A 288,358-nucleotide genomic window follows, 5' to 3' on the forward strand; every position below is an offset into this window, starting at 1 on the left:
AGATACTGTCCAATCGGTCAGACGAGTCCACACCAACCTTCTGAAAAGTAACCCCACCCAGACCCATTGCCCTAACCTATTACTCTAAACTTACCCCTGACTAATGTATCTAACTTACACATCCCTGAACACTATGGGCTATTAAGCATGGCCAATTCATCTAACCTGCACGTCTTTGGACTGTGGGAGGAAACCTGAGTACCCAGAGGAAACCCACGCAGACACGGGGAGTTTGTGCAATCTCCACAGACAGTCGCCGAAGGGTGAACTCAAACCCCGGTCCCTGGTGATCAGAGGCAGCAGTGCTAACCACTGAGCCAGCTTGCCGCCCAAGAATGATCCCAGGAATGAAAGGCACATTTGAGGACTCTGGGACTATATTCGATGGAGAAGAATAAATGGGGGGGGGGGATCTGATTGAAACTTTCAGAATACCAAACGGCCTGGACAGAGTGGACGTTGGAAAGATGTTTCCATTGGCAGGAGAGACAAGGACCCAAGGACACACAGTCTTAGAGTAAAGGGAAAATCTTTTAGAATGGAGATAAACAGAACATTCTTTTGATAGAAAGTGGAAAATCTGTGGAATTCAATGCCACAGAAGGCTGTGGAGGCCAGGTCATTGAATGTATTTGAAACAGAGATAGATAAGTTCTTGATTGTCAATGGGATCAAAGGCTATGGGGAGAAAGCGGGAAAATGAGATTGAAAAACCTATCAAAAATGATCGAATGCCGGAGTGGACTGGACCGGCCAAATGGCCTGATTTCTGCTCTATGTCTTAAGGTCTTCTGGAGAAGAGAATTGTCCAAGCTTGACTGGTTAAATGGACTCAAAGATATTGCAATAAAGAAACAGTGTTAACCATTTAACAGAACAATTAAAATTGTTCAAAATACATTCTGTTGACAAAAGTAAACTAAGCAAGAAAGATCCATCCATGGCTTACCGGGAGAGTTAAGGATGACATTAGATTAAAAGGAAGAGACATTAATATTGCAAAAACTCAGCAGTAATTCTGAAGGTTAAGGGTGTTTTAGAAACTTAAGGATTAACAAAATAGGTTTATCAAAAAGACATAAAATGAACTGTGCATGAATATAGAAAACAATTTTTAAAACTTTTCCATGTAGGTAAAAACAAAGAGAATAAACATTGTTTCTTTGACAACAGTTAAAAACATGAAATAGTTGTGTCCTTCTGCACAGAGCTTTTCTACCAGAAATGGAACATAGCAAAGAGGCTAATAAGAATGAGAAGATTAAGGAAATAAACATCAGCAGAGAAGTAATATTGGAGAAACTCAAGAGTCTAAGACTCAACAAATTTCCAGAACCTGACATCCTTAATCCAAAGTTCTGGAAACTGCAAAGAAAACAGCTGTGTTTCCAATTATTTTCCAAAGTTACTTCGATATTGAAAAGGTCCTAGTACATTGGTAGCCAGTAAATGTAATGCTATTCAAGAAAAGATAGACAGAGATGAAAAGGTCAGAGAAAACCTGACATCACACATTGGGAAAGTCCTGAAATCTATTATTGTGAGAGTCTTAACATTACAGGTGGAAAGAACTAGCATGATTAGAACTAGTCCAACAAGTTTTAAGAAAGGGAAACGACAATTAACATGTTTATCTGTTTTGAGGAGACAACTGGTGTGGGAGATAAAGGGGAAACAGTGGATGTAGTACACAACTTCTAAAAGGAATTTGATACGTTACTACACAAAAGATTAATATGCAATATAAGGCCTTGGAGGGTGGTATATTAGCATGGTATATGATTAGATAATAGATCAGAACCAAACAGTAAAAATTATTAAGGTATTTGTAAATTTGCAAAGTGTGACAAGTGCAAGAATCCCTCCTATTTATAATCTACATCAAAGCCTACACCAAGATAAAACATATCTAAGTTGCTGATGGCAAAGCTAGATGGGGGTGAAATTTGTGAGAAAGGCACCAAGAGACTGAAAAGAGGTTAAGTGCACAGACAAGTTGGCAGATGAGCGCAATGTGGCCAATTGTGAGATTATTTAATTCCATCATAATATATCAGCAGATTTCTTTTTTAAAAAGGGGCGAGACTTAGAAATATTAATGTTCAGACAGACTTAATCCTGCTCATACAAAGAATATGGAAAGTTAGCATCCAAGTAAAACAAGCAACTAGGAAAGCAAATGAAATGTTTTCCTTTATTCTTGTATTCTAAAACTGGAGAGATTTAAAGTATAGGTGCCATTCTCATCTCCAGTTTTAAAGAAGTACACACTTAGAGACATAGAGTCATAGAGATATACAGCATGGAAACAGACCCTTCGGTCCAACCCGTCCATGCCGACCAGATATCCCAACCCAATCTAGTCCCACCTGCCAGCACTCGGCCCATAACCCACCAAACCCTTCTTATTTGGCTGTTCATGCTACGTTCCCCTGAGAAGCCATCACCCCCTACATTTTCGAAATCAGCATACTTGTTTGAAATGGGTCTTTCCACAAAAGACTCCTGCACTAGCTGCCTACCTCTCTTACCTTTCCTGGAGTTAACCCATCTATGTGACTGCATCTGAGATTTTCCCCCCCTTCCTATAACTGCCATCCATCACATAGTGTTGCTGTTGCAAATTCCTCATTGCTTCTAACTGTCTCTCCAACTGATCCATTCGATCTGATAAGATTCACAGCCAACAGCATTTCTGGCAGATATAATCCGCAGTAACCCTTAAACTCTCTTTAAACTCCCACATCTGAAGTAAGAAGCATATGTCACTCTACTAAAGGCCATTTTTGCTCCTTCACAATCTACAGACCCAGAAAATAACAGCATCTCATTTCTCTACAAACACTGCCCCAGGTTAAATTAATAGCTATGGCTTATATTTTAAGTTTAATCAAGAGACATATCTCCAAAAACACATAATCAAGAAAGAAACCACTCTACTCACTACCTCAGATTCTCTGTAGGCCACACTGAAACAACAAGTAACCTATCTGATTCTGTGCTGTGAACTTCACCCAACAGTTCCTCCAAGATCAGTTGTGAATTTCACTGTTTGATAATTTTCCCAGATGCACTCCAATGTCCAACAATACATGAATTCAAACAGCAAAGGCTTTCTCTCTGCACTGTGCAGGTTTTTTTTTTCTCTCTCTCTCTCTCTCTCTCTCTCTCTCTCCTGCACTGGCCTCACCATGTGCTTCCTTTGTCTGTTCTTCTTTTAAAATATTCTCAAGTTACAAAACAATGCAACAGCATATAAAACAGCAATTGCTGCTCCTGGAATTCGAGGAAATTACCTCCAGCACCTAAAATACCTCACAAAAAAGGAGCAGCTGATACAGCCAGAAATTTTTCTCATCTTCCATCTTTGATTACCCAGAATCTCTTGCATTGCAGATAGTACAGCAAAGGTTCAGTTGCTGGATTCCTGGGTTATCTATAATGCAGCTAAATAAATTGGCTCCATCTTATCTGGAATTCAGAAGATGAGAGGTAACATTCAAGGTTATGAGAAGCTATGAGCTGAAAATGTGTTGCTGGAAAAGCGCAGCAGCATTCCTGAAGAAGGGCTCATGTCCGAAACGTCGATTCTCCTGTTCCTTGGATGCTGCCTGACCTGCTGCGCTTTTCCAGCAACACATTTTCAGCTCTGATCTCCAGCATCTGCAGTCCTCACTTTCTCCTATGAGGAGCTATGACAGGGTAGAAACAATGTACTGTGTCACTTGGTCAAGAAATGTCAAACAAAGTAGGAATAGTTTCACGATACCATTTTGACATTGCAAAATTCAACCACCATTTGACATTGCAAAATCCTTATAACCATCAGGTTATAAGGATTCTTCCTTGGAGGATCTAAACAGAATCTTAATTGATTGTGCTTCTGTGCTTGTTACTGTGTGAGAATATTTTAAAAGTTACAAAGAAAAATTAACAGGTTGAGCCTGGCATCTCACAAGAAAAAAACAGTTTAGATACAATTGAACTTGATTTTTAGTGATACATAATAAGTTTGGGAGAAGATTTGTAGCTCGGGTGCTCGTTGTTGTGGTTCTGTTCGTCGAGCTGGGAATTTGTCTTGCAAACGTTTCGTCCACTGTCTAGGTGACATCCTCAGTGCTTGGGACCTGGACCCAATATACCGGCCACTACAGTGGACAGCTCGAACTGACAACCGGAAGCGGCAAAGACAGGCCACTATAAATGCCGGAGGAAACAGCACAGAAGTGCTTCACAGGAGGCTCCCAAGCACTGAGGATGTCACCTAGACAGTGGACGAAACGTTTGCAAGACAAATTCCCAGCTCGGCGAACAGAACCGATACATAATAAACCTATTCATTGCTCATCAATAGCAAGTCCACCCAACATTCTAACAGTAGGGTAGAGTAACCAGTAAGGAGGGTCAGTGACAGTGATATTCCAGATCATTTACTAGATCCTGACAGCAGTGAGCTTATTGCTGATTACAAAGTGGTAGCAGTGATGCAGATTTTGACCAGACAGTACTAGCCTGAGAAAAAAAAACATTCATTCAGTTGCCATAGCCATCCAAGGAGGGAAAAAAAAGGAAAATAAAACTTTCAATCAGAAAACTGTGAATATATCTTTAAATATTCAGCAGCTTAAAAGCACACAGCATGTCAGCTATCTACACAAAAGGCAGCCAGGAGTATAAAGCTACAATAGTCATAGTGGCTCTAAGCTTGCCTGTATAATCTCAGATGAATTTATACCATTGGGAAAAAAAAACTGGTGAAGATCAGGCACAATCTCACCAGGAGTGGCAGGGGAAAACTTTGAAGTGTAATCCCAAGATTCAACATTCAATACTGTCCACCTGAAGTGAGATGAGTCCCTTTGTGGAAGTGTGAAACATTTTGTATTCAAAGAAAAATTTAAGGCTTCAAAGATAAAATAAGGCTTAAAACACTTGTTATGGACCAGACTAAACCCCTCAAATCATGCCATGGGAGATAGCCTAGACCTGAACATTCCCTTAAAGACTAGTGCCAGGTGTAGCATCACCTGCTCTGTTTAATCTCTCCTTAAAATTTGAGACATAGTCAAAATATATCATCTCTGAACTCCAACTCACCAATTCCTCCTAGGTTGGTTTCAATGGTCCTCTCACCTCATGCCCAAAACCTAATTCAAATGGACTAAATTTAATCGAGTCATTCGGTCCAAAAGGAATTCTTTTACCTCAATCCTCTGGAACGTCTCGACTATGAGCCCTCAACATGGTCTTTAAACTTTGATGCCACTTTGCGATTCTAGATGGTACATGGTAGATTTGAGTTGTTTTATTCCTAAACTAACCATAACATCCTTGAATAACTTTAACGTACAATCGGATTCTTGATCTGATTGTATTTCTGTGGGTAGTCCATATTTAGTAAAAATTTTAAGTAACCCTTCCACAATCGTTGTAGCCATGATACTGCATAATGCAATGTATTAAGGGTATTGGTTTTATTACTGCCTGTGGTTTTCCAATTACCTGACATATACGCCACGTCAGGCAAAATTCAACCACCATGTTTATGCAGTCATACTCCCCAGGTACCTCCTCTGATAGTGATGTAAATACCTCACTAGCTCTACCTACCAATTTTATTTGGATCAACTATATCCACATGGTTACCAGCTATTTTATTTGTTTAGCTACTTCCTCAAATGAAATGAAAAGAAAAAGGCTTCTCATCGAATTTAGGCAACGCTTGAACATATTTAAACAGATCCCAGCCAGTCTTTGGCGACGATGGGATTGTCTCCATACTACCTCCACCATTTTAAGTCAGCTTTGTGTTCTCAGTTCCAACCTCTCAAGTTCAAAAACTCTTTCTTCCTTCCTTTCTCTTTCTTTGTCCCATTCTCCTCTCTCTCTGTTTTACTTCTGCCAGGACTATTATTTCTTTTTCCCATTGCCATTGGCTTTAATTCAAGTTGTTTAATTTTCAGTTGAATTTTAGTCATTTCCAAAGATGTCTGGCAATCGTAGATGTCAAGCTATTGCTGCAACTACCTCCCCTATTCACACGGACAAAGGCAATCCCACCTCCAGCTTGTCCACCAATTCCACAGGTTTTGTCTTACGTATCTTCTGTAAACCACACCAAGTGACTTCTTCCACAGCCAAAAAACACACAGCCTCTGGAAAAGGCGTTATTGCACAGGCACAATAAAATGCAATACCCAAAAAGATAATACCAATACACAGCATTCACTGCCTTTAATTCCAATAAATCCAATCTGGAAAAAGAGATTTTGATCCTGACAAGAGCCCCCAAATTGTTATGGACCAGACTAAACACCCACAAAATATATCAAACAGACAGCCTAGATCCTAATCTTTTCTTATTTTAAAGACAAGTGCCACAAGTCACATTCCGCCTGCAATTCACATGATTGAAAAATACACTTCAATTTCACATTAAACTTAAGTATTAAGTAATATTCACATATAAACTATGACTGACTAGTTGTTCCAATATCGCAGCATCTTTTCAACACCCTTGGCAAAGACAAATTCAGGAAACTCTGAAACGCAAACCCAGCAGTAAGGACAGAACAACAGCTTTTGCAGATCGAGAAAGAAAGCTGGATCTTCCTACAAAAGCCCAGTTCACCAAGTCAAAAACAAACCTGCAAACCATAGGTCTGTGTTTTAAAAAAACACAGACAGCTCATCTCCAAGTCTACAACACTTGCTTTCAAAAGAAGCATCACAGAACAAATCTTTCTTAAAGGCACATCACACAACAGGTTATATTAAGCAAACAGGCAGTTTTTCTTTGAAAGATGGGATTGGCTGCGAGAAATCTCTTTGGAAAGAAAGATGACACCCTTTAAGAAAATTAGCAAACTGCCTATATAAATCAGCTAACAAATATGGAAAATCTAAAGGCAGAAGAATTTTTTTAAAAATACTACTTTTATAGGAAGGAAGTTTTTTATTATTCAAATGAAATTATTACTATAAGAAGCAAGAGCAATGTGGCACTATTTCAACTGTGTGAAAAGCACAGCAAAGAAGGAGAAAAGTCTTGATTCATCTATACTGCTAAAAAGGATGTAAAACATTGGCAAAGAAGGGGAATACAGGGTACATGCTTTCTTTCAGTTTGAACAAAATGTTAAAATACCATATTTCACAAATTTAAAGCACTGCAATAAATTCACAAATGCAAAACCTATTTTTACAGCAGAGATGAGAGGATGAAATATTTAGTTGCTTTTAAACTTTAATAGAAATTAAGGAAAGTTCTGAAAAGGAAAAAGGTAACCATTAAAAATCTTTACAAATACAAGGTTCTGAAGGATAAAACTTTATCATCAATTCAATTTCATTATCCAAAACTTGAAGAAATATTTATAAGCTTTTGAAGACCAGAAGATAATTCAGTATTTAATGCAACTAAAATAATTGAACTTAAAACAGTAAAATCTGTTACATTTATATTAAAAAAAATGAAATTCATGCAACATTTTTCAGTTGTTCATTTAAGAGAAAGAAACACCGGTCTGCTAAAAGTAAAGAGAATGGAGGAGAATATTACTCTTCCAAGCAGATTTAAGGTTACATATTCTTCAGACAGAGAACTTAACTAAAATATCTAGAAAAAACATTTCATGCAATATAGAATTGTTTCAGGGTTACACAAAAAACCCATGAAAAAAATCAATTCATTTCTCTACTCCATAGTACCACTTGCAAATAAGGTTTCCAACGACAAAATGCAAGAGAAGATACCCTTGGTAATACTGGATGAATATTTAACAATTACTTTATATCAAGAGAACAAGATTCAACAGAAGATTACAGCTTCCAGTAAACCTGTTCACAAGATCAGCAGATATACGAAAACATGATATGGCCACTACCTGCAAATTCCCCATCATGTCACTAACCACCCTAATGTGAACATATATCACTTTTCCTTCAATGTTGCTGGCTCAACAGCCTGGAACTCCCTCCTTTACAGCACTGTGCATGTAGTTACACCATATGGACTGCAGCAGTTAAGAAGCTCACCATCACCTTAAGCATATTTAGGGATGGGCAATAAATGCCGACCTTGCTAGTAATGTCCACATACCGTGAATTAACTAAGGAGTCTTACAAAGTCAGTTCGATCAAACGTGCCTAATTGCTTAAGATTAAAATAACTCACAGGTATATGAGCATCAGTGCATTTAAATAAACTTCTGTGACCATCTTCAAGGAGGAAAATACTAAATTTTCAGAAACCAAGCGAGAATGAGGAACAGTTAAAGAGGGTAGAAAAAAAAGGATATACTGGTATTAGAGGCAATTCAGAAAAAATCCAACAGGCTTGAGATAAAAAGGCTGGCTTATTGAGAACAGCTAAACAGGTTAGGTTTTTATTCATTAAGAGTTTAGAATAATGAAATATAAAATATGCAAGATCCTGAGGGGCTCAACAGATTAGATGTTGAGATGGTATTTCCACTTGGAGAGCCTTGCTCTAGGGGATGAAGTTACAGAATGGAGGGACATTATCTGAGGCAGTAGGGAATTTCTTCTTTCAGAGGTAGTTGCAATCTGGAATTCGCTACCTTTGAGAATCGTTAAAGCTATATCACCGTCTTAGGATCAGACTGCATTTCTGGAGTGCAACTTGTAGATTATGCAGACTGCTGTTATTGAATATCGGTGGTGGAAGGAGTGGATAGTTGTGGATGTGGTGCCAATCAAATGGGCTGCTTTGTCCTGGACTATGTCATGCTTCTTGAGCATTGTTAAAAGCAAAACTCATTCAGGTATTCATTCCGCATATTCTGTTACACTCCTCACTGGTGTCTGACAGACGGTGAACAGGATTTGAGAATTAGGAGGGGAGTTATTCGCCACAATGCTCCTAGCCTCTGACCTATTGTACCCCCTGTACTTACATCGTAAGTTGAGTTGAGTTTCTGGTCAATGGAAATTCCTGGATGTTGATAGTAAGGGATTCAGTGGTGGCAACGTCATTGAATATAAAGGTGCAGTGGTTAGATGTCTCTGATTGGAGATGGTCACTGCCTGGCATTTGTGTAGCATGAATGTTACTTGTCACTAGTCAGTCCAAGCCTGAATATTGTCCAAGTTTGTTGTATTTGAACGTAGACTGCTTTAGTATCTAATGTGCTGAATGGTGCTGAACATCCCCACTTCTGTCCTTATGCTGGAGGGAAGGTCATTGATGAAGCAGCTGGAAATGATTGATCCTAGTACACTACCATGAGGAACGCCTGCAGTGATGTCCCGGAGCTGAGGTTACCTAACCTCCAACTATCACAATCATCTTCCTATTCACTACATATGACTTGAACCAGCAAAGACAGTTTGCACCAATTCCCATTGATTCCAATTTTGCTACAGCTCCTTGATGCTACACTAAGTTGAATGCACCTCACCCCTGGAATTCAGCTCTTTGTCCATGTTCCTACAAAGGCTCTAATGAGGTCTGAGTGGGCCTGGCAGAACCCAAACTGGACTTAAGTGAGTAGGTTTTTGCTAAACCGATATCACTTCAGTATTATTGGTCAATTATCATCAGCACCCACCACCTTTGCATCCAGTGCCTCCAACCATTTCTTGATATTTTGTGGAATGAATCCAACTGGCTGAAGACTAACATCTGCAATGCTGGGGACCACTGGGGGAGGCAAAGATCAATCATCCACTCTGCATTTCTGGCTGAAGATTGGGATATTTGTTGAGCCTCCTCCTCCCCAGTGAGTTGTTCAACGGTCCACCATTCACAACTAGATATGGCAAGACATCAGAGTTTAGATTTGATCTGTTGGTTGTGGGATTGCTTAGCTCTGTCATCACTTGCTGCTAATGCTGCATGCCATGCAAGTTGTCCCTTTTCATAGGTTCATCAGGTTAACACCCAGTGCTATTCCTGGCATACCATCCTGCATGCTCCACTGAATCTGGGTTGCTCTCCTGGATTGATAGAAATGGTTGAGTGGGGGATATGCCAGGCAATGAGGGTACAGATTGTGCTCCTGTATAATTCGGCTGCTGTTGATGGCCCACAGCATCTCACGATGCTCAGTCTTGATTTGCTAAATCTGTTTAAAGTCTGTCCCATTTAGTATGGTGATAATGCCATACACCACAAAGAAGGTATTCTCAATGTGATGGCAAGACATCACATCCACTAGGACTCAACATCATAAAAAAAGGATTTTCCAGAGGCCTGATAATTCATTCTGTATGTATTTACTGAAATATAGGTACTTTAAAGAAACTAGGAAAGTTCTTTTTATATATATTTTCATCTAAAACACCATTTTATAGAAATAAGATTTTTGATAACATTTAGAGCTATCTTGATAAACAAAATTCAGTTTTCTTTCTTATGGGAAGGTTTTTTTTTAAATGCTTGACATATATTCAAAAACTTTTAAACAGGAAATTATCTCAGTTACTCCTAAATTTAGCTTGTTCTTCTATTACTACTAACTCACAGATAAGGCTTTTTCTTAAGTATCTTCTTTGAAGAAAACCACACTACAGATATAAATCAGAATATTTTACCAAGGTAAAAGAAAACAAACTTTCTAATAATTTGTTGTCCTGAGTATGGCATTTCAGCTAAATTTTCTTTATCCAATATATATTTGCATCTTGCAACTAAAACAAAGGAATTAATTTTCAATCTCTGATTGATATTTTGTCAATAGAATATCTTATTATCTAAAAACATATCTTAGAGAAGTTTTTCTAGATGGACTCTCACACACCTGTGTTGTTAAATTAATTATAGTTTTAAGTTTGTTATAGTGGAACCCTCCAAAAAATAATTATAGAACTTAGTAATAATGTATTTACTGTTTATTGGGGATGGTTAGTAACATCTGTCATTACTTCATTCCCTTACCTCTTTTTAAAATAATCTTTCTTCCTTTTATATCTCAGTTGAAATTGAGACAAAAAGCTTTTTTTTCCACTCAGACAACACTTTCTGTACTATTTCTCCTTTGCATATTTTATTCAACAATAGGTGTTTTTATATAATTTAATGTAACAAAAATTAGTGGCAAGGTAAGTAATAATGATGACAGAAGGATGTAGACAGGTTAAATGTAAGCAAAAATTTTACAGATAGAATATAATGTGGAAAGATGTGAAGTTTTGTAATTTGGCAGGAAAAATAGAAGAGGAGAACATTATTTAATGTTCAGAGAAAGAATGAAGAATACTGCAGCACAGAGGGATTGAGGGATCCTCTTAAATAAATCATGAAAAGCTAGCATGCAGTTCAGCAGATAATAGGGAAGATACATGGAACACCAGTCTTTACTTCAAAGCAAATACAGTATAATATAGTGAAATATTCCAAAAGCTGTTCAGGGCAGTGATCAGATTACAGCTGGATTACTGGTTTGTTTTGGTCCTCTCATCCATACTGACATTGGAGGTAGTTCAGGGAATGTTAACTAGTCTGATCCTGGATATGGAAGGACTTTTTTTTATTATTAAGAGATATTGATTAGCTTGGGCTTGTACTCATTAGAGTTTAGAAGATTTGAGAGGAGATCATAGCTAAACAATTAAGATTGTAATACAAGATACAGAGAGGTTGTTTCCTCTTGTTGGAATGTCTAGGGACACAGGGTGTAATCTTAGAGTAGGGAAGTACCATTTAAGACAGAGACGATGAGTACATTTCTCTCTGTTGAGTTTGGGAGGTAAATTCAAGGCTGAGATAGACAGATTTGTAATTATTTAATAGATTAAGAGTTACAGGAATAAGGCAAAGTGAGGTTGAATGATGGGGAGAATTCGATAGGTTGTCTGGCCTACTTCTATTCCTAAAATTTACAGTCTTATAGTGATTAAAGACCCCACTGTAACTACTCTATGATGCTTACGACTCAAATTTTATTGCAGATTTATATTCCTGTATCCTTCCCACTTGCGGGTGATTCAAGATGGTGGGAGAGTAGGACTCTTCCGCCAGAACTTGTCTTCTCTGTTCACTTTTTTTCCATTTTGTGTTTTTCTTTCCTTCTTGACAATGTCCTAAACTCCTAGCCTAAGCAGGAACTCAGAGCATGGTCATCTCCAGGCCTGGATGCCCCTTCAGGTGTACATGTTTGATTTCTCAGCCCGACAAGATCTTGAAGTAAATCCAAAGTTGCCTGCCGGCCGCCTGACTCTTGGGGAGAAGCCTGGAGGCTAGATGCCAGCGTGGACTGGGATGGAAGGACTGTTATTCTGAACTTATTTCTTTTTATAATATATTCATATGAACTGCAATGCTGTACTTTTAAAATATCTTTATTTTTCTAATTTTTTGTCCCCTTAAGTTGTAGTTAAGAGTCTGTCTTTGAACCTAAAGTGGTACCAGAAGTAATGACGACTTACAAACTTTTCACTGTACACAAACTATGTGACATTAAAGCTGATTTAATTCAATTCTATACATTCAACCAAGCGATATAATTGCACCCTTCTTATTCCTTACCTTTAGCAAAATCATTCTTTCCTTGAACCCTCTGAAACATTCACTTTCTCAAATACAATACTCTCCTGCACCAAGAATGCCACCCTTCCACCTTTCTGACCACCATATAATTTGGAATAACTCAAATCCAAATCTGCCCTTCCTTAAGGCAGATCTCCACTAATATCATATTGTAAGCTCACAAGGCAACTTGTGCCTGTAACTCCCCAATCCGATTAGTTATACTCCGTGCATTCATACACATGCATAGTAACCCCGATTTAGATTTCATAGCTTTCTTGCTTATTCCAACTCCACCTGTTAACTTACTACGGAGATATCCACTTATTTTGACCCCACATAAATCAACACTCCCCTTTGAAAACCTTTGAGCATCTTTTCCTCTTAGCAAGGTGCAACTTACAATCTCAACATTGAGAGAGGGGGATAACCTGGTTAGTTGACAAGCAGTCTTTGCTACCATGCTAATATCTTCTATTTGAAACAATCCACACATTTTAATATCTTTGGATTTTGATGTTTTGAGCAAACAATAATAAAAAAAACACTGAATATAAAAAAAACTAACCGTATCAACACTGCTGCACCCCTTGAGTTTTGAGGAAGCACATGCTTTGTTGTCACTGTTAAATCTCAGTGTTAACTGTGGAAAATGTTTAACTTTCAAGAACTTTAATCCACGTACAGGGTACTGAAAGCACTTGATAAGGAAGAACACAAACAAATTCAAGGTGAATGAATAACACTAAAAAGTGAGATAGCGAAAAAACTGGGATTAGACAGCACTTCATTCTTGGTATAACGATACAGTTAAAGCTGACCCAAGCACAGCATTAACAAAAGAAAATTTTAGAGAGAAAACTAAAAGCTTTGCAAAGTAAATGGATGTTGCCAAGTTTACACTTAGCAAATGGTTGGTTTTCACAATTTAAATTGCTCCATAACGTTGCCTGCAACATTCAATATGTTACATTCACATTGCAACTACTTTCAACAGGCTAACACTACAAACAAAAAATACATTAGACCTACTGAACCACGTTTCTAATCTTGTTGAGATGGAACAATAATCAGGAACAAAGGAAGTGTCATTGAAACCGACTGTCAAAACTAACGACCGAATACACATCACCAGTGTTTTAGAATACATTTTCTGTTGTTTGTATTTGATTATGAGCAGTTCTACAAATAAGAACAAGTTTTAGGATTTTGCTATTCTCATTGTTGTTTGAAATTGGTAATCAGTAGTACACACAGACATTATAAAAATTTGATAATACAACATATTGTCACACAATGAAGATTAACTTTTTAGATATACCACATGGTCCGCCACCATTTGAATGGGCAATATCAAAGTTTAACTAGGTCCAGAAACGTCAACATTATATGGATAATTCTGTTTTCTCACTTTAGTTCCATCTGCATCTCTCAGCACCCAGGTACTTTCTTATATTTTTGCCTAGTTCCCACACCTCTGCTGAGTAAGTTTAAACCCTCCCCAGTAGCACTAGCAATACACCCTACATTTTACTTATTCCTAGCTCTGTTCAGAATCAACCCATTCAACTTAATCAAGTGCCACATTCTCCCTTGCCAGTCCCAGAGTTCCAAGAATTCAAAGACTTCTCTCTCTTGCTTCATATTTCCAGCCACGTAATTGTTTGACTTAGCTTCCTATTTCTGTGCTCATGTGCATGTGGTACTGACAGTAATCCGGAGTTTACAACTTTGGATACCTTGCTTGCTGCCTCACTCCCTAAATTCTGACTGCAGAACCCCACTACCCTTCCTACCTATGCCATTAGTACAAATGTGGGCCAGTCTTAACTCCAACACCAGAGGGGCAACAAACAATCCTGGAATCACACTAACAGCTGCAAAAATACTGGTCTGCTTGGCTATCAGTACTGCCCTTCTGTTCTTCTTTCTCTCCTCCTGTACAGTTGGGCCCCCATGGTAGCACAGGATTTGTTCATTACATTCCTCCAACAATACATCACCCTCAATATTTCTCTTAGATTGCGTGGCGGTCACCCACTCTCTGTTTGCTCCTAACTTATGGTGTCAGCACAGCCTTCGTTAGTAAAGCATTGTACCTAAAGATTACTTTTAAAGCATTTTCAAAATGAGGCTACCTCATGCAAAGTTATAATATAACCAAATATTGACATACTTGAATTGGCAACCAATGCCTGAAGGTAGTGAAGACAATCTATGCTAATCACATTGTTACACCATAAAGCAGCAAAAGCAATGGCTACAAGGTGAAAATTTGATTAATTCCATAGCAAAATGTATGCTTCTCTCATACTCTTAGACGTTATCACGTCATACATCAGGGATATCCTCAGTGAAAAGTGCACAGGTCTTAAGGATATTCATTAGGACCTAACATGTCGTTAAAGCAACAGGCATCAGGCTGTAACCAAACATCTAAACAGATGCACCAAGAGTGAAATGTCGGAAGTATCTCTAGTCAGAAGCACATTTATCTACACTATTGAGCAACTGGAAGAAACCAGACCTTTTTATAATTATCCAACAGCTCAAAAAAAACCTGAGATGTTTTCAGATATTAAAGAGTTAATTTGCTCTGCTGACCTGCAGGAAATTGGATGTCCCGAGGCGAGGATGGGATGTCGCTGACTTACAGGTAGACTCTAAGGAAATCACAGTCCCATCTTTTCAAAGCCATTTGCATGATCATTTCTTACTTATTCAATCGCCATTTACATTGTCTTCACCTACTATTTATTTTAATCCCCTATTCAGAAATCAATAAGAACATTACAGTTGGAATTTGACTACTCCCCTGCAGTTACAAAACAACGATTTGCAACAGATTTGACCATTAAGGGATATAGAACATAGAAAAGTACAGCACAGAACAGGCCCTTCGGCCCACGATGTTGTGCCAAGGATTATTCCTAATCTAAAATAAAATAACCTAAACTACGCACTCCTCAATTCACTGATGTCCTTATGCATGTCCAGCAGTCACTTCATCATCCCGAACGCCTCTGCTTCCACCACCACCGCTGGCAATGTATTCCATGCGCTCACAACTCTCTCAGTAAAGAACCTACTTCTGACGTCTCCTCTATACCTTCCCCCTAACACCTTAAAACTATGACCCCCTCATCCCAGTCAATCCTGTCCCGGGGAAAAGTCTCTGGCTATCGACTCTATCCATTCCTTTCATTATATACCTTGTATACCTCGATCAGGGCACCTTTCTTCCTCCTTCTCTCCAGAGAGAAAAGTCTGAGCTTAGTCAACCACTCCTCCCAAGACAAGCCCTCCAGTCCAAGCAGCATCATGGTAAACCTTCTTTGCACCCTCTCCAAAGCCTCTGTATCTTTCCTATAATAGGGCGACCAGAACTGCTCACAATATTCCAAGTGTGGTCTCACTGGGGTCTTGTAGAACTGCACAAAACCTCACGGCTCTTCAACTTGAATCCCCTGTTAAGAAAGCATATGGTATTTTGGCTTTCATTAACAATCCTATCCACTTTGGTGGCAACTTTGAGGGATCTATTCACTTAAACACCAAGGTCCCACTGTTCCTCTACATTGCCAGAATCCTGTATTTAATCCGATATTCAGCATTCAAGTTTGATCACTTTGCATTTATCCAGTTTGAACTCCATCTGCCATTTCTCAGCCCAGCTCAGCATCCTATGTCATGCTGCAGCCTGCAATAGCCCTCAATACTATTAATGGTACCTCCAACCTTTGTGTCATGGGCAAACTTACTTACCGACCCCTCAACATCCTCATCCAAGACATTTATAAAAACTACAAAGAGCAGAGGATCAAGAACAGAGCCCTGCGGGACACTACTCACCACTGACCTACAGGCAGAATACATTCCATCTGCAACCACTCTCTGCCTTGTCAGCCAACTAATTCTGATTCCAGACAGCCAAATCTCCCTGTATTCCATATCTCCTGACTTTATGAATGAGCCTACCATGGAGAACCTTACCAAATGCCTTTCTGAAGTTCATATACACCACATCCACTGCTGGACATTCATTGACTTGTCTCGTTACCTCCTCAAAGAACTCAACAAGATTTGAGGCATGACCTGCCCCTCACAAAGCCATGTTGACTGCCTTTACTCACACTATGCTTTTCCAAAGAGTAATTAATCCTGTTCTTCAGAATTCTTTCCAAAACCTTGCTGGCCACAGACATAAGACTGATTGGTCTGTAATTGCCAGGGATTTCCTTATAACCCTTCTTGAAAAAGGGGAACAACATTGGTTTCTCTCCAATTCTCCGATACGACTCCCATGGAGAGTGAGGAAGCAAAGATCTTCGCCAGGGGTTCAGCAACCTCCTTTCTCGTTTCCCAGGGCATCCTAGGATAAATGTGGTCTGGCCCTGGGGAATCATCAATCTTAATGTTTGCCAAACTTTCCAGCACATCAACTTCATCAATCTTGATCTGTTCAAGCATATTTCCCGTTCCTCAAAGTTCTCATTCACAACAATCCTTCGTGAAAACCGAAGCAAAAAAACTCATTCAGGGCTTCATCTATCTGCTCAGACTCCACACACAAGTTCCCTACCTTCTCCCTGACCGGCCCTACCTTCTCCCTGATCATTGTCTTATTCCTCACGTATGAGTGAAATGCCTTTGGATTCTCCCGAATCCTTCTTGCCAAGCCTTTTTCTTACCCCCTCCTGGCTCTTCGCAGTCCATTTCTGAGGTCCTTTCTGGCAAGCCTGTAATACTCTAAAACTGTGCTAAACCCCTGCTTCCTCCACCTTGCTGCCTTCTTCCTTTTGATGAGAAGCTCCTCTGTCCTCGTCATCCAAGGCTCCTTAATCTTATCCCTTCTGAGTACAAGGTGTGGGGCCTGGTGCTGGGATCCTGAAGCAGGGAGGACTCGGGGCCGGGGGCCAGGGCCCGGTGCTGGGATCCTAAAGCGGGGAGGACTTGGAGCTGGGGACCAGGGCCCGGTGCTAGGATGCCGGGGAGGGTTTGAGAGAACTCGGGGCCCGGGAACTGCAGGGAGGGACACTACCAGGAGCTGAAAGAACAGCTGCTAAACATTTGGTGCGTTGGCAACGAAACTGGAAAAGCTCAGCAGGTCAGCCTTTTAGTAAAGAGAAACAGAATGAGCGTTTGTTGAGAAGCGGAATGGGTTCAAATATCAGAGCATTGGAGCAGAGACAGAGAAAGTGAACTCCGTGGTTAGCACTGCTGCCTCACAGCACCAGGGTCCCAGGTTCGATTCCAACCACGGGTGACTGTCTGTGTGGGTTTCCTCGGGGTGCTCCGATTTCCTCCCACAGTCCAAAGATGTGCAGGTTAGGTGAAATGGCCATTCTAAATTGCCCGTAGTGTGGGGTGCATTAGTTAGAGGGAAAAGGGGTTTGGGTGAGTTACTCTTCAGAGGCTCGGTGTGGACTTGTTGGGCTGAAGGGCCTGTTTCTACACTGTAGGGAATCTAATCTAATCTCAGAGGAACAAATTTGTGCCTGACTCACAACAACTGCTCCTTCAACAGTCTCCACATGTCTGTTGTGCCCCCTCTGTTGGAACAATTGCTCCCAATCTGTATTTCCCAATTCCTGTCTGATCGCACCATGATTTCCTTTTCCCCAATTAAATATTTTCCCATGGTAACTGATCATTTGCATTTTCCTTGCTTCTGGGGATGAAGTGGTCACTGCACTGTGTCTCGAGTGGCATTTGACTGTAAGGGAATAGCTGGCGGTTATTTTGTGGGCATTACCAACAATGTAAAGATTTCATATAAAGGAAGGACTGTTTCCTCTGTTCAGAGAGCTTCCTGCAAGCATGGCGAGGAGTGTTCAGGGTTTCTCCAAAGCTTATATTGTACTGTGCTTAATACATTTTGCTTGTTCACAGAAGTTGGCATTTGCAGTTGCATCAAGTGTGTAAGAATCTCAAGAAAAAAGAACTTAATAGTCGGTACTCCTTTCTGAATCCTGCATGAACAGACTTTCCTTTCACAATTACCACACATAGTTCAGAAGATGGAAACCTCGACGATAATGACACCGCTGACATGGATGAAGATGATGCGTGTAATAATGGCATGTATGGGGTTGAGAGGGCTGAAGACACAGTAGAGATGCATAAACTACTTGAGGACATCAATTCAAACACAATATATTAAGGTTTCTATGCATGTAAATAAACAGAAATGTAAAACCAAAATCAAGACATAGCAGTGAGTTCTTAATTTCTGTTCAAAACTGAAGGCAGTAAATATAACTTCAAGGTAAATGCTTAGGGAAAAGATGTTAACTATATTCAGAAAATTACAGTAATAATTTTTGTGCTACTGTAACATAATATTTAATGATTTAGAAGGCGGGGAGGCAAAATTCAACATAGCAAATCTCCCAGCTTGGGTACATCATCTGACAGAAACACGTGACGGTAGTAAACAAGAGACAAAGCTGGAAAGTGAGTCAGGGTGAGCATGATTACTTTTTCATTACCAGTTTATGACCTTCATAACTAAAGGCTTGTGGTAAGATAACTGTCCGCAATGACATATTCTGCCACTGCTCACATCAACTACTCAACAAGAATCTGGATGTACACAAAACACCTGTTGAAAGAAAGTCCATACATGATAAAATCCATCAGATATATCTCTGGAAAGGTAGACAGTATATCAGTACTCTCAAACTTTATCAATTGCTCTCCCCTCCTATCTGTTTTATTCAATCTTATAATGGGGCTCAGTTCTTTTAATCTGTCAGCTTTCATAAGATTTCAAAGATTAACACTTTAATCTTTTACTTTGCTGCCACAAACTTTTTTTATTTCATTAGAGAAAATCAAGATACCTCGCCAAGCATTTCATTCTATAAAACGGAAGAATAAAATATTGAAAAAATATTTGAACTTCTTGTTAAAATTTTTAATTCAGAATGATCTTCTACTTTGATGACCAAGAATGGAGTGGAAGAACACAAATTCCCTTACAAAGTTTGACAATTTGCAAGTGCTGAGCTTTGCTGCATTTGTTAATGTGTTTCAAAAGTTTTAACCAGTTTCGTATATATGCACTATCAGAGCCCACAAACTATTGGAAATAACCCATGAAATGAGAACCTGCATAATGGGCATTTGGGAACAAGAATAAATGCCCTTGTGCAAATTACCAAGTTGCAGGATTCCTGGAAAAATATCATACATTCATGTCATACCAATCGCCTATGACATTCTAATGCACTGTCTTTTTCCTAAGTGTTTTACTCTTTCTCTTAAAATATTGTTCAACAATAGCATCAAAAGATTTCAGACTGGCATAACACCAACTCTGCACTGAAGTCATACAGTTTCCACCAGTTAAACTTTGTTTTCTTTTGCAGGTCTTGCCAGCATGTGAAAAGGAAACAGACACAATTTGTTCAAATTTATGTTGCTCTCCATTCTCTTGTCCCACACAAGCATCTGATGGCAAAGAAGGCCCGTTTGCTGTCAATGATGTGCTTGCATTCAGTGGTGATAGCCTATGAGACAGGTAATGTTTTGGATTGCTGTTTCTAGTTGGTTGCTTTGCTAAATAATGATGTGCAGATTTCCCATCTTGGTACCAGTTCAGCAAAGAAGCCTGTCTTGCCCTTACAGGTATCCCAAGTAAAGGAACTTTGGATTTCTGCTCTTTGAATAAGGGAACTCTTACTTTTCGCTTCATTGGCACTTGAATTCTGTTGATATTTTCTTCATACAATTTATCCTTAATATCAATCCTCTTCCCTGCATTCAGATTGCTGTCTTCAGTCAAGTCTTGCCAGACTTGCTTTGGTGGTACCAGTATTTTGTCATTATTTTGGAATGCCTCCTTATTGCTGTCAGAACTTGATCTTTCTATATACAATTTGTTTTTATTGGTGTAGTCTTGCTGCAGTTTTTCTGGTGACTCAAACATGACACCCTTCGGAATAACCAGAGATCTTAGTCTTGTATTCGGGTGAATGAGCATTTTCTTGCATGTTGCCTTCTTCTGCATACATTCTTTTAGAGTTCCTGGAACTTCGATTTGCTTTAAATCATCAATTGGACTGAGGTATTGACAGAAGTATGCCTCACATGCCTTAGTTTTCACCACAGGGATAATAGTACAAGGTTTCAATCTGGCCACAAACTCTTGCAATTCCTGAAACGAGGAGTGATCTGAATAGGGAACCACACGTACATCTTTGTGGCAGACTCTTATTTTTCGGCTTGTGGGAATAATAGCAATTGTAGGACACATTCGACTCCATTTGATCATGTTGAATCGGTTAATTTCATTCTGGTCTACGACTTGGATTCTTCCAGCTCCCACCTCCGAAGTGAAGACATTGCACAGTCCCAAAAGCTGAAACATATGAAGTCTCCGAGGACTCACCACAATCCAAGTTTTAAATATCATAGCCAGTTCTATTAATAATGATTCTTTGCCCAAGTTATATAGACCTGAAATTACAGACAGAACAACTGCTCAAATACAATGTGCTGAAGCAAGGTAAAAGTGAAAAAAAAAAGGAAGAAAAGGCAAAAAACAAAGAAAAATGAGAAAACAAAGTGTGTGTACATACGTTCTTTCATAATCACCAAGATGTTCTAATAAACTCCACAATTAATTGTCTTTTAAGTATCAGTAACTATTGGAATGCAAGAAATATATGCAGTCTCAAACAGCATTGAAATGATGCTGAGATAAAGACAATGTGCTGGAGAAACTCAGCAAGTCTAGCAGCATCTGTGGAGAGAAAAAAAAGTTAATGTTTTGAGTCCAGTGACCCTTTGAAGGGTAAAATGTTTTTCTCTCCACAGATGTTGCCAGACCTATTGAGGCACTTCCTGTTTTTGTTTCAGAGACAGAAAGAGAGATAAAACTTCACAATGCACAGCACTTTTGTGAGTTCCCTCTGTAAGGTTTCAGACTAGATTAATGTGCTCAAAGTTTTGGAACATGGCTTGAATCCATTACCTAATAACTTAGCAGCAAGAGTACTATCACTGAATATAATGAAAGGGTCTTTCCATAATGTCCAATCAAGGAAAATATTTCCTACAATCATGGATGCGATTTTTCCATGTTCTACAAACATTTCTATTTATACCCTTTTAAATGAGTTGCAAATTTGGAATCCATTTAAATGAGCATGAATCATTTAGGACTCATTGAGAGCTTGGTGAATAAAGCATCCAGTATCCTAGGCTTTGTTAATGAGTGCACATAGTACAAGAGCAAAGACGTTATATTAAACTTGCATGATACATCCGTTTGGCCTTAGCTGGGTATTAAGCTCAGCACTAGATGCCAGATTTCAGGAAAGATGGGAAAGCATTAAAGAGACACTCGAGGAAAGAATCTCAAGAATGTTCCAGGGATGAGGAACCTCAGCTGTGTGGTCAGATTTCATAAGTTGGGACTGTTTTCTGAAAGAGAAGGTTGACAGTAGATTTGATAGATGTCTTCAAAACTATGAGGAGGCAGAACAGAAGAGAAAAGGAAAAACTGTTCTAGTGTTAGAAGATAATGAATTAGATGGCAAATTTAAGGTAGTTGGCAAAGCAAGCAACAGAGGCCAGAGGAAAACATCTTCAAATGGCAAGTAGTTAAGATCGAGAATACACAGCATAAGTATATGGTGGAGGAAGGTTTGATTGTGACACTCAAAAAGGTACTTAAAGTATTATCTGAAAAGGACAAATGCACAGAATTTGGTGAGAAAGTAGGGGAATGGTACTAAATGCATTCTAAAAGTGCTGCAAACAACAGGCCTAATGGCTGCCTCCTGCTCTGCAACAATTCAGTGATTCAGTACTGAACTACCAACTATTTTTTTCCTGTGAGGTCACCAAAAGGCTGGGAAGTATAATGTGCAAACTCATATCTTCAGAACTTGACAACTAACAAAAGGATATCATTGCAAAAAACAAAATCTTTCCAGTATTCTTCCACTTTCTAAAGTCACTAACTGATACTATAAAGCAACATTAAAGATTCAGGAGACCTTCCAGTATCACACTTGAGCAGTCAGTCCACGTGTGATGGAATATAAGGAGTTGACCTTTTACATCCTTCTTTCTGATGGAGGTAATGATAGTTAGTTTTGGTGTTGGGGGGGGGGGGGGGGGGAGAAGAGAGAGAGAGAGAGAGAGAGAGAGAGAGAGAGAGAGAGAAGAGGACTGTTATGCAACAAAAGCAAGAGTCACAGAAGGGTCCCCACACATCCCCAGTCTTCTTGGAGTAGTATCCTCTCCAGCACTCATTTGTGATTATGCACAGTTCTTCTCTATGCTTCCTGTCGACACCAGGTCTCCACCCTGCATTGTAAGCAACCACAGCTCCTGGTCATGCATCTGACTTGAGATTGTCCACCAGTTCGAGGAGATAGACTGTTTCCTGCCTAACCTCTGGCTCACGATTCTTGCTGCCTCCACAAAATGGAGCTCTTTGGCTATGATGATCTGGGGACACAATCTAAATTCAGTTTTCACCCAGATGTTCTCACACATATTTTCCAACAGTAACATAATCAGCTGTAGATCAGTAGCAGGAACTCTTGCTTATCCAATCCTGCCATGGCTATCTATCAAATAACTGAATAGCAAAATTTTCTTTGTGACACAGTTTTACATTTTTGCTTGATACTCTCCACGTGCAATTCTTTCTAAATGTATGAACAGTTATTTGCAGCTTTTTAACATTTAAATGAGCTACCATTTGTAGATTGAGGTTATCAATCCCAACAAGATGCTGTCTGTGATGTGCCAAGTCAGACACTGACCGGCCTACAGCAAACCTTTTATTTTCCAGCATGAATCACTTCTTCCACACAATCTACAATAACACTACACAGAAATCAATCTTAGTCACAGACAGGTCTGCTCAGATTTTTAAAATCTATGTTAAATTATTCTACCTTTATCTCACCTCAGCTGAAGAAAGTCAGTCAAGCCAGGAATAATTCCACAACTGGTCTCAGTGATCTCACTGACAATGTTGTCAGCTGTGGGCTGGCTCCCAGACAATGCCAGAGCAGACAGACTTAAATTAAATTCTGGATTAGTGGTGCTGGAAGAGCACAGCAGTTCAGGCAGCATCCAAGGAGCAGCGAAATCGACATTTCGGGTAAAAGCCCTTCATCAGGCTTTTTATTCCTGATGAAGGGCTTTTACCTGAAACGTCGATTTCGCTGCTCCTTGGATGCTGCCTGAACTGCTGTGCTCTTCCAGCACCACTAATCCAGAATCTGGTTTCCAGCATCTGCAGTCATTGTTTTTACCCAGACTTAAATTAAGAACAATGCTGCAGTCTAGCCAGCACATGTAAACAGAAATAACAGCAAGAAGGTTCAAAACTTAGCTGAACATGGAAAAAGTATGTGAGAAAAATGATGTCTCCCTTCACGTATGCATTCTGTGCCTATCCGAGTAGCACAGATATTCACGCAAAGTGGGCACCCGAATAAGCCATCAAGTTTCACCATATTCTTATATTTTATTAACACAATAACGACTCCAGGAAAGGGGCTGAGCTTTTTAAATTGAGGCAAGTAGTAGGAAAAATAAGATTTGCCATATTCTTACCAATGACTACATTGTGCTCCGGGTGAGCGTTGATAATTGCTTTGATCTCGTCAGTAGCTTCTTGACGGGAAGGCACCATGGACTCGGGGTCACAGTTTGTATTGTCTAGATACAGGAGATCTATCCTTCTTTCTGTGTTCAGTGGTGGATGGGTGAACATCACAGGTGTGTAACGGAAATCCGCTATATCAAAAATAAAATCAAAGTCTCCATCAATGTTCTCTGGCTGATTTTCAGCACCCCCTAGTTTTTGTATATTGCACATATCTTAGAGTCACAAAGTTGTACAGCAGCAAAGCAGACACTTCACTCTAACTTGTCCATTCTGACCAGATACCCAAAATTAATCTAGTCCCATTTGCCAGCATTTGACCCATATCCCTCTAAACTCTTCCTCCTCATTGATCCATCCAGATGCCTTTTAAATGTTGCTATTGTACCAGCCTCCACCACTTCCTCTGGCAGCTCATTCCTTACACGCACCACCCTCTGCGTGAAGTTGTTGCTCCTTAGGTCACGTTAAATCTTTCCCCTCTCATCTTAAACCTATGGCCTCTAGGTTTGGACTCCCCTATTCTGAGGAAAGCTATTCACTCCACCTATCCGCTCTTCATGATTTTATATACCTCTAAAAGGTCACCCCTCATCTTCCTACACTACATGGAGAATAGCCTCAGTCTACTTAGTCTCCTTCACGAGCTCAAATCCTCCAACCTAAGCAACATCCTTGTAAATCATTTCTACACCCTTTTCAAGTTTAACAGCAGCTTTCTCACAGCAGGGAGACCAGAATTGAAAGCAGTATTCCAAACATGGCCCAACCAATGCCCTGTATAGCCGCAACATAACAACACAACTGCTATACTCAATGCACTGACCAATTAAGGTAATCGTACCAAACGCTTTCTTCACCACCCTGTCTACCAGTGACTCCACCATCAAGGGAATATGAACCTGCACATCAAGGTCTCTTTGCTCAGCAATATTCCCAAGGGCCCTACAAGTCATGCCCTGATATGCCTTACTAAAAGCAACACCTCACACTTACATAAATTAAACTCTATCTGCCACTCCACAGCCCATCGGATCAAGGTCCCGTTATACTCTGAGATAACCTTCTTCGCTGTCTACTGCACCACCAATTTTAGGATCATCTGCAAACTTACTAACCATTCCTCCCAACACTCACAACCAAATCAGTTATATAAATGACAAAATGCAGTGATTCTTGCAGCACACTGTGAGTCACAGACCTCCAGTGAAAAACAACCCTCCACCACCAACCTCCTTATCCTAACTTCAAGCCAATTTTGTATCCAAATGGCTAGTTATCCCTGGATTCCACATGACCTAACCTTGATAATCAATCAATCTACAAAGCAGAACCTTGTCAAACATCTTGCTGAAGTCCATATAGACCATGTTCAATGCTCTGCCTTCGTCAATCTTCTTTGTCACTTCAAAAAACTCAATTAAGTTAGTGAGACACAATTTCCCACACACAAATCCATGTTGACTATCCTCTCACCAATCCCTGCCTTTCCATATACATATAAATCCTGTCCCTCAGAATCCCCTCCAATAAATTGCCAACCATTGACATCAGGCTCACCAATCTATAGGCCCCCTGGCTTTACCTTTCCACTTTTCTTAAATAGTGGCACCACATGAGCCAATCGCCAGTCTTCCAGCACCTCACCTGTGGCTATCAATGATATAAATATCTCAGTAAGGAGCCCAGCAATCACTTCCCTAGCTTCCCATAAAATTATAGGATACACCTGATCAGATCCTGGGGATTTATCCACCTTTATGCCTTTTAAGATGACCAGCACCACCTCTTCTGTAATATCAACACTTTTCAAGATATCACTATTTATTTCTTCAAGTTCTCTGGCTTCCATATCCTCCTCCACAGTAAAATACTGACAAAGTGCTCATTCAGTACCTCACCCATCTTCAGTGTTTCCGCACGTCAATGGCCTTGTTGACTCTTAAAGGGCTCTATTCCCACCCTTGTTACTGTTTTGCCCTTAATGCATTTGTAGAATCTCTTTGGATTCTCCTTAAGTCTATTTGCCAAAGCTTTCTCATGTCACTTTTTTGCTCTCCTGATTTCCCTCTTGAGTATACTCTGACTGCCCCTAGAGTCTATAGGAATTCACTCGATCCCAGCTGTCTACACTGACTATAAGCCTCCTCCCTTTTCTTGACCAGAGCGTCAATTTCTCTAGTTATTCAACATTCCTTACACTTACCAACTTTGCCCCTCACGCTAACAGGAACATACCTACTCTGGACGCTTACTACCACATTCTTTTTTAAGGCCTCTGATTTTCCAAACATTCTTTTTGCCTGTGAATAGCTTTTCCTAATGTGTTTTGAAAGTTCTTGCGTAATACCCTCAAAATTGGACTTATACTAATGTAGAACACTAACTTTTTGATCAGGTCTATCCTTTTCTTTAATTCTAAAACTAATAGAATTATGATCACTCATCCCAAAGTGCTCCCCCACTCAGTCACTTGTCCTGCCTTATTTCCCGAGAGAAGGTCAAGTTTTGTTCCTTCTCTAGTAGGTCTCCACAGACACACACACACAATCTGAAAATGCTCTTGTACACATTAAACAAATTCCTCTCCACCCAAACCCTTGATACAATGGCAATCCCAGTCTATGTCTGGAAAGTTAAAATCCCTTAAAATCCCTATCAAAGATCTCCTTACAAATGTGCTTCTCAATTTCCTGCTGACTCTTGGGAGAGCCGACAGTACAATCCCAATGGGAAGATCACCCTTTCTTATGTGTCAGTTTCACATATAACTCCACTGGACTTAATCTCAGGGGTATTCTCCACAAGTACATCCCAAATGTTATAACTAACCAAAATTGCCACTCCCCCTCCTTTCTTGCCACCCCCCTTCAATCCTTCCTATAGCATCTATATCCTGGGACTTTCAGTTGCCAGTGCTGCCCTTCCCTGAGCCACTTTTCTGTGACAGCAAAGGCATCCCAGTCTCATGTTCCCAACCATGCCCTGAGTTTAACCGCCTTACCTGTCCGGCCTCTTGCATTGAAGTAAATGCAATTTATCAGTCTATCCTAGTGTTCTGCCTTGCTCTAGCCTGCCCTGACTATTTGACTTGCTCCTCTTCCTACCTGTACTAGCCTTAGACTTATTTCATTTCTCATACTCCCTTTGGATTCCAGCAGCACATTCCTTTTTTGATGTCACTCGCTATCGCAGGTGAAATTAAATGCTCAGTGTGAATGTTGGTAATTAGGAAAACAGATATGTGCATTGACACATGGAAATGTGTGGGCGTAGTTATCTTGGTTTATCCAGAAGTTACTCAGATGACTATTCCTTTGCCCAATGTTTCCTGGGGAAGCACCTGGACAAATAACACTGGAACAAAACTCCAATTTTGCATACAACCTGGACAGCAGGGAAATTACCTATGAGGAGTTTAATTTTTCTGAGCAATTTCTATAGCGGTCACACTGGGTCTTCCTGATGATCCCAAAACACATCTCAGGTTGCATATCTGATCTCCACAGTAAGCCAGAGATTGAAAGGTCTGAGCCAATGTGTCCCATGTCCCTTACTTCCAGAAGTGCAATGGGAGAAATGATGGAGAGGAAAGAGGTAACACCACAGATCCACAGATGAGGGGCTTTGGAAATAAGCACAGACAACATAAAAGGAAAGAAAATCAAAAGGTGATCAAATAGAGGCGTTAAATATGTTAAAATATTTTTACAGTTCAGTTATCAGCTATTTCCACGAGTTAACAAACTTGCATTAAAAAGGACACAAGTTAAAATAACCATGCAAGAGACAAAAGTTCTTTTTTTGTGTCAAGGATTGCTAAAGCAAATGAAGCACTATCCTACCAAAAACACCGGTGAAAACAGGACCCTTAAAAGTTCTTTAAATAAATGCGGAATATTACTTTTAATAGAAAAACTAAACTGAAACTTGGAAAGATCACAGTAATCTTTCGTGAAAATATTTCACTCTATTTAGCTGTGTAGCTTTTGAAAAGCAAAAAAAAAGTTACCAGCTTTCTTTTTAAAGTAAATATCACCTTCCTTAAATCTTTTCATTTAATCCCACAGTCATGCTCTGACTTTTCTTTTTGGACAGTGATTGCTTGTCTTCCAGTTGTTGACTCAACTGACCAGTCACTCCAGGCTGTGAAGCAATCCAGCTATTTGACCAAGGGGGGGGGGGGGGGGGGCATCACCATCAAGCCAAATCATGTCCAAAGCCAAAAATCAAATACATGCATTTACAGGGTGAGGGTTGGGCAGGGGGAGGGAGTGCTGGCTTTCCCCCTGTACAGCCAATGGGAAAATGTCTTATAAAACTCCAGCAATTTGACTGGTTGAAATCAGCTAACTGAACACAGACTGGAGCATCAAGCAAATGCCACATCACTCAGTGCATGGCCTGCTGAGCCACCAGGTGAAGCTCCTTAACTACTGAATAAAAGTAATTCCTTAATGAACAAGGAAGACGACATTTGTTAAAACAAGCTGCAGGGCATTGTAATCTGCCACAGCTAACTGGTTACTTTTTCCTTTCCATCACCTCATCAAGTTTCTGAGCAGAAAATCTGTTAGTGGAAACCCTAACTTTTCGACATGGTTTCTTGCATTGACATTCCAGCAATGCTGGAAAATTTGATTCACCAAAGCCACTCAATTACTTTCAAAGCTGCAGTGATCTGAAAAAGAATGTGCGAGTAAGAACAAAGGAGAACAATACAGCACAGGAACAGGCTCTTCAGCCTTCCAAGCCTGCGCCAACACATTTTGCCCTTCCATGCTAAAACTGCCTGCACTTACTGCATCCATAGCCCTCTATTCCTTTCTTATTCACTTATTTGTCCAGGTGCTTCTTGAATGCTCTATTATGTCTGCTTCCGCCATCTCCTCTGGCAACACTTTTCAGGCACTCACCACTCTTTGAAAAACTTGCCTCGCATATCTCTTTTAAACTCCACTCCTCCCCCCACCACCGCAACACCTTGAACCTGGGTCCCCTAGCAATTGATCCCACTACCCTGGGAAAATGCCTCATACTTTCCACTCTATCCATGCCATTCACAATCTTATAAACTTCTGTGAGGTCACCTCTCAAACTCCTGTGTTCCAGTGAAAACAAACCCAGTCTATCCAACCTTTCTTCATAGTTAAAATCCCAATACCAGTAAACACTCTGGTAAGTCTTTTCTATACCCTCTCCAAAACATCCACATCTTTCTGGTTGTGTGGTGACCAGAACTGGATGCAATATTCCAAGTGTGACCTAACTAAAGCTCTAGAATTCTGCAGCATAATTTGACTATCCCTATACTCCATGGTCCTTTCAATGAAGGCAAGCATGCCATAAGCCTATTTTACCACCTTATTTATCTGCACTGCCACCTTCAATGATCTGTGGACCTGCACACTTCGATCCCTCTGCATATCAATACTCCTCAGGGTTCTGCCATTCACTGTATAAGTTCCACCCGCACTTGACCTGCCAAAAGGCATCGCCTCACATTTGTCCGGATTAAACACCATCTGCCATTTTTCTGCCCAGGTCTCCAGTTGATCTATATTCTACTGTATTCTCTGACAATCCTCCTCACTATCTGCAATTTCACCAATCTTTGTTTGGTCTGTAAACTTACTAATTAGACTAGCAATGCTTTCCTCCAAATCATTTACATAGATCACGAATAGCAGAGGTGCCAGCATTAATCCCTGTGGAAGACCACTAGTCACAAAACTCCATTCCAAAGAGCATCCTTCCATTGCTACCCTCGGTCCCCTATGACCAAGCCAGTTCTGTATCCAGTTTGCCAGCTCACCTCTTGTACCAGTCTGACACGAGGAACCTTGTCAAAGGCTTTATGGAAATCCATGTAGACAACATCAACCGCTTTTCCCTCAATCACCTTCATCACCTCCTCAAAAACCTCGATCAATTTAGTGAGACAAGACCACCCCTGCACAAAACCCATGCTGTCCCTCGCTAAAAAGGCCATTAGCTACTAAATGAGTATAGATCTTGTCCCTGGGAATCTTTTCCAATAACTTCCCAATCACCAGTGTGTGAGACTCACAGGCCTGTAATTTCCTGGATTATCCCTGCTACCCTTCTTCAACAATGGGACTATGTTGCTATCTGAAGTAACTGTTCATCTACCTTTTATTTACGTCAATGCTATCCAGCTCCATCCTTTTCACTGTACACTCTCAAATTCTTTTCCGTCCAGCCAGCTAAGCCAAACAATTTCAAGAAAATCCATTCATGGAAACTAAATTTCCAGCCCTGCTGAGATGAATAAAAGGACTGGAAGTTTCATTCTATCGTAAGGGTAATAGAGAAGTATAACAATACACCCTTGTCTTTGACCAAATTGAACAAGTCTCAAGCTAAAAGGGAGTGGCAACTTCAATATCTTGCTTGTTCGCTCCAGAAAAGGTCTACTGAAAGCTACAATTAGAATTCTAAGAAAATTCATTTTTGAAATACATAAAAGTTGAAGTTTTTTAAAGTAAAACTATCTGTAGCCACCGGACGTCAAAATAAAACTTCCTTAAAATATAAGTAAAGTATTTGTGCATTTTTAGGAAGTTTCATTTTGTCTAACTTCAGACAGCCTCAGGAGAGAAGGCAAACAGGTTTGAGGCTTTCAGGTCTTTCCCTAGGTTTCTTCTGCAAAATGGCAAAATAGTCGTCTCTAATTAATGATTTCCATCTCAATGTAGCTGAGATAGGAATTTTAACCAATCGAGATGGTGGCATAGTGGTTATGTTGAGGCTGTTTCCCTCGAAACATGGATTCAATTCCATCATAGTCACTGTGGGAATTACAATTAAATTAATACATCTAGAAATAAAAACCAGGCTAACAGTGATCATGAAATCATTGTCGATTGTCACAAAAGTCCATCTGGCTCACTAACAGGAGATTGGACATACAGACACGACTGCAGACCCACAGCAATACGACTGACACTGAAATGCCATTGAAGTAACTCAACAAGCCTCCGCGTTATATCAAGCAAAGTAAGAAAGGAATGAAACTGGCTGTACTCTGGAAGCAAAAATATCATTCACAGCCCTGTCAACCTTGCAAAATCCTCCTTATTGAAATGTGGGGATGTCAAGATTGGAAGAGGTGCCTCCCAGACTAGTCAAACAACAGCCTAACATAGTAACACTCACAAAATCATCTCTTACAATGTCCCAGCTCCCACCACAACTATCCCTAGTGTGGGGAGGGAATTGCCATCTTGGTAGTCCTTAACATTGATTCCAGACTCTATGGAATCTCCAGGCATCGGGTCCAACATCAACAAGGAAACCTATTGATTACCATCAATTACAGGCTACCACTATACATTCCATCCCCAATTAAATAGTACTCTTCCATCACTAGAAAAGCACCGAGGGTAGCAAGAACATGAAATGTCCTCTTGGGTGGCAGACTTCAATGTCCATTATCAGAAGTGGCTCAGAAACACTCCTACTAACCGAGCCAGCCAAAACTCAATCGGCTGAGGCTGTCTTCCCTGGAGCATCCGAGGCTGAGGGGTAACCTCAGAGGTTTATAAAATCATGAAGGGCATGGAAGACAATAAACAGACAAGATCTTTCCCCTCAATTGGAGGAGTCCAGAACTGGACAGCATAGGTTTAGGGTGAGAGTGGAAAGATTTCAAAGGGACCTAAGGGGCAATGTTTTCACACAAAGGGTGGTGCATGCATGAATGAGCTGCCAGAGGAAGTGGTGGAGGCTGATACAATTACAACATTTAAAAGGCACCTGCACGGGTGTACGAATAGGAAGGTTTAAAGGGATATGGGCCAAGTGTTGGCAAATGGAACTGGATTAATTAGGATATCTGATCAGCATGGACAAGTTGGACCAAAGGGTCTGTTCTGTGTTGTACATCCCTAGGACTCTATGACATCTGCTGGGTTTGCCACTGATGGTGAGGGAACCAACCTGATCATCATCAATCAAGCTGTCACAGATTCACCTATCCATGACCATACTAATAGAAGTGACTACTGCATTGTCCTTGTAAAGGTAAAGTCCCAACTCACATTGAGGATACTCTGCATCATGTTGCCTGGTAACATCATCAAGTTAAATGTAATACGTTTTAAACAGATCAACAATTCAAAACTGGACAACTGAGAGGTTCTGTGGGTCATCAGCTACAGCAGAATTATTGTTAATGGAACGTGGACATCACTGGCTATGCCAGTATATATTACACTTCCCTAACGGACCAGCTGAGAAACAGCCACAGTGTTGTGGGTCTGGAGTCACATGTGGGCCAGGTAAGGATGTCTTTTTTCCTTTCCTGAAGGACGTTGGTGAACTAAGTGGGTTTTTCTGACAATTGCCAACTGTTTAATGGTCATCAACAGACTGTTAATCCCAGATTTTGGCTAAATTTAAATCCTGCTCTCTGTCAAACAAGAAGCTTGGCCCCCAGAACATTACCTGGGTCTCTGCATTCATAGTCCAGTGATAATGCCACTAGGCCAGTTCTTCAAGTTCGTGTCCTAAGCGCAATCATCTTCAGCTGTTTCCATCATAAAGTCAGAAATAGCATTTTCACAGATAATTGTACAATATTTAACAACATTCATGACTCCTCAGGTACAGAAACAGCCCATATTCATATTTAGTCAGACCTGGAGAGCATCCAGGCTTGGGTTGATCCGTGCATCACACAAAATGCAAGTCAATAACCATCTGTAACAAGCGAGGGTCTAATCACCTTCCTTGACATTCAATGGTCCTACCATCACTGTAACCCCCAATATTAATATCCAGATGGTTATCACTGACCAGAACCTGAACTGGACCAGCCATAAAAGTACTGTGGATACAATACCAGTTCAGAGACTAAATACTATGCTGCAAGTAGCTCAACTCCTGACTCTCCAAAGCCTGTCCACCTTTGACAAGGCATAAGTCAGGAGAAGAATACTCTCCACCTTCTTAGATGAGTACAGCTCCAACAACACTCAAGAAGCTCAACATCATTCATGACAAACCAGCTCCCTTGATTGGCACGGCATCCATAAACCTTCACTCCCTCCACCATCTACAGTGGCAGCCTGTGTATCATCTCTGTGTACTCACAGAGGTTCCTTGAAAAGCGTCTTTCAAACACAAGCCTCTATCTCTTCGGAGGGCAAGGGCATCAGATGCATGGGAACATAAGCACCTGAAACTTCCCCACCAAGCCATACATCATGCTTGGACTTGATGACGTCTATGACTGCTTCACCTTCACTGGGTCACAATTCTGGAACTCCTTCCCCCATAGTATTGTGGTTATACCTACATCATAAAAACTGAAGGAGTCTGATAAAGGCAGTTCATTGCCACCTTCTCCAGGGCAACAATAAATATTGGCCAGCCAGTGTCACTCACATGGCACGATCAAATAAAACCAAAACTCCAAATTGTCCCTTGTGTCACATTCAGCAACATAGAATAAAGTTGACTTGAAACAGATGTATTTGTAAATAATCTACAATACAATGAATAGATCATAACATACGTTTAGAAGATATTTGTCATACCTGTGTACAGAACTGTGCCAAAATAACCTTCAAAGAGAAACATGACGGAGCCAGGGCAGTGATTGCTGTCAATCAATGTCACAGTCATCGTCTCGTTCCCAAATTCATCAAGATATAGGAGGTGGCTCTCCCCTAACTCCAATGGGTGGATCCAGATTTCATCCACCTAACAAAAAATAAATAAATAAAAACAACAAACAGGTCAAGGCAAATCATGAAATTTCACAAATGAGATCAGCTTAAGGGGGAGAACAGAACAAAAAAGTTCCATACTGGTTAAAAGGAGAGGTAGGTCATTGTAGCTGGGATGAAAAGGGCAAAACACAAGTCAGTTAGAGGCAGAAACAACACAAATAGTTTTTATTTTTGGCAGACCTAGTCCAAAGATGTAGAACACTCAAAACATAAAACAAAGGCAGAAGGGGAGAGACTGAGAAAAGAATAAGGTGACATGTAGGAGTAATTAACAGTTTAGAACTGGTTGGAGTAATTCAACAGCATTGTCATAATGCATGCACTTTGCCAAGAACAAATAGCCTAACTTTAAACAACAAAATCTCAAAGCCGATTTCAGAGTGCAGTACTGGACAGTTTCCAAACCAGTTACATTTGAGCTTCAAAACATGTGCAGGTGTTCTATAAAAGTATGCCAGTTTTGACCTATGAGGATCAAGTGACAATGATGTTACTAGCCAGCAAGTCTGAGCAATTATAGAGTTCAGGAAAACTGTAAGTTATAGCAAATGGCAAACCAGAGAGGGAAAAGGTAAAATTTGAAAAGGTTTGGAGGCTGTTATTTTGTGGAAAGGATGCAGGATCAAGTGAAGAACAGGATGTAAGAAGAGAAATTCAAAATAGTCTGAGGGAACCTAATCAATGACAGAGAACAGGGCAATCAAAAAGGCCTGTCTGATAAAGTCAAGGGATAGTGACGTGTTAAAGGAGTCAATTTGGAAATGAAATAGAAAGGGGGAAGTCAATCATTTTTGGTAGAGAAGGTGGAACTTGGAATTACTAACTGTTTTGTATGCTGTTGCATTGTTTTGGAACTTTGGAGGAAAAAAAAGTCAAATTAACAGCACTTTTAAAAGGAGAGGAACAGAAAAAGGCAGCACATGGTCAGGCAGTGCAGGGCAGACAGACAGAGAGGGTGAGAGAGAGAAAGTGAAAGAAACCCATAGTGCTCCCAAACACAGCAGTGAATATGCGCAGTTACTGCTTTTGCAGTTTGGAGTGCGTCTGGGAAAATTAACAGTAAAATTCACAACTGATCTTGGAGAAACCTGTTTGGGAGAGGTCACAGCGCAGAAACAGATAAATGAATATTTTAATTGTGGCCTTACAGTAAGCCTGCAGTAGTGAGTAGAATGGGATCTTTCTTGATTATATGTTTCACTAGGATATGCCTCTTGATTAAACTTAAAAATATAAGCCATATTAGCCTGGAGCACTGTCTTGTAGTGGATTAAGACAGTACTATTTTCTAAGTCTATGGAGTGAAAGAAGCAAAAACTGCCCTCAGGAGAGTGATATGCTCTTCTTGTCAAAAGTGGGAGTTTAGGGAGAGTTTGTGTTACGAAGGATTATATCTGCAATAAATGCCGTTGGTTGCAAGTTCTACCAGAGACAGTTAGAGGCAATGAGGTATTTACACGAGCAAGGGAATATGATGATGGCAGTTATCGGAAGGGAGAAACATTGCAGATAGATGGATTAACTCTAGGAAACGTAAGAGAGGTAGGCAGATAGTGTAGGAGTCTTCTGTGGCTATCCCCAATTAAAACAAGTATACTGCATTGGAAAATATAGGGGGCGATGGATTCCCAGGTGAATGTAGCACGAACAGCCAGGGTTCTGAAATCGAGATTGGCTCTAATGCAATGAGGGATATGTCGGGATCCAAGAGATCATTTGTGTTAGGGGACTCTCTTGTCAGAGGCACTGACAGACATTTCTGGGGCCACCAGCGAAAAATCAGATGGGGTGTTGCCTCCCTGGTGCCAGGATCAAGGATGTCTCAGAGAGGGTGCAGAATGTTCTCAAGGGGGAGAAGGACCGGTAGGAGGTCATTGTACACATTGGAACAAATGACACAGGAAGGGAAAAGGATCACATTCTGAATGGAGAACAGAGAGTTAGGCAGGAATTTAAAAAGGAGATCCTCGAGAAAAGTAATATCTGGATTACTCCTGGGGAGGGTATGAATAGGAGGACAGAGCAGATGAACGCATGGCAAAGGAGCTGGCGTATGGGAGAAGGATTCATATTTTTGGATCATCGGAATCTCTTCTGGTGTAGAAGTGACTTGTACAAGAAGGACGGATTGCACCTGAATTGGAAGGGGACTAATATACTGGCAGGAAGATTTGCTAGAGCTGCTCAGGAGGATTTAAACTAGTAAGGTGGTGTGGTGGGGGGAACCCAGGGAGATAGTTAAGAAGGACATCAATCTGAGACCGGTATATTGGAGAAAAGGAGTGAGTCAAATAGTCAAGGCAGGCAGGGACAAAGCAGAGAACAAGGTAGGGATGATAAATTAAACTACATTTGTTTCAATGCAAGGGGCCTCACAGTGAAGGCAGATGAATTCAGGGCATGGTCAGGAACATGGGACTGGGATATCATAGCAATTACTGAAACGTGGCTTAGGGATGGACAGGACTGGCAGCTTAATGTTCTAGAATACGAATGCTACAGGAAGGACAGAAAGGGAAACAAGAGAGGAGGGAGAATGGCGTTTTTGATAAGGAATAGCATTGCAGCAGTACTGAGGGATGATATTCAAGGAAATACATCCAGGGAAGCTATTTGGATGGAACTAAGAAATAAAAAAGGGATGATCACCTTATTGGGATTGTATCATAGACACATTAATAATGAGCAGGAAACTGAGAAACAAATTTGTAAGACCTCAGTTATCTGTAAGAATAATAGGGAGGTTATGGTAGGGGATTTTAACTTTCCAAATATAGACTGGGACTGCCTTAGTATTAAGGGTTCAGATGGAGAGGAATTTGTGAATTGTGTACAAAAAATTCTTCTCATTCAATACGTGAATGCAACTACAAGAGAAGGTGCAAAAGGAGAGGTCACCCTGTTGGGAGTTTTCCAGAGGCCTCCCAATACTTCCAGAGATGTAGAGGAAAGGAGAGCAAAGAGATTCTTGATAGGAATGAGAGAGACAGAATAGTTGACATGGGGGACTTCAACTTTCCAAAAATTGATGGGAACACTATAGTATGAGTACTATAGATGGGTCAGTTTTTATCCAGTGTGTGCAGGAGGGCTTCCTGACACAGTACGTAGAAAGGCCAACAAGGGGCGAATCCACATTAGATTCGATACTGGGTAATGAGCCCGGCCAGGTGTTAGACTTGGAAGTAGGTGAGCTCTTTGGTGATAGCGATCACAATTCTGTTATGTTTACTTTAGTGATAGAAAGGGACAGGTGTATACACTGGGCAAGAGTGACAGCTGGGGGAAAGGCAATTACGATGCAATTAGGCAAGATTTGGGAAGCACAGGATGGGAAGGAAACGGCAGGGGATGGGCACATTAGATACATGGACAGTATTCAAGGAAAAGCTCCTGTATGTCAGAGATGTACAGCATGGAAATAGACCCTTCAGTCAACCTGTTCGTGCCGACCAGGTATCCCAACCCAATCTAGTCCCACCTGCCAGAACCCGGCCCATATCCCTCCAAACCCTTCCTATTCATATACCCATCCAAATGTCTCTTAAATGTTGCAATTGTACCAGCCTCCACCACATCCTCTGACAGCGCATTCCATATATGTACAACCCTCTGCGTGAAAAAGTTGCCCCTTAGGTCTCTTTTATATCTTTCCCCTCTCACCCTAAACCTATGGCCTCGAGTTCTGGACTCCCTGATCCCAGGGAAATGACTTTGTCTATTTATCCTATCCATGTCCCTCATAATTTTGTAAACCTCTATAAGGTCACCCCTGAGTCTCCGACGCTCCAGGGAAAACAGCCCCAGCCTGTTCAGTCTCTCCCTGTAGCTCAGATCCTCCAACCCTGGCAACATCCTTGTAAATCTTTTCTGAACACTTTCAAGTTTCACAACATCTTTCTGATAGGAAGGAGGCCACAATTACACGCAATATGCCAACTGTGGCCTAACCAATGTCCTGTACAGCCACAACATGACCTCCCAACTCCTGTACTCAATACTCTGACCAATAAAGGAAAGCATACCAAATGCCTTCTTCACTATACTATCTACCTGCAACTCCACTTTCAAGGAGCTATGAACCTGCACTCCAAGGTCTCCTTGTTCAGCAACACTCCCTAGGACCTTACCATTAAGTGTATAAGTCCTGCTAAGATTTGCTTTCTGAAAATGCAGCACCTCGCATTTATCTGAATTGAACTCCATCTGCCACTTCTCAACCCATTGGCCCATCTGTTCCAGATCCTGTTGTAATCTAAGGTAACCCTCTTCGCTGTCCACTACACCTCCAATTTTGGTGTCATCTGCAAACTTACTAACTGTACCTCTTATGCTCGCATCCAAATCATTTATGTAAATGACAGAGTAGAGGACCCAGCACCGATCCTTGTGGCACTCCACTGGTCACAGGCCTCCAGTCTGAAAAACAACCCTACCCCACCACCACCCTGTGTCTTCTACCTTTGAGCCAGTTCTGTATCCAAATGGCTAGTTCTCCCTGTATTCCATGAGTTCTAAGCTTGCTAATTAGACTCCCATGGGGAACCTTGTCAAACGCCTTACTGAAGCCCATACAGATCGCATCTACTGCTCTGCCCTCATCAATCTTCTTTGTTACTTCTTCAAAAAACTAAATCAAGTTTATGAGACATGATTTCCCACGGACAAAGCCATGTTGTCTATCCTGAATCAGTCCTTGCCTTTCCAAGTACATGTACATCCTGTCCCTCAGGATTCCCTCAAACTTGTCCACCACCGAGGTCAGGCTCACTGGCCTATAGCGCCCTGGCTTGTCCTTACCACCCTTCTTAAACAGTGGCACCATGTTTGGCAACCTCCAGTCTTCTGGCACCTCACCTGTGACTATCAATGATACAAATATCTCATCAAGAGGCCCAGCAATCACTTCTCTAGCTTCCCACAGAGTTCTCGGGTACACCTGATCAGGTTCTGCGGATTTATCCACATTTAACCGTTTCAAGACATTCAGCACGTCCTCCTCTGTAATCTGGACATTTTGCAAGATGTCACCATCTATTTCCCTACAGTCTATATCTTCCATATCCTTTTCCACAATAAATACTGATGCAAAATATTCATTTAGTATCTCCCCCATTTTCTCAGGCTCCACACAAAGGCAGCTTTGCTGATCTTTGAGGGGATTAGTGGTGCTGGAAGAGCACAGCAGTTCAGGCAGCATCCAATGAGCAGCGAAATCGACGTTTCGGGCAAAAGCCCTTCATCAGGGCCCTATTCTCTCCCTAGTTACCCTTTTGTCCTTATATATTTGTAAAAACCCTTTGGATTCTCCTTAATTCACTTTGCCAAAGCTATCTCATGCCCCCGTTTTGCCCTTCCGACTTTCCTCTTAAGTATACTCCTACTTTCTTTATACTCTAAGGATTCACTCGATCTATCCTGTCTATACTTGACATATGCTTCTTTCTTTTTCTAACCAAACCCTCAATTTCTTTAGTCATCCAACATTCCATATACCTACCAGCCTTCCCTTTCACCCGGACAGTAATATACTTTCTCTGGATTCTTGTTATCTCATTTCTGAAGGCTTCCCATTTTCCAGCCGTTCCTTTACCTGCGAACATCTGCCTCCAATCAGCTTTCGAAAGTTCTTGCCCAATACCATCATAATTGGCCTTTCTCCAATTTAGAACTTCAACTTTTAGATCTGGTCTATCCTTTTCCATCACGATTTTAAAACGAATAGAATTATGGTCGCTGGCCCCAAAGTGCTCCCCCACTGACACCTCAGTCACCTGCCCTGCCTTATTTCCCCAAGAGTAGGTCAAGTTTTGCAGGTCTAGTAGGTATATCCATAGACTGAATCAGAACATTGTCTTGTACACACTTGAGAAATTCCTCTCTATCTAAACCTTTAACACTATGGCAGTCCCAGTCGATGTTTAGAAAGTTAAAATCCCTGGCCATAACTACCCTATTATTCTTACAGATAGCTGAGATCTCCTTACAAGTTTGTTTCTCAATTTCCCTCTGACTATTGGGGTGTCTATAATACAATCCCAATAAGGTGATCATCCCTTTCTTATTTCTCAGTTCCACCAAAATAACTTACCTGGATGTATTTCCGGGAATATCTTCACTCAGCACAGCTGTAATGCTGTCCCTTACCAAAAATGCCATTCTCCCTCCTCTCGTCTCCCTTTCTATCCATCCTGTAGCATTTGTATCCTGGAACATTAAGCTGCCAGTCCTGCCCAGCCCTGAGCCATGTTTCCATAATTGCTATGATATCCCAGTCCCATGTTGCTCACCATGCCCTGAGGTCATCTGCCTTTCATGTTAGGCCCCTTGCATTTAAATAAATGCAGTTTAATTTATTAGTCCTACCTTGTCCCTGCCTGCCCTGACTGTTTGACTCACTTCTGTTCTCAGCTGTACAGGCGCTCTCTCTCTCTCTCTCTCTCTCCTGCACTGTCCTCACCATGTGGATTCCTTTGTCCGCTCTTCTCCCTTTTAAACTGCTGTTGGTTTGACTTTTTTTTTCCAAAGTTCCAAAACAATGCAACAGCATATAAAATAGTAATTGCTACTGGAATTCGAGGAGATCACCTCCAATACCTAAAATACCTCAAAAAAAAAAAGGAGTAGCTCTTACAGCCAGAAATGTTTCCCATCCTCCATCTTGGATACCTAGATAAGTATGTACCTGTCAGGCAGGGAGGAGGCTGTAGAGCGCGGGAGCCGTGGTTTACGAAGGAAGTGGAATCTCTGGTCAAGAGGAAGGCGGCGGCTTATGTTAGGAGATGTGAAGGCTCAGTTAAGGTGCTTGAGGGTTACAAGGTAGCCAGGAAAGACCTCAAGAGAGAGCTCAGAAGAGCCAGGAGGAGACATGAGAAGTTGTTGGCAGATATAATCCGCAGTAACCCTTAAACTCTCTTTAAATTCCCACATCTGACAAGTAGTACATATCACTGCAGTTTAATTACATATCATGGTAAACTCTAAGGCTTTCTATAGGTATTTAAGGAATAACAGAATGACAAGAGTAAGAGTAAGATTAAGGAGAGTAGTGGGATGTTGTGTGTGGAGTCAGAGGAGATAGGGGAAGCACTAAATGAATATTTTTCGACAGTATTCACTCTAGAAAATGACAATGTTGTCAAAGAGAATACTGAGATACAGGCTACTAGACTAGGTGGGATTATGGTTCACAATGAAGAGGTATTACAAATACTGCAGAGTGTGAAAATATACAAGTCCCCTGGGCTGGATGGGATTTATCCTAGGATCCTCTGGGAAGCAAGCGAGGAGATTGCGGAGCCTTTGGCATTGATCTTTTAATCGCCATTGTCTACAGGAATAGGGCCAGAAGACTGGAGGGTAGCAAATGCGGTTCCCCTGTTCAAGAAGGGGAATAGAGACAACCCAGGTAATTATAGATCAGTGAGCCTTACTTCAGTTGTTGGTAAAGTGTTGGAAAAGGTTATAAGAGACAGGATTGAGAATCATCTAGAAAAGAATAATTTGATTAGGGATAGTCAGCACGGTTTTGTGAAGGGTAGGTTGTGCCTCACAAACCTTATTGAGTTCTTTGAGAAGGTGACCAAACAGGAAGATGAGAGTAAACCGATTGATCTGGTGTATATAGATTGCAGCAAGGCGTTCGATAAGGTTTCCCACAGTAGGCTATTGTACAAAATGCGGAAGAATGGGTTTGTGGGAGATATAGCAGTTTGGATCAGTAATTGACTTGCTGAAAGACGACAGAGGGTGGTGGTTCATGGGAAATGCTCATCTTGGAGTCCAGTTACTAGTGGTGTACCGCAAGTGTCGGTGTTGGGTCCACTGCCGTTCGTCATTTTTATAAACGACCTGGATGAGAGCGTAGAAGGGTAGCTTAGTAAATTTGCAGACGACACTAAGGTTGGTGGAGTTGTGGATAGTGACGAAGGATGTTGTAGGTTACAGAGAGACATAGATAAGCTGCAGAGCTGGGCTGAGCCGTGGCAAATAGAGTTTAATGCGGACAAGTGTGAGGTGATTCACTTTGGTCGGAGGAACAGGAATGCAAAGTACTGGGCTAATGGTAAGATTCTTGGTAGTGTAGATAAGCAGAAAGATCTCTGTGTCCAGGTACACAGATCCTTGAAAGTTACCATCCAGGTTGACAGAGTTGTTAAGAAGGCATACAGTATTTTAGCTTTTGTTAATAGAGGGATCGAGTTCCGGAACCATGAGATTATGCTACAATCGTACAAAACTCTGGTGCGGCCGCAGTTGAAATATTGTGTACGTTTCTGGTCACCGCATTTTAAGAAGGACGTGGAAGCTTTGGAAAGGGTGCAGAGGAGATTTACTAGGATGTTGCCTGGTATGGAGTAAAGGTCTTACAAGGAAAGGCTGTTTTCGTTGGAGAGAAGGTGGCTGAGAGGTGACCTAATAGAGACACATAAGATAATCAGAGGGTTAGATAGGTTATCCCTGTCCATCCTTTTTCCAAGTTTGGTGACGGCGAGCACGAGGGGGCATAGCTTTAAATTGAGGGGTGATAAATATAGGACAGATGTCAGAGGTAGTTTCTTTACTCAGAGAGTTGTAAGGGTATGGAGTGCTTTGGCTTGCAATGGTAGTAGATTTGCCAACTTTAAGTCGCCATTGGACAAGCATACAGACATACATGGAATAGCGTAGGTTAGATGGGCTTCAGATTGGTATGACAGGTCGGCGCAACATCGAGGGCTGAAGGGCCTGTACTACACTGTAATGTTCTATGTTAAAATTTTACCTATTCTTGGGAAATAAGGCAGGTCAGGTGACTGAAGGGTCAGTGGGGGAGCACTTTGGGGCCAACGACCATAACTCTTAGTTTTTAAAATAGTGATGGAAAAGGTTAGACAAGATCTAAAAGTTGAAGTTCGAAATTGGAGAAAGGCTAATTTTGACGGTATCAGGCAAGACCTTTCAAAAGCTGACTGGGGGCAGATGTTCACAGGTAAACGGACAGCTGGAAAGTGGGAAGCCTTCAGAAAGGAGATAGGGTGTTCAGGTGAAAGGAAAGGCTGGTAGGTGTAGGGAATGCAGGATGACTAAAGAAATTGAAGGTTTGGCTAAGAAAAAGAAGGAAGCATATGTCAGGTATAGACAAGACAGAGCGAATGAATCCTTAGAAGAGTATGGAGGCAGTAGGAGTATACTTAAGAGGGAAATTCAGAGGGCAAAAAGGAGAAATGAGATAGCTTTCGCAAATAGAGTTAAGGAGAATTTAAAGGGTTTTCACAAATACATTAAAGACAAAAGGGTAACTAGGGAGAGAATAGGGCCCTTCAAAGATCAGCAAGGCAGCAGGAGATGGAGGAGCCAAAGGAGATGGAGGAGATTGAGTCGAGATAGCTGGTCAGCATGGACGGCTTGGACCGAAGGGCTATTTCCGTGTTGCACATCTCTATGACTATCTCAGTGCAAAAACTGAGGATGGGGACAAACGAGAATATTTTAACGAGAAAAGCATCCATGAGCCTTCTGCACCTGACAAGGAAAAGTCTGAGGAGCTTGGCACGATAATGAAGGGCAACATCTTTAAAAGTGATTTCTGAAATTTCAGAAAAGTCTCAAAAGGCTACAGTAAGATCTGGAGCAAGTGTGAGAGGCTCATGTCAATTTCAGTGTAGTGGAACAGGAAACTGTCGGAAAAGAGAAATAAAGGGTTTGGGTGGAATCCGTAGGCTCTTGTAATGTGATTCACAGCAAGATGTACAACGGAACCTGAAAATGCAGAGAAAAAGCAGATGGCATTGAAGTGAGACTAGACAAACAAGGGAAGTCAAGAAAGAATAAACAAGGTGAAGGGACAAAGAATGATTTGCACTGCAACGGTTGACCAGCGATGAAATTAAATTCGTCGCCCAGAGATCTGTGTTTACAAAGCCCAACAGCACACTGTAAAATTAAATTTAATAAGTATTGGCATTAGTGGGCTAATATAAATGACGTTGGATAGTTATAATTTTTTTTGTTCACCTATTTTTCTAATCAACCTGTTCAGAGATGCGATTACACACCTTTGGAGGAGGTGGAACTTAAACCCAGGCCTTCTGGTCCAGTGATAAGTGCGCTACCATTGCATCACAAGAGAACCCCCTCAGTTTTAACAATTCAACTCAACTGGGTCATTGATATCATTCAGGTGTTGTCCTCACCTGGTCTGTGATATATGTGATTTAAATGCCATATAATGTGGCTGAGTTCAATGACTTTAGGGTAACTAGGGATGGAGAATAAATCCTGACTGCTCACCCACATCCTCAGAAGATTTTTCTTTCAATGCAGGGCAGGGTGTTGCTTGGGTCGGAGGCAGCCATTTTATACCCTACACGTATTGCTGGTGGCATGAGATATTTTTTCTTTAAACTGAATACAGAGAATGTCCATGTCTCTTGATAATTAACGTCACAGAAAATCTAACTGTGTCAAGGGCTAGTAAATCTATGCTTTCAAAAATAGAAGACAAACAGATCATTTGGACAATGGCTCATCTGTTGATCCTCTTCAGATAAACAGTCGGCAGTACTCATATTCAGAATTCACAAGCATAAACAATTTTTCTGAGTGAAGTACGAGAGAGGCTAGTAGTGCATGTGGGATTATATCCCAGCCTGAGTTGCTATCTTTATGACAGCGAAAAAATAGAACAGTGAAATCTTCACTTCTTTGGCTTACCTGAAACTTCCAATGCAACAACTTGGCAGTTATCGGAGAGCAATATATTGGTCTGCTCCAGGTGGAGGAAAGACCTGATGTATGATCACTGTGCAAGTGGGACAGAAAGAAAAAACGGACATGGCTGCACTTCCGAACCTGCCAGAAATCAACAGCAAACGGAGTATTTGGGATCAAAGTTCCATTCATTGCTCGCTATTTGTGAACAGTCGGCATCTGCACAAGATAAGAAACAATACCCCTGTAACTCAAGATAAAATTTATGAATTAATCTGTCGTTTAATGTTTTACTGAACCAGCATTTCATAATGGACTGACATAAAGCAGTTCTTGATCTGATTAGTCACCATAGAATTGAACCAAGGAATCAGTATGCTGACCAGCTAATTCTACAATCATCTCCTTGCGTATATGTAAAAAGCACTGATTAGTCTTCAGATTTTATTTCAAACTATATCAAAGTTTCATATTTAGCTCAGACTATAAAAAGATAAACCATGAAACTGCCAAAATTTATCTTCCATACCAGTTTTGCGTTTAGATGCCTCAGTAAACAAATCATTTTCAAATTCAAGAGCTGCAGTTACACTAGGCAGAAATGTCAAACCGTTTTGGTGTTTAAACTCTTAAGCACTGGATGCTTGACTCCTGTCAAGATAGCTCTTTCTCTTGGGTACCATCCTACCTACCAACACATGGTTTACATATATAGCTGCAGAGTGCCCTTCTTCCCAATTTCCCCAATGAGCAGACAATTGTCCACGATCATAATGAATGGCAGAATAGACTTAAACTGCCAATGTCCTCTTCCTGCTGTTACATCTTACCTTATCTTGTTACAGTATACAACATGTTACTAGGGTAAAAACAATGACTGCAGATGCTGTAAAGCAAATACTGGATTAGTGGTGCTGGAAGAGCACAGCAGGTCAGGCAGCATCCAACGAGCAGGAATCCTGAAGAAGGGCTTATGCCTGAAACGTCGATTCTCCTGCTCCTTGGATGCTGCCTGACCTGCTGCGCTTTTCCAGCAACACATTTTTAAGAACAGACCATTCAGTCCAACTTGTCCATGCCGACCAGCTATCCGAACCCAATCTAGTCCCACCTGCCAGCACCCAATCCATATCCCTCCAAACCGTTTCTATTCATATACCCATCCAAATGCCTTTTCAATTTTGCAATTGTACCAGCCTTCACCACTTTCTCTGGCAGCTCATTCCATGCAGGCACCACCCCCTGCGTGAAAATTTTGCCCCTTAGTTGTCTTTTATATCTTCCCCCTCTCACCCTAAACCTATGCCCTCTAGTTCTGGACTCCCTGACCCCAGGGAAAAGACTTTGTCTACTTATCCTATCCATGCCCCTCATGATTTTGTAAGCCTCTAGAAGGTCACCCCTCAACCTCCGACGCTCCAGGGAAAAGAGCCCCAGCCTGTTCAGCTCTCCCCATAGCTCAAATCCTCTAACCCTGGCAACATCCTTGTAATCTTTTCTGAACCCTTTCAAGTTTCACAACATCTATCTGATAGGAAGGAGACCAGAACTGCATGCAATATTCCATCAGTGGCCTAACCAATGTCCTGTACCGTTGCAACATGACCTCCCAACTCCTGTATTCAATACTCTGACCAATAATGGAAAGCATACCAAACACCTTCTTCACTATCCTATCTACCTGTGACTCCACTTTCAAGGAGCTATGAACCTGCAGTCCAAGATCTCTTTGTTCAGCAACACTCCCTAGGACCTTACCATTAAGTGTTTAAAGTCCTGCTAAGATTTGCTTTCCCAAAACGCAGTACCTCACATTTATCTGAATTAAACAACATCTGCCACTTCTCAGCCCATTGGCCCATCTGGTCAAGATCCTGTTGTAATCTGAGGTAACCTACTTTGCTGTCCACTACACCTCCAATTTTGGTGTCATCTGCAAACTTACTAACTTTACCTCTTATGCTCACATCTAAATCATTTATATAAATGAAGAATAGTGGACCCAACACAGATCCTTGTGGCACTCCACTGGTCACAGGCCTCCAGTCTGAAAAACAACCCTCCACCACCACCCTCTATCTTCTTCCTTTGAGCCAGTTCTGTATCCAAATGGCTAGTTCTCCCTGTATTCCATGAGATGTAACCTTGCTAACCAGTCTCCCATGGGGAACCTTGTCGAACACCATACTGAAGTCCAACTAAATCACATCTACCACTCAGCCCTCATCAATCCTCTTTGTTAATTCTTCAAAAAACTCAAACAAGTTTTTGAGACATGATTTCCCCCACACAAAGCCATGTTGACTATCCCTAATCAGTCCTTGTCTTTCCAAATATATGCATATCCTGTCCCTCAGGATTCCCTCCAACAACTTGCCCACTACCGTCATCAGGCTCATTGGTCTATAGTTCCCTGGCTTGTCCTTTACCACCCTTCTTACACAGTGGCACCACGTTAGCCAACCTCCAGTCTTCTGACACCTCACCTGACGTTATTAGGCAAGAACTTTCAGAAGCTGATTGGGGGCACATGTTTGCAGGTAAAGGGACGGCTGGAAAGTGGGAAGCCTTCAGGAATGAGATAATGAGAATCCAGAGAAAGTATATTCCTGTTTGGGTGAAAGGAAAGGCTGGTAGTTATAGGGAATGCTGGATAACTAAAGAAATTGAGGGTTTGGTTAAGGAAAAGAAGGAAGCATATGTTAGGTAGAGACAGGATCAGTTGTTAATTTTAAATCTGAGACAGTAAAATTTTTGTTTAGCAAAGGTATCACGGGATATTGACCAATGGCAGAGATATGGAATTATGCCACAGATTAGACATGATCTCACTAAATGGTGAAACACACTCAAGGGGCGAATGATGTATTTCTCTTCCTAAGTTCCTACAAGTATCAGTATGATTTCCAGGAATTGTTAGCTTCCATTCTCATGATGGTTTTTGCTGAAATGCAAGTCTGGTGTGGATCATAAACCCATTCACTAGTGTTGCAAAGTAGCTTGGGGGGGGAAGAGAAAGAGTCTGAACTAAAAGCAAAGCTAAAGGGTCCATTAAATCAATCCACTTCCCCTTGAAGAAACATGTGAGACAGTTAAAAAAAACTTCTGGAATTAAGAGTACTGATGACAGTGAATCCACTGTTGATTGTCAAAAAAATTCATCTGGTTCACTAATGTTCTTTAGAGAAGGAAATTACCGTCCTTACCTGGTCTGGCCCACATGTGACTCCAGACCTACAGCAATGTGGTTGACTCTTATCTGCCACATGGGCATTTAGGGATTGGCAACAAATGCTGACCTCGCAAGCAAGACCTAGCCAGATACATAAATAAAAATGTGGCACTGCTAGCTAGACCATCTGATAATACTGATCCCTAATTTCTCTGGAAAGTTTTCTGCATTCCCTGGGTTGTACAGTGCTGTTAGAGAGTGAGTTCCAGGATTCTGATCTAACAGCAGTGAAGGAACACAACAATTCCAAGTCAGAGCAGTGTGTGGCAAATTTGCAAGTGGTGACATTTTCATGCCTTTTCGACATTTATCTTTTGAAATGGTAGAGGTCGTACATTGGGAAGTGCTTGAAAGAAGACATGAAGATGCATCACAGCATATCTCATAAATGGTACACACTGCTACTGCTGTAAGTCAGTGGTGAAGGAAGTGAATGTTACACCAATCAAACAGATGGTTTTGCCTTGGATGGTTCAAGGTGCCTAAGTGCTTTTGGATCTACATTCATTCAAGCAAGTGAAGAGTATGCCAACAAACTCTGATTTTGGATGTAGCTAAGTTATTTAGTAGAGCAGGGAAGTTATTTACTGCAAAGTTCTTAGCCTCAGACCTAATCTTGTAGCTACAGTTTACATATTGCTAGATCAGTTTCCGCAAAAGTGCAAAAAAGCAGCAATACGTCATGTGCTCCCAAAAACCCGTTCTGCCATTAAATAAGATCACGGCTCATCTAGTTTTGACCCCAAATCCACGTCAGTGCATAACTCTGATAAAATTTCATCAAAAGTCTATCCATTCTGCCTTAAAAATCATCAAAGACTCTGCTTCCACTGCTTTTTCAGGAAGAGATTCAACCTTCTGAGAAAATAAGTTGCCTCATTTGTTTATATGGGGGACCCTTTCTTTTGAAACAGTGACCCCTATTCTATACTCACATCATCTCCACATCTACCATGTCAAGACCCCTCAGGATCTTGTATATTTCATAAAATAACTCTTCTAAGCTTCAATGGTACAAGCCTAGCCTGTCCAACCTTTCTATAAAATGGCTCAGCCATTGTAGGTATTAGTCTTGTAAACCTTCTCTGAACTAGTTCCAATGCACTTACATACTTATTAAAATAAAATGACCAGACACTAAACAATCCCACCACCCTGTGACTGAACACTTTAACTCTCCCTCCCACTCCGCCAAGAACATGCAAATCCTAGGCTTCTTCCACTGTCAAACTCTAGTCACTCAATGCCTGGAAGAAGAACGCCTCATCTTCCACCTTTAGACCCTCCATCCACACAGGATTAAAGTGGATTTCACCAGTTTCCTTATCTCTCCTACCCCACCTTATCCCAGATCCAACTTCCAACTCGACACTGCCCTCTTGTACTATCCTACTTGTCCATCTTCCTTCCCACCTAGGCACTAACAGTGAAGAGCTTCTCACATTCCCCAAATTCTACTGACTCCAATGTTAATAAGGCTCCTGATGTCATATTGGGTCAAATGCACCTTGACTTCATGGGCAGTCACTCTCACCTCTGCATTTTATCTTTCTTATCCATGTATTTACCAAAGTTAGAGTAAGATAAGGATCTCAGTGACCCTAGCAGACCATAAACTAAGTCTTAGTGAACAGATTATTGTTGTGCAAGTGCCACTTCATAGCATTGTTGATGATCCCATTCGTCACTTTGCTGATGAATGAGTGTGTACGGATGGGTCCCCATTGGACTTGTCCTGCTTTTTTGGACAGAACACACTTGCGCAAGTTTCCACAGTGGTCCAATGGTGAGCTAGGCTTTTTGGAGGACATTAAATAAGTCAGCCACACTACAAATGGATCTGGAGTCACATGTAGCTTACAAGAAGTTAATGATGACAAATTTGGTTCCTGACGTGCATTATTCAATCAGATGGGTTTTTAAGACAATAGTTTCATGCTCACTGTGAGTCTCAGTTTTGATTCCAGATTAATTAACTGCTTTAAAGTGTGTTCACTCACAACAGAATTCCTGAGCACAATTGCTTCCATGTACATTCCCACTCTGGCCAATTAAAGCCCAGCAGTGGCTTCGAGTGCACTCATCTACAGCATGCCTGTGAACAGTCTGCAAATTTGTGCTGCAACACTGCCACTAAACACCACACAGTACTCAAAATATCCCCTACCTAGTGCCCAAAAAACATACAAGAAACCCCAAAAACATACTCCAGCAGTAGGTAACCACAGAACAACACCTCCAATGGGCACCCCAGCGCCCATACATTACAACACTCAGTGGGTACCCAACACCCATAAATCACACCATTCAGTGGGTACCCAACACCCATAAATCACACCATTCAGTGGGTACCCAACACCCATAAATCACACCATTCAGTGGGTACCCAACACCCATAAATCACACCATTCAGTGGGTACCCAACACCCATAAATCACACCATTCAGTGGGTACCCAACACCCATAAATCACACCATTCAGTGGGTACCCAACACCCATAAATCACACCATTCAGTGGGTACCCAACACCCATAAATCACACCATTCAGTGGGTACCCAACACCCATAAATCACACCATTCAGTGGGTACCCAACACCCATAAATCACACCATTCAGTGGGTACCCAACACCCATAAATCACACCATTCAGTGGGTACCCAACACCCATAAATCACACCATTCAGTGGGTACCCAACACCCATAAATCACACCATTCAGTGGGTACCCAACACCCATAAATCACACCATTCAGTGGGTACCCAACACCCATAAATCACACCATTCAGTGGGTACCCAACACCCATAAATCACACCATTCAGTGGGTACCCAACACCCATAAATCACACCATTCAGTGGGTACCCAACACCCATAAATCACACCATTCAGTGGGTACCCAACACCCATAAATCACACCATTCAGTGGGTACCCAACACCCATAAATCACACCATTCAGTGGGTACCCAACACCCATAAATCACACCATTCAGTGGGTACCCAACACCCATAAATCACACTCAGTGGGTTCCCAACACTCATAAATCACACTCAGTGGGTTCCCAACACCCATAAATCACACTCAGTGGGTGCCCAACACCCATAAATCACACTCAGTGGGTGCCCAACACCCATAAATCACACTCAGTGGGTGCCCAACACCCATAAATCACACCATTCAGTGGGTTCCCAACACCCATAAATCACACCATTCAGTGGGTTCCCAACACCCATAAATCACACCATTCAGTGGGTGCCCAACACCCATAAAATCACACCATTCAGCGGGTATCCAACACCCATAAATCACACTCAGTGGGTACCCAACACTCATAAATCACACTCAGTGGGTACCCAACACCCATAAATCACACTCAGTGGGTACCCAACACCCATAAATCACACTCAGTGGGTGCCCAACACCCATAAATCACACTCAGTGGGTGCCCAACACCCATAAAATCACACCATTCAGTGGGTTCCCAACACCCATAAATCACACCATTCAGTGGGTTCCCAACACCCATAAATCACACCATTCAGTGGGTGCCCAACACCCATAAAATCACACCATTCAGCGGGTATCCAACACCCATAAATCACACTCAGTGGGTACCCAACACTCATAAATCACACTCAGTGGGTACCCAACACCCATAAATCACACTCAGTGGGTACCCAACACCCATAAATCACACTCAGTGGGTACCCAACACCCATAAATCACACTCAGTGGGTACCCAACACCCATAAATCACACTCAGTGGGTACCCAACACCCATAAAATCACACCATTCAGTGGGTACCCAACACCCATAAATCACACCATTCAGTGGGTACCCAACACCCATAAATCACACCATTCAGTGGGTACCCAACACCCATAAAATCACACCATTCAGTGGGTACCCAACACCCATAAAATCACACCATTCAGTGGGTACCCAACACCCATAAATCACACCATTCAGTGGGTACCCAACACCCATAAATCACACCATTCAGTGGGTACCCAACACCCATAAATCACACCATTCAGCGAGTACCCAACACCCATAAATCACACTCAGCGGGTACCCAACACTCATAAATCACACTCAGTGGGTACCCAACACCCATAAATCACACTCAGTGGGTACCCAACACCCATAAATCACACTCTGTGGGTACCCAACACCCATAAATCACACTCAGTGGGTACCCAACACCCATAAATCACACTCAGTGGGTACCCAACACCCATAAATCACACTCAGTGGGTACCCAACACCCATAAATCACACTCAGTGGGTACCCAACACCCATAAATCACACTCAGTGGGTACCCAACACCCATAAATCACACCATTCAGTTCTCCCAACCCCCAAGAGGCAGCACCTTTGGGTGTGTGCAGGCCGCTTGTCCGTCACCCTCAGATGAAAATTGATAAGGGCTACTTTACAATCACTTGAATATTTCTTTCGGACCAGAAGTCTGGGAGGTGTGGTAACGTTAAAATTAACAGCCGATCTCCTGGGTTCCCAACTCACTTTAACCGTCACGGAATTCAAAAACGGAGATCCTCATTAACCGCCAATGCGCGCGGGCTGCCCTGTGTTTGACTGACACCTGCACTGACCACTCAGCCTGGACCCCTGCGGAACATGCCCAATCAGAGACATTGTGGGCGGAACTACAACCGAATTCATGCGGAGGTTCCTATTTGAGCGCAGCGTCGACATCAGCGCCCCCTGTTCTGGAGGACTTAGCAAAAGCCGGTACTGCACATAAGTTGAAATGTGTGGTGCTGGAAAAGCACAGCAGGTTTGGCAGCATCCTCAGAGCAGGAGAATCAACGTTTCAGGCATAAGCCCTTCATCTGGAATAGGGGGGGTGGTGTTGCTGGGAGGCTGAACTGGGGAACAAGCTAAGCTGAACTTCAAACCTCAAAGTCGCAAACGTATGGTGTTGACACTGGTTGCAGAAAATAGCAAAATATTCTACTCCACAGAAACATTCAAGTCGCCTGTACCTGTGTTTTTTAAGCTGTTTACCTATTCATTACTTATCTATGTGTGGGATATAGGTAAATTAATGTTACTTCTGCCATTCTGCAATTCCATTTTACAAAGTAAAATGAACTCACACCAGTGTGTAATTGTTTTAGCCACGAGCTGAGTCAACAAGAATGGAAACGATGTGGAGGAAATATATAATTGTTTTTGTATTAGCTAAAACTGTATGTCAGAATGAAATGTGACTGCAAAACAATGGTAGACATTACGGGCAAGTAGATAAGATGTTGTGAGGGGATGAAGTTAAGCTAGATACGCCTGTACAAACAGTAGGTATAAACATCTGTTTCCCACTTTTACAGAGACAGAGGAACAAACCCCAATTAAAAGGGTCGTGGGGATCAGAACAGCCTCAGGAAAGGCACAGATTGAGGGGGTAGATAATGATGAAGAAAGAATATGCCTAACAATGACCTACAGCAGGATGAGGTCAAACAGCCTTGTGAGGCCAGAAATAAGCATTTTGTCACAGACAATGCCAGATAAGGCAAGAGATAAACAGGGGCAATGGGGCCAGTCTTAGGGAAGTGGAAGATGTAAACAGGGGAGGAGCAGTGTAAAACAAAAGAAATCAAATTATTTAACTGTTGTGTATGAATTGAATTTGGTGTGTATGTCCTCTGCCTTATAGACACTGGACATCATACCCACTTGCAAGTGTAAAATAAATGACACTACTGATTCAGATCTTGTCTCGGACTGAAATTATTGAAGTTAGTGGGCTTTGTTTCTCACATATGCTAATTAACTCTGTGATCTGCCTGTAATATTCGCAAGATAAAGCTTTTCACTGTGACTTGGTACACGTGACAATAAATTTAATTCAATCTGCACTGGAATGAAGCTGTCGAGGTGCTGGAAAAGCACAGTGGGTCAGGCCACATCTGAAGGGCAGGAAAATCGACGTTTCATGCATGCACCCTTCATCAGGAATCTCCAGCATCTGCAGTCCTCACTTTCTCCTCCTAAAATAATGCGACTGAATTTTTAAAAAAATATTACGTGGAAGTGATAACCTGTTGGATCAGAACCTGGTCTCGGATGCTGCCTGACCCACTGTGCTTTTCCAGCACCACACTCTTTAACTATAACCTGGTGTTGTGTGATTTTTAACTTTGTCCACCCCAACACTGGCTCCTCCAAATTAAAACTTTCAAAGTAAAGGATTTGCCTGAGAAGACAAGTAGCTTAGTCACATTAAGTTTCCCTAACTCAGTTGGCCTGCTCTCCATACCATAAACATCTGACTCCTGTGTGGTACTTGCAGTTCAGTATTTTCAACCAGAAGAGAAAATGCTGGAAAATCTCAGCAGCTCTGGCAGCATCTGGAAGGAGAAAAAAGAGCTGATGTTTCGAATCTAACTGACCCTTTGTCAAAGCTTTGTCTGCAGTAATTTGCTTTTATCTAGTATTTTCAAGATGTGCAAATGAACCACTGAACAATAGCTAATCAGGAAGTATTTCTCCACAGGACTCTCCTGAACTTCTCGCCTAAGGCGTGGTGATACTCAGGGCAAATTCTCTTTTGAGAGAACAGCCTGTAGTTTGGTAGGACTATGGTGACTTTATTTCTTGACAGTTTCAATTTAGTAACATGGGTGAAAATACCTGCTTTTAAATAACACATCAACACTATATGAAACAATGGACATGCAATGTCTTCCATAACAAAGTAGGCTGTTAGCAGTCACTCAACAACAACAGCAGGTACTTACAGACCATCTGTAATGTAAAAGAAAACTCCCAAGGTATTTTCACAGAAAGCGATATTAGGCAGATAGATGACCAAAAACTTGGGCAAAGAGTCTTTTTTTTGATTTGGAGGTGCTAGTGTTGGACTACGGTGGACAAAGTTAAAAACTCACACAATAACAGGTTATACTCCAACAGATTTATTTGGAAGCACTAGCTTTCGGAGCACTGCTCCTTCATTAGGTGATTGTGGATCGTTAAGGCACAGAATTTATACCAAACATTTACAGTGTGATGCAAGTGAAATCATATATTGAAAAAGACCTGGAATGTTTAAGTCTGTCATCTTTTAGAATGACCATGTTGGTTCCAGTTTTTTCATATGTAAATTCCAGAACTTTTTTTAAAGCTACATTTGCAAGTGAACTTTAACAATAGGTGCCATGTCAACTCTAATACTGCTTTGAAGATGTGAGGTGCCCCGTGTGGGGCTGTCTGTGCCCCAGTGTTCAGACTCATTCAATTTCTAAAAAATGGATTAACAGAATCTTACATGAATTCATACAGTTTTAAGCAAAGTAAAATGTAATTCTGCAACTACAAATTCACCCCACAAAATTTGTGTGTATGGGTGTGTGTGGGGAGGTATGATTGCGCACACACACACTCCTACAGACCCTTACACTCAAGCAGACCATACACAAGCTTTCTCTCATAAACTCACACATGCACCCTCCCACAGATGTATACCATTTTACACTCACACACGTATACAGATACACACTCTCTCACAGACACTCATACCGCGCCGCCCCTCCACACACACACACATATATAAGTTTGTGAGGTGAATAGGAAAAGAAAAAGGAGAGTTGAGATTTTTGGAGGAAATTCAAGACTTTAGGAGAAAGGCTGGTAAAGGCACACCCTCCTACTTTGCAGTACCACCCATGAAGAATGGTTTCTTAGATTAATTAGTAACATGCAATGTAAACACGGTATGACTCAAAAAGGAAACTATATTAACATGAATTTGACATGGGAAGCATATAACCGAACACTGCAACCAAGAATTCCCATCTATTAAACACATATACATAAACCTTCATTGTTGTTGAACCCCCTAGCTAAAATCATTGTGGGAGCCCCTTTGTACCACAAACAGCAGCAACTTCAGGAGGTAAGGGACCATCACCTTCTCATGGGAAACAATGGATGGGCAACAAATGCCAGTATTGCAAATGATACATAAACTTAAGTTTGAGGTTATAAACTATTATTTTCCATAAACTTGGTAGATGCCAAGGCCCCCAACTGGTAATTTGAATCCTGCTGTAATGTTAATAGCCCTTCTACACTCTTTGCAGTCTCACTGCATCTCATTCCAATGCTGCTGATATCACTGTGAGGTATTGTACTGAGATATTGTGTTATAGGTTATCTTTGGTATAAAAGTGGTGCACTGAGAACAACCTGGCTCTCAATGCCAGCAAAACCAAGGAACTCATTATTGACTTTTGGCAGGATGTTACTCATGCCCCCTGACACATTAACAGCACAGAGGTGGAATAAGTGGAACGTGTCAAGCTCCTGGGAGTGGTCATCCACAACAAGCTTTCTTGAACTCTTCATGTGGACACACTGGTTACAAAGGCCCAACAATGTCTGTTCTTCATCAGGCAGCTGAGGAAATTTGGCATGATGGTGAATACCCTTGCCAACTTTTATCGGTGTGCCATCAAAAACATTGTTTCTGGATATATCACTCCCTGGTATGGCAACTGTACCATTCAAGATCGGAGATGATTGCAGAGAGTGGTGAACTCAGACCGGACAAAAAACACAAAGGCAAACCGCCCATACATCGAATCTACCTACCAGGCCTGCATTCTCAAAGATCCATCCTACCCTGGCAATGTTTTTCTACAATCTCTACATCGAGAAGAAGGTACAGAAGCCTGAACACATGCACTCCCCAGTTTCAAAACAGTTTCTACCCTACTGTTGTTAGAATACTGAATGGATTCACAAACGCTTAACATCCACCTGTACCTGTGTTTTTGTTTTTGCCGCTGTTTACCTATCATTTACTTATCTATGCTATGTGATCTGCCTGTATTGCTTGCAAGGTAAAAACAATGACTGCAGATGCTGGAAACCAGATTCTGGAGTAGAGTGGTGCTGGAAAAGCACAACAGTTCAGGGAGCATCCGAGCAGCAGGAAACTCAACGTTTCGGGCAATGAAGGGCTTTTGCACGAAAAACACCGATTTTCCTGCTCCTCGGATGCTGCCTGAACTGCTGTGCTTTTCCAGCATCACTCTACTCCAGTATTGCTTGCAAGACAAAGCTTTTCACTGTGCCTTGGTACACGTGACAATAAATTCAATTCAATTCCATTCTTTATTAACTCACTCACCAGATCACTATATTCATTAATATTAAGTTCCTGTTCATTCATTCATAACCCTTTACTAACTCATTAGTTACTATAATAAGATTTCATTCATTCATTCATACAACCACGATTCTGTAGTATATTTTACGATCCAAATTTAAAACAACCCTTTCTAATCAAAACAGCCCTTTCAAACCTATTACTGCATTTTCACACCTTATCAACCTTTGCTAAAAGCAGTGTTTACCTCTGAATAAGTGTAGCATACACAAAAATACCACCACCATCAAGTCGACACAAAACATTATAATATTAATCAAACCCTTACTTCCCATCTTCTGGACCTGAATAGATTCCCAAATTAGTAAGTATCTGTTAAATGCTTCCATGAAATTGCATGAATGAATGAATTCATACCGGCAAATAGTAAATAAAGCCCACAACCCAGCTGCAGTAATAAGTTTATTCTTTCATCAGTACAGGAACATTGTTTTTCACTTAATTTGAGCATTTAGCCTTAGTATTTTTACGGATTTTTTCTAATTTAAAAGAGAAAAGGAGTAACACCTCCTAATTATGCAAGCAGACCGGACAGACATTCTTAATCCCATCAGAAGTAGCACATTTTAACCCATCTCCTGTCTCCCAGGACAGAAGCCTTTGCTATAGATAAAACAACATAACACCATAGTAATATAATCTTAATATATGGAAGAACTGTGCATAAAGGGGCTTTTGTAAGAACAGTATTTCGGGATTCTATCGCTGCCTCGACCTTGTGCTGTGACTGCTGAATAAAAGAGGCTATTTTCACCACTCACCAATTGTGGTCCTTATTTGAACACAACTGTCAGGATCCATAAAAATATTGCTAGCATCCCTGAGCCATCTGTCAAAGACATTGCTGCATCTTGAACTATTACATGTCTGCCAGCGGTTCAGGCCCATTTCCAGCTTCACCAGCCTCACCAAGTTAGCAAATGAAATCATAAAAACTTTTCTTTCATCAATAAAGATATAATCTCATTTTCTGTTTACTTCTGAAGTGTGAGAGTCACTGGCAAGATAAGACTTATTGCCTATTGTTAATGACCCTCAGAAGGCAGTGGAGTAACACCTTCTTGAGCCGATGTGTTGAAGCTACACCCACAGCATTAGTTTTATTCTTATTCAACTGAAACGTAGTGGCTTTATAATTCCTTCTCTACATAAGCTGCCGGACCTGCTATTTCAACATTTTCTGCTTCAATATGGGTGCTAGCCTTGATGTGTGGGACATTCTTTGTACCAGTTCAACTTCCCCCACCTTTTCCCAATACATTAATATCTGTGTTGATGCCTATTCTGGTCACCTGAATTGAGAAAATGTCATAAAATTTACTTCCAATTTCCACTCTTCCCTTTCCTCAGATGGTCTGCTGCCAAAACTTCCCTTCACTAAGACCATAAGACGATAAGAAACTGGAACATGAGTAAGTCATTCGGCCCCTCGAGCCTGCTCCACCACTCAAGTAAAATCATGGCCGATCATTCCTCACGCCCACTTTCCTGCCTAGTTCCTGTAGACCTTGATTCCCCACCCAATCAAAAATGTGTCAGTGTCAGCCTTACGTGTGCACAAGGACGCTGCCTCCAAAGCCTTCTGTAGCAAGGACATCCCAAGACTCATCTGAGTGAAGAAATTCCTCCTCATCTCAGTATTAAATGGGCACCCCTTTATTCTGATACTATGGCCTCTGTTTCTAGACTCTCCCATGAGGGGAAACATTCTCTGAGTAAAGATTGGTTGGGATATCATGGACGAGTTGGACGAAGGGTCTGTTTCTGAGCTGTACATCTCTATGACTCTAATCTATATGTTTCATTGAGATCCCCTCTAATTCCTTGAAATTCCAATGGGTAGACTCCCAACCCGTTTAACCTTTGGTCATAAGATAATCGCTCCATAGCAGGGATCACCTGAATGAACTTTCGTTGAACTGCCTCCAATGCAATAATATCTTTTCAGAAACAAGGGGCTAAAATTGCTCACCATACTCTAAATGTGGTCTCACCAGCACCTTATTCAGTGACAATGTTTCCCTACACTTACAATCCAAACTCCTTGAAATAAGGGCCAAAGTTCCACTAGTCTCCCTGCTTACCTGCTGAACCTGTGAGCTAGTTTTTTTTTTGTTTTGTGCAGGAGTGCCATTAAGTTCCTTTGTGTAGCAGCTTTCTGCAGTTTTTCTCCATTTAAATAATCTTCCAATTTTTTGTTCTCCCTTCCAAAACCCACAACTTCACATTTTCTATATCATATTCCATTTCCTAACTTTTGCTACTTACTTAACCTATTCATATGTCTCTGTTTGTATCCCTTTTCCAACCTGTCTTTCCGTGTATTTTGTATCACCTGCAAATAGGGGGACAGTATATTCACTTCCTTCCCCCAGGACATTAATGTATATTGTCAACAGTTGCTGTCCAAGCACTGATCCCTGTGGAACCCCACTAGTTACAGACTGCCAACCTGGAAAAGAACTCTTTATTCCAACTTGCTGTTTCCCGTCCATTAGCTAATTAGCTCTATTCACGCCAATTTGCCATCTCCAACACGCTGCATTCTTACTTTTATGACTTAAGGCATTGGGAGGTATCTTGTCAGAAGTCTTCTAGAACTCCAAATGCAACACATCTACTGGTTCCCCTCTATCCACTCTAGTTGAGACTCCCTCAAAAACTCTAATAATTTAGTCAGACTCAATTTCCCTTTCATAAAGCCATACTGATTCTGCTCGCTTAAATGATGATGTTCAAAATGTTCTGCTATTACTTCCCTAATAACTAATCCCAGTACTTTGTCAACAATAGTTGTTAGGCTAATTGCCCTATAGTCACCCACCTTTTGACTTCAAATGTCACACTGGCAGTTTTCTAAACCATTGGTACTTCTCCATAATCTAAGGATGTTTTGAAAATTACAACCAATGCATCCACTATCTCTGTAGCTACCTCTTTTAAGATCTGAGGATGCATACTTTCAGGGCCAGGAGATTTATCTGCTTTTTGTCCAGTAATTTTTTTATTTATTCATGGGATGTAGGCTTCATTGACTAGGCCACCATTAATTGCCCACCACTAATTGCCCGGAGGGATATGTAAATGGGACATGTAATAGCTATAAGACCAAGTCAGTGACTAAGAATCCTGCAACAAGTAACTCATCTCCTGTCTCCGCAGTGTATCCACACAACACATGGTAGGCTGCTCTGGAACGTTAGATTGCAAGGAATCCAGGGCAAGCTGGCAAATTGGACACAAAATTGACTTAATGATAGAAAGCAGATGGTAACAGTGGAAGGATGCTTGTCAGATTGGAGGCCTGTGACCAGTGGAGAGCCTCAGGGGTCAGTGCTGGGCCCATTACGATTAATTATCTATATCAATGACTTGGATGACAACGTAGAAGACATGATTAGTAAGTTTGTAGATGGCACTAAAATAGGCAGTATCATGGACAGTGAGGCAGGTTATCAGAAATTGCAGCAGGACTTTGATCAGCTGCGGAAGTGTGCTGAGAAATGGCAAATGGAGTTTAATACAGATAAGTGTATGGTTTTGCATTTTGGACAGTCAAATCAAGATAGGAGTTTCATGGTGAATGGTATGGCCTGAAGGTGTGTAGTGGAACAGAGGGACCTTGGCATTCAGGTTCACAGTTCTCTGAGTCACGGGTAGACAGGGCAGTGAAGACAGCTTTTGGCACACTGGACTTCAAAGGTCAGGGCACTGAGTATAAAAGTTGGGAAGTTATGTTGCAGTTATAAGTCTTGAGTTGCTAGATCTGTTTGAAGTCTGTCCTATTTAGCCTGGTGATGATGTCACACACTGTGATGGAGAATATTCTCTACGTGAAAATGGGACTTCGACTCCACAAGGAATGTGCGGTGGTCACTCTTACTGATATTGTCATAGACAGATTAATCTACAGTCAGCAAATTGTTAAGGATGAGATCAAGTATGTTCCTCCCTCTTGTTGGTTCTCTCAGCACCTGCTGCAGACCTAAGCTAGCAGCGATGTCCTTTAGGATCTGACCAGCTTGATCAGTAATACTTCTAATGAGTCATTTTTGATGGAGGACTTTGAAATTCCCCACCCAGAGTACATTTTGCACCCTTGCCATGCTCAGTGCTTCCTGTAAGTGTTGTTCAACATGGAGGAGTACTGATTCAACAGCCGAGGGAGGAGAGTACATGGTAATTAGGAGGTTTCTTTGCCCATTTTTAACCTAAAGCCACAAGACCTCATGAAGTCCAGAGTCAATGTTGAGGACTGCCAGGGTGACATTTTTCTGAATGTATACCACTGTGCCACTCTGCTGGGTCTGTCTTGCCACTGGGATAGGACAAATCCAGGGATGACGATGGTGGTGTCTGGGTCAGGGATGTTTCTGCAGTTTTTTTTCCAGTGCCTAGGTCAATGCCAGGTGATCCATCTCGTTTTACTTTTATTAGACTTTGTAATGATAAGTACAACTGAATGGCTTGCTCTGCCATTTCAGAATGCAATGGAAAGTCAAGCACATTATTATAAGTCTAGAGTCATATCGAGGCGAGACCAGGTGAGGATAGCAAATTTCGTTCTCCGAAGGGCATTAGTGTTTTTTTGGATTTTTAAAATTGGATTAAAATTGTACCATCTTCTGTGGTGGGATTTGAATGTGAGTCCCAAGTTTCTGGATTAATATTCCAGTGACAATGCCACTAGGCCTTCATCTCCCTGTAATTCTACACAAATCAAAAATTTCAGATCTACTTCCTGAATCATCCAATTCAGTGTTCATGTGCAACCAATGCATTTTTCCTTTTTTCACCTCAAACATTTCTCTTGAGCAGGCATTACGACACGGGGTAAACCCCTCTGCTAATTTAGACCAGCAACACAGAAAAGATTTGTCCCATACTGTAATCTGTTAAAATTTGAGAGGCAAAGAACTATCCCAAAAGCCACTATTTAGTGTAAAAATTAACAATTTTTTCTTTACATCTAACAGAGAATAATTAACTAACAACTATTTACAACTCCTGACTCTTTTACCAATCTTTTACCTTCCTCTCTACAATACGAGACTGATAAATATCCCGATTATGATTTACAAAACAAAAATCATGTTTGAAAACCCATCAGCTTTGCCTAGTGTCCTCTTCTAGATTTTCCTCTGTCTTCTTTTCTTCTTCTTAGGGATTCTGCTTCACAGTCCTTTGATAGATAAAGGTACTTTTCAGAGAACAGATCTTTCTGCAAGCAGTCTCTCTAGTTGTTGGTGCTAGCTGCTCTTTGCTGCTCCAGGTAACTGTTCATAATGTTTGATATTTATACTCCAAAACATCAGATCATTTCATTGGTTTAGTGTTGTCAACACATTATTTTTTCAAATTCGATTCAATTTTGGTAACTTGGGGCATAATTTAAACTGATTGGCCAAATTCAGATTTGTTGTTGTATCCTGGCAACACAGCTCTTCGCTAATTATTTCAATCCACTGCTCCATTGTTACCTTGTTCTGGATTCTTTGTCCTTCTCTAAGTCCTTTCTAGCTTTTCAATTCTGTTAAAGTATAATACCTCTATACCTTCATAACAGCGGGCAAAGTATACTCCATCACAAGACTGAAAGTGTGCATTTATTTGAGCATATACATGAATTACATCAACATATTTGGCTACACACCAATTCCAACCATATCCAAATGTTTTCATATGACAATAAAATGTAGGAGCAGAATTAGGCGATTCAGCCCATCACGTCTGCTCCCACCATTCATTCATGGCTGACATGTTTCTCAAACCCATTCTCTCACTTTCCCCCACAACCCTTGATCCCCATACCAATCAAGAATTTACCTACCTCCGTCCTAAATATATCAATGGTTTGGACTCCAGAGCCTTCTGTGGCAACAAGTTCCATTGATTCACCATCTTCTGGTTGAAGATGTTCCTCATCTGAATTCTGAGGGGTCAATCCTTCACTTTGAGAAGCCGTGCCCTTAGGTCCTAGTCTCTCCTATTAGTGGAAACACTTTCTCCACATCTAATCTATCCAGGCCTCTAAGTATTTTGTATGTTTCAATCAGACTCTCCTCATCTTTCTAAACTCCATCAAGTGTTAGACGCACAATCCTCAACCACTCCTCATATGATAAGGTCTTCATCCCAGGATCATTTTTACAAACTGTCCAATGCCAGCACATCCTTGGATAAGACCCATTACTTTCTCAGGCTCAAGATGATGGTGATTTGTGATGTCCATGTTGCAGAGTTGTTCAGTGTTCTATCTATCTATGATGGATTTTATGTGAAAGATTCAATCAAGTGCAACAAGTGTTAAGAACTGCAGACTAAACAAACATCAAGTTTGATCTTGCCCACAATCCAAACACAAAGGAATTGGAAGTATTTGTTCTCTTCCAAGCCCAGTGTACTGGCATTGACTCTACTCCCAATACCAATGCCTGGTTAAGAACAGCACAGACTGGGAATAGAACATTGGCCCTTGGTGAACTGGAGTTGTCAATGGGTAGTGAATACATCAACTGATGACTGACGATTCCAGAAGTTTTGTTACGCCTTCCTATTGTCCTGAAATAGTAATGGTTCACTGTCACAAATGGTAATGGCCTCATCTGACCTTGATGCTGCACCCTGTGATACATTTTCTATTTCGTAAGGAAAATAGAAGGCAAAAGGTCCATTAAACTGCACTGGGTGACCTGTCATGGAAAAGCAGGGATTCACAAACAGTCATTGCACAGTATCAGAAAAGGAGATCTTGTTGCACTGTTGGCATATTACTGGGAGCTATTGAATAGCCATGATTGTGAGCTGACACCAGCAAAAAAAGAGAGAAAACAGGGGAAAAATTTTTATAAGGAGCAAAGCAGTCTTTGCCTGAAGAAAATGGCACGTTTTTCAGCAAGAAACAAAGTCACAAATGTAGAGCCAGTCAATTCTGGATCAACAAATAGTAAATGTGTTCCTCTTGTCGCTTATTAAACATGATGGCAAATTGCCAAGGTCTCAACCAACTTTATATGGCAATGCGAGAATCACATGAACAGCCCTGCTATTGGCAAATGATGGATTCCCATTCCTGTCTAAGTAATCATCATTTGCAGAAAATGCTGTATTGAAATTTTTAAGGAAGTAAGAATTAGTTTCTTCTGCTCAGAAGAAACCAGCTACTGCTCCACATCGACAAACATCTCTGAAGTCTCAAAGAACTTAACAGCCTCTTTGAATGCCACAGCTGGTTTGCCAAGTCCATAAAACCTTCTGCCAACAAAGATACGGTGCTCTGGAGAAAATAAGTTGGAATCATGGAGTCAACCAGATGTTTCTGCCTGGAAGAGAATGAAAGCAATGAGAATGCATAGGGGATATTGACCACTATCCCTCCCCCAAAATATGTGGAATATGTCAAAGGAGGAAAGATTGTTCGCAGTGAGAAGCAAAATAAAGTACGTTTGTTCAAAATCTAAACTCAGCAGAACCAATGCAATGCCCGGCTCAACAGAATGCCCAATGATGACAAAGAATGTCAAACCTAACCAGGGACAAACTGAGCCTAAACTCAAGCCCTGTCCCACAGAAAAATAAGACAGCTAGGAAGGCAGTCCCAAGGCCCCTTTCTCAGATCAGAAAAGCAGGTGCTGAGGATGGAGATGAAAACTGTAAGAATAAGTGTTTCCATTGTTACAGCATGGGGCACCTTCATTCAGAATGCTGAAAATTGCAAGGGAATCCAACAGGAATTTTGCTCTTTTGCTTGAGAAGGATCTAGTTTAGTCTCCACAGAGTTCAATATTTGACAAATTGCGATTAAGCTGAATAAGTGGCAGGTATATCCCAGTTCAACTGCACTTCATGCAGTGTGAGACAGCTTATCAGGAGCACTAGTAATAGGAGTCGTGAAGAAATTACCTGTGTACAGAGTGAGCTTATCCCTTGGCAATGATTTGGCTGGAGTTAATGTTACTTCTCAGTCCATAATCACAGAAACCCCAAAGCAGGTTTAAAGGGATAGAACAGTTACAGGGACTTCCATGATTAAGACTGCACCCTTTAACAAGCTCCCATGGATTGTCCTTCATACCCTTTCCTACCACATAGTTACTGCTAGGGATTCTGTAAACAACTCCCAGATGTGATCTCTGACTATATTGATCCTCAACTCTACCCAGATTGCTTCAATATCCTGGTTTCCTAAATTCTGTAATGCTAATATCATCTTTAATTATCGGAGTCACTCTTCCAACCTTTCCTAACTTCCCATCCTTCCATAATGTTGCATACCTTTCAATATTCAGGTCCCAATGTCAGTTATCCTGTGGCCAATATTTCAATTTGTACTATTATTTCATCTGGTTTGTTTGGATTGCCATTCAAATAATATAGTGTCTTAAACTTTGGCCTTTTACTATTTTTGGAACTTGTAGACTATATTGATGATTTTCTCTTCGATCTGCACTCTTTCTCTCTTCCTGTTGGTGTCTGCTTCAATCTGGCCCCTTTAATACCATTCAGTTGAGTGGGAGGACATTGTGTTGGACCACAACCAGCAATGAAAGCAGGAACATCAATCCAGGCTTATAATTATGGATACAATAATCCAATTTCTGAAAGCTATTCCTTTGAGGACAATTATCTAAGAAGGGCTATAATATTAAGTTCAGCGATTTTAGGAAATATTGGTTAATGAGTGCAGTGGAGGTGTTGGCCAATTCAGTGGCAAATTCTAATTAGGATGAAGAAATTATTGTTTTGTTTGGAACAAGGATAAAAGTGCTGAAGCTGAAGGCCTAATCCAGGAATGTGGAATTTTTATGTCAATGCCATAAAAAAAGATGGCCAACAATGTTTTTCATTTAGACGAATATGAAACAAGTAGTCAGTACCCTTTTGCAGATTAATCTATAACGTGATTTAAGTATTGATGGTGGTTCACAGGACATTGTATTTTTGCAATATGTGTCAAAAACCAAGGAAATATAAGTAAATTGTGCAATTAAATCTCAGAGGCGAAGGGAATGAATGTTTGTGCGCAGGTGCCAATCGAGTGGGCTGCTTTGTCCTAGATGATTAGAGACAAAAAATCTGCAGATGCTGGAATCCAAAGTAGCCAGGAGGCCTGTCCTGAAGAATGAGTCCTGAAGAAGGGTTACAAAAGAAATGTTGACTTCTACACCTCCTGCTGGCTGGCTTGCTGTGTTCTTCCAGCCTCCTCCATGTCTTGGATCCTGTCAAGCTTCTTGAGTGTTACTGGAGCTGCACCCATCCAAGGGAATATTCCATCACACTCCTGACTTGGGCCTTGAAGATGGTGGAAAGGTTTGGGGAGTCATTGCAGGATTCCATTGTCTGTTCCAGTCTGAGGAGGTCGACATTAATAAACCATTGTGACAGAAAAACAACCATAAGTTGTAAGTAGAAAAATGGACCTGAAGTGTGGGGAAATGTTTTTAGTTCATACATTAGGGATTACTTCATTGAAACTAGAATGCTGGATCATTTACTTGAGTTTGAATTAGACAAGAATCCAATGACTCTAATCCAAGAGCATCGATACACCTTGGGACCAAAGTTAAATCAATGTAATTTTAGACACTGATACAAAGGAATTCACTGCAGAAGCAAATTACTTTTTCTTTCTCTTGTTTTCAGTGAATATTTGAGATATGGATACTGTTATTGTCCTAGCCTTATGCTATTTTTACTTGGAGGAAGAGACAGTTAAGATATTTCTTTTCTTTCTGAGAAATACTTGATGTTGGAAAGTTTAAGACTCAAAATACAAGATTGTTCAGATGGAGGCAATGATTCTACTATTCAAAGTGAAAATTGTTCACATTGCAGGTAATGGTAACATGATCAGAGATGCCTTGTTCCGAATGCAAAATGATAAAATAAATTGAGGGTTTAAGATATTATTCTATTAGGCTTGCATAAGAAGACAATAAGGACAAATTCTCAATAGGGAGCATATGTGTGCAAACAATTTTGTGTCAATATCAAAGAATTGAAATAAAATGAAAGAAAACAACTCATCAAATTTGCATTGTCCAGAATGGTGCGATTGAACCTTATTTTCTTTTCCCTTTCTATCCTTAATATTCATGTCTTACTGCTGTTCTGTGCTTGTCTATTTTTGACAGAAGGAATTTAAAAGGGGTACAATTAAGTTATTTGTAGACAATTTCTTTGTAAGAAGTAAATATTTTCTTATTAAGTGCAGAATTTTCTATTAATTTGAGCTTTTTCTATTAACCTGTCAGTCAGGTAAATTGGAGACATTGACCAAATCATTTCATATTTGTGATGACTCTGGGAACAGTGAGGCTTGATTTCCAGTGTATTACCCCAGTGAATCATGACAGGAGTCAAAGGTTTCTTGTTTGCGCAAGTGTAATGAAAGGAAGAGGATCAGTTAACATTCAGCCAACAAGGGAAATGGAGTGCTTGGCACTTTAAATGAGGAAGGAGCAAGGGAACAGGCTAATGACCTACCCTAGTGGAAATACAGAAGGGGAGAAAGCAGTAGCAGTGGTTGAATGAATAATCCAAAGCTAATGGCACAGGTTTCTGTGATATAATAATTGATAGATAAAGCAGCTCATGATACAGTGATAGTGTCTCTAACACCTGGACCAAGAGGCATAGGTTCAAGTCCCACCTACCCGGGAGCTGTATAATAACATTTCTGACCAGGCTAATGAGAAAAATCAGTTAAATTAAATAAAAAGCAGTTCTTGTGATGAAATGGTAATGCACCTACTCCTGGACTGAGAGGACCAGGTTTAAGTCCCATTTGCTCCAGTGTAAAGTAATAACATCTCTGAATGGGTTAATTAGAAAAATAATTATTAAAAAGCTGTTCTTTTTCCAGTCTTTGATTGTCCATAATTTGTAGATCGTTTTCTCTCTCTCCCTACCACACATAGGTGCAGCTATATTTGAATGAGATGTGAGAGGGAGGGAGAGAGAGAGCAGTTGATTCTTACACATACAAATTCCTCCTCTCCTGTTTCTCCTCTGCTGAAAGCACTGACTCATGTTGACTCCAACATCATTATATTTTGATGACACAGCATTACCCTTTGGTCATTGGTCACTTGGGTGTTTCCTTTCTTCTTGGTGGTGGATTACAAATAACGATTTAAACACCTGTTTTCCTTCACTGTGTTCTACACCTGCACAAACATAGAGTCATAGAGATGTACAGCATGGAAGCAGACCCTTCGGTCCAACCTGTCCATGCTGACCAGATATCTCAACCCAATCTAGTCCCACCCGCCAGCACCCGGTCCATATCCCTCCAAACCCTTCCTATTCATATACACATCCAAATACCTCTTAAATGTTGCAATTGTACCAGACTCCACCACTTTCTCTGGCAGCTCATTCCATACACGTACCACCCTCTGTGTGAAAAGGTTGCCCCTCAGGTCTCTTTTATATCTTTCCCCTCTCATACTAAATCTACGCCCTCTAGTTCTGGACTCCCCTACCCCCAGGGAGATGACTTTGCCTATTTACCCTATCCATGCCCCTCATAATTTTGTAACCCTCTATAAGGTCACCCCTCAGCCTCTGACACTCCAGGGAAAACAGCCCCAGCCTGTTCAGCCTCTCCCTGTAGCTCAAATCCTCCAACCCTGGCAACATCCTTGTAAATCTTTTCTGAACCCTTTCAAGTTTCACAACATCTTTCCAATAGGAAGAAGATCAGAATTGCACGCAATATTCCAACAGTGGCCTCACCAATGTCCTGTACAGCTGCAACATGACCTCCCAACTCCTGTACTCAATACTTTGACCAATAATGGAAAGCATACCAAACGCCTTCTTCACTATCCTATCCACCTGTAACTCCACTTTCAAGGAGCTATGAACCTGCACTCCAAGATCTCTTTGTTCAGCAACACTCCCTAGGACCTTACCATTAAGTGTAAATGTCCTGCTAAGATTTGCTTTCCCAAAATGCAGCACCTCACATTTATCTGAATTAAACACCATCTGCCACTTCTCAGCCCATTGGCCCATCTGGTCAAGATCCTGTTGTAATCTGAGGTAACCCTCTTCGCTGTCCACTACACCTCCAATTTTGGTGTCATCTGCAAACTTACTAATTAGCAACCAGAAATGCACCTGGTGCAGAGAGGGGAGGATAGGTCAGAGGACCTCCTTGTGGGACTGCTCCTGGGCCTGGTCAAACTGGCCATAAACAGGTCCAGGCAGCGGTCTGAGGAGGAGGTTGTTATGACCGATTGCCTGCCCCTCTTCTGTGGTTACATTCGAGCCCGGGTGTCACTGGAGAAGGAGCACACGGTGTCTCCCAACACCCTTGAGCTGTTCAGGGAGAGGTGGGCACCGCAGGGAGTGGAGTGTTTTATTTCCTGCTCCAACTCTATCTTGATTTAATCGCTGCCCCTCTCTTCACTTTTTTTGATCACTCAGCATTGCCCTTTGATGTGAAGGGCACTGCTTGTCACTGGCCGCTTGGGTGTTTCCTTTCTTCCTGGTGGTGGAACAGAAATAAAGATTTTAACACCTGTTATTCTTCACTGTGTCCTACACCTGTATACAGATGCTGCGGAAAAATATGCACTACTGCAGTTAGGCAGTAGTGTGGGGATAAGGAAAAAAAAAGAAAAAAATATAACCAGGACATTTAGAATCTTCTTCGTTTAGGGGATTGATTCTGAGCTTGGTGGTGCCACATTCAGTGTGTTCCTGCTGGGACTAAGGGGGAGAGTTTCTTTGTTCTTTCCTGTTGTCTCTGGAAGATACTTGTTTCTTTTTTGGGCTTCTTTATTGTTTTTTGTGTTTGTTTCTTTCTTTATTTTGAGCTGTGCTCAGCTGCATAGGCAGCCACCATCACTGCTGCTGCTGCTGCAGCTTGGGCCTTCTCCCTCTGCTGCAGCCTGGGGCTTGCCTACAACTGAACTCTGTTGCTGGCGCCCAGGGCCTGTCTCAACTGCTGCTGCCTGGGGCCCCATCCAGGCTTAAGGACCATTGCTGTTGCCTGTGGCCTGCCTCCACAGCAGCTGCCTGAGCCTTGCCAACACCTGGGACTGTTGTTGCTGTTACTGCCTGGGCCTAACCTCTCTGCTGCTGCCAGGGCCAAGACACCCAGCACTGTTGCTGCTACAGCCCCAAGCTCCTTGTCGTGACCACCTTCGACTGAGGAGCACACAGAGGAAGGAACACAAAGGCCACACAGCAGCCCACTATGGCAAGCCCAAAAGCAGCAAGCCCTAGCCATACCTATGCCAGTGTAGTCGCTGCCTTGGGCTCAACTGCTCCAGGCCCAGCTACAACCCCAACCCACTCCAGGCACCTGACCAAACGCCTGGGGGTGAAGGTTTATCCCCATCCCAACAAGACTCTTGAGGCCTACAATAAGGCCATGGCTCATGTGGTCAGCCCACTGGGCATTGTTGCTGCAACCCGAATGTACGGGAAAACCGTATTCTTCCTTCAGACCGAGCAAGTGGTCCATGTGGCCATGCAGAAGGGGCTCACTGTGGGTGGGTGATACTTACCTCTCCACCCATGGGAGGTCACAGCCCAAAGGGTCACGATCTCTAATATCCCGCCCTTTATTGCCAGCGAGCTCCTTCTCCCCACCTTCAAACACTGGGGGAGATCCGGTTGGGTGTCCAAGCGCTCTTGATCATTATGAAGGATCCTGCCCTCAGATACGTCTACTCCTTCCAGCGCCAGGTGTTTATTTGACTGGCCTGGGAGGAAGTCACTGAGGGCTCCTTTACCGTCCTCCACGAGGGTGCAGCCTTCCACGTCTTCTAGATGGTGGATGGCATGCGGTGCCACCTGTGTCATGACGTGGGGCATATAAGAAAGAACTGCCCTACCTAGAAGGCTGCCCAGCCCACACCGGTAGCCATGGGTGCCACTGCACCCATACCCCCTCCCCCTCAGCCCAAGATACCACCAAAAGGCCTGTCAGTATGGCCTAAGACTGGGGCTACTAGTGGGCTGGCCCCTGGCAATAAGAGTCTGGCCAGAAAGAAGACACAGAAAAAGGCTAAACATACCAAGCCCGCCTCCGTGGAAGTAACCCCATCCCCTCCCCCGGGATCTGTCTTCTGTCCCCACCACTCCAACATGAAAATGCCCTTGTGGAAGCGCTAGCGTCACCCTGGCGCGCGAACCCTGAGTCCCAAATATCCGACCCCACACCGAATGTACCCCACCCTATTGCAGTGAACCCTGGGACCCCCGTGCCTGACCCACACCCTGAAACACCTGGCCCTGGCATGACCCGACCTCTGGGCACTCCAGGAAGGAGTGTACTGAGGAGGTTACCGCCGGTGACCCTGGGGTGGGGTGGGGTCCCTGGGGGTTTGAGGCCAGCTGGTGGTGCCGTATCACATTTCAGGCCACAATTAAAAATACAGAAAAAAGACACATCTCTGCAAGTACTATTTCCAGAAAAATCGAGAGAAACAGAACTTTATTAGAATGAAACCTTTTCCACAGAAAACCTTCTCATCCCAGTGCAATGAGAAATTTAATTGTATGTCTGATACAGAACTTGAAACCCTCCTAGTGTCAAACAAATGAAATTCAGTTCAACTACATATAGGCTTTCCTGGACAAAATCATTGATTAGTCTTGAAGAACATAAAATGATAGTGCGGTGAGGAGAGAAGCAGTGGTGAAGCAAGGGCTGTCAGTAACGGTGAGTTTTCCCGCATTAAAAGGGACTTACCTCGGGAGTCGGCCCTCCATTTGCCGATAGGTGCGAGGGACGAGCGAAGGACTTCTGTGAAGTCATATATTTGTGTGGTTGCGTTACCCAAAACACTACTCAGGTAGTGTCTCCCAACTCCTCCACTAACCAAAAAAAAGGTTCTGTGCACCAGATTGGTAAGGTAACGAGTTTATTTTTTATTCCTTATTTTTCAACCGTCTCTTTGGGAATTTAGAATAGTGAGAATGGAGGTTAGGGCAGTTGAAGGTTCCTCGTGCAGAATGTGAGAGGTAAGGGCCATCAATAGTGTCCCTGCTGACTACATCTGCGGGAAGTGCACCCAAGTCCAGCTCCTCGAAAACTGCGTGAGGGAACTGGAGCTAGAGCTGGATGAACTTTGGATCATTCGGGAGGCGGAGGGGGTTATTGAGAGGAGTTACAGGGAGGTAGTCACTCCTCAGGTACAAGAAAAAGGCAGATGGGTTACAGTCAGGGGACGGAAAGGGAACCGGCAGGCAGTGCAGGGATCCCCTGTGGCCATTCCCCTCAACAATAAGTATACCATTTTGGACACTGTTGGGGGGGACGACTTACCAGGGGAAAGCAGTGGGGCACAGAGCTCTGGCACAGAGTCTGTCCCTGCTGCTCAGAAGGGAAGGGGGAAGAGGAGCAGAGCAGTAGTCATTGGGGACTCCATAGTTAGGGGGACAGATAGGAGGCTCTGTGGGGATGAGAGAGACTCACGGTCGGTGTGTTGCCTCCCAGGTGCCAGGGTTCGTGATGTTTCTGATCGTGTTTAGGGATGCTTCAGGGGAAGGGGGAGCAGCTCCAAGTCATGGTCCACCTAGGCAACAATGACATAGGTAGGAAAAGAGATGGGGATTTAAGGCAGAAATTCAGGGAGCCAGGATGGAAGCTTAGAGCTCGGATAAACAGAGTTGCTGTCTCTGGTTTGTTGCCCGTGCCACATGCTAGTGAGGGGAGGAATAGGGAGAGAGAGGAGTTGAACACGTGGCTATAGGGATGGTGCAGGAGGGAGGGTTTTGGATTCTTGGATAATTGGGACTCTTTCTGGAGTAGGAGGGACTTCTACAAGCAAGATGGTCTTCATCTGAACCAGAGGGTTATCAATATCCTTGGGGGGGAGATTCACTAAGGCTACTGGGGTGGGTTCAAACTAATCCAGCAGGGGGATGGGAACAAAAATTGTAGTTCGAGTATAGAAAAGGTTGAGAGTGGGGAGGTCTGAAATCAAGTTTCAGGGATGCAAGATGGCATCAGCAAGCGAGAAGTTGGTTTGGAGTGTGTCTACTTCAACGGCAGGAGCATCCGGAATAAGGTAGGTGAACTTGCAGCATGGGTTGGTACCTGGGACTTCAATGTTGTGGCCATTTTGGAGACATGGATAGAGCAGGGACAGGAATGGTTGTTGCAGGTTCCAGGATTTAGATGTTTCAGTAAGAACAGAGAAGATGGTAAAAGAGGGGGAGGTGTGGTGTTGTTGGTCAAGGACAGTATTACAGTTGCAGAAAGGATTTTTGGGAACTCGTCAACTGAGGTAGTATGGACTGAGGTTAGAAACAGGAAAGGAGAGGTCACCCTGTTGGGAGTTTTCTATGGGCCTCCGAATAGTTCCAGAGATGTAGAGGAAAGGAAAGCAAAGATGATTCTCGATAGGAGTAAGAGAGACAGGATAGTTGTCGTGGGGGACTTCAACTTTCCAAATATTGACTGGGAACACTATAGTACGAGTGCTATAGATGGGTCAGTTTTTGTCCAGTGTGTGCAGGAGGGCGTCCTGACACAGTATGTAGACAGGCCAACAAGGGGTGAAGCCAAATTAGATTCGGTACTGGGTAATGAGCCCGGCCAGGTGTTAGACTTGGAAGTAGGTGAGCACTTTGGTGGTAGCGATCCCAATTCTGTTATGTTTAACTTAGTGATAGAAAGGGATAGGTATATACCACTGGCCAAGAGTTACAGCTGGAGGAAAGGCAATTACAATGCAATTAGGCAAGATTAGGAAGCATAGGATGGGGAAGGAAATTGCGGGGGATGGGCACATTAGAAATGTGGACCTTATTCAAAGAAAAACTCCTGAGTGTCCTTGATCGGTATGTACCTGTCAGGCAGGGAGGAAGCTGTAGAGCATGGGAGCTGTGGTTTACGAAGGAAGTGGAATCTCTGGTCAAGAGGAAGAAGAAGACTTATGTTAGGATGAGATGTGAAGGCTCAGTTAGGGTGCTTGAGGGGTACAAGGTAGCCAGGAAGACCTAAAGAAAGAGCTCAGAAGAGCCAGGAGGAGACATGAGAAGTTGTTGGCGGATAGGATCAGGGTAAACCCTAAGGCTTTCTATAGGTATTTAAGGAATAAAAGAATGACGAGAGTATGATTAGGGCCAATCAAGGATAATACTGGGACATTGTGTGTGGAGTCAGAGGAGATAGGGGAAGCACTAAATGAATATTTTTCGACAGTATTCACTCTAGAAAATGACAATGTTGTCGAGGAGAATACTGAGATACAGGCTCCTGGACTAGATGGGATTGAGGTTCACAAGGAAGAGGTATTAGAAATCCTGCAGAGTGTGAAAATAGATAAGTCCCCTGGGCCGGATGGGATTTATCCTAGGATCCTCTCGGAAGCCAGCGAGGAGATTGTCGAGCCTTTGGCATTGATCTTTAAATTGTCATTGACTACAGGATTGTGGGAGGTATAGCAGTTTGGATCAGTAATTGGCTCGCTGAAAGCAGACAGAGGGTGGTGGTTGATGGGAAATGTTCATCCTGGAGTCCAGTTACTAGTGGTGTACCGCAAGGGTCAGTGTTGGGTCCACTGCTGTCCGTCATTTTTATAAACGACCTGGATGAGGGTCTAGAAGGGTGGGTTAGTAAATTTGCAGATGACACTAAAGTCGGTGGAGTTGTGGATAGTGACGAAGGATGTTGTAGGTTACAGAGAGACATAGATAAGCTGCAGAGCTGGGCTGAGAGGTGGCAAATGGAGTTTAATGCGGACAAGTGTGAGGTGATTCACTTTGGTCGGAGTAACCGGAATGCAAAGTACTGGGCTCATGGTAAGATTCTTGGTAGTGTAGATGAGTAGACAGATCTCGGTGTCCATGTACACAGATCCTTGAAAGTTGCCACCCAGGTTGACAGTGTTGTTAAGAAGGCATACAGTGTTTTAGCTTTTATTAATAGAGGGATCAAGTTCCGGAACCATGAGTTTATCCTACAGCTGTACAAAACTCTGGTGCAGCCGCACTTGGAGTATTGTGTACAGTTCTGGTCACCGCATTACAAGAAGGATGTGGAAGATTTGGAAAGGGTGCAGAGGAGATTTACTAGGATGTTGCCTGGTATGGAGGGAAGGTCTTACGAGGAAAGGCTGAGGGACTTAAGGCTGTTTTTGTTGGAGAGAAGAAGGTTGAGAGGTGGCCAAATAGAGACATATAAGATAATCAGAGGGTTAGATAGGGTGGACAGGGAGAGCCTTTTTTCAAGTATGGTGACAGCGAGCACGAGGGGGCATAGCTTTAAATTGAGGGGTGATAGATATAGGACAGATGTCAGAGGTAGTTTCTTTACTCAGGGAGTAGTAAGGGTATGGAATGCTTTGCCTGCAACGGTAGTAGATTTGTCAACTTTAAGTGCACTTAATTCGCCATTGGACAAGTACGGGGTGGCACGGTGGCTCAGTGGTTAGCACTGTTGCCTCACAGCACCAGGGACCCGGGTTCAATTCCTGCCACGGGCAACTGTCTGTGTGGAGTTTGCACATTCTCCCCGTGTCTGCGTGGGTTTCCTCCGGGTGCTCTGGTTTCCTACCATCATCCAAAGATGTGCAGCTTAGGTGAATTGGCCATGCCAACACTATACACACCATCGTGTTAGGTTGATTAGTTAGGGGTAAACATAGGGGGTTTGGTTTCTCTTCGGAGGGTCGGTGTGGATTTATTGGGCCAAAGGGTCTGTTTCCACACTGTAGGTAATCTAATCTAAATATCATATGGACGTACATGAAATAGTGTAGGTTAGATGGGCTTCAGATTGGTATGACAGGTCGGCACAACATCGAGGGCCGAAGGGCCTGTATTGCGCTGTAATGTTCTATGTTCTATGTTTCTGTCATCTGCAACCTTGGTCAAGCAACATTCAACACCCTCATCCAAGACGTTAATACATCTGAAAATAATTATTACCCCAATACTGATAACTGTAGATCTCCGTACCTCCATTATCCCAACTGTCTCTCCTCTATTAGTTCACCAATGCTATGTTTATATTAATATGCTACCCTCAATGCCAAGGGATCTTATTTCATTAAGTAGCTCTGTGGGTGTTATCTTATCAAATGCCTTTTTCGAATCCAAATGTATTACGATTATTCACGCCCCTTTGTCTATCCTATTTGTTACCTCCTCAAAGAACTGCAAAATGTTTGTCAGGTATGATTTCGACTTTATGCCTCATTAAATATGCTGCATTTCAAAATGCTCTGCTATTCCAACCAGTATAATACACTCGAACATTTTCCCAATGGCAGGCAATAAGCTCACCAACTTATAGTTATGCTTTTCTCGGCCTCCTTCATTTTTGAATAAGGATGTTACATTTTTCAGTTTTTGAATTGTCTGGCACTTTTCCAGAATTGGAAGATTCTTGGAAGATTGTGGTCAGTGTATCCATTATCTCTGTAACTATTTTCTTTCATGTTCTAGGGTGCATCCCATCAGCTCCAGAGACTTATTAGCCTTTGGCCTTATTAGTTTCCCTTGTACGTTTTTTCCTGTAACAACTATTGTAAATATCTTCCACTCTTTTAACCCCTTAATGATTTAGCATTTTTGGAATACTATTAATGTCCTCTGCCATGAAGAGTGATGCAAAGTATTTCTTCAACTCCTCATCTTCCATTTCCTCATTATCCATTATTCATTCCCCAGTCTGATTCTCTAAGGGGCTTAGATTCACTCTGCCCTATCTCTTCCATTTCACATATTTAAAGAAGCTCTACTGTCCATTTTTTCTTTCAGGACATCTGGCACTCCTGTTTATTTTTTTTTTCATTTCTTTCTTTTTCTCTTTGTTTTTTGCCCCCTACACTACCGCTTAACTGCGGTAGTGTAGGGGGCAAAAAACAAAGAGAAAAAGAAAAAATGAAAAAAAATAAACAAGCCGTCGAAATATGGCTCAAACAATAATAGATTGAGGAAATAAAGTACAAGGACAAACTAGCAAGTCAGATTAAAACGGACAGTAGCACCTGCACACACCTAACTGCGGTAGTGCTTATTTTTTCCCCAGCACCCATGTGTGTGTGCAGGTCCCACTGTCCATTTTTATCTGACTTGCTAGTTTGTCCTTGTACTTTATTTCCTCAATCTATTATTGTTTGGGTCATATTTTGGCGGCTTTTAAAACTATCCTAAACCTTTGGTTTACCTATCAACTTTGCCACATTGTATATTTTGTTCAATCAAATTTAGAATACCCCATATTCCCACGGTGAACAATGGTTGATTTATCTTGTGCTTATTGCCCCTCTTGAAATAACTCCACAGTTATATCACCAAGTCTCCCTTTATTTACACATACCTTTAGTGTTGCCTCATTCACAGTCAGACACCATAGTTTCTGCAGCACTCACACTCACTCTTTCAAATGTTAGCCACAGCTCCCTGATTGGACCAGATTAACAGACCCAATCAGCGATTTGGCTTTTTATGAAGCTCAGCTGGGTGACCTCATTGCAATCACTACACTTCTGTTTCACTGTGATATATATTTATTGTGAGCCACACATTATTTTCTTAAATGTTGACCATTGTTCCTCAACCTTCTTTGCTGCTAAACTCCTCTCCCAGTCAACTCAAGCCAACTCGGTGCCCAGTTGTAAGTAATCTCTCTAATTTAGGTTTAGCACAGTGGTTTCTAACCCAAGCTTGTCCATCTCAAACTGAAATGTTAGACATGATTTGGAGATGTCAGTATTGGACTGGGGTGTACAAAGTTAAAAAACACACAGCACCAGGTTATAGTCCAACAGGTTTATTTGGAAGGTCTAGCTTTTGGAGCGCTGCTCTTTCATCAGGTGGTTGTGATGTATAAGATTGTAAGATACAGAATTTATAGCAAAAATTTACAATGTGATGGAACTGAAATTAAGTATTGAAAAAGACCTGGATTGTTTATTAAGATCTCTCATCTATAGAATGACCATTTGATTTCAGTTCTTTCATATGTCAATCACAAAAGTTGTTTTAAAAGTTACATTCTCAAGTGAACTTTAAGAATTGGTGTCGTGTCAGCCCAGATAATGTATTGAAGGTGTGAGCTGCCCTGTGTGAGACTGTCTGTGCACAATGGTTAGACCAATGCTAACTTAAAAATGAGTGTACAGAATCTTACATGGATTCATGCAGTTTTTGAGAAAGTAAAATGTAATTCTTCAAGTACAGATTCACCCCACATCTGATGTGTGTATATGTGCATGTGGGTGTGTGAGTATGTGTGTGTGGGTGGGTGGTGGGTTATGAGTATCTGTAAAAAAAGTGTGTGAATATGTGTGAATGTGAGTGTAAAGGGGCATAAGTCTGTCAGAGGGTGCATGTGTGAGCGTGGGAGTGTACGTGAGAGACGGTCTGCATGAGTGTGTTTGTAGGAGTGTCGATGTGTGTGTAGGACTCTGTGTGTATGTGTGTGTGTAGAGGACTCTGTGTGTGTGTGTGTGTGTAGAGGACTGTGTGCATCTGTGTTTGTTTGCGTGTATAGTGCAATGGGGTCACCTGTAGTGTGACATGAACCCAAGGTTCTGTTTGAGGCCATCCCCATGAGTACCGAACTTGGCTATCAGCCTCTGCTTGGTCACTTTTCGTTGCTGCACGTCCCGAAGTCCACCTTAGATTGTTTAATCCAGGGGACGAATTTTGATGCCAGAATCACAGAAATGGCCCTGCATGGGTACGAGGCATTGCTGATGTGAGGGCTGGACTGGTGACGTTTAAAATCTAAGAGGGTGTGACAAGCATGTGGGCCATGTGAAAGTCGCCATTTCGTAAATGGTGCGAGACTCAAATGTGCCCTGCATCTTGGAACATTCAGAAAGTCTGTTGGAACCTGTGGGCTGACTCTCTCTGTGAAACATTGACGAGTCCTCTGAATGATGGATGTAGTTGCAACAATGCCTTTGCAGCCAGAAAAAGAGAATGAAATTCTACCAAGGAACTCCTGGCGCAAGACATGAGCTCCCTTGCATTATGTACCGCCTGTATCGGACACCGAGTCGGAAGAATCCGACCTGGTGCTAAAATACCCCAGGAGGTTCTCAAGATAAAGGACTAACTGATGTCCTTGGACTCAGAGGGGGATGGATATTGTGATTGTAACCAGGTCAGCCAGCTGAACCTCGTAGTACATGAGTTCGCTGATTGGCCCAGATTACCAACCCTACCCAATCAGGGAGCTGTGGCTGATAGATAAAAGAGAGGAATGTCAAGAGATTCTGACTTCGTGAGAGCTGACTCTGAATGAGGCAGTATTAGAAGCAAGAAATCTCCATGATTAAGTAAAGGGTGACCCAACTGGCCTCTGTGGAGTTGTTTCACACTGGGTAGCTGGTTCACATTTATCAAAGGTCTCTGACTTATTAATGAAAACACAAGACTTACAGAAACGGCTAAAGGAAAAATAAACTGATTTTGTTCGAACTAGAAGTAGCATTTACTCTACTGTAATGAACAGATAATAGAGTCATAGAGTTATAGAGATGTACAGCATGGAAACAGACCCTTCGGTCCAACCTGTCCATGCCGACCAGATATCCCAACCCAATCTAGTCCCACCTGCCAGCACCCAGCCCATATCCCTCCAAACCCTTCCTATTCATATACCCATCCAAATGCCTCTTAAATGTTGCAATTGTACCAGCCTCCATCACTTCCTCTGGCAGCTCATTCCATACACGTACCACCCTCTGCGTGAAAACATTGCCCCTTAGGTCTCTTTTATATCTTTCCCCACTCACCCTAAACCTATGCCCTCTAGTTCTGGACTCCCCGACCCCAGGGAAAAGACTTTGCCTACTTATCTTATCCATGCCCCTCGTAATTTTGTAAATCTCTATAAGGTCACCTCTCAGCGCCCGACACTCCAGGGAAAACAGCCCCAGCCTGTTCAGCCTCTCCCTATAGCTCAAATCCTCCAACCCTGGCAACATCCTTGTAAAGCTTTATTGAACCCTTTCAAGTTTCACAACATCTTTCCGATAGGAAGGAGATCAGAATTGCACGCAATATTCCAACAGTGGCCTAACCAATGTCCTGTACAGCCGCAACATGACCTCCCAACTCCTGTACTCAATACTCTGACCAATAAAGGAAAGCATACCAAATGCCTTCTTCACTATACTATCTACACGCAACTCGACTTTCAAGGAGCTATGAACCTGCACTCCAAGGCCTCCTTGTTCAGCAACACTCCCTAGAACCTTACCATTAAGGGTATAAGTACTGCTAAGATTTGCTTTCTCAAAATGCAGCACCGCGCATTTATCTGAATTAAACTCCATCTGACACTTCTCAGCACATTGGCCCATCTGGTCCAGATCCTGTTGTAATTTGAGGTAACCCTTTTTGCTGTCCACTACACCTCCAATTTTGATGTCATCTGCAAACTTACTAACTGTACCTCTTATGCTCGCATCCAAATCATTTATATAAATGACAAAAGTAGTGGACCCAGCACCGATTCTTGTGGCACTCCACTGGTCACAGGCCTCCAGTCTCAAAAACAACCCTCCACCACCACCCTCTGTCTTCTACCTTTGAGCCAGTTCTGTATCCAAATGGCTAGTTCTCCATTTATTCCATGAGATCTAACCTTGCTAATCAGTCTCCCATGGGGAACCTTGTCGAACGCCTTACTGAAGTCCAACTAAATCACATCTACTGCTCTGCCATCATCAATCTTCTTTGTTACTTCTTCAAAAAACTCAATCAAGTTTGTGAGACATGATTTCCCACGCACAAAGCCATGTTCTCTATCCCGAATCAGTCCTTGCCTTTCCAAATACATGTACATCCTGTCTCTCAGGATTCCCTCCAACAACTTGCCCACCACTGAGGTCAGGCTCACCAGTCTAAAGTTCCCTGGCTTGTCTTTACCACCCTTCTTAAACAGTGGCACCACGTTTGCCAACCTCCAGTCTTCCGGCATCTCACCTGTGACTATCGATGATACAAATATCTCAGCAAGAGGTTCGGCAATCACTTCTCTAGCTTCTCACAGAATTCTTGGGTACACCTGATCAGGTCCTGGGGATTTATCCACTTTTAACCATTTCAACACATCCAGCACTTCCTCCTCTGTAATCTGGACATTTTGCAAGATGTCAACATCTATTTCCCTACAGTCTATATCCTTTTCCACAGTAAATACTGATGCAAAATATTCATTTAGTATCTCCCCCATTTTCTCTGCTGATCTTTGAGGGGCCCTTTTCTCTCCCTCGTTATCCTTTTGTCCTTAATATATTTGTAAAAACCCTTTGGTTTCTCCTTAATTCTATTTGCCAAAGCTATCTCATGTCCCCTTTTTGCCCTCCTGATTTCCCTCTTAAGTATACTCCTACTTTCTTTATACTCTTCTAAGGATTCACTCGATCTATCCTGTCTATACCTGACATATGCTTCTCTCTTTTTCTTAACCAAACCCTCAATTTCTTTAGTCATCCAGCATTCCCTATACCTACCAGCCTTCCCTTTCATCCTGACAGGAATATACTTTCTCTGGATTCTTGTTATCTCATTTCTGAAGGCTTCCCATTTTCCAGCCGTCCCTTTACCTGTGAACATCTGCCTCCAATCAGCTTTCGTAAGTTCTTGCCTAATACCGTCAAAATTGGCCTTTCTCCAATTTAGAACTTCAACTTTTAGATCTAGTCTATCCTTTTCCATCACGATTTTAAAACAAATAGAATTATGGTCGCTGGCCCCAAAGTGCTCCCCCACTGACACCTCAGTCACCTGCCCTGCCTTATTTCCCAAGAGTAGGTCAAGTTTTGCACCTTCTCTAGTTGGTACATCCACATACTAAATCAGAAAATTGTCTTGTACGCACTTAAGAAATTCCTCTCCATCTAAACCTTTAACACTATGGCAGTTCCAGTCGATGTTTGGAAAGTTAAAATCCCCGACCATAACTACCCTATTATTCTTACAGATAGCTGAGATCTCCTTACAAGTTTGTTTCTCAATTTCCCTCTGACTATTGGGGGGTCTATAATACATCCCTTTCTTATTTCTCAGTTCCACCCAAATAACTTCCCTGGATGTATTTCCGGCAATATCCTCCCTCAGCACAGCTGTAAAGCTATCCCTTATCAAAAATGCCACTCCCCCTCCTCTCTTGCCTCCCTTTCTATCTTTCCTGTAGCATTCCATGCTGTACATCTCTATGACTCTATGACTCTGTGATTTGTATCCTGGAACATTAAGCTGCCAGTCCTGCCCAGCCCTGAGCCATGTTTCCATAATTGCTATGATATCCCAGTCCCATGTTGCTCACCATGCCCTGAGGTCATCTGCCTTTCCTGTTAGGCCCCTTGCATTTAAATAAGTGCAGTTTATTTTATTAGTCCCACCTTGTCCCTGCCTGCACTGACTGTTTGACTCACTTCTGTTCTCAACTGTATCAGTCTCAGATTGATCTCTTTCTCCACTATCTCCCTGGGTTCCCCACCTCCCCACCCCCCGACCCTCCACCCCACCTTACTAGTTTAAATGCTCCCAAGCTGTTCTAGCAAATTTCCCTGCCAGTATATTAGTCCCCTTCCAATTTAGGTGCAATCCATCCTTCTTCTACAGGTCACTTCTACCCCAAAAGAGATTCCAATGATTCAAAATTGTGAATCCTCCTCCCATACACCAGCTCCTCAGCCATGCATTCGTCTGCTCTATCCTCCTATTCCTGCCCTCACTAGCTCGTAGCACTGGGAGTAATCCAGATATTACTACCCTTGAGGACCTCCTTTTTAAATTTCTGCCTAACTTTCTGTAATCTCCCTTCAGAATCTCAACCTTTTTCCTTCCTATGCTGTTGGTTCCAATGTGGACAATGATCTCCTGCTGGCCCCTCTCCCCCGTGAGAACATTCCGCACACTCTCTGAGACACCCTTGATCCTGGCACCAGGGAAACAACACACCATTCTGCTTTTTCTCTGCTGGCCACAGAAACGTCTGTCTGTACCTCAGACTACAGAATCCCCTAACACTATTGATTTCTTAGAAGCCAACATACCCCTCATTGCATTAGAGCCAGTCTCAGCACCAGAAACATGGCTGTTCATACGACATTCCCCTGAGAATCCATCACCCCCTACCTTTTCCCAAAACAGCATACCTGTTTCAAATGGGTACATCCACAAAAGACTCCTGCTCTAGGTGCTGACCTCTCTCACCCTTCCTGGAGTTAACCCATCTATGTGACTGTATCTGAGACTTTCCCCCCTTCCCATAACTGCCATCCATCACATACTGTTGCTGTAGCAAATTCCTCATTGCTTCTATCTGTCTCTTCAACAGATCCACTCAATCTGATAAGACTCGCATCCAACAGCATTTATGGCAGATATAATCTGCAGTACCCCTTAAACTCTCTTTAAACTCCCACATCTGACAAGAAGTATTACTGCAAAGGCCATATTTGCTCCTTCACAAACAACAGACCCAGAAAATGACACCGTCTTATTCCTCTACAAAACACTGCACCAGGTTAAATTCAGAGCTATGGCTTATATTTTAAGTTTAATCAAGAGACTTATCTCCAAAAACATATAATTAAGAAAGAACCCACTGTGCTCACTAATACAGTCTTTCTCTTGGACAGACTGAAAACAACAATTTACTGATAATGCTCCTGAGCTGATGGTGGTCTGAGGCAATGTTGCCTTTAACCTGTGCAGCTTTGTGTGCAAACAACTGGTTCAAGGTTTCACTCATGGTGATTGTATTCACAAGTGATCATGACATTAACTTCTCATTCCAGAGGCAGGTGTGGTTCCCAGCCTCAGAGGCCACACATCCGGAAAGAAACTTAGAGGGAACTGTCTGAAAGCTTTGCCCTATCTTGTTCACAGGCCCAAGTTGTTCAGCTACCTGAGACCCAGTCAGATCATTACTGGCAGGCAGAAGGCCTTTATTGCTGAAACCTGGTCACTAGTCCACAGACCAGACCAATCAGCTGCTTGTTGTTCCTAAGTCTCCATTTGTACATACCCCAAAGGTCCAGCTGGTTTGCAAACTTCACTTCAACTTTTGCTTCAACCGCTGTTTACAAGCAGCGGTGTAAACATTGCTTCTATAGTGGCTCATTTTGGTGGCACAATGGCTCAGTAGTAAGCACTGCTACCTCACAGTGCCAGGGACTCAGGTTCGATTCCAGCCTCGGGCGACTGTCTGTGTGAAGTTTCCACATTCCACATCCATGGGTTTCCTCTGGGTGCTTTGGCTTCCTCCCACAATCCAAAGATGAGCAGGTTAGGTTAACTGGCCATGGAAAATAGCCCACAGTGTTCAGGGTTGTGTGGGGTAAGTTTATTAGTCAGAGATAAATGTAGAGTAATGGGTTTGGGTAGGGTCGGTGTGGACTTGGTAGGCCTAATGGCTTGTTTCCACAATGTAGGGATTCTATGAATTACTGTCACTTTATTTACCTTCAAAATATGCTACAATCTTTGGTTTTCATGTTATTTTCACATTTCAGGCCACAATTAAAAATACAGAACAGAAAAACATCTTTCCAAGTATATTTTCAGAAGAATCCAAAGAAACAAAATTTTGTTAGTATGAAAACTTCTTAAACCAATAAGAAGTTTAATTATATATCTAGGGCAAAACTTGAAACACTCTTAGTGTCAGACAAGTGAAATTCAGTTCAAATATATACAGGCTTTCCTGGACAAAAACATTGATTAGTCTTGAAGACCCTAAAACAACAGAGAATAATTGAAACACAATGCATTGTCACGAGCTAAAGGAAAATTATAGCATCTATTTTTGAAATTGCAGTTAGTACAGGCAAGGGAGCTGCAAGAGAGATAGAAGAGATAATAAAAGAAAAGAACAATAAGTTCATTTTTTATAACTTTCATTTTATGATTTAGATTACTTACTTCGTGTGGAAAAAGGCCCTTCGACCCAACAAGTCCACACCAACCCACCGAAGCGCACCCACCCATACCCCGACATTTACCCCTTACCTAACACTACGGGCAATTTAGCATGGCCAATTCACCTGACCTGCACATCTTTGGACTGTGGGAAGAAACCAGAGCACCCGGAGGAAACCCACACAGACACGCGGAGAATGTGCAAACTCCACACAGACAGTCGCCTAAGGTGTGATTTGAACCCGCATCTCTGGCACTGTGAGGAAGCAGTGCTGCCCACTGTGTCACTGTGCCTCCCGTGGTTACATTTACAGTTACATGCAATATAATTGTTGCATCATCAGAGCTACAGGGGTCGCAAGAGTTCAGATGAGGGATATAAACCAGAGAACAAACTTTCCAACCAGCAACTAAAGGATGGTCAAATTGTCCTTAGGGAATATTTTAATGAGATAAAACCAAAGAAAGATCATACCTGTGAAGGATTGAAATTATTTGAGCTGGAAGGAACAGTCAGTTTTCATTGTGACCACTTGACTAAATTCAGCCCCTGTGCCGGATCCAATTCCACAATCAATCTCAAACTCACCATGTGATCGGGATACATGAGCATCTGATTGTGAATGGCGAAATCCATCATCCCTTATTGAAGACGTTGAAAGCAGCATTTCCTGACTCAACCAGTCTACACTGTTATTTCTGTATCACTGTAATGTCAATCTAAAAGAATAACCAATTTTCATTGAAAATAAAGCAAGAATAAGTTGCAGATACAATCACAGACATTTGTTAAGACAACAGAAATGTGGTTTTCCTTTCTTCTACATGGAGGCAGCAGTGAAAAATGCAAAATACCCTTTGGAAATGGACAAACTTCAGAACAGGTCACTCAGAATCAAAAGATGTTCGTTTGAAGTGAATTCTTTTAATTGCTTGTATGAGGGAATGAAAGAAATGTGATTTAATGCAAAAGACTAGACATTCCAAGCAATGCTGTTGTTTCACTAGGGAGTAACAAAAGACAGAACTTGAAGAAGAAATACCTGCTGCAGGCATTTTGAGACTTTAGTACAGTTTACACAAACTATTGGAATGCCATCAAAGGATAAGCTGCTTCTATGCAGCTCAGTTGTAGACTTACTAATTGTACAAATCATAGCAATTATAACTTTGATTAGTGCAAAGAGAAAGTTTAACAAATTAGAACAATGGACTGAATTTAACCAGATATCAGCTCTTTCACACTTGTGGTGAGTTTCATGAAGGGTGTCTCTCTGCCAGCCCTCGCAAGACTTTTCATATTATTCTGCACAGCTCTCTTCATTAGCTACCCATCATGCCTCCATGGCATCCCTCCTCTCTGTTCCTCACTCTTGACCGAGGCAGAAGTACCTGCCATGACTGGGACCACCTGGGATTCTTAATGCCAGTGCTTTACTTAAAGCCCAGCTGAACACCCAGTCAAGCACTGCCAGCCAGGAGTTACCCTTCACTGTGCATGTAGAGAAGGGGAACCAAAACAGAGTAGTCCTCCAGATACACATGTGCCAAGACAAACATTTCACTGCAAATACAAGTGCACAGTTGTAAATGTAATGAACCGTGTTTCACAGGTTTATTATTCTTAGCCTCATCCCTGTCGAAGTTAGTGCTAAAAGTCTTGCTTGAACTTGTGCATTAAAATGTTGGCACATTGGGATGCAAATTTGGTCTCTATGTGTTCCGTGTATTGAGCAAGATTTCATTTCTGAGCAGGACCATGGTCCAGTGCTATACACCAGATCCATCGATGTCATTTTCTTCCTTTGGATGCGTGGCGAGGAATCACTGAAACAACTACATAGCGATATCAACAAGTCCCATCCCACCATCAGACTTAACATGGACTATTCTACAGAATCACTCTTGGACACGGGCACATCCCTCAAGTACGGACATCTCAGTATCTCGCTCTAACACAAGCCAACGGATAACCTCACGATGCTACACTTCTCTGACTTCCACCTCAAACATGTTAAAGAAGCCATTTCCAACAGACAAGCCCTACACATACACAGAATATGCTCAAACGAAGAGAAACACGCCAGATGCCTAAAGATGTTGAAAGAAGCCATCATAAGAACGGGACGCAACGCTCAACTCATTGATCGCCAGTGCTCCAACAAAAAGCCCCAATGATCTCCTTAAATTTCAGCCACAGGATACAACTAACAGGGTATCCTTCATTGTCGAGTATTTCCCCAATGCGAGGAAACTATACTGTGTTTATCCCAGCCTTCAACATGCCATCGATGACAATGAACATCTTGCCAAGATTATCACTACAATTTCATCTCTTGCCTTTAAACAACTGCAAAAACTTCAACAGACCATCGTTCGTGGCAAACCACCCAGCCTTTAGGACACCGTTGACAACAACACCACACAACCCTGCCATGGCAACCTCTGCAAGACATTGTAGATCATCAACATGGATGCTACCATCACAAGTGAGAACACTACCCACCACCTACATGGCAGATGCTCATGTGGTTCGGCAAATATTGTCTATTTCATACGCTACAGGCTCATATATCCCAAAGCATGGTATATTCACAAGACCATGCAGATGCTACGACAACTGATGAATGGACAGCGTGCAACAATTGCCAGGAAGGAATATTCCCTCCCAGTTGGGGAACACTTCAGCAGTCAAGGATGTTCAACCTCTGATTGTCCTCCAAGGCAGCCTTCAAGATACACAACAATGCAGAATCTCCAAGCAGAATCTGATAGTCAAGTTCCATATTCATGAAGATGGCCTCAACCATGATCTTGGGTTCATACCGTGCTACGTGTAACTCCATCACACTGTTCTGTATTTGTAAAATCTTCTTATCTGTCCTATTCAGACACCATCATGTTATGATCTCTACCTCAATTGGTTTGTACAGTTCTGGAATAATTATTACTGTGGTCAGACCCTTGGAATTTGATTCTTGTACCGATTATTCTATTTCAGCATTCCCGTCATTTGGTTTGTCTATAGCACCATCTTATTTTAAATTCTGTGTCTGTGCGCTTCTCTCTCACTTCAGCTGATTAGGGCCCAATGCTCCGAAAGCTTGTGATTTCAAATAAACCTACTGGACTCTAACCTGGTGTGGTCTGACTGATGACATTTTGTATGTGTCACATCTGGTGCCAGCATGAACAGATCACAATTTTGTTTTAAAGCTACATTTTAGAAAGAAGGTAACCACAAAAGGCAGCAAAAATGGCTATCCTTCTAGCCAAGATAACCGTATTATCTTGACATGGCTTTAAAAGCAAAAGAAACAATGATTGGTGAGAAAACCATTTTGAACATAGTCATTGGTTAAGGACTGGAATGTGCTGCCTGGTGCATGAGGAAGGCTCATTCAGTCGAGGTTCTCAGGACAATGGTGATATCAGTGAGGAACTGGGTCAACGGTCTGGGACAGACAGAGTGTATCAGTAGTGAGTTGAAGGTTGGGTCTAATATTTAATGTTTCAGTCCTCTAACATCTCCTGATTAAATACCAAGCGTCATTTCAACAGAAACCACCAAAACCTCTAAGTCTAACTCAGAAGAGAGGGCTTTTTTTGAAAGTTCCAGAAGTTGGAAAATTGCCTCAAAGAAATTTCAACTTCCTAGGCAAATCTCAGAGAGTTAGCTACATGGTGCTGATACTCAACCCCAGTCTATATGACTGCAACAGTATCTCCACATTGGAAAATCTGGGCTTCGGAGTTATTGTTGGTGAAGTGGAGCAAAAAGAAGCCCCAAAGGAACAAGTAGTTCCCAGCTACATTGAAAAAATGCTGCAAATTATGGGTCATTTCTAATAGATTGCGGAGGTCGAGATGTTTCCAGAAAATTAGAAAGCCAAATGTTTGCTCATACAAAGAGAAAAAATTAAAAATCGATCACTGCCAAAGATACCAGAGGGACTACAAGAGGAATTGGTGATTTACCCTACTCAAATTTAACAAAACTTGCTCATTCAGGCACAATAGTCTATCAGTAAATACCATGGCCTGGTTTTGTTTCAGAAGAAGTAAGATTTTCATTTCATTTGTTTTGCTAAGGAACACCCATAGCTTAGAAAGCTTTTCGTCTCTGTTTGCAGAAGCCCTGTTGGAGTTAGATGCAGGAACAGTTCTTCCTGGAGTTCATTCACTGCAGTTAAGAAAAAGCTTATCTCACTGCATGAGCTTCAGTTTAAGCGCACACTGGACAAACCTGTTTGTTTTATAGAAATGTAGGCTCAGATATTCCACTCCATCACTCAATCACATCATAGGCATATGTCTGACATGCAAATTGCCTGTTCAAGTGCACTTAAAGCATCTGTGTGCTGTTAGGATAATTCCACATTTATGATCCTGATTGTAGATGAACATTCAAAGGAACACCAGTCAAATTAATAAAAAAACTGAAGGTTTAGTTCAATCTGCAAAAGTTGAAAATGTAAGCCTTTGATAATTTAATATATGATGTCAGAGTAGTGTGGAAAGGCAGAGCTGTGAGGGTTGACTTTAATTGTGAGTTTAAAAATGTTAAAAGCCATTTAAATATTTTGTTACTTTTCTGCCTTAAAACGTTTTCAGCTAGTTCTGAGGGCCCATGCGCTTCTATCAGGCAGTATGGTTCATGTGAATTTGTAATGCATTACTTTTACTGGTCTATTCAAAACACATGTTGATACAATGTTTGAAAGGATGGTTTTGGAGATGTCTGAGGGATTTACTAAATATGCTGCAGAATTACTGGGATAGAGATGGGATTTGTTGGCACATCTCAGTTTGAATAAGTTATGACAGAATCCTCTGTGCATGGATATGGCCAGCTGCAGGCATATGCAATGTTTTCTTCCGCACTTGTAGAAGATTCAATGGTACATAACATCATAAGATGCAGGAGCAAATGGAGGCCATTTGGTCCATTGTGTCTGCACTGTTATTCATGAGATCGTGACTGATCTGATAATCCTCAACTCCACCAACCTGCCTTTCCTCTATTACCCTTGATTCCCTTACTGATTAAAAACCTGTCTATCTCAGTATTGATCTTACTTAATGGCCCCACCTCACCAACCCTCTGTGGTAAATAATTCTATTGATTTCATCACACAAAGTGAGGAAATTACTTAAACTCTGCGCCTTAACCCCTTCCTCTGAGATTGTGTTCTCTGGTCCTTGACTCTGCCACCAGGGGAAACACTGTCTCCATATCCACCAAGTCAACCTCCTCAAGAAGCTTATATGTTTCAATAAGGGGTCCTCTCATTCTTTGAACTGCCAGTGAATAGAAACCCAATATACTTAACTTCTCCTCTTCTGAAAATCCCTCCACCTTCAGAATCAACCCTCCAAATCTTCTCTGGTCTCTCTCCAGTAACATTAACCCTTTTCGGTTGATGAAGTGGAGCAAACCTCTTTACAATGTTCCAGCTGTGGTCTGACTAGTACTCTGATCACTCAAACAGGAATCACTATTTTTAGACTCAATTCTCTTTGGAATAAATGTCAACATTCCATCTTCCTTCCTTATTAACCACTGAACTTGTACACCAGATGTTTGTGACTCATGCATGAGGATCCTCAAATCCCTCTGTGCTGGAAGTTTCTGCAGGCTTTTCCCTATTTAAATAATATTCAACTCTCCTATTCTTCCACACAAAATGCAGAACCTCACATTTTCCATTGTTATGTTCCTTCCGCCAAGTCGCTTAACTCATCTATTCCCTCTATAGACTTATTTTATCATCCTCCCTGCACGCCTTTCCATTGATGTTTCTGTCATCTGCAACTTTGGTGATATTACATTAATTTACCTCATCCAAGTTAATAATTTTACCCCAATACTGATTACTGTGGCATTCTTACTTCCATTATGCCAACTGTCCATCCTCTATTAGTTATCCAATCCTCTATTTATCTTAATATCATACCTTGAATGCCAAGGAATCTTAATTAATTAAGTAGCTTTATGGGTGTTATCTTATCAAATCCAAATATATTATAGTTACATTGTCTATCTTGTTTGTTACCTCCTCAAAGAATTGCAAAGTGTTTGTCAGGTATGATTTTGACTTTATGCCTCATTAAATATGATACATTTCAAAATGCTCTGCTATTCCAACCATTATAATAGACTCGAACATTTTCCCAATGGTAGACAATAAGCTCACCAACTTACAGTTATGCTTTTCTCTGCCTCCTTCATTTTTGAATAAGGATGTTACATTTTACAGATTTTGAATTTTCTGACACTTTTCCAGAATTGAAGGATTCTTGGAAGATTGCTATCAGTGCATCCATTATCTCTGTCGTGATTCTCTTTCATATCCGAGGGTGCATCCCATCAGCTCCAGAGACTTATTAACCTTTGGCCTTATTAGTTTCCCACATAATTTTTTTTTCTCTCTAATACATTGCAAATATTTTCCATTCAGACTCAGGCATGTTCGTTTCTGCAAACCTGACACTCGCTCTTTCAAATGTCAGCCACAGCTCCCTGATCGCAGCAGAGAGCGGCGGGAGCTGGGCGGAAGTTCAGACGGAGCGCAAAGCCGGTCGGGAAGGTAAGTGATTGTTATTAGAGTGGGTGTGTTCTAAACCCCAGGTCCTACAAAGTAGGGTCTCCCTCCCTCCCTCCTCCTCTAACCTTAATTAAGAGTCCACAGACTTGCCATAGGAAGAGGGTCTAAGGAAGTTTAGATCGAAGAGTGAGGCTTCAGCTCAGGAATCTTGATAAGGAGGTTGAGTAAAGAGATTACGCCACAGTTGAAGAGGGTGAAGACATGACTGCTCAGCTGGTTCAGTGCGCTACGTGTTTGATGTGGCAGGTCAATGACTCTGGTGTGTCTGGCTCGTATATGTGTGGAAAGTGTGCACACATTCAGCAATTGACCGAGCATATTGCAGCACTGACGAAAGATCTCGAAGACCTTAGGCTCATCCGAGAGAACGAGATCTTTCTGGACAAGACCTTCAGTGATGTTATTACACCAATCATGTCAGAAGAGTGCAGACGTTGAGGAAGGCAGAGACACCGGGAGAAGTACCTGTCAGGAACAAGTTGAAGCTTTTGGACACAGTAGAGTCTGATGACACTGCCAGTTCCCAAGGCGGCCATGTTTGTCAATCAAAAGTTGCCGCAGAAGCAGAGCGGAAGAGTCGGATATCGCACAGAGCCGTGGTAATAGGGGACTCCATCGTGAGAGGAACTGACCGGGGTTTTTGTGGCAGCAGATGGGATTTAAGGATGGTGTGTTGCCTTCCTGGTGCTAGAGTGAAAGACATCGTGGACAGAGTGCAGGACATCCTCAAGGACGAGGGTGAAGAGCCCGAGGTGGTGGTACACGTCGGCACAAATGATGTCGGGAAGAAGAGGAGGAACATACTACAGCGAGACTTCGGAGAACTAGGAAGAAGGCTAAAAAGCAGGATGTCCAAGGTGGTTATCTCCAGTTTGCTTCCAGTTCCTCGGGCTAGTGTGGCCAGAAACCGGGAGATAATGGACTTGAACGTGTGGTTTGGGAACTGGAGCAGGAAGCAAGGTTTCAAGTTCTTGGATCACTGGGGTATATTTTATGGTAACCATAAATTCTACAAGAGAGACGGCTTGCACCTTAATAGATCAGGGATCAGCATTCTGGCAGGCAGGTTTTCTGATGCAACACCGCTACATTTAAACTAAGTACCGGGGGGGAGGGGACAAGCTGGATGTTTAAAAAGGAAAATGAAGGGGTAGTTAGAACAAGAGAAGTCAAGAAAGACAACTGTATCAAGGAGGCAGAAAACTGGAAAAGGCATCATGCTGTAAAGTTGAGTGAAATAAGGGTTGAGGGGATGGGTGAGAGTAGTAACAAATTAAAAATTCTATATATGAATGCACGAAGCATTAGACACAAGGTGGATGAGCTTGAGGCTCTTTTGGAAATTGGCAGATATGATATTGTGGGGATAACTGAGACGTGGCTTCATGGGGACAGGGCCTGGGAAATGAATATTCAAGGCTACACGTGCTATCGTAAGGACAGACTGACGGGCAGAGGGGGTGGGGTGGCCTTGTTGGTAAGGGAGGATATTCAGTCCCTTGCGCGGGGGGACCTAGAGTCAGGGGATGTAGAGTCAGTGTGGATAGAGCTTCGAAACACTAAGGGTAAAAAGACCCTCATGGGAGTCATCTACAGGCCCCCAAACAGTAGTCTGGATGTCGGATGTAAGTTGAATCAGGAGCTGAAATTGGCTTGTCGCAAAGATGTTACTACAGTTGTTATGGGGGATTTTAACATGCAGGTAGACTGGGAGAATCAGGATGGTATCGGGCCTCAAGAAAGAGACTTTGTGGAGTGCCTCAGAGATGGATTTTTAGAGCAGCTGGTGCTGGAGCCAACCAGGGATAAGGCGATTCTGGATCTGGTATTGTGCAACAAACTGGATTGGTCAGTGACCTCGAAGTGAAGGAGCCATTGGGAAGTAGTGACCATAATACAATAAGCTTCAATCTGCAATTTGAGAGGGAGTGGGTACAATCGGAAGTGACAATATTTCAGTTGAATAAAGGGAAATATGGAGCTATGAGGGAGCAACTGGCCAAAGTTCAATGGTGCAATACCTTAACAGGGAAGACCGTGGAGGAACAATGGTGGATATTACTGTGTATAATGCAGAAGTTGCAGGATCAGTTCATTCCTAAAAGGAAGAAAGATCCCAGGAGGAGACATGGGCGGGCGTGGCTGACGAGGGAAGTAAAGAAACATATAAAGTTAAAAGAGAAAAAGTATAACTTAGCGAAGATAAGTGGGAAAACTGAGGACTGGGAAGCTTTTAAAGAACAACAGAGGATTAGTAAGAAGGAAATACGCAGAGAAAAAATGAGGTACGAAGGTAAACTGGCCAAGAATATAAAGGAGGATAGTAAAAGCTTTTTTAGGTATGTCCAAGGCAAAAAAATAGTTAGGACAAAAATTGGGCCCTTGAAGACAGAAATAGGGGAATATATTACTGGGAACAAAGAAATGGCAGAGGAATTAAATGGGTACTTCAGATCTGTGTTCACTGGGGAAGACACAAGCAATCTCCCTGAGGTAACAGTGGCTGAAGGACCTGAACTTAAGGGAATTTATATTTGCCAGGATTTGGTGTTGGAGAGACTGTTAGGTCTGAAGGTTGATAAGTCTCCGGGACCTGATGGCCTGCATCCCAGGGTACTGAAGGAGGTGGCTCGGGAAATCGTGGATGCGCTGGTGATTATTTTCCAGAGTTCAATAGAATCTGGGTCGGTTCCTGAGGATTGGAGGGCGGCTAATGTTGTGCCACTTTTTAAGAAGGGTGGGCGGGAGAAAGCAGGAAATTATAGACCAGTTAGTCTGACCTCAGTGGGGGGAAAGATGCTGGAGTCTATTATAAAGGATGAAATTACGGCACATCTGGATAATAGTAACAGGATAGGACAGAGTCAGCATGGATTTATGAAGGGGAAATCATGCTTGACTAATCTTCTTGAATTTTTTGAGGATGTAACTCGGAAGATGGACGAGGGAGATCCAATGGATGTAGTGTACCTGGACTTTCAGAAAGCTTTTGATAAAGTCCCACACAAGAGGTTAGTGAGTAAAATTAGGGCGCACGGTATTGGGGGCAAAGTACTAAATTGGATAGAGAATTGGTTGGCTAATAGGAAACAAAGGGTAGTGATTAACGGCTCCATTTCGGAATGGCAGGCAGTGACCAGTGGGGTACCGCAGGGATCCGTGCTGGGACCACAGCTTTTTACAATATATGTAAATGATATAGAAGATGGTATCAGCAATAACATTAGCAAATTTGCTGATGATACAAAGCTGGGTGGTAGGGTGAAATGTGATGAGGATGTTAGGAGATTACAGGGTGACCTGGACAAGTTGGGTGAGTGGGCAGATGCATGGCAGATGCAGTTTAATGTGGATAAATGTCTGGTTATCCACTTTGGTGGCAAGAACAGGAAGGCAGATTACTACCTCAATGGTATCAAATTAGGTAAAGGGGCTGTTCAGAGACATCTGGGTGTTCTTGTCCACCAGTCAATGAAGGCAAGCATGCAGGTACAGCAGGTCGTGAAGAAGGCTAATAGCATGCTGGCCTTCATAACAAGAGGAATTGAGTATAGAAGCAAAGAGGTGCTTCTGCAGCTGTACAGGGCCCTGGTGAGACCACACCTGGAGTACTGTGTACAGTTCTGGTCTCCAAATTTGAGGAAAGACATTCTGGCTATTGAGGGAGTGCAGCGTAGGTTCACGAGGTCAATTCCTGGAATGGCAGGATTGCCTTACACGGAAAGACTGAAGCGACTGGGCTTGTATACCCTTGAGTTTAGAAGACTGAGAGGGGATCTGATTGAAACGTATAGGATTATGAAAGGATTGGACACTCTGCCAGGAGGAAACATATTTCCGTTGATGGGGGAGTGCCGAACCAGAAGACACAACTTAAAAATACGGGGTAGACCATTTAGGACAGAGATGAGGAGAAACTACTTCACCCAGAGAGTGGTGGCTGTGTGGAATGCTCTGCCCCAGAGGGCAGTGGAGACCCAATCTCTGGATTCATTTAAGAAAGAATTGGATAGAGCTCTTAAAGATAGTGGAGTCAAGGGTTATGGAGATAAGGCTGGAACAGGATACTGATTGGGAATGATCAGCCATGATCATATTGAATGGCGGTGCAGATTCGAAGGGCTGAATGGCCTACTCCTGCATCTATTGTCTATTGTCTATTGTCTATTGATCGGACCAGATTAACAGCCCCAATCAGGGAACTTATATTTTACGAAGTCCGGCTGGTTGACCTCATTGCAATCACTACACTTCTGATTCACTGCGATATATGTTTATTGTGAGACATGCAAAACTTTCTTAAATGTTGACCATTGTTTCTCAACCTTCTTTGCTGCTAAACTCTTCTCCCAGTCCACTCCAGCCAAACCGGTCCTCATTTTTAAGTAATGTCTCTAATTTAGGTTTAGCACAGTGGTTTCTGACTCAAGTGTCTGCCTCTCAAACTTAAATGTCCGATTTGCCATGTTGTGGTCACTGTTCTCTCGGGATATTTGACTCTAAGATCATTTATTAAATTAGACTCATTACACATTGCCAGATCCAAAATCATCTTACCCCTTGTTAGATCCATGGCATATTATTCTTTCTCAAACACACTCTATTAATTCTTCCTCAGAGCTGCATTTGCCAATTTGCTTTTCCCAGTCTACATGAAGATTCAAATCATATCTGCTTAATGTACTCCCATTTTACTTGCCCTCTTTATCTCCTGATCTATTCTCTTTCCAGAAAAACGTCTATTCGGGGCCAATAGACTGCTCCCATCAATATTCCCTTTGTTATTTCTTACCTCCATCCAAATGGATTCTACATCATTCAATTCAAGGTCATTTCCGGCTATTCCATTTATTCCATCCTGTAGAACATAGAACATAGAACAATACAGCGCAGTACAGGCCCTTTGGCCCTCGGTGTTACGCCGATCCAAGCCCACCTAACCTACACTAGCCCACTATCCTCCATATGCCTATCCAATGCCTGTTTAAATACTGGCAATGCGACTCCGCTGCCCCTCCCTTCATGTCTGTTCTCTTGAAACGTTCCCAGTTTTGATCACTTTTGTGGGTATATCCCATAATTGCTATAAAATTTTACACTTTAACTTTGTTTTATGTTGTAAGTTTATTTATTTCATTCCAAGTACTATGCACATTCAAGATAAGAACCATTAATTTTGCCCTTTTACTATTATTTTCCCCTTTGACCATATCTGCTCCTGTTTCTCTGTGTTTGTAAACTTTGGCTCTTCTTGTCCCACTCTGAGTAATGTTATTGTCTTACCTGCCCTGAAATTCTACCATATGCTCTCTCCCAAACCATCCAAACAGCCCCCACCTCTCTGTCTACAACTCTAGTCAGCAGTTTCACCAGACTCTGGCCCCAGCACAGGTCATGTGATGTCCATGTGACTTCTACCCCAGTGATGTGTCTCAGAAACTGAAACCCATTCCACTCATACCACCCTTTGAGCTGTGCATGTAATTCCTTGACCTTGATTTACCCCATGCCAGTTTGCTCCTGGCTCATTACTGCCTTGGAGTTTTTGATGTTTAATTTAGCTTCGAACTATTTAATTCCTCAGCCGTGGGCGTTTTGTGGGAAGTTTTGCATTATTTGTTGGTTATTTACCATTTCAATGAAAACCCAATTCTCTTATGGCTTCATAGGTTCTGTACTGCTCCCTGCTAATTCTCGATTAAATGCCAACACATTGCAAAACAAGTCTGCTCATGTATGTGGCATCAAACTGGTTGTTCCCAACATGTTTCTGTGGCCAGCAGAGAAAAAGCAGAATGGTGTGTTGTTTCCCTGGTGCCAGGATCAAGGATGTCTCAAAGAGGGTGCAGAAGGTTCTCATGGGGGAGAGGGGCCAGCAAGAGGTCATTGTCCAGATTGGAACCAACGATATTGGAAGGGGAAAGGTTGAGATTCAGAAGGGAGATTACAGAGAGTTAGGCAGAAATTTAAAAAGGAGTTCCTCAAGGGTAGTAATATCTGGATTACTCCCAGTGCTACGAGCTAGTGAGGGCAGGAATAGGAGGATAGAGCAGATGAATGCATGGCTGAGGAGCTGGTGTATGGGAGGAGGATTCACAATTTTGGATCATTGGAATCTCTTTTGGGGTAGAAGTGACCTGTACAAGAAGGACGGATTGCCCCTAAATTGGAAGGGGACTAATATACTGGCAGGGAAATTTGATAGAACTGCATGGGAAGATTTAAACTAGTAAGGTGGGGGGAGGGAGGGGGGGGTAGGGTGGTGGGGTGGGACCCAGGGAGATAGTGAGGAAAGAGATCAATCTGAGACGGGTACAGTTGAGAACAGAAGTGAGTCAAACAGTCAGGGCAGGCAGGGACAAGGTAGGACTAATAAATTAAACTGCATTTATTTCAATGCAAGGGGCCGAACAGGGAAGGCAGATGAACTCAGGGCATGGTTAGGAACATGGGACTGGGATATTATAGCAATTATGGAAACATGGCTCAGGGATGGGCAGGACAAGCAGCTTAATGTTCCAGGATACAAATGCTATAGGAAGGATAGAAAGGGAGGTAAGAGAGGAGGGGGAGTGGCAATTTTTGATAAGGGACAGCATTACAGCTGTGCTGAGGGAGGATATTCCCGGAAATACATCCAGGGAAGTTATTTGGGTGGAACTGAGAAATAAGAAAGGGATGTATTATAGACCCCCCAATAGTCAGAGGGAAATTGAGAAACAAACTTGTAAGGAGATCTCAGCTATCTGTAAGAATAATAGGGTAGTTATGGTCGGGGATTTTAACTTTCCAAACATCGACTGGGACTGCCATAGTGTTAAAGGTTTACATGGAGAGGAATTTCTTAAGTATGTACAATTTTCTGATTCAGTATGTGGATGTACCTACTAGAGAAGGTGCAAAACTTGACCTACTCTTGGGAAATAAGGCAGGGCAGGTGACTGAGGTGTCAGTGGGGGAGCACTTTGGGGCCAGCGACCATAATTCTGTTAGTTTTAAAATCGTGATGGAAAAGGATAGACCAGATCTAAAAGTTGAAGTTCTAAATTGGAGAAAGGCCAATTTTGACGGTATTAGGCAAGAACTTTCGAAAGCTGATTGGGGGCAGATGTTTGCAGGTAAAGGGATGGCTAGAAAATGAGAAGCCTTCAGAAATGAGATAATGAGAATCCAGAGAAAGGATATTCCTGTTAGGGTGAAAGGGAAGGCTGGTAGGTATAGGGAATGCTGGATGACTAAAGAAATTGAGGGTTTGGTTAAGAAAAAGAAGCAAGCATATGTCAGGTATAGACAGGATAGATCGAGTGAATCCTTAGAAGAGTATAAAGGAAGTAGGAGGTGGGAGGTCATGTTGCGGCTGTACAGGACATTGGTTAGGCCACTGTTTGAATATTGCATGCAGTTCTGGTCTCCTTCCTACTGGAAAGATGTTGTGAAACTTGAAAGTGTTCAGAATAGATTTACAAGGATGTTGCCAGGGTTGGAGGATCTGAGCTACAGGGAGAGGCTGAACAGGCTGGGGCTGTTTTCCCTGGAGCATCGGAGGCTGTGGGGTGATCTTATAGAGGTTTACAAAATTATGAGAGGCATGGATACGATAAATAGGCAAAGTCTTTTCCCTGGGGTCAGGGAGTCCAGAACTAGAGGGCATAGGTTTAGGGTGAGAGGGGAAAGATATAAAAGAGACCTAAGGGGCAACTTTTTCACACAGAGGGTGGTACGTGTATGGAATGAGCTGCCAGAGGATGTGGTGGAGGCTGGTACAATTGCAACATTTAAGAGACATTTGGATGGGTATATGAACAGGAAGGGTTTGGAGAGATATGGGTCGGGTGCTGGCAGGTGGGACTCGATTGGGTTGGGATATCTGGTTGGCATGGACGGGTTGGACTGAAGGGTCTGTTTCCATGCTGTACATCTCTATGACTCTATGACTCTATGTTCCTTCATGTGTCAAGCATTGTACCTCAGTCTGCTGCAAGGTCTTGGTGATGTCTTTGTTCCTTTTTCTGCACAGAGTGCAGCTGAGACAGATCCTACATATCATGACTTCCATGTGTTTCACCACCAAGTTCTGATCCAGGAAAGAGTTTGTTCATTAAGTGCCGAGTCCACAAGTCCTCCCACTTAGTGACATAGCTCTCATCTGCATATGTATTTTCACTTTTTTGTCAGACAGCAGAACAATCTTGTCTACTTCATCCTTAATTTCATTGAAGTATTCTTAAAATGAAGCTAACAGAACAGGTGAACTGGTTAATACTCTATTTGAGCTCTAATGTCCTCCTTGTCTTATTGTTTTTTATTCATTCATTAGGTGTGGGCACCTCTGGCTGATCAGCATTTCATTGTGCATTCCAAGTTGCCCTTGAAAAGGTGGTGGTCAGTTCTTTAACTGTACGAGTCCACATTCTGTACTTTGACCCACAATGCCCTTAGGGAGAGAATCCTAGGATTTTGACCCTGAGACTGTGAAGAAACAGTGATATATATCCAAGTTAGGATGGTGAGTGGCTTGGTGGTGTTCCCTTGTAAGTGCTGCCCTTGTCCTAGATGGAAGCGGTCATGGATTTGGAAGGTGCTATATGAGGACCCTTAGTGAATTTCTGCAGTGCATCTTGTAGATAGTACACACTGCTGCTCCTGAACTTCAATGGTAGAAGGAGTCAATGCTTGTGGATATCTTTCCAATCAAGCAAGCTGCATTGTCCTTGATGGTGTCATGCTTCTTCAGTCTTGTTGGGCCTGCACTCATACAAGCAAGTGTGGAATATTCCATCACACACCTGACTTGGGCCTTGTAGATGGTGGACAGCCTTTGGGGAATCAGGTGGTCAGTTACTTGCCCCAGTATTCCTAATATCTAACCTGCTCTTCCAACCACTGTGTTTATTTGATGAGTCCAGCTGGGTTTCAGGTCAATGGTATCTCAAAGGATAACGATGGTGAGGGATTCAGTGATAGTAACACCACTGAATGTTATTAAATAATGGTGGCTTAATTGTCTCTTATTGGAGATGGTCATAACCTGACATTTGTGAGGTTTCAATGTCACTTGCCACTTGTCAACCAAAGTCTAAATATTGTCCCGATATTTGAATATGGATTGATTCTGAATCAGAGGAATTGTGAGAGGTGCTGAACACTGTGCAGTTATGAGCGAACATCCCCAGTTCTGATCTTGTGACAGAATAGAAGCCATTGATGAAGCAGCTGTAGAGTGTTGGGCAGAGGACACCACTCTGAGGAACTCCTGCAGAGATGTGATGGAGCTGAGATGACTGACCTCCAACAAACATCTTCCGATGTGCCAGGTATGAATCCAACCAGTAGACAGTTTGCCCCCTGGTACCCATTGATTCCATGTTTGCTATGGTTCCTTGATGCCATACTTGGTGGAATGTCACCTTGATGTCAGAGCTGTCAATCTCACCTCTCCTCTGGAATTTAGCTCTTTTGCCCATGTTTGAACCAAGGCTGTGATGAGGTCAGGAGCTGAGTGGCCCTGGCGGAATTGAAACTGGGCATCACTGAGCAGGTTATTACTGAGTGGGTGCTGCTTGATAGCACTGTTGATGACATCTTCCGTCACTTTACTTTAGGTGCCATGCTGGCCCAGAAGTATGAAAGGATTAAAATCAGGGTCGGCATAAACCATTGAGGAAAAATCTGGTATGATCACTTCTAGTAGGAACAGGAAATAATGGCCAGACGTTAAACACCTGAACTATGACAGGAGGCAAAGTGTGACAAACCAGGTCAATTATTAGAGAAGAAAATTCAAAATAACAGGATCACTGCCAACAATTCATATGCATTTAGGATCCTGCATTTAGCATTGCCAGTTAGGGAACTGACCATATTGGGTGCAAAAGCAAGGTGGAAGTCAATGACAATTTGAAGTACAGCAGTTGTGTCTGAAATTCGCCTCAGGGTTAGATTCAACATCAGTATGGTGAACATTCAAATTCGCAGCAGAACGTCACTGATGGCAAGGGTACAGAGACTGTGCTAAGGCTGAAGGGAAAGGCTTTGGTATTCTCAATGTTTAACTGAAAGAAATTGCACCTCATTTGTAGTTAATTCAATAAATTGTGAGTATTGGTTTTTTGCAGTATCTGACAACGCACATTGAAAAAGGCAACTAGTGACAGGCAATAAATGCTGGTCAGTTAGCGATGCACATGTCCCACAGGTGAATGAAAGAGAAATTCCCCACGAGTGAATGTTGGACTCATTGTCTGACACCACACAATAACATGGTAGTGTGATGATGGCTCAGTGGTTAGCACTGCTACCACACAGAACCATGGACCAGGGCGCAATTCAGCATTGGGTGACTGTCTGTATGGAGTTAGCATATGACATCGGAGCTGTGAAATTAGGCAATTTGGCCCATTGAGTCTGCTCTGCCAATTAATCATGGCTGCTTGGTTTTTCAACCCCAATTTGCCATTTTCTCCTCGGAATCTTTGATCCCCTTGGCAATCAAGAACTTATCAAGACCCTGCTGCCTCACAGTGCCAGAGACCCGGGTTCGATTCCAGCCTCAGGCGACTGTCTGTGTGGAGTTTGCACATACTCCCTGTGTCTGTGTGGGTTTCCTCCGGGTGCTCCGGTTTCCTCCCACAATCCAAAGATGTGCAGGTCAGGTGAATTGTCCATGCTAAATTGCCCATAGTGTTAGTCAGAGGAAATGGGTCTGGGTGGGTTACTCTTCGGAGGGTCAGTGTGGAGTTGTTGGGCCGAAGGGGCTGTTTCCACACTGTAGGGAATCTAATCTTATCCTTCTCTGTTTTAAATATACTCAATGACCTGAAGTCCACAGCCTTCTGTGGCAATGAATTGCACAAATTCACTACTCTCTGACTAAAACTGTGTCTCTTTATCTCCAATATATTTTATGCACTCACCATACACAATGGATCGTGTCCTTTTCGAGATTTTAACGTCGCTCATCGACGAATGACTACCCCTATCTAGCAAGACCACAGCCAGATGATCTTAAGGGGATGGTATAAAACATTGTGAATCAGAATTTCAGCGAGGCGAGGGATGAGCTGAGGTTATCAACCGTTAGACTAAGTTACCACTCATCACTTGTTGTGTATCGCGCGCAATTTAATTATTTACCACCTCAAATTACCCACCACCAATTAACTCAAGTGATCTAAAACAATACTATTTTATTAATAAAATCTTAACATTTAAAGCTAATTAAAATCAAAACTATTTAAAACTATTTAAAACATTATTAAAATTATTAAAATACCTAAAAGCTATTAAAATACCTAAAAATAACCTTATTAAAATGCGTCAATAGGAGATATTAAGTATCCAAAAAAATCTGTAGAAGTTCAAGGGTCAAAGATAAAGTTAGGGTTGTAATATTCTGTGCAAAAGATTTAAATTTCACAATCCCGAAGTCTTTCATGAGCTCGGTGTTCTTTTCGAACCACTTCCCTCGAGCTCCTATCACAAATCCATAAAAGATATCTTTCCTCCACCAATAAGGTCCATTATCTCTTTTCCTAGATCTTTATATTTATTTATCTTTTCTTCCCAAGCCGATTCAAGAGAGTTGATCTGAAAGTCCATTCTGATAGTCACGTCCACCACAACAATCTGATGTTCTTTCTTAAAGATTAAATCCGGGATCCAAAGTTTTCCGGATGCATCTTTAATTTGTGGCTCTATATATATAGTCCACCCGTTTTACCTAACAAACTTGACTAACTCTTCTGCTATCCTATTATGCCTTTTAATTCTCATGTTCTTGATGTAAGGGCACCACCCAGAGATATGCGCCACGTTTCCGAAATACCGTTACATCTTCTGCAATTCTTAATGTTAAATGGCCTTCCATATGACAATGATGCCCGTGTTGGAAATAGGTTTGTTCTCAGCAGGATCGAATTAATAACTTTGGACGTCTTCATAAATTGTAGTTTTGTCAACCAGTTGTTGGATACATTATCATTCTTATAGTAATGAACACCTGCCCCTTGACAGGGGAGGGCCATCCATCTCTGTACCTCTATAGATCTCCAATTAGCATAGTTGGTACTCTTAAACTCATCCATCTCGTCTTCACTATCTTCCATGATAGTATCCTCTTCATCCAATTGCTGATTAATACTCGGGTTCCTGATCTTTTCCAATACTTTTAATTTACTCAATTTGTGCATTTTTACAGCCACATTGTCACCCTCGAACCGAAACGATGCGTGCAATATTTCGTCATCAGATTTATGTAGCATCCCATACTTCCTCATAACTGAAATTGGAATAAAGGTTGACAGTCTGTTTAAAGCAAGGCCACCATCACGGGATTTGGGATATAGCACTCCATCCGTGATGGATTGCGGAAGGTGTAAGATTTCTTTAACTGCGCTTTTGATAATATTGTCTAGTTTATTAAGATAATTAATAGAAACTCTGATAAAATTAGATGATAATACAGCCTAGGAATAAAGTATGTTTTTAAAAGTTCTATTTTCTGTACTGGTTTTAAGGGGGATCTTTTTAAATTTCCTATCCATATATCTACTTGGCTTTCACAGTCTGATTTACTTACTCCAATCCACGGATCTACCTTGGCACCTAAATATTTATCCATGTGTCCTGGTTCTATAAATTGTATGATCCCATCATTTAACTTCCAATTAGTTTTATCATTAAATATAACTGTCTTACATCTATAAGTAAAGTAAAATCCTTTCATTTTCTTTATATTTATCTCCATTCCCGTATTGTTACAAAATTGTTCCACCAATTTTAGATTGTAAACCATACCCTCATATGATTGACTAATTAATGCTATATCATCTGTGAACGCTAATGTCGCACAGTGAAAGCTATTCCCATCTAACCCTAAAAATATTCCCTTCTGCTTCTCCTCGATGGTACTCATCAAAGGGTCCATTACAATATTAAAAAGAATCGGTGACAATGCATCACCTTGCTTGACTCCTCTTAAAATTTCAATTTTTCTGGTTTTACACTTAAAACCTTCCACCTGAGTAAAATTGTTCTCATATAAATTTGTAATCAATTTGATAAATATTAAAGGAAGTTGTTATAATTAGTTTATGGCCTACTGTATCAAAAGCTTTTGCTAGATCCACAAAAACTACCACTAAATCTCTCTTGTTCTTTTTAGCCCCGTTAATAATATTTTCCAGGATTTTTATGTTTTCCTCACATCCTGCTACACCGGCCATAAAACCTTTCTGTCTTTTACTTAGAGTTGTCACCTTACTTAATCTACTCGCTACAATTTTTGTAAATATTCTGAGCATAATTGGCCCTATAGTTATTGGCCTCCAATTATTAATATCCCTTAACCCTTCTTCTTCGCTCACTTTGGGTATCAATACTGTTCTACTTATTTTCATTTCATCTGTCATTTTACCAGTTTTTATCCAAATAGTGTATAATCTAGGGAGTAAGGATTATCTTTATTAAATATCTTAACTATCTCCCTCAGCGTTACCCTATCCGGCCCTGCGGCAGTTTTCACGTCCATCGCCTTTACGGCTAGATTCACGTCCTCCACCATCACAGGACCCGTCAGAATACCACCTAACGATCCCTCCCCTTGACTTTTATATTTTGCAAAACCTCTTAAGTTATTCTTATCATTAGGGTTTGTTAATCTCTCTTTATAATAATCTTCTAACTCTTCCTTACTAAGGGGACATTCACATCTAACTGGGGCCCCCATTAGGGTTCTTGCTAGGTACTGTCTCTTAGTTTTATATAAAACTTGCATTTCTTTAAATTTATCCTTCTTTTTACCAAATCTTCTCTTAGCTTTATTTTCCTTCCTATTCCTTCTTTGTCCACTATCCTTTTGCTTAAAACCTACTCGTTTAGCATGAGTTACCTTCTTACATGTACCATTTTCCTTATTCTTTCCTAATTTGTCCATTATCATACCCATAATATTATCATGTTCCTCACTAATAATTTTATTCCTACCCATATCATCTTCCATTATTTTTATTAATTCTGTTATTGACCTACCACTATAACCGAGGTTCTCCGTAGTATTATTATTCTCCTGATCACTCTGTTCATTCAGTCTTTCTTCCTCCATTACCCTATCTATCACCAGGTCACTATTCTCCATTTCATTATTATCACTAATATTAAGGACCACTTCTTAATCTATACCCTTATCATTATCACAAATTTTACTCTTCTTATTTAATAGCCTCCTTTTGTCAGAAATTTGTTTAGCAGTTTTAGAACCAATTTTCTCCGCGATAACTTTATTAATATTTTTACAGCCACTAAACTCCACTTCTAATTGTTGCAACTTTTCCACCTCTTCCTTAGACCATATTCCCCTCTTATTTCCCTCTCTATTTTCCATCTTATCCTTAGTCTCTGTCTTCCCTTTTTTCCTCTTCTCATTTCTCAAGATGGGATGTACATGCCTTTCATGTTGCCCCAATCCTCTGGCTGTCTTAAATTTTAAAGGACATATTTCACATTGATATAATTTTTCTATCTCACCTTCTTCATTACTATTACTATTACTACTAATATTATCATTCTTAGTACACTTTGGATAGTGGCACGCTACTGCCTGATAATTCCCTTCCCATTCACATTTACTGCACCTAATTCTCACTGATTTAATTCCTTTACATATTTTTAAGTGTTTCCTAAACATCCCCGTGGTGTTATGGATATTATTACAATAATTACATTTAAAATCTTCTATCGGGTACTTAATTATTAACTCTAATTTATCTGTTTCCTTAGTTACCAGGTGAATAATCCTACCTTCATACCTCTCCTCATTGCTCTCTGATTCTCCATATCGACTAAAAACAAATGGCCCATTAAAATTCGAATTAAAAATCGTCCTGCTGTTAAATGGACCCGACTGTAGAGGGGCCTTCTCTACTAGTCTTTCCCTTCGAATTATGTCCTGATCATTCTGGACGATATTAACGACTTCCTTGTGCCTGCCTGAGGACAGCCTTGCCGGAATAATTCTTATAGTCTCGTCTGTCTGAGTCGAGACGGATTGTCCAATCTATTTTTAGCTCATACATTTAGCGCACGGTGCCGCCAATAGCAACCGTGCGGGGGCGGTTATTCTCCCGGTCTCCCACCCAACCGGAAATTTTGGAATTGGCCATAATTGCTGCTGCCAAATTCGGTTTAAATCAGACCGAAAGGTCACCAGCCGTCTCGTATCTTTTCTGAGGTCGTATTCGCCGGCCTGGTCCGAGTAATGCTTAAACAACGGAGAAAACAGTAAAATTGCCAGTGGCGTATAGCACCGGTAAAACCAAGGTAAAACTAAAGATAAAATCAATGGTAAAACCATTGATAAGACCAGACTAAAACAACCTCTAAACTATTTAAAATTGCTTCCCCGTCAAAAGCTTCCTCATACAGGCCGTTACCTGGGGGAACCACGCGGAGGTTCGACCTTACTTTGTAATCGATAAAAATACATACAAACGATCACAAAGGTGACTACGCAGGCACCGGTCGGAGACCAACAACCTTAAAAACACTGTAGTCACATCCCCCCAAGGTCTTCTCTTTACTCTAAGGCTCTACCCTCGGGTTCTCATCTCTCTTGTCAATGGAAACATCTTCTAACATCCACTCTGTCCAGGCCATTCAGTATTCTCTAAGTTTCAATCAGATCCCCTTGCATCCTTCTAAATTCCATCGATTATAGACCCAGAGTCCTCAAACGTTTGTCATATATTAAGACTGGGATCATTTGCATGAACCTTCTCCAGACCTGCTCCAGGGTCAATGCATCTTTCCTGAGGTATGGGGCCCAAAGTTGCTCACAATACTCTAAATGTGCTCTGACTAGACACTTATAAAGCCTCAGATGTACATCCCTGCTTTTTATATTCTAGTTCTCTTGAGATGAATGACAACATTACATTTGCCTTCATAACTACCGACTCAATCTGTAAGCGTGCCTTAAGGCAAACTTGGACTAGGACTCCCAAATCCCTTTGCACTTCTGACTTCTGAACTTTCTCCCAATTTAGAAAATAAGTTGTGGGTTTATGGGGATAGGGTACAGAGCTGAGTCCGGGTGGGATGCTCTTCTGAGGGTTGGTGTAGCTTCACTGAGCCCAATTGGCTCTTTCCCCATGATAGGGATTCTATGAAATCTCCAAAGGCAACAAACCAACACACTGGTTGGAGAGTTTCTAAAAGCTCACACTCACCCTCTTCAGATCAATTAGAGAATGACAATAAATGCTTACCTAACCAGTAACACCCACAAACTGAAACAGATTTTAAAAATGCTGAATATGGTGAAACACCCAGTAACTGCACAGTGATTGCTGAAAGATCATTCTCATAGTCACTGTGAAACATATATGAAGGAGCAGCTTAGTCTTAGATTTTAGTCAGAGTCATAACATCGCAGCGATACCTCCAAGAGCCGGGTGAGATTCAAATAACTAATTCTTCAGTTTTTTTGCAATTTGTGTGTAGGCTAAGTGTGTGTAAGATGAAGCATCTCTCCACTATCAGAGTTTGGCTTGCAATCAGCTGTGAGATTGTGATTTCCCAATCAGACTTCTGTCAAGTGCCATAGTGCTACTTGATGTGGCTTTGAGGAATGGCACTCTCCGTTAGTGCAGGGTCATGGGTAGGACAATTCTCAAACATTTTCAGTTGCAAGGATGGCTAATATTTCTGGTACAAATCTCAGGGACATACTTGGGGTTCCCAATCATCTCATCTTATCTGGGAATCTCCTGAACTTTCCCACAATGTTGCTATATTTCCACGACAATTCCCATTCCCTTTTGTTTTGGAGAGTCTTTACAATCGGTTCCATTTCACCTCCTCCCTTTTTCCTGCTGTAATCAGCTCAGGTTCACACTGGTCACTGCATTTCGAAAGTTATCCATCTGGTTGGATTGCGAGTTCAAACTCAATGTGTTCCTCATATCTTTGTCCCATGAATATCCGAATCTGACATTTCACACCCCCTTCAAAGGCAGCTAAAATATCCAGAGTGCAAAACCTTTTCTCAAATCCAAGTAAGATACGAACAAAAAACTTCACAATGATGAATGACTTTTCTAATGCCTAGTTTAAGTAATTGTAATAAAGGTGAAAGAAAAGGAAACAAATAGATTTTTATTAGTTTATGAATGGTTGAAGCAGGCTCTTAGTGACGAATCTTAAATTTCTGAAGATTCCAAAACAGTGCAGAGTTCACAACCCCGATCATCAGGGAATATTTTAATTATGTGGATGCCAAGACATCGAGTGAATATAAGGAGAAGACAGACACATTTTTCATCAGTAATGGGTTGAAGGGTAATGGGAACCAGGTAGGAAAGGGGAAATGAAGCCAAACTGAGATCAATCTTGATTGTATAGAAGGCTTGAGGAGCTGAATTGCCTATCGCTAGTTCTTACAACTTTTAAAGCTGCTTTTGTTCTTGAAAATAACTTTACATTCTCATTTACAGAATGGGAAACGCCTCAACAAACTTTTCAAACACTGGAAATATAACTGTCAGAGCAAGCCCAAATGCAGGTCCTCTTCAGGCAAGCCCAGTGTAAGTGTGTTCTACATATTTACCTCCAACGTAGTATCATTCTTTACGATTAACCAAGTGACAAGGTTTCAGTCAAGTTTCTTCAGCTGTTGTATTTTCACTGTCCCCTTGTCCTGGATTAATCCTTCAAAAGATTGATTATCTGGACAGCAAAAATGATTGCTTATTGACTATTCTTCAGTCAAACAACGGTTTATTGTTTGTGGATTTGCACAAAGATTAGGTGTGGGCTCCCTTTATCCAATTGTTCCATTCCATTCTACAATTCCAAGATGTGATATTCAACAGGAAATGGAATTTCTATGTTGAGAAAAGATTATTTGCTATCTGTTAATGGTGCAACAATGTGTTTTAAATCAATGCCAATGAAAATTGCAAGCTCTCAAAGCTCATGAACAGATATGTGTTTATATTGGAATAAAGAGAAAAAGCAGATTTTGAATTCTTTAACTGAAAGAAATTGGTCAACATGCAGGCCAGAGAAGTTACATATATTTAAAAGACTTAATCAGGGACTAGCTAATTTGCACTGACGAGATAGGCCTGAGATTCAATTTGTCCTCTGTCCAGGAATGCAGTTTTTCAATGGTAATGATACAGCTGGATCACAAGTGGGAGTGATGCTGACTGTGGTTGAAAAGCCAGTGGAGAATCAGAGAACTGAGGTGTTACAGGAAGTATATCCTGGGATTTTTCCTGACTGTGTGAGATGCTTTTGCCCGAAACGTCGATTTCGCTGCTCGTTGGATGCTGCCTGAACTGCTGTGCTCTTCCAGCACCACTAATCCAGCATTTTATCAACAGCCTTGTCAAACCCAAATTCAGGAGAGCTCAAAAACACAAGCCCAGCAGTAAGGACAGAACAGCAGCTTTTGCAGAGAGAGACAGAGAGCTGGATCTTCCTTGAAAATCACAGTTCACCAACCAAAAATCAAAACCTGTAAACACATGGACTGCGTGCTTCGAAAAATCAAAGCAGACAACTCAGATCCAAGTTCACAACAGTGGTTTTCCAAAGAAACATGACAAAACAATTCCTTCTTGAAAGCATATCTCATTACACGCTATATGAAGCAAACAGGCATTCTCATTGTAACTGTTTCTCAGAAAAAGAAGGGAATGGCTGTGAGAAGTATCTTCAGAAGAAAAATGACACCCATTAAGAAAACTGGTAAAATAGCAGTATAAAATCAGCTAACAAATGTAGCAAACTGAAGGCACGGTGATTTATTAAAATTGGATTTTGAAGACAAGAAACATATTTTATCGTTCGAGTGAAGTTATTCTTAAAGAAGTGAAAGCAGTGTGACAGTATTTTGTTTTAACGCAAAACTGTAAAAGGCTGAACCAAAAAGCAGAAGTGCCTTGAATCATCCATACCACTAAACAGGGTGTAAAAGCAATGAAAAAGAAGAGGAATACAGGCTCTCTTACATTTTCAACAAAATGCTAAAATATTGTATTTCTCAAATTTAAAGCATTTCAATAAATTTACAAATGCAAAAAGTAAAATGGGAGAATGAAATACTTTGTGGCTTTTAAACTTTGAAAAGGAAAACAAAACGTGAACACTTGATAATCTTCAAAAACACAAGGTTCTGAAGAATAAAGATTTGTTATCAATTCAACTTGATGGCTGAATCGCATGATTCCTTCTGCCCCCTCTGTTCTGATTCCATCCCATTTAGCACTGTAATAGTGCCACACAACACGATGGAGGAACTTTGTCACCACAAGGACTGTGTAGTGATTATGCTTACTGACGCTGAAATAACAATTGATACAGAACTGCACGTATCTACACAAATGTGATGAACTGAGCAACAATCTTCTGCCTTCTCAACCCTTTCTAATTTTGCATATAAATAGCATTCTACTGCAATTAATTGAAAGAACAACTTACAAAACTCCAGGAGAGGATCGTTTTCCTGCTGATAATAAAAGTAATTGAATAACTAAGGAGTAAACACTGCCTCAACTGATAACTAGATTTCTTTGGAAAACAGGAGCAGCAAAACATCAGTGGAATTCATGTCAGTGTTAATGGCCTTGAACCCTTTCCTCAGAATTATATTTGCATACAGTTTTGAATTTAAATCAAACATTACCTTTGACATTCTAGGTAATTAACATTAAAAGGCAATTAGATTAGATTAGATTACTTACAGTGTGGAAACAGGTCCTTCGGCCCAACAAGTCCACACCGCCCCGCCGAAGCGTAACCCACCCATACCCCTACAACTACATCTACCCCTTACCTAACACTACGGGCAATTTAGCATGACCAATTCACCTGACCTGCACATCTTTGGACTGTGGGAGGAAACCGGAGCACCCGGAGGAAACCCACGCAGACACAGGGAGAACGTGCAAACTCCACACAGTCAGTCGCCTGAGGCAGGAATTGAACCCGGGTCTCTGGCGCTGTGAGGCAGCAGTGCTAACCACTGTGCCACCGCGCAGCCCATAATAGTCACAATAGTCAGATGTTATAAAAATAGTCAGATGTTATAAAAAAAAGACTTCAGAAAATAGGTTGAATTGCAGTGTGACTGACATTCAGAAATTCTAATACAACTTCACATATAAAGTTAAAAACATTTTTAAAAAGTGTTGACAAACACACAGGAACAAAATAGACAACCAAATTCAGCAGGAAACAAATCATTGAGATTTTTAAAATTCTCAAACTTGGCTGAGCAGTAGGTGTTGGAATACATACAACTAAATGCCTTCCAAAGCTGATTTCTCCATTTATAATTTGTAATTTGGCTGTTCTGCCTCCTCGAATTCTTTCTCTTCCAGAGTACAATAGATGTCTGTGTCTAATACTATCACACAATTGTGCTCTTCTCCTGTTGTTTTTGTACCTCCCTCTGGATTAACTCCACTGTCTCTCACTGTCAAGATCAATTTCTCTCCAGGTAACAAAATGGCTCACCACACTGTTCATCTGCTACTTGAGCCAAGTCTCAGTTTCCCAGTGTCCAATAATTCCACTTTATTGTGTCTGGTGAATTATAACATTTCTCTCAGCATTATTATTCATTTCTAATGTAACTGCCTAAGTGGCACAATCTGTAGGAGCTACACGTCAGGGTGGTATCGCCTTTGAGACTCCTGCTCTATCATCAGAGTCATTGAGTTTTATCGTGTAGAAAGAGCCCATCGTTTATGCATTGCTCATCAAACATCCATCTATTCCAATTGGACGCTAATGTTAACTTTGTTAATAATCTTGTTTGCTATGCTATTTCAAGTGTTCATTTAAATAGTTTTGAAAAGTGTTGAGGGTTTCCACCTCTACCATTTCCTGAAGCAATGACTTCCTTGATACTCATAGTTCTCTGAGTAAGGAGACTTTTCCTGAAATACTTCGTACGTGTCACACGCTGTACTTTAAAACTGTGCCCCAGATTATTGACAACCTGTACTGAGGGGAATCGATTATCTCTACCAATCCTTTTTATGCCCTCAGAACTTTGCACACCTCAATCAGACCTGACCTCAACCTTTGCAATTCAAAGGAAAACAATCCCATTCTATCTAGTTTGGCCTGATAGCTGAATTGTTCGAGACCCGCAACGTCCTGGTGAATTTCTTCAGCACTCACTCTCCAGCAAACACATCTTAACTATACAACGATGCCCACACTGTACACGGTATGTGGGGTGTGGCTGGAGTAACAGGTGCACAGCTCCATCGTAACCTCCTTGCTCTTGCATTCAATGTCTTCACTCATAGAGGCAAGAATCCCAAGGTGTAACATTTCATGGTCTTCACACAGGATTTTGCTGGACAGCTTTCTGCAACAGCCTTCTGATGAAGGGCTCCTGCCTGGAACGTTGATTTTCCTGCTCCTTGGATGCTGTCTGACCTGCTGTGCTTTTCCAGCACTACTCTAATCTTGACTCTCTCCTCCAGCATCTGCAGTACCCACTTCCGCCTAGCTTTCTGCAACAGTCCTCCTTTGAAAGGTCACACAGTTTTGGGTCTTACATTGTTAGGACTCCACAGCCTTTGCAACATTGAGTATTTTTAACTGTTTCTTGATATCACGTGGAGAGAAGCAAATTGACCGTGTCTGGCTGTGGATGTGATGTTGGGAACCTCTAAAGGAGTCTGAGGCGGATCATATGTTTGGCACTCCGGCTGAAGATTGGTGGAAACGCTTCAGCCTTTTGTTTTGCTCTGATTTGCTCGCCTCTCACCTGATTAATGATGGGAATATTTGTGGAGTCACATCCTCCGTGACTTGTTTAACTGTTCACCATCACTCACGACAGGGGGTGACAGGAATGCTTCTGCGATATCAACCCTTCGTCATTTTGTGTGGAATATTATTCTACTCACAAACCATGAAAGAACAACCTATCCAGCTGCAGAAGAGAATTGTTTTCTTGCTGATAATAAAAGTAATTGAATAACTAAGGAGTAACACTGCCTCAACTGATAACGAGATTTCTTTGGAAAACAGGAGCAATAAAACATCAGTGGAACTCATTTCAGTTTTAATAATCCTGAATCTTTTTCTCAGAACTGTACAATAGATGTCTGTTTCTAATTCTGTCACACAATTGTGCTCTTCTCCCTTTGTCTGTATCCCTCCCTCTGGATTAACTGCGCGCTCAAGATCAATTTCGCTCCAGGTTACAAAATGGCTTCCCATACTGTTCATCCATCCGCTACCTGAGTCTAGTCTCAGTTTCTCAGTGCTTAGTAACTCCACGATGTTGTGTCTGATGTGCAATACGATTTCTCCCATCATTACTATCAGTTTCTAATTGTACCTGCCCATTTACAAAGTCAAAAGCAGCTATACTTCATAACAGTGCTTTCAACACTGGTATGTGATGATTCTTTAATGGAAAAGTCCTGCAGCTCTTATCTTTTTCCCACACACCTGAGCTAATACTGTACTGTTGTAGCTTTTCCATACAAAGGAATGCTAATGGAGTGTGGGGAAGAAGTGGCGTGGATCATACGTGGTATTCAACAGAAAGTTTCCTTGGCCATATTTGACCTCATACCGTGATAATTAATGAAGTCCAGAGTAAATGTTAACAACTCCCAACACAATTCCCTCCCGACTGTCTCTCAATGTGCTGCCACCACTGCTCAGTCCGTCCTGTCGATGGGATGGGAAATGAACGGGGAGTGGGGATAATGGTGTCTGAGACATTGTTGGCCAAATATGATTCAATGAGTATGACTATTTCAGGCTATTGCTTGACTAGTCTGTGAGGCAGTTCTCCCAGTTTTGAAACTATCTGTCAGATATTAATAGAGGACTCTGCAGGGCTAACAGTGGTTAGTTTGTTCCTGTTGGTCCAGTGCATGGGTCCCAGCTGGTCTGTTCAGTTTCGTTCCTTGGTTTTGAGACCTTTTAGAAGAGTTGATAGAAATTAAGGGCTTTTTAGGCACTTTCAGAGGGCAATGAAGAGTCAACCACATTGCTGTGGTCTGAAGTCACAAGTAGGCCACAGCAAGTAAAAATTGCAGATTTGCTTCTCTCAAGGACATTACTGAACCAAATGGGTTTCTATTTCAAACAACAATGGTTTCAGGGTCACTAATATAGATTTTAAATTCCATATTTTGTGTTGAATTCAAATTCCAACATTAATCTGGTCGTATTCAAACCTTGGTCTCCAGATCAATTTGCCTGGGTCTCTGGATTAGTCCAATGATAACATTACAAAGAAAAGACAAAAGACTACAGATTATCACAGAAGAACCAAAACAGTCAGAAGCTGCTTCCAATTCTTCCTAAATAGGCCATTATATATTTACTGACATTTTTTGTAGTTTGTTATCATAGTAAAACTGTTATGTGCAATTGTCAGTACTTAGCAATGTTCCTCAGATATCCAGTACGCTCTGTGTTCAACCAGGTTAACTTGCATTTGTAATATTATCACATAGTCTAACGATCCTTTCTTTCTGGCCAAAGGTCAGTGTCTGGCCCAATCAAGAAGGAAAAATAACTAAAACTGGCAAATGATAAATACTGGTCCAACTCGTCTTGGATACGTCAAAACACAGTAACCAGTAAACCAGTATATTCATTTCCAAGTATGATTTTTCACAACCAATACACGAACAAGGATCAGAACTAGGCCACTTGGCCCGTCGAGCTGGCTCCGTCATTCAGTAAGATCATATGGTTGATCAGATTTTAACCTCAACTCGACATTTCTTCATATCCCCAGTCATCTTTCATCCTTTTGGTAATCAAGAATCTGTCTACCGCTGCCTAAAAATATTTAAGGATACGGCACCACAGCCTTTTGGCAAAAGTCATTCCAAAAACTCACAATCTTCTGAAGGAAGAAATGGTTCCACATCTCTCTTAAATCAACAAAACCCCAATTTTAAACTATGACCCCTAGTTCTATGTACACCCACAAGAGGAAACGTCCCTTCAATACCTACATGGTCAAGTCCCCTCAGGATCTTACATGTTTAAGTTAAGTCACCTCTGACACTACTAAACTCCAGAGAACACAGGGCTAGCCTGTTCAACCTTTCTTCAAAAGGCAATCTGCTCATTCCAGGTACAATCAAGTAAACCTTCTCTGAACTGCTTCCAACACATTAACACCTGTAGTTTCCTGTTTACCGCCTCCCTCTCCTTATGAATAAAGAAGTTGGATTATCTCTTTTTCGATCTAGAGGAACCTTCACCTATTCATTTGATAACATTTTATAACTTTCTCTCAGTTTTCCTGCATTTCAGTAATCCTGTGCAGTATGTTATATTCTGTCCAATCTTCTAACCTGCCATCTGTCTTTGCAGAAATATACGTCTTTTCTGTGAGTTTGACACTAACTTTGACTTTTCTCATTAACCATGAACAGCATGTCCGTCCATTAGAAGTTTTCTCCTTTGTTGGAATGCATCCACTCCACACTTTCCCGAATATCCCCCAAAATGTTAACCACCACAACTCGACTGACCTATCCCTTAACCCAAATTGCCTTTTCACATTCACTTTTCTCTCTGTGAAGGTAGCTAAATGCACAAATCCTCCATCTATGAAGTGTCCCAGGGATCCACTGGGTTTCACAAACTTTGGTTCTTCTATCTCCAAGCTTTTTATGCTTCACATTAACTCTGCTAGGTCTGAGTAAAATGCGATCAAACAGCAACAAAAGCCAAGCTTTACCCCGTACATGTATGTGCTTTCACACCTGTTCTTCCCAACAGTTTCCCTAATCTGAGGGGTTCTACTGCAGGTTTCTGCAAGGTCTTGGACAAGTCGTTGTTTCTTAAAACAGTGTGTCAGTAGGTTGTTGCTTAAACTACAGCATTTACAGAGTGTGTTTAGATTGTCACATCTTCCCTGCAAGACAGGAAAACACCGCCACCCCTCCGCACCCCCCTCCCACGAACACCCCCCACCCCAGGACAACCAATTGCTTACGTCAGCAGAACAAATTAACCAATTAACATCTCATTCTCTCCTTTCATCATTCCATAACTAACTACATGGGGCTGAAAAAGGTGCTAGCAGCTTATTCATGAGAATCTGACAGCAGCATTTAAGCAAGTTATTCACACACCATACAATGATTATAACAACAAGAATTACTAGTCCATGCAATAGATAGGAACCCCAGGATCCTCCCATGTGGAAAAAAAAAGTGTTCACCAGTAAAGTTCTTAAATCCACAGTCCTTACTGACCAGTCCACCCTTTCCAAATTGAATGGAAATGAACCAGTTATCCAAACACTCCTTCAATAAAGTCCAACCTGAAAACAAAATCCAGTCTGTCCTTATACACCATTCCATGGAGAAATCTGAATTCTTGAATAAGGGCAGTTAATTACTTAACAAAACTGATGAGACTTGTGGAGATGCTTCAGATGGAGAATAGCAGCGCATCTGAGCGTGAAATGTGGCAGGGTAGGTATACGTAGTATGTGGAATGGCTGGGGTTGGTTCTGTTTTATACAATGGAGAGGAGGTGTATAGATCAGTGCTGTTCCTGCAAGTCATAGAGGTCCCATGCAATGCTGTATGCTCCCAAGGCAGTGGTTAGGTGTAGCCATCAGTTTGTTTTTGGCGATCTTTGTGTTCGCCGTTGCAATTCCCAACAAGAGAGTCTGAGGATTTTCAGGATCAAATCAAATAGCATTTAATGCATTCTTTGCAGCTTCTGCTCCCACTCTGCTGTCAACTGTAACAAAGCCAAGTGGCTATTATGATGTTAGCTTGATCAGTGAACCTTCATATCCCTTAAGTGGTTAAAAGAGAACATAAAGCTCACGTGGTTTAATATCCATAGGAAGGCCACTGATAAAAAACTCACGCACCTCCTCTTCACTGTTGTTAGCTTCATCACTTTCCATGCTGATGACTAGGGAGCTGATTGAATCCATTGTGTCCCCTTATTCCAGGCAGGTAGTGCTGGTGCTGGGAGAGGAGGAGGTTTTTCCAGAATGGGTGCGATACATTCCAGGGTCAATTGTCTGTCAGAAGACCTGAGCAAGATTCCCAGGAATATGATGTGTCACTGAGTGCACAATGGCGAACATTTCCAGGGGCCTGGGTAAGTGGGACTTGAATCAGGTTATGGAGGGGTGGGTGGTGGTCCTAAGGCATGCTTTATACATGAATGGGGACAATGTAAAGACAATGTTAGCTGCTGAAAGTATCTTTGCATTTCCTCTCTCATTCCCTCCTTGCCAAGGTGGGTATCAGCGTGAAGACAGTCAATAGCATTGGTAACAAAGCATCAGGTATACACACTTGGCCAACTGGAAACACACTTGGCCAACTGGACTGATCCAGAAGCCTTTTGATGCACAGTGTGAACACCCATGCATCTTCCATATTTGTTTTCCTGGATCAGGGGCGTCCCCCTGTAGACCCTGCACAGTGACAATGTCTGATATGCCCGTTGTTTTTGAGGCAGGTGATCGATTTAGCACCTGTCGGTTCACATAGGACACAATAAGCAGCGAAAAAGCAGAATGGCGTGTTGCTTCCCTGGTGCCAGGATCAAGGGTGTCTCAGAGACGGTGCAGAATGTTCTCATGGGGGAGAGGGCCAGGATGAGGTCATTGTCCACATTGGAACCAACGACATAGGAAGGGAAAAGGTTGAGATTCTAAAGGGAGATTACAGAGAGTTAGGCAGAAATTTAAAAAGGAGGTCCTCAAGGGTAGTAATATCTGGATTACTCCCAGTGTTACAAGCTAGTGAGGGCAGGAATAGGAGGATGGAGCAGATGAATGTATGGCTGAGGAGCTGGTGTATGGGAGAAGGATTCACATTTTTGGATCATTGGAATCTCTTTTCGGGTAGAAGTGACCTGTACAAGAAGGATGGATTGCACCTAAATTGGAAGGGGACTAATATACTGGCAGGGAAATTTGCTAGAGTTGCTCAGGAGGATTTAAACGAGTAAGATGTGGGGGTGGGACCCAGGGAGATAGTGAGGAAAGAGATGGGTCTGAGACTAGTAAAGTTGAGAACAGAAGCGAGTCAAACAGTCAGGGCAGGCAGGGACAAGGTGGGACTAATAAATCAAACTGCATTTATTTCAATGCAAGGGGCCTAACAGGGAAGGCAGATGAACTGAGGGCATGGATAGGAACATGGGACTGGGATATCATAGCAATTACAGAAACATGGCTCAGGGATGGGCAGGACTGGCAGCTTAATGTTCCAGGATACAAACGCTACAGGAAGATAGAAAGGGAGGCAAGAGAGGAGGGGGAATTGCATTTTTGATAAGGGATAGCATTACAGCTAGGCTGAGGGAGGATATTCCCGGAAATACATCCACGGAAGTTATTTGGGTGGAACTGAGAAATAAGAAAGGGATGATCACCTTATTGGGATTGTATTATAGACCCCCTAATAGTCAGAGGGAAATTGAGAAATAAACTTGTAAGGAGATCTCAACTATCTGTAAGAATAATAAGGTGGTTATGGGAGGGGATTTTAACTTTCCAAACATCGACTGGGACTGCCATAGTGTTAAAGGTTTAGATGGAGAGGAATTTCTTAAGTGTGTAGAAGACAATTTTCCGATTCAGTATGTGGATGTACCTACTAGAGAAGGTGCAAAACCTGACCTACTCTTGGGAAATAAAGCAGGGCAGGTGACTGAGGTGTCAGTGGGGGAGCACTTTAGATTAGATTAGATTAGATTAGTTTCAGTGTGGAAACAGGCCCTTTGGCCCAACAAGTCCACACCGACACGCCGAAGAGCAAACCACCCAGACCCATTCCCCGACATTTATCCCTTCAACTAACACTACGGGCAATTTAGCATGGCCAATTCAGCTAACCTGCACATCTTTGGACAGTGGGAGAAAACCGGAACACCCGGAGGAAACCCACGCAGACACGGGGAGAATGTGCAAATTCCAAACAGTCAGTAGCCTGAGGCGGGAATTGAACCTGGGTCTCTGGCGCTGTGAGGCAGCAGTGCTAAACACTGTGCCCACTTTGGGACCAGCGACCATAATTCTATTCATTTTAAAATAGTGATGTAAAAGGATAGACCAGATCTAAAAGTTGAAGTTCTAAATTGGAGAAAGGCCAATTTTGACAGTGTTAGGCAAGAACTTTTGAAAGCTGATTGTGGGCAGATGTCCACAGGTAAAGGGACGGCTGGAAAATGGGGAGCCTTCAGAAATGAGATCATGAGAATCAAGAGAAAGTATATTCCTGTCAGGGTGAAAGGAAAGGCTAGTAAGTATAGGGAATGCTGTATGACTAAAGAAATTGAGAGTTTGGTTAAGAAAAAGAAGGAAGCATATGTAAGGTATAGACCGGATCGATCGAGAGAATCCTTAGAAGAGTATAAAGGAAGTAGGAGTATACTTAAGGGGGAAATCAGGAGGGCAAAACGGGGACATGAGATAGCTTTGGCAAATAGAATTAAGGAGAATTCAAAGGATTTTTACAAATACATTAAGGACAAAAGGGTAACAAGGGAGATAATAGAGCCCCTCAAAGATCAGCAAGGCGGCCTTTGTGTGGAGCCGGAGAAAATGGAGGAGATACTAAATGAGTATTTTGCATCAGTATTTACTGTGGATAAGGAAGATATAGATTGTAGGGAAATAGATGGTGACATTTTGCAAAATGTCCACATTACAGAGGAGGAAATGCTGGATGTCTTGAAACAGGTAAAGGTGGATAAATCCCCAGACCTGATCAGGTGCACCCTAGAACTCTGTGGGAAGCTAGAGAAGCGATTGCTAGGCCTCTTGCTGAGATATTTGTATCATCGATAGTCACAGGTGAGGTGCTGGAAGACTGGAAGTTAGCATTTGTGGTGCCACTGTTTAAGAAGGGTGGTAAAGACAAGCCAGGGAACTATAGACCAGTGAGCCCGACCTCGGTGGTGGGCAAGTTGTTGGAGGGAATCTTAAGGGACAGGATGTACATGTATTTGGAAAGGCAAGGACTGATTCGGGATAGTCAACATGGCTTTGTGTGTGGGAAATCATGTCTCACAAATTTGATTGAGTTTTTTGAAGGAGTAACAAAGAGGATTGATGAGGGCAGAGCGGTAGTTGTCAGCTATATGGACTTCATGGGAGACTGATTAGCAAGGTTAGTTCTCATGGAATAGAGGGAGAACGAGCCACTTGGATGCAGAACTGGCTCAAAGGTAGAAGACAGAGGGTGGTGGTGGAGGGTTGTTTTTCAGACTGGAGGCCTGTGACCAGTGGAGTGCCACAAGGATCGGTGCTGGGTCCACTACTTTTTGTCATTTACATAAATGATTTGGTTGCGAGCATAAGAGGTACAGTTAGTAAGTTTGCAGATGACACCAAAATTAGAGGTGTAGTGGACAGTGAAAAGGGTTACCTCAGATTACAACAGAATCTTGACCAGATGGGCCAGTGGGCTGAGAAGTGGCAGATGGAGTTTAATTCAGATAAATGCAAGGTGCTGCATTTTGGGAAAGCGAATCTTAGCAGGACTTATACTCTTACTGGTAAGGTTCTAGGGAGTGTTGTTGAACAAAGAGACCTTGGAGTGCAGGTTCATAGCTCCTTGAAAGTGGAGTCTGAGGTAGATAGGATAGTGAAGAAGGCATTTGGTATGCTTTCTTTTATTGGTCAGAGTATTGAGTACATGGGAGGCCATGTTGCGGCTGTGCAGGACATTAGTTAGGCCACTGTTGGAATATTGCATGCAATTCTGGTCTCCTTCCTATCGGACAGATGTTGTGAAACTTGAAAGGGTTCAGAAAAGATTTACAAGGATGTTGCCAGGGTTGGAGGATTTGAGATATAAGGAGAGGCTGAACAGGCTAAGGCTGTTTTCCCTGGAGCGTCAGAGGCTGAGGGGTGACCTTATAGAGGTTTACAAAATTATGAGGGGCATGGATAAGGTAAATAGGTAAAGTCTTTTCCCTGGGGTCGGGGAGTCCAGAACTCGAGGGCATAGGTTTAGGGTGAGAGGGGAAAGATATAAAAGAGACCTAAGGGGCAACTTTTTCACACGGAAGGTGGTACTGGTATGGAATGAGCTGCCAGATGAAGTGGTGGAGGTTGGTACAATTGCAACATTTAAGAAGCATTTGGATGGGTTATACGAATAGGAAAGGTTTGGAGGGATATGGGCCAGGTGCGGGCAGTTTGGACTAGATTGGGTTGGGATATCTGGTCGGCATGGACGGGTTGGACCAAAGGATCTGTCTCCATGCTGTACATCTCTATGACTCTAATAGAATTGCGGGTTGCTGCCATGTCTTTGGCAGCTCCATCAGCTCTGGCATTGCTATTGCTGATGCCCGTATTGTCCATTACATGGGCAGCACTTTTGATTATGGCCAATTGCTTGGGGAGGCAATCCTACTCCTGGTCATTAGAGTCATTATTTTGAAACATTTTTGGCAGACCAGACATGTCAGCAGGTACCTCCATTTTATTCCCACCTGATATTCCGCTTGGTGTTTCAACCCTGATTCCTTATTTTGCCTCTCCTTTCCCAACTATTCCTGTTTTTCTCTTCTTATATTATAATTCTCATACCGACTCTTCAATGCCCCCCAAGGCTTAGAGTTTCCTTCATGATCACACTCAGTAATCCCTCTTTGACATGTGTCAATATTCCAACTGGCCTGTTTAGATTTATTTATTATTTCCTCAACAGGCTTTCTCCACACAGATATTAAAATTTTCCATTTAGTCCCCATATTGCATTTCCAAATTGCCTCTTCGGCTTTTCCACATTTATCTATGTCCCAAGTTCCTCCCATTGGACAAATTTGGATTAGATTAGATTCCCTACAGTGTGGAAACAGGCCCTTCGGCCCAACAAGTCCACACTGACCCTCCAAAGAGTAACCCACCCAGACCCATTTCCCTCTGACTAATGCACCTAACACTATGGGCAATTCAGCATGTCCAATTCACCTGGCCTGCACATCTTTGGACTGTGGGTGGAAACTAGAGCAAAACCACATCGACACGGGAAGGGTGTGCAAACTCCACACAGACAGTCGCCCGAGGCTAGAATCGAACATGGGACCTTGGTGCGATGAGGCAGCAGTGCTAACCACTGAGCCACCATCCCACCCTACCACCTCAAATTTTTATTTAAACATCTTTGGCAGGACCTGAATAGTTCTTGATTTTGGGGATCATCCCGGCATAACCGATGTAAAAGGGTTCTGGCACCCGAATTATCCAACGTCTGTCCCATTTTTAAAGTCTCAGGTGTAGACCATCCAATTAGTAATAGTCCCACCTCCCCCAGAACCGGTCCCAATGTCCCAAAAATCAGAACCCCTCCCTCCTGCACCATCTCTCAAGCCATGCATTCATCCTGATTATTCTATCATTCCCACTCAGACTAGCACATAGAACAGGCAACAATCCTGAGATTACTACCTCGGAGGTCCTATTTTTTAACTTCGTTCCTAACTCCCTAAATTATTTGTATAGGATCCCAACCTGTTTTTAACTATATCATTGGTGCCTACATGCACTATGACAACTAGATGTTCGCCCTCCCCCTTGAGAATTTTCTGCAGTTGATCCGAGCCATCCCTCACCGTGCACCTGGGAGGCAACATACCATTCAGGAGTCTCGTTTGCAAAGATTTGTAGCTCGGATCATGGATGTGGTTGTTGGTTTGCTCACTGAGGCTGGCAGATTGTCATACACAACTTTGGTCACTGTGCTAGGTAATATCATCTGTGCAACTCCATGCAATGGTGTTGTATTACCCCGCTTGATGTTTGTATGATCCGGTCTGTTGAGGTGGGTGATGTCATTTCTAGTTTTGCTCTATTCTATGTTAACGACATATCAGAAACGACATCCAGACTCCCACGACTACTAGGATTCATGGGAGCACACCAACACACAGACACACTATGCCAACTACTCACAAGGACGAAACACCACTTAGCCACAACATGCAGGACCAACATAATATACAAAACCCCAAGTAACCATAAACACTACATTGGACAGACTGGAAGAAAACTGGTGGTCCGGATACACAAACACCAACTAGCAGCAAAACAGCACGACCAACTCTCCCTCATCTCAAAACACACAGACAAGAACCATCAACTTGACTGGGACAATGTAACTGTCCTAGGACAAGCAAACCAGAGACATGCAAGGTAATTCTTAGAGGCCTGGTTTTCAACCTGAAATTCCCATAACAAGAATGTAGCAATTAACCCCCTATACAAACCACTGCAGAGCAAAACTAGGAATGACACCACCCACCTTAACACACCGGATCGTACAAGTATCAAGCAGAGAAGAACAACATACCTCATGGAAGTCACACTGATGATGTTACCCAGCATGGTGACAAAACGTTTGCATCACAACCCATCAGCTAGTGAGCAAACCACAACCACATGATATAATCAGTTTTTAAAAGGCTTTCAATAAGGTGTCTCACAAGGAGTTTATACATTAGATTGATTAGAAGAGATTTGAGGATTGATCATTATACAGCAGAGTTGGGCTATTTTTAGATTATAGGGTGTAAACAGGATCAGGTCTCAGGCCTCAGTTACAATCAATCCATTGCAGTCGTTCATACTGAGAAACAGATGTCCCAGTTAATATGAAAATAAGGTGTGATTATCATGCAGAAATTCAAAGGGATATCAAGGAAGTGCAACATTTAGTGATAAGTAACAAGATGGCAGATGATATGAATGTTGGGAAACAGGAAATTATTCCCTTAGGAAGGAGAATTAGAAAAGATTATTTTTGGTTGACTTACTCAGATAAGGATATCCCTGCTTCACAGGGAATACAATGGAAACGTTAACAAGATTGTCTCTCGGATGAGAGCGTTGTCCATGACAAGTTATTCAGTAGAATAGCCCTCTCTTTTCTCAAGTTCAGAAGAATTGAAAAAAACCAAATTTAAAGACAGATAAACAGAGTAGTTGCTGAAGCTGATCTCCTGGCTGAAAACACCACTGGGCCAGGTTTCAAAATAAACAGCTTGCTACTAGGACTGAGATCAAAAGTTGCTTCACTCAGAGTTAAGAATAAAAGGTAGGGAGGAGGGATTTGGGGGAGGGGCGTTGGAAATGCGATAGGTGGAAGGAGGTCAAGGTGAGGGTGATAGGCCGGAGTGGGGTGGGGGCAGAGAGGTCAGGAAGAAGATTGCAGGTTAGGAAGGCAGTGCTGAGTTCGAGGGATTTGACTGAGACAAGGTGGGGGGAGGGGAAATGAGGAAACTGGAAATGAGGAAACCTATTGCATTTCCAACGCCCCTCCCCCAAGTCCCTCCTCCCTACCTTTTATCTCAGCCTGCTGGACACACTTTCCTCATCCCTGAAGAAGGGCTGATGCCCGAAACATCGATTCTCCTGTTCCTGGGATGCTGCCTGACCTGCTGCGCTTTTCCAGCAACACATTTTCAGCTCTCTCATGTAGTAGCCTGGTTACCCACACACCAGGCCTTGCTATTACTTATAAGTAAATGATCAAAGGTTCTAAATAAAGCCTCACACTTAAAATGCATTGTCTGACGTGATATGACACCTCTTTTCGACTAAGGAAACCTTAAGTTGTGTCGGGGCAGCAATTTGAAAGAAATTCTGGGATTTGCACCTGAATCGAAACCTGCATCTCCATTCTAACTGATCGAAGATTTAACAACCAAATAGGTTTGTTCAATACACTCACGTCAGTTGTATGACCCTTTGATCTGTTATTTATAAATTCTGTGTCGGATGTCCTCTCTTTCACGAGCACCTGAACAAGGAGTGAACTTCCAAAAGCTTGTGTGGTCTATAACCTGGTGTTGTGTGAGTTTTGACCTGATTTCTCTTCACAGATGCTGCGAGATCTGCTGAGCTTTTCCTGCAACTTCTGTTTTTGTTTGGGATTTGTAAAAGGCTTGACTAGTCTAAGTTCTGAAGATGTGATGGAGGCTAATGAAGGGATTGCAATGTTTGATATCCGTATAAATTTTAAGAAAGCATTTGATAGAGTATCCCATAAATATCTGCATAACAAGATTGAGGCTCATGAAATAGGAGGGTTTGTCAGCTTGGATAAATGATCAGCTTGAGGACAGAAAATTATGGGTCATCATAAATCATTGTTTTTTTAGAGTGGAGGATGACAGATATTGTTGTAGGCAGTTGTTAGTACTGGAGACATGAATATTTTGATGGACGTAAATAATTTGGATATTGGAGTACACAGTGAAATATCAAAACTTGCGCATGGTATACAATTTAGAGGTGTGGTAGGCAGTGAGGATGATACTAACTGACTGCGCCAGACATGGATAGACTAGAAGAATGGACAAACAAGTGGCAGATAGAATTTAATTTTTTAGAACATGCTGCATCAGCAAACGCATCAGGGAGAGGTATTTTAGACAATGGCACTATAAAGGTGTAGGAACCAAGGGACCTGAGGCTGCATGTGCACCAATGTTTGAAGGGCTGAACCTAAATCTTTAAAACCTTACCTTGAGCGTCGGAGTTCTCCATTTCCATCTTCTGCAGCAGGAAGAGCGGGAGCTTGGACCAGGAGCCTGCCGGGAAAGGTGAGTCACTAATTTAAATCTTTACATCTGACATCAGAATGCAGCGGTTTCTGGGAAAGAAGGGACTTCTTTTTTTCCCTCAGCTATATAAGTGAGTGCTTTCTAAACCTGAGACCCTATCCTTGTCGGGCCTCCCACCCATCCAACTCCTCTAACCTTAAACAGCAGGGACATATCAGGTAAGCTTCTCTTCTTTTTTCACTTTCTGATAAGGGGAAAGCAGGGATGGCAGTGCAGGGAGAGGAATGTTCCTCATGCATGATGTTTAAGGTGAAGGACACCATTAGTGTCCCATCCAAGTACATCTGCAGGAAGTGCAGCCAACTCTTGCTTCTCCAAGACGTTGTTAGGGAATAGGAGTGGGAGCTGAATGAACTTCGGATCATTTGGGAGGCAGAGTCTGTGATAGGTAACAGTTACAGGGAAGTAGTTACTCTAGGGCACAAAGAAAGCTGGGTAACTGCTAGAACGGGAAAAAACAGTCAGTGCAGGGATCCCCTGTGGTCGTTCTCCTGAAAAAGAAGTATACCGTTTTGGATACTGTTGGGGGAGATGACTTACCAGGGGTATAGAGGGAAGGGGTGAAAGGAGGAGAATGCTAGTCACTGGGGACTCAATAGTTAGAGGGTCAGATAGAAGCTTTGTTGGGAACAAAAGAGACTCATGGTTGGTATGTTACCTCCCAGGTGCCAGAGTTTGTGATGTCTCGGATTGTATCTTTGGGGTCCTGAAGGGAGAGGGTGTCCAGCTTCAAGTCATGGGCAAAATAGGTCCCAACGACATAGGTAGAAAATGGGATAGGGATGTAAGGCGGGATTTCAGGCAGCTAAGGTGGAAGCTGAGAGCTGGAACTAACATAGTTGTTATCTCTGGTTTGTTACCCATTCCATGTGATAGCAGGGTGAAAAACAGGAGAGATATCATCTGAACACGTGGCTGCAGGAGTAGTGCAGGAGAGAGGGTTTCAGGTATATGGATAATTGGGGCTCATTCTGGGGAAGGTGGGACCTCTATAAACAGGACCAGAGGAGAAATAATATCCTGGGTGGGAAATTTGCTAGTGCTATTCGGGTGGGTTTAAACTTGCTCAGCAGGGGGATAAGAACCTGTGGTGTAGCTCCAGTGCACAAGAGATTGTGAGTAGGGAGGACATGGACAGGATTTCATGGTCACAGGAGTGTGCTGGCAGACAGCAAGCTGGTTTGAAGTATGTCCACTTCAACGCCAAGAGTATCCGAAATAAGGTAGGTGAGTTTGCAGCAAGGATAGGTACCTGGGACTTCGATGTTTTGGCCATTTCAGAGACATGGATAGGGTCAGGAATAGTTGTTGCAGGTTCCAGGGTTTAGATCTTTCATTAAGACCAGGGAAGATGGTAAAAGAGGGGGAGGTGTGGCTTTGTTAGTCAAGAATGGTATAACGGTGGCTGAAAGAGCATTTGACGAGAACTCGTCTACTGAGGTAGTGTTGGCTGAGGTTAGAAACAAGAGAGGACTTGTTACACTGCTGGGAGCTTTTTATAGGCCCCCACAAATTTCCATGGATGTAGAGGAGAGGTCTGGCAAAACAATTCTGGGTAGGAGTGAAAGGAACAGGGTGGACATTATGGGGGGACTTTAACTTCCCAATATTGACTGGAAATGCTATAATTCTAGTACGTCAGATGGATCTGTCTTTGTCCAAAGCGTGCAGGAGGGTTTCCTGACACAGTACATCAAAGGGCCAGCAAGAGGGAAGGCCACATTAGATCTGGTACTTGGTAATGCACCAGGCCAGGTGTTTGATTTAGTGTTAGGTAAGCACTTTGGAGAGCGTGACCATGATTCGGTTACGTTTAGTTTAGCGATGGAAAGGGATAGGTATATGCCACAGGGTAAGAGTTACAGGGCAATTATCATGTAATAGGCACAGAATGGGGTAGCAAAATGCAGGGGATGGGGGCAATCGAAATGTGGAGCTGGTTTAAGGAACAGATATTGCATGTCCATGATAGGTATGTCCCTGTCAGGCAGGGTGGAAGCGATAAGGTAAGGGAACTGTGGTTTACTACAGGAATTGGGTCTCTTGTTAAGCTGAAGAGGGAGGTTTATGTGACATTGAAATGAGATGGTCAGATGAGGCGACGGAGAGTTACAGATTAGCTAGGAAGGATTTAAAGAGAGAGTTAAGAAGAGCAAGGAGGGGACATGAGAAGTCTTTAGCAGGTGGAATAAAGGAGAACCCTAAAGCTTTCTGTTGGTATGTGAGGAATTAAAGGATGACTAGAGTCGGAGTAGGATCAGTCAAAGGCAGAAATGGGAAGTTGTGTGTGGACCCTGTGGAGATTGGCGAGGTGCTAAATGAATATTTCTCATCTGTTTTCACTCAGGAAAAGGAGAATATTGTAGAGGAGAAGACTGAGATACAGGCTATTAGACTAGAAAAGATTGAGGTCAGTAAGGAGGAGGTGTTATCAATTCTAGAAAGAAACAAAGTAGATAAGATCCCTGGGCCAGATGGGATTTATCTGAGGATTCTCTGGGAAGCTAGGGAGCAGTTGGCGGAGCTTTTGGCCTTGATCTTTGAGCCATTATTGTCTACAGGTTTAGTACCAGAGGACTGAAGGATTGCAAATGTTGTGCCCTTATTCAAGAAGGGCAGTGGAGATGACCCAGATAATTATAGACCAATGAGCCTTACGTCTGCTGTAGGAAAAGTTTTGGAAAGGATTATAAGAGAGAGGATTTATACTCATCCAGCAAGCAACAATTTGATTGGAGATATTCAACATAGTTTTGTCAAGGGCAGGTCATGTCTCACAAACCTCACTGAATGTTTTGAGAAGGTGATCAAGCATGTGAATGAGAATAGGGTAGTTGACATAGTGAACATGGACTTCAGTAAAGCCTTTGATAAGGGTTCCCATGGTAGGCTTTTGGAGAAAATGCAGAAGCATGGATTGAGGGTGATTTAGCGGTTTGGATTAGAAACTGGCTTTCTGTAAGAAGGCAGCGAGTGGTGGTTGGTGGAAAATATTCAGCCTGGAGTCCGGTTCTTGGTAGTGTGCCACAAGGATCTGTTTTGGGACCACTGCTGTTCGACGTTTTTATAAATGACTTGGACACAAGCATAGGTGGGTGGGTTGATAAATTTGCAGATGTCACTAAAGTCGTTGGAGTGGTGGACAGTGTGGAAGAATGTTGCAGATTGCAGGGGGACTTGGATAAACTGCAGAATTGGGCTGAGAGGTAGAAAATGGAGTTCAATGCAGATAAACATGAGGTGATTCACTTCAGAAAGAATAACAGTAAGGCAGAATACTGGGTCGATGGAAAGATTCTTGGAAGTGTGGATGTGCAGAGGAATCTTGAAGTCCATGTACACAGATCCCTGAAAGTTGCCATCCAGATTGATAGAGCTGTTAAGAAGGCATCTGGTGTGTTAAGTTTTATTGAGGGATTGCGTTCCGGAGCCATGATGTCATTGTGCAACTGTACAAAACACTATCGCAGCCTCACTTAGAATATTGAGTATAGTTCTGGTCGCCCCATTACAGGAAGGATGTGGAAACATTGGAAAAGGTCCAGAGGAGATTTACCAGGATGTTGCCTGGTCTGGAGGGAAGGTCTTATGAGGAATGGCTGAGGCACATGGGTCTGTTCTCATTGCAGAGAAGAAGGCTAGGAGGGAATTTAATGGAAACATACAAGATGATCAGAGGATTAGATAGGGGCTACAGTGAGAGTCTTTTTCCTAGGATGATGACGTTGGCTTGTATGAGGGGGCACAGCTACAGATTGAGGGATAATTGATTTAAGACAGATGTCAGAGGCAGGTTCTTTACTCAGAGAGTGGTAAGGGCGTGGAATGCCCTGCCTGCCAATGTAGTTAACTCAGCCACATTAGGGAGATTTAAACAATCCTTAGATAATATATAGATGATGATGGGGTAGTGTAGGGGGATGGGCTTTGATTAGTTCACAGGTAAGGGGCAACATCGAGGGCCAAAGGGCCTCTTCTGTGCTGCACTGTTCTATGTTCTACATGGAGTCTGTGGCTAGCAAAGCATATGTGATCTTGCACTTCCTAAATATGGGCATTGGGTATAAATACAGGGATGTTAAGTAGAATCTCTAATCAGCTCTGGTCACCGCTTTAAGAACAGTTTGTGAGAGGGCGCAAAGATTTACCAGAAGGGCTTTGTGGGTAATGTGAGAAAGCAGTGGCATGAATCTGCTGCTTCTTTGAAAAATTTAATGTCAGGTACCTCACAACTAGGTAGAATATAGCACTGGTGGATGCTTGCGTGGGAAAAGGTAGTTAATACCTCAAAGGGACAGGTCACAGGTTGTTATAGTGAAGAAGGAAGCCACGAAGCCCCTTATACCTGTACTGGTTCTACTACCTACTGCCCATCTCCTGCGGTCCCCATGTCCCTGCACACCATTTCTATCCAAATAATCATTCAATGCATTCTTCAATGTATCAATTAAACCAGGCCCAGCCCCATTTCCAGACAGTACACTCCATTCTCTAACTACTTGCTGTGTCAAAACGTTTCTCTATATCATGTCATCCTTGCTTCATATACAACTTTAAAACTGTGCCCCCCTGTTCTTCTTTCTTTTATGAACAGGAACAGCCTTGCCCAAAAATAAATACAAAAAATTGCAGATACTGGAGATCTGTAACACACTAAAACAGACTTTGTCAGAGAAAAGGTCAGAAGAAGGGTTGCTGGACTCAAAACATTAACTCTATTTTGTCTCCACAGATGCTGCCAGACCCGTTGAGTTTCCCCTGCAATTTCTGTTTTTGCGTGATACAATCTCTCTCCATCTCGTCTCCCCAGCCCATTCACAGTTCTGTAAACCTCTGAAGAAAAACCTCAGATTTGCTCACTTAGTTACAAAGGGCAGGAAATAATCATTCCCAGGGAGGCAACGTTTGGGAAAGACTGGCACAAGGGATAAGGAGCATGTGTAGCCCTGATAATAAAGACTAACATAGGAACATGAGCAAGGAAGGATGGGGGCTCAGAAAATTCAGAAATAGCATCAGAATGGATGGAGATTAGGACTGGTTAGGGTCAGAAAGCACTGGTGGAAGTAATTTATACATCCCCAAATAACTTTATCAGAGGCTCATTGATAATGTTGCCTTGTATAGTGATGAAAAGTCTGAAAATGAACCTTCCAGCTCAGCGAGCAAACTTAGATCAAGAACCTCAACTTGAGCTACAAACTTTCTCAAAACATGCTATCCCCAACGCATAAACAGGAAATTTTTGGAGCTTGTAACAGCAATATTATTGGTATGGGAACTTTATCGTCACTTCGTGTGGACCAATCAAACGGTGGTCAAGGAAGATGAGATCATAGACTGATTCAGTGAAAATTTCTCAGATCGCTTTGTTCTGCAACCAACTAGGGATAAAGCTATTTGAGATCTCGTATGGTTCAATGAGGTTACATTAATTAGATTGCCATAGTAAAAGCTCCACTGAGAAATATTGTTCATAATACTGAACTGAATTTTATTCCAAATATGAAAACATACCCCAATACTAAGCAAGAATTGGAAACAAAACAAAGCTAGTTGCATGGGTAAATGAGGGGAACTGTCCACGGTTGACTGGCTAAATGGATTTAAAGTTATTGCAATAAAGGAGTAGTGTAACCATTTAACAGAACAATGAAAATTTTTCAACAAAACACATTCTATTGATGAAAATAAACTAAGCAAGAAACATCCATGCATGGCATACCAGGAAATTTAAGGATGGTATTACATTAAAGATAGAGACATTAATATTGCAAAAAACGACAGTAATTCTGAAGGCTGGGGGAGTTTTGAAACTTAAGGATTACCAAACAATGATGATCAAAAAGACATGAAGTGAACTGTGCATGAATATAGAAAATGTTTTTCAACACTTTGCCATGCATGTAAAAAGAATGTTCTGCACAGAGGTTTTTAATACCAGAACTGGAACATAGCAAGGAAGCTAATAAGACTGAGAAGATTAAGACAATTAACATCAGCAGAGAAATAGGATTGAAGAAACTCAAAAGACGAAGACTCAACAAATTTCCAGAACCTGACAATCTTTATCCAAAGTTCTAGAAACTGTAGAGGAAACAGATTTGTTGCCAACTATTTTCCAAAGTTACTTAGATATTGGAAATGTCCTAGTACATTGGTAGCCAGTCAATGTAACACTGCTATTCAAGAAAGGACAGACAGAGAAAAAAGGTCAAAGAAAGCCTCATATCATACATTGGGAAAGTCCTGAAATCTGTTGTTATGAGAGTCTTAACAATGCACGGGGAAAGAAATAGCATGAATAGAATTAGTCAACAAGGTTTAAGAAAGAGAAATGACGATTGGCAAGTTCATTCACTTTGAGGATACAACAGGTGTGGGAGATAAAGAGGAACCAGTGGATGTAGTACACATAAACTTCTAAAAGAAATTTGACACAAAAGATTAATATCCAATATTAGGACCTGTGCCATTGGAGGGTGCTATATTAGCATGGGAAAGGATTATATAACAGGTCAGAACCAAACAGTCAATGACGCTTTTGTCAGTTCATGGACTGTGACAAGTGCATGAATCACTCCTATTTTTAATATATATTAAAGCTCACACAAAGATAAAACATATCTAAGTTACTGATGGCAAAGCTATATGGGGGTGAAATTTGTGAGGAAGGCACCAAGAGACGAAAGAGAGACACAGACAGGTTAAGTCTATGGACAACAAGATGGCAGATGAGTATAATGTGGCAAAGTGTGAGATTATTTAATTCTGTCATAATAGATTAGCATTTTTTTTTAGAAAAAGGGGTGAAACAATGTTCATGTTCAGACATACCTGAACCTGTTCATATAGGGAACACAGAAAGTTGGCATGCAAGTAAAACAAACAACTAGGAAAGCAAAAGAAATGTTTTCCTTTATTCTTGTATTATAACCCCCTAGCAATGAGCTCTTGTTACAATTGTACAAGATTGGGAGAGATTTAAAATCACAGTTCACCAACTAAAAAGCAAAACCTGTAAACACATGGACTGTGTGCTTCGAAAAAAATCAAAGCAAACAACTTGAATCCAAGTTTACAACAGTGGTTTTCCAAAGAAATTTGGCAAAACAAGTCCTTCTTAAAGGCACATCTCGTAACATGCTATATTAAGCAAATAGGCATTGTTCTTGTAATTCTTTTTCAAACAAAGATGAAAATGGCTGCGAGAACTATCTTCAAAAGAAAAATGACACTCATTAAGAAAATTGCTAAAATAGCAGTATAAATCAGCTAACAAATGTAGAAACATTAAGATTTATTAATATAGTATTTTGAAGAGAAGGAAAAGATTTTATTGTTTGAGTGAAGTTATTACTAAAGAAGTGAGAGCAGTGTGAAACTATTTTGTTTCAACGCAAAACTATGTAAAACGTTGAGAGGTAAACCAGGAAAGTCTTGAATCATCCATACTGCTAAACAGGATGTAAAAGCAATGGCAAAGAAGGGGAATACAGGCTTTCCTACATTTTGAACAAAATGCTAAACTATTGTATTTCTCAAATTTAAATTTCAATAAATTTACAAGTGCCAACACTATTTTGACAACAAAAATGGGAGGATGAAAGATTTATTGACTTTTAACCTTTTATTAGAAGACATTAAGGAAAGTTCTGAAAAGAAAATCAAAATGTTAACATTAAAAAATCTTCACAAACAATGTCCTGAAGAATTAAGATTTGTTATCAATTCAACTTCATAGTTGAATCACATGATTTCTTCTGCGCCCTGTGTTTTGATTCCATCCCATTTAGTACTGCAATAATGCCACACAACACAATGGAAGGTGTTTTCAACCTAAAAGCAGAACTTTGTCATCACAAGGACTGTGCAGTGGTTATTCTTACTGACACTGAAATAATATATAATACAGAACTGAAAATGTGTTGCTGGAAATGCGCAGCAGGTCAGGCAACATCCAAGAAACAGGAGAATTGACGTTTCGGGCATAAGCCCTTCTTCAGGAATGAGGAAAGTGTGTCCAGCAGGCTAAGATAAAAGATAGGGGGAGGGACTTGGGGGAGGGGCGTTGGGAATGCTATAGGTGGAGGGAGGTCAAGGTGAGGATGATAGGCCGGAGTGGGGTGGGGGCGGAGAGATCAGGAAGAAGATTGCAGGTTAGGAAGGCAGTGCTGAATTTGAGGGATTTGACTGAGACAAGGTGGGGGGAGGGGAAATGAGGAAACTGGAGAAATCTGAGTTCATCCCTTGTGGTTGGAAGGTTCCCAGGCGGAAGATGAGGTGCTCTTCCTCCAGCTGTCGTGTTGCTATGGTCTGGCGATGGAGGAGTCCAAGGACCTGCATGTCCTTGGTGGAGTGGGAGGGGGAGTTGAAGTGTTGGGCTACGGGATGGTTGGGTTGGTTGGTCCCGGTGTCCCAGAGGTGTTCTCTGAAACGTTCCGCAAGTAGGCGGCCTGTCTCCCCAATATAGAGGAGGCCACATCGGGTGCAGCGGATGCAATAGATGATGTGTGTGGAGGTGCAGGTGAATTTGTGGCGGATATGGAAGTGTCCCTTGGGGCCTTGGAGGGAAGTGAGGGGGGAGGTGTGGGCACAAGTTTTGCATTTCCTGTGGTTGCAGGGGAAGGTGCCGGGAGTGGAGGTTGGGTCGGTGTGGGGTGTGGACCTGACGAGGAAGTCACGGAGGGAGTGGTCTTTTCGGAACGCTGGTATGGGAGGGGAGGGAAATTTGTCTCTGGTGGTGGGGTCCGTTTGGAGGTGGTGGAAATGACGGCGGATGATACGCGGGACATGGAGATTGGTGGGGTGGTAGGTGAGGACCAGTGAGGTTCTGTGGTGTGGTGGTAGGGGGAATGGGGTGGAGTCATGAGCAGGGGAGATGTGTTCAGCAGGGTTCTGGGGGGGGCGGGGATGGTGACAGTGGGATCTGTGGAGGGGGCATGTCAGCAGTATGCAGGTGAGTGGCGTTGGTGGGGCAAGAAGTGAACATGGCAGTAGAGGGGGCAGAAGTGACGTTAGCGCTGATGTGAGGGGCGGAAGTGATGTCATGTGTGGTGCATGTGAAATCTTGAGGGGCAGGAGTGGCTGCAAAAGCGGCCATGATGGGGGTGGAAGTGACGTCATCGATCGCCGTGGGGATGGTAGCTGTACCAGCCTCATGGCTAATGGCATTCAAGCAATTCCAGAGGACAGGACTTTCAAAAGCTGACTGGGGGCAAATGTTCGCAGGTAAAGGGACTGCTGGAAAATGAGAAGCCGTCAGAAATGAGAAGATGAGAGTATATTCCTGTTAGGGTGAAAGGAAAGGCTGGCAGGTATAGACAATACTGGATGACGAAAGAAATTGAGGAGAAAGTGAGGACTGCCACTGTTTAAGAAGGGTGGTAAGGACAAGCCAGGGAACTATAGACCGGTGAGCCTAATGTCAGTGGTGGGCATGTTTTTGGAGATGTACATGTATTTTGAAAAGCAAGGACTGATTAGGGATAGTCAACATGGTTTTGTGCGTGGGAAATCATGACTCACAAACTTGATTGAGTTTTTTGAAGATGTAACAAAGAGGATTGATGAGGGCAGGGCAGTAGATGTGATCTCTATGGACTTCAGTAAGGCGTTTGACAAGGTTTCCCATGGGAGACTGGTTAGCAAGCTTAGATCTAATGGAGTACAGGGAGAACTAGCCATTTGAATACAGAACTGGCTCAAAGGTAGAAGACAGAGGGTGGTGGTAGAGGGTTGTTTTTCAAATTGGAGGCCTGTGACCAGTGGAGTGCCACAAGGATCAGTGTTGGGTCCACTACTCTTCATCATTTATATAAATGATTTAGATGTGAGCATAAGAGATATAGTTAGTAAGTTTGCAGATGACACCAAAATTGGAGGTGTAGTGGACAGTGAAGAAGATTACCTCAGATTATAAGGGGATCTTGATCATATGAGCCAGTGGGCTGAGAAGTGGCAGATGGAGTTTAATTTAGATAAATGCAAGTTGCTGCATTTTGGGAAAGCAAATCTTAGCAGGACTTTATACACTTAATAGTAAGCTCCTAGGGAGTGTTGCTGAACAAAGAGACCTTGCAGGTTCATAGCTCCTTGAAAGTAGAGTCGCAGGTAGACAGGATAGTGAAGGTGTTTGGTATACTTTCCTTTATTGGTCAGAGTATTGAGTACAGGAGTTGGGAGGTCATGTTGTGGCTGTACAGGACATTGGTTAGGGCACTGTTAGAATATTCCGTGCAATTCTGGTTTCCTTCCAATCGGAAAGATGTTATGAAACTTGGAAGGGTTCAGAAAAGATTTACAAGCATGTTGCCAGGGTTGGAGGATCTGAGCTATATAGACAGGTTGAATAGGCTAGGGCTGTTTTTGCTGGCGTGTCAGAGGCTGAGGGGTGACCTTAGCGAGGTTTATAAAATCATGGATAGGATAAATAGACAAAATCTTTTCCCTGTGGTAAGGTATCCAGAATTAGAGGGCATAGGTTTAGGGTGAGAGGGGAAAGATATAAAAGAGACCGAAGGGGTAAATCTTTCATGAGGGTGGTGTGTTATGGAATGAGCTGCCAGAGGAAGTGGTGGAGGCTAGTACAATTACAAGGGGGTATATGAATAGGAAGGGTTTGGACGGAGATGGGCTTGGTGCTGACACATAGGACTAGATTGGGTTGGGATATCTGGTCGGAATGGACAAGTTGGACCGAAGGGTCTGTTCTGTGCTGTACATCTCTATGACTCTATAACTAAATGCCTACTCATCAGTGGTTAGCACTGCTGCCTTACAGCACCAGGGACCTGGGTTCGGTTCCAGCCTCAGGCGACTGTCTGTGTGGAGTTTGCACGTTCTCCCTGTGTCTGTGTGGGTTTCCTTTGAGTGCTCCGGTTTCCTCCCACAATCAAAAGATTTGCAAGTCAAGTGAATTGGCCATGCTAAATTGCCCACAGTGTTAGGTACATTAATCAGGGGTAAATATAGGGTGGGGGAATAGGTCTGGGTGGGTTACTCTTTGGAGAGCGGTGTGGACATATTGGGCCGAAGGGCCTGTTTCCATACTGTAGGGAATCTAATCGAATCATCAATAGATGTCCACCAGCTCAAATCCTGGCCACCCATGATGACAACTACAATCGAAAGCACATGATTCAATTTTCCAATGGCATCACCAATACCTGTGCCAGAACAACATCTAGGAAATGGTGGTGTTGTATTGCTCTTAACCCATTCAGGATACATGGGTTGGTTCCACGTCAGTTGCCGCAGACTCTGTGGTACAGTTCATTTTGAAATTAATCACATAATGCCTTCACTGTCTCATATATTGGGTAAGGACACCTAATTGTGGAGTCACAGTTCCAGTGACTCTGATGAACTTCTGATGAACTTTCATCTTAATGATGCGGTAGCTTAAATGCTTTCATTAATGCATTTACTACGACTTCATGTTGCACTGCTCCTTCACCTGAGCTAGTATACCCTCTCCTAATCCAGGCTGCCATATGATCAAGCACAACTCGAACAAGATATTCACTTCTGTATAAAGACAGGTTAACATATGCACTGTCACTGACAAGGCCTCCAAGAGTGATATGGATGCCATTTGGATTCCATTTGTCTTGGTAGTTTTCATTCCAGTAATGTTCCTCCCTCTTCATTTATAATTGCCTACCCACGAGTTGTTTTGCAGTCCTGCCACCATCAGCTGTGAATGATGGTGTACAACTAAGGCTAAGGCAGAGCTAAGAAATTCCACAATTAGCAGATCAGATCTGGCTGAAGATTGTTGCAAATGCTTCAACCTTACATATTGCACTGATTCACTCAGCTCCCCTCTCATTGACAATTGGGATGTTTGTGGAACCTCACCTTCTGTGACTTGTTTATCTATCACTATCGTTCACAGTTGGAGGTGGTAGGACTGCAGTGTGCAGAGCTGCTCTGTTGGCTGTGGAACTGCTGAGCGCTGTCCCTTGCTGATTATGCTGCTTGGGATGCAAGTAAACCTGTGTTGTAACTTCACTGGGTTAACACCATATTTTTAAGTATTCATGGCAATGGCTCCTGGCATACCCTCCTGCCCTCATTGACCTAGGATTGATTCCCTGATTCGATGGTAATGGCCAGGTGTGAATATGCCAGATCATGGAGTTACATGTTGTTGTGTTTGAGTACAATTCTGCTGCTGCTAATCGCCCACAGCACCTCATGTGTGCCAGTTTCATGTTACTAGATCTGTACTCATTCTATCTAATTGAGCACGATGTTAGCACCACTCAACACAATAACGGGTGTCTTCAATGTAACGCCAGAACTTTCTTTCCACACAGACTGTGCGGTGCTCACTTATCGATATGGAAATAACAATTGATGTAGAAGTGAAAACTGTCTGCATAAATGTGTTGAAATGAATAACGTCATTCTGCGATCTCAACTCTTTGTAATTTTATAAATGAATAGCACTTCATTGGAAAGTCATTGAAATTACAATTTATCCAGTTTGTCAAAGATTGATTTCCGACTGCAAACAAAAGTAGTTTAATCATTAGCAAGGTAACACTGCTTTAACTGATTATGACACTCCTTTGGAAAAAGGGAGCATTGAATCATCAACAAAAATCAACACACATTTCATAATAACAAACCATTTCCTCAGAAACACATTTGCATGTTTCAAGATTTAAATCAAGCATTACCTTGGCTTTTTTTGTGACATAACAATCTAACAATTATAACAAGAGGATCTTATTCAAGAAACATGTTTGCGAGCATTATGTCGAACTGTAGTGTGGCTGACAGTCAAAACAATCATATACACGTTCACATATAAAGTTAAAAACCTGAAAAAGGTTAAACAAGATGTGTCTGTCATATAGGAACAACGGTGGGCAAAAAAATTCAGCAGATAACAAATGGATGTACTTTTTAAATTCTCAAATATGGATGGAAAATAAATACCCAGATAATGACAACAACATACTATGAACAGTTTAAAACATTTTTTATCGGGATTCTTTTAGCAGGCTTGATGCAACTGAGTGGCTTGATAGCCGATGTCTCCATTTATAATTCCCCAACCTGCATTTCTGTCTCCTCTAATTCTTTTTCAACTTTCCCTTCAACTTCAGTTTTCCAAATATTGACTGGGAACACTATAATACAAGAACTATAGATAGTTAAGTTTTTGTCCAGTGTGTGCAGGAGGGCTTCCTGACACAGTACGTAGACAGGCCAACAAGGGGCGAAGCCGCATTAGATTCGGTACTGGGTAATGAGCCCGGCCAGGTGTTAGACTTGGAAGTAGGTGAGCTCTTTGGTGATAGTGATCACAATTCTGTTATGTTTACCTAAGTGATAGAAAGGGATAGGTGTATACCACTGGCCAAGAGTTACAGCTGGGGGAAAGGCAATTACGATGCGATTAGGCAAGATTTAGGAAGCATAGGATGGGAAAGGGAACTGCAGGGGATGGGCACATTAGAGAATGTGGAGCTACTTCAAGGAAAAGCTCCTGTGTGTCCTAGATAAGTATGTACCTGTCAGGCAGGGAGGAAGCTGTAGAGCGCGGGAGCTGTGGTTTACGAAGGAAGTGGAATCTCTGGTCAAGAGGAAGAAGAAGGCTTATGTTAGGATGAGATGTGAAGGCTCAGTTAGGGTGCTTGAGGGTTTCAAGGTAGCCAGGAAAGACCTAAAGAAAGAGCTCAGAAGAGCCAGGAGGAGACATGAGAAGTTGTTGGTGGATAGGATCATGGTAAGCCCTAAGGCTTTCTATAGGTATTTAAGGAATAAAAGAATGACGAGAGTATGATTAGGGCCAATCAAGGATAATACTGGGACGTTGTGTGTGGAGTCAGAGGAGATAGGGGAAGCACTAAATGAATATTTTTCGACAGTATTCACTCTAGAAGACGACAATGTTGTCAAGGAGAATACTGAGATACAGGCTACTAGACTAGGTGGGATTGTGGTTCACAAGAAAGAGGTGTTAGAAATCCTGCAGAGTGTGAAAATAGATAAGTCCCCTGGGCTGGATGGATTTATCCTAGGATCCTCTGGGAAGCAAGCGAGGAGATTGCCGAGCCTTTGGCATTGATCTTTAAATCGTGATTGTCTACAGGGATAGTGCCAGAAGACTGGAGGATAGCAAATGTGGTTCCCCTGTTCAAGAAGGGGAGTAGAGACAACCCAGGTAATTATAGACCAGTAAGCCTTACTTCAGTTGTTGGTAAAGTGTTGGAAAAGGTTATAAGAGAGAGGATTTATAATCATCTAGAAAAGAATAATTTGATTAGGGATAATCAGCACGGTTTTGTGGAGGGTAGGTCGTGCCTCACAAACCTTATTGAGTTTTTTGAGAAGGTGACCAAACAGGTAGATGAGAGTAAACCGGTTGGTGTGATGTATATGGATTTCAGCAAGGCGTTCGATAGGGTTCCCCACAGTAGGCTATCGTACAAAATGCGGAAGAATGGGTTTGTGGGAGATATAGCAGTTTGGATCAGTAATTGGCTTGTTGAAAGAAGACAGAGGGTGGTGGTTGATGGGAAATGTTCATCCTGGAGTCCAGTTACCAGTGGTGTACCGCAAGGGTCAGTGTTGGGTCCACTGCTGTCTGTCATTTTTATAAATGACCTGGATGAGGGTCTAGAAGGGTGGGTTAGTAAATTTGCAGATGATACTAAAGTCGGTGGAGTTGTGGATAGTGATGAAGGACGTAGTAGGTTACAGAGAGACATAGATAAGCTGCAGAGCTGGGCTGAGAGGTGGCAAATGGAATTTAATGCGGACAAGTGTGAGGTGATTCACTTTGGTCGGAGGAACAGGAATGCAAAGTACTGGGCTAATGGTAAGATTCTTGGTAGTGTAGATGAGCAGAGAGTAATCTAATCTAATCTCAGTGTCCAGGTACACAGATCCTTGAAAGTTGCCACCCAGGTTGACAGGGTTGTTAAGAAGGCATACAGTATTTTAGCTTTTATTAACAGAGGGATCGAGTTCCAGAACCATGAGGTTATTCTACAGCTGTACAAAACTCTGGTGCAGCCGCACTTGGAGTATTGTGTACAGTTCTGGTCACCGCATTACAAGAAGGATGTGGAAGTTTTGGAAAGGGTGCAGAGGAGATTTACTAGTTGTCTGGTATGGAGTAAAGGTCTTACGAGGAAAGGCTGAGGGACTTGAGGCTGTTTTTGTTGGAGAGAAGAAGGTTGAGAGGTGGCCTAATAGAGACATATAAGATAATCAGAGGGTTAGATAGGGTGGACAGGGAGAGCCTTTTTCCAAGTATGGTGACGGCGAGCACGAGGGGGCATAGCTTTAAATTGAGGGGGTGATAGATATAGGACAGATGTCAGAGGTAGTTTCTTTACTCAGGGAGTAGTAAGGGTATGGAATGCTTTGCCTGCAACGGTAGTAGATTCGCCAACTTTATGTACATTTAAGTTGTCATTGGACAGGCATATGGACGAACATGGAATAGTGTCGGTTGGATGGGCTTCAGATTGGTATGACAGGTCAGCGCAACATCAAGGGCCAAAGGGCCTGTACTGTGCTGTAATGTAATGTTCTATGTTTTTCCATTAGTTGCCCAAAGAAGTCTGTTTCGAATTGTGCTCTTCTCTCTTTGCTTGTAGCCCTCCCTCTGGATTTACTCCACTGGCTTTCACAATCTTAATTGTGAAGATCAATTTCTCTCCAGGTAACAAAATGGTTTCGCACTCGGTTCATCTGCTACTTGAGATGAGTCTCAGGTTCCTTGAGTTCAACAACTCTACAATGCTGTGTCTGGTATGTAAAACAATTTCTCCCATCATTATATTTGGCTTTGACCCGTACCTGCCCATGTGGCACAGTCGAAAGTGGCAACATGTCAGGGCAGTGCTTTCATGACTGGGAATTGTTGGGTGGAAAAGATCCTCCAGCTTTTATCTATTTCCCACTCTCCTGAGTTAATACTGCACTCGAGTGACTTTACCGTACAACGGAATGCTAATGCAGAGCATGTAGTTCAGCAATCCTCCACAAAGTGGCTTGTCTTCCCAATTAAGTAAACAGTCTTGTTGCTCATCATGGTTGATGCTCTGCTCACTTCCACAGCACACCCCAACTCCTACCATGTCAGAGTTTTATAGAGTCATTGAATCATTTACAGCACAAAGGAGTCCTTTTGGTCCATTATTTACACACTGCTCATCAAACATTCATATCCCCATCCCATGTTTCAGCACTTTGCCCATATGCTCTGGCATTCCAAGCCTTCATCTATTAATATAGAAAAGTCTGAGCGGTTGTGCCTCTACCTCCCTTCAGGGCAATGGGTTCCTCATATCCACAACCCTCTCTGTGGAAAGATTTTTCCTCCTTTCCCCTCCAAATGTCCTGCTGATTACTGACCTTTCTACTAAAGGGAACAATTGTCCCTATCTACCATCGGAACATTGCACACTTCAGTCAGGTTGACACTTCATTTTTAGAGGTAACAAGAATGACTGCAGATGCTGGAATCCAGATTCTGGATTAGTGGTGCTGGAAGAGCACAGCAGTTCAGGCAGCATCCAAGTAGCTTCGAAATCGACGTTTCGGGCAAAAGCCCTTCATCAGGAATAAAGGCAATGAGCCTGAAGCGTGGAGAGATAAGCTAGAGGATGGTGGGGCTGGGGAGAAAGTAGCATAGAGTACAATGGGTGAGTGGGGGAGGGGATGAAGGTGATAGGTCAGGGAGGAGAGAGTGGAGTGGATAGGTGGAAAAGGAGATAGGCAGGTAGGACAAGTCCGGACAAGTCCGGACAAGTCATGGAGACAGTGCTGAGCTGGAAGTTTGGAACTAGGGTGAGGTGGGGGAGGGGGAAATGAGGAAACTGTTGAAGTCCACATTGATGCCCTGGGGTTGAAGTGTTCCAAGGTGGAAAGTGAGGTGTTCTTCCTCCAGGCATCTGGTGGTGAGGGAGCGGCGGTGAAGGAGGCTCAGGACCTCCATGCCCTCGGCAGAGTGGGAGGGGGAGTCGAAATGTTGGGCCACGGGGCGGTGTGATTGATTGGTGCGGGTGTCCCAGAGATGTTCCCTAAAGCACTCTGCTAGGAGGCGCCCAGTCTCCCCAATGTAGAGGAGACCGCATCGGGAGCAACGGATACAATAAATGATATTAGTGGATGTGCAAGTAAAACTTTGATGGATTTGGAAGGCTCCTTTAGGGCTTTGGATAGAGGTGAGGGAGGAGGTGTGGGCGCAGGTTTTACAGTTCCTGTGGTGGCAGGGGAAGGTGCCAGGCTGGGAGGGTGGGTCGTAGGGGAGCGTGGATCTGACCAGGTAGTCATGGAGGAAACGGTCTTTGCGGAAGGTGGAAAGGGGTGGGGAGGGAAATATATCCCTGGTGGTGGGGTCTTTTTGGAGATGGCGGAAATGTTGGCGGATGATTTGGTTTATGTGTAGGTTGGTAGGGTGGAAGGTGAGCACCAGGGGCATTCTGTCCTTGTTACGGTTGGAGGGGTGGGGTCTGAGGGTGGAGGTGCGGGATGTGGATGAGATGCGTTGGAGGGCATCTTTAACCATGTGGGAAGGGAAATTACGGTCTCTAAAGAAGGAGGCCATCTGGTGTGTTCTGTGGTGGAACTGGTCCTCCTGGGAGCAGATACGGCAGAGGCGGAGAAATTGGGAATACGGGATGGCATTTTTGCAAGAGGTAGGGTGGGAAGAGGTGTAATCCAGGTAGCTGTGGGAGTTGGTGGGTTTGTAAAAAATGTCAGTGTCAAGTCGGTCGTCATTAATGGAGATGGTGAAGTTGATGAATTGCTCAACCTCCTCACGGGAGCACGAGGTGGCGCCAATGCAGTCATCAGTGTAGCGGAGGAAGAGGTGGGGAGTGGTGCCGGTGTAATTATGGAAGATCGACTGCTCTACGTAGCCAACAAAGAGACAGGCATAGCTGGGGCCCATATGTGTGCCCATGGCTACCCCTTTGGTCTGGAGGAAGTGGGAGGATTCAAAGGAGAAATTGTTAAGGGTGAGGACCAGTTCAACCAAACGAATGAGAGTGGCAGTGGAAGGGTACTGTTGGGGATGTTTGGAGAGGAAAAAACGGAGGGCTTGGAAGCCCTGGTCATGGCGGATGGAGGTGTAGAGGGATTGGATATCCATGGTGAAGATGAGGCATTGGGGGCCGGGGAAACAGAAGTCTTGGAGGAGGTGGAGGGCGTGGGTGGTGTCTCGAACGTATGTGGGGGGTTCCTGGACTAGGGGGGATAGGACAGTGTCGAGGTAGTAGAGATGAGTTCAGTGGGGCAGGAACATGGTAAGGCAATGTGTCGGCCAGGGTGGTCAGGCTTGTGGATCTTGGGAAGGAGGTATAACCGGGTAGTACGGGGTTCCCAGACTATGAGGTTGGAAGCTGTGGGTGGGAGATCTCCTGAGGTGATGAGGGTCTGTATGGTCTGGGAGATGATGGTTTGGTGATGGGGGGTGGGGTCTTCCGCCTCAGAACACTTCAACCCCAGGGCATCAATGTGGACTTCAACAGTTTCCTCATTTCCCCTTCCCCCACCTCACCCTAGTTCCAAACTTCCAGCTCAGTAACTGTCCCCATGACTTGTCCGGACTTGTCCTACCTGCCTATCTCCTTTTCCACCTATCCACTCCACCCTCTCCTCCCTTAACCATCACCTTCATCCCCTCCTCCCTCACCCATTGTACTCTATGCTACTTTCTCCCCACCCCCACCCTCCTCTAGCTTATCTCTCCACGCTTCAGGCCCACTGCCTTTATTCCTGATGAAGGGCTTTTGCCCAAAACGTCAATTTCGCTCCACCTCATTTTTAGGTATGCCCAGTGCTGCTCCTGGCATGCCCTCCTGCACTCTCCATTGACCCAGGGTTGATCCCCTGGCTTGATCGTAATGGTTGAGTGGGGGAAATGCTGGGCGATGACGTTGCAGTTTGTGTTTGACTACAATTCTGCTGCTGCTGCTAAAAGTCCACAGGTTCAGTCTGTCAGCTATGTCCTTTATGACCTGTCCAGCTCAGTTAGTAATGCCAGCTGCTGAGGCAGTCCTGGTGATGGACATTGACACCCTCCCATCCAGCCAAGGTTCTGTGACATTGTTGTCCCCAATTCTTCTTCAAAATGGAGTACAGCATGGAGGATAATTCGTGATTCGTGAGCTCAGAGAGGGTTGAAAGGTGCAGACTGCACTTGGTATTCAACAGAAGATTTCCTGTCCACATTTGGCCTGATGCTATGATACCTAATGAGACCAGAGTTAATGTTAACAACTCTCAATACATCTGTCCTTTCGATGGGATGGGAAACGTGCGGGGCTGATGCAATTTCAGTTTCTTGCAGCTTTTCAGCAAAGAAGTGAGCATTACTTGACGTAAATTAAAGTTCTCTTAACTTGCAGAAAAAAAAGATTTCTCCCTGTGTACTTGTGAACATGGAAAAGACGCAGTGCCATTCACAGGGAGAAAACTGGGTTAGTAAGAGATGCCAATTAGATGCCATGCTGGCCCAGAGAATGAAAGGATTAAAATCAGGGTCGGCATAAACCATTGAGGAAAAATCTGGTATGATCACTTCTAGGAGGAACAGGAAATAATGGCCAGACGTTAAACACCTGAACTACAACTGGTGGCAAAGTTGGGCCAACCAGGTTAATTATCAGTAGAGAAAATTCAAAATAACAGGATCACTGCCAACAATTCATATGCATTTAGGATCCTGCATTTAGCATTGCCAGTTAGGGAACTGACCATATTGGGTGCAAAAGCAAGGTGGAAGTCAATGACGATTTGAAGTACAGCAGTTGTGTCTGAAATTCGCCTCAGGGTTAGATTCAACATCAGTATGGTGAACATTCAAATTCGCAGCAGAACGTCACTGATGGCAAGTGTACAGAGACTGTGCTAAGGCTGAAGGGAAAGGCTTTGGTATTCTCAATGTTTAACTGAAAGAAATTACACCTCATTTGTAGTTAATTCAATAAGTTATCAGTTTTGGTTCTTTGCAGTATCAAGTAAATGTGACTTCTGACAACGCACATTGACAAAGGCAACGAGTGACAGGCAATAAATGCTGGCCAGTTAGCGATGCACATGTCCCACAGGTGACTGAAAGAGAAATCCACAAGTAAATGCTGAACTCATTGTCTGACACCACACAATAATATGGTAGTATGATGATGGCTCAGTGGTTAGCACTGCTGCCTCACAGTACCAGGGACCAGGGCACAATTCCAGTGACTGTGTGGAGTCCTCCATAAGATCATATGACATCGGAGCTGAAATTAGGCCATTCGGCCCACTGAGCTCACTCTGCCAATCAATCATGGCTGATCAGTTTTTCAATCCCGTTTTCCTGCTTTCTCCTTGGAACATTTGATCCCCTTGGCAATCAAGAACTTATCTTTCTCTGTTTAAATATACTCAATGACCTTTTGTCCACAGCCTTCTGTGGCAATGAATTCCACAAGTTCACTACTCTCTGGCTAAAGAAGTTTCTACTTATCTCCAATATAAAAGGTCTTCTCTTTACTTTAAGGCTCTGCCCTCAGGTTCTCATCTCTCTAACCAATGGAAACATCTTCCGAACGTGCACTCTGTCCAGGCCGTTCAGTATTCTGTAAGTTTTAATCAGATTCCCTCTCATCCTTCTAAATTCTGTCGAATATAGTTCCAGAGTCCTCAAACATTCCGCACATGATAAGCCTTTCACTCCTGTGATTATTCTTGTGAATCTCCTCTGGACCTGCTCCAGGGCCAGTACATCTTTCCTGAGGTATAGGATCCAAAGTTGCTAACAATACTCTAAATGTAGTCTGACCAGAGCCTTATAAAGCCTCAGAAGTACATACCTGCTTTTATATTCTAGTTCTCTCAAGACGAATGACAACATTGTATTTGCGTTCCTAAACACCGACTGAACCTGTAAGGTTACCTTAAGAGAAATCTGGACTAGGAATCCCAAATCTCTTTCCACTTCTGATTTTTGTATTTCCTCCCAATTTAGAAAATACCCCATGCCTCTATTTGTTCTATCATGTCTGTATAGACTTCTGCTGGGTGCTCCGCTTTCCTCAGTAGTCGAAAGAGGAGTAGGTTAGATGGATTGGCCATGCTAAATTGTCCATAGTGTCCAGGAACATGCAGGCTCGGTGGATTTGCCATGCTACATGTGGGCTTATGGGGATAGAGTACAGAGCTGAGTCTGGGTGGGATGCTCTTCTGAGGGTTGGTGTTGTTTCACTGAGCCCAATTGGCTCTTTCCCCATGGTAGGGATTCTATGAAATCTCCAAAGGCAATAAACCAACACACTGGTTGGAGAGTTTCTGAAAGCTCATGCTCACCCTCTTAAGATCAATTAGAGAATGACAATAAATGCTTACCTAACCAGTAACACCCACAAACTGAAACAGATTTTTTAAAATGCTGAATATGGTGAAATGCCCAGTATTTGCACAGTGATTGGCTGAATGATCATTCTCATAGCCACTGTGAAACATATATTAAGGAGCAGCTGAGTCTCAGTTTTTACCTCAAACAGAGTCATAACATCGCAGCGATACCTCCAAGAGCCAGGTAAGATTCAAATAACTAATTCTTCACTTCTTTTGTAATTTGTATAAACTCTAAGTGAGTGTGAGATGAAGCATATCTCCATTATCAGAGTTTGGCTTGCAATAAGATGTGAGATTGTGATTTCCTAATCAGACTTCTGTCAAATACAATCATGCTACTTGATGTGGCTTTGAGGAATGGCACTCTCCGTTAGTGCAGGGTCATGGGTAGAACTATTCTCAAACTTTTTCAGTTGCAAGGATGGCTAATATTTCTGGTACAAATTTCTGGTACAGGGACATACTTGGGGTTCTAATCATCTAAGCTTATCTGGGAATCTCCTGAAATTTCCCACAAGGTCTTCTCGATTTCCACTACAAATTCCCTTTCCCTTTTATTTTGGAGAATCTTTACGATCTGTTCCACTTGCACCTCCTCCATTTCTCCTACTGGGAACAGCTCAGGTTCAGCCTGGTCTGTGCGTTTAGAAAGTTATCCACCCAACTGGACTGCCAGTTCAAACTGAATGTGTTCCTCATATCTTTGTCTCGGACACTCCACACTCCCTCCAAAGGCAGCTGAAACATCCAAACAAAATGCAAACCTTTTTTTCAAATCCAAGTAAAATTGGAAACAAACTTCACAATGATTATTGACTTTTCTAATGCCCAGTTTAGTTAACAGTAATAAACAGAAAAGGTGAAAGAAAAGGAAACAAATACATTTTTATTTGTTCATGAATGATTGCAGCGGGCTCTTCATTTCAAATCTTAAATTTCTGAAGATTCCAGAACAGTGCAGAGTTCACAACCCCGATCATCAGGGAATAATTTAATTATTTGAGGCGGCACGGTGGCTCAGTGGTTAGCACTGCTGCCTCACAGCGCCAGGGACCCGGTTCGATTCCAGCCTCGGGCGTCTGTCTGTGTGGAGTTTGCACATTCTCCCCGTGTCTGTGTGGGTTCCCTCTGGGTGCTCCAGTTTCCTCCCACAGTCCAAAGATGTGCAGGTTAGGTGAATTGGTCATGCTAAATTGCCCATAGAGTTTGATGCATTAATTAGGGGGGATGGGTTACTCTTCGGAAAGTCGGTGTGGACTAGTTGGGCCGAAGAGCCTGTTTCCACGCTGTAGGGAATTTAATCTAATTTAGTCTATGTGGATGCCAGGACATTGAGTGAATATAAGGAGAAGACAGACATATTTTTCATTAGTAATGGGTTGAAGGGTTATGGGGAACAGGCAGGAAAGGGTAAATGAAGCCAAAGTGAGATCAATCTTGATTGTATAGAATGTCAAAGGAGGCTTGAGGAGCTGAATTGCCTATTGCCAGTTCTTACAACTTTTAAAGCTGCTTTTGTTCTTGAAAATAACTTTACATTCTCATTTACAGAATGGGAAACGCCTCAACAAACTTTTCAAACACTGGAAATATAACTGTCAGAGCAAGCCCAAATGCAGGTCTTCGTCAGGCAAGCCCAGTGTAAGTGTGTTCTACATATTTGCCTCCAACGTAGTATCATTCTTTACGGTTAACCAAGTGACAAGGTTTCAGTCAAGTTTCTTCAGCTGTTGTATTTTCACTGTCCCCTTGTCCAAGTTTAATCCTTCAAATGATTGATTATCTGAACAGCAAAAAAAGTTTGCTTATTGACTATTCTTAAGTCAAATTTATTGTTTGTGGGTTTGCACAAAGATTAGGTGTGGGCTCCCTTTATCCTATTGTTTCCTTCCAGTCTACAATTCCAAGATGTGATATTCAACAGTAAATGGAATTTCTACGTTGAGGAAAAATTACTTGCTATCTGTTAATGGTGCAACAATGTGTTTTACATCAATGCCAATGATAAGAATTGGCCTGATGAAGGAGCGGCGCTCCAAAAGCTAGTGCTTCCAATTAAACCTATTGGACTATAACCTGGTGCTGTGTGATTTTTAACTTTGTATCCCCTGCAAAGCTCATGAACAGGAATGTGTTTATATTGGAATAAAGAGAAAAAAAGAGAATTGGAACTCTGCAACTAAAGGAAATTGGTCAACATGGAGGCCAAAGAAGCTGCATATATGTAAAAGACCTAATCAGGGACTAGCTAATTGGGACTTTTGAGATAGGCCTGAGATTCAATTTGTCCTCTGCGGTTAAAAAGGTATGTCAAAGCAGTTCAGCTTGAAATCATCACAACAGCTCACAAGAACATCAATGAAGTAGAAAAAAAGACAATATTTAAAATGAGTGACAGGGAAGTGCTGATTAGTTGGCTGAGTCCATTTACCAGTAGTGATTATTGGTTAATCACCAGGACAAAGTATCCAGGCTGATTTCATCCTGTGCTGAAAAATGTGTTGCTGGAAAAGCGCAGCAGGTCAGGCAGCATCCAAGAAGCAGGAGAATTGACGTTTCGGGCATAAACCCTTCTTCAGGCCTGAAACGTTGATTCTCCTGCTCCTTGGATGCTGCCTGACCTGCTGCGCCTTTCCAGCAACACATTTTTCAGCTCTGATTTCCAGCATCTACAGTCCTCACTTTCTGCTAGTTGATTTCATCCTGTTCCAGGACAAGGACAGTTGTTGCACCCTTGTCTGTCCTAATTGAGGTCAGCTCTCTCAATACCAATGTGTATCATACCATGGCTCACTTTTACACTGGTCAGTGCTTTCATACACGTATCCATCAGGTAGGGTCGAACATAATGTTGAACATATTCCTGGAGATTTCATCACACGACTGCAGCCTTCATATGCCTATCCGCACTGTTCTAAAGCTGGTGCCTGTGCTGGTCAAAGTTCACATCACACAAAGAGTTCGCAACTCCACAGTCAGCAAGCCTTCCTTCCCAATTTGATTTGATGTTTTTCTTTGAGAGTTAACTTGTGTTCTCTTTTACAGCCAACAAGCAGCTGACAAGACTGCCTGCATTTATATCAAAAATGATACAAACAACATCGAGCTGACTGACCCAGAGTATGTACGCTTTCTACCTTGCTGCATTCTTGTTGTAAAAAGCATAAATAAAGAAGAAATAATCAGATCAATTTGGTACAAAGTCCTTCAGATCTGCAAGGTCTTAACTTTGATTCCCTGCATGGAGACATTTCATTAACTTCAGCCAGAGCAGTGGTCTGTGTGTGCGCCAAGGGATTTCAGTGTTGCTCATTGAAGGAGGAGCTGATCTGTTGTTAAGTCTGGAAAGCTAGTGCATCCAAATAAACTTGTTTGACTATAGCCTAGTGCTGTGCGAAAATCAAACACGATTAACATTGGACATGACAAAGCAATATCATATGAGCTCAAACACTCCTTGGCATTTGAGTAATTTTAGCCCCAGATATCCATGGGAGTACTTTTAGATGGAAAGTGTCCAGACTTTTGCTAAAGCAGAATGTTTGCCATGAATATCAACCTGACTAATATCAATTCTTGGGATTGGAGATATATGACTGAATTTGTTTGGTGCTCCCGAAATTAAGATTAGGGGTCACATGCAACATTGGTGGGATACAGCTTTTGTTTCATCGCTCATTTTCTGTACCAGAATCAATATCCTTTAGATGAATTGTAGTGCGAAGTGTTAACCTTTTACAATTTGCAAGTTGACTATGATGGCCTATTCTTCAGGCATCTCAACTACCCAGAACAGATGAGGACAAGAGCAGGATTGACTTCATTACCACAATCCATGCACCCAACTCAACATGAATCTTGTCTCATGTTCCTCACTGTCCTGCTACAAGAACAGCAACATTACTCAATGGAATTCCTCTGAATTCTCTAATTGAAACAATATAAGCTAATCAATTAATGTCTTTTCTTGTTTGCAGACATTTCATTGTGAAAGGTAAATTATTGTCAACACTGGAGAATGTTGAAAAAGGCAAAGAAAAGACAATTTCCTTCATGGAAGGATCAGAAGAAGGTTGTGCTGGGATCCTTGGGTACCAATGTGGTGACAACCAACTGCTGGTACTCTTCTACAAACCATCCACCTACAGTGATACAGATCCTCCAGTGTGTGTTTTGAGTATTCAAGATAAGAAAGTAACACTGAATGAGAATCTGTACAAAACTATGCTTCAGGAAGAGCCATCCTCAAGCACGACGTCCAAGAAATCAATCAGAGAAATAGAGTATCTGCAGATCCTGAAGGTTAAAAATCTCCAAATCACTTGTATGTTGGAGGGTACTGATGCTATAAGTGTAACCATCAAAAATGAGAAAAGCCACAAATAACCAACATTGTTACTTTCTGTGTTGAGTCACTTAAAACATTCAACAGTCAGTGCATTGCCTCATTAATTCAGACTCTCAATAAAAAAATTATCAGTTAAACATGTGTGCATGTTCATGTGTTGTCTGTAAGTTTCAGTGTTACCTTAAGCTATTCTCATGCAAAACTCTCTCCTGTTTTAATTTGATCAAGTCCAAAATTTCAATATACTTTCCGATACACAAATATTTGCTCTGCTGTCCTTTTCAAAGACTGAAATACATCAGAACTTGAAGGACAATTGTGTAATATTTCTATGGAAAGACCAGCTGCAGGGTTAAAGGAACAATCTTTGACATCCATGGGACAGCTCACCTGAAAGACAGAATCTCCACTCTATTGTAGTGTCAACCTCGGTTTTGTAGTCAATTCTGAATGGATCTAGAACCTACAATATTCCGGCACGCAGGCAAGCACACTACAGCAACATTTGACACCCAATGATATCCAGGAACAAAAATAAATGTGCCAAATTGGCATAAATTAGCATCATAAGGATAGAAATTGATAATATAATTCAGCTGTTAAGTTTTTCTCAAGGTGTAATTGGCTCAGAAGAGAAAGACAAAAGTATTGAAAATAATATAACTGTTTTTCAGGTTTTTGTGAAGATTTGTAGCTCAGATCATGGATATGGTTGTTGGTTTGATCACCGAGGCTGGCAAGTTGTCATACCCAACTTTGGTCACCGTGCTCGGTAATATCATCTGTGCGACCTCTGTGAAGCGATGTTGTAATATCCCGCTTGATATTTGTATGATCTGGTCTGTGAAGGAGGATGATGTCATTTCTGATTTTGCGCTACCCTATATTAACAACATATCAGAAAAGACAAGCAGACTCCTACGACCACTAGGAATCACGATAGCACACCAACCCAGAGACACAGTATGCCAACTACTCACAAGGTCAAAAGACCCCAAAGCTCCAACATGCAGGACCAACATAAATACAAAATCCCAAGTAACCATAATCACTGCATCAGACTGACTGGAAGAAAAATAGCAATGCAGATACACAAATACCAACTAGCAGCAAAACAGCACGACCTACTCCCTTATCTCAATACACACAGTCAAGGAGGGTCATCAACTTGACTAGGACAACGTAACCACCCTAGGACAAGCTCACCAGAGACATGCACAGGAATTCCTCGAGGACTGGTTTTCAAAGCGAAATGCCATCAACAAGCATGTAGAAATAGACCCAAATACAAACCACAGCAGACAAAACTAGAAATGACACCACCCACCTTAACAGATCACCTCATGCAAGTATCAAGCAGAGCAGAACAATAATACTTCATGGAAGTCACACTGATGATGTTACCCAGCATGGTGACAAAATGTTTGCATCACAACCCACCAACTCAGTGAGCAAACCACAACCGCATGGTATAATTGGTTTTTAAAAGGCTCTCAATAAGGTTTCTCGCAAGGAGTTTATACATTAGATTGATTCGAAGAGATATGAGGATTGATTAATACACAGCAAGTAGAATCAGAATGGATGGAGATTAGGACTGTTTTGGGTCAGAAAGCACTGGAGGAAGTAATTTATACATCCCCACATAGTAAACAAGAAATTACTGGACCTTGTAACAACAATGTTATTGATACGGAAACTTAATCATCATTTAGTCTAGATCAAACAAATGGTGGTCAAGGCAGATGAGTTCATAGACTGATTCAGTGAAAGTTTCTTACAGCGCTATGTTGTGCAACCAACTATGGATAAAGCTATTTCAGGTCTCATATTGTTCAATGAGGTTGCGTTAATTAATAATGTCATAGTAAAGGCTCTACTGAGAAATACTGTTCATAATACATCTGAATTTTATTCCAAATATGAAAACATACCTTAATACTAAACAATAATTGAAACAAAACAAAGCTAGTTCACAGGTATAAGAGGGGAACTGTCCAAGCTTGTCTGGATAAATTGACTGAAAGATAATGCAATAAAGAAGGAGTAGTAACCATTTAACCGAACAATTAAAATTGTTCAACAAAATACATTCAATTGATGAAAATAAACTAAGCAAGAAAGATCCATCCATGGCTTACCAGGAAAGTTAAGGATGGTATTACATTAAAGAAAGAGACTTTAATATTGTAAACAAACAGCAGTAATTCTGAAGGTTGTGGGTGTTCTAGAAAGTTAAGAATTACCAAAAAAAAGATCAAAAAGACATGAAATCAACTGTGCATGAATATAGAAAATGATCTTCAAAATGTTTCCGTGTATGTAAAAAGATAGTTAAAAAGATAAAATAGTTCTGTGTCCTTCTGCACAGAGGTTTTATACCAGATATGGAACATAGCAAAGGGGCTAATAAAAATGAGAAGATTAAGAAAATTAACATCAGCAGAGAAATAGTCCTGGAGAAACTCAAGAGACTAAGACTCAACAAATTTCCAGAACCTGACAATCTATATATAAAGTTCTAGAAACTGCAGAGAAAACAGATTTGTTACCAATTACTTTCCAAAATTACTTCAATGTTGGAAATCTCTTTGTACATTGTACATTGTACAGTCAATGTAACACTGCTATTCAAGAAAGGACAGAGAAAAAAGTTCAGAGAAAACCTGATATCACACATTGGGAAAGTCCTGAAATCTATTATTACGCGTGTCTTAACAATGTACTTGGAAAGAAATAGCATGATTAGAACCAGTCAACTAGGTTTAAGAAAGTGAAATGACGATAAACAAGTTTATTTGTTTTGAGGAACATGTGGGTAGATAAAGGGGGACCAGTAGATGTAGTACACATAAATCTCTGTAAGGAATTTGATCTATTACTACACAAAAGATTAATACGCATTATAAGGACTTGTGTCATTAGAGGGTGCTATAAGAGCATGGTGTAGGATTATATAATAGATCGGAACCAAACAGGAGGTATTAATGAGGCATTTGTCAGTCTGTGGACAGTGACAAGTACAAGGATCACTCATATTTAGAACCTAGATTCAAGCTTACACAAGGATAAAACATATCTAAGCTGCTGATGGCAAAGTTAGATTGGGTTGAAATTTGTGAGGAAGGCACCAAGACTGAAAAGAGACATAGAGTCAGGCAACATCCAAGAAGCAGGAAAATCAACATTTCGGGCAAAAACCCTTCATCAGCCCTTCATCATCAATTGGCTTTTGCCCGAAACATTGAGTTTCCTGCTCCTCAGATGCTGCCTGACCTGCTGTACTTTTCCAGCACCACTCTAATCTAGACACTCGTCTCCAGCATCTGCAGTACCCACTTCCACCTGAAAAGAGACACAGACAGGTTAAGTTTATAGACAACAAGATGGCAGATGAGCTTAATGTGGCAAAGTGTGAGATTATTTAATTCCATCATAACAGATCAGCAGATTCTCATTTTAAGAAAGCAGTGAAACAGAAACGTTCATGTTTAGACAGACTTTGAGCCTGTTCATGTAGGGAACACAGAAAGTTAGCATGCAAGTAAAGTAAACAACGAGGAAAGCAAATCAAATGTTTTCCTTTATTCTTGCATGCAAATCCCTTAGCAAACAATTGTTACAATTGTACAAGATTGGGAGAGATTTAAAGTATCAGTGCCATTCTGGTCCCCAGTTTTATAGAAGAACATACTTGCATTGCAGACAGTACAGCAAAGGTTCAGTTGCTGGATTCCTTGGTTATGGGTTATAGAACATGGAACATAGAAAAGTACAGCACAGAACAGGCCCTTCAGCCCACGATGTTGTGCTGAGAATTATTCCTAAGCTAAAATAAAATAACCTAACCTACGCACCCCTCAACTCACTGCTGTCCATGTGCATGTCCAGCAGTTGCTTAAATGTCCCTAATGATTCTGCTTCCACCATCATCGCTGGCAATGCATTTAATGCATTCACAACCTTTTGCGTAAAGAACCTACCTCTGATGTCTCCTCTATATCTTCCTCCTAATATCTTAAAACTTTGACCCCTCATGCCAGTCAATCCTGCCCTGGGGAAAGTCTCCGGCTATTGATTCTATCCATGCCTCCCATTCCCTTGTATACCTCTATCGGGTCACCTCTTTTCCTCCTTCTCTCCAGAAAGAAAAGTCCGAGCTTAGTCAATCTCTCTTCATAAGACAAGCCCTCCAGTCCAGGCACAGACATAAGACTAATTGGACAGGGATTTCCCTATAAAAAGAAACAACATTCGCCTCCCTCCAATCCTCCGATACGACTCCTGTGGAGAGTGAGGAAGCAAGAATCTTCGCCAGTGGCTTAGCAATCTCCTTTCTCACTTCCCGGAGCAACCGAGGATAAATCTAGTCTAGCCCTGGGGACTTATCAATCTTAATGTTTGCCAAAAAATCCAGCACATCAACTTCATCAATCTTGATTTGTGCAAGCCTGTTTCCCAGCTCCTCAAAGTTCTCATTCACAACAAGGTCCTTTTCCTTAGTGAAAACTGAAGCAAAAAACTTATTTAGGGTTTCCCCTATCTGCTCAGATTGCACACACAAGTTCGCTACCGCTATCCCTGATCGGCCCTCCCTTCTCCCAGATCATTCTCCTATTCCTCACGTATGAATAAAATGTCTAAACCTTCCTGCCATGCCTTTTTGGTGCCCCCTCCTGGATCTCCTCAGTCTATTTCTGAGCTCCTTTCTAGTAAGCCTGTAATACTCTAAAGCTGTGCTCGATCCTTGCTTCCTACACCTTACATAAGCTGCCTTCTTCCTTTTGATGAGAAGCTCCTCCTTTCTCGTCATCCAAGGTTCCTTAATCTTACCCCTTCTTGCCTGTCTCAGAGGGGAAAATTTGTGCATCACTCGCAACAACTGCTCCTTAAACAGTTTCCACATGTCTGTTGTGTCCTTTCCGTGGAACAATTGCTCCTAATCTGTACTACCCAACTCCTGTCTGATAGCGTCATAATTTCCTTTTCCCCAATTAAATATCTTCCCTTGGTAACTGCGCCTTTCCCTCTCCAAGGCTATGGTAAATGTGATTCTGGATTAGTGGTGCTGGAAGAGCACAGCAGTTCAGGCAGCATCCAAGTAGCTTCGCAATCGACGTTTCGGGCAAAAGCCCTTCATCAGGAAACGCTTTTGCCCGAAACATCGATTTCGAAGCCACTTGGATGCTGCCTGAACTGCTGTGCTCTTCCAGCACCACTAATCCAGAATCTGGTTTCCAGCATCTGCAGTCATTGTTTTTACCTCTGTGGTAAATGTGAGGCAGTTGTGATCACTGTCACCAAAGTGTTCTCCCACCACGAGATCTGACACCTGTCCTGGCTCATTGCCGAGCACCAAATCCAAAATGGCCTCTCCCCTCGTCGGCCTGTGTACACACTGAGTAAGGAAACCCTCCTGAATACATATGACAAAAACAGTTCCATCCAAACCATCTGCACTAAGGAGGTTCCAGTTGATATTGGAAAAGTTGAAGTCACCCACAACAACACCCTGCGATATTTGCATTTTTTCCAAAACCTGCCAGTCTATGAGTTCTTCAATCTTCCTACTGCCATTAGGGGGTCTGTAGAAAACCCCAATGAGGTGGCTGCTCCCTTGCTGTTCCTAACTTCCACCCATACTGACTCAGTTGACAAACCTTCCTCAATAACCTTCATTTCTGTAGCTGTGATGCACTCTCTGATTAGCAATGCTACACCACCTCCTCTTTTTTCCACCCTCTCTATTGTTTTTAAATGTTCTAAACCCTGGAACATCTAGCAACCATTCTTGACCCTGAGAAACCCACGTCTCCATTATGGCCACAACATCATAGTCTCAAGTACTGATCCAAGCTCTAAGTTCATCGCTCTTATTTCTGACACTCCTTGCTTTAAAGCAGACACACTTGAACCAATCCTTTTGTTCCATCACATGAATAAACTTCCTGATAGATTCACTACATTCTGCCACTGCCCCATATCTAACTATCCCACTCTCAAATATGTAGTTCTGGTTCCCACACCCCCCTGCCAAACTAATTTATACCCTCTCGAACCACACAAGCATTTCTCTCAACCAGGACATTTTGTGCCCCTCCAATTCAGGTGCAACTTGTCCTTCATGTATGGTCCCACCTTCACCAGAAGGCATCCCAATGGTCTAAATTTCTGAATCCCTCTCTCCTGCACCAAATGCGCACCACATGTTAAGCTGCACTAGCTGCCTGTTCCTCACCTCACTATCTCTTGGTACCTGTAGCAAACCTGAGAACACTACTCTATTTGTCCTGCTTTTCAGCTTCCAACCTAGCTCTCTGTAGTCACTTTTCAGGTCCTCAATCCCTTTCCTGGCTTTATCATTGGTGCCAATGTGTACCACGATTTCTGGCTGCTCACCCCGCACCACCCACCCACCCCCTCCACACCTCCCCCTCCCCCCCCACCTTCAAAATCCTGTAAACCCGTTCGGCGACATCCCGGATACTGGCACCGGGGATACAACATACCTTCTGGGAGTCAACATACCTTCTGGGAGTCCCGTTCCTGACCACAAAATCTGTCAAACCGTCTAACTATTGGGTCCCCTACTACTAGCGCATTTGTATTCTCACCCACCTTCCTTCTGAGCCTCAGTGCCAGAGACCTGACAACTATGGCTTTCCCCTGGTCGAGCGTCCCCACCAGCAGTATCCAAAACAGTATACTTATTGCTGAGGGAAACTGCCACAGGGGATTCCTGCTCTGACTGTAGGTTCCCTTTCCACCCCCTGACAGTAATTCAGCTGTAATCCAGACAGTAATCCAGAAGTAATCTTCCGGAAGAAGGGCTTTTGCCCGAAACGTCGATTCTCTTGTTCCTTTGATGCTGCCTGACCTGCTGCGCTTTTCCAGCAACACATTTTTAAGCTATGATCTCCAGCATCTGCAGTCCTCACTTTCTCCTAGTAATCCAGCTATCCTTGTCCTGTGTCTGCGGAGTGACCACCTCCCTGTACATCCTCTCAATTTCTCCCTCAGCCTTCTGGATGATCCACAGTTCATCCAGCTCCAGCTCCAGTTCCCTAACTCAGTTTTCGAGGAGCTGGAGTTGGAAGCACTTCCCGCAGATGTGATCGGCAGAGACATATGTCGTGTCTCTCACCTGCCACATTCTGCAGGAGAAACATGCAACTGCCCTATCAGCAATACCCCGCTAACCTGAAAGCCCACACAGGACGAAACAAGATTTGGAGATGCTGGTGTTGGACTGGAGTGTACAAAGTTAAAAATCACACAACACCAGGTTATAGTCCAACAGGTTTAATTGGAAGCACACTAGCTTTCAAAGCGTCGCTCGTTCATCAGGTGGTAGCCACTACCACCTGATGAAGGAGCGACGCTCCGAAAGCTAGTGTGCTTCCAATTAAACCTGTTGGACTATAACCTGGTGTTGTGTGATTTTTAACTTAGGACTAAACAAGGAAGAGAAGAAAAGAAAAAAATGAGAAAACCTGAAAACTTATCAAGTTTACAGACTCTTAGTCAAGTTAGAGCAGGTGGGTGAGAGGGAGGCCCTACGGTGTAGCATCTCAGGTTCAGATCTCAACCACTTAAAAAGTTCCCAGCAGCCCTTGTTTCTCTCCGCCCTCTCTCCTCGCTGCTCTGTTCAAAATGGGTTATCTACAAAGCAGCTAAGTAAATTGGCTCCATATTATCTGGAGTTCAGAAGATGAGAGGTGATCTCATTAAAACATTCAAGGTTACAAAGAGCTATAACTGGGTCAAGAAATATCGAATAAAGTGGAAAGAGTTTCAAGATACCATATGGACGTCCCAAAATCACCTTCATCCATTAGGATATAAAGATTCTTCCTGGGAGGACCTAACCAGTCTCCTAATTGGTTCTGCTTGTGTGCTGGTTACCAATACTATGTGAGAATATTTTAGAAGTTATGAAGTGAGCTTCATCGTAGATTGAGCCTGGCATTTCACAATAAAAAAACACACAACGTAGCTGTAATTTAACTTGCTATTTCATGGTACGTAATAAACCTAGTGGTCTGGTGAGTCCGGTTACTGCTCAAGGCACCATAAGGGCAGCTTCACAAAATGCTCACGTTGGGGAAAGTAACCAATAAGGAGAATCAGTAACAGTGATATCCCAGATCAAATACACTATTACTGTACTAGATCCTGACACCAGTGAGGTTATTGTCAATTTCAATTGGTAGCAGTGGTGTAGATTTTGACCAGACAGTACTAGCCTGAAAAAATATTCAGTTGCCACAGCCAGCCAAGTTGAAAAAAAATGTTCAATCAGAAAACGGTTAATCTATCTTTAAGTATTCAGCAGCTCAAAAGCACACAGCATCTATCAGCTATCTCTACAAATGGCAACCAGGATTATAAAGCTGCAATAGCCATAGTAGCTCTAAGCTTGCATGTATACTCTCAGATCAGTTAATAATACTGTGAAAGCCGGTGAGTATCAACCACAATCTCACCAAAGTGGCAGGGGAAAGCTTTGAATTGTAATCCCAAGACACAACATGCAATATTGTCCACCGATGTGAGAAGAGTCCTTTTGTGGAAGTGTGAAATATTTTGTATTCAAAGAAAAATTTAAGGCTTCAAAGATAAAATAAGGCTTAAAACACTTGTTATGGACCAAAGTAAACCCCTCAAAACATGTCAAGGAGATAGGATATCAAGGAGATAGCCTAGACTCTAACATTTTCTTATTTTAAATACAAGCGCCAGGTGTTGCATCACCCTCTCTATTTAATCTCTCCCCAAAATTTGAGACATAGTTCAAATATGTCATTTCTGAACTCCGACTTGCAAATTTCTTCTTAATTGAACTCAGTCGTCCTCTCACCTCATGCCCTAACACTAATTCAAATGGACTGAATTTAATTGATTTATTATGTAAAAATGGAATTCTTTGAACCCAATACTCTGGATCATCTTGACTATAAGCCCTCAACATGGTCTTTAAAGTTTGATGCTGCTGTTCTAATGCTCCCTGCATTTCTGGATGGTACCTAGTATATTTGAATTGTTTTATTGTTAAACTATCTATAACTTCATTCAATAACGTGGATATAAAATTTGTTTCACGATCTGATTGAATTTCTGTGGTTAGTCCATTTTTAGACAAAAAATTTAAGTAACACTGCAACAATCCTATTAGCTGTGATACAGCGTAATGAAATGGCCCCTGGAAATCTATTAGACCCATCTATTATTACTATTTGGAAAAACATAGTTTGATTAAAGATAGCCAGCATGGCTTTGTAAAGGGCAGAGCATCCCTCACAAGGCTTATTGCATTCTTTGAGGACGTGACGAGACAAGTTGACGAAGGTCGAACAGTGGATGTGGTGTATATGGATCTCAGTAAGGTATTTGATAAGATGCCCCATGCTCATTCAGAAAGCTAGGAGGTATGGGAGACAGGAAAATTTAGTTGGTTGGATACAGAATTGGCTGGCCAAAAGAAAACAGTGAGTGGTAGCGAATGAAAAGTATTCCACCTCAAGGTCAGTGACCAATGGTGTCCTGCAGGGATCTGTTCTCGGGCCTCAGCTTTTTGTGGTTTTTATAAATGTCTTGGATGAAGAAGTGAAAGGGTGGTTTAGTAAGTTTGCCGATGACACAAATGTCGGTGGTGTCAAGGACTGTTGCAGGCTACAACAAGACATTGACAGGAAGCAGAGCTGGGCTGAGAACGGGCAGATGGAATTCCACCTGGACAAATGTGATGTGATTTATTTTGGAAGGTTGAATTTAAGTGCTGAATACAGGATTAAAGACAGAATTCCTGGCAGTGTGGATAAACAGCGTATATAGATCCATCTAAGTTGCTACCTAGGTTGAGAGGGTTGATAAGAAAGTGTACAGTGTTTTGAGTTTCATTAATGGGGGATTGAATTTAAAAACTACGAGGTTTTGCTGCAGTTCTATAAAACCCTGATTACACAACATTTGGAATATTGTTTCCAGTTCTGATTGCCTCATTATAGGAAGGATGTAGATGCTTCACAGAGGGAGCAGAGGAGATTTATTAGGATGCTGCCTGGATTGGAGGGTATGTCTTATGAAGAAGGGTGGAGTGAGCTAGGGCTTTTCACAGAGAAACAAGAGAGGTGAATTAATAGACGTATACAAGATAATGAGAGGAATATACCGAGTAGATAACTAGAGATCTTTCCCCAGGGCAGAAATGGTTATCACAAGGGGTCATAATTTTAAAGTGATTAAAGGAAGGTTTTGGGGAGATGTCAAAGGTAGGTTCTTTACATGGAGAGTGGTGGGCACCTAGGATGCACTGCCAGTGGAGGTAGGAGAGTCAGAGACATTAGGGACATTTAAGCGACTCTTGGATAGGCACATGGATGATAGTTCGATCTTAAAATAGGATAAAAGATTGGCACAACATCGAGGGACGAAGAGCCTGTACTGTGCTGTACTGTTCTATGTACATCCAAATGCAGTAGATACCAGGACATTGAGTAAATTTCAGGAGACAGATAGATTTTTAATTAGTAATTGCTTGAAGGGTTATGGGAAACAGGCTGGAGAGTGGAAACAAGGCCAAAGTGAGATCAATCTTGATTGTACAGTATGGGAAAGGAGGCTTGAGCGGTTACGTTGCCTGCTCCAAGTTCTTATGTCTTTTAAAACTATTTTTGTTCTTGAAAATAACTTTGCATTCTCATTTACAGTCTTTTCAAACAGTGGAAATATAAATAATTGTGTCAAACTAGGCCCAAATGCAGCTCCTCTTCAGGCAAGCCCACTTTAACTGTGGCCTATACATTTTGCTCTAATGCAGTATCATACTGTGTAATTAACCAAAAGTGACAATGTTTAAGTGAAGCTTCTTCAACTGTTGTATTTCTTTTCTTCTTCTGTCCAGGTTTAATTCTTCAAATGAATTATTATCTGGATAACTAAAAAGATTGCTTATTGACTGTTCTCAAGTCAAATGACAATTGTTTATTATTTGTGGATTTGCACAGAGATTAGACGTGAGGTCCTTTTATCCAGATGCTACAGTTCAGCTCCCTTCTTGAGATCCTGACATGCACTTTTGTAATTCACCAACAACTGTGAATAGCATGATTTATTTCAATAAGTACAAGCTTTTGGAGGATCACTGAACACTCTTCACAATGCTCTCTGAACAAGGGGACCGTCCTCCCTTTATTCAGGGTTTTACATCACAGTCAGTCATGCATGCAAGACAGACTCCGCCCCCCCCTCCCCGATAGTCACATCCAAAAACAACGTAAAGTGATTAGATTATTTCCAGAAACAATGTCCGATCAAGTTGTTCCTTAAAAAGGTATGTGATTAAGTTATTCCTTTAACTACAGCATTTACAGAATATGATCAGATTGTCACATCTTGCCTACAAGACAGGAAAACACAAACCCCGGACATCCAATTGCTTACATGTCAGCAGAACAACTTAACCATTTCACACCTCATTCCCTACTTTTATCATTCCATGATAACCAACGACATGGGGCTGAAAAAGGCGCCAGCAGCTTATTCATGAGAATCTGACAGCCAGTATTTAAGCCATTTATTCACAAACAACATACAATGATTATAACAACAAGAATTACTAGTCCATGCAGAAGATAGGATCCCCAGGATTCTCTCGAGTGGAAAAAAAGTGTTCACCAGTAAAGTTCTTAAATCCACAGTCCTTAGTGACTACTCCACTCCTCCAAGTTGAGTGGAAATGAGCCAGTTATCCAAAAACTCCTTCAGGAAACTCCAACCTGAAAATAAAATCCAATCTTCTATTACACATCAGTGAATCTGCACAGTTACTAACTTTGTTGCTTGAATTCAGGTTTCACTGGACATTGGAGTGTGTTCAAGAAAACTTAACAAACAGCAAAATTCACAACTGATATTGGAAGAACCTGTTTGGGAGAGGTTGCAGCACAGAAACAGATAGGTAAATAGTTTTAAGTATGGCATTGCTGTAAATCTACAATAGTCAATAGAGTGGGTTCTTTCTTGATTATATGGTTTTATTGGGATCTGCCATTTGCTTAAATTTTTAAAATATAAGCACCTGAGTGGTGTTTTGTACAGCAATGAGACGGTGCTATTTTCTAGGTCTGCAGATTGGAAGGAGCAAAATAGCCTTTAGTAGAGTGACATGCTCTTCTTGTCAGATGTGGGAGATTTGAGAGAGTTTACGAGTTACTGAAGAATTCACTGCAACAAATGTCTTTGGTTGCAAATCCTGTCAGATAGATTGCCTCTAACTGTCACTCTAACCGATCCAATGAGGAATTTACAAGAGCGAGGGAGTGTGATGGATAGCAGTTATAGGAAGAGAGAAAAGCCGCAGTTGCAGTCAGGTAGATGGTTTAACTCCAAGAAAGGTAGGAAAGGTAGGCAGATAGTACTGGAGTCTTCTGTGGCTATCCCCATTTCAAATTAGTATGCTGATCTGGAAAATGTACGAGGTCATGGTCTTTCAGTGGAATGTAACACCAACAGCCAAGTTTTTGGCATCGAGATTGGCTCCAATGCAATGAGGGGTACGTTGGGGTCCATAAGATCAATTGTGTTAAGGGAGCCTCCAGTCAGAGGTAGAGACAGACACTTCTGTGGGCAGCAGTGAAAAATCAGAATGGTGTGTTGCCTCTCTGGTGCCAGGATCAAGGATCAAGGATTTCTCAGAGAGGGTGCAGAATATTCTCAAGGCAGAGAGGGACCAGCATGAGGTCATTATACACACTGGAACAAATGACACAGGAAGGGAAAAGATGAGATTCTAAAGGGAGAATATAGAGAGTTAGGCAGGGATTTAAAAAGGAGTTCCTCAAGAGTAGTAATATCTGGAATACTCCTGTTGCTACAAGCTGTGGAGGGTAGGAATAGGAGGATAGAACAGATGAATGCATGGCTGAGGAGCTGGTGTATGGGAGAAGGATTCATATTTTTGGATCATCAGAATCTCTTCTGGGGTAGAAGTGACCTGTACAAGAAGGACGGATTACACCTGAATTGGAAGGGGACTAGTATACTGGCAGGGAGATTTGCTAGAGGTACTCAGGCGCATTTAAACTAGTAAGGTTTGGGGGTGGGGGGGGTGGGGGGCGTTGGGTGGTGGGAGATGGGACCCAGGGAGATAGTCAGAGAAGACATCAATCTGAGACTGGTACAGTTGAGAAAAGAAGCAAGTCAAACAGTCAGGGCAGATAGGGACAACACAGCAAACAAGGGAGGACTGATAAATCAACTGCATTTATTTCAATGCAAGAGGCCCAACAGGGAAGGTAGATGAACTCAGGGCATGGTTAGGAACATGGGACTGGGATGTCACAGCAATTACTGAAACATAGCTCAGGGATGGACAGGACTGGCAGGCTTAATGTTCCAGGATACAAATGCTACAGAAAGGACAGTTTGGGAGGCAAGAGAGGAGGGCGAGTGGCGTTTTTGATAAGGGATAGCATTACATCCAGGGACGTTATTTGGGTGAAACTGAGAAATAAGAAAAGGATGATCACCTTGTTGCAATTGTATTATAGACCCTCTAATAGTGAGCGAGAAATTGAGAAACAAATTTGTAAGGAGATCTCAGTTATCTGCAAGAATAATAGGGTGTTTATGGTAGGGGATTTTAACTTTCCAAACATAGACTGGGATTGCCATCGTGTTAAGTGGTTAGATGGAGAGGAATTTGTTAAGTGTCTACAAGAAAATTTTCTGATTCAATATGTAGATGCACCGATTAGAGAAGGTGCAAAACTTGACCTACTCTTGGGAAATAAGGCAGGGCAGGTGACTGAGGTGTCAGTGGGGGAGCACTTTGGGGCCAGCGACGATAATTCTATTAGTTTTAAAATACTGATGGAAAAGGATAGATCAGATCTAACAGTTGGAGTTCTAAATTGAAGGAAGGCTAATTTTGATGGTATTCCGCAAGAACTTTCAGAAGCTGATTGGGGTCAAATGTTCGCAGGTAAATGAACAGCTGAGAAATGGGAAGCCTTCAGAAATGAGATTATGAGAATCCAGAAACAACATATCCCTGTGAGGGTGAAAGGAAAGGCTGACAAGTGTAGGGAATGTTGGATGATGAGAGAAATTGAGGGTTGGTAAAGAAGGAGAGATCAAGTGAATCCTGAGAAGAGCAGAAAGGCAGGAGTATAAATGAGATAGCTTTGGCAAAAAAAAAGGTTAAGGAGAATCCAAAGAGTTTTTACAAATACATTCAGGACAAAAGGATAACCAGGGAGAGAATAGGGCCCTTCAAAGATCAGCGAGGCGACCTATGTGTGAAGCTGCAAGAGATGCTAAATGAGTAGTTTGCATCAGTATTTACTGTGGAGAAGGACATGGAAGATATAGAATTTAGTTAAATAGATGGTAACATGTTGAAAAATATCCATATTACAGAGGAGGAAGTGCAGGATATCTTGAAACGCATAAAGATGGATAAATCACAGGACCTGATCAGGTGTACCTGAGAACTCTGTGGGAAGCTAGAGAAGTGATTGCTGGGCCTCTTGCTGAGATATCTGTATCATCGATAGTTACAGGTGAGGTGCCGGAAGACTGGAGGCTGGCTAACGTGGTGCCATTGTTTAAGAAGGGTCATAAGTACAAGCTAGGGAAATGTAGAGCAGTGAGCCTGACGTCGGTCGTGGGAAACATGTTGGAGGGAATCCTGAGGGACAGGATTTACACATATTTGGAAAGGCAAAGACTGATTAGGGATAGTCAGCATTGCTTTGTGCATGGGAAATCATGTCTCATGAACATGATTGAGTTTTTTGAAAATGTAACAAAGAGGAGTGATGAGGGCAGAGTGGTGGATATATCTATATAGACTACAGTAAAGCGTTCAATAAGGTTCTCCATGGGAGACTGGTGAGCAAGATTAGATCTCATGGGATACAGGGAGAACTAGCCATTTGGATACAGCACTGGCTCAAAGGTAGAAGACAGAGGGTGGTGGTGGAGGGTTGTTTTTCAGACTAGAGGCCTGTGACCAGTGGAGTGCCACAAGGATTGGTGCTGGGTCCACTACTTTTTGTCATTTATATAAACGATTTGGATGTGAGCATAAGAGGTACAGTTCATAAATTGGAAGTGTATTGGACAGTGAAGAAGGTTACCACAGATTAAAACGTGATCTTGATCAGATGGGCCAATGGGCTGAGGAGTGGCAGATGGAATTTAATTTAGATGAATGCAAGATGCTGCATTTTGGGAAAGCAAATATTAGCAGGGCTTATACACTTAATGGTAAGGTTCTAGAGAGCATTGCTGAACAAAGAGACCTTGGACTACAGGTTCATAGTTTCTTGGAAGTCGAGTCACAGGTAGATAGGATAGCGAAGAAGGCATTTGGTATGCATTCCTTTATTGGTTAGAGTATTGAGTACAGGAGTTGGGAGGTCATGTTGCAGCTGTACAGGACATTGGTTAGGCCACTGTTGGAATATTGCGTGCGATTCTGGTCTCCTCCCTATCGGAAGGATGTTGTGAAACTTGAAAGGGTTCGGGAAAGATTTACAAGGACGTTGCCAGGGTTGGAGGATGTGAGCTGTAGGGAGAGGTTGAACAGGCTGGGGCTGTTTTCTGTGGAGCAAAGGCTGAAGGGTGACCTCATAGGAGGTGTATAAAATCATGAGGGCCATAGATAGGATAAATAGACAAAGTCTTTTCCCTGGGGTGGGGCAGTCCAGAACTAGAGGGCATAGTTTTAGGGTGAGAGGGGAAATATATAAAAGGGATGAAAGTGGCACTTTTTCATGCAGAAGGTGGTGCATGTGAGAAGCTGCCAGAGGAAGTGGTGGAAGCTGGTACAATTGCAACATTGAAAAGGCATCTGGATGGGTATGTGAATTGGAAGGGTTTAGAGGGATATAGGCCAAGTGCTGGCAAATGGGACTACAATGGGTTGGGATATCTAGTCAGCCTGGACAAGTTGGAGTAAAGAGTCTAGTTCTGTCCTGTACAGCTCTATGACTCTATGGCTCCATCACTCCATGGAGAAATCTGAATTCCTGGATAAGGGCAGTTAAATACTTAACAAAACTGAATAGATTCCATCCTTGTGGAGATGCTTCAGATGGATGATACTAGCACATCTCTGCCTGAAGTGTGGTAGCTGCAGCATTAGGGTAGGTGAACGTAGTATGTGGAATGGCTGTTGTGTTCAGTGGCTAGGGTGTCCAGGCCTCTAGAGATGCAGGGTTAAATGCTATTCCTACAACATCATAGAGGTCCCATGCAATGAGGTGTGCTCCCAATGCAGGGTGCATATTTGGAGGTTCAGGTGTAACCATCAGTTTTCTTTTGGCCATCTTTGTGTTAGCCTTTGCTAATTCAAACAAGAGAGTCTGAGGATTTTCAGGATCATATCAAATAGCATTTAATGCATTCTTTGCTGCTTCTGCTCCCACTCTGCTGTCAAATGTAACAAAGCCAAGTGATTGTTTTGATGTTAGCTTGATCAGTTAACCTTCATATCCCTTAAGTGGTTGAAAGAGAAGGTAAAGCTCACATGGCTTAATATCCATAGGAAGTCCACTGACAAAAAGCGTATGGACCTCCTCTTCACCGTTGTTAGCTTCGTCACTTTTCACGCTCATGACCGGGGAGCTGATTGAATCCATTGTGTCCCCTACTGCGGGCACACGGTGCTGGTCTGGAAGAGTAGGAGGGTTTGCCTGAATGGGTGCGATACGTTCTGGGGTCAATCGTCTAACAGAAGCGCTAAGCAAGGTTCCCAGGAATGTGACTTGCACGGAGTGTGCAATGGGTAAAATTTCCATGGGTCTGGGTAAGTGGAGTGGCACTTGAATCAGGTTGTGGAGGGGTGGATGGTGATCCTAGGGTATGCTTTACCTGTGAATAGAGACAATGTTAGCTGCTGAAAGTATCTTTGCATTTCCTCTCTCATTCCCTCCTTGCCAAGGTGTGTATCAGTATGAAGACAGTCACTAAGCATTAGTAACAAAGCAGAGTTGAGAGTGTGCTGCTGGAAAAGCACAGCAGGTCAGGCAGCATCCAAGGAGCAGGAGAATCGACGAATTGGGCATAAGCCCGTCATCAGGAATGAGGCTGATGGGTCACGGCTGAGTGATAAATGGGATTTGGGGGAAGGTAACTCCGAAAGCGATAGGTGGATGAAGATGAGGGAGAAGGTGATAGATCGGGGTTGGGTGGGGGGGCGGGGGGGGGGGGGGGGGGGGGGGGGTGTGGTGGACAGGTCCGGAGGGTGTGCAGAGTTGGAGGCTTGGGACTAGGATAATGTGGTGGGAGGAGAATTGAGGAAGCTATTGAAATCCACATTATTCTCGTGTGGTTGCAGGGTCCCGAGGCGGAATATAAGGCGTTCCTCCTCCAAGCGTCGGGTGGTAAAGGTTTGGCGGTGGAGGAGGACCAGGACCAGCATGTTCTTGATGGAGTCAGAGGGGGAGTTGAAGTGTTCAGCCACAGGGCGGTAGGGTTAATGGGTATGGGTGTCCGAGAGATGCTCTCTGAAACGATCCGCAAGAAGGCGTCCTGTCTCCCTGATGTGCAGGAGACCACATCGGGTACAACCGATGCAGTAGATGACATTGGTCAAGGTGCAGATAAACTTCTGATGGGTAACAAAGCATCAGGTATATACACTTGACCAACTGGAGTGATCCAGTGTCCTTTTGACGCAGAGTGCGACCACCCATGCGTCTTCCATATTTGTTTTCCTGGGTCAGGGGCATCCCTCGTAGACCCTGCACAGTGTCAATGCCTGGTTTGCCTGTTGTTTTAGAGCACATGCTGGTTCACAGAGGACACAACAGAATTGCAGGCTGCTGCCGTGTCTTTGGCAGCTCGATCAGCTCTGGCATTGCTATTGCTGATGTCCGTATTGTCCCTTACATGGGCAGTACATTTGATTATGGCCAATAGCTTTGGAAGACAATCCTCCTCCTGGTCATTAGTGTCATTATTCTGAAACATTATTAGCAGACCAGACTTGCCAGGAGGTACCGTTTTATTCCCACCTGATAGTCCGGCTTGGCATTTCAACCCTGATTCCTTATTTTGCCTCTCCTTTCCCAACTTTTCCTGTTTTCTCTACTCATATCAGAAGCCTTACACTGACTGTTCAGCACCTCCCAAGACTTAGGGTTTCCCTCATGATTACACACAGTAATTCCTCTTTGACGTACGTCAATCTCCCAACTGGCCTGTTTAGATTTATTTGTTATTTCCTCAGCAGTCTTTCTCCACACGGGTATTAAAGTTTTCCATTTAGTCCCCGTATTACATTTCCAAATTGCTTCTTCTGATTTTAAACATTTATCTATGTCCCAAGTTACTCCCATTGGACAAATTTAATTTCCTAATTTTTTATTTAAACATCCAGGCAGGCACCTGAACTGTTCCTTGTTTTGGGGGTCATCCCAGCAAACTAGATACAGAGGGGTTCCGACATCCGAATTATCCAATGTCTGTCCCATTTTTAAGTCTCAACTTTCTAACTTATCTCTATATACTAGTTCAATGCCCTGAGTCTCCACACCCACTTCAGGGTCCAGAGTACTTTTACCAAAGTAAAACGGTTGTCACTCCATGAACGTGCACCTGGCCAATGTCAATTTTTGGGTTGGAGATATGGGACTGAATTTGTTTGATGCTCATCCCATTACTTGAAAATCAGAAGAGAGGTCACATACAACAGTAGCACTGAGGCCTGAGAAATATAAACATTTGCAGTTTTTGTTTAATAGGTCAATTTCTGTACAAGAATTAATATTCTTGAAAGAAAACTGTAGTGCTCATAGTCAGTCCTTTTACAATTTGCCAGTCCACTTGGTTGGCCTGTACTTCAAGCATCTCAACTACCTAGTCCTGTTCAGGATTAAAGTAGGATTCAATTCATTAACACAGTCCATGCACCCAACTCAAAATTAATCTTGTCTCAAGTTCCTCTCTGGCCTGCCCCAAGAATAGCAACATGACTCAATGAAAATCCTCTGTATTTCATTGCTGAGTTCCAAAAAATTAAAAATAAATGATGAATCAATAACTGTCATTCCTTGTTTGCAGACTTTTTACTCTGACAGGTAAATTAATGCTAGAGAATGTCGAAAAGGGATCCAAAGGTACCAATGTAATGACAAGCAAAACGATACAGCGATACTGATGCAGATCCTCCATTGTGTGTTTTGGGCATTCAAGGTGATGAAGTAACACTGGATGAGTCTGTACAAAACCATGCTTCAGGGGACAGCATGCTCATGCATAACATGCAAGAAATCAATCAAAGAAATAGAGCACCTGCAGATCCTAAAGGGTAACAACCTCCAAATCACTGCTTTGTTTGAGGATACTGCTTCTGAAAATGTAACCATCATTAGAAAAGAAGCCACAAATAATCACCACCACTACGTTTTGTGTTGGAGTCATTTAAAACATTCTAACAGTTCATTGCCTCATTAATGGACTCTCAATAAAAAACGATCAGTTAAAAATGTGCGCCCACGCATGTTTTCCATAAGTAGCATGCTATCTCATAATCCTGGATAAGCATCTCTCCCTGTTTTAATTTGATTTGAGTCCAAAATTCCAATATACTTTCCGATAGATGTATGTTCGTTCTGTTGTCCTTTTCAAAGCCTCAAATACACCAGAATTTGAAGGATGACAATAGAGCAATATTCCTATGGATCCGCCAGCCACAGGTTTAAAGGAACAAATCTTTGACATCCATTGAACTGGTTGAACAGCTCACCTGAAAGGCAGAATCTTCAGTCTATTGTAGGGTCAACCTAGCTTTTGTGGTTAATTTTCAATGGAACTCAAACCCAAACTTTGTGGCACATGCACAAGCACGCGAACAACTACAGCAAAATCTCACACTCAATGATATTCAGGAACAAACACAAATGTCCCTGATTAGAATAAATTAGCATTTTGGGATATAGAAATTGATAATATTGTTCGGCTATCAGGTTTTTTCAAGTTGCAATTGGCTAAGTAGAGAAAGGTAAACCATTTGAAATAATTTGACACCAGGTTACAGTCCAACAGGTTTATCGAGAGGATCTCAAAGAAGATCACACATATCAACACTGAGTACTTTCAAATAAACGTGCTGGACTGTAACCTGGTGTTGTGTGATTTTCAAATTTATCCACCCCAGTCCAACACCAGCACCACCACATCATTGGAATAATATAATTGGTTTCTTAAAGGCTTTTAAGATGTCTCAGAAGGAGTTGATACATGAAATTGATTACCAGCATTTGAGTATTGATTAATATACAGCACCACAGTTGGGTTACTTTCAGAGTGGTCAGTTGCAATCTACAGGGTGTAAGCAGGATCAGGTCTCAGGCCTCGGTTACAATCAAAGCATTCCAACTAGTCATACCGAAGAACCAGTTGGTATGAAAATAAGGTGTGATAATCATTCAAAGGGATATCAAGAAAGTGCAACATTTAGTGATAGATAACAAGATGGCAAATGATCTGAATGTGGGGAAAGAGGAAATTATTCCCTTAGGGAGGAAAATTAGAAAAGATCATTTTTGGCTGCATTCGCAGGGAAAGTTATGCTTCACGGGGAATATAACGGAAATGTTCAAAAGATTGATTTCCAGAATGAGAGGGCTGTCCATGACAAGTAGAATTGCCCTATTTTTCTCAAGGACAAAGTGAGGACTGCAGATGCTGGAGATCAGAGTCAAAAGTGTGGTGCTGGAAAAGCACAGGCAGCATCCAAGGTGCACAGGGATTGATGTTTTGGGCACAAGCCTTTCATCAGGAAGAAAGGGCTGATGAAGGGCTTATTATCAAAGCATCGATTCTCCTGCTCCTCAGATGCTGCCTGACGTGCTGTGCTTTTTCAGCACCACACTCTTGACTACTTTTGCTCAAGTTTAGAGGAACTGAATTCAAAAATTTAAAGACAGATAAACAGAGCAGTTGCTGAGATGCTGTCTCTCCTGGCTGATAATGTTACTGGGCCAGGTTTCAAAATAAACAGCTTGCGACTAGGACTCAGAGCAGGAGATTCTTCAGAGTTAAGAATTGCTGAAACTCTCTACTCCAGAGATTACTGGATGCTCATTCATTGAGTATATTCAAGACTGAATAGATTATTGAGCAATATGGAAAATAAGGAATATGAGAATAGAAACAGTAAAGTACAGTTAATTTAGAAGATCAATTATAATTGGGCATGGCATGGTGGGTGGCTCAGTGGTTAGCACTGCTGCCTCACAGCACCAGGGACCTGGTTCGATTCCCATCTCGGGTGACTGTCTGCGTGGAGTTTGCACATTCTCCCAGTGTCTGTGTGGGTTTCCTCCCACTGTCCAAAAATGTGTAGGTCAGGTGAATTGGTAACGCCAAATTGCCCATAGTGTTAGCTGCATTTGTCAGGGGTAAATAGAGATTGATGGGGGTGGATCTGGGTATGTTGCTCTGCGGAGGATCAGTTTGGAATTGTTGAGCCAAATGGCCTGTTTCCATACTGTAGGTAATCTAATCTTACTGAATGATTGAGCAGCCTTGAGATTCAAACGGCTTCTTCCTATTCCTTTCTACATTCCTCTGCTGATAAATGTGTATATCTTATTCTTATGTGAGATGGACCTAAGTCAAATGGTCTATGTGGTTTGTATTGGCGATTTCAAAAGGAGATTAGAGGAGTACTTGAGCAAAGTAACCTCACAAGGATACAGTGATAGGGCAGGAGAGTCAGCCCGGTCCAAGTGCTCTACAGAAGTTGGCTTGCATTTTAGATCACTAAAAAAAGTGAAGACTGAGATAGCAGAGCACTTGTAATAATATCCTAATCTTCCCTCCAAATGTGCAAAGGGTCAGAGAATTGGCAAGTGGTAAATGCGACATTCTTTATTCAAGAGAGACTATGAAAACATTACTAGCAACTAAAGCCAATCATTTTCACAAATTAGGCTTTAGATAAGAACTAGAGAAAATAATCAACAGGAAACAAACCAGCAGGCACTTGGAGTAGTTATAGTTAATTGAGGAGAATCGGGGGGAGTTTGTAAGTGGCTTGACTAATGACATTTCTAAGATTTGACAGAGGTACATGAGGGGAATACAATGTTTAATGTCCATATGAACTTGAAGAAAGCATTTGGCAAAGTACCCCGTTAATGGCTGCAAAACAAGATTTAGACTCCTCAAATAGGAGGTTTTGTCACCTTGTATAAAAGATTAGCTTAAAGACAGAAAATTATGGGTCATGATAAATGGTCGTTCTTCAAAGTGGATGATGATAGACATTGGTGTACACAGGGGTTGGTTCTAAAGCCACAAGTATTTTGATTTGCATATTGGAATGTACAGTCAAATATCAAAATTTGCAAGGGATATGAAATTTGGAGGTGTAGTAGACAGTGAGGATGACAGCAGCTGACTGCACCAGACATGGGTAGACGAGAAGAATGGGCAAACAAGTGTCAGATGACAATTAATTTTTAAAAAGTTCTGTAATTGTCAAAGTTATAGGGAGAGGCATTTTAGAGAATAGCACTATTAATTTGTAGTAACTAATGGATCTGAGGGTGTATGTGTATCTTGAAGGTGGTGTAACATGTGGAGTATGTGGCTCGCAAAGCATATGGCAACTTTGTAAATATGGAAGCAAGAAAGTTAAGTTGAACCTTTATACAGCTTTTATTAAGTCATAACGGGACTATTGCATCCAGCTCTGGTCACCACTTTAAGAAGGATATGAGAGTTCGAGAGGACGCAGAGATTTACCAATATGGTGGCATTGATAATGACAGAAAATATTGGCATGAATCTGCTTCTCCTTGGAAAATTTCAATATCAGGAGCTACACAACCAGACAGGGTATATATTATTGGGACATGCATGGGTTGCAAAAGGTAGTTAATACCGGAAACATTTTGGAAAGACTGGCGTACAGGACGATAAACACATGTAGCCCTGATATTAAAGAATAGCACACAAACATGAGCAAGGAAGAATTTTGGCTCAGAAAATCAATAAGTAGAATCAGCATGAGTGGAGATTAGGACTAGTAAGGGTCAGAAAGCACTGGTGGAAGCAATTTATACATCCCCAAATAGTAAGCAAGACATTGCTAGAGCTGGTAAGAACAATATTATCAATGCAGAAACTTAATCATCACTTAATGTGGACCAATCAAATGGTGGTCAAGGACTGATTCAGCGAAAGTTTCTTAGAGCTCGGGATAAAGCTATTTCAGATCTAGTATCGTGCAACAAGGTTGAATTAGGACTGCCATAGTAAAAGCTCCACTGAGAAATACTGTTCACAATACAACTGAATTTTATTCTAATATGAAAACATACACCAATACAAAACAAGAATTGTAAACAAGGCAAAGCCAGCTGCAGGGATATGAGATATAGTTCAAGGCGATAGCTGAAGGGATAATGGAGGTTTTAGTAGTGATCTTTCAGGAATTGCTGGAGTCAGGGAGGGTACCAGAAGACTGGACAATCGCTAATGTAACTCCGTTTAAGAAGAGAGTAAGGGAAAAGAAGGGAAATTCGATGCCGACTAATCTGACCTCAGTCATTGGAAAGACTTGAGTTGGTTGTGAAGGATGAGGATCTCTGAATATTTGGAAATGCATGGTAAACTAGGGCAAATTCAGCTTAGTTTCATCAAAGGGAGGCCATGCCTGAAAATCTTTTAAAATTATTTGGGGAGGTAATGAGCAGGTTAGACCATGGAGAGCCAATGGATGCAAACTATCTGGACTTCAAGAAGGCCTGTGATAAGTCACTGCACAGGAGTAAGATAAGAGACCACGGTATTAGAGACAAGGTATTGACATGGATACAAGACAGACTGGCAGAAGGCAGAGGGTAGGGATAAAAGGCTCCTTCTCAGGATAGAACCTGTGGTGTTCCAGGAGGGTCAGTGCTGGGCCACAACTTTTCACTTTATATATGAATGATTTGGATGAAGGAACTGAGGGCATTCTGGTTAAGTTCGCAAATGATACAAAGATAGGTGTAGCGACAGGTAGTATTGAATTGGCAGGGTGGGTACAGAAAGACTTGGATAGGGTTGGATGAGTGGGCAAAGAAGTGGCAGATGAAATACAACATGGGAAAGTGTGAGGTCATGCACTTTGGTAGGAAGAATAAAGGACATGGACTACTTTCTAAATGGGGAGAAAATACATAAATTTGAAGTGCAAAGGGACTTGGGACTCCTGGTCGGGTTTCTCTTCAGGTAAACTTGCAGTTTGAGTCAGTAGTTAGGAAGGAAAATACAATGTTGTCATTCATCTTGGGAGGACTACAGTAGAAATGTAGGGATGCACTTCTGAGGCTTTATAAAGCTCTGAGAGACCTCCACCCCAACTCCCTTCCAAACCCCTTCCTGCCACTGCTCACTGCCATCAATCGGATTCATTCCTCCCATTGACCAACTAGGTCAGACCCTTTACTTGCCTTCACCTATCCCCACCTCATCACCCTGCCTCCGCCTCCCTCTTTTTCTGCACCTTCCTCACACCCACCTCTAGTCTTGAAGAAGGGTTACACCCAAAACGTTGACTTCTGCACCTCCTGATGCTGCCTGGCTTGCTGTGTCCTTCTAGCCTCCTGCCTGTCTACCTCATAAGGATCTGGTCAGACCACATTTAGAATATTGTGATCAATTTACCGCAGGAAGGATATATTGGCCCTACTGCAGGTCCAGACGAAAATCATAGAAACCCTACCGTGTAGATACTGTCCAATCGGTCAGACGAGTCCACACCAACCTTCTGAAAAGTAACCCCACCCAGACCCATTGCCCTAACCTATTACTCTAAACTTAGCCCTGACTAATGTATCTAACTTACACATCCCTGAACACTATGGGCTATTTAGCATGGCCAATTCATCTAACCTGCATGTCTTTGGACTGTGGGAGGAAACCTGAGTACCCAGAGGAAACCCACGCAGACACGGGGAGTTTGTGCAAACTCCACAGACAGTCGCCCAAGGGTGAACTCAAACCCGGGTCCCTGGTGATCAGAGGCAGCAGTGCTAACCACTGAGCCACCTTGCCGCCCAAGAATGATCCCAGGAATGAAAGGCACATTTGAGGACTCTGGGACTATATTCGATGGAGAAGAATAAATGGGGGGGGGGGGGGGATCTGATTGAAACTTTCAGAATACCAAATGGCCTGGACAGAGTGGACGTTGGAAAGAAGTTTCCATTGGCAGGAGAAACAAGGACCCAAGGACACAGTCTTAGAGTAAAGGGAAAATCTTTTCGAATGGAGATAAACAGAACATTCTTTTGATAGAAAGTGGAAATTCTGTGGAATTCAATGCCACAGAAGGCTGTGGAGGCCAGGTCATTGAATGTATTTGAAACAGAGATAGATAAGTTCTTGATTGTCAATGGGATCAAAGGCTATGGGGAGAAAGCGGGAAAATGAGATTGAAAAACCTATCAAAAATGATCGAATGCCGGAGTGGACTGGACGGGCCAAATGGCCTGATTTCTGCTCTATGTCTTAAGGTCTTCTGGAGAAGAGAATTGTCCAAGCTTGACTGGTTAAATGGACTCAAAGATATTGCAATAAAGAAACAGTGTTAACCATTTAACAGAACAATTAAAATTGTTCAAAATACATTCTGTTGACAAAAGTAAACTAAGCAAGAAAGATCCATCCATGGCTTACCGGGAGAGTTAAGGATGACATTAGATTAAAAGGAAGAGACATTAATATTGCAAAAACTCAGCAGTAATTCTGAAGGTTAAGGGTGTTTTAGAAACTTAAGGATTAACAAAATAGGTTTATCAAAAAGACATAAAATGAACTGTGCATGAATATAGAAAACAATTTTCAAAACTTTTCCATGTAGGTAAAAACAAAGAGAATAAACATTGGTTCTTTGACAACAGTCAAAAACATGAAATAGTTGTGTCCTTCTGCACAGAGCTTTTCTACCAGAAATGGAACATAGCAAAGAGGCTAATAAGAATGAGAAGATTAAGGAAATAAACATCAGCAGAGAAGTAATATTGGAGAAACTCAAGAGTCTAAGACTCAACAAATTTCCAGAACCTGACATCCTTAATCCAAAGTTCTGGAAACTGCAAAGAAAACAGCTGTGTCTCCAATTATTTTCCAAAGTTACTTCGATATTGAAAAGGTCCTAGTACATTGGTAGCCAGTAAATGTAATGCTATTCAAGAAAAGATAGACAGAGATGAAAAGGTCAGAGAAAACCTGACATCACACATTGGGAAAGTCCTGAAATCTATTATTGTGAGAGTCTTAACATTACAGGTGGAAAGAACTAGCATGATTAGAACTAGTCCAACAAGTTTTAAGAAAGGGAAACGACAATTAACAAGTTTATCTGTTTTGAGGAGACAACTGGTGTGGGAGATAAAGGGGAAACAGTGGATGTAGTAAACAACTTCTAAAAGGAATTTGATACGTTACTACACAAAAGATTAATATGCAATATAAGGCCTTGGAGGGTGGTATATTAGCATGGTATATGATTAGATAATAGATCAGAACCAAACAGTAAAAATTAATAAGGTCTTTGTAAATTTGCAAAGTGTGACAAGTGCAAGAATCCCTCCTATTTATAATCTACATCAAAGCCTACACCAAGATAAAACGTATCTAAGTTGCTGACGGCAAAGCTAAATGGGGGTGAAATTTGTGAGGAAGGCACCAAGAGACTGAAAAGAGGTTAAGTGTACAGACAAGATGGCAGATGAGCGTAATGTGGCCAATTGTGAGATTATTTAATTCCATAATATATAAGCAGATTTATTTTTTAAAAAGGGGCGAGACTTAGAAATATTCATGTTCAAGCAGACATAATCCTGCTCATACAAAGAACATGGAAAGTTAGCATCCAAGTAAAACAAGCAACTAGGAAAGCAAATGAAATTTTTTCCTTTATTCTTGTATTCTAAAATTGGAGAGATTTAAAGTATAGGTGCCATTCTCATCTCCAGTTTTAAAGAAGTACACACTTAGAGACATAGAGTCAGAGATGTACAGCATGGAAACAGACCCTTCGGTCTAACCCGTCCATGCCGACCAGATATCCCAACCCAATCTAGTCCCACCTGCCAGCACTCGGCCCATAACCCACCAAACCCTTCTTATTTGGCTTTTCATGCTACATTCCCCTGAGAAGCCATCACCCCCTACATTTTCCAAATCAGCATACTTGTTTGAAATGGGTCTTTCCACAAAAGACTCCTGCACTAGCTGCCTACCTCTCTTACCTTTCATGGAGTTAACCCATCTATGTGACTGCATCTGAGACTTTCCCCCCCTTCCTATAACTGCCATCCATCACATATTGTTGCTGTTGCAAATTCCTCATTGCTTCTAACTGTCTCTCCAAGTGATCCATTCGATCTGATAAGATTCACAGCCAACAGCATTTCTGGCAGATATAATCCGCAGTAACCCTTAAACTCTCTTTAAACTCCCACATCTGAAATAAGAAGCATATGTCACTCTACTAAAGGCCATTTTTGCTCCTTCACAATCTACAGACCCAGAAAATAACAGCGTCTCATTTCTCTACAAACACTGCCCCAGGTTAAATTAATAGCTATGGCTTATATTTTAAGTTTAATCAAGAGACATATCTCCAAAAACACATAATCAAGAAAGAAACCACTCTACTCACTACCTCAGATTCTCTGTAGGCCACACTGAAACAACAAGTAACCTATCTGATTCTGTGCTGTGAACTTCACCCAACAGTTCCTCCAAGATCAGTTGTGAATTTCACTGTTTGATAATTTTCCCAGATGCACTCCGATGTCCAACAATACATGAATTCAAACAGCAAAGGCTTTCTCTCTGCACTGTGCAGGTTTTCTCTCTCTCTCTCTCTCTCTCTCTCCTGCACTGGCCTCACCATGTGCTTCCTTTGTCTGTTCTTCTTTTAAAATATTCTCAAGTTACAAAACAATGCAACAGCATATAAAACAGCAATTGCTGCTCCTGGAATTCGAGGAAATCACCTCCAGCACCTAAAATACCTCACAAAAAAGGAGCAGCTGATACAGCCAGAAATTTTTCTCGTCCTCCATCTTTGATTACCCAGAATCTCTTGCATTGCAGATAGTACAGCAAAGGTTCAGTTGCTGGATTCCTGGGTTATCTACAATGCAGCGAAATAAATTGGCTCCATCTTATCTGGAATTCAGAAGATGAGAGGTAACATTCAAGGTTATGAGAAGCTATGAGCTGAAAATGTGTTGCTGGAAAAGCGCAGCAGCATTCCTGAAGAAGGGCTCATGTCCGAAACGTCGATTCTCCTGTTCCTTGGATGCTGCCTGACCTGCTGCGCTTTTCCAGCAACACATTTTCAGCTCTGATCTCCAGCATCTGCAGTCCTCACTTTCTCCTATGAGGAGCTATGACAGGGTAGATACAATGTACTGTGTCACTTGGTCAAGAAATGTCAAACAAAGTAGGAATAGTTTCACGATACCATTTTGACATTGCAAAATTCAACCACCATTTGACATTGCAAAATCCTTATAACCATCAGGTTATAAGGATTCTTCCTTGGAGGATCTAAACAGAGTCTTAATTGATTGTGCTTCTGTGCTTGTTACTGTGTGAGAATATTTTAAAAGTTACAAAGAAAAATTAACAGGTTGAGCCTGGCATCTCACAAGAAAAAACCAGTTTAGATACAATTGAACTTGATTTTTAGTGATACATAATAAGTTTGGGAGAAGATTTGTAGCTCGGGTGCTCGTTGTTGTGGTTATGTTCGTCGAGCTTGGAATTTGTCTTGTAAACGTTTCGTCCACTGTCTAGGTGACATCCTCAGTGCTTGGGAGCCTCCTGTGAAGCACTTCTGTGCTGCTTCCTCCGGCATTTATAGGGGCCTGTCTCTGCCGCTTCCGGTTGTCAGTTCCAGCTGTCCGCTGTAGTGGCCGGTATATTGGGTCCAGGTCGATGTGTTTGTTGATAGAGGCATGGCACTCATCCACAGACTCTAGGAATTCCCTGGCTGTTCTCTGTTTGGCTTGCCCTATAATGGTATCGTTGTCCCAGTCGAATTCATGTTGCTTGTCATCTGTGTGTGTGGCGACTAAGGATAGCTGGTCGTGTCGTTTCGTGGTTAGTTGGTGTTCATGGATACGGATCGTTAGCTGTCTTCCTGTTTGTCCTATGTAGTGTTTTGTGCAGTCCTCCCATACAAGGACTGCACAAAACACTACATAGGACAAACAGGAAGACAGCTAACGATCCGTATCCATGAACACCAACTAGCCACGAAACGACACGACCAGCTATCCTTAGTAGCCACTCACACAGATGACAAGCAACATGAATTCGACTGGGACAACACTACCATTATAGGGCAAGCCAAACAGAGAACAGCCAGGGAATTCCTAGAGGCATGGCACTCATCCACAGACTCTATCAACAAACACATCGACCTGGACCCAATATACCGGCCACTACAGTGGACAGCTCGAACTGACAACCGGAAGCGGCAAAGACAGGCCACTATAAATGCCGGAGGAAACAGCACAGAAGCGCTTCACAGGAGGCTCCCAAGCACTGAGGATGTCACCTAGACAGTGGACGAAACGTTTGCAAGACAAATTCCCAGCTCGGCGAACAGAACCGATACATAATAAACCTATTCATTGCTCATCAATAGCAAATCCACCCAACATTCTAACAGTAGGGTAGAGTAACCAGTAAGGAGGGTCAGTGACAGTGATATTCCAGATCATTTACTAGATCCTGACAACAATGAGCTTATTGCTGATTACAAAGTGGTAGCAGTGATGCAGATTTTGACCAGACAGTACTAGCCTGAGAAAAAAAAACATTCATTCAGTTGCCATAGCCATCCAAGGAGGGAAAAAAAAGGAAAATAAAACTTTCAATCAGAAAACTGTGAATATATCTTTAAATATTCAGCAGCTTAAAAGCACACAGCATGTCAGCTATCTACACAAAAGGCAGCCAGGAGTATAAAGCTACAATAGTCATAGTGGCTCTAAGCTTGCCTGTATAATCTCAGATGAATTTACACCATTGGGAAAAAAAAACTGGTGAAGATCAGGCACAATCTCACCAGGAGTGGCAGGGGAAAACTTTGAAGTGTAATCCCAAGATTCAACATTCAATACTGTCCACCTGAAGTGAGATGAGTCCCTTTGTGGAAGTGTGAAACATTTTGTATTCAAAGAAAAATTTAAGGCTTCAAAGATAAAATAAGGCTTAAAACACTTGTTATGGACCAGACTAAATCCCTCAAATCATGCCATGGGAGATAGCCTAGACCTGAACATTCCCTTAAAGACAAGTGCCAGGTGAAGCATCACCTGCTCTGTTTAATCTCTCCTTAAAATTTGAGACATAGTCAAAATATATCATCTCTGAACTCCAACTCACCAATTCCTCCTAGGTTGGTTTCAATGGTCCTCTCACCTCATGCCCAAAACCTAATTCAAATGGACTAAATTTAATCGAGTCATTCGGTCCAAAAGGAATTCTTTTACCTCAATCCTCTGGAACGTCTCGACTATGAGCCCTCAACATGGTCTTTAAACTTTGATGCCACTTTGCGATTCTAGATGGTACATGGTAGATTTGAGTTGTTTTATTCCTAAACTAACCATAACATCCTTGAATAACTTTGACGTACAATCGGATTCTTGATCTGATTGTATTTCTGTGGGTAGTCCATATTTAGTAAAAATTTTAAGTAACCCTTCTACAATCGTTGTAGCCATGATACTGCATAATGCAATGTATTAAGGGTATTGGTTTTATTACTGCCTGTGGTTTTCCAATTACCTAACATATACGCCACGTCAGGCAAAATTCAACCACCATGTTTATGCAGTCATACTCCCCAGGTACCTCCTCTGATAGTGATGTAAATACCTCACTAGCTCTACCTACCAATTTTATTTGGATCAACTATATCCACATGGTTACCAGCTATTTTATTTGTTTAGCTACTTCCTCAAATGAAATGAAAAGAAAAAGGCTTCTCATCGAATTTAGGCAACGCTTGAACATATTTAAAACAGATCCCAGCCAGTCTTTGGCGACGATGGGATTGTCTCCATACTACCTCCACCATTTTAAGTCAACTTTGTGTTCTCAGTTCCAACCTCTCAAGTTCAAAAACTCTTTCTTCCTTCCTTTCTCTTTCTTTGTTCCATTCTCCTCTCTCTCTGTTTTACTTCTGCCAGGACTATTATTTCTTTTTTCCATTGCCATTGGCTTTAATTCAAGTTGTTTAATTTTCAATTGAATTTTAGTCATTTCCAAAGATGTCTGGCAATCGTAGATGTCAAGCTATTGCTGCAACTACCTCCCCTATTCACACGGACAAAGGCAATCCCACCTCCAGCTTGTCCACCAATTCCACAGGTTTTGTCTTACGTATCTTCTGTAAACCACACCAAGTGACTTCTTCCACAGCCAAAAAACACACAGCCTCTGGAAAAGGCGTTATTGCACAGGCACAATAAAATGCAATACCCAAAAAGATAAGACCAATACACAGCATTCACTGCCTTTAATTCCAATAAATCCAATCTGGAAAAAGAGATTTTGATCCTGACAAGAGCCCCCAAATTGTTATGGACCAGACTAAACACCCACAAAACATATCAAACAGACAGCCTAGATCCTAATCTTTTCTTATTTTAAAGACAAGTGCCACAAGTCACATTCCGCCTGCAATTCACATGGTTGAAAAATACACTTCAATTTCACATTAAACTTAAGTATTAAGTAATATTCACATATAAACTATGACTGACTAGTTGTTCCAATATAGCAGCATCTTTTCAACACCCTTGGCAAAGACAAATTCAGGAAACTCTGAAACGCAAACCCAGCAGTAAGGACAGAACAACAGCTTTTGCAGATCGAGAAAGAAAGCTGGATCTTCCTACAAAAGCCCAGTTCACCAAGTCAAAAACAAACCTGCAAACCATAGGTCTGTGTTTTAAAAAAACACAGACAGCTCATCTCCAAGTTTACAACACTTGCTTTCAAAAGAAGCATCACAGAACAAATCTTTCTTAAAGGCACATCACATAACAGGTTATATTAAGCAAACAGGCTGGGATTGGCTGCGAGAAATCTCTTTGGAAAGAAAGATGACACCCTTTAAGAAAATTAGCAAACTGCCTATATAAATCAGCTAACAAATATGGAAAATCTAAAGGCAGAAGAATTTTTTTAAAAATACTACTTTTATAGGAAGGAAGTTTTTTATTATTCAAATGAAATTATTACTATAAGAAGCAAGAGCAATGTGGCACTATTTCAACTGTGTGAAAAGCACAGCAAAGAAGGAGAAAAGTCTTGATTCATCTATACTGCTAAAAAGGATGTAAAACATTGGCAAAGAAGGGGAATACAGGGTACAGGCTTTCTTTCAGTTTGAACAAAATGTTAAAATACCATATTTCACAAATTTAAAGCACTGCAATAAATTCACAAGTGCAAAACCTATTTTTACAGCAGAGATGAGAGGATGAAATATTTAGTTGCTTTTAAACTTTAATAGAAATTAAGGAAAGTTCTGAAAAGGAAAAAGGTAACCATTAAAAATCTTTACAAATACAAGGTTCTGAAGGATAAAACTTTATCATCAATTCAATTTCATTATCCAAAACTTGAAGAAATATTTATAAGCTTTTGAAGACCAGAAGATAATTCAGTATTTAATGCAACTAAAATAATTGAACTTAAAACAGTAAAATTCGTTACATTTATATTAAAAAAAAATGAAATTCATGCAACATTTTTCAGTTGTTCATTTAAGAGAAAGAAACACCGGTCTGCTAAAAGTAATGAGAATGGAGGAGAATATTACTCTTCCAAGCAGATTTAAGGTTACATATTCTTCAGACAGAGAACTTAACTAAAGTATCTAGAAAAAACATTTCATGCAATATAGAATTGTTTCAGGGTTACACAAAAAACCCATGAAAAAAATCAATTCATTTCTCTACTCCATAGTACCACTTGCAAATAAGGTTTCCAACGACAAAATGCAAGAGAAGATACCCTTGGTAATACTGGATGAATATTTAACAATTACTTTATATCAAGAGAACAAGATTCAACAGAAGATTACAGCTTCCGGTAAACCTGTTCACAAGATCAGCAGATATACGAGAACATGATATGGCCACTACCTGCAAATTCCCCATCATGTCACTAACCACCCTAATGTGAACATATATCACTTTTCCTTCAATGTTGCTGGCTCAACAGCCTGGCATTGCGTACCTTACAGCACTGTGCATGTGTTTACACCACATGGACTGCAGCAGTTAAGAAGCTCACCATCACCTTAAGCATATTTATGGATGGGCAATAAATGCCGACCTTGCTAGTAATGTCCACATACCATGAATTAACTAAGGAGTCTTACAAAGCCAGTTCGATCAAACGTGCCTAATTGCTTAAGATTAAAATAACTCACAGGTATATGAGCATCAGTGCATTTAAATAAACTTCTGTGACCATCTTCAAGGAGGAAAATACTAAATTTTCAGAAACCAAGCGAGAATGAGGAACAGTTAAAGAGGGTAGAAAAAAAGGATATACTGGTATTAGAGGCAATTCAGAAAAAATCCAACAGGCTTGAGATAAAAAGGCTGGCTTATTGAGAACAGCTAAACAGGTTAGGGTTTTATTCATTAAGAGTTTAGAATAATGAAATATAAAATATGCAAGATCCTGAGGGGCTCAACAGATTAGATGTTGAGATGGTATTTCCACTTGGAGAGCCTTGCTCTAGGGGATGAAGTTACAGAATGGAGGGACATTATCTGAGGCAGTAAGGAATTTCTTCTTTCAGAGGTAGTTGCAATCTGGAATTCGCTACCTTTGAGAATCGTTAAAGCTATATCACCGTCTTAGGATCAGAGTGCATTTCTGGAGTGCAACTTGTAGATTATGCAGACTGCTGTTATTGAATATCGGTGGTGGAAGGAGTGGATAGTTGTGGATGTGGTGCCAATCAAATGGGCTGCTTTGTCCTGGACTATGTCATGCTTCTTGAGCATTGTTAAAAGCAAAACTCATTCAGGTATTCATTCCGCATATTCTGTTACACTCCTCACTGGTGTCTGACAGATGGTGAACAGGATTTGAGAATTAGGAGGGGAGTTATTCGCCACAATGCTCCTAGCCTCTGACCTACTATTGTACCCCCTGTACTTACATCGTAAGTTGAGTTGAGTTTCTGGTCAATGGAAATTCCTGGATGTTGATAGTAAGGAATTCAGTGGTGGCAACGTCATTGAATATCAAGGTGCAGTGGTTAGATGTCTCTGATTGGAGATGGTCACTGCCTGGCATTTGTGTAGCATGAATGTTACTTGTCACTAATCAGTCCAAGCCTGAATATTGTCCAAGTTTGTTGTATTTGAACGTAGACTGCTTTAGTATCTAATGTGCTGAATGGTGCTGAACATCCCCACTTCTGTCCTTATGCTGGAGGGAAGGTCATTGATGAAGCAGCTGGAAATGATTGATCCTAGTACACTACCACCATGAGGAACGCCTGCAGTGATGTCCCGGAGCTGAGGTTACCTAACCTCCAACTATCACAATCATCTTCCTATTCACTACATATGACTTGAACCAGCAAAGACAGTTTGCACCAATTCCCATTGATTCCAATTTTGCTACAGCTCCTTGATGCTACACTAAGTTGAATGCACCTCACCCCTGGAATTCAGCTCTTTTGTTCATGTTCCTACAAAGGCTCTAATGAGGTCTGAGTGGGCCTGGCAGAACCCAAACTGGACTTAAGTGAGTAGGTTTTTGCTAAACCGATATCACTTCAGTATTATTGGTCAATTATCATCAGCACCCACCACCTTTGCATCCAGTGCCTCCAACCATTTCTTGATATTTTGTGGAATGAATCCAACTGGCTGAAGACTAACATCTGCAATGCTGGGGACCACTGGAGGAGGCAAAGATCAATCATCCACTCTGCATTTCTGGCTGAAGATTGGGATATTTGTTGAGCCTCCTCCTCCCCAGTGAGTTGTTCAACGGTCCACCATTCACAACTAGATATGGCAAGACATCAGAGTTTACATTTGATCTGTTTGTTGTGGGATTTCTTAGCTCTGTCATCACTTGCTGCTAATGCTGCATGCCATGCAAGTTGTCCCTTTTCATAGGTTCATCAGGTTAACACCCAGTGCTATTCCTGGCATACCATCCTGCATGCTCCACTGAATCTGGGTTGCTCTCCTGGATTGATAGTAATGGTTGAGTGGGGGATATGCCAGGCAATGAGGGTACAGATTGTGCTCCTGTATAATTCTGCTGCTGTTGATGGCCCGCAGCATCTCACGATGCTCAGTCTTGATTTGCTAAATCTGTTTAAAGTCTGTCCCATTTAGTATGGTGATAATGCCATACACCACAAAGAAGGTATTCTCAATGTGATGGCAAGACATCACATCCACTAGGACTCAACATCATAAAAAAAGGATTTTCCAGAGGCCTGATAATTCATTCTGTATGTATTTACTGAAATATAGGTACTTTAAAAGAAACTAGGAAAGTTCTTTTTATCTGTATTTTTCATCTAAAACACCATTTTATAGAAATAAGATTTTTGATAACATTTAGAGCTATCTTGATAAACAAAATTCAGTTTTCTTTCTTATGGGAAGGTTTTTTTTTAAATGCTTGACATATATTCAAACTTTTAAACAGGAAATTATCTCAGTTACTCCTAAATTTAGCTTGTTCTTCTATTACTACTAACTCACAGATAAGGCTTTTTCTTAAGTATCTTCTTTGAAGAAAACCACACTACATATATAAAATCAGAATATTTTACCAAGGTAAAAGAAAACAAACTTTCTAATAATTTGTTGTCCTGAGTATGGCATTTCAGCTAAATTTTCTTTATCCAATATATATTTGCATCTTGCAACTAAAACAAAGGAATTAATTTTCAATCCCTGATTGATATTTTGTCAATAGAATATCTTATTATCTAAAAACATACCTTAAAGAAGTTTTTCTAGATGGACACTCACACACCTGTGTTGTAAAATTAATTATAGTTTTAAGTTTGTTATAGTGGAACCCTCCAAAAAATAATTATAGAACTTAGTAATAATGTATTTACTGTTTATTGGGGATGGTTAGTAACATCTGTCATTACTTCATTCCCTTACCTCTTTTTAAAATAATCTTTCTTCCTTTTATATCTCAGTTGAAATTGAGACAAAAAGCTTTTTTTTCACTCAGACAACACTTTCTGTACTATTTCTCCTTTGTATATTTTATTCAACAATAGGTGTTTTTATATAATTTAATGTAACAAAAATTAGTGGCAAGGTAAGTAATAATGATGACAGAAGGATGTAGACAGGTTAAATGTAAGCAAAAATTTTACAGATAGAATATAATGTGGAAAGATGTGAAGTTTTGTAATTTGGCAGGAAAAATAGAAGAGGAGAACATTATTTAATGTTCAGAGAAAGAATGAAGAATACTGCAGCACAGAGGGATTGAGGGATCCTCTTAAATAAATCCTGAAAAGCTAGCATGCAGTTCAGCAGATAATAGGGAAGATACATGGAACACCAGTCTTTACTTCAAAGCAAATACAGTATAATGTAGGGAAATATTCCAAAAGCTGTTCAGGGCAGTGATCAGATTACAGCTGGATTACTGGTTTGTTTTGGTCCTCTCATCCATACTGACATTGGAGGTAGTTCAGGGAATGTTAACTAGTCTGATCCTGGATATGGAAGGACTTTTTTTATTATTAAGAGATATTGATTAGCTTGGGCTTGTACTCATTAGAGTTTAGAAGATTTGAGAGGAGATCATAGCAAAACAATTAAGATTGTAATACAAGATACAGAGAGGTTGTTTCCTCTTGTTGGAATGTCTAGGGACACAGGGTGTAATCTTAGAGTAGGGAAGTACCATTTAAGACAGAGACGATGAGTACATTTCTCTCTGTTGAGTTTGGGAGGTAAATTCAAGGCTGAGATAGACAGATTTGTAATTATTTAATAGATTAAGAGTGACAGGAATAAGGCAAAGTGAGATTGAATGATGGGGAGAATTCGATAGGTTGTCTGGCCTACTTCTATTCCTAAAATTTACAGTCTTATAGTGATTAAAGACCCCACTGTAACTACTCTATGATGCTTACAACTCAAATTTTATTGCAGATTTATATTCCTGTATCCTTCCCACTTGCGGGTGATTCAAGATGGTGGGAGAGTAGGACTCTTCCGCCAGAACTTGTCTGCTCTGTTCACTTTTTTTCCATTTTGTGTTTTTCTTTCCTTCTTGACAATGTCCTAAACTCCTAGCCTCAGCAGGAACTCAGAGCATGGTCATCTCCAGGCCTGGATGCCCCTTCAGGTGCACATGGTGATTTCTCAGCCCGACAAGATCTTGAAGTAAATCCAAAGCTGCCTGCCGGCTGCCTGACTCTTGGGGAGAAGCCTGGAGGCTAGATGCCAGCGTGGACTGGGATGGAAGGACTGTTATTCTGAACTTATTTCTTTTTATAATATATTCATATGAACTGCAATGCTGTACTTTTTAAATATCTTTATTTTTCTAATTTTTTGTCCCCTTAAGTTGTAGTTAAGAGTCTGTCTTTGAACCTAAAGTGGTACCAGAAGTGATGACGACTTACAAACTTTTCACTGTACACAAACTATGTGACATTAAAGCTGATTTAATTCAATTCTATACATTAAACCAAGCGATATAATTGCACCCTTCTTATTCCTTACCTTTAGCAAAATCATTCTTTCCTTGAACCCTCTGAAACATTCACTTTCTCAAATACAATGCTCTCCTGCACCAAGAATGCCACCCTTCCACCTTTCTGACCACCATATAATTTGGAATAACTCTAATCCAAATCTGCCCTTCCTTAAGGCAGATCTCCACTCATATCATATTGTAAGCTCACAAGGCAACTTGTGCCTGTAACTCCCCAATCCGATTAGTTATACTCCGTGCATTCATACACATGCATAGTAACCCCGATTTAGATTTCATAGCTTTCTTGCTTATTCCAACTCCACCTGTTAACTTACTACGGAGATATCCACTTATTTTGACCCCACATAAATCAACACTCCCCTTTGAAAACCTTTGAGCATCTTTTCCTCTTAGCAAGGTGCAACTTACAATCTCAACATTGAGAGAGGGGGATAACCTGGTTAGTTGACAAGCAGTCTTTGCTACCATGCTAATATCTTCTATTTGAAACAATCCACACATTTTAATATCTTTGGATTTTAATGTTTTGAGCAAACAATAATAAAAAAAACACTGAATATAAAAAAAAACTAACCGTATCAGCACTGCTGCACCCCTTGAGTTTTGAGGAAGCACATGCTTTGTTGTCACTGTTAAATCTCAGTGTTAACTGTGGAAAATGTTTAACTTTCAAGAACTTTAATCCACGTACAGGGTCCTGAAAGCACTTGATAAGGAAGAACACAAACAAATTCAAGGTGAATGAATAACACCAAAAATTGAGATAGCGAAAAAACTGGGATTAGACAGCACTTCATTCTTGGTATAACGATACAGTTAAAGCTGACCCAAGCACAGCATTAACAAAAGAAAATTTTATAGAGAAAACTAAAAGCTTTGCAAAGTAAATGGATGTTGCCAAGTTTACACTTAGCAAATGGTTGGTTTTCACAATTTAAATTGCTCCATAACGTTGCGTGCAACATTCAATAAGTTACATTTACATTGCAACTACTTTCAACAGGCTAACACTACAATCAAAAAATACATTAGACCTACTGAACCACGTTTCTAATCTTGTTGAGATGGAACAATAATCTGGAACAAAGGAAGTGTCATTGAAACCTACTGTCAAAACTAATGACCGAATACACATCACCAGTGTTTTAGAATACATTTTCTGTTGTTTGTGTTTGATTATGAGCAGTTCTACAAATAAGAACAAGTTTTAGGATTTTGCTATTCTCATTGTTGTTTGAAATTGGTAATCAGTAGTACACACAGACATTATAAAAATTTGATAATACAACATATTGTCACACAATGAAGATTAACTCTTTAGATATACCACATGGTCCGCCACCATTTGAATCGGAAATATCAAAATTTACCTAGGTCCAGAATCGTCAACATTATATGGATAATTCTGTTTTCTCACTTTAGTTCCATCTGCATCTCTCAGCACCCAGGTACTTTCTTATATTTTTGCCTAGTTCCCACACCTCTGCTGAGTTAGTTTAAACCCTCCCCAGTAGCACTAGCAATACACCCTACATTTTACTTATTCCCAGCTCTGTTCAGAATCAACCCATTCAACTTAATCAAGTGCCACATTCTCCCTTGCCAGTCCCAGAGTTCCAAGAATTCAAAGACTTCTTTCTCTTGCTTCATATTTCCAGCCACGTAATTGTTTGACTTAGCTTCCTATTTCTGTGCTCATGTGCATGTGGTACTGACAGTAATCCAGAGATTACAACTTTGGATACCTTGCTTGCTACCTCACTCCCTAAATTCTGACTGCAGAACCCCACTACCCTTCCTACCTATGCCATTAGTACAAATGTGGGCCAGTCTTAACTCCAACACCAGAGGGGCAACAAACAATCCTGGAATCACACTAACAGCTGCAAAAATACTGGTCTGCTTGGCTATCAGTACTGCCCTTCTGTTCTTCTTTCTCTCCTCCTGTACAGTTGGGCCCCCATGGTAGCACAGGATTTGTTCATTACATTCCTCCAACAATACATCACCCTCAATATTTCTCTTAGATTGCGTGGCGGTCACCCACTCTCTGTTTGCTCCTAACTTATGGTGTCAGCACAGCCTTCGTTAGTAAAGCATTGTACCTAAAGATTACTTTTAAAGCATTTTCAAAATGAGGCTACCTCATGCAAAGTTATAATATAACCAAATATTGACATACTTGAATTGGCAACCAATGCCTGAAGGTAGTGAAGACAATCTATGCTAATCACATTGTTTCACCATAAAGCAGCAAAAGCAATGGCTACAAGGTGAAAATTTGATTAATTCCATAGCAAAATGTATGCTTCTCTCATACTCTTAGACGTTATCACGTCATACATCAGGGATATCCTCAGTGAAAAGTGCACAGGTCTTAAGGATATTCATTAGGACCTAACATGTCGTTAAAGCAACAGGCATCAGGCTGTAACCAAACATCTAAACAGATGCACCAAGAGTGAAATGTAGGAAGTATCTCTAGTCAGAAGCACATTTATCTACACTATTGAGCAACTGGAAGAAACCAGACCTTTTTATAATTATCCAACAGCTCAAAAAAAACCTGAGATATTTTCAGATATTAAAGAGTTAATTTGCTCTGCTGACCTGCAGGAAATTGGATGTCCCGAGGCTAGGATGGGATGTCGCTGACTTACAGGTAGATTCTAAGGAAATCACAGTCCCATCTTTTCAAAGCCATTTGCATGATCATTTCTTACTTATTCAATCGCCATTTACATTGTCTTCTCCTACTATTTATTTTCATCCCCTATTCAGAAATCAATAAGACCATTACAGTTGGAATTTGACTACTCCCCTGCAGTTACAAAACAACGATTTGCAACAGATTTGACCATTAAGGGATATAGAACTTAGAAAAGTACAGCACAGAACAGGCCCTTTGGCCCACGATGTTGTGCCAAGGATTATTCCTAATCTAAAATAAAATAACCTAAACTACGCACTCCTCAATTCACTGATGTTCATATGCATATCCAGCAGTCACTTCATCGTCCCGAACGCCTCTGCTTCCGCCACCACCACTGGCAATGTATTCCATGCGCTCACAACGCTCTCAGTAAAGAACCTACTTCTGACGTCTCCTCTATACCTTCCCCCTAACACCTTAAAACTATGACCCCCTCATCCCAGTCAATCCTGCCCCGGGGAAAAGTCTCTGGCTATCGACTCTATCCATTCCTCTCATTATATACCTTGTATACCTCGATCAGGGCACCTTTCTTCCTCCTTCTCTCCAGAGAGAAAAGTCTGAGCTTAGTCAACCACTCCTCCCAAAACAAGCCCTCCAGTCCAAGCAGCATCATGGTGAACCTTCTTTGCACCCTCTCCAAAGCCTCTGTATCTTTCCTATAATAGGGCGACCAGAACTGCTCACAATATTCCAAGTGTGGTCTCACCGGGGTCTTGTAGAACTGCAGCAAAACCTCACGGCTCTTAAACTTGAATCCCCTGTTAAGAAAGCATATGGTGTTTTGGCTTTCATTAACAACCCTATCCACTTTGGTGGCAACTTTGAGGGATCTATTCAATTAAACACCAAGGTCCCACTGTTCCTCTACATTACCAAGAATCCTGTATTGAATCCGATATTCAGCATTCAAGTTTGATCACTTTGCATTTATCCAGTTTGAACTCCATCTGCCATTTCTCAGCCCAGCTCTGCATCCTATGTCATGCTGCAGCCTGCAATAGCCCTCAATACTATTAATGGTACCTCCAACCTTTTTGCCATGGGCAAACTTACTTACCGACCCCTCAACATCCTCATCCAAGACATTTATAAAAACTACAAAGAGCAGAGGATCAAGAACAGAGCCCTGCGGGACACTACTCACCACTGACCTACAGGCAGAATACATTCCATCTGCAACCACTCTCTGCCTTGTCAGCCAACCAATTCTGATTCCAGACAGCCAAATCTCCCTGTATTCCATATCTCCTGACTTTATGACTGAGCCTACCATGGAGAACCTTACCAAATGCCTTGCTGAAGTTCATATACACCACATCCACTGCTGGACATTCATTGACTTGTCTCGTTACCTCCTCAAAGAACTCAACAAGATTTGAGGCATGACCTGCCCCTCACAAAGCCATGTTGACTGCCTTTACTCACACTATGCTTTTCCAAAGAGTAATTAATCCTGTTCTTCAGAATTCTTTCCAAAACCTTGCTGGCCACAGACATAAGACTGATTTGGTCTGTAATTGCCAGGGATTTCCTTATTCCCCTTCTTGAAAAAGGGGAACAACATTTGTTTCTCTCCAATTCTCCGATACGACTCCCATGGAGAGTGAGGAAGCAAAGATCTTCGCCAGGGGCTTAGCAACCTCCTTTCTCGTTTCCCAGGGCATCCTAGGATAAATCTGGTATGTCCCTGGGGAATCATCAATCTTAATGTTTGCCAAACTTTCCAGCACATCAACTTCATCAATCTTGATCTGTTCAAGCCTATTTCCCGTTCCTCAAAGTTCTCATTCACAACAATCCTTCGTGAAAACCGAAGCAAAAAAACTCATTCAGGGCTTCATCTATCTGCTCAGACTCCACACACAAGTTCCCTACCTTCTCCCTGACCGGCCCTACCTTCTCCCTGATCATTGTCTTATTCCTCACGTATGAGTGAAATGCCTTTGGATTCTCCCTAATCCTTCTTGCCAAGCCTTTTTCTTACCCCCTCCTGGCTCTCCTCAGTCCATTTCTGAGGTCCTTTCTGGCAAGCCTGTAATACTCTTAAACTGTGCTAAACCCCTGCTTCCTCCACCTTACTGCCTTCTTCCTTTTGATGAGAAGCTCCTCTGTCCTTGTCATCCAAGGCTCCTTAATCTTATCCCTTCTGAGTACAAGGTGTGGGGCCTGGTGCTGGGATCCTGAAGCAGGGAGGACTCGGGGCCGGGGGCCAGGTGCTGGGATCCCGGAGCGGGAAGGACTCAGGGCCGGGGGCCAGGGCCCGGTGCTGGGATCCTAAAGCGGGGAGGACTTGGAGCTGGGGACCAGGACCCGGTGCTAGGATGCCGGGGAGGGTTTGAGAGAACTCGGGGCCCGGGAACTGCAGGGAGGGACACTACCAGGAGCTGAAAGAACAGCTGCTGAACATTCGGTGCATTGGCAACGAAACTGGAAAAGCTCAGCAGGTCAGCCTTTTAGTAAAGAGAAACAGAATGAGCGTTTGTTGAGAAGCGGGATGGGTTCAAATATCAGAGCATTGGAGCAGAGACAGAGAAAGTGAACTCCGTGGTTAGCACTGCTGCCTCACAGCACCAGGGTCCCAGGTTCGATTCCAACCACGGGTGACTGTCTGTGTGGGTTTCCTCGGGGTGCTCCGATTTCCTCCCACAGTCCAAAGATGTGCAGGTTAGGTGAAATGGCCATTCTAAATTGCCCGTAGTGTAGGGTGCATTAGTTAGAGGGAAAAGGGGTTTGGGTGAGTTACTCTTCAGAGGCTCGGTGTGGACTTGTTGGGCTGAAGGGCCTGTTTCTACACTGTAGGGAATCTAATCTAATCTAATCTAATCTCAGAGGAACAAATTTGTGCCTGACTCACAACAACTGCTCCTTCAACAGTCTCCACATGTCTGTTGTGCCCCCTCTGTTGGAACAATTGCTCCCAATCTGTACTTCCCAATTCCTGTCTGATCGCACCATGATTTCCTTTTCCCCAATTAAATATTTTCCCATGGTAACTGATCATTTGCATTACCTTGCTTCTGGGGATGAAGTGGTCACTGCACTGTGTCTCGAGTGGCATGTGACTGTAAGGGAATAGCTGGCGGTTATTTTGTGGGCATTACCAACAATGTAAAGATTTCATATAAAGGAAGGACTGTTTCCTTTGTTCAGAGAGCTTCCCGCAAGCATGGCGAGGAGTGTTCAGGGTTTCTCCAAAGCTTATATTGTACTGTGCTTAATACACTTTGCTTGTTCACAGAAGTTGGCATTTGCAGTTGCATCAAGTGTGTAAGAATCTCAAGAAAAAAGAACTTAATAGTCGGTGCTCCTTTCTGAATCCTGCATGAACAGATTTTCCTTTCACAATTACCACACATAGTTCAGAAGATGGAAACCTCGACGATAATGACACCGCTGACATGGATGAAGATGACGCGTGTAATAATGGCATGGGGTTGAGAGGGCTGAAGACACAGTAGAGATGCATAAACTACTTGAGGACATCAATTCAGACACAATATATTAAGGTTTCTATGCATGTAAATAAACAGAAATGTAAAACCAAAATCAAGACATACCAGTTAGTTCTTAATTTCTGTTCAAAACTGAAGGAAGTAAATATAACTTCAAGGTAAATGCTTAGGGAAAAGATGTTAACTATATTCAGAAAATTATAGTAATAATTTTTGAGCTACTGTAACATAATATTTAATGATTTAGAAGGCGGGGAGGCAAAATTCAACATAGCAAATCTCCCAGCTTGGGTACATCATTTGACAGAAACACGTGACGGTAGTAAACAAGAGACAAAGCTGGAAAGTGAGTCAGGGTGAGCATGATTACTTTTTCATTACCAGTTTATGACCTTCATAACTAAAGGCTTGTGGTAAGATAGCTGTCCTCAATGACATATTCTGCCACTGCTCACATCAACTACTCAACAAGAATCTGGATGTACACAAAACACCCCTGTTGATAAAAATGAACTTTGAAGAAAGTCCATACATGATAAAATCCATCAGATATATCTCTGGAAAAGTAGGCAGTATATCAGTACTCTCAAACTTGATCAATTGCTCTCCCCTCCTATCTGTTTTATTCAATCTTATAATAGGGCTCAGTTCGTTTAATCTGTCAGCTTTCATAAGATTTCAAAAATTAACACTTTAATCTTTTACTTTGCTGCACATAAACTTTTTTTATTTCATTAGAGAAAATCAAGATACCTCACCAAGCATTTCATTCTATAAAACGGAAGAATAAAATATTGAAAAAATATTTGAACTTCTTGTTAAAATTTTTAATTCAGAATGATAAATGTTTCCAACATTATCTTCTACTTTGATGACCAAGAATGGAGTGGAAGAACACAAATTCCCTTACAAAGTTTGACAATTTGCAAGTGCTGAGCTTTGCTGCATTTGTTAATGTGTTTCAAAAGTTTTAACCAGTTTCGTATATATGCACTATCAGAGCCCACAAACTATTGGAAATAACCCATGAAATGAGAACCTGCATAATGGGCATTTGGGAACAAGAATAAATGCCCTTGTGCAAATTACCAAGTTGCAGGATTCCTGGAAAAATATCATACATTCATGTCATACCAATCGCCTATGACATTCTAATGCACTGTCTTTTTCCTAAGTGTTTTACTCTTTCTCTTAAAATATTGTTCAACAATAGCATCAAAAGATTTCAGACTGGCATAACACCAACTCTGCACTGAAGTCATACAGTTTCCACCAGTTAAACTTTGTTTTCTTTTGCAGGTCTTGCCAGCATGTGAAATGGAAACAGACACAATTTGTTCAAATTTATGTTGCTCTCCATTCTCTTGTCCCACACAAGTATCTGATGGCAAAGAAGGCCCGTTTGCTATCAATGATGTGCTTGCATTCAGTGGTGATAGCCTATGAGACAGGTAATGTTTTGGATTGCTGTTTCTAGTTGGTTGCTTTGCTAAATAATGATGTGCAGATTTCCCATCTTGGTACCAGTTCAGCAAAGAAGCCTGTCTTGCCCTTACAGGTATCCCAAGTAAAGGAACTTTGGATTTCTGCTCTTTGAATAAGGGAACTCTTACTTTTCGTTTCATTGGCACTTGAATTCTGTTGATATTTTCTTCATACAATTTATCCTTAATATCAATCCTCTTCCCTGCACTCAGATTGCTGTCTTCAGTCAAGTCTTGCCAGACTTGCTTTGGTGGTACCAGTATTTTGTCATTATTTTGGAATGCCTCCTTATTGCTGTCAGAACTTGATCTTTCTATATACAATTTGTTTTTATTGGTGTAGTCTTGCTGCAGTTTTTCTGGTGACTCAAACATGACACCCTTCGGAATAACCAGAGATCTTAGTCTTGTATTCGGGTGAATGAGCATTTTCTTGCATTTTGCCTTCTTCTGCATACATTCTTTTAGAGTTTCTGGAACTTGGATTTGCTTTAAATCATCAATTGGACTGAGGTATTGACAGAAGTATGCCTCACATGCCTTAGTTTTCACCACAGGGATAATAGTACAAGGCTTCAATCTGGCCACAAACTCTTGCAATTCCTGAAACGAGGAGTGATCTGAATAGGGAACCACATGTACATCTTTGTGGCAGACTCTTATTTTTCGGCTTGTGGGAATAATAGCAATTGTAGGGCACATTCGACTCCATTTGACCATGTTGAATCGGTTAATTTCATTCTGGTCTACGACTTGGATTCTTCCGGCTCCCACCTCTGAAGTGAAGACATTGCACAGTCCCAAAAGCTGAAACATCTGAAGTCTCCGAGGACTCACCACAATCCAAGTTTTAAATATCATAGCCAGTTCTATTAATAATGATTCTTTGCCCAAGTTATATAGACCTGAAATTACAGACAGAACAACTGCTCAAATACAATGTGCTGAAGCAAGGTAAAAGTGAAAAAAAAGGAAGAAAAGGCAAAAAACAAAGAAAAATGAGAAAACAAAGTGTGTGTACATATGTTCTTTCATAATCACCAAGATGTTCTAATAAACTCCACAATTAATTGTCTTTTAAGTATCGGTAACTATTGGAATGCAAGAAATATGGCAGTCTCAAACAGCATTGAGATGATGCTGAGATAAAGACAATGTGCTGGAGAAACTCAGCAAGTCTAGCAGCATCTGTGGAGAGAAAAAAAAAGTTAATGTTTTGAGTCCAGTGACCCTTTGAAGGGTAAAATGTTTTTCTCTCCACAGATGTTGACAGACCTATTGAGGCACTTCCTGTTTCTGTTTCAGAGACAGAAAGAGAGATAAAACTTCACAATGCACAGCACTTTTGTGAGTTCCCTCTGTAAGGTTTCAGACTAGATTAATGTGCTCAAAGTTTTGGAACATGGCTTGAATCCATTACCTAATAACTTAGCAGCAAGAGTACTATCACTGAATATAATGAAAGGGTCTTTCCATAATGTCCAATCATGGAAAATATTTCCTACAATCATGGATGCGATTTTTCCATGTTCTACAAACATTTCTATTTATACCCTTTTAAATGAGTTGCAAATTTGGAATCCATTTAAATGAGCATGAATCATTTAGGACTCATTGAGAGCTTGGTGAATAAAGCATCCAGTATCCTAGGCTTTGTTAATGAGTGCACGTAGTACAAGAGCAAAGACGTTATATTAAACTTGCATGATACATCCGTTTGGCCTTAGCTGGGTATTAAGCTCAGCCAGATTTCAGGAAAGATGGGAAAGCATTAAAGAGACACTCGAGGAAAGAATCTCAAGAATGTTCCAGGGATGAGGAACCTCAGCTGTGTGGTCAGATTTCATAAGTTGGGACTGTTTTCTGAAAGGGAAGGTTGACAGTAGATTTGATAGATGTCTTCAAAACTATGAGGAGGCAGAACAGAAGAGAAAAGGAAAAACTGTTCCTAGTGTTAGAGGATAATGAATTAGATGGCAAATTTAAGGTAGTTGGCAAAGCAAGCAACAGAGGCCAGAGGAAAACATCTTCAAATGGCAAGTAGTTAAGATCGAGAATACACAGCGTAAGTATATGGTGGAGGAAGGTTTGATTGTGACACTCAAAAAGGTACTTAAAGTATTATCTGAAAAGGACAAATGCACAGAATTTGGTGAGAAAGTAGGGGAATGGTACTAAATGCATTCTAAAAGTGCTGCAAACAACAGGCCTAATGGCCGCCTCCTGCTCTGCAACAATTCAGTGATTCAGTACTGAACTACCAACTATTTTTTTCCTGTGAGGTCACCAAAAGGCTGGGAAGTATAATGTGCAAACTCATATCTTCAGAACTTGACAACTAACAAAAGGATATCATTGCAAAAAACAAAATCTTTCCAGTATTCTTCCACTTTCTAAAGTCACTAACTGATACTATAAAGCAACATTAAAGATTCAGGAGACCTTCCAGTATCACACTTGAGCAGTCAGTCCACGTGTGATGGAATATAAGGAGTTGACCTTTTACATCCTTCTTTCTGATGGAGGTAATGATAGTTAGTTTTGGAGTGGGGGGGGGGGGGGGGGAGAAAGAGAGGGAGAGACAGACAGAGAGAGAGAGAGAGAGAGAGAGAGAGAGAGAGAGAGAGAGAGAGAGAGAGAGAGAAGAGGACTGTTATGCAACAAAAGCAAGAGTCACAGAAGGGTCCCCACACATCCCCAGTCTTCTTGGAGTAGTATCCTCTCCAGCACTCATTTGTGATTATTCACATTCTTTCTCTATGCTTCCTGTCGGCACCAGGTCTCCACCCTGCATTATAAGCAACCACAGCTCCTGGTCATGCATCTGACTTGAGATTGTCCACCAGTTCGAGGAGATAGACTGTTTCCTGCCTAACCATCTCTGGCTCACGATTCTTGCTGCCTCCACAAAATGGAGCTCTTTGGCTATGATGATCTGGGGACACAATCTAAATTCAGTTTTCACCCAGATGTTCTCACTCATATTTTCCAACAGTAATATAATCAGCTGTAGATCAGTAGCAGGAACTCTTGCTTATCCAATCCTGCCATGGCTATCTATCAAATAACTGAATAGCAAAATTTTCTTTGTGACACAGTTTTATATTATTGCTTGATACTCTCCACTTGCAATTCTTTCTAAATGCATTAACAGTTATTTGCAGCTTTTTAACATTTAAATGAGCTACCATTTGGAGATTGAGGTTATCAATCCCAACAAGATGCTGTCTGTGATGTGCCAAGTCAGACACTGACCGGCCTACAGCAAACCTTTTATTTTCCAGCATGAATCACTTCTTCCACACAATCTACAATAACACTACACAGAAATCAATCTTAGTCACAGACAGGTCTGCTCCGATTTTTTAAATCTATGCTAAATTATTCTACCTTTATCTCACCTCAGCTGAAGAAAGTCAGTCAAGCCAGGAATAATTCCACAACTGGTCTCAGTGATCTCACTGACAATGCTGTCAGCTGTGGGCTGGCTCCCAGACAATGCCAGAGCAGACAGACTTAAATTAAGTTCTGGATTAGTGGTGCTGGAAGAGCACAGCAGTTCAGGCAGCATCCAAGGAGCAGCAAAATCGACGTTTCGAGTAAAAGCCCTTCATCAGGCTTTTTATTCCTGATGAAGGGCTTTTACTCGAAACGCCGATTTCGCTGCTCCTTGGATGCTGCCTGAACTGCTGTGCTCTTCCAGCACCACTAATCCAGAATCTGGTTTCCAGCATCTGCAGTCATTGTTTTTACCCAGACTTAAATTAAGAACAATGCTGCAGTCTAGCCAGCACATGTAAACAGAAATAACAGCAAGAAGGTTCAAACTTAGCTGAATATGGAAAAAGTATGTGAGAAAAATGATGATGTCTCCCTTCACGTATGCATTCTGTGCCTATCCAAGTAGCACAGATACTCACGCAAAGTGGGCACCCGAATAAGCCATCAAGTTTCACCATATTCTTATATTTTATTAACACAATAACGACTCCAGGAAAGGGGCTGAGCTTTTTAAATTGAGGCAAGTAGTAGGAAAAATAAGATTTGCCATATTCTTACCAATGACTACATTGTGCTCCGGGTGAGAGTTGATTATTGCTTTGATCTCATCAGTAGCTTCTTGACGGGATGGCACCATGGACTCGGGGTCACAGTTTGTATTGTCTAGATACAGGAGATCTATCCTTCTTTCTGTGTTCAGTGGTGGATGGGTGAACATCACAGGTGTGCAACGGAAATCCGCTATATAAAAAATAAAACCAAAGTCTCCATCAATGTTCTCTGGCTGATTTTCAGCATTCCTTAGTTTTTGTATATTGCACATATCTCAGAGTCACAAAGTTGTACAGCAGCAAAGCAGACACTTCACTCCAACTTGTCCATTCTGACCAGATACCCAAAATTAATCTAGTCCCATTTGCCAGCATTTGACCCATATCCCTCTAAACTCTTCCTCCTCATTGACCCATCCAGATGCCTTTTAAATGTTGCTATTGTACCAGCCTCCACCACTTCCTCTGGCAGCTCATTCCTTACACGCACCACCCTCTGCGTGAAGTTGTTGTTCCGAAGGTCACGTTAAATCTTTCCCCTCTCATCTTAAACCTATGGCCTCTCGGTTTGGACTCCCTTATTCTGAGGAAAGCTATTCACTCCACCTATCCGCTCTTCATGATTTTATAAACCTCTAAAAGGTCACCCCCCATCTTCCTACACTACATGGAGAATAGCCTCAGTCTACTTAGACTCCTTCCCGAGCTCAAATCCTCCAACCTCAGCAACATCCTTGTAAATCATTTCTACACCCTTTTCAAGTTTAACAGCAGCTTTCTCACAGCAGGGAGACCGGAATTGAAAGCAGTATTCCAAACATGGCCCAACCAATGCCCTGTTTGCCGCAACATAACAACACAACTGCTATACTCAATGCACTGACCAATTAAGGTAATCGTACCAAACGCTTTCTTCACCACCCTGTCTACCAGTGACTCCACCATCAAGGGAATATGCACCTGCACATCAAGGTCTCTTTGCTCAGCAATATTCCCAAGGGCCCTACAAGTCATGCCCTGATATGCCTTACTAAAAGCAACACCTCACACTTACATAAATTAAACTCTATCTGCCACTCCACAGCCCATCGGATCAAGGTCCTGTTATACTCTGAGATAACCTTCTTCGCTGTCTACTGCACCACCAATTTTGGGATCATCTGCAAACTTACTAACCATTCCTCCCAACACTCACAACCAAATCAGTTATATAAATGACAAAATGCAGTGATTCTTGCAGCACACTGTGAGTCACAGACCTCCAGTGAAAAACAACCCTCCACCACCAACCTCCTTATCCTAACTTCAAGCCAATTTTGTATCCAAATGGCTAGTTATCCCTGGATTCCACATGACCTAACCTTGCTAATCAATCAATCTACAAAGCAGAACCTTGTCAAACATCTTGCTGAAGTCCATATAGACCATGTTCAATGCTCTGCCTTCGTCAATCTTCTTTGTCACTTCAAAAAACTCAATTAAGTTAGTGAGACACAATTTCCCACACACAAATCCATGTTGACTATCCTCTCACCAATCCTTGCCTTTCCACATACATATAAATCCTGTCCCTCAGAATCCCCTCCAATAAATTGCCAACCATTGACATCAGGCTCACCAATCTATAGGCCCCCTGGCTTTACCTTTCCACTTTTCTTAAATAGTGGCACCACATTAGCCAATCGCCAGTCTTCCAGCACCTCACCTGCGGCTATCAATGATATAAATATCTCAGTAAGGAGCCCAGCAATCACTTCCCTAGCTTCCCATAAAATTATAGGATACACCTGATCAGATCCTGGGGATTTATCCACTTTCATGCCTTTTAAGATGACCAGCACCACCTCTTCTGTAATATCAACACTTTTCAAGATATCACTATTTATTTCTTCAAGTTCTCTGGCTTCCATATCCTCCTCCACAGTAAAATACTGACAAAGTGCTCATTCAGTACCTCACCCATCTTCAGTGTTTCCGCACGTCAATGGCCTTGTTGATTCTTAAAGGGCTCTATTCCCACCCTTGTTACTGTTTTGCCCTTAATGTATTTGTAGAATCTCTTTGGATTCTCCTTAAGTCTATTTGTAAAGCTTTCTCATGTCACTTTTTTGCTCTCCTGATTTCCCTCTTGAGTACACTCTGACTGCCCCTAGAGTCTATAGGAATTCACTCGATCCCAACTGTCTACACTGACTATAAGCCTCCTCCCTTTTCTTGACCAGAGCGTCAATTTCTCTAGTTATTCAACATTCCTTACACTTACCAACTTTGCCCCTCACGCTAACAGGAACATACCTACTCTGGACGCTTACTACCACATGTTTTTTTAAGGCCTCTGATTTTCCAAACATTCTTTTTGCCTGTGAATAGCTTTTCCTAATGTGTTTTGAAAGTTCTTGCGTAATACCCTCAAAATTGGACTTATACTAATGTAGAACACTAACTTTTTGATCAGGTCTATCCTTTTCTTTAATTCTAAAACTAATAGAATTATGATCACTCATCCCAAAGTGCTCCCCCACTCAGTCACTTGTCCTGCCTTATTTCCCGAGAGAAGGTCAAGTTTTGTTCCTTCTCTAGTAGGTCTCCACAGACACACACACAATCTGAAAATGCTCTTGTACACATTAAACAAATTCCTCTCCACCCAAGCCCTTGATACAATGGCAATCCCAGTCTATGTCTGGAAAGTTAAAATCCCTTAAAATCCCTATCAAAGATCTCCTTACAAATGTGCTTCTCGATTTCCTGCTGACTCTTGGGAGAGCCGACAGTACAATCCCAATGGGAAGATCACCCTTTCTTATGTCTCAGTTCCACATATAACTCCACTGGACTTAATCTCAGGGGTATTCTCCACAAATACATCCCAAATGTTATAACTAACCAAAAGTGCCACGCCCCCTCCTTTCTTGCCACCCCCCTTCAATCCTTCCTATAGCAACTATATCCTGGGACTTTCAGTTGCCAGTGCTGCCCTTCCCTGAGCCACTTTTCTGTGACAGCAAAGGCATCCCAGTCTCATGTTCCCAACCATGCCCGGAGTTTAACCGCCTTACCTGTCCGGCCTCTTGCATTGAAGTAAATGCAATTTATCAGTCTATCCTAGTGTTCTGCCTTGCTCTAGCCTGCCCTGACTATTTGACTTGCTCCTCTTCCTACCTGTACTAGCCTTAGACTTATTTCATTTCTCATACTCCCTTTGGATTCCAGCAGCACATTCCTTTTTTGATGTCACTTGCTATCGCAGGTGAAATTAAATGCTCAGTGTGAATGTTGGTAATTAGGTGAACAGATATGTGCATTGACCCATGGAAATGTGTGGGTGTAGTTATCGTGGTTTACCCAGAAGTTACTCAGATGACTATTCCTTTGCCCAACATTTCCTGGGTAAGCAGTTGGACAAATAACATTGGAACAAAACTCCAATTTTGCATACAACCTGGACAGCAAGGAAATTACCTATAAGGAGTTTAATTTTTCTGAGCAATTTCTATAGAGGTCACACTGGGACTTCCTGATGATCCCAAAACACATCTCAGGTTGCATATCTGATCTCCACAGTAAGCCAGAGATTGAAAGGTCTGAGCCAATGTGTCCCATGTCCCTTACTTCCAGAAGTGCAATGGGACAAATGATGGAGAGGAAAGAGGTAACACCACAGATCCACAGATGAGGGGCTTTGGAAATAAGCACAGACAACATAAAAGGAAAGAAAGTCAAAAGGTGATCAAATAGAGGCGTTAAATATGATAAAATATTTTTACAGTTCAGTTATCAGCTATTTCCACGAGTTAACAAACTTGCATTAAAAAGGACACAAGTTAAAATAACCATGCAAGAGACAAAAGTTCTTTTTTTGTGTCAAGGATTGCTAAAGCAAATGAAGCAATATCTTACCAAAAACACCGGTGAAAACAGGACCCTTAAAAGTTCTTTAAATAAATGCAGAATATTACTTTTAATAGAAAAACTAAACTGAAACTTGGAAAGATCACAGTAATCTTTCGTGAAAATATGTCACTCTATTTAGCTGTGTACCTTTTGAAAAGCAAAAAAAAAGTTACCAGCTTTCTTTTTAAGGTAAATATCACCTTCCTTAAATCTTTTCATTTAATCCCACAGTCATGCTCTGACTTTTCTTTTTGGATAGTGATTGCTTGTCTTCCAGTTGTTGACTCAACTGACCAGTCACTCCAGGCTGTGAAGCAATCCAGCTATTTGACCATGGGGGGGGCATCACCATCAAGCCAAATCATGTCCAAAGCCAAAAATCAAATACATGCGTTTACAGGGTGAGGGTTGGGCAGGGGGAGGGAGTGCTGGCTTTCCCCCTGTACAGCCAATGGAAAAATGTCTCTTATAAAACTCCAGCAATTTGACTGGTTGAAATCAGCTAACTGAACACAGACTGGAGCATCAAGCAAATGCCACATCACTCAGTGCATGGCCTGCTGAGCCACCAGGTGAAGCTACTTAACCACTGAATAAAAGTAATTCCTTAATGAACAAGGAAGACGACATTTGTTAAAACAAGCTGCAGGGCATTGTAATCTGCCACAGCTAACTGGTTACTTTTTCCTTTCCATCACCTCATCAAGTTTCTGAGCAGAAAATCTGTAGTGGATACCCTAACTTTTCGACATGGTTTCTTGCATTGACATTCCAGCAATGCTGGAAAATTTGATTCACCAAAGCCACTCAATTACTTTCAAAGCTGCAGTGATCTGAAAAAGAATGTGCGAGTAAGAACAAAGGAGAACAATTCAGCACAGGAACAGGCTCTTCAGCCTTCCAAGCCTGCGCCAACACATTTTGCCCTTCCATGCTAAAACTGCCTGCACTTACTGCATCCATAGCCCTCTATTCCTTTCTTATTCACTTATTTGTCCAGGTGCTTCTTGAATGCTCTATTATGTCTGCTTCCGCCATCTCCTCTGGCAACACTTTTCAGGCACTCACCACTCTTTGAAAAACTTGCCTCGCATATCTCTTTTAAACTCCACTCCTCCCCCCACCACCGCAACACCTTGAACCTGGGTCCCCTAGCAATTGATCCCACTACCCTGGGAAAATGCCTCATACTTTCCACTCTCTCCATGCCATTCACAATCTTATAAACCTCTGTGAGGTCACCTCTCAAACTCCTGTGTTCCAGTGAAAACAAACCCAGTCTATCCAATCTTTCTTTATAGTTAAAATCCCAATACCAGTAAACACTCTGGTAAGTCTTTTCTATACCCTCTCCAAAACATCCACATCTTTCTGGTTGTGTGGTGACCAGAACTGGATGCAATATTCCAAGTGTGACCGAACTAAAGCTCTAGAATTCTGCAGCATAACTTGACTATCCCTATACTCCATGGTCCTTTCAATGAAGGCAAGCATGCCACAAGCCTATTTTACCACCTTATTTATCTGCACTACCACCTTCAATGATCTGTGGACCTGCACACTTAGATCCCTCTGCATATCAATACTTCTCAGGGTTCTGCCATTCACTGTATAAGTTCCACCCGTACTTGACCTTCCAAAAGGCATCGCCTCACGTTTGTCCGGATTAAACACCATCTGCCATTTTTCTGCCCAGGTCTCCAGATATATTCTACTGTATTCTCTTACAATCCTCCTCACTATCTGCAATTTCACTAATCTTTGTTTGGTCTGTAAACTTACTAATTAGACTAGCTATGCTTTCCTCCAAATCATTTACATAGATCACGAACAGCAGAGGTGCCAGCATTAATCCCTGTGGAAGACCACTAGTCACAAAACTCCATTCCAAAAGGAATCCTTCCACTGCTACCCTCGGTCCCCTATGACTAAGCCAGTTTTGTATCCAGTTTGCCAGCTCACCTCTTGTACCAGTCTGACACGAGGAACCTTGTCAAAGGCTTTACGGAAGTCCATGTAGACAACATCAACCGCTTTTCCCTCAATCACCTTCATCACCTCCTCAAAAACCTCGATCAATTTAGTGAGGCAAGACCACCCCTGCACAAAACCCATGCTGTCCCTCACTAAAAAGGCCATTAGCTACTAAATGAGTATAAATCTTGTCCCTGGGAATCTTTTCCAATAACTTCCCAAACACCAGTGTGTGAGACTCACAGGCCTGTAATTTCCTGGATTATCCCTGCTACCCTTCTTCAACAATGGGACTATGTTGCTATCTGAAGTAACTGTTCATCTACCTTTTATTTACGTCAATGCTATCCAGCTCCATCCTTTTCACTGTACACTCTCAAATTCTTTTCCGTCCAGCCAGCTAAGCCAGACAATTTCAAGAAAATCCATTCATGGAAACTAAATTTCCAGCCCTGCTGAGATGAATAAAAGGACTGGAAGTTTCATTCTATCGTAAGGGTAATAGAGAAGTATAACAACACACCTTGTCTTTGACCAAATTGAACAAGTCTCAAGCTAAAAGGGAGTGGCAACTTCAATATCTTGCTTGTTCGCTCCAGAAAAGGTCTACTGAAAGCTTCAATTAGAATTCTAAGAATATTCATTTTTGAAATACATAAAAGTTGAAGTTTTTTAAGGTAAAACTATCTGTAGCCACCGGACGTCAAAATAAAACTTCCTTAAAATATAAATACAGTATTTGTGCATTTTTAGGAAGTTTCATTTTGTCTAACTTCAGACAGCCTCAGGAGAGAAGGCAAACAGGTTTGAGGCTTTCAGGTCTTTCCCTAGGTTTCTTCTGCAAAATGGCAAAATAGTCGTCTCTAATTAATGATTTCCATCTCAATGTAGCTGAGATAGGAATTTTAACCAATCGAGATGGTGGCATAGTGGTTATGTTGAGGCTGTTTCCCTCGGAACATGGATTCAATTCCATCATAGTCACTGTGGGAATTACAATTAAATTAATACATCTAGAAATAAAAACCAGGCTAACAGTGATCATGAAATCATTGTCGATTGTCACAAAAGTCCATCTGGCTCACTAACAGGAGATTGGACATACAGACACAACTGCAGACCCACAGCAATACGACTGACACTGAAATGCCATTGAAGTAACTCAACAAGCCTCCGCGTTATATCAAGCAAAGTAAGAAAGGAATGAAACTGGCTGTACTCTGGAAGCAAAAATATCATTCACAGCCCTGTCAACCTTGCAAAATCCTCCTTATTGAAATGTGGGGATGTCAAGATTGGAAGAGGTGCCTCCCAGACTAGTCAAACAACAGCCTAACATAGTAACACTCACAAAATCATCTCTTACAATGTCCCAGCTCCCACCACAACTATCCCTAGTGTGGGGAGGGAATTGCCATCTTGGTAGTCCTTAACATTGATTCCAGACTCTATGGAATCTCCAGGCATCGGGTCCAACATCAACAAGGAAACCTATTGATTACCATCAATTACAGGCTACCACTATACATTCCATCCCCAATTAAATAGTACTCTTCCATCACTAGAAAAGCACAGAGGGTAGCAAGAACATGAAATGTCCTCTTGGGTGGCAGACTTCAATGTCCATTATCAGAAGTGGCTCAGAAACACTCCTACTAACCGAGCCGGCCAAAACTCAATCGGCTGAGGCTGTCTTCCCTGGAGCATCCGAGGCTGAGGGGTAACCTCAGAGGTTTATAAAATCATGAAGGGCATGGGAGACAATAAACAGACAAGATCTTTCCCCTCAATTGGAGGAGTCCAGAACTGGACAGCATAGGTTTAGGGTGAGAGTGGAAAGATTTCAAAGGGACCTAAGGGGCAATGTTTTCACACAAAGGGTGGTGCATGCATGGAATGAGCTGCCAGAGGAAGTGGTGGAGGCTGATACAATTACAACATTTAAAAGGCACCTGCACGGGTGTATGAATAGGAAGGGTTTAAAGGGATATGGGCCAAGTGCTGGCAAATGGAACTGGATTAATTAGGATATCTGATCAGCATGGACTAGTTGGACCAAAGGGTCTGTTCTGTGTTGTACGTCCCTAGGACTCTATGACATCTGCTGGGTTTGCCACTGATGGTGAGGGAACCTACAAAAGGGGAAGTCTCCCCAACCTGATCATCATCAATCAAGCTGTCACAGATTCACCTATCCATGGCCATACTAATAGAAGGGACTACTGCATTGTCCTTGTAAAGGTAAAGTCCCAACTCACATTGAGGATACTCTGCATCATGTTGCCTGGTAATATCATCAAGTTAAATGTAATACGTTTTAAACAGATCAACAATTCAAAACTGGACAACTGTGAGGTTCTGTGGGTCATCAGCTACAGCAGAATTATTGTTAATGGAACGTGGACATCACTGGCTATGCCAGTATATATTACAATTCCCTAACGGACCAGCTGAGAAACAGTCACAGTGTTGTGGGTCTGGAGTCACATGTGGGCCAGGTAAGGATGTCTTTTTTCCTTTCCTGAAGGACGTTGGTGAACTAAGTGGGTTTTTCTGACAATTGCCAACTGTTTAATGGTCATCAACAGACTGTTAATCCCAGATTTTGGCTAAATTTAAATCCTGCTCTCTGTCAAAAATGAACCTTGGCCCCCAGAACATTACCTGGAGCTTTGGATTAATCGTTCAGTCATCGTACCACTAGGCCAGTTCTTCAAATTAGTGTCATCTTCAGCTGTTTCCATCATAAGGTCAGAAATAGCATTTTCACAGATAATTGTACAATATTTAACAACATTCATGACTCCTCAGGTAAAGAAACAGCCCATATTCATATTTAGTCAGACCTGGAGAGCATCCAGGCTTGGGTTGATTTGTGCATCGCACAAAATGCAAGTCAATAACTATCTGTAACAAGCGAGGGTCTAATCACCTTCCTTGACATTCTTCTGAAACCATCACTGTAACCCCCAATATTAATATCCAGATGGTTATCACTGACCAGAACCTGAACTGGACCAGCCATAAAAGTACTGTGGATACAATACCAGTTCAGACACTAAATACTATGCTGCAAGTAGCTCAACTCCTGACTCTCCAAAGCCTGTCCACCTTTGACAAGGCATAAGTCAGGAGAAGAATACTCTCCACCTTCTTAGATGAGTACAGCTCCAACAACACTCAAGAAGCTCAACATCATTCATGACAAACCAGCTCCCTTGATTGGCACGGCATCCATAAACCTTCACTCCCTCCACCATCTACAGTGGCAGCCTGTGTATCATCTCTGTGTACTCACAGAGGTTCCTTGAAAAGCGTCTTTCAAACACAAGCCTCTATCTCTTCGGAGGGCAAGGGCATCAGATGCATGGGAACATAACCACCTGAAACTTCCCCACCAAGCCATACATCATGCTTGGACTTGATGATGTCTATGACTGCTTCACCTTCACTGGGTCACAATTCTGGAACTCCTTACCCCATAGTATTGTGGTTATACCTACATCATAAAAACTGAAGGAGTCTGATAAAGACAGTTCATTGCCACCTTCTCCAGGGCAACAATAAATATTGGCCAGCCAGTGTCACTCACATGGCACAATCAAATAAAACCAAAACACCAAATTGTCCCTTGTGTCACATTCAGCAACATAGAATAAAGTTGACTTGAAACAGATGTATTTGTAAATAATCTACAATACAATGAATAGATCATAACATATGTTTAGAAGATATTTGTCATACCTGTGTACAGAACTGTGCCAAAATAACCTTCAAAGAGAAACATGACGGAGCCAGGGCAGTGATTGCTGTCAATCAATGTCACAGTCATCGTCTCTTTCTCAAATTCATCAAGATATAGGAGGTGGCTCTCCCCTAACTCCAATGGGTGGATCCAGATTTCATCCACCTAACAAAAAATAAATAAATAAAAACAACAAACAGGTCAAGGCAAATCATGAAATTTCACAAATGAGATCAGCTTAAGGGGGAGAACAGAACAAAAAAGTTCCAGACTGGTTAAAGGGAGAGGTAGGTCATTGCAGCTGGGATGAAAAGGGCAAAACACAAGCCAGTTAGAGGCAGAAACAACACAAATAGTTTTTATTTTTGGCAGACCTCGTCCAAAGATGTAGAACACTCAAAACATAAAACAAAGGCAGAAGGGGAGAGACTGAGAAAAGAATAAGGTGACATGTAGGAGTAATTAACAGTTTAGAACTGGTTGGAGTAATTCAACAACATTTTGTAGTAATACATGCACTTTGCCAAGAACAAATAGCCTAACTTTAAACAACAAAGACTCAAAGCCGATTTCAGAGTGCAGTACTGGACAGTTTCCAAACCAGTTACATTTGAGCTTCAAAACATGTGCAGGTGTTCTATAAAAGTACGCCAGTTTTGACCTATGAGGATCAAGTAACAATGATGTTACTAGCCAGCAAGTCTGAGCAATTATAGAGTTCAGGAAAACTGTAAGTTATAGCAAATGGCAAACCAGAGAGGGAAAAGGTAAAATTTGAAAAGGTTTGGAGGCTGTTATTTTGTGGAAAGGATGCAGGATCAAGTGAAGAACAGGATGTAAGAAGAGAAATTCAAAATAGTCTGAGGGAACCCAATCAATGACAGAGAACAGGGCAATCAAAAAGGCCTGTCTGATAAAGTCAGGGGATAGTGACGTGTTAAAGGAGTCAATTTGGAAATGAAATAGAAAGGGGGAAGTCAATCATTTTTGGTAGGGAAGGTGGAATTTGGAATTACTAACTGTTTTGTATGCTGTTGCATTGTTTTGGAACTTTGGAGGAAAGAAAAGTCAAATTAACAGCACTTTTAAAAGGAGAGGAACAGACAAAGGCAGCACATGGTCAGACAGTGCAGGGCAGACAGAGAGAGAGAGAGAGAGAGAGAGAGAGGGAGAGAGAGAGAAAGTGAAAGAAACCCACAGTGCTCCCAAACACAGCAGTGAATATGCACAGTTACTGCCTTTGCTGTTTGGAGTGCGTCTGGGAAAATTAACAGTAAAATTCACAACTGATCTTGGAGAAACCTGTTTGGGAGAGGTCACAGCGCAGAAACAGATAAATGAATATTTTAATTGTGGCCTTACAGTAAGCCTGCAGTAGTGAGTAGAATGGGATCTTTCTTGATTATATGTTTCATTGGGATATGCCTCTTGATTAAACTTAAAAATATAAGCCATATTAGCCTGGAGCACTGTCTTGTAGTGGATTAAGACAGTACTATTTTCTAAGTCTATGGAATGAAAGAAGCAAAAACTGCCCTCAGGAGAGTGATATGCTCTTCTTGTCAGAAGTGGGAGTTTAGGGAGAGTTTGTGTTACGAAGGATTATATCTGCAATAAATGCCATTGGTTGCAAGTTCTACCAGAGATAGTTAGAGGCAATGAGGTACTTACACGAGCAAGGGAATATGATGATGGCAGTTATCGGAAGGGAGAAACATTGCAGATAGATGGATTAACTCTAGGAAACGTAAGAGAGGTAGGCAGATAGTGTAGGAGTCTTCTGTGGCTATCCCCAATTAAAACAAGTATACTGCATTGGAAAATATAGGGGGCGATGGATTCCCAGGTGAATGTAGCACGAACAGCCAGGTTTCTGAAATCGAGATTGGCTCTAATGCAATGAGGGATATGTCGGGATCCAAGAGATCATTTGTGTTAGGGGACTCTCTTGTCAGAGGCACTGACAGACATTTCTGGGGCCACCAGCGAAAAATCAGATGGGGTGTTGCCTCCCTGGTGCCAGGATCAAGGATGTCTCAGAGAGGGTGCAGAATGTTCTCAAGGGGGAGAAGGACCGGTAGGAGGTCATTGTACACATTGGAACAAATGACACAGGAAGGGAAAAGGATCACATTCTGAATGGAGAACATAGAGAGTTAGGCAGGAATTTAAAAAGGAGATCCTTGAGAAAAGTAATATCTGGATTACTCCTGGTGCTACAAGCTGGGGAGGGTATGAATAGGAGGACAGAGCAGATGAACGCATGGCAAAGGAGCTGGTGTATGGGAGAAGGATTCATATTTTTGGATCATCGGAATCTCTTCTGGTGTAGAAGTGACTTGTACAAGAAGGACGGATTGCACCTGAATTGGAAGGGGACTAATATACTGGCAGGAAGATTTGCTAGAGCTGCTCAGGAGGATTTAAACTAGTAAGGTGGTGTGGTGGGGGGAACCCAGGGAGATAGTTAAGAAGGACATCAATCTGAGACCGGTATATTTGAGAAAAGGAGTAAGTCAAATAGACAAGGCAGGCAGGGAGAAAGCAGAGAACAAGGTAGGGATGATAAATTAAACTGCATTTATTTCAATGCAAGGGGCTTCACAGTGAAGGGCAGATGAACTCAGGGCATGGTCAGGAACATGGGACTGGGATATCATAGCAATTACTGAAACGTGGCTTAGGGATGGACAGGACTGGCAGCTTAATGTTCTAGAATACGAATGCTACAGGAAGGACAGAAAGGGAAACAAGAGAGGAGGGAGAATGGCGTTTTTGATAAGGAATAGCATTGCAGCAGTACTGAGGGATGATATTCAAGGAAATACATCCAGGGAAGCTATTTGGATGGAACTAAGAAATAAAAAAGGGATGATCACTTTATTGGGATTGTATCATAGACACATTAATAATGAGCAGGAAACTGAGAAACAAATTTGTAAGACCTCAGTTATCTGTAAGAATAATAGGGAGGTTATGGTAGGGGATTTTAACTTTCCAAATATAGACTGGAACTGCCTTAGTATTAAGGGTTCAGATGGAGAGGAATTTGTGAATTGTGTACAAAAAATTCTTCTCATTCAATACGTGAATGCAACTACAAGAGAAGGCGCAAAAGGAGAGGTCACCCTGTTGGGAGTTTTCCAGAGGCCTCCCAATACTTCCAGAGATGTAGAGGAAAGGAGAGCAAAGAGATTCTTGATAGGAATGAGAGAGACAGAATAGTTGACATGGGGGACTTCAACTTTCCAAAAATTGATGGGAACACTATAGTAGGAGTACTATAGAAGGGTCAGTTTTTATTCAGTGTGTGCAGGAGGGCTTCCTGACACAGTACGTAGACAGGCCAACAAGGGGCGAAGCCACATTAGATTCGGTACTGGGTAATGAGCCCGGCCGGGTGTTAGACTTGGAAGTAGGTGAGCTCTTTGGTGATAGCGATCACAATTCTGTTATGTTTACTTTAGTGATAGAAAGGGACAGGTGTATACACTGGGCAAGAGTGACAGCTGGGGGAAAGGCAATTACGATGCAATTAGGCAAGATTTGGGAAGCACAGGATGGGAAGGAAACTGCAAGGGATGGGCACATTAGATACATGGACAGTATTCAAGGAAAAGCTCCTGTGTGTCAGAGATGTACAGCATGGAAATAGACCCTTCAGTCAACCTGTTCGTGCCGACCAGATATCCCAACCCAATCTAGTCCCACCTGCCAGCACCCAGCCCATATCCCTCCAAACCCTTCCTATTCATATACCGATCCAAATGTCTCTTAAATGTTGCAAATGTACCAGCCTCCACCACATCCTCTGACAGCGCATTCCATATATGTACAACCCTCTGCGTGAAAAAGTTGCCCCTCAGGTCTCTTTTATATCTTTCCCCTCTCACCCTAAACCTATGGCCTCGAGTTCTGGACTCCCCGATCCAAGGGAAATGACTTTGTCTATTTATCCTATCCATGTCCCTCATAATTTTGTAAACCTCTATAAGGTCACCCCTGAGTCTCCGACGCTCCAGGGAAAACAGCCCCAGCCTGTTCAGCCTCTCCCTGTAGCTCAGATCCTCCAACCCTGGCAACATCCTTGTAAATCTTTTCTGAACACTTTCAAGTTTCACAACATCTTTCTGATAGGAAGGAGGCCACAATTACACGCAATATGCCAACTGTGGCCTAACCAATGTCCTGTACAGTTGCAACATGACCTCCCAACTCCTGTACTCAATACTCTGACCAATAATGGAAAGCATACCAAATGCCTTCTTCACTATACTATCTACCTGCAACTCCACTTTCAAAGAGCTATGAACCTGCACTCCAAGGTCTCCTTGTTCAGCAACACTCCCTAGGACCTTACCATTAAGTGTATAAGTCCTGCTAAGATTTGCTTTCTCAAAATGCAGCACCTCGCATTTATTTGAATTGAACTCCATCTGCCACTTCTCAGCCCATTGGCCCATCTGTTCCAGATCCTGTTGTAATCTAAGGTAACCCTCTTCGCTGTCCACTACACCTCCAGTTTTGGTGTCATCTGCAAACTTACTAACTGTACCTCTTATGCTCGCATCCAAATCATTTATGTAAATGACAGAGTAGAGGACCCAGCACCGATCCTTGTGGCACTCCACTGGTCACAGGCCTCCAGTCTGAAAAACAACCCTCCCCCACCACCACCCTCTGTCTTCTACCTTTGAGCCAGTTCTGTATCCAAATGGCTAGTTCTCCCTGTATTCCATGAGTTCTAAGCTTGCTAATTAGACTCCCATGGGGAACCTTGTCAAACGCCTTACTGAAGCCCATACAGATCACATCTACTGCTCTGCCATCATCAATCTTCTTTGTTACTTCTTCAAAAAACTAAATCAAGTTTATGAGACATGATTTCCCACGCACAAAGCCATGTTGTCTATCCTGAATCAGTCCTTGTCTTTTCAAGTACATGTACATCCTGTCCCTCAGGATTCCCTCAAACTTGTCCACCACCGAGGTCAGGCTCACTGGCCTATAGCGCCCTGGCTTGTCCTTACCACCCTTCTTAAACAGTGGCACCATGTTTGGCAACCTCCAGTCTTCTGGCACCTCACCTGTGACTATCAATGATACAAATATCTCAGCAAGAGGCCCAGCAATCACTTCTCTAGCTCCCCACAGAGTTCTCGGGTACACCTGATCAGGTCCTGCGGATTTATCCACATTTAACCGTTTCAAGACATCCAGCACTTCCTCCTCTGTAATCTGGACATTTTGCAAGATGTCACCATCTATTTCCCTACAGTCTATATCTTCCATATCCTTTTCCACAATAAATACTGATGCAAAATATTCATTTAGTATCTCCCCCATTTTCTCAGGCTCCACACAAAGGCAGCCTTGCTGATCTTTGAGGGGATTAGTGGTGCTGGAAGAGCACAGCAGTTCAGGCAGCATCCAACGAGCAGCGAAATCGACGTTTCGGGCAAAAGCCCTTCATCAGGGCCCTATTCTCTCCCTAGTTACCCTTTTGTCCTTATATATTTGTAAAAACCCTTTGGATTCTCCTTAATTCGCTTTGCCAAAGCTATTCATGTCCCCGTTTTGCCGTTCCGACTTCCCTCTTAAGTATACTCCTACTTTCTTTATACTCTTAAGGATTCACTTGATCTATCCTGTCTATACTTGACATATGCTTCTTTCTTTTTCTAACCAAACCCTCAATTTCTTTAGTCATCCAGCATTCCATATACCTACCAGCCTTCCCTTTCACCCGGACAGTAATATACTTTCTCTGGATTCTTGTTATCTCATTTCTGAAGGCTTCCCATTTTCCAGCCGTTCCTTTACCTGCGACCATCTGCCTCCAATCAGCTTTCGAAAGTTCTTGCCTAATACTGTCATAATTGGCCTTTCTCCAATTTAGAACTTCAACTTTTAGATCTGGTCTATCCTTTTCCATCACGATTTTAAAACGAATAGAATTATCGTCGCTGGCCCCAAAGTGCTCCCCCACTGACACCTCAGTCACCTGCCCTGCCTTATTTCCCAAGAGTAGGTCAAGTTTTGCAGGTCTAGTAGGTATATCCATATACTGAATCAGAACATTGTCTTGTACACACTTGAGAAATTCCTCTCTATCTAAACCTTTAACACTATGGCAGTCCCAGTCGATGTTTAGAAAGTTAAAATCCCTGGCCATAACTACCCTATTATTCTTACAGATAGCTGAGATCTCCTTACAAGTTTGTTTCTCAATTTCCCTCTGACTATTGGGGGGTCTATAATACAATCCCAATAAGGTGATCATCCCTTTCTTATTTCTCAGTTCCACCAAAATAACTTCCCTGGATGTATTTCCGGGAATATCTTCACTCAGCACATCTGTAACGCTGTCCCTTACCAAAAATGCCATTCTCCCTCCTCTCTTGTCTCCCTTTCTATCCATCCTGTAGCATTTGTATCCTGGAACATTAAGCTGCCAGTCCTGCCCACTGGAACATTAAGCTGCCAGTCCTGCCCAGCCCTGAGCCATGTTTCCATAATTGCTATGATATCCCAGTCCCATGTTGCTCACCATGCCCTGAGGTCATCTGCCTTTCCTGTTAGGCCCCTTGCATTTAAATAAGTGCAGTTTAATTTATTAGTCCTACCTTGTCCCTGCCTCCCCTGACTGTTTGACTCACTTCTGTTCTCAGCTGTACAGGCGCTCTCTCTCTCTCTCTCTCTCTCCTGCACTGTCTTCACCATGTGGATTCCTTTGTCCGCTCTTCTCCCTTTTAAACTGCTGTTGGTTTGACTTTTTTTTTCCAAAGTTCCAAAACAATGCAACAGCATATAAAATAGTAATTGCTACTCCTGGAATTCGAGGAAATCACCTCCAATACCTAAAATACCTCAAAAAAAAAAGGAGTAGCTCTTACAGCCAGAAATGTTTCCCATCCTCCATCTTGGATACCTAGATAAATATGTACCTGTCAGGCAGGGAGGAGGCTGTAGAGCGCGGGAGCCGTGGTTTACGAAGGAAGTGGAATCTCTGGTCAAGAGGAAGAAGGCGGCTTATGTTAGGAGATGTGAAGGCTCAGTTAGGGTGCTTGAGGGTTACAAGGTAGCTAGGAAAGACCTCAAGAGAGAGGTCAGAAGAGCCAGGAGGAAACATGAGAAGTTGTTGGCAGATATAATCCGCAGTAACCCTTAAACTCTCTTTAAATTCCCACATCTGACAAGAAGTACATATCACTGCAGTTTAATTACATATCAGGGTAAACTCTAAGGCTTTCTATAGGTATTTAAGGAATAACAGAATGACAAGAGTAAGAGTAAGATTAAGGAGAGTAGTGGGAAGTTGTGTGTGGAGTCAGGGGAGATAGGGGAAGCACTAAATGAATATTTTTCGACAGTATTCACTCTAGAAAACAACAATGTTGTCAAGGAGAATACTGAGATACAGGCTACTAGACTAGGTGGGATTGTGGTTCACAAGGAAGAGGTATTACAAATACTGCAGAGTGTGAAAATATACAAGTCCCCTGGGCTGGATGGGATTTATCCTAGGATCCTCTGGGAAGCCAGGAAGAAGATTGCTGAGCCTTTGCCATTGATCTTTAAATCGTCATTGTCTATAGGAATAGTGCCAGAAGACTGGAGGGTAGCAAATGCGGTTCCCCTGTTCAAGAAGGGGAATAGAGACAACCCAGGTAATTATAGATCAGTGAGCCTTACTTCAGTTGTTGGTAAAGTGTTGGAAAAGGTTATAAGAGACAGGATTGAGAATCATCTAGAAAAAAATAATTTGATTAGGGATAGTCAGCACGGTTTTGTGAAGGGTAGGTTGTGCCTCACAAACCTTATTGAGTTCTTTGAGAAGGTGACCAAACAGGAAGATGAGAGTAAACCGATTGATCTGGTGTATATAGATTGCAGCAAGGCGTTCGATAAGGTTTCCCACAGTAGGCTATTGTACAAAATGCGGAAGAATGGGTTTGTGGGAGATATAGCAGTTTGGATCAGTAATTGACTTGCTGAAAGACGACAGAGGGTGGTGGTTCCTGGGAAATGCTCATCTTGGAGTCCAGTTACTAGTGGTGTACCGCAAGTGTCGGTGTTGGGTCCACTGCCGTTCGTCATTTTTATAAACGACCTGGATGAGAGCGTAGAAGGGTAGCTTAGTAAATTTGCAGACGACACTAAGGTTGGTGGAGTTGTGGATAGTAACGAAGGATGTTGTAGGTTACAGAGAGACATAGATAAGCTGCAGAGCTGGGCTGAGCCGTGGCAAATAGAGTTTAATGCGGACAAGTGTGAGGTGATTCACTTTGGTCGGAGGAACAGGAATGCAAAGTACTGGGCTAATGGTAAGATTCTTGGTAGTGTAGATAAGCAGAACGATCTCGGTGTCCAGGTACACAGATCCTTGAAAGTTACCATCCAGGTTGACAGAGTTGTTAAGAAGGCATACAGTATTTTAGCTTTTGTTAATAGAGGGATCGAGTTCCGGAACCATGAGATTATGCTACAGTCGTACAAAACTCTGGTGCGGCCGCAGTTGGAATATTGTGTACGTTTCTGGTCACCGCATTATAAGAAGGATGTGGAAGCTTTGGAAAGGGTGCAGAGGAGATTTACTAGGATGTTGCCTGGCATGGAGTAAAGGTCTTACAAGGAAAGGCTGAGGGACTTGGGGCTGTTTTAGTTGGAGAGAAGGTGGCTGAGAGGTGACCTAATAGAGACACATAAGATAATCAGAGGGTTAGATAGGTTATCCCTGTCCATCCTTTTTCCAAGTTTGGTGACGGCGAGCACGAGGGGGCTTAGCTTTAAATTGAGGGGTGATAAATATAGGACAGATGTCAGAGGTAGTTTCTTTACTCAGAGAGTTGTAAGGGTATGGAGTGCTTTGGCTTGCAATGGTAGTAGATTTGCCAACTTTAAGTCGCCATTGGACAAGCATACGGACGTACATGGAATAGTGTAGGTTAGATGGGCTTCAGATTGGTATGACAGGTCGGCGCAACATCGAGGGCTGAAGGGCCTGTACTACACTGTAATGTTCTATGTTAAAATTTTACCTATTCTTGGGAAATAAGGCAGGACAGGTGACTGAAGTGTCAGTGGGGGAGTACTTTGGGGCCAACGACCATAACTCTTAGTTTTTAAAATAGTGATGGAAAAGGTTAGACCAGATCTAAAAGTTGAAGTTCGAAATTGGAGAAAGGCTAATTTTGACGGTATTAGGCAAGACCTTTCAAAAGCTGACTGGGGGCAGATGTTCACAGGTAAAGGGACGGCTGGAAAGTGGGAAGCCTTCAGAAAGGAGATAGGGTGTTCAGGTGAAAGGAAAGGCTGGTAGGTGTAGGGAATGCAGGACGACTAAAGAAATTGAAGGTTTGGCTAAGAAAAAGAAGGAAGCATATGTCAGGTATAGACAAGACAGAGCGAATGAATCCTTAGAAGAGTATGGAGGCAGTAGGAGTATACTTAAGAGGGAAATCAGGAGGGCAAAAAGGAGAAATGAGATAGCTTTCGCAAACAGAGTTAAGGAGAATCTCAAGGGTTTTTATAAATACATTAAAGACAAAAGGGTAACTAGGGAGAGAATAGGGCCCTTCAAAGATCAGCAAGGCAACAGGAGATGGAGGAGCCAAAGGAGATGGAGGAGATTGGGTCGAGATAGCTGGTCAGCATGGACGACTTGGACCGAAGGGCTATTTCCGTGTTGCACATCTCTATGACTATCTCAGTGCAAAAACTGAGGATGGGGACAAACGAGAATATTTTAACGAGAAAAGCATCCATGAGCCTTCTGCACCTGACAAGGAAAAGTCTGAGGAGCTTGGCACGATAATCAAGGGCAAAATCTTTAAAAGTGATTGCCAAAATTTCAGAAAAGTCTCAAAAGGCTACAGTAAGATCTGGAGCAAGTGTGAGAGGCTCATGTCAATTTCAGTGTAGTGGAACAGGAAACTGTAGGAAAAGAGAAATAAAGGGTTTGGGTGGAATCCGTAGGCTCTTGTAATGTGATTCACAGCAAGATGTACATTGGAACCTGAAAATGCAGAGAAAAAGCAGATGGCATTGAAGTGAGACTAGACAAACAAGGGAAGTCAAGAAAGAATAAACAAGGTGAAGGGACAAAGAATGATTGGCACTGCAACGGTTGACCAGCGATGAAATTAAATTCGTCGCCCAGAGATCTGTGTTTACAAAGCCCAACAGCACACTGTAAAATTAAATTTAATAAGTATTGGCATTAGTGGGCTAATATAAATGACGTTGGATAGTTATAATTTTTTTTGTTCACCTATTTTTCGAATCAACCTGTTCAGAGATGTGATTACACACCTTTGGAGGAGGTGGAACTTAAACCCAGGCCTTCTGGTTCAGTGATAAGTGCGCTACCATTGCATCACAAGAGAACCCCCTCAGTTTTAACAATTCAACTCAACTGGGTCATTGATATCGTTCAGCTGTTGTCCTCACCTGGTCTGTGATTTTTGTGATTTAAATGCCATATAATGTGGCTGAGTTCAATGACTTTAGGGTAACTAGGGATGGAGAATAAATCCTGACTGCTCACCCACATCCTCAGAAGATTTTTCTTTCAATGCAGGGCAGGGTGTTGCTTGGGTCTGAGGCAGCCATTTTATACCCTACACGTATTGCTGGTGGCATGAGATATTTTTTCTTTAAACTGAATACAGAGAATGTCCATGTCTCTTGATAATTAACGTCACAGAAAATCTAACTGTGTCAAGGGCTAGTAAATCTATGCTTTCAAAAATAGAAGACAAACAGATCATTTGGACAATGGCTCATCTGTTGATCCTCTTCAGATAAACAGTCGGCAGTACTCATATTCAGAATTCACAAGCATAAACAATTTTTCTGAGTGAAGTACGAGAGAGGCTAGTAGTGCATGTGGGATTATATCCCAGCCTGAGTTGCTATCTTTATGACAGCGAAAAAATAGAACAGTGAAATCTTCACCTCTTTGGCTTACCTGAAACTTCCAATGCAACAGCTTGGCAGTTATCGGAGAGCAATATATTGGTCTGCTCCAGGTGGAGGAGAGACCTGATGTATGATCACTGTGCAAGTGGGACAGAAAGAAAAAACGGACATGGCTGCACTTCCGAACCTGCCAGAAATCAACAGCAAACGGAGTATTTGGGATCAAAGTTCCATTCATTGCTCACTATTTGTGAACAGTCGGCATCTGCACAAGATAAGAAACAATACCCCTGTAACTCAAGATAAAATTTATGAATTAATCTGTCGTTTAATATTTTACTGAACCAGCATTTCATAATGGACTGACATAAAGCAGTTCTTGATCTGATTAGTCACCATAGAATTGAACCAAGGAATCAGTATGCTGACCAGTTAACTCTACAATCATCTCCTTGCGTATTATATGTAAAAAGCACTGATTAGTCTTCAGATTTTATTTCAAACTATATCAAAGTTTCATATTTAGCTCAGACTATAAAAAGATAAACCATGAAACTGCCAAAATTTATCTTCCATACCAGTTTTGCGTTTAGATGCCTCAGTAAACAAATCATTTTCAAATTCAAGAGCTACAGTTACACTAGGCAGAAATGTCAACCCTTTTTGGTGTTTAAACTCTTAAGCACTGGATGCTTGACTCCTGTCAAGATAGCTCTTTCTCTTGGGTACCATCCTACCTACCAACACATGGTTTACATATATAGCTGCAGAGTGCCCTTCTTCCCAATTTCCCCAATGAGCAGACAATTGTCCACGATCATAATGAATGGCAGAATAGACTTAAACTGCCAATGTCCTCTTCCTGCTGTTACATCTTACCTTATCTTGTTACAGTATACAACATGTTACTAGGGTAAAAACAATGACTGCAGATGCTGTAAAGCAAATACTGGATTAGTGGTGCTGGAAGAGCACAGCAGTTCAGGCAGCATCCAACGAGCAGCGAAATCAACGTTTCGGGCAAAAGCCCTTCATCAGGAATAAAGGCAGTGAGCCTGAAGCATGGAGAGATAAGCTAGAGGAGGGTGGGGGTGGGGAGAGAGTAGCACAGAGTACAATGGGTGAGTGGGGGAAGAGATGGAGGTGATAGGTCAAGGAGGAGAGGGTGGAGTGGATAGGTGGAAAAGGAGATAGGCAGGTCGGACAAGTCAAGGAGACAGTGCTGAGCTGGAAGTTTGAAACGAGGAAGAGGTGGGGGAAGGGGAAATGAGGAAGCTGTTGAAGTCCACATTGTGGACTTCAACAGCTTCCTCATTTCCCCTTCCCCCACCTCATCCTCGTTTCAAACTTCCAGCTCAGCACTGTCTCCTTGACTTGTCCGACCTGCCTATCTCCTTTTCCACCTATCCACTCCACCCTCTCCTCCTTGACCTATCACCTCCATCTCTTCCCCCACTCACCCATTGTACTCTGTGCTACTCTCTCCCCACCCCCACCCTCCTCTAGCTTATCTCTCCATGCTTCAGGCTCACTGCCTTTATTCCTGATGAAGGGCTTTTGCCCGAAACGTTGATTTCGCTGCTCGTTGGATGCTGCCTGCACTGCTGTGCTCTTCCAGCACCACTAATCCAGTTACATGTTACAAGGGTAGAGTGAAACAATGGTCATCAGAGACCCCCCTCCCCCCACCACTAAATGTTCTGGTAACAAAAACATTCCCATCTCACACCTATTTTCCATTCTCACACTGCTGACCTAATGTCAACATCCTTTTATCTTTATGGCGCTCTGATGAAGAGTTATCCAGACTTAGAGTCATAGAGGTGTAAAGCATGGAAACAGACCCTTCAGGGAGGAGAAAGTGAGGACTGCAGATGCTGGAGATCAGAGCTTAAAAATGTGTTGCTGGAAAAGCGCAGCAGGTCAGGCAGCATCCAAGGAGCAGGAATCCTGAAGAAGGGCTTATGCCTGAAACGTCGATTCTCCTGCTCCTTGGATGCTGCCTGACCTGCTGCGCTTTTCCAGCAACACATTTTTAAGAACAGACCCTTCAGTCCAACTTGTCCATGCCGACCAGCTATCCCAACCCAATCTAGTCCCACCTGCCAGCACCCAATCCATATCCCTCCAAACCGTTTCTATTCATATACCCATTCAAATGCCTTTTCAATTTTGCAATTGTACCAGCCTTCACCACTTTCTCTGGCAGCTCATTCCACGCAGGCACCACCCCCTGCGTGAAAATGTTGCCCCTTAGTTGTCTTTTATATCTTCCCCCTCTCACCCTAAACCTATGCCCTCTAGTTCTGGACTCCCTGACCCCAGGGAAAAGACTTTGTCTACTTATCCTATCCATGCCCCTCATGATTTTGTAAACCTCTAGAAGGTCACCCCTCAACCTCCGACGCTCCAGGGAAAAGAGTCCCAGCCTGTTCAGCTCTCCCCATAGCTCAAATCCTCTAACCCTGGCAACATCCTTGTAAATCTTTTCTGAACCCTTTCAAGTTTCACAACATCTTTCTGATAGGAAGGAGACCAGAACTGCATGCAATATTCCATCAGTGGCCTAACCAATGTCCTGTACAGTTGCAACATGACCTCCCAACTCCTGTACTCAATACTCTGACCAATAATGGAAAGCATACTAAACACCTTCTTCACTATCCTATCTACCTGTGACTCCACTTTCAAGGAGCTATGAACCTGCAGTCCAAGATCTCTTTGTTCAGCAACACTCCCTAGGACCTGACCATTAAGTGTATAAAGTCCTGCTAAGATTTGCTTTCCCAAAACGCAGTACCTCACATTTATCTGAATTAAACAACTTCTGCCACTTCTCAGCCCATTGGCCCATCTGGTCAAGATCCTGTTGTAATCTGAGGTAACCTACTTTGCTGTCCACTGCACCTCCAATTTTGGTGTCATCTGCAAACTTACTAACTTTACCTCTTATGCTCACATCTAAATCATTTATATAAATGAAGAATAGTGGACCCAACACAGATCCTTGTGGCACTCCACTGGTCACAGGCCTCCAGTCTGAAAAACAACCCTCCACCACCACCCTCTATCTTCTTCCTTTGAGCCAGTTCTGTATCCAAATGGCTAGTTCTCCCTGTATTCCATGAGATGTAACCTTGCTAACCAGTCTCCCATGGGGAACCTTGTCGAACACCATACTGAAGTCCAACTAAATCACATCTACCACTCAGCCCTCATCAATCCTCTTTGTTAATTCTTCAAAAAACTGAATCAAGTTTTTGAGACATGATTTCCCCCACACAAAGCCATGTTGACTATCCCTAATCAGTCCTTGTCTTTCCAAATATATGCATATCCTGTCCCTCAGGATTCCCTCCAACAACTTGCCCACCACCGTCATCAGGCTCATTGGTCTATAGTTCCCTGGCTTGTCCTTTACCACCCTTCTTACACAGTGGCACCACGTTAGCCAACCTCCAGTCTTCTGACACCTCACCTGACGTTATTAGGCAAGAACTTTCAGAAGCTGATTGGGGGCACATGTTTGTAGGGAAAGGGATGGCTGGAAAGTGGGAAGCCTTCAGGAATGAGATAATGAGAATCCAGAGAAAGTATATTCCTGTTCGGGTGAAAGGAAAGGCTGGTAGTTATAGGGAATGCTGGATAACTAAAGAAATTGAGGGTTTGGTTAAGGAAAAGAAGGAAGCATATGTTAGATAGAGACAGGATCAGTTGTTAATTTTAAATCTGAGACAGTAAAATTTTTTTTTAGCAAAGGTATCACGGGATATTGACCAATGGCAGAGATATGGAATTATGCCACAGATTAGACATGATCTCACTAAATGGTGAAACACACTCAAGGGGCGAATGACGTATTTCTCTTCCTAAGTTCCTACAAGTATCAGTATGATTTCCAGGAATTGTTAGCTTCCATTCTCATGATGGTTTTTGCTGAAATGCAAGTCTGGTGTGGATCATAAACCCATTCGCTAGTGTTGCAAAGTAGCTGGGGGGGGGGGGAGAGAGAAAGAGTCTGAACTAAAAGCAAAGCTAAAGGGTCCATGAAATCAATCCAGTTCCCCTTGAAGAAACATGTGAGACAGTTTAAAAAAAAACTTCTGGAATTAAGAGTACTGATGACAGTGAATCCACTGTTGATTGTCAAAAAAATTCATCTGGTTCACTAATGTTCTTTAGAGAAGGAAATTACTGTCCTTATCTGGTCTGGCCCACATGTGACTCCAGACCTACAGCAATGTGGTTGACTCTTATCTGCCACATGGGCATTTAGGGATTGGCAACAAATGCTGACCTCGCAAGCAAGACCTAGCTAGATGCATAAATAAAAATGTGGCACTGCTAGCTAGACCATCAGATAATACTGATCCCTAATTTCTCTGGAAAGTTTTCTGCATTCCCTGGGTTGTACAGTGCTGTTAGAGAGTGAGTTCCAGGATTCTGATCTAACAGCAGTGAAGGAACACAACAATTCCAAGTCAGAGCAGTGTGTGGCAAATTTGCAAGTGGTGACATTTTCATGCCTTTTCAACATTTATCTTTTGAAATGGTAGAGGTCGTACATTGGGAAGTGCTGTGAAAGAAGACATGAAGATGCATCACAGCATATCTCATAAATGGTACACACTGCTACTGCTGTAAGTCAGTGGTGAAGGAAGTGAATGTTACACCAATCAAACAGATGGTTTTGCCTTGGATGGTTCAAGGTGCCTGAGTGCTTTTGGATCTACATTCATTCAAGCAAGTGAAGAGTATGCCAACAAACTCTGATTTTGGATGTAGCTAAGTTATTTAGTAGAGCAGGGAAGTTATTTACTGCAAAGTTCTTAGCCTCAGACCTAATCTTGTAGCTACAGTTTACATATTGCTAGATCAGTTTCCGCAAAAGTGCAAAAAAGCAACAATACGTCATGTGCTCCCAAAAACCCGTTCTGCCATTAAATAAGATCACGGCTCATCTAGTTTTGACCCCAAATCCACGTCAGTGCATAACTCTGATAAAATTTCATCAAAAGTCTATCCATTCTGCCTTAAAAATCATCAAAGACTCTGCTTCCACTGCTTTTTCAGGAAGAGATTCAACCTTCTGAGAAAATAAGTTGCCTCATTTGTTTATATGGGGGACCCTTTCTTTTGAAACAGTGACCCCTATTCTATACTCACATCATCTCCACATCTACCATGTCAAGACCCCTCAGGATCTTGTATATTTCATAAAATAACTCTTCTAAGCTTCAATGGTACAAGCCTAGCCTGTTCAACCTTTCTATAAGATGGCTCAGCCATTGTAGGTATTAGTCTTGTAAACCTTCTCTGAACTAGTTCCAATGCACTTACATACTTATTAAAATAAAATGACCAGACACTAAACAATCCCACCACCCTGTGACTGAACACTTTAACTCTCCCTCCCACTCCGCCAAGAACATGCAAATCCTAGGCTTCTTCCACTGTCAAACTCTAGTCACTCAATGCCTGGAAGAAGAACGCCTCATCTTCCACCTTTAGACCCTCCAACCACACAGGATTAAAGTGGATTTCACCAGTTTCCTTATCTCTCCTACCCCACCTTATCCCAGATCCAACTTCCAACTCGACACTGCCCTCTTGTACTATCCTACTTGTCCATCTTCCTTCCCACCTAGGCACTAACAGTGAAGAGCTTCCCACGTTCCCCAAATTCTACTGACTCCAATGTTAATAAGGCTCCTGATGTCATATTGGGTCAAATGCACCTTGACTTCATGGGCAGTCACTCTCACCTCTGCATTTTATCTTTCTTATCCATGTATTTACCAAAGTTAGAGTAAGATAAGGATCTCAGTGACCCTAGCAGACCATAAACTAAGTCTTCGTGATCAGATTATTGTTGTGCAAGTGCCACTTCATAGCATTGTTGATGATCCCATTCGTCACTTTGCTGATGATTGAGTGTGTACGGATGGGTCCCCATTGGACTTGTCCTGCTTTTTTGGACAGAACACACTTGCGCAAGTTTCCACAGTGGTCCAATGGTGAGCTAGGCTTTTTGGAGGACATTAAATAAGTCAGCCACACTACAAATGGATCTGGAGTCACATGTAGCTTACAAGAAGTTAATGATGACAAATTTGGTTCCTGACGTGCATTATTCAATCAGATGGGTTTTTAAGACAATAGTTTCATGCTCACTGTGAGTCTCAGTTTTGATTCCAGATTAATTAACTGCTTTAAAGTGTGTTCACTCACAACAGTGCCATACAGAATTCCTGAGCACAATTGCTTCCATGTACATTCCCACTCTGGCCAATTAAAGCCCAGCAGTGGATTCAAGTGCACTCATCTACAGCATGCCTGTGAACAGTCTGCAAATTTGTGCTGCAACACTGCCACTAAACACCACCCAGTACTCAAAATATCCCCTACCTAGTGCCCAAAAAACATACAAGAAACCCCAAAAACATACTCCAGCAGTAGGTAACCACAGAACAACACCTCCAATGGGCACCCCAGCGCCCATACATTACAACACTCAGCAGGTACCCAACACCCATAAATCACACCATTCAGTGGGTACCCAACACCCATAAATCACACCATTCAGTGGGTACCCAACACCCATAAATCACACCATTCAGTGGGTACCCAACACCCATAAATCACACTCAGCAGGTACCCAACACCCATAAATCACACTATTCAGTAGGTACCCAACACCCATAAATCACACTATTCAGTAGGTACCCAACACCCATAAATCACACTATTCAGTAGGTACCCAACACCCATAAATCACACCATTCAGCGGGTACCCAACACCCATAAATCACACTCAGCAGGTACCCAACACCCATAAAATCACACCATTCAGCGGGTACCCAACACCCATAAATCACACTCAGTGGGTACCCAACACCCATAAAATCACACCATTCAGCGGGTACCCAACACCCATAAATCACACTCAGCGAGTACCCAACACCCATAAATCACACCATTCAGCGGGTACCCAACACCCATAAATCACACTCAGCAGGTACCCAACACCCATAAAATCACACCATTCAGCGGGTATCCAACACCCATAAATCACACTCAGCGAGTACCCAACACCCATAAATCACACCATTCAGCGGGTATCCAACACCCATAAATCACACCATTCAGCGGGTACCCAACACCCATAAATCACACTCAGCAGGTACCCAACACCCATAAATCACACTCAGCAGGTACCCAACACCCATAAATCACACTCAGCGAGTACCCAACACCCATAAATCACACCATTCAGCGGGTATCCAACACCCATAAATCACACCATTCAGCGGGTACCCAACACCCATAAATCACACTCAGCAGGTACCCAACACCCATAAAATCACACCATTCAGCGGGTATCCAACACCCATAAATCACACTCAGCGAGTACCCAACACCCATAAATCACACCATTCAGCGGGTATCCAACACCCATAAATCACACCATTCAGTGGGTACCCAACACCCATAAATCACACCATTCAGCGGGTACCCAACACCCATAAATCACACTCAGCGGGTACCCAACACCCATAAATCACACTCAGCGGGTACCCAACACCCATAAATCACACTCAGTGGGTACCCAACACCCATAAATCACACTCAGTGGGTACCCAACACCCATAAATCACACCATTCAGTTCTCCCAACCCCCAAGAGGCAGCACCTTTGGGTGTGTGCAGGCCGCTTGTCCGTCACCCTCAGATGAAAATTGATAAGGGCTACTTTACAATCACTTGAATATTTCTTTCGGACCAGAAGTCTGGGAGGTGTGGTAACGTTAAAATTAACAGCCGATCTCCTGGGTTCCCAACTCACTTTAACCGTCACGGAATTCAAAAACGGAGATCCTCATTAACCGCCAATGCGCGCGGGCTGCCCTGTGTTTGACTGACACCTGCACTGACCACTCAGCCTGGACCCCTGCGGAACATGTCCAATCAGAGACATTGTGGGCGGAACTACAACCGAATTCATGCGGAGGTTCCTGTTTGAGCGCAGCGTTGACATCAGCGCCCCCTGCTCTGGAGGACTTAGCGAAAGGCCGGTACTGCACATAAGTTGAAATGTGTGGTGCTGGAAAAACACAGCAGGTTTGGCAGCATCCTCAGAGCAGGAGAATCAACGTTTCAGGCATAAGCCCTTCATCAGGAATAGGGGGGGGGGTTGCTGGGAGGCTGAACTGGGGAACAAGCTAAGCTGAACTTCAAACCTCAAAGTCGCAAACGTATGGTGTTGACATTGGTTGCAGAAAATAGCAAAATATTCTACTCCACAGAAACATTCAAGTCGCCTGTACCTGTGTTTTTTAAGCTGTTTACCTATTCATTACTTATCTATGTGTGGGATATAGGTAAATTAATGTTACTTCTGCCATTCTGCAATTCCATTTTACAAAGTAAAATGAACTCACACCAGTGTGTAATTGTTTTAGCCACGAGCTGAGTCAACAAGAATGGAAACGATGTGGAGGAAATATATAATTGTTTTTGTATTAGCTAAAACTGTATGTCAGAATGAAATGTGACTGCAAAACAATGGTAGACATTACGGGCAAGTAGATAAGATGTTGTGAGGGGATGAAGTTAAGCTAGATACGCCTGTACAAACAGTAGGTATAAACATCTGTTTCCCACTTTTACAGAGACAGAGGAACAAACCCCAATTAAAAGGGTCGTGGGGATCAGAACAGCCTCAGGAAAGGCACAGATTGAGGGGGTAGATAATGATGAAGAAAGAATATGCCTAACAATGACCTACAGCAGGATGAGGTCAAACAGCCTTGTGAGGCCAGAAATAAGCATTTTGTCACAGACAATGCCAGATAAGGCAAGAGATAAACAGGGGCAATGGGGCCAGTCTTAGGGAAGTGGAAGATGTAAACAGGGGAGGAGCAGTGTAAAACAAAAGAAATCAAATTATTTAACTGTTGTGTATGAATTGAATTTGGTGTGTATGTCCTCTGCCTTATAGACACTGGACATCATACCCACTTGCAAGTGTAAAATAAATGACACTACTGATTCAGATCTTGTCTCGGACTGAAATTATTGAAATTAGTGGGCTTTGTTTCTCACATATGCTAATTAACTCTGTGATCTGCCTGTAATATTCGCAAGATAAAGCTTTTCACTGTGCCTTGGTACACGTGACAATAAATTTAATTCAATCTGCACTGGAATGAAGCTGTCGAGGTGCTGGAAAAGCACAGTGGGTCAGGCCACATCTGAAGGGCAGGAAAATCGACGTTTCATGCATGCACCCTTCATCAGGAATCTCCAGCATCTGCAGTCCTCACTTTCTTCTCCTAAAATAATGCGACTGAATTTTTAAAAAATTATTACGTGGAAGTGATAACCTGTTGGATCAGAACCTGGTCTCGGATGCTGCCTGACCCACTGTGCTTTTCCAGCACCACACTCTTTAACTATAACCTGGTGTTGTGTGATTTTTAACTTTGTCCACCCCAACACTGGCTCCTCCACATTAAAACTTTCAAAGTAAAGGATTTGCCTGAGAAGACAAGTAACTTAGTCACATTAAGTTTCCCTAACTCAGTTGGCCTGCTCTCCATACCATAAACATCTGACTCCTGTGTGGTACTTGCAGTTTTATAAAAACACAATCCAGTATTTTCAACCAGAAGAGAAAATGCTGGAAAATCTCAGCAGCTCTGGCAGCATCTGGAAGGAGAGAAAAGAGCTGACATTTTGAATCTAACTGACCCTTTGTCAAAGCTTTGTCTGCAGTAATTTGCTTTTATCTAGTATTTTCAAGATGTGCAAATGAACCACTGAACAATAGCTAATCAGGAAGTATTTCTCCACAGGACTGTCCTGAACTTCTCGCCTAAGGCGTGGTGATACTCAGGGCAAATTCTCTTTTGAGAGAACAGCCTGTAGTTTGGTAGGACTATGGTGACTTTATTTCTTGACAGTTTCAATTTAGTAACATGGGTGAAAATACCTGCTTTTAAATAACACATCGACACTATATGAAACAATGGACATGCAATGTCTTCCATAACAAAGTAGGCTGTTAGCAGTCACTCAACAACAACAGCAGGTACTTACAGACCATCTGTAATGTAAAAGAAAACTCCCAAGGTATTTTCACAGAAAGCGATATTAGGCAGATAGATGACCAAAAACTTGGGCAAAGAGTCTTTTTTTTAATTTGGAGGTGCTAGTGTTGGACTACGGTGGACAAAGTTAAAAACTCACACAATAACAGGTTATACTCCAACAGATTTATTTGGAAGCACTAGCTTTTGGAGCACTGCTCCTTCATCAGGTGATTGTGGATCGTTAAGCACAGAATTTATACCAAACATTTACAGTGTGATGCAAGTGAAATCATATATTGAAAAAGACCTGGAATGTTTAAGTCTGTCATCTTTTAGAATGACCATGTTGGTTCCAGTTTTTTCATATGTAAATTCCAGAACTTTTTTTAAAGCTACATTTGCAAGTGAACTTTAACAATAGGTGCCATGTCAACTATAATAATGCTTTCAAGATGTGAGGTGCCCCGTGTGGGGCTGTCTGTGCCCCAGTGTTCAGACTCATTCTATTTCTAAAAAATGGATTTACAGAATCTTACATGAATTCATACAGTTTTAAGCAAAGTAAAATGTAATTCTGCAACTACAAATTCACCCCACAAAATTTGTGTGTATGGGTGTGTGTGGGGAGGTATGATTGCGCACACACACCCTCCTACAGACCCTTACACTCAAGCAGACCATACACAAGCTTTCTCTCATACACTCACACATACACACTCACACATGCACCCTCCCACAGGTGTATACCACTTTACACTCACACACGTACACAGATACACACTCTCTCACAGCCACTCATACCGCGCCGCCCCTCCACACACACACACACACACACATATAAGTTTGTGAGGTGAATAGGAAAAGAAAAAGGAGAGTGGAGGTTTTTGGAGGAAATTCAAGACTTTAGGAGAAAGGCTGGTAAAGGCACACCCTCCTACTTTGCAGTACCACCCATGAAGAATGGTTTCTTAGATTAATTAGTAACATGCAATGTAAACACGGTATGACTCACAAAGGAAATTATATGAACGTGAATTTGACGTGGGAAGCATATAACCGAACACTGCAACCAAGAATTTCCATCTATTAAACACATATACATAAACCTTCATTGTTGTTGAACCCCCTAGCTAAAATCATTGTGGGAGCCCCTTTGTACCACAAACAGCAGCAACTTCAGGAGGTAAGGGACCATCACCTTCTCATGGGAAACAATGGATGGGCAACAAATGCCAGTATTGCAAATGATACATAAACTTAAGTTTGAGGTTATAAACTATTATTTTCCATAAACTTGGTAGATGCCAAGGCCCCCAACTGGTAATTTGAATCCTGCTCTAATGTTAATAGCCCTTCTACACTCTTTGCAGTCTCACTGCATCTCATTCCAATGCCCCTGATATCACTGTGAGGTATTGTACTGAGATATTGTGTTATAGGTTATCTTTGGTGTAAAAGTGGTGCACTGAGAACAACCTGGCTCTCAATGCCAGCAAAACCAAGGAACTCATTATTCACTTTTGGCAGGATGTTACTCATGCCCCCCTGCACATTAACAGCACAGAGGTGGAATAAGTGGAACGTGTCAAGCTCCTGGGAGTGGTCATCCACAACAAGCTTTCTTGAACTCTTCATGTGGACACACTGGTTACAAAGGCCCAACAATGTCTGTTCAGGCAGCTGAGGAAATTTGGCATGATGGTGAATACCCTTGCCAACTTTTATCGGTGTGCCATCAAAAACATTGTTTCTGGATATATCACTCCCTGGTATGGCAACTGTACCATTCAAGATCGGAGATGATTGCAGAGAGTGGTGAACTCAGACCGGACAAAAAACACAAAGGCAAACCGCCCATACATCGAATCTACCTACCAGGCCTGCATTCTCAAAGATCCATCCTATCCTGGCAATGTTTTTCTACAATCTCTACATCGAGAAGAAGGTACAGAAGCCTGAACACATGCACTCCCCAGTTTCAAAACAGTTTCTACCCTACTGTTGTTAGAATACTGAATGGATTCACAAACGCTTAACATCCACCTGTACCTGTGTTTTTGTTTTTGCCGCTGTTTACCTATCATTTACTTATCTATGCTATGTGATCTGCCTGTATTGCTTGCAAGGTAAAAACAATGACTGCAGATGCTGGAAACCAGATTCTGGAGTAGAGTGGTGCTGGAAAAGCACAACAGTTCAGGGAGCATCCGAGCAGCAGGAAACTTAACGTTTCGGGCAATGAAGGGCTTTTGCACGAAAAACACCGATTTTCCTGCTCCTCGGATGCTGCCTGAACTGCTGTGCTTTTCCAGCATCACTCTACTCCAGTATTGCTTGCAAGACAAAGCTTTTCACTGTGCCTCGGTACACGTGACAATAAATTCAATTCAATTCCATTCTTTATTAACTCACTCACCAGATCACTATATTCATTAATATTAAGTTCCTGTTCATTCATTCATAACCCTTTACTAACTCATTAGTTACTATAATAAGATTTCATTCATTCATTCATACAACCACGGTTCTGTAGTATATTTTACGATCCAAATTTAAAACAACCCTTTCTAATCAAAACAGCCCTTTCAAACCTATTACTGCATTTTCACACCTTATCAACCTTTGCTAAAAGCAGTGTTTACCTCTGAATAATAATACACAAAAATACCACCACCATCAAGTCTACACGAAACATTATAATATTAATCAGCCCTTACTTACCATCTCCTGGACCTGAATAGATTCCCAAATTAGTAAGTATCTGTTTAATGCTTCCATGAAATTGCATGAATGAATGAAATTCATACCGGCAAAGAGTAAATAAAGCCCACAACCCAGCTGCAGTAATAAGTTTATTCTTTCATCAGTACAGGAACATTGTTTTTCACTTAATTTGAGCATTTAGCCTTAGTATTTTTACGGATTTTTTCTAATTTAAAATAGAAAAGGAGTAACACCTCCTAATTATGCAAGCAGACCGGACAGACATTCTTAATCCCATCAGAAGTAGCACATTTTAACCCATCTCCTGTCTCCCAGGACAGAAGCCTTTGCTATAGATAAAACAACATAACACCATAGTAATATAATCTTAATATATGGAAGAACTGTGCATAAAGGGGCTATCGCTGCCTCGACCTTGTGCTGTGATTGCTGAATAAAAGAGGCTATTTTCACCACTCACCAGTTGTGGTCCTTATTTGAACACAACTGTCAGGATCCATAAAAATATTGCTAGTATCCCTGAGCCATCTGTCAAAGACATTGCTGCATCTTGAACTATTACATGTCTGCCAGTGGTTCAGGCCCATTTCCAGCTTCACCAGCCTCATCAAGTTAGCAAATGAAATCACAAAAATTTTTCTTTCATCAAGAAAGATATAATCTCATTTTCTGTTTACTTCTGAAGTGTGAGAGTCACTGGCAAGATAAGACTTATTGCCTATTGTTAATGACCCTCAGAAGGCAGTGGAGTAACACCTTCTTGAGCCGATGTGTTGAAGCTACACCCACAGCATTAGTTTTATTCTTATTCAACTGAAACATAGTGGCTTTATAATTCCTTCTCTACAGAAGCTGCCGGACCTGCTTTTTCAACATTTTCTGCTTCAATATGGGTGCTAGCCTTGGTGTGTGGGACATTCTTTGTACCAGTTCAACTTCCCCCACCTTTTCCCAATACATTAATAGCTGTGTTGATGCCTATTCTGGTCAACTGAATTGAGAAAATGTCATAAAATTTACTTCCAATTTCCACTCTTCCCTTTCCTCAGATGGTCTGCTGCCAAAACTTCCCTTCACTAAGACCATAAGACGATAAGAAACTGGAACATGAGTAAGTCATTCGGCCCCTCGAGCCTGCTCCACCACTCAAGTAAAATCATGGCCGATCATTCCTCACGCCCACTTTCCTGCCTAGTTCCTGTAGACCTTGATTCCCCACCCAATCAAAAATGTGTCAGTGTCAGCCTTACGTGTGCACAAGGACGCTGCCTCCAAAGCCTGCTGTAGCAAGGACTACCCAAGACTCATCTGAGTGAAGAAATTCCTCCTCATCTCAGTATTAAATGGGCACCCCTTTATTCTGATACTATGGCCTCTGTTTCTAGACTCTCCCATGAGGGGAAACATTCTCTGAGTAAAGATTGGTTGGGATATCATGGACGAGTTGGACAAAGGGTCTGTTTCTGAGCTGTACATCTCTATGACTCTAATCTATATGTTTCATTGAGATCCCCTCTAATTCCTTGAAATTCCAATGAATAGACTCCCAACCCGTTTAACCTTTGGTCATAAGATAATCGCTCCATAGCAGGGATCACCTGAATGAACTTTCGTTGAACTGCCTCCAATGCAATAATATCTTTTCAGAAACAAGGGGCTTAAATTGCTCACCATACTCTAAATGTGGTCTCACCAGCACCTTATTCAGTGACAATGTTTCCCTACACTTACAATCTAAACTCCTTGAAAAAAGGGCCAAAGTTCCACTAGTCTCCCTGCTTACCTGCTGAACCTGTGAGCTAGTTTTTTTTTGTTTTGTGCAGGAGTGCCATTAAGTTCCTTTGTGTAGCAGCTTTCTGCAGTTTTTCTCCATTTAAATAATCTTCCAATTTTTTGTTCTCCCTTCCAAAACCCACAACTTCACATTTTCTATATCATATTCCATTTCCTAACTTTTGCTACTTACTTAACCTATTCATATGTCTCTGTTTATATCCCTTTTCCAACCTGTCTTTCCACGTATTTTGTATCATCTGCAAATAGGGGGACAGTATATTCACTTCCTTCCCCCAGGACATTAATGTATATTGTCAACAGTTGCTGTCCAAGCACTGATCCCTGTGGAACCCCACGAGTTACAGACTGCCAACCTGGAAAATAACTCTTTATTCCAACTTGCTGTTTCCCGTCCATTAGCTAATTAGCTCTATTCATGCCAATTTGCCATCTCCAACACGCTGCATTCTTACTTTTATGACTTAAGGTATTGGGAGTTATCTTGTCAGAAGTCTTCTAGAACTCCAAATGCAACACATCTACTGGTTCCCCTCTATCCACTCTAGTTGAGACTCCCTCAAAAACTCTAATTATTTAGTCAGACTCAATTTCCCTTTCATGAAGCCATACTGATTCTGCTCGCTTAAATGATGATGTTCAAAATGTTCTGCTATTACTTCCCTAATAACTAATCCCAGTACTTTGTCAACAATAGTTGTTAGGCTAATTGCCCTATAGTCACCCACCTTTTGACTTCAAATGTCACACTGGCAGTTTTCTAAACCATTGGTACTTCTCCATAATCTAAGGATGTTTTGAAAATTACAACCAATGCATCCACTATCTCTGTAGCTACCTCTTTTAAGATCCGAGGATGCATACTTTCAGGGCCAGGAGATTTATCTGCTTTTTGTCCAGTAATTTTTTTTATTTATTCATGGGATGTAGGCTTCATTGACTAGGCCACCATTAATTGCCCACCACTAATTGCCCGGAGGGATATGTAAATGGGACATGTAATAGCTATAAGACCAAGTCAGTGACTAAGAATCCTGCAACAAGTAACTCATCTCCTGTCTCCGCAGTGTATCCACACAACACATGGTAGGCTGCTCTGGAACGTTAGATTGCAAGGAATCCAGGGCAAGCTGGCAAATTGGATACAAAATTGACTTAATGATAGAAAGCAGATGGTAACAGTGGAAGGATGCTTGTCAGATTGGAGGCCTGTGACCAGTGGAGAGCCTCAGGGGTCAGTGCTGGGCCCATTACGATTAATTATCTATATCAATGACTTGGATGACAACGTAGAAGACATGATTAGTAAGTTTGTAGATGGCACTAAAATAGGCAGTATCATGGACAGTGAGGCAGGTTATCAGAAATTGCAGCAGGACTTTGATCAGCTGCGGAAGCGTGCTGAGAAATGGCAAATGGAGTTTAATACAGATAAGTGTATGGTTTTGCATTTTGGAAAGTCAAATCAAGATAGGAGTTTCATGGTGAATGGTAGGGCCTTAAGGTGTGTAGTGGAACAGAGGGACCTTGGCATTCAGGTTCACAATTCTCTGAGTCACGGGTAGACAGGGCAGTGAAGACAGCTTTTGGCACACTGGCCTTCAAAGGTCAGGGCACTGAGTATAAAAGTTGGGAAGTTATGTTGCAGTTGTAAGTCTTGAGTTGCTAGATCTGTTTGAAGTCTGTCCCATTTAGCATGGTGATGATGTCACACACTGTGATGGAAAATATTCTCTATGTGAAAATGGGACTTCGACTCCACAAGGAATGTGCAGTGGTCACTCTTACTGATATTGTCATAGACAGATTAATCTACAGTCAGCAAATTGTTAAGGATGAGATCAAGTATGTTCCTCCCTCTTGTTGGTTCTCTCAGCACCTGCTGCAGACCTAAGCTAACAACGATGTCCTTTAGGATCTGACCAGCTTGATCAGTAATACTTCTAATGAGTCATTCTTGATGGAGGACTTTGAAATTCCCCACCCAGAGTACATTTTGCACCCTTGCCATGCTCAGTGCTTCCTGTAAGTGTTGTTCAACATGGAGGAGTACTGATTCAACGGTCGAGGGAGGAGAGTACATGGTAATTAGGAGGTTTCTTTGCCCACTTTTATCCTAAAGCCACAAGACCTCATGAAGTCCAGAGTCAATGTTGAGGACTGCCAGGGTGACATTTTCCTGAATGTATACCACTGTGCCACTCTGCTGGGTCTGTCTTGCCACTGGGATAGGACAAATCCAGGGATGGCGATGGTGGTGTCTGGGTCGGGGATGTTTCTGCAGTTGTTTTTCCAGTGCCTAGGTCAATGCCAGGTGATCCATCTCGTTTTACTTTTATTAGACTTTGTAATGATAAGTACAACTGAATGGCTTGCTCTGCCATTTCAGAATGCAATGGAAAGTCAAGCACATTATTGTAAGTCTAGAGTCATATCGAGGCGAGACCAGGTGAGGATAGCAAATTTCGTTCTCCGAAGGGCATTAGTTTTTTTTTTGGATTTTTAAAATTGGATTAAAATTGTACCATCTTCTGTGGTGGGATTTGAATGTGAGTCCCAAGTTTCTGGATTAATATTCCAGTGATAATGCCACTAGGCCTTCATCTCCCTGTAATTCCACACAAATCAAAAATTTCAGATCTACTTCCTGAATCATCCAATTCAGTGTTCATGTACAACCAATGCATTTTTCCTTTTTTCACCTCAAACATTTCTCTTGAGCAGGCATTATGACACGGGGTAAACCCCTCTGCTAATTTAGACCAGCAACACAGAAAAGATTTGTCCCATACTGTAATCTGTTAAAATTTGAGAGGCAAAGAACTATCCCAAAAGCCACTATTTAGTGTAAAAATTAACAATTTTTTCTTTACATCTAACAGAGAATAATTAACTAACAACTATTTACAACTCCTGACTCTTTTACCAATCTTTTACCTTCCTCTCTACAATACGAGACTGATAAACATCCCGATTATGATTTACAAAACAAAAATCATGTTTGAAAACCCATCAGCTTTGCCTAGTGTCCTCTTCTAGATTTTCCTCTGTCTTCTTTTCTTCTTCTTAGGGATTCTGCTTCACAGTCTTTTGATAGATAAAGGTACTTTTCAGAGAACAGATCTTTCTGCAAGCAGTCTCTCTAGTTGTTGGTGCTAGCTGCTCTTTGCTGCTCCAGGTAACTGTTCATAATGTTTGATATTTATACTCCAAAACATCAGATCATTTCATTGGTTTAGTGTTGTCAACACATTATTTTTTCAAATTCGATTCAATTTTGGTAACTTGGGGCATAATTTAAACTGATTGGCCAAATTCAGATTTGTTGTTGTATCCTGGCAACACAGCTCTTCGCTAATTATTTCAATCCACTGCTCCATTGTTACCTTGTTCTGGATTCTTTGTCCTTCTCTAAGTCCTTTCTAGCTTTTCAATTCTGTTAAAGTATAATACCTCTATACCTTCATAACAGCGGGCAAAGTATACTCCATCACAAGACTGAAAGTGTGCATTTATTTGAGCATATACATGAATTACATCAACATATTTGGCTAAACATCAATTCCAACCATATCCAAATGTTTTCATATGACAATAAAATGTAGGAGCAGAATTAGGCGATTCAGCCCATCACGTCTGCTCCCACCATTCATTTATGGCTGACATGTTTCTCAAACCCATTCTCTCACTTTCTCCCACAACCCTTGATCCCCATACCAATCAAGAATTTACCTACCTCGATCCTAAATATATCAATGGTTTGGACTCCAGAGCCTTCTGTGGCAACAAGTTCCATTGATTCACCATCTTCTGGTTGAAGATGTTCCTCATCTGAATTCTGAGGGGTCAATCCTTCACTTTGAGAAGCCGTGCCCTTAGGTCCTAGTCTCTCCTATTAGTGGAAACACTTTCTCCACATCTAATCTATCCAGGCCTCTAAGTATTTTGTATGTTTCAATCAGACTCTCCTCATCTTTCTAAACTCCATCAAGTGTTAGACGCACAATCCTCAACCACTCCTCATATGATAAGGTCTTCATCCCAGGATCATTTTTACAAACTGTCCAATGCCAGCACATCCTTGGATAAGACCCATTACTTTCTCAGGCTCAAGATGATGTTGATTTGTGATGTCCATGTTGCAGAGTTGTTCAGTGTTCTATCTATCTATGATGGATTTTATGTGAAAGATTCAATCAAGTGCAACAAGTGTTAAGAACTGCAGACTAAACAAACATCAAGTTTGATCTTGCCCACAATCCAAACACAAAGGAATTGGAAGTATTTGTTCTCTTCCAAGCCCAGTGTACTGGCAATGACTCTACTACCAATACCAATGCCTGGTTAAGAACAGCACAGACTGGGAATAGAACCTTGGCCCTTGGAGAATTGGAGTTGTCAATGGGTAGTGAATACATCAACTGATGACTGACGATTCCAGAAGTTTTGTTACACCTTCCTATTGTCCTGAAATAGTAATGGTTCACTGTCACAAATGGTGATGGCCTCATCTGACCTTGATGCTGCACCCTGTGATACATTTTCTATTTCGTAAGGAAAATAGAAGGCAAAAGGTCCATTAAACTGCACTGGGTGACCTGTCATGGAAAAGCAGGGATTCACAAACAGTCATTGCACAGTATCAGAAAAGGAGATCTTGTTGCACCGTTGGCATATTACTGGGAGCTATTGAATAGCCATGATTGTGAGCTGAAACCAGCAAAAAAAGAGAGAAAACAGGGGAGAAAATTTTATAAGTAGCAAAGCAGTCTTTGTCTGAAGAAAATGGCACGTTTTTCAGCAAGAAACAAAGTCACAAATGTAAAGCCAGTCAATTCTGGATCAACAAATAGTAAATGTGTTCCTCTTGTCGCTTATTAAACATGATGGCAAATTGCCAAGGTCTCAACCAACTTTATATGGCAATGCGAGAATCACATGAACAGCCCTGCTATTGGCAAATGATGGATTCCCGTTCCTGTCTGAGTAATCATCATTTGCAGAAAATGCTGCATTGAAATTTTTAAGGAAGTAAGAATTAGTTTCTTCTGCTCAGAAGAAAGCAGCTACTGCTCCACAGCGACAAACATCTCTGAAGTCTCAAAGAACTTAACAGCCTCTTTGAATGCCACAGCTGGTTTGCCAAGTCCATAAAACCTTCTGCCAACAAAGATACGGTGCTCTGGAGAAAATAAGTTGGAATCATGGAGTCAACCAGATGTTTCTGCCTGGAAGAGAATGAAAGCAATGAGAATGCATAGGGGATATTGACCACTATCCCTCCCCCAAAATATGTGGAATACGTCAAAGGAGGAAAAATTGTTCGCAGTGAGAAGCAAAATAAAGTACGTTTGTTCAAAATCTAAACTCAGCAGAACCAATGCAATGCCCGGCTCAACAGAATGCCCAGTGATGACAAAGAATGTCAAACCTAACCAGGGACAAACTGAGCCTAAACTCAAGCCCTGTCCCACAGAAAAATAAGACAGCTAGGAAGGCAGTCCCAAGGCCCCTTTCTCAGATCAGAAAAGCAGGTGCTGAGGATGGAGATGAAAACTGTAAGAATAAGTGTTTCCATTGTTACAGCGTGGGGTACCTTCATTCAGAATGCTGAAAATTGCAAGGGAATCCAATAGGATTTTTGCTCTCTTGCTCGAGAAGGATCTAGTTTAGTCTCCACAGAGTTCAATATTTGACAAATTGCGATTAAGCTGAATAAGTGGCAGGTATATCCCAGTTCAACTGCACTTCGTGCAGTGTGAGACAGCTTATCAGGAGCACTAGTAATAGGAGTCGTGAAGAAATTACCTGTGTACAGAGTGAGCTTATCCCTTGGCAATGATTTGGCTGGAGTTAATGTTACTTCTCAGTCCATAATCACAGAAACCCCAAAGCAGGTTTAAAGGGATAGAACAGTTACAGGGACTTCCATGATTAAGACTGCACCCTTTGACAAGCTCCCATGGATTGTCCTTCATACCCTTTCCTACCACATGGTTACTGCTAGGGATTCTGTAAACAACTCCCAGATGTGATCTCTGACTATATTGATCCTCAACTCTACCCAGATTGCTTCAATACCCTGGTTTCCTAAATTTAGGTCATCCACTCTGTAATGCTAATATCATCTTCAATTATCGGAGTCACTCTTCCAACCTTTCCTAACTTCCCATCCTTCCATAATGTTGCATACCTTTCAATATTCAGGTCCCAATGTCAGTTATCCTGTGGCCAATATTTCAATTTGTACTATTATTTCATCTGGTTTGTTTGGATTGCCATTCAAATAATATAGTGTCTTAAACTTTGTCCTTTTACTATTTTTGGAACTTGTAGACTATATTGATGATTTGCTCTTCGATCTGCACTCTTTCTCTCTTCCTGTTGGTGTCTGCTTCAATCTGGCCCCTTTAATACCATTCAGTTGAGTGGGAGTACATTGTGTTGGACCACAACCAGCAATGAAAGCAGGAACATCAATCCAGGCTTATAATTATGGATACAATAATCCAATTTCCGAAAGCTATTCCTTTGAGGACAATTATCTAAGAAGGGCTATAATATTAAGTTCAGCGATTTTAGAAAATATTGGTTAATGAGTGCAGTGGAGGTGTTGGCCAATTCAGTGGCAAATTCTAATTAGGATGAAGAAATTATTGTTTTGTTTGGAACAAGGATAAAAGCGCTGAAGCTGAAGGCCTAATCCAGGAATGTGGAATTTTTATGTCAATGCCATAAAAAAAGATGGCCAACAATGTTTTTCATTTAAACGAATATGAAACAAGTTGTCAGTACCCTTTTGCAGATTAATCTATAACGTGATTTAAGTATTGATGGTGGTTCACAGGACATTGTATTTTTGCAATATGTGTCAAAAACCAAGGAAATATAAGTAAATTGTGCAATTAAATCTCAGAGGCGAAGGGAATGAATGTTTGTGCGCAGGTGCCAATTGAGTGGGCTGCTTTGTCCTAGATGATTAGAGACAAAAAATCTGCGGATGCTGGAATCCAAAGTAGCCAGGAGGCCTGTCCTGAAGAATGAGTCCTGAAGAAGGGTTACAAAAGAAATGTTGACTTCTACACCTCCTGCTGGCTGGCTTGCTGTGTTCTTCCAGCCTCCTCCATGTCTTGGATCCTGTCAAGCTTCTTGAGTGTTACTGGAGCTGCACCCATCCAAGGGAATATTCCATCACACTCCTGACTTGGGCCTTGGAGATGGTGGAAAGGTTTGGGGAGTCATTGCAGGATTCCATTGTCTATTCCAGTCTGAGGAGGTCGACATTAATAAACCATTGTGACAGAAAAACAACCATAAGTTGTAAGTAGAAAAATGGACCTGAAGTGTGGTGAAATGTTTTTAGTTCATACATTAGGGATTACTTCATTGAAACTAGAATGCTGGATCATTTACTTGAGTTTGAATTAGACAAGAATCCAATGACTCTAATCCAAGAGCATCGATACACCTTGGGACCAAAGTTAAATCAATGTAATTTTAGACACTGATACAAAGGAATTCACTGCAGAAGCAAATTACTTTTTCTTTCTCTTGTTTTCAGTGAATATTTGAGATATGGATACTGTTATTGTCCTAGCCTTATGTTATTTTTACTTGGAGGAAGAGACAGTTAAGATATTTCTTTTCTTTCTGAGAAATACTTGATGTTGGAAAGTTTAAGACTCAAAATACAAGATTGTTCAGATGGAGGCAATGATTCTACTATTCAAAGTAAAAATTGTTCACATTGCAGGTAATGGTAACATGATCAGAGATGCCTTGTTCCGAATGCAAAATGATAAAATAAATTGAGGGTTTAAGAGATGATAAATTATTCTATTAGGCTTGCATAAGAAGACAATAAGGACGGATTCTCAATAGGGAGCATATGTATGCAAACAATTTTGTGTCAATATCAAAGAATTGAAATAAAATGAAAGAAAATAACTCATCAAATTTGCATTGTCCAGAATGGTGCTATTGAACCTTATTTTCTTTTCCCTTTCTATCCTTAATATTCAAGGGGGCATAGCTTTAAATTAAGGGGGGGTAGATATAGGACAGATGTTAGGGGTAGGTTCTTCACTCAGCGAGTCGTAAGTTCATGGAATGCTCTGCCAGTAGCAGTGGTGGACTCTCCCTCTTCATGGGTATTTAAGCGGGCATTGGATAGGTATATGGAGGATAGTGGGTTAGTGTAGGTTAGGTGGGCTTGGATCGGCGCAACATCGAGGGCCGAAGGGCCTGTACTGTGCTGTATTCTTCTATGTTCTATGTTCTATGTTCTATGTCTTACTGCTGTTCCATGCTTGTCTGTTTTTGAAAGAAGGAATTTAAAAGGGGTACAATTAAGTTATTTGTAGACAATTTCTTTGTAAGAAGTAAATATTTTCTTATTAAGTGCAGAAGTTTCTATTAACCTGAGCTTTTTCTATTAACCTGTCAGTCAGGTAAATTGGAGACATTGACCAAATCATTTCATATTTGTGATGACTCTGGGAACAGTGAGGCTTGATTTCCAGTGTATTACCCCAGTGAATCATGACAGGAGTCAAAGGTTTCTTGTTTGTGCAAGTGTAATGAAAGGAAGAGGATCAGTTAACATTCAGCCAACAAGGGAAATGGAGTGTTTGGCACTTTAAATGAGGAAGGAGCAAGGGAACAGGCTAATGACCTACCCTAGTGGAAAGACAGAATGGGAGAAAGCAGTAGCAGTGGTTGAATGAATAATCTAAAGCTAATGGCACAGGTTTCTGTGATATAATAATTGATAGATAAAGCAGCTCATGATACAGTGATAGTGTCTCTAACACCTGGACCAAGAGGCAGAGGTTCAAGCCCCACCTACCCGGGAGCTGTATAATAACATTTCTGACCAGGTTAATGAGAAAAATCAGTTAAATTAAATAAAAAGCAGTTCTTGTGATGAAATGGTAATGCACCTACTCCTGGACTGAGAGGACCAGGTTTAAGTCCCACTTGCTCCAGTGTAAAGTAATAACATCTCTGAATGGGTTAATTAGAAAAATAATTATTAAAAAGCTGTTCTTTTTCCAGTCTTTGATTGTCCATAATTTGTAGATCGTTTTCTCTCTCTCCCTACCACACATAGGTGCAGCTGTATTTGAATGAGATGTGAGAGGGAGGGAGAGAGAGAGAGCAGTTGATTCTTACACATACAAATTCCTCCTCTCCTGTTTCTCCTCTGCTGAAAGCACTGACTCATGTTGACTCCAACATCATTATATTTTGATGACACAGCATTACCCTTTGGTCATTGGCCACTTGGGTGTTTCCTTTCTTCTTGGTGGTGGATTACAAATAACGATTTAAACACCTGTTTTCCTTCACTGTGTTCTACACCTGCACAAACATAGAGCCATAGAGATGTACAGCATGGAAACAGACCCTTCGGTCCAACCTGTCCATGCTGACCAGATATCCCAACCCAATCTAGTCCCACCTGCCAGCACCCGGTCCATATCCCTCCAAACCCTTCCTATTCATATACCCATCCAAATACCTCTTAAATGTTGCAATTGTACCAGACTCCACCACTTTCTCTGGCAGCTCATTCCATACACGTACCACCCTCTGTGTGAAAAAGTTGCCCCTCAGGTCTCTTTTATATCTTTCCCCTCTCATCCTAAATCTATGTCCTCTAGTTCTTGACTCCCCTACCCCCAGGGAGATGACTTTGCCTATTTACCCTTTCCATGCCCCTCATAATTTTGTAAACCTCTATAAGGTCACCCCTCAGCCTCTGACACTCCAGGGAAAACAGCCCCAGCCTGTTCAGCCTCTCCCTATAGCTCAAATCCTCCAACCCTGGCAACATCCTTGTGAATCTTTTCTGAACCCTTTCAAGTTTCGCAACATCTTTCCAATAGGAAGAAGAGCAGAATTGCACGTAATATTCCAACAGTGGCCTCACCAATGTCCTGTACAGCTGCAACATGACCTCCCAACTCCGGTACTCAATACTCTGACCAGTAAAGGAAAGCATACCAAACACCTTCTTCACTATCCTATCCACCTGTAACTCCACTTTCAAGGAGCTATGAACCTGCACTCCAAGATCTCTTTGTTCAGCAACACTCCCTAGGACCTTACCACTAAGTGTAAATGTCCTGTTAAGATTTGCTTTCCCAAAATGCAGCACCTCACATTTATCTGAATTAAATACCATCTGCCACTTCTCAGCCCATTGGCCCATCTGGTCAAGATCCTGTTGTAATCTGAGGTAACCCTCTTCGCTGTCCACTGCACCTCCAATTTTGGTGTCATCTGCAAACTTACTAATTAGCAACCAGAAATGCACCTGGTGCAGAGAGGGGAGGATAGGTCAGAGGACCTCCTTGTGGGACTGCTCCTGGGCCTGGTCAAACTGGCCATAAACAGGTCCAGGCAGTGGTCTGAGGAGGAGGTTGTTATGACCGATTACTGGATCAGTGGTGCTGGAAGAGCACAGCAGCTCAGGCAGCATCCAACGAGCAGCGAAATCGACGTTTCGGGCAAAAGCCCTTCATCAGGAATAAAGGCAGTGAGCCTGAAGCATGGAGAGATAAGCTAGAGGAGGGTGGGGGTGGGGAGAGAGTAGCATAGAGTACGATGGGTGAGTGGGGGAGGAGATGAAGGTGATAGGTCAAGGAGGAGAGGGTGGAGTGGATAGGTGGAAAAGAAGATAGGCAGGTCGGACAAGTCCAGACAAGTCAAGGAGACAGTTACTGAGCTGGAAGTTTGAAACTAGGATGAGGTGGGGGAAGGGGAAATGAGGAAGCTGTTGAACTCCACATTGATGGCTGGAAGTTTGAAACTAGGATGTTTTACCTTGTTATGACCGATTGCCTGCCCCTCTTCTGTGGTTACATTTGAGCCCAGGTGTCACTGGAGAAGGAGCACACGGTGTCTCCCAACACCCTTGAGCTGTTCAGGGAGAGGTGGGCACCGCAGGGAGTGGAGTGTTTTATTTCCTGCTCCAACTCTATCTTGATTTAATCCCTGCCCCTCTCTTCACTTTTTTTGATCACTCAGCATTTCCCTTTGATGTGAAGGGCACTGCTTGTCACTGGCCGCTCGGGTGTTTCCTTTCTTCCTGGTGGTGGAATACAAATAAAGATTTTAACACCTGTTATTCTTCACTGTGTCCTACACCTGTATACAGATGCTGCGGAAAAATATGCACTACTGCAGTTAGCCAGTAGTGTGGGGATAAGGAAAAAAAAAGAAAAAAAATATAACCAGGAGATTTAGAATCTTCTTAATTTAGGGGACTGATTCTCAGCTGGGTGGTGCCACAGTCAGTGTGTTCCTGCTGGGACTAAGGGGGAGAGTTTCTTTGTCCTTTCCTGTTGTCTCGGGAAGATACTTGTTTCTTTTTTGGGCTTCTTTATTGTTTTTTGTGTTTGTTTCTTTCTTTATTTTGAGCTGTGCTCAGCTGCATAGGCAGCCACCATCACTGCTGCTGCTGCTTCAGCCTGGGCCTGCTCCCTCTGCTGCAGCCTGGGGCTTGCCTACAACTGAACACTGTTGCTGGCGCCCAGGGCCTGTCTCAACTGCTGCTGCCTGGGGCCCCATCCAGGCTTAAGGACCATTGCTGTTGCCTGTGGCCTGCCTCCACTGCTGCTGCCTGGGACTTGCTGACAGCACCCTCAGGACTGAAGACAGTTGCTGCTGCCTGGGACCTGCCTCTACAGCTACTGCCTGGATCCCACTGCACTCAGGACTACTGCTGCATGGGCCTGCCTCCACAGCAGCTGCCTGAGCCTTGCCAACACCTGGGACTGTTGTTGCTGTTACTGCCTGGGCCTAACCTCTCTGCTGCTGCCAGGGCCAAGACACCCAGCACTGTTGATGCTACAGCCCCAAGCTCCTTGTCGTGACCACCTTCGACTGAGGAGCACACAGAGGAAGGAACACAAGGGCCACACAACAGCCCACTATGGCAAGCCCAAAAGCAGCAAGCCCTAGCCGTACCTATGCCAGTGTAGTCACTGCCTTGGGCTCGACTGCTCCAGGCCCAGCTACAACCCCAACCCACTCCAGGCACCTGACCAAACGCCTGGGGGTGAAGGTTTATCCCCATCCCAACAAGACTCTTGAGGCCTACAATAAGGCCATGGCTCGTGTGGTCAGCCCACTGGGCATTGTTGCTGCAACCCGAATGTACGGGAAAACCGTATTCTTCCTTCAGACCGAGTAAGTGGTCCATGTGGCCATGCAGAAGGGGCTCACTGTGGGTGGGTGATACTTACCTCTCCACCCATGGGAGGTCACAGCCCAAAGGGTCATGATCTCTAATATCCCGCCCTTTATTGCCAGCGAGCTCCTTCTCCCCACCTTCAAACACGGGGAGATCCGGTTGGGTGTCCAAGTGCTCTTGATCATTATGAAGGATCCTGCCCTCAGATACGTCTACTCCTTCCAGCACCAGGTGTTTATTTGACTGGCCTGGGAGGAAGTCACTGAGGGCTCCTTTACCGTCCTCCATGAGGGTGCAGCCTTCCAGTTCTTCTAGATGGTGGATGGCATGCGGTGCCACCTGTGTCATGACGTGGGGCATATAAGAAAGAACTGCCCTACCCAGAAGGCTGCCCAGCCCACACCGGTAGCCATGGGTGCCACTGCACCCATACCCCCTCCCTCTCAGCCCAAGATACCACCAAAAGGCCTGTCAGTATGGTCTAAGATTGGGGCTACTAGTGGGCTGGCCCATGGCAATAAGTGTCCGGCCAGAAAGAAGACACAGAAAAAGGCTAAACATACCAAGCCCGCCTCCGTGGAAGTAACCCCATCCCTTCTCCTGGGATCTGTCTACTGTCCCCACCACTCCGACATGAAAATGCCCTTGTGGAAGCACTGGCATCACCCTGGCGCGGGAACCCTGAGTCCCAAATATCCGACCCCATGCCGAATGTACCCAACCCTATTGCATTGAACCCTGGGGCCCCCGTGCCTGACCCACACCCTGAAACACCTGGCCCTGGCATGACCCGACCTCTGGGCACTCCAGGAAGGAGTGTACTGAGGAGGTTACCGCCGGTGACCCTGGGGTGGGGTGGGGTCCCTGGGGGTTTGAGGCCAGCTGGTGGTGCCGTATCACATTTCAGGCCACAATTAAAAATACAAAAAAAAGACACATCTCTGCAAGTACTATTTCCAGAAAAATCGAGAGAAACAGAACTTTATTAGAATGAAACCTTTTCCACAGAAAACCTTCTCATCCCAGTGCAATGAGAAATTTAATTGTATGTCTGATACAGAACTTGAAACCCTCCTAGTGTCAAACAAATGAAATTCAGTTCAACTACATATAGGCTTTCCTGGACAAAATCATTGATTAGTCTTGAAGAACATAAAATGATAGAGTGGCGAGGAGAGAAGCAGTGGTGAAGCGAGGGCTGTCAGTAACGGTGAGTTTTCCCGCATTAAAAGGGACCTACCTCGGGAGTCAGCCCTCCATTTGCCGATAGGTGCGAGGGAGGAGCGAAGGACTTCTGTGAAGTCATATACTTGTGTGGTTGCATTACCCAAAACACTACTCGGGTAATGTCTCCCAACTCCTCCACTAACCAAAAAAAAGGTTCTGTGCACCAGATTGGTAAGGTGACGAGTTTATTTTTTATTCCTTATTTTTCAACAGTCTCTTTGGGAATTTAGAATAGTGAGAATGGAGGTTAGGGCAGTTGAAGGTTCCTCGTGCAGAATGTGAGAGGTAAGGGCCATCAATAGTGTCCCTGCTGACTACATCTGCGGGAAGTGCACCCAAGTCCAGCTCCTCGAAAACCGCGTGAGGGAACTGGAGCTAGAGCTGGATGAACTTTGGATCATTCGGGAGGCGGAGGGGGTTATTGAGAGGAGTTACAGGGAGGTAGTCACTCCTCAGGTACAAGAAAAAGGTAGATGGGTTACAGTCAGGGGACGGAAAGGGAAACGGCAGGCAGTGCAGGGATCCCCTGTGGCCATTCCCCTCAACAATAAGTATACCATTTTGGACACTGTTGGGGGGGACGACTTACCAGGGGAAAGCAGTGGGGCACAGAGCTCTGGCACAGAGTCTGTCCCTGCTGCTCAGAAGGGAAGGGGGAGGAGGAGCAGAGCAGTAGTCATTGGGGACTCCATAGTTAGGGGGACAGATAGGAGGTTCTGTGGGGATGAGAGAGACTCACGGTTGGTGTGTTGCCTCCCAGGTGCCAGGGTTCGTGATGTTTCTGATCGTGTTTAGGGATGCTTCAGGGGAAGGGGGAGCAGCTCCAAGTCATGGTCCACCTAGGCAATAATGACATAGGTAGGAAAAGAGATGGGGATTTAAGGCAGAAATTCAGGGAGCCAGGATGGAAGCTTAGAGCTCGGATAAACAGAGTTGCTGTCTCTGGTTTGTTGCCCATGCCACATGCTAGTGAGGGGAGGAATAGGGAGAGAGAGGAGTTGAACACGTGGCTATAGGGATGGTGCAGGAGGGAGGGTTTTGGATTCTTGGATAATTGGGACTCTTTCTGGAGTAGGAGGGACTTCTACAAGCAAGATGGTCTTCATCTGAACCAGAGGGTTATCAATATCCTTGGGGGGGAGATTCACTAAGGCTACTGGGGTGGGTTCAAACTAATCCAGCAGGGGGATGGGAACCAAAATTGTAGTTCGAGTATAGAAAAGGTTGAGAGTGGGGAGGTCTGAAATCAAGTTTCAGGGATGCAAGATGGCATCAGCAAGTGAGAAGTTGGTTTGGAGTGTGTCTACTTCAACGGCAGGAGCATCCGGAATAAGGTAGGTGAACTTGCAGCATGGGTTGGTACCTGGGACTTCGATGTTGTGGCCATTTTGGAGACATGGATAGAGCAGGGACAGGAATGGTTGTTGCAGGTTCCAGGATTTAGATGTTTCAGTAAGAACAGAGAAGATGGTAAAAGAGGGGGAGGTGTGGTGTTGTTGGTCAAGGACAGTATTACAGTTGCAGAAAGGATTTTTGGGAACTCGTCAACTGAGGTAGTATGGGCTGAGGTTAGAAACAGGAAAGGAGAGGTCACCCTGTTGGGAGTTTTCTATGGGCCTCCGAATAGTTCCAGAGATGTAGAGGAAAGGAAAGCAAAGATGATTCTCGATAGGAGTAAGAGAGACAGGATAGTTGTCATGGGGGACTTCAACTTTCCAAACATTGACTGGGAACACTATAGTACGAGTGCTATAGATGGGTCAGTTTTTGTCCAGTGTGTGCAGGAGGGCGTCCTGACACAGTATGTAGACAGGCCAACAAGGGGCGAAGCCACATTAGATTCGGTACTGGGTAATGAGCCCGGCCAGGTGTTAGACTTGGAAGTAGGTGAGCACTTTGGTGGTAGCGATCCCAATTCTGTTATGTTTAACTTAGTGATAGAAAGGGATAGGTATATACCACTGGCCAAGAGTTACAGCTGGAGGAAAGGCAATTACAATGCAATTAGGCAAGATTAGGAAGCATAGGATGGGGAAGGAAACTGCGGGGGATGGGCACATTAGAAATGTGGAGCTTATTCAAAGAAAAACTCCTGAGTGTCCTTGATCGGTATGTACCTGTCAGGCAGGGAGGAAGCTGTAGAGTGTGGGAGCTGTGGTTTACGAAGGAAGTGGAATCTCTGGTCAAGAGGAAGAAGAAGGCTTATGTTAGGATGAGATGTGAAGGCTCAGTTAGGGTGCTTGAGGGGTACAAGGTAGCCAGGAAGACCTAAAGAAAGAGCTCAGAAGAGCCAGGAGGAGACATGAGAAGTTGTTGGCGGATAGGATCAGGATAGATCCTAAGGCTTTCTATAGGTATTTAAGGAATAAAAGAATGACGAGAGTAAGATTAGGGCCAATCGAGGATAGTAGTGGGACGCTGTGTGTGGAGTCAGAGGAGATAGGGGAAGCACTAAATGAATATTTTTCGACAGTATTCACTCTAGAAAATGACAATGTTGTCGAGGAGAATACTGAGATACAGGCTCCTGGACTAGATGGGATTGAGGTTCACAAGGAAGAGGTATTAGAAATCCTGCAGAGTGTGAAAATAGATAAGTCCCCTGGGCCGGATGGGATTTATCCTAGGATCCTCTCGGAAGCCAGCGAGGAGATTGTCGAGCCTTTGGCATTGATCTTTAAATTGTCATTGACTACAGGATTGTGGGAGATATAGCAGTTTGGATCAGTAATTGGCTCGCTGAAAGAAGACAGAGGGTGGTGGTTGATGGGAAATGTTCATCCTGGAGTCCAGTTACTAGTGGTGTACCGCAAGGGTCAGTGTTGGGTCCACTGCTGTCTGTCATTTTTATAAACGACCTGGATGAGGGTCTAGAAGGGTGGGTTAGTAAATTTGCAGATGATACTAAAGTCAGTGGAGTTGTGGATAGTGACGAAGGATGTTGTAGGTTACAGAGAGACATAGATAAGCTGCAGAGCTGGGCTGAGAGGTGGCAAATGGAGTTTAATGCGGACAAGTGTGAGGTGATTCACTTTGGTCGGAGTAACCGGAATGCAAAGTACTGGGCTAATGGTAAGATTCTTAGTAGTGTAGATGAGTAGACAGATCTCGGTGTCCATGTACACAGATCCTTGAAAGTTGCCACCCAGGTTGACAGGGTTGTTAAGAAGGCATACAGTGTTTTAGCTTTTATTAATAGAGGGATCGAGTTCCGGAACCATGAGTTTATCCTACAGCTGTACAAAACTCTGGTGCAGCCGCACTTGGAGTATTGTGTACAGTTCTGGTCACCGCATTACAAGAAGGATGTGGAAGATTTGGAAAGGGTGCAGAGGAGATTTACTAGGATGTTGCCTGGTATGGAGGGAAGGTCTTACGAGGAAAGGCTGAGGGACTTGAGGCTGTTTTTGTTGGAGAGAAGAAGGTTGAGAGGTGGCCAAATAGAGACATATAAGATAATCAGAGGGTTAGATAGGGTGGACAGGGAGAGCCTTTTTTCAAGTATGGTGACAGCGAGCACGAGGGGGCATAGCTTTAAATTGAGGGGTGATAGATATAGGACAGATGTCAGAGGTAGTTTCTTTACTCAGGGAGTAGTAAGGGTATGGAATGCTTTGCCTGCAACGGTAGTAGATTTGTCAACTTTAAGTGCACTTAATTCGCCATTGGACAAGTACGGGGTGGCACGGTGGCTCAGTGGTTAGCACTGTTGCCTCACAGCACCAGGGACCCGGGTTCAATTCCTGCCACGGGCAACTGTCTGTGTGGAGTTTGCACATTCTCCCCGTGTCTGCGTGGGTTTCCTCTGGGTGCTCTGGTTTCCTCCCATAATCCAAAGATGTGCATCTTCGGTGAATTGGCCATGCCAACACTATACACACCATAGTGTTAGGTTGATTAGTTAGGGGTAAACATAGGGGGGTTGATTTCTCTTCGGAGGGTCGGTGTGGATTTATTGGGCCAAAGGGTCTGTTTCCACACTGTAGGTAATCTAATCTAAATATCATATGGACGTACATGAAATAGTGTAGGTTAGATGGGCTTCAGATTGGTATGACAGGTCGGCACAACATCGAGGGCCGAAGGGCCTGTATTGCGCTGTAATGTTCTATGTTCTATGTTTCTGTCATCTGCAACCTTGGTCAAGCCACATTCAACACCCTCATCCAAGACGTTAATATATCTGAAAATAATTATTACCCCAATACTGATAACTGTAGATCTCCGTACCTCCATTATCCCAACTGTCTCTCCTCTATTAGTTCACCAATGCTATGTTTATATTAATATGCTACCCTCAATGCCAAGGGATCTTATTTCATTAAGTAGCTCTGTGGGTGTTATCTTATCAAATGCCTTTTTGGAATCCAAATGTATTACGATTATTCACGCCCCTTTGTCTATCCTATTTGTTACCTCCTGAAAGAACTGCAAAATGTTTGTCAGGTATGATTTCGACTTTATGCCTCATTAAATATGCTGCATTTCAAAATGCTCTGCTATTCCAACCAGTATAATAGACTCGAACATTTTCCCAATGGCAGGCAATAAGCTCACCAACTTATAGTTATGCTTTTCTCGGCCTCCTTCATTTTTGAATAAGGATGTTACATTTTTCAGTTTTTGAATTGTCTGGCACTTTTCCAGAATTGGAAGATTCTTGGAAGATTGTGGTCAGTGTATCCATTATCTCTGTAACTATTTTCTTTCATGTTCTAGGGTGCATCCCATCAGCCCCAGAGACTTATTAGCCTTTGGCCTTATTAGTTTCCCTTGTACGTTTTTTCCTGTAACAACTATTGTAAATATCTTCCACTCTTTTAACCCCTTAATGATTTAGCATTTTTGGAATACTATTAATGTCCTCTGCCATGAAGAGTGATGCAAAGTATTTCTTCAACTCCTCATCTTCCATTTCCTCATTATCCATTATTCATTCCCCAGTCTGATTCTCTAAGGGGCTGAGATTCACTCTGCCCTATCTCTTCCATTTCACATATTTAAAGAAGCTCTACTGTCCATTTTTTCTTTCAGGACATCTGACACTCCTGTTTTTTTTTTCATTTCTTTCTTTTTCTCTTTGTTTTTTGCCCCCTACACTACCGCAGTTAAGCGGTAGTGTAGGGGGCAAAAAACAAAGAGAAAAAGAAAAAAAAAAGAAAATAAATTAACAAGCCGTCGAAATATGGCTCAAACAATAATAGATTGAGGAAATAAAGTACAAGGACAAACTGGCAAGTCAGATTAAAATGGACAGTGGGACCTGCACACACCTAACTGCGGTAGTGCTTATTTTTTCCCCAGCACCCATGTGTGTGTGCAGGTCCCACTGTCCATTTTAATATGACTTGCTAGTTTGTCCTTGTACTTTATTTCCTCAATCTATTATTGCTTGGGTCATATTTTGGCGGCTTTTAAAACTATCCTAAACCTTTGGTTTACCTATCAACTTTGCCACATTGTATATTGTGTTCAATCAAATTCAGAATACCCCATATTCCCACGGTGAACAATGGTTGATTTATCTTGTGCTTATTGCCCCTCTTGAAATAACTCCACAGTTATATCACCAAGTCTCCCTTTATTTACACATACCTTTAACGCTGCCTCATTCAGAGTCAGACACCATAGTTTCTACAGCACTCACACTCACTCTTTCAAATGTCAGCCACAGCTCCCTGATTGGACCAGATTAACAGACCCAATCAGGGATTTGGCTTTTTATGAAGTCCAGCTGGGTGACCTCATTGCAATCACTACACTTCTGTTTCACTGTGATATATATTTATTGTGAGCCACACATTATTTTCTTAAATGTTGACCATTGGTTCCTCAACCTTCTTTGCTGCTAAACTCCTCTCCCAGTCAACTCAAGCCAACTCGGTGCCCAGTTGTAAGTAATCTCTCTAATTTAGGTTTAGCACAGTGGTTTCTAACCCAAGCTTGTCCATCTCAAACTGAAATGTTAGACATGATTTGGAGATGTCAGTATTGGACTGGGGTGTACAACTTTAAAAAACACACAGCACCAGGTTATACTCCAACAGGTTTATTTGGAAGCTCTAGCTTTTGGAGCGCTGCTCTTTCATCAGGTGGTTGTGATGTATAAGATTGTAAGACACAGAATTTATAGCAAAAATTTACAATGTGATGGAACTGAAATTAAGTATTGAAAAAGACCTGGATTGTTTATTAAGATCTCTCATCTATAGAATGACCATTTGATTTCAGTTCTTTCATATGTCAATCACAAAAGTTGTTTTAAAAGTTACATTCTCAAGTGAACTTTAAGAATTGGTGTCGTGTCAGCCCAGATAATGTATTGAAGGTGTGAGCTGCCCTGTGTGAGACTGTCTGTGCACAATGGTTAGACCAATGCTAACTTAAAAATGGATTTACAGAATCTTACATGGATTCATGCAGTTTTTGAGAAAGTAAAATGTATATCTTCAAGTATAGATTCACCCCACATCTGATGTGTGTATACGTGCATGTGGGTGTGTGAGTATGTGTGTGGTGGGTGGGTGGGTGGGTGGGGGGTTATGAGTATCTGTAAAAAAAGTGTGTGAATATGTGTGAATGTGAGTGTAAAAGGGCATAAGTCTGTCAGAGGGTGCATGTGTGAGCGTGGGAGTGTACATGAGAGACGGTCTGCGTGAGTGTGTTTGTAGGAGTGTCGATGTGTGTGTAGGACTCTGTGTGTATGTGTGTGTGTAGAGGACTGTGTGTGTGTGTGTGTAGAGGACTGTGTGTGTGTAGAGGTGTGTGTGTGCATCTGTGTCTGTTTGTGTGTATAGTGCAATGGGGTCACCTGTCGTGTGACATGAACCCAAGGTTCTGTTTGAGGACATCCCCATGAGTACCGAACTTGGCTATCAGCCTCTGCTTGGTCACTTTTCATTGCTGCACATCCCGAAGTCCACCTTAAATTGTTTAATCTAGGGGACGGATTTTGATGCCAGATTCACAGAAATGGCCCTGCATGGGTACGAGGCATTGCTGATGTGAGGGCTGGGCTGGTGACGTTTAAAATCTAAGAGGGTGTGACAAGCATGTGGGCCATGTGAAAGTCGCCATTTCGTAAATGGTGCGAGACTCAAATGTGCCCTGCATCTTGGAACATTCAGAAAGTCTGTTGGAACCTGTGGGCTGACTCTCTCTGTGAAACATTGACGAGTCCTCTGAATGATGGATGTAGTTGCAACAATGCCTTTGCAGCCAGAAAAAGAGAATGAAATTCTACCAAGGAACTCCTGGCGCAAGACATGAGCTCCCTTGCATTATGTACCGCCTGTATCGGACACCGAGTCGGAAGAATCCGACCTGGTGCTAAAATACCCCAGGAGGCTCTCAAGATAAAGGACTAACCGATGTCCTTGGACTCAGAGGGGGATGGATATTGTGATTGTAACCAGGTCAGCCGGCTGAACCTCGTAGTACATGAGTTCGCTGATTGGCCCAGATTACCAACCCTACCCAATCAGGGAGCTGTGGCTGATAGATAAAAGAGAGGAATGTCAAGAGATTCTGACTTCGTGAGAGCTGACTCTGAATGAGGCAGTATTAGAAGCAAGAAATCTCCATGATTAAGTAAAGGGTGACCCAACTGGCCTCTGTGGAGTTGTTTCACACTGGGTAGCTGGTTCACATTTATCAAAGGTCTCTGACTTATTAATGAAAACACAAGACTTACAGAAGAAAAGATAAACTCATTTTGTTCGAACTAGAAGTGGCATTTACTCTACTGTAATGAACAGATAATAGAGTCATAGAGTTATAGAGACGTACAGCATGGAAACAGACCCTTCGGTCCAACCTGTCCATGCCGACCAGATATCCCAACCCAATCTAGTCCCAACTGCCAGCACCCAGCCCATATCCCTCCAAACCCTTCCTATTCATATACCCATACAAATGCCTCTTAAATGTTGCAATTGTACCAGCCTCCACCACTTCCTCTGGCAGCTCATTCCATACACGTACCACACTCTGCGTGAAAACATTGCCCCATGGGTCTCTTTTATATCTTTCCCCACTCACCCTAAACCTATGCCCTCTAGTTCTGGACTCCCCGACCCCAGGGAAATGACTTTGCCTACTTATCTTATCCATGCCCCTCGTAATTTTGTAAATCTCTATAAGGTCACCTCTCAGCGCCCGACACTCCAGGGAAAACAGCCCCAGCCTGTTCAGCCTCTCCCTATAGCTCAAATCCTCCAACCCTGGCAACATCCTTGTAAATCTTTTTTGAACCCTTTCAAGTTTCACAACATCTTTCCGATAGGAAGGAGACCAGAATTGCATGCAATATTCCAACAGTGGCCTAACCAATGTCCTGTACAGTCACAACATGACCTCCCAACTCCTGTACTCAATACTCTGACCAATAACGGAAAGCATACCAAATGCTGCCTTCACTATCCTATCTACATGCAACTCCACTTTCAAGGAGCTATGAACCTGCACTCCAAGGTCTCCTTGTTCAGCAACACTCCCTAGGACCTTACCATTAAGGGTATAAGTACTGCTAAGATTTGCTTTCCCAAAATGCAGCACCTCGCATTTATCTGAATTAAACTCCATCTGCCACTTCTCAGCCCGTTGGCCCATCTGGTCCAGATCCTGTTGTAATTTGAGGTAACCCTTTTTGCTGTCCACTACACCTCCAATTTTGGTGTCATCTGCAAACATACGAACTGTACCTCTTATGCTCGCATCCATATCATTTATATAAATGACAAAAGTAGAGGACCCAGCACCAATCCTTGTGGCACTCCACTGGTCACAGGCCTCCAGTCTCAAAAACAACCCTCCGGCACCACCCTCTGTCTTCTACATTTGAGCCAGTTCTGTATCCAAATGGCTAGTTCTCCATTTATTCCATGAGATCTAACCTTGCTAATCAGTCTCCCATGGGGAACCTTGTTGAACGCCTTACTGAAGTCCAACTAAATCACATCTACTGCTCTGCCATCATCAATCTTCTTTGTTACTTCATCAAAAAACTCAATCAAGTTTGTGAGACATGATTTCCCACGCACAAAGGCATGTTGAATATCTCTAATCAGTCCTTGCCTTTCCAAATACATGTACATCCTGTCTCTCAGGATTCCCTCCAACAACTTGTCCACCACTGAGGTCAGGCTCACCAGTCGATAGTTCCCTGGCTTGTCTTTACCACTCTTCTTAAACAGTGGCACCACGTTTGCCAACCTCCAGTCTTCCGGCACCTCACCTGTGACTATCGATGATACAAATATCTCAGCAAGAGGCCCGGCAATCAATTCTCTAGCTTCTCACAGAATTCTCGGGTACACCTGATCAGTTCCTGGGGATTTATCCACGTTTACCCGTTTCAAGACATCCAGCACTTCCTCCTATGTAATCTGAACATTTTGCAAGGTGTCAACATCTTATATCCTTTTCCACAGTAAATACTGATGCAAAATATTCATTTAGTATCTCCCCCATTTTCTGTGCTAACTCTCCCTAGTTATCCTTTTGTCCTTAATATATTTGTAAAAACCCTTTGGATTCTCCTTAATTCTATTTGCCAAAGCTATCTCATGTCCCCGTTTTGCCCTCCTGATTTCGCTCTTAAGTATAGTCCTACTTCCTTTATACTCTTCTAAGGATTCACTCGATCTATCCTGTCTATACCTGACATATGCTTCTTTCTTTTTCTAACCAAACCCTCAATTTCTTTAGTCATCCAGCATTCCCTATACCTACCAGCCTTCCCTTTCATCCTGACAGGAATATACTTTCTCTGGATTCTTGTTATCTCATTTCTGAAGGCTTCCCATTTTCCAGCCGTCCCTTTACCTGCGAACATCTGCCTCCAATCAGCTTTTGAAAGTTCTTGACTAATACCGTCAAAGTTGGCCTTTCTCCAATTTAGAACTTCAACTTTTAGATCTTGTCTATCCTTTTCCATCACTATTTTAAAATGAATACAATTATGGTCGCTGGCCCCAAAGTGCTCCCCCACTGACACCTCAGTCACCTGCCCTGCCTTATTTCCCAAGAGTAGGTCAAGTTTTGCACCTTCTCTAGTAGGTACATCCACATACTGAATCAGAAAATTGTACACACTTAAGAAATTCCTCTCCACTGAAGCCTGTAACACTATGGCAGTTCCAGTCGATGTTTAGAAAGTTAAAATCCCCGACCATAACTGCCCTATTATTCTTACAGATAGCTGAGATCTCCTTACAAGTTTGTTTCTCAATTTCCCTCTGACTATTAGGGGGTCTATAATACAATCCCAATAAGGTGATCATCCCTTTCTTATTTCTCAGTTCCACCCAAATAACTTCCCTGGATGTATTTCCGGGAATATCCTCCCTCAGCACAGCTGTAAAGCTATCCCTTATCAAAAGTGCCACTCCCCCTCCTCTCTTGCCTCCCTTTCTATCTTTCCTGTAGCATTCCATGCTGTACATCTCTATGACTCTATGACTCTGTGACTCTGTGATTTGTATCCTGGAACATTAAGCTGCCAGTCCTGCCCATCCCTGAGCCATGTTTCCGTAATTGCTATGATATCCCAGTCCCATGTTCCTAACTATTCCCGGAGTTCATCTGCCTTCCCCGTTAGGCCCCTTGCTTTGAAATAAATGCAGTTTAATTTATTAGTCCCACCTTGTCCCTGCCTGCCCTGACTGTTTGACTCTCTTCTGTTCTCAACTGTACCCATCTCAGATTGACCTCTTTCCTCACTATCTCCCTGGGTCCCCCCCACCCCCCCCCCCCCACCCCCCACCCTCCCCCACCCCCCCCCACCCCCCCACCTTACTAGTTTAAATCCTCCCAAGCAGTTCTAGCAAATCTCCCTGCCAGTGTATTAGTCCCCTTCCAATTCAGGTGCAATCCGTCCTTCTTGTACAGGTCACTTCTACCCCAAAAGAGATTCCAATGATTCAAAAATGTGAATCCTCCTCCCATACACCAGCTCCTCAGCCATGCATTCATCTGCTCTATCCTCCTATTCCTGCCCTCACTAGCTCGTAGCACTGGGAGTAATCCAGATATTACTACCCTTGAGGACCTCCTTTTTAAATTTCTGCCTAACTCTCTGTAATCTCCCTTCAGAATCTCAACCTTTTTCCTTCCTATTCTGTTGGTTCCAATGTGGACAATGATCTCCTGCTGGCCACTCTCCCCCGTGAGAACATTCCGCACACTCTCTGAGACACCCTTGATCCTGGCACCAGGGAAACAACACACCATTCTGCTTTTTCTCTGCTGACCACAGAAACGTCTGTCTGTACCTCAGACTACAGAATCCCCTAACACTGTTGATTTCTTGGAAGCCGACGTACCCCTCATTGCATTAGAGCCAGTCTCAATACCAGAAACGTGGCTGTTCATACTACATTCCCCTGAGAATCCATCACCCTCTACCTTTTCCCAAAACAGCATACCTGTTTCAAATGGGTATATCCACAAAAGACTCCTGCTCTAGGTGCTGACCTCTCTCACCCTTCCTGGAGTTAACCCATCTATGTGACTGTATCTGAGACTTTCCCCCCTTCCAATAACTGCCATCCATCACATACTGTTGCTGTAGCAAATTCCTCATCGCTTCTATGTGTCTCTTCAAACGATCCACTCAATCTGATAAGACTCGCATCCAACAGCATTTATGGCAGATATAATCCGCAGTACCCCTTAAACTCTCTTTAAACTCCCACATCTGACAAGAAGTATTACTGCAAAGGCCATATTTGCTCCTTCACAATCTACAGACCCAGAAAATAACATTGTCTTATTCCTCTACAAAACACTACACCAGGTTAAATTCAGAGCTATGGCTTATAGTTTAAGTTTAATCAAGAAACGTATCTCCAAAAACATATAATTTAGAAAGAACCCACTGTGCTCACTAATACAGCCTTTCTCTTGGACAGACTGAAAACAACAATTTACTGATAATGCTCCTGAGCTGATGGTGGTCTGAGGCAATGCTGCCTTTAACCTGTGCAGCTTTGTGTGCAAACAACTGGTTCAAGGTTTCACTCATGGTGATTGTATTCACAAGTGATCATGACATTAACTTCTCATTCCAGAGGCAGGTGTGGTTCCCAGCCTCAGAGGCCACACATCCGGAAAGAAACTTAGAGGGAACTGTCTGAAAGCTTTGCCCTATCTTGTTCACAGGCCCAAGTTGTTCAGCTACCTGAGACCCAATCAGATCATTACTGGCACGCAGAAGGCCTTTATTGCTAAAACCTGGTCACTAGTCCACAGACCAGACCAATCAGCTGCTTGTTGTTCCTAAGTCTCCATTTGTATATACCCCAAAGGTCCAGCTGGTTTGCAAACTTCGCTTCAACTTTTGCTTGAACAAGCAGCGGTGTAAACACTGCTTCTATAGTGGCTCATTTTGGTGGCACAATGGCTCAGTAGTAAGCACTGCTAACTCACAGTGCCAGGGACTCAGGTTCGATTCCAGCCTCGGGCGACTGTCTGTATGAAGTTTCCACATTCCACATCCATGGGTTTCCTCTGGGTGCTTTGGCTTCCTCCCACAATCCAAAGATGAGCAGGTTAGGTTAACTGGCCATGGAAAATAGCCCACAGTGTTCAGGGTTGTGTGGGGTAAGTTTATTAGTCAGAGATAAATGTAGAGTAATGGGTTTGGGTAGGGTCGGTGTGGACTTGGTAGGCCTAATGGCTTGTTTCCACAATGTAGGGATTCTATGAATTACTGTCACTTTAGTTACCTTCAAAATATGCTACAATCTTTGGTTTTCATGTTATTTTCACATTTCAGGCCACAATTAAAAATACACAAAAGAAAAACATCTTTCCAAGTATATTTTCAGAAGAATCCAAAGAAACAAAATTTTGTTAGGATGAAAACTTCTTAAAACAATAAGAAGTTTAATTATGTATCTAGGGCAAAACTTGAAACACTCTTAGTGTCAGACAAGTGAAAATCAGTTCAAATATATACAGGCTTTCCTGGACAAAAACATTGATTAGTCTTGAAGACCCTAAAACAACAGAGAATAATTGAAACACAATGCATTGTCACGAGCTAAAGGAAAATTATAGCATCTATTTTTGAAATTGCAGTTAGTACAGACAAGGGAGCTGCAAGAGAGATAGAAGAGATAATAAAAGAAAAGAACAATAAGTTCATTTTTTATAACTTTCACTTTATGATTTAGATTACTTACTTCGTGTGGAAAAAGGCCCTTCGGCCCAACAAGTCCACACCGACCCGCCGAAGTGCACCCACCCATACCCCGACATTTACCCGTTACTTAACACTACGGGCAATTTAGCATGGCCAATTCACCTGACCTGCACATCTTTGGACTGTGGGAAGAAACCAGAGCACCCGGAGGAAACCCACGCAGACACGCGGAGAATGTGCAAACTCCACACAGTCAGTCGCCTAAGGTGTAATTTGAACCCGCATCTCTGGCACTGTGAGGAAGCAGTGCTGCCCACTGTGTCACTGTGCCTCCCGTGGTTACATTTACAGTTACATGCAATATAATTGTTGCATCATCAGAGCTACAGGGGTCGCAAGAGTTCAGATGAGGGATTATAAACCAGAGAACAAACTTTCCAACCAGCAACTAAAGGATGGTCAAATTGTCCTTAGGGAATATTTTAATGAGATAAAACCAAAGAAAGATCATACCTGTGAAGGATTGAAATTATTTGAGCTGGAAGGAACAGTCAGTTTTCATTGTGACCACTTGACTAAATTCAGGCCCTGTGCCGGATCCAATTCCACAATCAATCTCAAACTCACCATGTGATCAGGATACATGTGCATCGGATTGTAAACGGCGAAATCCATCATCCCTTATTGAAGACGTTGAAAGCAGCATTTCCTGACTCAACCAGTCTACACTGTTATTTCTGTATCACTGTAATGTCAATCTAAAAGAATAAACAATTCTCATTGAAAATAAAGCAAGAATAAGTTGCAGATACAATCACAGACATTTGTTAAGACAACAGAAATGTGGTTTTCCTTTCTTCTACATGGAGACAGCAGTGAAAAATGCAAAATACCCTTTGGAAATGGACAAACTTCAGAACAGGTCACTCAGAATCAAAAGATGTTCGTTTGAAGTGAATTCTTTTAATTGCTTGTATGTGGGAATGAAAGAAATGTGATTTAATGCAAAAGACTAGACATTCCAAGCAATGCTGTTGTTTCACTAGGGAGTAACAAAAGACAGAACTTGAAGAAGAAATACCTGCTGCAGGCATTTTGAGACTTTAGTACAGTTTACACAAACTATTGGAATGCCATCAAAGGATAAGCTGCTTCTATGCAGCTCAGTTGTAGACTTACTAATTGTACAAATCATAGCAATTATAACTTTGATTAGTGCAAAGAGAAAGTTTAACAAATTAGAACAATGGACTGAATTTAACCAGATATCAGCTCTTTCACACTTGTGGTGAGTTTCATGAAGGGTGTCTCTCTGCCAGCCCTCGCAAGACTTTTCATATTATTCTGCACAGCTCTCTTCATTAGCTACCCATCATGCCTCCATGGCATCCCTCCTCTCTGTTCCTCACTCTTGACAGAGGCGGAAGTACCTGCCTTGACTGGGACCATCTGGGACTCTTAATGCCAGTGCTTTATTTAAAGCCCAGCTGAACACCCAGTCAAGCACTGCCAGCCAGGAGTTACCCTTCACTGTGCATGTAGAGAAGGGGAACCAAAACAGAGTAGTCCTCCAGATACACATGTGCCAAGACAAACATTTCACTGCAAATACAAGTGCACAGTTGTAAATATAATGAACCGAGTTTCACAAGTTCATTATTCTTAGCCTCATCCCTGTCGGAGTTACTGCGAAAAGTCTTGCTTGAACTTGTGCATTAAAATGTTGGCACATTGGGATGCAAATTTGGTCTCTATGTGTTCCGTGTATTGAGCAAGATTTCATTTCTGAGCAGGACCATGGTCCAGTGCTATACACCAGATCCATCGATGTCATTTTCTTCCTTTGGATGCGTGGCGAGGAATCACTGAAACAACTACATAGCGATATCAACAAGTCCCATCCCACCATCAGACTTAACATGGACTATTCTACAGAATCACTCTTGGACACGGGCACATCCCTCAAGTACGGACATCTCAGTATCTCGCTCTAACACAAGCCAACGGATAACCTCACGATGCTACACTTCTCTGACTTCCACCTCAAACATGTTAAAGAAGCCATTTCCAACAGACAAGCCCTACACATACACAGAATATGCTCAAACGAAGAGAAACACGCCAGACGCCTAAAGATGTTGAAAGAAGCCATCATAAGAACGGGACGCAACGCTCAACTCATTGATCGCCAGTGCTCCAACAAAAAGCCCCAATGATCTCCTTAAATTTCAGCCACAGGATACAACTAACAGGGTATCCTTCATTGTTGAGTATTTCCCCAATGCGAGGAAACTATACTGTGTTTATCCCAGCCTTCAACATGCCATCGATGACAATGAACATCTTGCCAAGATTACCACTACAATTTCATCTCTTGCCTTTAAACAACTGCAAAAACTTCAACAGACCATCGTTCGTGGCAAACCACCCAGCCTTTAGGACACCGTCGACAACAACACCACACAACCCTGCCATGGCAACCTCTGCAAGACATTGTAGATCATCAACATGGATGCTACCATCACAAGTGAGAACACTACCCACCACCTACATGGCAGATGCTCATGTGATTCGGCAAATATTGTCTATTTCATACGCTACAGGCTCATATATCCCAAAGCATGGTATATTCACAAGACCATGCAGATGCTACGACAACTGATGAATGGACAGCGTGCAACAATTGCCAGGAAGGAATATTCCCTCCCAGTTGGGGAACACTTCAGCAGTCAAGGATGTTCAACCTCTGATTGTCCTCCAAGGCAGCCTTCGAGATACACAACAATGCAGAATCTCCAAGCAGAATCTGATAGTCAAGTTCCATATTCATGAAGATGGCCTCAACCATGATCTTGGGTTCATACCGTGCTACATGTAACTCCATCACACTGTTCTGTATTTGTAAAATCTTCTTAACTGTCCTATTCTGACACCATCATGTTATGATCTCTACCTCAATTGGTTTGTACAGTTCTGGAATACTTATTACTGTGGTCAGACCCTTGGAATTTGATTCTTGTACCGATTATTCTATTTCAGCATTCCCGTCATTTGGTTTGTCTATAGCACCACCTTATTTTAAATTCTGTGTCTGTGCGCTTCTCTCTCACTTCAGCTGATGAGGGCCCAAAGCACCGAAAGCTTGTGATTTCAAATAAACCTACTGGACTCTAACCTGGTGTGGTCTGACTGATGACATTTTGTATGTGTCACATCTGGTGCCAGCATGAACAGATCACAATTTTGTTTTAAAGCTACATTTTAGAAAGAAGGTAACCACAAAAGGCAGCAAAAATGGCTATCCTTCTAGCCAAGATAACAGTATTATCTTGACATGGTTTTAAAAGCAAAAGAAACAATGATCAGTGAGAAAACCATTTTGAACATAGTCATTGGTTAAGGACTGGAATGTGCTGCCTGGTGCCTGAGGAAGGCTCATTCAGTCGAGGTTCTCAGGACAATGGAGATATCAGTGAGGAACTGGGTCAACGGTCTGGGACAGACAGAGTGTATCAGTAGTGAGTTGAAGGTTGGGTCTAATATTTAATGTTTCAGTCCTCTAACATCTCCTGATTAAATACCAAGCGTCATTTCAACAGAAACCACCAAAATCTCTAAGTCTAACTCAGAAGAGAGGGCTTTTTTGGAAAGTTCCAGAAGTTGGAAAATTGCCTCAAAGAAATTTCAACTTCCTAGGCAAATCCCAGAGAGTTAGCTACATGGTGCTGATACTCAACCCAAGTCTATATGACTGCAACAGTATCTCCACATTGGAAAATCTGGGCTTCGGAGTTACTGTTGGTGAAGTGGAGCAAAAAGAAGCCCCAAAGGAACAAGTAGTTCCCAGCTACATTGAAAAAATGCTGCAAATTATGGGTCATTTCTAATAGATTGCGGAGGTCGAGATGTTTCCAGAAAATTAGAAAGCCAAATGTTTGCTCATACAAAGAGAAAAAATTAAAAATCGATCACTGCCAAAGATACCAGAGGGACTACAAGAGGAATTGGTGATTTACCCTACTCAAATTTAACAAAACTTGCTCATTCAGGCACAATAGTCTATCAGTAAATACCATGGCCTGGTTTTGTTTCAGAAGAAGTAAGATTTTCATTTCATTTGTTTTGCTAAGGAACACCCATAGCTTAGAAAGCTTTTCGTCTCTGTTTGCAGAAGCCCTGTTGGAGTTAGATGCAGGAACAGTTCTTCCTGGAGTTCATTCACTGCAGTTAAGAAAAAGCTTATCTCATTGCATGAGCTTCAGTTTAAGCGCACACTGGACAAACCTGTTTGTTTTATAGAAATGTAGGCTCAGATATTCCACTCCGTCACTCAATCACATCATAGGCATATGTCTGACATGCAAATTGCCTGTTCAAGTGCACTTAAAGCATCTGTGTGCTGTTAGGATAATTCCACATTTATGATCCTGATTGTAGATGAACATTCAAAGGAACACCAGTCAAATTAATAAAAAAAACTGAAGGTTTAGTTCAATCTGCAAAAGTTGAAAATGTAAGCCTTTGATAATTTAATATATGATGTCAGAGTAGCGTGGAAAGGCAGAGCTGTGAGGGTTGACTTTAATTGTGAGTTTAAAAATGTTAAAAGCCATTTAAATATTTTGTTACTTTTCTGCCTTAAAACGTTTTCAGCTAGTTCTGATGGCCCATGCGCTTCTATAAGGCAGTATGGTTCATGTGAATTTGTAATGCATTACTTTTACTGGTCTATTCAAAACACATGTTGATACAATGTTTGAAAGGATGGTTTTGGAAATGTCTGAGGGATTTACTAAATATGCTGCAGAATTACTGAGATAGCGATGGGATTTATTGGCACATCTCAGTTTGAATAAGTTATGACAGAATCCTCTGTGCATGGATATGGCCAGCTGCAGGCATGTGCAATGTTTTCTTCCGCACTTGTAGAAGCTTCAATGGTACATAACATCATAAGATGCAGGAGCAAATGGAGGCAATTTGATCCATTGAGACTGCACTGTTATTCAATGAGATTATGATTGATCTGATAATCCTCAACTCCACCAATCTGTCTTTCCTCTATTACCCTTGATTCCCTTACTGATTAAAAACCTGTCTATCTCAGTATTGATCTTACTTAATGGCCCCACCTCACCAACCCTCTGTGGTAAATAATTCTATTGATTTCATTACACAAAGTGAGGAAATTACTTAAACTCTGTGCCTTAACCCCTTCCTCTTAGATTGTGTTCTCTGGTCCTTGACTCTGCCACCAGGGGAAACACTGTCTCCATATCCACCAAGTCAACCTCCTCAAGAAGCTTATATGTTTCAATAAGGGGTCCTCTCATTCTTCAAAATGCCAATGAATAGAAACCCAATATACTCAACTTCTCCACTTCTGAAAATCCCTCCACTCTCAGAATCAACCCTCCAAATCTTCTCTGGTCTCTCTCCAGTAACAATAACCCTTTTTGGTTGATGAAGTGGAGCAAACCTCTTTACAATGTTCCAGCTGTGGTCTGACTAGTACACTGATCACTCGAACAGGAATCTCCATTTTTAGACTCAATTCTCTTTGGAATAAATGTCAACATTCCATCTGCCTTCCTTATTAACCACTGAACTTGTACACTAGATGTTTGTGACTCATGCATGAGGATCCTCAAATCCCTCTGTGCTGGAAGTTTCTGCAGGCTTTTCCCTATTTAAATAATATTCAACTCTCCTATTCTTCCACACAAAATGCAGAACTTCACATTTTCCTATGTTATGTTCCTTCCGCCAAGTCGCTTAACTCATCTATTCCCTCTATAGACTTCTTTTATCATCCTCCCTGCACGCCTTTCCATTGACGTTTCTGTCATCTGCAACCTTGGTGATATTACATTCATTTACCTCATCCAAGTTAATAATTTTACTCCAATACTGATTACTGTGGCATTCTGTACCTCCATTCTGCCAACTGTCCATCCTCTATTAGTTATCCAATCCTCTATTTATCTTAATATCATACCTTCAATGCCAAGGAATCTTAATTAATTAAGTAGCTTTATGGGTGTTATCTTATCAAATCCAAATATATTATAGTTACATTGTCTATCTTGTTTGTTACCTCCTCAAAGAAATGCAAAGTGTTTGTCAGGTATGATTTTGACTTTATGCCTCATTAAATATACATTTCAAAATGCTCTGCTATTCCAACCATTATAATAGACTCGAACATTTTCCCAATGGCAGACAATAAGCTCACCAACTTATAGTTATGCTTTTCTCTGCCTCCTTCATTTTTGAATAAGGACGTTACATTTTACAGTTTTCGAATTATCTGGCACTTTTCCAGAATTGAAGGATTCTTGGAAGATTGCTACCAGTGCATCCATTATCTCTGTCGTGATTCTCTTTCATATCCGAGGGTGCATCCCATCAGCTCCAGAGACTTATTAACCTTTGGCCTTATTAGTTTCCCACATAATTTTTTTTTCTCTTTAATACATTGCAAATATTTTCCATTCAGACTCAGGCATGTTAGTTTCTGCAAACCTGACACTCACTCTCTCAAATGTCAGCCACAGCTCCTTGATTGGACCAGATTAACAGCCCCAATCAGGGAACTTATATTTTACGAAGTCCGGCTGGTTGACCTCATTGCAATCACTACACTTCTGATTCACTGCGATATATGTTTATTGTGAGACATGCAAAACTTTCTTAAATGTTGACCATTGTTTCTCAACCTTCTTTGCTGCTAAACTCTTCTCCCAGTCCACTCCAGCCAAACCGGTCCTCACTTTTAAGTAATGTCTCTAATTTAGGTTTAGCACAGTGGTTTCTGACTCAAGTGTCTGCCTCTCAAACTCAAATGTCAGATTTACCATGTTGTGGTCACTGTTCTCTCGGGATATTTGACTCTAAGATCATTTATTAAATTAGACTCATTACACATTGCCAGATCCAAAATCATCTTACCCCTTGTTAGATCCATGGCATATTATTCTTTCTCAAACACACTCTATTAATTCTTCCTCAGAGCTGCATTCGCCAATTTGCTTTTCCCAGTCGACATGAAGACTCAAATCATATCTGCTTAATGTACTCCCATTTTATTTGCCCTCATTATCTCCTGATCTATTCTCTTTCCAGAAAAGCCTCTATACGGGGCCAATAGACTGCTCCCATCAATATTCCCTTGGTTATTTCTTACCTCCATCCAAATGGATTCTACATCATTCAATTCAAGGTCATTTCTGGCTATTCCATTTATTCCATCCTGTAGAACATGGAACATAGAAAAATACAGCGCAGTACAGGCCCTTTGGCCCTCGATGTTACGCTGATCCAAGCCCACCTAACCTACACTAGCCCACTCTCCTCCATATGCCTATCCAATGCCTGTTTAAATACTGGCAATGTGACTCCGCTGCCCCTCCCTTCATGTCTGTTCTCTTGAAACTTTCCCAGTTTTGATCACTTTTTTGGGTATATCCCCATAATTGCCTTAAATTTTACACTTTAACTTTGTTTTATGTTGTAAGTTTATTTATTTCATTCCAAGTACTATGCACATTCAAGATAAGAACCATTAATTTTGCCCTTTTACAATTATTTCCCCCTTTGACCATATCTGCTACTGTTTCTCTGTGTTTATAAACTTTGGCTGTTCTTGTCCCACTCTGTGTAATGTTATTGTCTTACTGCCCTGAAATTCTACCATATGCTCTCTCCTAAACCATCCAAACAGCCCTCACCTCTCTGTCTACAACTCTAGTTATTAGTTTCACCAGACTCTGGCCCCAGCACAGGTCATGTGATGTCCATGTGACTGGAACAGCTGACTTCTACCCCAGTGATGTGTCTCAGAAACTGAAACCCATTCCACTCATACCACCATTTGAGCTGTGCATGTAATTCCTTGACCTTGATTTACCCCATGCCAGTTTGCTCCTGGCTCATTACTGCCTTGGAGTTTTTGATGTTTAATTTAGCTTCGAACTATTTAATTCCTCAGGCGTGGGCATTTTGTGGGAATTTTTGCATTATTTGTTGGTTATTTACCATTTCAATGAAAACCCAATCCTCTTATGGCTTCATAGGGTCTGTACTGCTCCCTGCTAATTCTCAATAAAATGCCAACACATTGCAAAACAAGTCTGCTCATGTATGTGGCATCAAACTGGTTGTTCCCAACATGTTTCTGTGGCCAGCAGAGAAAAAGCAGAATGGTGTGTTGTTTCCCTGGTGCCAGGATCAAGGATGTCTCAAAGAGGGTGCAGAATGTTCTCACGGGGGAGAGGGGCCAGCAAGAGGTCATTGTCCAGATTGGATTGGAACCAACGACATTGGAAGGGGAAAGGTTGAGATTCAGAAGGGAGATTACAGAGAGTTAGGCAGAAATTTAAAAAGGAGTTCCTCAAGGGTAGTAATATCTGGATTACTCCCAGTGCTACGAGCTAGTGAGGGCAGGAATAGGAGGATAGAGCAGATGAATGCATGGCTGAGGAGCTGGTGTATGGGAGGAGGATTCACAATTTTGGATCATTGGAATCTCTTTTGGGGTAGAAGTGACCTGTACAAGAAGGACGGATTGCCCCTCAATTGGAAGGGGACTAATATACTGGCAGGGAAATTTGATAGAACTGCATGGGAAGATTTAAACTAGTAAGGTGGGGGGAGGGACCCAGGGAGATAGTGAGGAAAGAGATCAATCTGAGACGGGTACAGTTGAGAACAGAAGTGAGTCAAACAGTCAGGGCAGGCAGGGACAAGGTGGGACTAATAAATTAAACTGCATTTATTTCAATGCAAGGGGCCTAACAGGGAAGGCAGATGAACTCAGGGCATGGTTAGGAACATGGGACTGGGATATTATAGCAATTACAGAAACATGGCTCAGGGATGGGCAGGACTGGCAGCTTAATGTTCCAGGATACAAATGCTGCAGGAAGGATAGAAAGGGAGGCAAGAGAGAAGGGGGAGTGGCAATTTTTGATAAGGGATAGCATTACAGCTGTGCTGAGGGAGGATATTCCCAGAAATACATTCAGTGAAGTTATTTGGGTGGAACTGAGAAATAAGAAAGGGATGTATTATAGACCCCCCAATAGTCAGAGGGAAATTGAGAAACAAACTTGTAAGGAGATCTCAGCTATCTGTAAGAATAATAAGGTAGTTATGGTCGGGGATTTTAAATTTCCAAACATCGACTGCGACTGCCATAGTGTTAAAGGTTTAGGTGGAGAGGAATTTCTTAAGTGTGTACAATTTTCTGATTCAGTATGTGGATGTACCTACAAGAGAAGGTGCAAAACTTGACCTACTCTTAGGAAATAAGGCAGGGCAGGTGACTGAGGTGTCAGTGGGGGAGCACTTTGGGGCCAGCGACCATAATTCTATTCGTTTTAAAATCGTGATGGAAAAGGATAGACCAGATCTAAAAGTTGAAGTTCTAAATTGGAGAAAGGCCAATTTTGACGGTATTAGGCAAGAACGTTTGATAGCTGATTGGAGGCAGATGTTCGCAGGTAAAGGGACGGCTGGAAAATGGGAAGCCTTCAGAAATGAGACAACAAGAATCCAGAGAAAGGATATTCCTGGCAGGGTGAAAGGGAAGGCTGGTAGGTAACGGGAATGCTGGATGACTAAAGAAATTGAGGGTTTGGTTAAGAAAAAGAAGGAAGCATACATCAGGTATAGACAAGATAGATCAAGTGAATCCTTAGAAGAGTATAAAGAGTTGGGAGGTCATGTTGCAGCTGTACAGGACATTGGTTAGGCCACTGTTGGAATATTGCATGCAGTTCTGGTCTCCTTCCCATCGGAAAGATGTTGTGAAACTTGAAAGTGTTCAGAATAGATTTACAAGGATGTTGCCAGGGTTGAAGGATCTGAGCTATGGGGAGAGGCTGAACAGGCTGGGGCTGTTTTCCCTGGAGCATCGGAGGCTGTGGGGTGATCTTATAGAGGTTTACAAAATTATGAGAGGCATGGATAGGATAAATAGGCAAAGTCTTTTCCCTGGGGTCAGGGAGTCCAGAACTAGAGGGCATAGGTTTAGGGTGAGAGGGGAAAGATATACAAGAGACCTAAGGGGCAACTTTTTCACACAGAGGGTCGTATGTGTCTGGAATGAGCTGCCAGAGGATGTGGTGGAGGCTGGGACAATTGCAACATTTAAGAGACATTTGGATGGGTATATGAATAGGAAGGGTTTGGAGAGATATGGGCTGGGTGCTGGCAGGTGGGACTCGATTGGGTTGGGATATCTGGTTGGCATGGACAGGTTGGACTGAAGGGTCTGTTTCCATGCTGTACATCTCCATGACTCTATGACTCTATGTTCCTTCATGTGTCAAGCATTGTACCTCAGTCTGCTGCAAGGTCTTGGTGATGTCTTTGTTCCTCTTTCTGCACAGAGTGCAGCTGAGATAGATCCTACATATCATTACTACCATGTGTTTCACCACCAAGTTCTGATCCAGGGAAGAGTTTGTTCATTAAGTCCCGAGTCCACAAGTCCTCCCACTTAGTGACATAGCTCTCATCTGCATATATATTTATTCTCACTTTTCTGTCAGACAGCATAACAATCTTGTCTATCTCATCCTTAATTTCATTGAAGTATTCTGAAAATGAAGCTAACAGAACAGGTGAACTGGTTAATACTCTATTTGAGCTCTAATGTCCTCCTTGTCTTATTGTTTTTTATTCATTCATTAAGTGTGGGCACCTCTGGCTGATCAGCATTTCATTGTGCATTCCAAGTTGCCCTTGAAAAGGTGGTGGTCAGCTGTCTTCCTTAACTGTTGCAGTCCACATTCTGTACTTTGACCCACAATGCCCTTAGGGAGGGAATCCCAGGATTTTGACCCTGAGACTGTGAAGAAACAGTGATATATATCCAAGTTAGGATGGTGAGCGGCTTGGTGGTGTTCCCTTGTAAGTGCTGCCCTTGTCCTAGATGGAAGCGTTCATGGATTTGGAAGGTACTATTTGAGGACCCTTAGTGAATTTCTGCAGTGCATCTTGTAGATAGTACACACTGCTGCTACTGAACTTCGATGGTAGAAGGAGTCGATGCTTGTGGATGTCCTTCCAATCAAGCAAGCTGCATTGTCCTGGATGGTGTCAAGCTTCTTCAGTCTTGTTGGGGCTGCACTCATACAGGCAAGTGTGGAATATTCAATCACACACCTGACTTGGGCCTTGTAGATGGTGGACAGCCTTTGGGGAATCAGGTGGTCAGTTACTTGCCCCAGTATTCCTAATATCTAACCTGCTCTTCCGACCACTGTGTTTATGTGATGAGTCCAGCTGGGTTTCAGGTCAATGGTATCTCAAAGGATATTGAGGGATTCAGTGATAGTAACACCACTGAATGTCATTAAATGGTGGTGGCTTAATTGTCTCTTATTGGAGATGGTCATAGTCTGACATTTGTGAGGTTTCAATGTCACTTGCCACTTGTCAACCAAAGCCTAAATATTGTCCCGATATTTGAATATGGATTGATTCTGAATCAGGGGAGTCATGAGAGGTGCTGAACATTGTGCAGTTATCAGCGAACATCCCCAGTTCTGATCTTGTGACACAATAGAAGCCATTGATGAAGCAGCTGTAGAGTGTTGGGCAGAGGACACCACTCTGAGGAACTCCTGCAGAGATGTGATGGAGCTGAGATGACTGATCTCCAACAAACATCTTCCGATGTGCCAGGTATGAATCCAACCAGTAGACAGTTTGCCCCCTGGTACCCATTGATTCCATGTTTGCTCTGGTTCCTTGAATGCCATACTTGGTGGAATGTCACCTTGATGTCAGAGCTGTCAATCTCACCTCTCCTCTGGAATTCAGCTCTTTTGCCCATGTTTGAACCAAGGCTGTGATGAGGTCAGGAGCTGAGTGGCCCTGGCGGAATTGAAACTGGACATCTCTGAGCAGGTTATTACTGAGTGGGTGCTGCTTGATAGCACTGTTGATGACATCTTCCGTCACTTTACTTGAGGTGCCATGCTGGCCCAGAAGTATGAAAGGATTAAAATCAGGGTGGGCATAAACCATTGAGGAAAAAATCTGGTATGATCACTTCTGGTAGGAACAGGAAATAATGGCCAGTCATTAAACACCTGAACTACGACAGGAGGCAAAGTGTGACAAACCAGGTCAATTATTAGAGAAGAAAATTCAAAATAACAGGATCACTGCCAACAATTCATATGCATTAAGGACCCTGCATTTAGCATTGCCAGTTAGGGAACTGACCATATTGGGTGCAAAAGCAAGGTGGAAGTCAATGACGATTTGAAGTACAGCAGTTGTGTCTGAAATTCGCCTCAGGGTTAGATTCAACATCAGTATGGTGAACATTCAAATTCGCAGCAGAACGTCACTGATGGCAAGGGTACAGAGACTGTGCTAAGGCTGAAGGGAAAGGCTTTGGTATTCTCAATGTTTAACTGAAAGAAATTACACCTCATTTGTAGTTAATTCAATAAATTGTGAGTTTTGGTTTTTTGCAGTATCTGACAAAGCACATTGACAAAGGCAACTAGTGACAGGCAATAAATGCTGGTCACTTAGCGATGCACATGTCCCACAGATGAATGAAAGAGAAATCCCCCACGAGTGAATGTTGGACTCATTGTCTGACACCACACAATAACATGGTAGTGTGATGATGGCTCAGTGGTTAGCACTGCTACCACACAGAACCATGGACCAGGGCACAATTCAGCATTGGGTGACTGTCTGTATGGAGTTTGCATATGACATCGGAGCTGTGAAATTAGGCAATTTGGCCCATTGAGTCTGCTCTGCCAATTAATCATGGCTGCTTGGTTTTTCAACCCCAATTTGCCATTTTCTCCTCGGAATCTTTGATCCCCTTAGCAATCAAGAACTTATCAAGACCCTGCTACCTCACAGTGCCAGAGACCCGGGTTCGATTCCAGCCTCGGTCTGTGTGGAGTTTGCACATTCTCCCTGTGTATGTGTGGGTTTCCTCTGGGTGCTCCGGTTTCCTCCCACAATCCAAAGATGTGCAGGTCAGGTGAATTGTCCATGCTAAATCGCCCATAGTGTTTGTCGGAGGAAATGGGTCTGGGTGGGTTACTCTTCGGAGTTGTTGGGCCGAAGGGGCTGTTTCCACACTGTAGGGAATCTAATCTTATCCTTCTCTGTTTTAAATATACTCAATGACCTGAAGTCCACAGCCTTCTGTGGCAATGAATTGCAGAAATTCACTACTCTCTGACTAAAACTGTGTCTCTTTATCTCCAATATATTTTATGCACTCACCATACACAATGGATCGTGTCCTTTTCGAGATTTTAACGTCGCTCATCGACGAATGACTACCCCTATCTAGCAAAACCACAGCCAGATGATCTTAAGGGGATGGTATAAAACATTGTGAATCAGAATTTCAGCGAGGCGAGGGATGAGCTGAGGTTATCAACCGTTAGACTAAGTTACCACTCATCACTTGTTGTGTATAGCGTGCAATTTAATTATTTACCACCTCAAATTACCCACCACCAATTAACTCAAGTGATCTAAAACAATACTATTTTATTAATAAAATCTTAACATTTAAAGCTAATTAAAATCAAAACTATTTAAAACTATTTAAAACATTATTAAAATTATTAAAATACCTAAAAACTATTAAAATACCTAAAAATAACCTTATTAAAATGCGTCGATAGGAGATATTAAGAATCCACAAAAATCCGTAGAAGTTCAAGGGTCGAAGATAAAGTTAGGGTTGTGATATTCTGTGCAAAAGATTTAAATTTCACAATCCCGAGGTCTTTCATGAGCTCGGTGTTCTTTTCGAACCACTTCCCTCGAGCTCCTATCACAAATCCATAAAAGATATCTTTCCTCCACCAATAAGGTCCATTATCTCTTTTCCTGGATCTTTATATTTATTTATCTTTTCTTCCCAAGCCGATTCAAGAGAGTTGATCTGAAAGTCCGTTCTGATAGTCACGTCCACCACAACAATCTGATGTTCTTTCTTAAAGATTAAATCCGGGATCCAAAGTTTTCCGGATGCATCTTTAATTCGTAGCTCTATATATATAGTCCACCCGTTTTTCCTAACAAACTTGACTAACTCTTCTGCTATCCTATTATGCCTTTTAATTCTCATGTTCTTGACGTAAGGGCACCACCCAGAGATATGCGCCACATTTCCGAAATACCGTTACATCTTCTGCAATTCTTAATGTTAAATGGCCTTCCATACGACAATGATGCCCGTGTTGGAAATAGGTTTGTTCTCAGCAGGATCGAATTAATAACTTTGGACGTCTTCATAAATTGTAGTTTTGTCAACCAGTTGTTGGATACATTATCATTCTTATAGTAATGAACACCTGCCCTTTGACAGGGGAGGGCCATCCATCTTTGTACCTCTATAGATCTCCAATTAGCATAGTTGGTACTCTTAAACTCATCCATCTCATCTTCACTATCTTCCATGATAGTATCCTCTTCATCCAATTGCTGATTAATATTCGGGTTCCTGATCTTTTCCAATACTTTTAATTTACTCAATTTTTACAGCCACACTGTCACCCTCGAAGCGAAACGATGCGTGCAATATTTCGTCATCAGATTTATGTAGCGTCCCATACTTCCTCATAACTGAAATTGGAATAAAGGTTGACAGTCTGTTTAAAGCAAGGCCACCATCACGGGATTTGGGATATAGCACTCCATCCGTGATGGATTGCGGAAGGTGTAAGATTTCTTTAACTGCGCTTTTGATAATATTGTCTACTTTATTAAGATAATTAATAGAAACTTCTGATAAAATTAGATATAATACAGCCTAGGAATAAAGTATGTTTTTAAAAGTTCTATTTTCTGTACTGGTTTTAAGGGGGATCTTTTTAAATTTCCTATCCATATATCTACTTGGCTTTCACAGTCTGATTTACTTACTCCAATCCACGGATCTACCTTGGCACCTAAATATTTATCCATGTGTCCTGGTTCTATAAATTGTATGATCCCATCATTTAACTTCCAATTAGTTTTATGATTAAATATAACTGTCTTATTTCTATAAGTAAAGTAAAATCCTTTCATTTTCTTTATATTTATCTCCATTCCCGTATTGTTACAAAATTGTTCCACCAATTTTAGATTGTAAACCATACCCTCATATGATTGACTAATTAATGCTATATCATCTGTGAACGCTAATGTCGCACAGTGAAAGCTATTCCCATCTAACCCTAAAAATATTCCCTTCTGCTTCTCCTCGATGGTACTCATCAAAGGGTCCATTACAATATTAAAAAGAATCGGTGACAATGCATCACCTTGCTTGACTCCTCTTAAAATTTCAATTTTTCTGGTTTTACACTTAAAACCTTCCACCTGAGTAAAATTGTTCTCATATAAATTTGTAATCAATTTGATAAATATTAAAGGAAGCTGGAGTCTTTTCAGGGCTGTTATAATTAGTTTATGGCCTACTGTATCAAAAGCTTTTGCTCGATCCACAAAAACTACCACAAAATCTCTCTTGTTCTTTTTAGCCCCGTTAATAATATTTTCCAGGATTTTTATGTTTCCCTCACATCCTGCTACACCGGCCATAAAACTTTTCGGTCTTTTATTTAGAGTTGTACTTTACTTAATCTACTCGCTACAATTTTTGTAAATATTCTGAGCATAATTGGCCCTAAAGTTATTGGCCTCCAATTATTAATATCCCTTAACCCTTCTTCTTCGCTCACTTTGGGTATCAATACTGTTCTACTTATTTTCATTTGATCTGGCATTTTACCAGTTTTTATCCAAATAGTATATAATCTAGGGAGTAAGGATTATCTTTATTAAATATCTTAACTATCTCCCTCAGCGTTACCCTATCCGGCCCTGCGGCAGTTTTCACGTCCATCGCCTTTACGGCTAGATTCACGTCCTCCACCATCACAGGCCCCGTCAGAATACCACCTAACGATCCCTCCCCTTGACTTTTATATTTTGCAAAACCTCTTAAGTTATTCTTATCATTAGGGTTTGTTAATCTCTCTTTATAATAATCTTCTAACTCTTCCTTACTAAGGGGACATTCACATCTAACTGGGGCCCCCATTAGGGTTCTTGCTAGGTACTGTCTATTAGTTTTATATAAAACTTGCATTTCTTTAAATTTATCCTTCTTTTTACTGTATCTTCTCTTAGCTTTATTTTCCTTCCTATTCCTTCTTTGTCCACTATCCTTTTGCTTAAAACCTACTCGTTTAGCATGAGTTACCTTCTTACATGTACCATTTTCCTTATTCTTTCCTAATTTGTCCATTATCATACCCATAATATTATCATGTTCCTCACTAATAATTTTATTCCTACCCATATCATCTTCCATTATTTTTATTAATTCTGTTATTGACCTACCACTATAACCGAGGTTCTCCGTAGTATTATTATTCTCCTGATCACTCTGTTTATTCAGTCTTTCTTCCTCCATTACCCTATCTATCACCAGGTCACTATTCTCCATTTCATTATTATCACTAATATTAAGGACCACTTCTTAATCTATACCCTTATCATTATCACAAATTTTACTCTTCTTATTTAATAGCCTCCTTTCGTCAGAAATTTGTTTAGCAGTTTTAGAACCAATTTTCTCCGCGATAACTTCATTAATATTTTTACAGCCACTAAACTCTACTTCTAATTGTTGCAACTTTTCCACCTCTTCCTTAGACCATATTCCCCTCTTATTTCCCTCTCTATTTTCCACCTTATCCTTAGTCTCTGTCTTCCCTTTTTTCCTCTTCTCATTTCTCAAGATGGGATGTACATGCCTTTCATGTTGCCCCAATCCTCTGGCTGAATTAAATTTTAAAGGGCATATTTCACATTGATATAATTTTTCTATCTCACCTTCTTCATTACTATTACTATTACTACTAATATTATCATTCTTAGTACACTTTGGATAGTGGTACGCTACTGCTTGATAATTCCCTTCCCATTCACATTTACTGCACCTAATTCTCACTGATTTAATTCCTTTACATATTTTTAAGTGTTTCCTAAACATCCCTGTGGTGTTTTGGATATTATTACAATAATTACATTTAAAATCTTCTATCGGGTACTTAATTATTAACTCTAATTTATCTGTTTCCTTAGTTACCAGGTGAATAATTCTACCTTCATACCTCTCCTCATTGCTCTCTGATTCTCCATATCGACTAAAAACAAATGGCCCATTAAAATTCGAATTAAAAATCGTCCTGCTGTTAAATGGACCCGACTGTAGAGGGGCCTTCTCTACTAGTCTTTCCCTTCGAATTATGTCCTGATCATTCTGGACGATATTAACGACTTCCTCGTGCCTGCCTGAGGACAGCCTTGCCGGAATAATTCTTATAGTCTCGTCTGTCTGAGTCGAGACGGATTGTCCAATCCATTTTTAGCTCATACATTTAGCGCCAATAGCAACCGTGCGGGGGCGGTTATTCTCCCGGTCTCCCACCCAACCGGAAATTTTGGAATTGGCCATAATCGCTGCTGCCAAATTTGGTTTAAATCAGACCGAAAGGTCACCAGCCGTCTCGTATCTTTTCTGAGGTCGTATTCGCCGGCCTGGTCCGAGTAATGCTTAAACAACGGAGAAAACAGTAAAATTGCCAGTGTCGTATAGCACCGGTAAAACCAAGGTAAAACCAAAGATAAAATCAATGGTAAAACCATTGATAAGACCAGACTAAAACAACCTCTAAACTATTTAAAATTGCTTCCCCGTCAAAAGCTTCCTCATACAGGCCGTTACCGGGGGGAACCACGCGGAGGTTCGACCTTACTTTGTAATCGATAAAAATACATACAAACGATCACAAAGGTGACTACGCAGGCACCGGTCGGAGACCAACAACTTAAAAACACTGTAGTCACATCCCCCCAAGGTCTTCTCTTTACTCTAAGGCTCTACCCTCGGGTTCTCATCTCTCTTGTCAATGGAAACATCTTCTAACATCCACTCTGTCCAGGCCATTCAGTATTCTCTAAGTTTCAATCAGATCCCCTTGCATCCTTCTAAATTCCATCGATTATAGACCCAGAGTCCTCAAACATTTGTCATATATTAAGACTGGGATCATTCTCATGAACCTTCTCCAGACCTGCTCCAGGGCCAATGTATCTTTCCTGAGGTATGGGGCCCAAAGTTGCTCACAATACTCTAAATGTGCTCTGACGAGACACTTATAAAGCCTCAGATGTACATCCCTGCTTTTTATATTCTAGTTCTCTTGAGATGAATGACAACATTACATTTGCCTTCATAACTACCGACTCAATCTGTAAGCGTGCCTTAAGGCAAACTTGGACTAGGACTCCCAAATCCCTTTGCACTTCTGACTTCTGAACTTTCTCCCAATTTAGAAAATAAGTTGTGGGTTTATGGGGATAGGGTACAGAGCTGAGTCTGGGTGGGATGCTCTTCTGAGGGTTGGTGTAGCTTCACTGAGCCCAATTGGCTCTTTCCCCATGGTAGGGATTCTATGAAATCTCCAAAGGCAACAAACCAACACACTGGTTGGAGAGTTTCTGAAAGCTCACACTCACCCTCTTCAGATCAATTAGAGAATGACAATAAATGCTTGCCTAACTAGTAACACCCATAAACTGAAACAGATTTTTAAAATGCTGAATATGGTGAAACACCCAGTAACTGCACAGTGATTGCTGAAAGATCATTCTCATAGTCACTTTGAAACATATATGAAGGAGCAGCTTAGTCTTAGATTTTACTCAGAGTCATACCATCGCAGCGATACCTCCAAGAGCCGGGTGAGATTCAAATAACTAATTCTTCAGTTTTTTTGCAATTTGTGTGTAGGCTAAGTGTGTGTAAGATGAACCATCTCTCCACCATCAGAGTTTGGCTTGCAATCAGATGTGAGATTGTGATTTCCTAATCAGACTTCTGTCAAATACAATCATGCTACTTGATGTGGCTTTGAGGAATGGCACTCTCCGTTAGTGCAGGGTCATGGGTAGGACAATTCTCAAACATTTTCAGTTGCAAGGATGGCTAATATTTCTGGTACAAATCTCAGGGACATACTTGGTGTTCCCAATCATCTCATCTTATCTGGGAATCTCCTGAACTTTCCCACAATGTTGCTATATTTCCACGACAATTCCCATTCCCTTTTGTTTTGGAGCGTCTTTACAATCGGTTCCACTTCACCTCCTCCCTTTTTCCTGCTGTAATCAGCTCAGGTTCACACTGGTCACTGCATTTCGAAAGTTATCCATCTGCTTGGATTGCTAGTTCAAACTCAATGTGTTCCTCATATCTTTGTCCCATGAATTCCCAAATCTGACATTTCACACCCCCTCCAAAGGCAGCTAAAATATCCAGAGTGCAAAACCTTTTCTCAAATCCAAGTAAGATACGAACAAAAAACTTCACAATGATGAATGACTTTTCTAATGCCTAGTTTAAGTAATTGTAATAAAGGTGAAAGAAAAGGAAACAAATAGATTTTTATTCGTTCATGAATGGTTGAAGCAGGCTCTTAGTGACGAATCTTAAATTTCTGAAGATTCCAAACAGTGCAGAGTTCACAACCCCGATCATCAGGGAATATTTTAATTATGTGGATGCCAAGATATTGAGTGAATATAAGGAGAAGACAGACACATTTTTCATTAGTAATGGGTTGAAGGGTAATGGGAACCAGGTAGGAAAGGGGAAATGAAGCCAAACTGAGATCAATCTTGATTGTATAGAATGTCAAAGGAGGCTTGAGGAGCTGAATTGCCTATCGCTAGTTCTTACAACTTTTAAAGCTGCTTTTGTTCTTGAAAATAACTTTACATTCTCATTTACAGAATGGGAAATGCCTCAACAAACTATTCAAACACTGGAAGTATAACTGTTGGAGCAAGCCCAAATGCAGGTCCTCTTCAGGCAAGCCCAGTGTAAGTGTGTTCTACATATTTACCTCCAACGTAGTATCATTCTTTACGGTTAACCAAGTGACAAAGTTTCAGTCAAGTTTCTTCAGCTGTTGTATTTTCACTGTCCCCTTGTCCTGGATTAATCCTTCAAATGATTGATTATCTGGACAGCAAAAATGATTGCTTATTGACTATTCTTCAGTCAAACAACGGTTTATTGTTTGTGGATTTGCACAAAGATTAGGTGTGGGCTCCCTTTATCCAATTGTTCCATTCCATTCTACAATTCCAAGATGTGATATTCAACAGGAAATGGAATTTCTATGTTGAGGAAAGATTATTTGCTATCTGTTAATGGTGCAACAATGTGTTTTACATCAATGCCAATGACGAAAATTGCAAGCTCTCAAAGCTCATGAACAGATATGTGTTTATATTGGAATAAAGAGAAAAAGCAGATTTTGAATTCTTTAACTGAAAGAAATTGGGCAACATGCAGGCCAGAGAAGTTACATATATTTAAAAGACTTAATCAGGGACTAGCTAATTTGCACTGACGAGATAGGCCTGAGATTCAATTTGTCCTCTGTCCAGGAACGCAGTTTTTCAATGGTAATGATACAGCTGGATCACAAGTGGGAGTGATGCTGACTGTGGTTGAAAAGCCAGTGGAGAATCAGAGAACTGAGGTGGTACAGGAAGTATATCCTGGGATTTTTCCTGACTGTGTGAGATGCTTTTGCCCGAAACGTCGATTTCGCTGCTCGTTGGATGCTGCCTGAACTGCTGTGCTCTTCCAGCACCACTAATCCAGCATCTTATCAACAGCCTTGTCAAACTCAAATTCAGGAGAGCTCAAAAACACAAGCCCAGCAGTAAGGACGGAACAGCAGCTTTTGCAGATAGAGACAGAGAGCTGGATCTTCCTTGAAAATCACAGTTCACCAACTAAAAATCAAAACCTGTAAACACATGGACTGTGTGCTTTGAAAAATCAAAGCAGACAACTCAGATCCAAGTTCACAACAGTGGTTTTCCAAAGAAACATGACAAAACAATTCCTTCTTGAAAGCATATCTCATTACACGCTATATGAAGCAAACAGGCATTCTCATTGTAACTGTTTCTCAGAAAAAGAAGGGAATGGCTGTGAGAAGTGTCTTCAGAAGAAAAATGACACCCATTAAGAAAACTGGTAAAATAGCAGTATAAAATCAGCTAACAAATGTAGCAAACTGAAGGCACGGTGATTTATTAAAATTGGATTTTGAAGACAAGAAACATATTTTATTGTTCGAATGAAGTTATTCTTAAAGAAGTGAAAGCAGTGTGACAGTATTTTGTTTTAATGCAAAACTGTAAAAGGCTGAACCAAAAAGCAGAAGTGCCTTGAATCATCCATTCCGCTAAACAGGGTGTAAAAGCAATGGAAAAGAAGAGGAATACAGGCTCTCTTACATTTTCAACAAAATGCTAAAATATTGTATTTCTCAAATTTAAAGCATTTCAATAAATTTACAAATGCAAAAAGTAAAATGGGAGAATGAAATACTTTGTGGCTTTTAAACTTTGAAAAGGAAAACAAAACGTGAACACTTGATAATCTTCAAAAACACAAGGTTCTGAAGAATAAAGATTTGTTATCAATTCAACTTGATGGCTGAATCGCATGATTCCTTCTGCACCCTCTGTTCTGATTCCATCCCATTTAGCACTGTAATAGTGCCACACAACACGATGGAGGAACTTTGTCACTACAAGGACTGTGTAGTGATAATGCTTACTGACGCTGAAATAACAATTGATACAGAACTGCACGTATCTACACAAATGTGATGAACTGAGCAACATTCTTCTGCGATCTCAACCCTTTCTAATTTTGCATATAAATAGCATTCTACTGCAATTAATTGAAAGAACAACTTACAAAACTCCAGGAGAGGATCGTTTTCCTGCTGATAATAAAAGTAATTGAATAACTAAGGAGTAAACACTGCCTCAACTGATAACTAGATTTCTTTGGAAAACAGGAGCAGCAAAACATCAGTGGAATTCATGTCAGTGTTAATGGCCTTGAACCCATTCCTCAGAATTATATTTGCATACAGTTTTGAATTTAAATCAAACATTACCTTTGGCATTCTAGGTAATTAACATTAAAAGGCAATTAGATTACTTACAGTGTGGAAACAGGCCCTTCGGCCCAACAAGTCCACACCGCCCCGCCGAAGCGTAACTCACCCATACCCCTACATCTACATTTACCCCTTACCTAACACCACGGGCAATTTAGCATGGCCAATTCACCTGGCCTGCACATCTTTGGACTGTGGGAGGAAACCGGAGCACCCGGAGGAAACCCACGCAGACACGGGGAGAACGTGCAAACTCCACACAGTCAGTCGCCTGAGGCAGGAATTGAACCCGGGTCTCTGGCGCTGTGAGGCAGCAGTGCTAACCACTGTGCCACCGCGCCGCCCATAATAGTCACAAGAGTCAGATGTTATAAAAAAAAGACTTCAGAAAATAGGTTGAATTGCAGTGTGACTGACATTCAGAAATTCTAATACAACTTCACATATAAAGTTAAAAACATTTTTAAAAAGTGTTGACAAACACACAGGAACAAAATAGACAACCAAATTCAGCAGGAAACAAATCATTGAGATTTTTAAAATTCTCAAACTTGGCTGAGCAGTAGGTGTTGGAAAACATACAACTAAATGCCTTCTAAAGCTGATTTCTCCATTTATAATTTGTAATTTGGCTGTTCTGCCTCCTCGAATTCTTTCTCTTCCAGAGTACAATAGATGTCTGTGTCTAATACTGTCACACAATTGTGCTCTTCTCCTGTTGTTTTTGTACCTCCCTCTGGATTAACTCCACTGTCTCTCACTGTCAAGATCAATTTCTCTCCAGATAACAAAATGGCTCACCACACTGTTCATCTGCTACTTGACCCAAGTCTCAGTTTCCCAGTGTCCAATAATTCCACTTTATTGTGTCTGGTGAGTAATAACATTTCTCTCAGCATTATTATTCATTTCTAATGTAACTGCCTAAGTGGCACAATCTGTAGGAGCTACACGTCAGGGTGGTATCGCCTTTGAGACTCCTGCTCTATCATCAGAGTCATTGAGTTTTATCGTGTAGAAAGAGCCCATCGTTTATGCATTGCTCATCAAACATCCATCTATTCCAATTGGACACGAATGTTAACTTTGTTAATAATCTTGTTTGCTATGCTATTTCAAGTGTTCATTTAAATAGTTTTGAAAAGTGTTGAGGGTTTCCACCTCTACCATTTCCTGAAGCAATTACTTCCTTGATACTCATAGCTCTCTGAGTAAGGAGACTTTTCCTGAAATATTTCCTACGTGTGACACGCTGTACTTTAAAACTGTGCCCCAGATTATTCACAACCTGTACTGAGGGGAATCGATTATCTCTACCAATCCTTTTTATGCCCTCAGAACTTTGCACACCTCAATCAGACCTGACCTCAACCTTTGCAATTCAAAGGAAAACAATCACAGTCTATCTAGTTTGGCCTGATAGCTGAATTGTTCGAGACCCAACAACGTCCTGGTGAATTTCTTCAGCACTCACTCTCCAGCAAACACATCTTAACTATACAACGATGCCCACACTGTACACGGTATGTGGGGTGTGGCTGGAGTAACAGGTGCACAGCTCCATCGTAACCTCCTTGCTCTAGCATTCAATGTCTTCACTCATAGAGGCAAGAATCCCAAGGTGTAACATTTCATGGTCTTCACACAGGATTTTGCTGGACAGCTTTCTGCAACAGCCTTCTGATGAAGGGCTCCTGCCTGGAACGTTGATTTTCCTGCTCCTTGGATGCTGTCTGACCTGCTGTGCTTTTCCAGCACTACTCTAATCTTGACTCTCTCCTCCAGCATCTGCAGTACCCACTTCCGCCTAGCTTTCTGCAACAGTCCTCCTTTGAAAGGTCACACAGTTTTGGGTCTTACATTGTTCGGACTCCACAGCCTTTGCAACATTGAGTATTTTTAACTGTTTCTTGATATCACGTGGAGAGAAGCAAATTGACCGTGTCTGGCTGTGGATGTGATGTTGGGAACCTCTAAAGGAGTCTGAGGCGGATCATATGTTTGGCACTCCGGCTGAAGATTGGTGGAAACGCTTCAGCCTTTTGTTTTGCTCTGATTTGCTCGCCTCTCACCTGATTAATGATGGGAATATTTGTGGAGTCACATCCTCCGTGACTTGTTTAACTGTTCACCACCACTCACGACAGGGGGTGACAGGAATGCTTCTGCGATATCAACCCTTCGTCATTTTGTGTGGAATATTATTCTACTCACAAACCATGAAAGAACAACCTATCCAGCTGCAGAAGAGAATTGTTTTCTTGCTGATAATAAAAGTAATTGAATAACTAAGGAGTAACACTGCCTCAACTGATAACGAGATTTCTTTGGAAAACAGGAGCAATAAAACATCAGTGGAACTCATTTCAGTTTTAATAATCCTGAATCTTTTTCTCAGAACTGTACAATAGATGTCTGTTTCTAATTCTGTCACACAATTGTGCTCTTCTCCCTTTGTCTGTATCCCTCCCTCTGGATTAACTGCGCGCTCAAGATCAATTTCGCTCCAGGTTACAAAATGGCTTCCCATACTGTTCATCCATCCGCTACCTGAGTCTAGTCTCAGTTTCTCAGTGCTTAGTAACTCCACGATGTTGTGTCTGATGTGCAATACGATTTCTCCCATCATTACTATCAGTTTCTAATTGTACCTGCCCATTTACAAAGTCAAAAGCAGCTATACTTCATAACAGTGCTTTCACCACTGGTATGTAATGATTCTTTAATGGAAAAGTCCTGCAGCTCTTATCTTTTTCCCACACACCTGAGCTAATACTGTACTGTTGTAGCTTTTCCATACAAAGGAATGCTAATGGAGTGTGGGGAAGAAGTGGCGTGGATCATACGTGGTATTCAACAGAAAGTTTCCTTGTCCATATTTGACCTCATACCATGATAATTGATGAAGTCCAGAGTAAATGTTAACAACTCCCAACACAATTCCCTCCCGATTGTCTCTCAATGTGCCGCCACCACTGCTCAGTCCGTCCTGTCGATGGGATGGGAAATGAATGGGGAGTGGGGATAATGGTGTCTGAGACATTGTTGGCCAAATATGATTCTGTGAGCATGACTATTTCAGGCTATTGCTTGACTAGTCTGTGAGGCAGTCCTCCCAGTTTTGAAACTATCTCTCATATATTAATAGAGGACTCTGCAGGGCTAACAGTGGCTAGTTTGTTCCTGTTGGTCTAGTGCATGGGTCCCAGCTGGTCTGTTCA

General features: G+C 42.0%; 3 protein-coding genes and 2 pseudogenes across 9 annotated transcripts; 1 reads left to right on the forward strand and 4 right to left on the reverse strand.

The window, feature by feature from the left end:
- Positions 1 to 19,282: 19,282 nt before the first annotated feature.
- On the reverse strand, positions 19,283 to 210,609 carry LOC140467183 (5' exonuclease Apollo-like). 4 transcript variants are annotated; one of them, XM_072563355.1, is made up of 5 exons: positions 52,342 to 52,419; positions 44,585 to 44,800; positions 33,695 to 33,860; positions 24,080 to 24,262; positions 19,283 to 20,953 (listed from the first exon to the last, which is right to left on the reverse strand). In XM_072563355.1, the coding sequence occupies exons 2-5, from the start codon at positions 44,771 to 44,773 to the stop codon at positions 19,716 to 19,718; spliced, it is 1,776 nt and encodes a 591-aa protein (XP_072419456.1). In that variant the 5' UTR covers positions 44,774 to 44,800; positions 52,342 to 52,419; the 3' UTR covers positions 19,283 to 19,715. The 4 variants fall into 4 exon arrangements, with proteins under 4 accessions (XP_072419456.1, XP_072419455.1, XP_072419458.1 ...); XM_072563354.1 differs by having other exon boundaries at positions 52,190 to 52,408; XM_072563357.1 differs by lacking the exons at positions 44,585 to 44,800; positions 52,342 to 52,419 and adding an exon at positions 210,605 to 210,609.
- Positions 116,898 to 117,457, reverse strand: LOC140467062 (RNA-binding protein with multiple splicing 2 pseudogene; annotated as a pseudogene).
- Positions 145,029 to 151,972, forward strand: LOC140467063 (uncharacterized). Its single transcript, XM_072563123.1, has 5 exons — positions 145,029 to 145,127; positions 147,552 to 147,679; positions 149,050 to 149,139; positions 150,544 to 150,618; positions 151,476 to 151,972. The coding sequence occupies exons 1-5, from the start codon at positions 145,029 to 145,031 to the stop codon at positions 151,882 to 151,884; spliced, it is 801 nt and encodes a 266-aa protein (XP_072419224.1). The 3' UTR covers positions 151,885 to 151,972.
- Positions 167,848 to 168,471, reverse strand: LOC140467064 (RNA-binding protein, mRNA-processing factor 2a pseudogene; annotated as a pseudogene).
- On the reverse strand, positions 196,630 to 229,799 carry LOC140467184 (5' exonuclease Apollo-like). Of its 4 annotated transcripts, none has more exons than XM_072563358.1 (5): positions 229,583 to 229,799; positions 221,939 to 222,154; positions 210,966 to 211,131; positions 201,361 to 201,543; positions 196,630 to 198,206 (listed from the first exon to the last, which is right to left on the reverse strand). In XM_072563358.1, the coding sequence occupies exons 2-5, from the start codon at positions 222,125 to 222,127 to the stop codon at positions 196,969 to 196,971; spliced, it is 1,776 nt and encodes a 591-aa protein (XP_072419459.1). In that variant the 5' UTR covers positions 222,128 to 222,154; positions 229,583 to 229,799; the 3' UTR covers positions 196,630 to 196,968. The 4 variants fall into 4 exon arrangements, with proteins under 4 accessions (XP_072419459.1, XP_072419462.1, XP_072419463.1 ...); XM_072563361.1 differs by having other exon boundaries at positions 229,735 to 229,775; XM_072563362.1 differs by lacking the exon at positions 221,939 to 222,154.
- Between the last annotated feature and the right edge of the window lie 58,559 nt (positions 229,800 to 288,358).

This window comes from Chiloscyllium punctatum, chromosome 45, assembly GCF_047496795.1.
Source record: "Chiloscyllium punctatum isolate Juve2018m chromosome 45, sChiPun1.3, whole genome shotgun sequence".
Taxonomy (NCBI): Eukaryota; Metazoa; Chordata; class Chondrichthyes; order Orectolobiformes; family Hemiscylliidae; genus Chiloscyllium; species Chiloscyllium punctatum.

What these genes read in the sequence shown, in the direction of transcription:
- LOC140467184 (XM_072563358.1), bottom strand. Translation starts at nt 222,127, where the DNA reads ATGAATGGAACTTTGATCCCAAATACTCCGTTTGCTGTTGATTTCTGG. An exon ending in TGTTGCATTGGAAGTTTCAG is followed by an intron (nt 211,132 to 221,938) that starts GTAAGCCAAAGA and finishes ATTTTTTGTTAG; the next exon opens with GTGGATGAAATCTGGATCCA. An exon ending in GGAGCACAATGTAGTCATTG is followed by an intron (nt 198,207 to 201,360) that starts GTAAGAATATGG and finishes CTGTAATTTCAG; the next exon opens with GTCTATATAACTTGGGCAAA.
- LOC140467183 (XM_072563355.1), bottom strand. Translation starts at nt 44,773, where the DNA reads ATGAATGGAACTTTGATCCCAAATACTCCGTTTGCTGTTGATTTCTGG. An exon ending in TGTTGCATTGGAAGTTTCAG is followed by an intron (nt 33,861 to 44,584) that starts GTAAGCCAAAGA and finishes ATTTTTTGTTAG; the next exon opens with GTGGATGAAATCTGGATCCA. An exon ending in GGAGCACAATGTAGTCATTG is followed by an intron (nt 20,954 to 24,079) that starts GTAAGAATATGG and finishes CTGTAATTTCAG; the next exon opens with GTCTATATAACTTGGGCAAA.
- LOC140467063 (XM_072563123.1), top strand. Translation starts at nt 145,029, where the DNA reads ATGACGTTGCAGTTTGTGTTTGACTACAATTCTGCTGCTGCTGCTAAA. An exon ending in GCGATACCTCCAAGAGCCAG is followed by an intron (nt 147,680 to 149,049) that starts GTAAGATTCAAA and finishes TCTCATTTACAG; the next exon opens with AATGGGAAACGCCTCAACAA. An exon ending in ATCGAGCTGACTGACCCAGA is followed by an intron (nt 150,619 to 151,475) that starts GTATGTACGCTT and finishes TCTTGTTTGCAG; the next exon opens with ACATTTCATTGTGAAAGGTA.